This window comes from Neocloeon triangulifer, unplaced genomic scaffold (assembly GCF_031216515.1).
Source record: "Neocloeon triangulifer isolate White Clay Creek 2 clone unplaced genomic scaffold, ASM3121651v1 ptg000003l, whole genome shotgun sequence".
Classification (NCBI taxonomy): domain Eukaryota; kingdom Metazoa; phylum Arthropoda; class Insecta; order Ephemeroptera; family Baetidae; genus Neocloeon; species Neocloeon triangulifer.
In genome coordinates this window covers 10134560-10409459 of record NW_026775546.1, presented here as the reverse complement: position 1 = coordinate 10409459, position 274900 = coordinate 10134560, and the positions used below count along the sequence as shown (strand labels likewise).

The window sequence follows — 274900 nt, the reverse complement described above, 5'->3', positions numbered from 1 at the left end:
TCGGTACCCGCCCACCCTGACCTCTGCCTATGGACATTAGAAGCTGGATTGGTCGAGACGCCATTTTTCCGTTTCAAGACCCCAGGCTGCCCGGGGTCTTGAAACCGAAAAATGGCGTCTCGACCAATCCAGCTTCTAATGTCCATACCTCTGCCGGATATGTTTGTACCAGTCTAGGAAACGACCTACAATCGTTAAAAAGTTACCGTCATATACCGGAACTTCCCTAGTGCAAGAAGCAGTGAGTAGTGATAGTGAGTCTGCAGTTTTTCATTTTTTGCGAGTGGAGATGGAGAACGAATTGAACGAAACGCGGTGCTGCGATCAGCTGCCATATTATTCACTGCTTGTCTAAAAGGCGAATTTTCGACTTTGTCGGCGATATTTGTGCTAATTGGTGACATCCGCGGTCGCTCTGAGCCTGAGGAGGCCGGTGAATGGAGGTCACGGGGAGGAGGCAGACACTGGAGAGACTCATGGACCGCAGCCACCGGCCTTTTTGGTGGTTCTGACGAGACGGGGGCAAACTGAGCGAACACGGGGACGGCGGCAGCGGCTTTTTCCGTCTTTCAAGTTAAAACTTTATCTCGAAGTGAGTTGCATTTAATTTCTTTAATTTAATTGGATTATGATACAAATCGTTTTATTTGCATGCCACTTTACGGCATGCTTTGCATGGCCAAAACTGATTCGCTTGATAACCAGGATTGCCGTAGCGCCATTATTTTAAAATTAAGTCAGCCTTTATTGTGTGCATACATAATCCGATAAATACATAAATCATTTTCTGATTTTTTTGGCACCATCCAAATGTCGAAAAGATCGTCGATCGGCAATCGGCGTCTTAAGGCCCTGTTTCTATGGTAAAAGTAACCGATAACACCACTTTTTATACATCAAACACAAATTTTTTGGTCCTAGCGATCACATGACGTCACAAACCGGAAGTGCGCAGCCGCCGTTCGAGCAATCGCGTCCGAATCGTAAGATTTTGTTTTATTTTTAATTAATTTTACGCGACTGACAGTCAAAATTTTTTAGAATTTTTTTGAGATGGCCAATCGATTGGAAATTTAATTTTGACTAGGGTGAGTAAATTTCATCAAAAAATATTGAGCTGTTTTCAAGTTGCAGCTTCCTTTTTCATGAGCGCACTAATGCCGCCTTCGTCTTCAAAAGCGCTTAGAGGTGCCATCACATTTTATTTTCTTATTTTGAAACGGCGCATTATTTTTTGATGAAACATTCATTCTTAATTCAAAATTAAATTTCCAATCGATTGGCCATCTCAAAAAAATTCTAAAAAATTTTCTTCTATGTTAAAAAATTATATTTTGACTTTAAGCCTTCCGTTCATAAGTAAAAAAAATTTTGACATTATCAAGCCTGTGAAAGAAATTGTAGGAAATTTAATTGGCAACATTTTTCTTTTAGAATTTTTATGTTTAAAATTTTTTTTCTAATTTTAAAATTAAAAAAACAAAAGTCTCGCGGAAACGTTAATAACTCCGCTCCTAGTCAAAATTGATTTAAAACAAGCATATCAAAATATACATGGCTTAATTATCTATCAATGCTGAAACTTTGAATAATTTAATTTAACGCGTTCTAAAAAAATACTGCATTCGCGCAAAAGTCTATCGAAACGAGCGGCTCTCGTCCGAAGGTGGCCCCGACGAAGACCCACCAAATGAAACGCGGCCGCGGCAAGTGACGTCTCGGCCGCGTACGAGTCGGCGGCCGACCTAATCGCAAAATTAATGTGACCAGGCGATTATGCATTAAATTTTACGTTGAAAGAGTGCATTTCCAGACCTCAGAAAAGTAAATCAAGGCACTCGATCTATCGGCAAACCTTGTCATACAATATTTCCGATTTTAATAAACTGCAAATTCGAGAATAAAAAGACGGGAAACGTTTTTTATCAAATCGAATGTCTAATTAAAAGCAGAATAATTTTAGTGTTATTTAATAAGTCAGTAAAAACCATCTTAGAGAATAATTAATGTTTTGAATTTTGATTAACAAAACAGGTGATTGACGATGTGGCAAACCAGCAGCGCACAGAGCCACTCTCGCCACTCTCGCTCCGCTCGCGACGGTGGCGCCGCGTGCAGGTGGCAAAACGCTCATAGAAATTGGGCCTTAAGGGGCGGGTCGCGATGTCTGCGAGACACGCTCCCGTTTTTGCTGCGAGATCTTGGCGAGATCGGAAGCGAAAGTCGCGATCGGAAACTCTAGAGCGAAGTTTTTGCCAAAAATAAAGAATATCTTGCGGCCGTATGCATATAATTATTTGGCTGTATTATTTTAAAGCTCATTATTCACGAGGCCGATGCGCCCGATGCAATTAAAGAGTCTCAAACGGAACAAAATCACCACGAAATGTGACCAAGCGAGTGCCATCGTTCCGGGTTTTTTGCGCAATGATGAAGTCGCGAGGGCGAAATACTTATGAAAGAAAACTCTAATTAATTATTTAATACTGTTTTTTCTTTGCTTTTTCTGGTGCTGCTGCAGCAGCTCATGATGTACGCAAACGCGTTAAATTAAAGAATTTTATTATTTAAAATAATCACAAAAAGGCACTGAGATATAATTAATTTTGTTAATAAAAATTATGTTAACATAAAAAAAATTTCCATTTTTTTTTTAATTTCTAGTCAGATTCTAGTCAGATAAATAATTTAAATCCAACCACGAGCTTAGATGATAGGGGTGTGCTAAATGTTTTGTGGGTGTTAAAATTATTATTCTCATTTTAGCAAGCGTAGAGAGAAAATCTTGGATACAAAGTTGTTGGCAAAGACCTTATATATTCTTTCGTAATTCAATGTTTATATTTTTGTAGCTTGATTTATTTTCTCCGTGAAAAATGCCTTAAATTGAAAATTTTTTAATTGTTCATTATACCTTGGAATATTTTTGTGATAATCAATTAAGCTCTCATTTAATTTGAACTCTAGATTTAAAATTTCATTTGAATATGCTTAGTCGTATTCATAATTAATTATGAATCAAAGGATTTTCTGAAAGGCGCCGATTCTTTGATACGGTTGACTGAAACTTCACAATTCTTTAGCGTGTAATTAACAAACCGCGCTTGGAGCCAGCGCAAAAGACAATTTAGTGACTCTCTTAAACTATACAGCAGGGCCCGGGGCACCTAAAATTTGCCTCTTAAATAAAAGATGCCAATTTTTGTTTTAAATTTAAATTAGAAAAGTACGGGAATATATACAAAATACGGGTTATTAAACAAAAATGGCTTCTATTCAATTTTGTTCATATGGGTGGGTCTCTGTTTTAAAGTTTCTGTAAATTTTTTAAAGCATTTTAGAGGCCATTCTCTTTAATACTTATCAAAAAGGTAAAAATAAATATCTTATAGTATGTGGCAATATTAATAACTAATAACATCATTTAATTAAATTAGTGAGGATTCCAAATTTATTCCTTGTTTTTTGTTTTTGCAGGTGCAGCTGCGGTCTTCTGCCGGAAACACTGCCATGAGAGTGTATGCTTTCCTGCCAAAAGGGATAGAATTACAAGCCTTGCAACAAAACCAATGGCGGCCTTCTTTCTTGTCTGCTGAAATCTTTTGCTAACTTGAACATTTTAAATATGAAGCTGAAGGTTGTTTGAGTGTGCATGTTTTTGGTTCTTCTAACAATGGGAAATATGGAAAGTAACCCAGACCCTAATTCTAAAAAAACTGCCATTGAGGGCATTAGTTCCCAGATATTTGAAGATCAATCTGTTGACGATGAGAGTTTGCTTCAACCGACTCGAGATGAACTACTTGCTGAATTAGAAAAAAAAAATCAAATTATTGCCCAAAAAGAAAAAAGAAATTTGGAATTGGAAAAATCAATCAATCAGCAGAAAAAAAGAAGCTTGATTGTTTTCGGAGTGCCTTCATGTTTTGAACTGTCATCTGTCATTCTTCAATTGTTTTACCGATTAATGGGCATCAGGCAGGAGCAAGTGACAATCGAAGATTCATTTCGTATCGGCAGTAATAATATTAAGAAGCAGCGACCCATTGTGATTCAGCTAGGATCGCCATGGCAAAAACAAGTAGTCATGGAAAAGGTTGCCATGCTTAAAGGTACCGGCTACTTCATCACGCACTTCAAGACACCTGAAGAGCTTCAAAGGGAGAACCATCTGCGTATCGAGGCGTACAAAAAAGCTCAAGAACTAAAAATTCCGTCTCAGCTGCTTAGATATTCGTTGAAAATTTGTGGAAAAACTGTGACCTTAACTGAAATCTCACAGCAAGACTGGGAACACAAGTACCTTCCACGCAAAGGAAATAAGATGGCCCTTGTTCCTTCCATACAAACCTTCTGCTGATCTGCTCTACATTTTGGCCTGGTGTGTTGAACAATGAGGAGTGATTGTTTCATGAAAATTTGGTGCGTCTTGTATGGTGGTTGAATTGCAGTTGCACCAGTGGTCGCACAGTGCCAGAGGTCAGAGGTCGCACATTTTTGCCTTTAGTTTTGCAGGATCGACAGGATCGATAGTATGCAATCCAAAAAATATCAGAAAATTTCCAACAAGGCTACGCATTCCAAATTAAAATAGATTTAAAAAAAATTTTTTTTATCTCTTTGCACAATTTCTTCGGACAGTTGGGAACTTGGGAGCGAATTTGAGATGTTTAAAAAAAATTCAAAGCACAAAAATGGCAGCTAGGAATGTAGGAATACTGTGTTATTTTCAGACATTGATTCATGTTTTACTCTCGTAGTAGAGTGTTCAACGGGAACGGGAAAATAAAATTTCCCGCGGGACTTGCGGGATTCTTGCGGGAACGGTGCTAATCGTGCTGAGCGGGAACAGTGCCGGGAGGAACTGGGACTTGATTGACGGTGCCAGGATTCCCGCGGGAAAATTATGATTGCATCAGATTTTTTCCTTTAAATAGTTTAAATAGCGTTTTACCTTGGAGAGTGATAATTACGTATGTACTTTTTCAATTAAATCAATAAGCGCATGCACACAAATTTTTTCCCTTTGCTACTTTACTTACTATCCGCTCGTACGGGGAGGAGAAAATGAAAAAAATAAAAGAGGCGAAAAGATGCATTAACGAACACACCCATCTCGTGGCGATACGAACATGACAGTAAACGAAACTAGCGCAAGTCCTATACCCCCTATGAAGAAATATTGAAATTTTCTCTGATTTACTTAATTCATAAGCATATCTGGCTACATATTTAACGATCTGCAACCAAATGCAGGTAAAGTATAGAGCGGTATATAGAAAGAGTTGATTGACGTAAAATTTCAAGTTGTCCTGCACCGAAAATAGTTAAAAATTAATATCAAGATTTATAAAGTTTTTCTTTTACACACTATACACTCATAAAAATAGTGCAAAATAGATCGAATCGAAAGACCTGTTAAACATAATAATATATGTATACGGTTTTTTATAAATGACCTTTACTACTTAATTCGACAACTGTTTAAATTGAGTAATTGAAACAAACTGAAAATTAAAAATTAAGTAATAAATGACGAGCTATTTTTATTAAATTTGATGATGCAACCAGAGACTTCATTTTATTCTTTTGGATTATTTTGTATGTAACTTTTTGAATACTCTGCATATTTTATATAAAATTTAATTTAAACTCACGGGAATAAATTATATTTTTGATATAGTAACTAGTATTTTGATAAATTATAATTTGGTTGCTGCTATCACAATAACAAGCCTTGAAAATTTTTAGAATTTGATTAAAAAAATTATTTCTAGAAAATCAAATTATATGCTGACAATTTAATTATATATTTGTATGCATGTCATATTCTATTCGTCTAGAATATTTATACATTTTTACTTAATTAGGATTTGGGAACTCTGTCATTTCTTACAGTGAAATTAATTTTATTAATTTTAGGAATCATTTTTAATTAATTACTGGAGCTTATCAAAGAAGAGCGAAGAAGGATAAGCAAACGAAAAACCAAGCTCTAAGAGAAAAATAACCTGGCTTATTTTTTCTTCTTTCTATATTAAAGTGTTTTATCAAAAATATCAACGATATTAATATAAATGCGTCTTGGCGATAAAGAATATTATTCTGTTTGACAAAAATAACGCAATATTAAATTCATGAATGCTCAAGTGAACTTTCTCAATATTTTTTTCAGGTCTATCTTGTTTCTCTCATAAGTTTTACTCGGCTTAAGATCAATTATCATTGAATCTTGTCAAATTTTAGTAAAAAATCGAGGTAAAAACAATATCCACTAATAGCAGTCTTAGCACTGCTTTTCGTGTACTGTCATAAGTCGCAGGTGGGCGTTTTCGCAGAAAAAAAGAGTATAGTGAAAAGGCTCTATGAAGTATGAACTATGAACATTGCAACTAGAAACTTAAATTAGGCAGGCCAAAATAAACTTTTCTTCAAAAGATCACATTCACATCACACTTCGGCAATATTAAATTTGACTCAATGTAGCTGGGGGCACAAAAGACTCATTCTCACTCGGGACGGAACGGAAACGTTCATTCACGGACGTGTATTTAAAAAAAAAATTTGAGCGGGACAGGAAGGAACGGGAATCCAACTTCAGGAACGGGACTCCCGCGGGAAAAAATTCCCAATCAAAGAGCGGGAACGGGCGGGAAAGGGAAAGAAATTTCGGGAAAGGAATCCCGCGGTACCATAATTTGGTCCCGTTGAACACGTGAATGTAAAAACAAAAATCGGATTAAATAATTTTGGTGAAATGCTGTGGTATGAAATTAATAATTTTAAATTAGTTGCATTCTTCTGTACAAGTATTATAATTAGTTTTATGATGTAATATTATATTGTATATTTTTTTTACTTAAAATTGTGCAATATAATATTTTTGATATTTTTGTTGTATATCTGTCTATGTTATAAAATTGGTGAGAACAAATGTAATTATGTTTTTGCTTGATACAATTTCTTATTCTATATTGTGTCAACATATCAAACTTGGAACGTTCCATGAGATTTTCAATCATTGGATCTTGCTGTTTACTTTTGTAATCTGCTCGTCGACTTTTCTCGTTTTTGTGTTCTCTCTTTCTCTTAATTACTTTTGTAAATTAAAATACGTCAAGCAAAAAAATTCTTGAAAAATAATGAAATATAAATAAAAATACTGATTCTTTAGCAAACTTTTCTACAAGGAAACAATTTTATTTGAACCAACGTTATGAAATATTTCTCATGTTATGCAAGTAAATTATTATTATCATAATCACTTCTCTGTACATGAAATTTTTACTTTTATTGCAATTCTAATGATTTTTTCATATTCTTTTTAATTTGTTTACAAAAAAATAACTATTCCATATAATAAATATTCTTTGTAACGAATAGCTAACAAAAGTAATTTATTATTTAGCATTAATTTAAAAATCATAAACGCTTTTGCTTACACATTCGCGAGCATGCTAAAAAGCGCTAAAAAGATTCCCCTTCCCGCGTTTCAAAAGAGGGCGATACTGGTTGGCCGCTTTACGATGTTCTGATTGGCTGCAGCTGCGCTACGCTCCCGCTGATCACCGCCGATTATTACCGCCTTTTCCATGAAATACAGCGTCGGCAGTTTCGACTGAAGTGTTTCGGCGATTTTGGCCACAATGGCAAGTCGTTGACTGCGCAATCCACCGCAGAGGTCAACCGGAAAGTTTGGTGGTAAGATCGGTCCAAAAATTCTCACGAATCAGCCCTTCCGCTTGCCGCAAATTTCAAATCAAGATCTTCCTGTGTTGCGTCTCACCAACTAGCCAAATACACGGTTTTGAAAACGAATTTCGCCCTGTTTCGCCCCTTTTTCCAACAATCTGATATTTTGAATCATGGATCATTTGCCTAGAGATTCGCCGCTGCTCGTCTCGCCGAAGCGATTTGAATCTGCTGCCGACGAATTCGAGTTTAACGACGAAGAATTCTTGCTCGAGAGCGAATTTCTGAGCTTTGAGGACGTGGAGGCCGATACTCCATTGGAAGAGCGGCTGCTCGTCGACCAAGACCTGTATCGTGAAAGGAGAATGGATATGAAAACCTATTCAAAACGCAAATCAAGCCCTCATGTTGTGATTGAGCGGTGCAGCAAGGCAGAGAAATTGGTCATCGATGAACGACGGACGGCAAACGAGCAGAAGTCTCCTTTGAAGGAAATTACGCAGGTCACTCCAAGCAAATGGAAAGACCCTGCGGTCGAGCCTTCCGAGAAGCAGAAACTTTCTGTTGAGCCACCCACGCAGGATGAAAACAGTTCCGACAAATCACCAACCAAGCAGGATGGCCGGAAACGCCATTTCTTGAGCCGGAACAAAACTGCCAAGGAGTCAGAGAAAAATGAAGTAACAAGCACGCCCAAAAGGAGAGACTCTTGTGAGCCTGAGAATTCGAAGAAGCCAAAAGTAGGAGATTTGGAGAAGGAACTTTCGATCTGCCCATCTAGTAAAGCAAATTATCTAATGATCTCGGAGCTCCTCCAAACTGAAATTATTTCAGGTTGCTTAAGTGGTCGTAGCTCTCCTATTGCTGGACTGATTCCTACCCAAGTGACCGAAGAAGAGACCATGGAGGTAGAGGTGGAAGTAACGCCAAAGAAGCCGTCACCAAAAAAGTCAAAATCTCCCGCAATAAAAGAGAAGAAGAATTTTAGAAAATCTCCGATGATGGTAGTAGAGCAAATTGAAACAAGCAGACCTGAACTGCGAAGAAGCAAGAGATCTTCTTTAAAACCTAGTCCTGCCCAGCAGAAGGATTCGGACGTTCCATCCACCCCACAGTCGGGACAAACAGAATTGGCTGACGAGTTTTTGATGCCCAGTTCCTCTAAAAAGAATCTCCAACCAGTGCTAGAAGGGGAAACGCCAGCCAGAATGAGAAGCACCAGATACTCGCAGGCTTCCGAAGTCTCAAGTGTGAACTCAAGTTTACTCGACAGCACCCTTTTGGATTCAACTGTTGACTTAGGCACTTCCATTGATGATGACGATGATGATGACGTGTCGTGGGATGGTTATTTTGTGGAAATTCCTAACACGCCTGTTTGTAACGATGAATTGACGTCAACAGGCATTGCGGAGGAAACCAAGCAAGATGCAGAGAAGCAGGATGAAGAGAGTAGCGAGAGCAAATTCAAAGTTGCCCAAGCAGTTCTGGCCAAAATAGGGAGCTGGCCTTACTGGCCTGCTTTCATCATACCCATGGTGGGGCAGCATAAGTTAATAGGTTGGTTTTGTTATTTCCTGAAATTTTAATATTAATTTTAAAATCTTTTCCCTTTTCTATTTAGATGGCAAGAAAATCGAGAAGTACCATGTTGTGTTTTGCGGGGAGCGGCAAAGAGCTTGGGTGTTTCACAAAAAAATAGTCCCCTTTTCGTCTTTGGAGGAGTTCACAAATTTAATCAACATGAACAAGGTAAAGGACATAATTAAATTTCAATTATTGATAGATTTAAATGCATTCATTGTTCATGCTTGCTTATATTTTTGTACTTTGCAGAAAACAAATCCTTTCTTTGTTCCACCAAAATTTGAGGAAAAGTGGCAGGAGGCATTGGTGGAATTGATGGAGTTGAAAAATCAAGGACCTTCCATCATATTGGATACTCTAGGCATCAAGCCCAAAATCACGCCCAAAGAGAAAGAAATCTTAAAGGAGCACCTGAAGGCCCTGAAAATTGCTGAAAGAGAATTAAAACAAGTTGAACGTGAACAAACGAAGGAAGCACACAAGATAGAGCGTGCCAGATTGATTGAGGTGAGGCGGCTGCAGAGACAAAAGGTCAAGGAGGAATTGCAAAAGCTTCGAGAAGAGGCTCGTGGTGTTATTTCCAGAAAAGCCTGCTTCCAGGTAACAAATATAAGTTTGTTAAGTTGTTTAAAAGTAAAAAAAAAATTATTGATTTTGTTTTAAATAACATTATAAATTATAATTTCAGTGTCGAGACCATGAAAATAAAGAATCAGTTATGCACTGCACTAAGTGTGACAATTTCTACCACACATCTTGTCAGGGAGACAACATTCCGAAGGACAGGATGGAACCATTTGTCTGTAACTTCTGCAAGACAGATACCATGCCATGTCATGTATGCAACAAACACAGCGAGGGCCTTATCCAGTGCAAAGCCAAGAAGTGTCAGAAGGTGTATCACTTGGAGTGCTTGGGCTTGCACTGGCAGCAGGCCACAGTATCCAACGGCCAGCTGATCTCTTGTCCAGCCCATTCGTGTCATTCTTGTGTCCACCGTGACATGTTGCAGTTCAAGAAGGTGATTGAGCCTCGAGAAAAACTGGTCAGGTGCACCATGTGCCCTGGAACCTACCACAAAGGTAAATAACAGGTGAGAATTTGCATTTCAAATTTCAAAACTTTATTTTTAGATGATGAATGCATCCCTGCTGCTGCTACAAAGATTAATAGTCACCAAATTGTTTGTCCGCGGCACCTGGACCACCAAAACAAACCAAGGACTTACAAGTGTCAGGTGTGTGTTGAATGTAAGTAGTAAAACAATTTAATATTTTCATCTTGCATAAATCTCCTCTATTTGCTATTCATGGTTTTTTTTAATTACTCGACATCTAGTCCAATTTAAATATTTTTATACGAAGGACTTAAAATTTTATCTTGTATTTCTCGTCACTATTTTTTAGAGGATTCAATCAAATTAAATCGTGAAATTTTCCCAGCTTTTACCCAAGAGGAGGCAAAGTCTTCATCAGTTTGGAGCTGCAAAATGTGTCCTTGTCTGTACCACTTCAAATGTCTTGATAAAGACGACGAGCAAACGATGATAATGGAAGATTTCGTCTGCTTTTACTGTCGAGACGGCTACTTCCCTAAGGGAGGTGACATTGTGTGGGCCAAGTTAGGCAGCAGCCGTTGGTGGCCAGCAAAAGTAGTTGCACGCGGCCAAGAGCCTGAAAGACTTCTGACAGTGAAGCGCCCTATAGGCCAGTTCGTGGTCCAGTTCTATGGCACCAATGACTACTCATGGATACCCCACAAATCCACATTCATGTTCCAAAGTCGGGTGAGCAATTATAAAAAATTGTCTATCACCTTCATTACTTATCAGATGATTTTTTTCCAGGACGATGTTGCGATTTGCTCAAACTCGTCTGGTAAAGACCAGAAGTTTATTAAAGGCATAGAGGAGGCTATGAAGGATTTTGATGAAAGGGACCTTTACTGGGACCAAAAAATCTATCTGCATTTCAACAGTGGACTTGACAAAGTAAGCTACGAAACTAGAGTGAGCCCCTTTTTCATTTTCATATAACTTTTGCTTTTAGAAACCTCCTTCTTATCGCCGCATCAAGAAAAACATTTATGTGAAGCCATGCAAACCATTCAAAGAGGATGACATGATGTATGAGCCCTGCCATTGCAAACCAGACGGTTCTGATCCATGTGGTGAGAATTGTGACAACAGGTCAGTTGATCTTAAATTGAAAAAAATAATAATAACCATAAGTTATTTAATAAAATATTTTTGATTTCATCAAATATAAGTTATCACTTGTCATTTTTATCTTTCAGAGGTTTGCACATGGAGTGCTTGAAGGAGTGCCCGACTGGCGATTTGTGTCAAAATAAGCGCATTCAACTACACCAGGATGCACCAACAGAGCTGAAATTGATGGGTGCCAAGGGCTGGGGTCTCACTGCTCAAGAAGATCTCAAGAAAGGTTAATAGCAAATTAAATTTCAGTTCTTATCAGAATAGCTGTTATTTTCAAACAAACAGGAACATTTGTTGTCGAATACGTAGGTGAAGTGGTTAACAAAGAAGAATTCCAGAGACGGAAGAGAGGGTACATAGAAAACAAAGAGAAACACTTCTACTTCCTGGAGCTTGGCGGCAACCATTACATTGATGCAAAGTTTAAGGGAAATCTCAGCAGGTAATATTGATATGCTCTAAATTTTACGCCATTTAAAATTTTTCTTGTAGGTTTATCAATCACAGTTGTGAACCTAATTGTCAGTCCAGCCACTGGAATGTCTTGGGTGAAAGGCGCGTGGGCCTTTTCACATTGAGAGACGTCAGAGCAGGGGAAGAGCTGACTTTTAACTATGGTTGGAAGCTGGACGGCACCAACACTCAGCAGTGCTTGTGCAACACCGAGAGCTGCAAGAAGTCATTGGCAACAGTGTGTTGTTTTTTTTCTTTGGAAGAATTTATTTTCATGAATTTTTTACTAGGACAAGGCCAAGAAGACAATGGAAACTCAGCCAGCAGAGCAGAAGAAAAAATCTAGATCGTTGGCCAAAAAGGCGTCCAATACATCTGATAATGGTGGTAGATATTTTGTTTACTTCCAGAACAACTGACCTAATTTATTGAATTCCATATCTTCCAGAACTGACTGATTCATGTGATGCTTGCTCTGATTCCAAGGAACCAAAACAAAGCAAACACAGTTCCAATATGTGTCAGAAGTGCTACGAAAACGAAGAGTTTTAATGAGAATGGAAAAGAAGTCTTTAAAGATGACTAGTACTTTTTAAGTATTATTTGAACATTTCTTTGTCAAAAATAGTTAGTGTTCGTTTGGAAAACAAATATGTTTTATGAATTTTATTATACAAATCATACAAATTGAGACTTATTTAGATTTTAAAGCATTGTATGCATTTTAGATAATTAACTTTGAATGTCTCAGCTGAAATCATGAACGAAATTTTTAATAAATTATTTGAAATTTAAGAATAAATTGGCTGCTTTTATTTGAAAAGGAAATCAGGTGTTGAGAAGGTGTTAATTGCAGATAAGATAGTTTTATTGATTGGTTAATACATATATGAATCTTCAAACATAACATTTTAAAACCTTGTCTTCAGTCTTTAGGGTTTTTAAATTGAGCCCATACATTTCTTTTCTCAAATAAGACTAGCCCAGAGATGAAAGCAGCATGCGTTGACAAAGCTCTCGACCAAATTCTGCAGCAAAGGCGAGTGGTACCGAAGGCTGTGCAGCGTTTCGACTTGCCCCTTTCGACAAACAACCCACAATTCCTGTAAAATTTCAAAATAAGAATTTTTAGATTTCATAACAGCAACATGTATAATTACCCCTCGAGAGGTGTGAGCATCGATTGAGAGCATGACGAAGGCTTCTAAGTAGTTGGCTGATAGAACGACAGTGTGCTGGACACTCTGGTCCACAGAAGTGAAGCGGCGCACAACGTCAGATCCATATTTTGTAATTAGCACCTTCTCGAGGCTCTGGTACCATGACAGCGGTTGGCACAACAGAGGACCCAATCTGGGATCCAAACTGCTCAGAGATTCAACTGATGCAAGTCGAAGCAACTCGTGAAATTCACCAAAGGTTAGCTAAATGACAAAGTTTAAATTTAAAAATAATTTTGGGGATTTATAATAAAATTACGTCTTTTTTCTTGGATTTCTCTTCTGGGGGAGAGTTGTTGAGCAGCGCCTCCCAAAGCATGTGAGTCCTTGGTGCACAATGCCAAGGACCTGCTCTTTTGCCTCATTGGCCTGTTGCATCATCAGTTGCTGCATCAACTGCTCATGGGATGAATAATAGCCCATGTAATTTACATTTTCTTGCCTAAAAATAATAATAAGGAAAATTAACAAAAATGTGATATGAATCTGGTTTGACTTTCATATATGATATATGATAATGTAAAATATATTTATTTTTTAATAAAAGTCAGAAGAATTTTTGTCAGTAATGTCAGTATAAATTAATGCATATTTACAGCAAGATATGAAAGCAGCATGCATTGATTCTATTATTGAAATCATCAAAAATTACTAATGAAATAATCATTCTTCTCATGTACTTGATTTCTAAGTGAGGGAAGAGCAGTTGCATTTCGGCAGATTGCTGCTGCGAGCTTGCCATCAAAATCTTGCTCTCATCCAGCTCAGAACTTCCCTCAAAATCTGGCTCATCTTCTTCTTCCAATTCTTGTTCTTCAAAGCTAGGGTTGCTTGTTGAGCCGAGTAGAGAAAACTGAGGTGGCGTTGCCAAGGGCACTGTGCAGAACTTGCCTAACTTTCTCTCGACGATGTGCTTAGGAAAGTGCTCCCTGAAATTGTGGCTTTTACTATGGGCACTACTTTGATGAGTTCAAAAAATTATATTTTAATATGAATGATATTTATATGGAAGCAAATCTCTAATTTGGATCTACAATTATTTAGAGATTTAGAAATAAAAAAATTGAAATTGCAAACCTTCTACTCGTCAGGAGGATGTAGTACTTCAAATTGAGAGCGAATGGATTCTGAGGCTCATCATCCATTTGGGCATGGGATATTATAAGAGTGACGTCAAAATCGTCCGTCTGCTTGACATCGTGGTTATCCTTGTACATGACTGGGTGTGTACTTTTCAACTGGATCAAAACATACTCGTTGTCCTGTTTGAAAACCATAAGCTTCAATTCACAAAAAAAAAATGACTGCATACAGTTGTGAACTCATTTTCTGGACTCATGCAAAACACTTCCATCTTATACAAATCCTCGTGCGTCCATAGAAAGTTGAATAGCTGCAATGCTGGCATAGTAGTCTCTGTGACTCTCACAGCGTCTGAAAAAAAAATGGAAATTAAATTAACAAATAAAACTTCATCACCAAACAAAAAATACCTCCATAAACAAGATTCCGCGCATAGTTAGGCCCTTTAGAATAGTATTTGATGAAGTCGTCCAGGAAATTTCGGAGGTGGAAATTCTGCTTAAGCATCGAGTGCTGGTTGGTGATGTAGTTATGAATGCAGCGTAGATGATAGTCATATGTGAAAGAGTGCAGGTGCATCAGGATTTTTATTTTATCACTCTCGTCCAAGAAGCTGAAGGTGAACTGTGAAAGAAAATAGTGGAAGAATAAAATTGAATATTTTTCAATAATATCAAAGTAACCTGATTGTGAGAAATTAGGCCACTGGACTTTGCCTGGAGACGAGAGCACTCCAGAGCGTAGAGTTTGGCTTGGATGAACGGCTCGTTCAGAGAAATCTCAAATATTAAAATACCACCAAGCAGCGATTTTTGCAAGAAGTGTCTTGTGGTGTTATCCTCTCGGACCCGCTTGAAGGAGGAAGTGGACATTATGCTCGAACCACTCAGTTTACGCTGACGTTCGTCTTTGCTGATATTTTTCATACTGTAAATTTTTTTCATTATTTTTTAAGTCAATTATTTTTTATGTTATCTCACCTCTTTTTTGGCGAAGGAGCTTCAGTTTGGATAGGAACAAAGCCAAGGGTAGTCAGATAATGCTTGTATTCATCAATCAAGCTCTGGCACAACTTCGAATGCCATTTCTCTTCGGAAATCTGTTTGAATTTGGGAGACATCTGTGGAGAACTATTAGATTTTGTGCTTTTCCCAGCATCATTGCTTTTGAGCGAGTTTCCCGATTCATGTCTTGAAGGCTGTAATTTAAGAAATTTAATTTATTCGTCATTTAAAATAAGTACGATTTTTCTCACGGGAGCAAGTGCATAAGATTTGGCCATCTCTTGCTGACTTTTCAGAGGAACATTGGAGGCCAAAGTGTGGTCTCGAGTAGCAGCCGCTTGTAGTCGCCAACTGTAATCAATCAATTTAATTTAATTTTTTTGCCACTATCAATATTAATATTATCAAACCTTGGAAGGTACAAAAGTGGTGTCAGGCAAAAGTGGATGACTCTGGAATGTTGCTTGAGAAGCTGAAGCAAATCTTCCGATACTGGAATGTTTGGAGTAGTAACTCTCGTCTCCCACAATTGGTACAGCTTTTTTTGAGAGTCTGCAAGAGATGTATTTTTAAAATAAATTCATCTTATATAATTTAGAAGAGAGGACCTTTCTTTTCCATGCTGAACAGCTCCAGAAGATGCTGTCCGTTGGCAGTAACAGGATCTGAATTCTGTCGGAGTAAGCGGGATGGCTTGTTGTCTCTGAAGACGTCGTGAATCATGGCATTGGGCAGCAAGCTTGGCCGTCGGCCGCCACCCATACTGAAGTCTTTTTGGGTAACTGCTGGAGGTTTTATAAGTTGCTCCACATCCTTGAAAGTCAGTTTTGTCTGAAAAATAAAATTATTTATTGCCACCAAAATTATCAAATAAATAAATCATAATGGGAGGATTTTGTTTTAAAAATTGCTCTTACCGTATCAGCGGATCCCTTTTTGGCTTCTTGAGCTTGCCTGTTGAACATCATGTTGTGAAAAAGACCCATCTTTTGACACACAATTGTAGTGGTCAAACTCGATTTGGCAGCCAGCCAGTTGCCCAGATTGGTAATCTGTCGATGCATATTCTCAGCCCTATCTTTGGACCAGTTGTAGGTAAAAATCACAATCTGTAGATTTATATCATTATTTAATTTCAATCAAAGCAGTGAGAACAATCTAATTGTAAATGCTAAATTACCTCTTTGTTTGATAAGTTTGCAAGTAAGAGTCTTTGGCGAGGAACAAACTGGAGCCCTTCAGGACATGGAACAAAGAGGGGCGCAAATTTCTGAAGCACCTTTTGTGCCTTAGGACTTAAAATATCCGGGTCAGCAGATCCATTATCAGAAACGCAAGCCTTCCACTGTTGGAGGTTTCGACCAAAAAGTAAGCACGACGTTGAGGTGTCTGCTTTATCCCAGCGGCTGCCTGCAGAAAATGCAGACACTGGTTGGTAAGGGATGAAAATATCATGATTTTCATCTCGAGACAGTTGAAAAATGGCCACAGAACTGTCTGGTGCATTTGCCATGATTATTTTCTGGAACTCCTTCAAGGTCAATGCAATGTCTTGGCTGTAATTATTTTTGAAGTTTGACTTTAAGAAAACTTTGATCATATTTCGGATTAATTTTTACCGTGATTTGAAGTGAACTGTGTGCTTCTTCACCGACGGGACTCCAATTTCAACAGCAAAGCTTAGCCATTCAGTCATAACCCAGTGGAAGACTTGATGTAATCGACCCTTTTCACCAGACTCGAACTGATCGATGCTCTCCGGGGGGAATAAACTTTTTGCGGAGACTGGAGAGCCAGCTAGGAATGAAGTCTAGCCAAATATTTGGTCATGAGTATTTGATTTAAAAAGGCACATTTGACTTACAAGCATTATAGGCATATCACTTGAAGACGTCATAGCATCCAGTTGTGACAAAGACATATCTCCGTCTGCACCAGAATCGTAATTAATAATTTAGTACTCAGTGAATTAATTGAAAAAATACCATCTTGAGACAAAGATGGAGTGAGAAGTCGGTACTCCATCTGCAAATCCCAAAACGTATGCTGCAATGCCATCTGGAGATTCTTTGTAAGCAGATCAGAGTTGACCTTTCCCTGCTTCCAAATCCTAAATTCCACTCGAGCAGCTAAATCAATTTTTTTTATTACAACTTTGGATAAAATAGTAAGCGATTCTTACTTTTGTCTCCAGCATTACACATCTGTGTGCTAGTGATGTTGATGAAATCCATGTTAATGATCGAATCAACATGGGCTTGACAGTTGGGCTTTGTAAATTTATCAGGCTTGAGGAGACATCCGTTGCTATCAACAATAGCCACAGCTATGCAGGCAATGCCTTTGTTTCCGGATGTTCGATTTTGGTTGTACAGGAAAATATCATCTTCTGGCACTCTGTCCTTGGAGAAGAAGTCATGTGTGTAATCCTAAAATCATAGCAAAAAATGATTTGTCAGCAATATTCAGTTGATGAAGATCAATCTTTTTCTAACCTGAAAGTGATTTTCCGCCTTTGAGTCAGTGTATTTGGGAGTGTACAAAAACTCCAGTAAATTTTGCTTCAGGTAGTAAACTAGTGCTTGGTGATTCTCCATGGCAAAAGGTTGGATTGAGAACTAATTAAAAATAAAAAACTTAAATCAATAAGTTTATTTAATTAGTAGAAAATTTTACGTCTATCGACATGTCTGCCTGCTTGTAAGGCTTCTGTATGAAATGGACATCATCAGGGGTAAGTTTGCACATTGGATTTCTGAACAGCATTGCACAGAGAAGCTCAAGGACGGCATCGTTAAGCCGATTGTGCAGTACTTGCACCAAGTCCTCTTTGATGGCAGAGCCTATTTTATTTTTTAAATTAAAAAATCAAAATTAAAATTAAAGAATCAAAATAAATTACCAGCTTCTGCAATTCCATGAACTTTCAGGACCACAGCCTCCTCATTTTTTGAAGAAGGAGTGGGAGAAAAACCATCGAGAGGCATGTCTCTTTCGCCATACGACTTCACTCTAGGTCGAACTTCAATCTATCAACAATTTGGAATATTACGGCTGTAAGATTAAATATTTATTTTATACTCTAGAACTGTCATCTCGCTTCAGAGAGGATATAGATGGACTTCGAGCAAAGCTAGTTCCAGGTGGAGTCATCTCACCATCAGTCAGGAAAATTCCCTGATTTGAGCTCGAACTTGGTGTCATTTTACTTCCAACTAATGATAAAGCAGGCTCTTGTAATCTGGAAAGCATTTTTTTTTTTTCTTTTTTTATCTTTTGATGCTGAAATTCTACCTCAAATAGAACACATTCTGCAAATTGTCTTGATACACAAACATGTTTTTCCTATTGATGACAGGGAATCTGCTGAGGACAGACTCCAAGGCCTGTATTCCTCTTTTAGCAGGGCCCCCCGTTTTGAGCCTAGGGTGCAAAACAAACTGCGTCTCCCACACTACGTTGCAGGAAAAGGCGCCTGGCTTGAAAATAGATTGTGATTGCTCCTGATCATCTGGAGAAAATTGTTTTAAGCGCACATTCTCAAACACAAATGAAACCAAATCAACCTTTGAAAGAGCTACTCCTGCTCTTTGACGACTCCCAGTTATCTTTCGTCAAATCAGCTTCGAGGAGATCGTCACAATTTTTAGTGTCATGTAGATTTTGAAGAAGAGCAATTTGGTTGACTAGCTTGCAAGTCTCAAGGATACTCGCAATCACTTTATTGCGCACCTCTCGGAATTTTGAAATCTCTTTGCCTTGATTTCTGCAAAAGAAAATATGTATAAACCAATATAATAATCAAATTCAACAAGTACCTGCAATGGAAATAAGTAATGACGTGATCACTGGTAACTTCCATGACAAGCCAAAAGTTAGGTAGGGCCACCCCACTAAACTCCTCGTTGCCCCAACCAGAAAGATAATCATCTGATTGCGAATTATTATCTTCACTGGAGTCACCATCATAACCTAGCATTTAAAATAATTTTATAAAGCTACAAAATTTAAATTTTTTTATACCTTCTTCAGTGCCTTGGGCACTTTCTTCGATAAAACTTGACGTTTCACTGTTAGGGCCTGTTGTTGAAATTGCTCCAGAGAAATTCCTTGTCCTCTGGTTTCCAGGAGTCTTGTTGCTGCCAGGTCTGCTCATGCTCTTGACTCGCATGTCCCACAAAGCTTCGAGGTTCTCATGGTCGATCCCTTCGGATATCATGACATTGCTAAACAAAATTTTAAATGCAATTCAGTTAAACTGAAAAAATTCTGCGTACCTAAGGATCTCCTTGTTTACATCAAAGCTGGCTGTTGGTGCGGAAGAACTACAGGTGTCGAGCCAAAGAGAGCTAGGAGGTTTGTGTTTCCTCTCAGCCGTAGTGAGTAAATCAGCACTTGTTTTCCGCTCTTTCTTCAACTTTTCCACCATCTTGCTCAATTCCAGCGCTGCTGGCAGTTTTAAATCACTCAAGGGCCTGGAGAGGGGCTCATCTGTTGGGGTACTGTCAAGCCCTAAAGCTTGGATGTCTGATTCGCCTAAAAATGAATATGAAAAAATAAATTTAATGCCAAAAATTAATACACACTGTAATGGCTTTGCGGGATGTTGATTCCTTCATTTTGGTAGATGGACATTTCAGACGAGTCCTCTGCCAGGGAGCTCGGCGTTGCGATCGACTTAAAGTGAGGGCCATTGACAGGCGTTGACTGCATCTTGTGTTGTCGAGCTGTTCTATCTTGCACCAAGTGGTAATATTTGCCCTCCTTGCGTAAAAAGTAGCACCCAATCCTTAGCGTCACAAAGTTCTGTAAATTTTAATTTTCAGTTAAGGGACACTTTAAATAAATTATAACGATTTACTTCTATAAATTTATTCAGACTGTGATCCGCCCCGAAGACAAAGTGAAGGTCGATTTTTTCCATAGAGCAGTTTATTCTGTCGACTGAGCTCATTACATGTTGGGCTACCATTTGAAGGGTTGATTCAGAGGGAGGGAAAACGTCTAATAGGGAAGAAGCAAGTTCATCCTGCAAAAGCCACTTGATCTAACAATAAAAATTTATTAAAGAAATAAAATTATGTATCTCGATGGCTTGGAAACCTTATTCATAGTTGAAATCATCGCCTTTTGCAAATAATCGGGAAGGTGAGAGAGCTTCAAAGAAACTTCTTCACTTTTTAATCTGAAAACAAATATAAAAAATATATAAAAAAAAAATTAAAGAAAAAATGAATAATTTAGGTACGCACTCTGTCTCGAGACTGCTGCTACTGCTGACTGAAGTATTCAGGGTACTGTTTGCAGCATTTTGGATCTGCTCATAGACCTGGTCAGGAGGGGTCTGCTTTAAAGCCAACTGAGATGTGCATGGCTCCAAATTCGGTAAAATGGTGAGACACTGCACATCAAGGTGGACTCTTAACGACGAGACGCTTATCTCATTTTCGTCCGAAGTCATCAGAGACCCTATTTCAGCTAAAATATTTCCCAGCAATAAATACAAACACATAATAATACAATAAAAAGTAACTGACCTAAGCAAGTTGGAAGTGAGGATATTGGATGTCTTGTGACACCATGGCTGTGATGCACGGAGCAAACAAGTTGTAAAAACAAAGGGCACAACTCGGAGGACACTTCTTCCTCAGGAAGATCACTGACACTATCTGATGTGTGAGTATCATCTCCTCCAACCTCCCAACTGTGACTTCCTATTGAATTTTTGAATATTTAATAAAAAAACAGAAGCTTCAATGATAACAATGTATAAACCTCTTCGACTATTAAAGTCATGACTGTAATTTGAATTTACATCCTCTTGGTCAGCTAGCTGCTCATTTTCTGTGATGCTGTTCTCAACCTATGAATGATAAGATAATATTTTGTTTAAATTTAATCTCTATTTAATAATTCAAAATTTAATTTACCTGCTGATCCCTTTCCCATTTGGGAATGCTGAAGAAGAACCTGGGATTTGAAGGAACGGCTTTGAAGAAATCAGAGAGGATGGAACTGAACTGCTCTTTGACAACTATGTGCTTTGTCTTGAGCCTTCCGCACAAGTCGTTCTGGTGAAGATTGGCTAAACTGAACAGATCGTTGCCTGCAACTTTTGATGGTGGTTTGAATAGGTCCAGCCTTCGGGTAACCCAAAACTCCTTCAGGTGCCCACAAACAGCCTTCAAAAATTTTGTGAGGTCTATTTCAACGCTCGTTTCATCACAGTCACGAACTGCGCTCTGTACATCCTCAGCGTAAATGAAGCTGCCCAACTGCAGAGACTTGAACAACGAAGTCACATAGGAGCGATGAAATGATGCTTTCACTAGCTTGCATTGTTGCTTCAAGCTATTTATCTCTGAAATTGAAACAAATAATTTTTTAAATAAAGAAAGAATAAGTCAGCGGAGTCAAAATAAAAAGTGGATTAATTCAAGCTAAATCTACCTCTAGACAGATCCGAGTCTTCAGACTTTGGCTCAGGGCTAGCCAGGTGCATCCTACCAAGTTCAATTCCCTCAACGTCAAGAACCTCCTTGTTCGTCTTGTGTTCGTCAATACCATTTTCACCACCACTGCTGCAAGTGTGGTCCTCGTAGATGTCACCTGCCTTCTTCTCGCTCTCCTTATAGACCAACACCTCTATCAGGGTGGCCAAAGGGCAGTCGTAAGTGAACACAGGCAGTGTTATGGCTCCGAATTGAGGCTTATGGTTTGGTGGAATTACTGGCAACTTGGGATTGGATCCGAGCTCCTCAAGCTGTGGTGGACTTAAAGGCTGGAGTGAAAATTTCTTTTTGTGCCTCGAGTCCATTGAGCATGTTCGGGTTCTTTTTCTAAATTCCATCAAGCTTCGTTTGCGCTGCTCTGCATCAAGAGAGTAGGCCCGCTCTCGGAACGGGGCTATCGCAAGTGGAGGGGGACGTCCTTCCAACAGTGGCTCACACATCTCAGGCACACTGTGACTTTCTGGGATGGACAAGTTTTCCAAGCGCTCGAGCGAGTCTTTCAACTCGGCGCCTTCGTCAAAAACACTGTGCCTGTCTTGCTCATTCACGTTGGACAAATGTGAGAAGCATTTCACAGACTGAGGCGCCTGGCCATCCATCGTCATTTGAGAGAGCATCAGCAACTTGAGATCAGCAAAGCTGGCAGGTACGAAAGTCAAGAGGAGGTGCGAGTTGTTGACTCGTTTCAGGTAGCACTTCCATTTGGGATATTTGCACATTTTGAGGTTTGCCAGGAATTTGTCACAAAGGTGTACATCGTTGAAAACATCGTAACCTGCTGGAGACATTTTACCTTGTTCTGGAACATAATTTTATATTTCAAGTAAAACATTGGCAATGACGTCATTTTAAGTACTAATTTTACCTTCTGAAGAAATCTGCTGTGGAATCGGAGAAGGATATGCACTCTTACTCCTTTCCTTTTGCCTGAGAAAGTCGAGGAACATTTTAGAGTCCATATGGCTCAGGAACAGCTCACAGTCATGGCACTTCAACAAACTGTCGTATGCCATTTGCAATAGCATGTTGTTGGCCGTGTCCAAATAACTGAAGGCTTCATAATTCATTGGAAAGCTCCAAGCCAGATCTATTAATTAATAAAATATAGTTTACTAGGAAAAAATTATTCCTCAAAACATATACCTTGAATGAAAGACGAAAACAGCATTTCCGCCTGCTGACATTTGGGCAGGAGGTTGATAAGATTAAAAGTGAATGGCATCACATTTATTCTCTGTTCAGGTAGCATTTTTACGCTTGCGTTGTAACTTTTGCTATTGGAAATTTTAATTTAAAACTGATAGGTGCGATTTATTACTTCATGCTTACTTATGACCATTTTGTATAAATTTGTCTATCGGAGTTGATGGTGGCAGGTTAGTAGGGACCTTTTCATTGCCAATGACAGACAAGTGCTCGAATGTGAGTAAAGAGGAGATGCACTCTGCGTCAACTTTGCAAATCTGGAACAAAGCATAACATGAAATATAAAATGTGAGGTCATGCATGGGTATCATGAGTATCATCTTCTTTATGAACAATCGGAGCAGACTTCAATTTTTTTAATTATGTAATTAATTCAAAAATGTTGCATCCACCTTCCATTGATTTTTAAAACTTTATAATTGTTGGTGTTCGAATTTAAAATATCTTCCTTGATGTTTTTTAAGTCATTTAATAATAAATGACATTTATTGTTTCGTAGAAAAACATTAAGCGATAAACCCAAAGAGGAAAAGACGTTTTAAAACTCACGAATCACCCTCTATCGTGAAATTTTATATTACTGTCGTTTTCCTGTAGCTATATTAAAACTTAACAACTATCAAAATAATTCCAAATCATAATTCACTTTTATTAAAAAAATAATAATAATTAGAGCCGTGAACTTGATTATTTGAATTTTGTTTATTAGTGAAATAAATTTTCAAAAATATATTGTACAGGTTATAAAGAAATTCACGGGTGTTGATTCTCTTTTTCAAAGAATTATAAAATTTATGGTCTTTATATGAAAATACAGTAAATAAATTGATTATTCATCAAAATCTTTTATTTTGTCAACTGAATACTGACTTAGACTACAAAATGCAATGGCAAAACACACGCGATTGGAAACTTGTTATAAATCATTAAATCAATACTTGATGAAATCGACGAAACAAGAAATTTTTTAATTTTTTGTTTTGTTTAAATATATCTGAATAACAAATAATCTCAACATATTGCCGACTTAACTTTGCTTTGTGAACATTTTTCATTATATCAATGTAGGTTAAATTAAACTAATTAATAAAAAATACAAAATGATATTTTTAATCTTAAAATCTTTTTTTATCGTTTTATTATAATTTTGCCACCTGAATTTCAGGAAAAGAGAAAATCAAAAATTAATAAATAATATCAATGATATTAGGATTAGAAGGGTTGCAAAAAGTCAAGATTTTCCAAAAATTCTGTACAATCGGTGTATTTATTGAACCCAACAGAAATAAAGAACATTAAGATGTAATTTCCACCACAGTATCATGCACAACCAACTAATCTAATAAATATTTACACAATCTTTTTAACACCGAGTTAGAGATCATTAAAAACATGCAGCAAAAGCGGATTTTCTGAAACGATCGACGAGGCATGCGAGTCAAGATGGTATGAGCCAAGTTGGAGGAGATGAATCTCACTTGCTTGAGATCGAGTGGAGATGCCATTCCTCCACCTAGTCCAGCCATCGGCCATGCGTTTAGGGCGGTCGAATTGACGACAAATCGACCGAATTTTAGGGCAGATAAGATAAAAGAGAGGAGCGTTTCGAGTGCTCTGATAATGAAGTGAATCACATCATAATCCACCTTGCCATCCACACCGCAAGGTACATATTGGCGCCTCCCAATATCTACTGTTTTATCTGTGTGTGACCAAACACGCTCTTCTGAAGGATAACGCGCAGAAGAAAATTATGAGGGAGCGATTAGTCACAATGAACCGTTACGTTTTCGTATTGAAAATAATGAAAATCATAAATTCTTAAGGTTAATTCCAAATTTGTGGACTGACACGTGATTGTGATGTGAATTGCAAAATCATTACAAAACTAATTCACTATTACACTACATTATTAAAACTATACTTATAAAACATGCAGTAAGTTAATCAAAAGGGTGCATTAAAGTGATAACATAGTTATTTGAAATTTCACTTAAATTCAAATAACTTCGATGCAACTTAAATTCAACAAAATAAGATTATTTTACAGTTGTATAAATTTTGAGAACTGACAAAAACTTCACATTTGATATACCAACCAAAGTTGTAACAAAGCAAATTGGACCGACTTAAATGTAATTCCTGGTGGACTTAAGGAAGGTTTTTCGTGTCGCCGTGAGCTGGAAGAGTTAGATCTGGCAATCAGAGGGCCGATCGCACAATGCCTAGACCCCCACTTCCAACTAGAGGCGACACGGACGGAAGGACGGACGGCGTTAATCCTGACGGACGCTGGGGACGCAGGACGAGGCAGAGAATGACCGTCGGGCGCTATCGGCGGTCTCTTATATAGCCGACGTGCCCGGCCAAAGTACGTGGGCACTGATAAGGGCCCAGCCTTCCAACGCGGCTGCTCGCTTGCTGCCTCGCGTATAGAAATCACCGGAGAGGTGCGCGCGTGCAAGGAAAAGGGTTATTCCGACCGGCAGGCAGGTGACTCTCACCGTTCCTTCCTTCCGTCGCGTTTTTTATACAAATATATATACGCCCATAGATTCGCCCGTCCGTCCACCAGGGAAAATCAGGGACTGTTTATTTTATCATTGGAAAGGAAATGAACGTCCCACAATGAACTCTTAACACTTTCTTTATGCGCCGGAAAAAATTGCCATGTAATAATATGCAGAGTTGAAAATAAAAAGTATGGACTTTTATTATCCAATGGACGTTCAAAAACGATAATCTTGTAATCACTGCCATTAATTTGATTTTGATAGCGGCATTATATTTCGTGGCTACTTGATTTAATTTTCATGTGCTGCGTCAATTTCTTTGTTTTGCTCTTTCGGAAATTTGAAAGGATTTCACAGCCTCTTCATTTTGCTTAATTTGGCTGGTTCTTTATTTTCATGGTATTTTTTAATCTGAACTGCAAATGGAATAATTGGATCAATATATATTAGAAACATTTATTTCTTATTCCCGATAACTTTATGATTCCTTATTCCATCAAGTATTATGGTCTTTAGTGTTTAGTCTTCTAAAATTAAATCACTGTATAGGAATATATTTATATTTTTCAGATAATGAGTAACTTAGGAATGAAGCAATGGAAATATTTTGTGGCAAATTTAAGTTTTGAGAATAAATTCATGCTTATTGTTATGTAACTTGGAACTTCTATTTGAAATTAGAAACTTTATATGAAAATAAAAAATTACGGATTTCTCTCAAAAATATATCAATATATAAGCAGTTAGGGTTATTTTTTTTTAAATTAGTTTAATTAGTATAATTTTAGGGGGAAATGACTTTTCATTTCATATAAATGATTTTTTACTAGATGTTCCCAAATCATAAGACAGCCACTTTATTTCTAATGCTCTAAGCCTGAGCCTATATATATTTGTCTATTTCTCAATCCACTTTAGAACCTACATTGGCGGCACCTCTGTTTTACAACTTCCAATCAAAGCAAGCGGACAAATAATGTAAATGAGGCCAGCGCCTGATTTTTTTTCCAATCGCGTATTATTTGATTTTTCCGTTGCAACCGGAGCTTTTGACAGACGTTGGTTCTTATCGGCCAATGTACGCTTCTCGGATCTCTTAAAACTTGTGCACTATTTGCTGTGCCTTGCCTCTATTAAAGGTTTGAAAAAGAAAAGCACCTCCCAATGCGCACATATGCTCTTTTTACTATCGGCTGATTGGCTGTTTGTTCAGGTAGACAGGAGTAATTCTCCGTTTTATTACTTTTAACAGCAAATTTTACCATTAATTGATTTCAGCACACACGTAATCGATTTGGAGAAGCCCAAGAGCTTTTATCTCGCAATACGCCTCCTTGAAACGCGGGCTAATCTTCATCTTGTCGCGGTATCGCGGCCGCTGACGACTTTTGCAAATGCAAAATAGTAGTTCCTTGCAAATTTGAAAAAAAAATTGCTCTTGAAGAGTTCTGTGACGTTAAAGCCTTCATTAACTCACAAATAATTTAAGTCTAAAAAAAACTACTTTCAACAAAGAAAAGCCCAGTACTTTTTTATACTTCAAATCCATTTACAGTTAGTAAAAAGATTTATAACTTTTTTTAAATCAATTAAAAATTAATTATAGTTCTTTGTCACACATGAAAAGAAATATGTAGCACTGGACTTTTAATATTTTTTATTTGTAATCAGCTAATTACAAATAATCAATCAAATTATAACGGCCTTTAGCCTTCCACAAAAATACTTGTGACACCCACCACTGCATTCCCTATCTGACGCACTAATTAATTATCTCTAAAATGGAAGTTATCATTTGGATCGAATGGATTTGTCAAACAGAACACTTTCGGGTTTTGGCATATCTCCACCCTGAGCAAATACCGCCGTCGCCGATTTTTTTTTCAAGTGTTTAAAAAGGCTGAATAGAAAATAAACAAAACCGACAGCTTAAAAACGATCGACTAATTTTCTCCCCAATCAGCAAACGACATATAAATACTTTTTATCAAGAACGGGAATTGCAAAATATATTTATATTACACGAGTCGCTCAAATAATCGCGCCCATCAAAAAAATCGTGTGACGAAATGTTTCGCAGCAAGTGCGTGTGAGAGTGGACGAGTAGAAATGTTTAAGCATCATATACACACAAACGAATTTTGATAAGATAAATGTCAAAAAAGTAAGAGAGATACGTGTTTGCTCGTTTGTAAGGAGCACATTGAGGCGAAACAACTACTTAAAAATATATTTGATTAGGAGTTCAATATTAAGTACGCAATTTAAATTTAAAATAATTTGATTGATTTGTAAGAGAAAAATTTTAATGCATATTAGAAATTTATTATTATAATTTAAAGATCTAAATTTTTTTAAATACTTTTGAATCATTTAACTGTTTTTTTATTTTATTTTTTTTTTACTTATAATTAAAGTCGATCGGTATAAATCACAGTTGATTTAGGACTAGAATTAAAAGAAAACTATTATATTGATTGGCATCTTACATTGGTGTATTGGTTTTAAAATTTGTCCACGGAAAGCTGATTAGATTTGGGGGACCGCGTCCTTGTTTAATCAAGTGCGTTGGTAAATAAGTTCTACAAGAGTTATCTTTCAATACTTTAAATACTGAAGAGGGCCTAAATTCCACGCTTGTGACAAAACCCTGTCACATTATGCATGCATAAGAAAAAAAAACGAAAAACTTACCTCATCAGCAAGTTGGTCATAGGAAAGGCCATCCATGTAGGCCCTTTCTGCAGGGCTGTTTATTATGTGGCCATACTGCGGCTCAATCCAACACTCAGTTATGATCTGCAACTCCCCCTCAGGCTCTGTTGGATCAACTTCTTCGGTGCATTCTTCGTCGGAATTGCTGAAATTTTAAAAATATTTTTATAGGTTAATAGGTACTAAACAATTCCTATGTTGCAAAAAAAGTATACTGTATAATTGACCTATGTCATTTACGGCCAAAAGTGAAATTTACTTATACACTAGAAATTGGTTCACCAACAAGTTTTAGTTAACCTAAAAACAATTTACTGACAAGTTAAAAGGATAATAAAAAAATTTTACTGTGATTTAAGTCTCGTTGAATTAGTTTTAATGAAATCGTAGAAATTAAATCTTCTACAAACCTGTCTTTGTTGGTGACTTGATGTGGCGGAAACAAAACGTACTGTACGACACAAGGATGGGTGTCAAATCCTGCTTGCATTGTAACTTCCAGCAACATATTTATGATGCCAGCTGTCGAGTGGGCAAAAGTAAAACCTTCTTGCAATCTCGTTCTAAAATTTTAAAATATCAATAACATTAAATGCAACATATAATCAAATAAAAAGTATGCTTACTTTGTTATGGTAGACAGTGTGCGAGTTAGCGAGGAGACTGAGTTGGGTGGAGCACCCTTTTGGCCCGGCTGAGCAACCCAAATCCATCGACGATGGTGGAGGTACCTTGACAGAGTGGTCAGCATGCTACTGCCTCCTGAGGCAGGTACAACAGGCACCGCAATGCCAGGTTTGCCTATTGGTTGAGTGCCATCAGGGAAGACAACAGTTGCAAAATCAGAGGGCATTCGTTCGTATCTAAGAAAATTCTCCAATCAGTAATGAGACTTGTGGCTAATTTATCAATTATTACCTGATGAGTATTTTCTCAACTGGTTTGACAAGGAGGATGCAGCAGTTGAGGTCTGACCAAGTGATCACAGCTTTCTGCTCTTCCGGACTAGCTGAGTTGTTCTTGACAGTGGAGAATTTACGTATTATGGTTTCCTTCCCTAAAGGACGTTGTGGGAAAGTGAGGCTGCGCATTTTGGCCTTCAATTCACTCAGTATCTGAGTGAAAATTTTAATTCATTAAATAATTTTGCATAATTTCTTGAAAAAAGTATCCAAAAAATAATCCTAAATTACCTGGTGTCTCAAGCAGCCAGAAGCACCACCAAGGAAAGCCAGATTGATCACCACACAGGGTAACTTGGATGTTACTCTCATCAAAAGAAAACTACTTGGCACCTTCTCGTTTTCGCTAAATTTCAATAAAAGTAAGAAAACAGGATTTTTAGCGAGTTCAAAAACATACTTCTGTATCAATTTGACGTATGTGTGGTTTTCGATAAGGACAAAAGAGCTCCACGCTTTGAGGGTAGAAAAGAGCACAGCGGCTGCCTGTCTGCATTGCACTTGCTGGAAACGACCTGATTGGTTTGCTTGGTGCAGGTAGCGGGGCAGTGGGAAGTCATGTTGCAAGAGCAGACCAAGTCGATGGGCATGAAGCCACTTTTGCCACACGGCAGCGTCCAGCAGGCAGATAGGCTTCCAGTAATTTGCAAATTGCGGGTACGAAGATTCACTGTAAGCAAAATTAAGTTTTCTGATATATTGCAGGGAATCAAGAGATATGAAAATCATGTCATTGATTGATTTTTTTAAATCATACAAAATAAAGAAAATAAATTACCTAGAGAGCAAAGCTGGTGGAGTCGAGTTGTTCGGCAGGTAAAAGAGAGGCATTCCACTTTTTATGCTATCTGGCAGCATGTAGGACGAAGAATTGCTGCCGAAAGAGTGAAGATGCACCAGCAGCTGATCTGTGTGAGTCAAGTTTTTTAGAGTGTGCCAAAATCGACCAACCACGGCCTGTCTGAAGTGTGACTTGAATGGTTTTTTCAGGAGACATGTAATGTCATGTAAGAACTCATAGGGAGCTGAAAGATGTAGTTAATATTTATTAAAGACAAACAATGAGTTTCCTTCTAGTTTAAACCTTCTATAGTGACTACGTAATGAACAGAATTCGTTGGAGGTAATTGAGACGTAACCAAGTACTCAATGTAAATGTCATTTTTCCATGGCAGCACCAGACACACTTCTATACTAGACGAATCTTTTGGACTCAAGCTCTGGAAATAATATTTTCATTCAGCAATTTTTTTAACAAGAGGAAATTTTGTGACCTTTATAATGTATCCCTCCCTCAGACGACAAGATAAGACGTCAGTGAGTCGAGCGTTCAGTGTGTCTTCCACTTGCTTTTTACGAATAAGCATCCTGTCTTTGATTTCATTGCTCATAAGATAGCTAAATATTAAATACAATTGTATACTTAAAAATTGCTTTAAAAATTTACATACTTTTTGGCCCAGTCCAGAGGCCGTCTGACTTCAGTTTTTGGACTGAACTCTTTTACAGAGTGTTGAAAACTCCAGGTGAGAAACGCTTCATGAAAAACATTCATAGTTGATTCTTTTGAGATCTCCTAGAATTTAAAATTGGGTTTTGAAAACAGATATTGGTACAAAATTGATAAATTTTACCAGTTTGTGAGCGGCAGTTATGTAAGCCCCTTGAGTTGCTGAGGCCAACAACTGCATCAGCTCAGAGTATGGCACAAAACCCTTGCAGCAGTTTGGGTGAAACGAGCCTGCTACTTGAATGAACGAGCAGCAGACGGTGCTACTCCGGAGTTGAGATAGCACGGAGTCAAAAATATTCACATCCGGAATGTTAATTATGCCGTCAGTGACCACAATGATGTCTGGAAAAATAAAATTTAATTCATTCTGAGTATAGCAAAAAAAATTGCATTAAAAAACAATTTCAGGTGGGTGACAGGAAATTAGAAGGTGAAAGAAAAAAGAAAATTAATTATTTGTTTCCTTACTGGCAGAGCTACTGTCCGGCAGCAATTTGAGAGCAAGCATTCCAAAACGGAGCATGTTAATGAATCCAGTGTCGGGGCTGACCATGGGATTCTCCGACGTAATTGGCTGGAGTGTTTCTTCAAACAAACCTCCAACAAGCCTTTCAGATTCTGCCTGTTTTTAAATAGTATTATAGCATCAATCAACTAATGTCCAAATCTAAATTTACCCTTAAAGCGTCGAGCTGAGCTTGAGCAATGCCCGAAACTTCTGCGACTTTGCCTTCAAGTTCCTGCAGCTGTTGCTCAAGAATGGTCAGCAGCTGCGGAAGGTTTTGCTGGGTCACTTGCCACCCCTGGACTAGAACCTGTTGAGCAGGCGAAGTGAAAAATGGGGTGTGGGCAATGATTGTGGCGTAGACGTCTGGTTGGAAGACCTTTGTAGATCCAGGTATGATGAACTTTTAGAAATTAAATTATTGAAATGTTGTAATTTGAAATTTGACAAAAAAAAAACTACTTTTTGTGAGACTCCTTCCAGGCTGGCTTTGACAGACGAAACCAGACAGTCCAGCATCACTTCACCCATTTGGATATCCTTTAAATTTTTGCGTTAAATATTAGTGCTCTATTACGAGGAGAATAAATAGCCTAAATAATAAATAGCCTAAATACTCTAAATTTACAATTTTAGATAATAATTTTTGTAAACCATGATGCGAGCTTCAGTTGTGCAATATTTATTTTTAAAAATTTATTTTCTCACCACTGCAGAAAGAGAAGGACTGATGTCGAGGCAGTAGACCATTCGATATTTTTCAGCCAGAAAAATGACCCTCGTAGCCGGAGTAATAAAATATTTGAACAAATGGCTGTTGTCGACTGACCAGGCTTTTGGAGGATCAGATGGCACGATTGACAAGATGGTGAGTTCCTTTTTGATTGAGTCATCCTGGAATTGGAGAAATCTTAAATTTTCTTACAATAAATACATGGTTAGAAAGAATAGTATGTTTGTCGTGGCTAATGTTCAGTAATTTAAATAAATATATTTGAATTAAAACTTTCAAGTCAAACATAAATACACTGCAAACAAACTTGACGAAAAAGTGAATTTTTAATTAATTTTTGGTCTTAAAATTTTAAAAATCCAACATTATTTTTAATTTACGTTTTCTTTATTGCTGTCCAGACTGACAAACCGGTTGAGGTGCTCGATGAACCACTGCGCCCTGACATTCCTCGATATCCGATAGTCCTTTTTCATCAAAATGTAGACCTGGTCGGCGTTCAGGGGCTCGTGGTGAGCGCCCGTTTCGTCGTCAGGCGCCTCGTCTGCTGCCATTCTGTAGCCGCGGTACCGACGCCTGCGAAACATGACGAAATTGAAAAATGATTGTCTCGTTATACAGTATCTGGCCAAATGACATGACAAAGTGACACACGAATTAACTCACCCGCTTGTTATTTACCGAACGGCATCATTATCGCTTAGTGACCCTCACGGCTCAAAGGTTGCGAGACCTTCTGGCTTCTGGCTTGTTTTCACAGCTTCTGTTCGGTGGATGACATTCAGCTGTAGCGCGATTTGATTTCGATCGCATTAATACTCCTTCTGGCGACAGCTGCGAATGAACAATAGCGTTTTTACGCGACAACCCGTTGTCTTCTGTTCGCGAGATGCACACGATGATCGAGTGAGATTTTTAAAGTGTTTCGAAATAGAGAAAGAAACAACATCAACATTTGCATACGCAGATCGCTGCTGGTGGGGGCGAGAACTGCGAGAAGAGAACGTGAGGGGGGCGTGGCGCCAACTGCGTTTTGTCAACATTCGGGGTCAACATACAGGTTTGGTCAATCTGGATTTTTGCCTTGGCCCGTGCCCGTGTGGGGTCATTGATCTGAGAGTTTCGCGTGTTGTGACGGCGGATCAAGATGATCTTACATAATTGCCAATCAAAATTATTTGTCAGCTCAGCATGAAATTCATGTATTTGCCGGTAAATATGCTTTGAATCAATTCAGATTCCTTATTATTATCCTAAATAAATACTATGTACATAAAACATTAGGAATGATTTACTTTGTATTTTAATCTCAGGATTGAGGAATAAATTAAATATTTTTTATGTTAATTTATTATGGACACAAATTTCAAGCTTCCTTCACTTACAATTTTAAAATGACATGTTAATATTAATTCTGTCTTTTCCTTGCAGATAAACTCCGGCAGTCTCCATAGGTCTCAAAGCCTTCAGATTTGAATAAAAGCCAGCGTTTAATATGGCCGTGATCCACCGAGCCCTCTTCACCTGGTTTCTAGTTCTCCTCTTTCTAATCTTCGTGGCCCTTCGAGTGGACGCCAAAACCCAGTGGAACTGGTTTGTCTTGTTCATCCCCATCTGGATCTACGATTGCATCCTCCTGCTCTACATTCTGTACCAAATTGCCCAGCACTTGAAGGGTGGCCGTGTCCTGAATACCATCCCCATCCAGCGGAAGCTCTGGTACCTACTTGCCTGGGCCTTGAAGGTCTCGTTTCAAGTGCTCCTGTGCATCCGGCAGAATTACAGTCCGTCCTCAGAGAGAGGCAGTCTGTTTATAGTACTGGGACCTTTGATAGCCCTGCTGTCCCTCAGCAGTCTGGACGTGCTGTATGTGCTTGTCAGGGGACGAATTAGATATCACGATGCATCGGACATGTGAAATTAAATTTAAAAACACAAAACTGACTTGACGACTGATTTATAAAATTATAAGTGGATTGCAAACACATTCTTCTGAGATTTATTTAAATGTGAATTTGTCTAGCTCTCTTTCAGAATTAATTAACACTAGGAGATAGCACGATTAAAAAAATAGCTATTTAAATCTTACTTAATAAAGAAAATAAAAATTAAATTAGAGCGATCTTAAATTCTTTTATTCTAAAAAAATAAAGCTTCGAAACGTTTATAATTTTGGTTGGATTCAAATTGTAATTATTATAAAAATGCTATATAATATATATTTCAATAAACTTTTGAATTTATTCCTAAAATTTTATCAAAAATATATTAGTTCATCAAATTGTACTAAAATTTGTAATTAATTTCATGTATTTTAGTCTCTAAATTTTGTTCCCCCGTGTTAGTAACAAAGTTTTATAACACTTAAGGAATTATAATTTACTTTCATTTACTATTTTTTTAAATTTATTATTATATTTTCATAAAAACCATTGAATTTTAGTTTCTTTCTGTGATTTAATTCATCTGATCGTCTGATCTTGATATTTTTCAACATTTTGCTTAATTATTCATCTTCCAAGAAACTTTTTTTACCTTTCTTTTGTATTCTCAAAAGAACTGCTGCGCTTTATTTTTTCCACATTGTTAAAAATTATAAATTCTTTGGCAGGCCTATCGCTTACAGGTCAGACACGGGTGAGCGGTTACAAAAAGGTTCAAAAGGAAAGCGAAAGTAGGGCACCGTGGATGGACGGTGGCGCCTCTGCGTGACGTCACTTCGCACCAAGTCGCAGAAAAGGTGGTGGGGTTGGATCAACAAACTACAGCTGAGTTTCGAGCAGCTCGGAAAATCGAATCTCACCGCAGGTCGGACGCCCTTTGGCCGAATTGGGCCGACCTGAGAGCGTTGCCGAATCCCGCAGACAGTCGTCGGCATCGGTCTCCCGCGTCGGGGCTCCTGTCAGGGCTCCCGCACAGCCCGGGTGGCAACAGCGACCGAGTGCGTCGCAGTTGGCGGTCGCGACCTCGACTCTGGCTGGCGAGAGATGGTCTGAGGAAGTGGCCCTGCCGATGGACGAGCCCAACCTGTGGCACCATCTGCCCTTTCCCGCCGCCGGACTGGACGACGAGCAGGCGCCCTCCGCAGAGGAGCCCTCCTGCGAGTCTAAGAAGGACATGGAGGAAGAAGAGGCAGGGGCCCAACAGGGTCCCAGCAGTTGCTGGCTCGAGCACTTCACCTACAGGGACTACCAACTGCTGCCCTGCACCTACGTCGTCCGACCGTCGGACATGCTGGACGCCTACAGCTCGCTCGACTCGCACAGTGACTACCAAGGCTTCTTGGTAAAACTCGATCCATACCTCAATTTAATGCAAACTCATCTTTTAGTTCCATCCGTAATTAATAAAAGAAATTTTTATATGAAAAGAAATTTTTGAAAATACTAGCGTGGAAATATAAACGATCAAAGTTTCTTTCAAGTGCCATTTGAAAAATTTTTTAAATGGGAGGCAATTTAATGATTGCGGATTGCCCCATATTTTTATTTATTTTTGTCTAAAATAAATTATCCTCACAGTATAATTTTTTTTATTTTAATGATGCAAACATGTTTATTTTTCATCTGTTTGTATTTATATTGAAATTAATTATACACTGAATCTAGTATTAATTATTCCACAAGAACATAATGGAAAAAATTAAAAAAAAATTCATTAAATAATAATTTATTTAAAATATGTTTGCACTTTATTGTAGAATACTTTTAAGGCAAATAGAAAAATAATCAGGCATAAATGAAATGCAAAAATAAAGTGAGACACAATGATATTTGAGTCAATTACTTGCGGCTTTGATGATGCCATTGCGTGCCGCTCATGAAACGAATCCATTCAAGGGCATTCTGAAGGAAACCTTACTCATTTTGATAAGCCTGTAATATTATGAATGTGCCATTTTTTTTTATTATTGCATAATTTTTTTTGGTGACTTGTCGCAAGTATTGATGTATCAATTTGATTGCAGGAAACGATGCCGTTGAATTACCCTCCAAAAAAGCACCAAGGCCCGCGGCTTCGATTGACTGAAAACCCTGAGGAAGAGGAACTGGTCAAGATGGCCAAGAGAGTCGGTCTGATCCAGCATCTGCCTACAGGCTCCTATGACGGCTGCAGGAAAAATAGAGAGTGAGAGGTTTTTTTTATAAATTGAATAAAAAAAAAATTAGTCATTCAGTATAAAAAATTTTAATACAGATGATTTTACTTTAAATTTCAATTCTATTAATATTATTGAATTGAATGTGTCATTTTTCCTTTAAAATTTTCCTATTAAAAAAAAATAAATAAATAAAAAAATGGAAAAAGTTTGTATGGCAAAATCTATTCTGAATTTTTTTATTCATAAAATAGAGGTTTTAAATTAAAATATTTACTATTTACACATTATTTAGACTAATTCAATTGATTTTTAGTTTAAAAAAGTTCTCGTCAATTTTTGTTTATTCTCCTATTTTTTTTTCGTTTTCCTAAATTCTGTGTTTAATTTTTTGCAGATGCGTGATATGCATGATGGAGTTTAGTCTGGGCGAGGGAGTGCGTTACCTGCCGTGCATGCACACATACCATATCGAGTGCATCAACAGCTGGCTGATGCGTTCCTTTGTGTGTCCGTCGTGCCTCGAGCCAGTGGACGCCGCACTGCTCACTAGTTACGAGACCAACTAGCTTCAAAAAACGTCCGTTGACACTCTCATATCTGTGGTTATTTCTTAGTCGAACGCTCGCGATCTACATAATTTATTATTGTTCCCCCGCTAGCCTTATTGTTTGTCTCCACCCGCGTGCGTTGTTGGGGCAGTCAGCCTTCGTCGGGCAGTGCTTGGATCTCTGTTTTTTATTGTCAGCAGCTTGAGCAGCTGCAAGGATGGAAGTTCATTTTAAAAGAACGGATGAGGTGGCGTTTAGTAGAATGTATTTTCCTGATGATATGAAATAATTTTGTTGTTTCTTGTGGGCCCATACAATGCCTAACTTAGAGTCCCCCCCCCCCCCAATTAATTGTTTGGAATTTAAATTTTAGAAGTTTTTTTAGTGAAGGAAAAGCAAATAAGAGAAATGTTCAAGATTCACAATTTTTATTCTAATGAATATAATTGATTTTTTGTGTAATATCAATGAAAGGAAGGCACGCTGCCTGTTTCTAAACTGCAAAAAGTCATTTGGTTTTTTAAACTTTTTGTGCTTTATCTTAAAGTTTAGGCATTTAGACAAGTTTCGTAAAGTACTCTCTCTTTATTTAGGCAAAAAAATCAAAATCGAGTTCTTCTCGGCCCACTCTACTTCCCTAGGCTACATGATAAATGTGATGTGAGTGCATGAATGATTTTCTGACAAATGGGTTGTGCTTGCGAAAAATGAAAACTTTTCCTCCACGCTAATTACTGCGTTCTCTACATCCCGTGAAGAAGTTAGCTTTGCAGTTGAAAGCGCCTGCAAGGATTGTTGTGATACACTCGATGTTATCTAATTAATGGATAAGAAATATAATTGTGTAATTTTAATAACGTCTCTTTGATTACTCTGCTGTAATAATTCACGATGTCAAGGGGAATCAGTCTGTTTTGTAGAGCGAGTAATCACCAAGTTTCCTTTCTAGTTCTGTCACTTTTCGGACGGGCCTCTCGTTGTTGCTGCAAAGTGATTCTTATGGGTGCATGCGACGAGGAGGTGCTCAAAAATTGCCAAAATCTGATTTTCTATAATGACTCTAGTGACGGTGATAAAAATTTATAATTAATTAGAAGAAAAAAAATTAAATACATGAAAAGAGCATACATGTAATTGCCACAAATAAAAGTTATTTTCTGATTTAGCCGAGTTTGTATGCATTTTTTGTTATTTTGATGCGCAACCCATCTACCTGTCCCGCCCGATAAGCGTTGATAATTGGCCAGCTTCCGCTCTGTCATTTCACAAAGCGTGGATGGTATCCCCAACCATAGTTTCACTCAAATTATGAGGTAGATATTCACAAGCGTCGCCCTTTTTATTTCACTCATCTAATTTATTTTATCGTTACTTTAAAATACAATTTCAAAATTAATTTGACTCTAAATTGATAGAATTATTCAATAATCTGAAGATGCTGAAATTTGAAATTCCGATAAAATGATTATAATAAAGAGCAGAAAAAAATGTATCTATTTATTCCTCCAACTTTTTTTTAGAATGATAACATACAATTTTTGCATTTGTTATTTTACACAAATTAACAATTCGGGAATTTCCCTTTCATCCGCAATTTCACCCCACACCCCATCCTCGCATTTCAACTGGCAGATAAAATTTATGCAGCCCGTGTTTTGTGTTGATTGCTATCGCTATCTCGCCCTGGCTGATTTGCATTTTGTGCAAACACCCACCCACTGCGAGTAGTAGCGTGTGCTGGTGGTGTGGCCTATCTAGCTGTGGGCAGCGAGCGAACGTTGAACTGGACGACCCATCGTCATGGTGACCAGGCCCAAACAATGACCACCGCCGGCCGGACGGAGCGCAGGGTGGGTGGGGAACCGAATACCAGCCGGAGGGTCCACGAGATCAGTGCGAATCGGAGATTGAAGCGAGCGCACCAGTGCAGCGTGACATTCTTGCTTGTGCACATCGGACGTGTGGAGAGACGCAAGTCATGCAGGTGGCCTATTTGCTATCGTTCAGGCGCAAAAGTATCAGTGGCTCATCGGGCTCGAAACGGAAGGAATAGCGAGTTTTAGCGCGAGCTGTGGATTTCCAAGTTCAAGGTTTGGAAATAATTATATTTTATATTATATTATATTAAAAATGAAAAATAATTAAAAATAAATTTTCATTTTATTTTAAGAATAGTAAATTAAGTAAAGATAATTTAAAATTATAACAAATAAACTTATACTTCAATAAAATTATTACAAATTTTTAGCAATCGATTTTTATTAGAGACCAGTTTCATAATTCTATTTTAAAATTACTATTTGAATTTTTGTTCTCTATTTGAACACACTAATTGCCATTTGACTCGATTAATTTACTGTAAATTTCAGTATTTACATTGTGTACATTATAATTATATTACCAATCTCCAAATCGAATTATTTCATTGCAATCAAATCAAAATGAACTAAACAGACTCACTTACAATCACTTAAGTTTACTCCGTTTAATTTAATTTTAAATCACAACAAAAAGATATATTTCACTATGTGTTTTTGCATTTTGTCACAATTTTTAAACTCCGGAAATTTTATTTTTATTTTAAAAAATTTGAAGGCTATTTCCTGCATTATATATCCGGTGACATTGCTACTGCACTGCCATCACCAGGAAGTAGTGCTGTCAAGAGAAAAACGCGGCGGATTTCCATTTTAATGACGTTTGCGATGCCATCAGATCACTGCGAGCGTGAAGGAAAATCGATGCGACTCTGTGACCTTTTAACGAAATTCAGTTGATTGCGTCCGCACCTCAATTATTCAGCGCGGCACTTTCCCGAAAATAATGCACTAAATAATTCAGGCAAATAATCGTGGTCGCATGTCGATTTGGCCAAATCGCAATCGACCTTGCCCTTCCATCAAGCAGGGGGCATTTTAAAAAGCCCTCTGAATCGCGGCGCGTGCCACCGACGTATGTTCGTGCGTGTTAAATGCAAATGAGAGCGAAAATGTATATTAGTGGTGCACTGTATAGTACGTAATTTATGCAGCCGCGAACCAAAGTGACCGAGAGAATAGTTCCGTTCAAAAATATCTCTCCGCCCCGTTCTGCGATAAAATATTTACCAGCACCACAAGGGCTGGCGGAATGTTTTTACAGGGGTCTTTGAACTCCTGTCGTAAATAAACGACTTAATTATTTAGCACTACCAAGCTGCCAAAATCGAGGCTTTTTGAAAATTTATTTCTTTCTGTCTAGAAAAAAAACAAAGATTCAAAAGAATTATCCTTGATTTAATTTTTTTAATTAAAACTCCAGCAATTGAATTATAACATTGACCAATACAAAATTATTGAAATTAATTTACTTGATTTTTTTTCTTTTTTTAATATAACTTTTACTTAAATTTAATTCAATTAAAAGGTAATTGAAATGTAAAGGGAAAATCTATTTCCAAGGATTGATATTAATTTAAGGCAATACATTAGCGCGGTATTTTGCTTTTGAAATTGCAAAATAATTGCTGAATTATGCCGTCCCATTTTTTTGAATGCGCGTGTGTCAGAAAATTGTATTTTCCTTAATCTGCCCTCACAATTTCCGGGTTCTTAAAAACAAATCACTTTGTTAGCAGGAAAAAATAAATGGGCCATAAATCGGTTCTTGCCCCCTGTGCTTTATCGCGAACACAAAAATTTTCCCTCCGACTCTGTTTGCGAGAAAAAACATCTGCTAATTTGCATATGAAATTGGAGACGTTGGGAGACGTGAAATCACGCATGCATATTTTTCAACAAGAAATGGAAAATCTTTAAGATAAAATCATCGCTATTTTGATATTTTAATTACATTGTCAAAATTTTACATAATATTTAAATTATACAATAAACACTAAATTTTTAATAAATTAAAATGATTTAAAAAGAATAATTTTTTAAACTTTCATCCTGTATTAAGCAAGACTTGTATTACACTGAAAGTTAAAAGTCATCCATGCACATGATGAACGCGTCCATCAAAAATTTACATTCACGCTTGGATGCTCTTTTTCTGTGCGCGGCAATCATTCATCAAAGTCGCCGCCGCAAATCCGCCAAATTAGCCGTAACGAAATGCACCCATCCCTGCGCTTGTTAACACCTCTCATGGTTAAAATTAAAAAATAAAAATTACCGCAAAATTATGTAAAAATTTCTTGGAAGAAAAAATAACTTTTTTTTACTTTTGACCGATATGGAGATTTGATATTTTTTTAATTGACATTTTCTTGTATGTAATAGGTGGAAAATGCAAACAGCGTTTCTGATTCTGCTGCACCTTTGCGCTGCTGGGGTTTCCACGTCACCATTCACCCACTTTTCCTCTGAAGATGAAGAGTTCCAAAGCCTGCTTGTAAATTAATTATTTTCTTTTTCGAATATTTAATTTATATTATGAATAAAATAATTTCACCTTCAGATTCGCGACAAACGGCAAGATACGGCAGAGATTTGCGATTTTGGTTCAGACACAGACTTGGTGACATGTGACTGGAGTAACCGCAACGGTTCCTCATTACGATGGGAGGCAGGGGCAGGGTCCCTGTCGAACTGGCTCGGCGGACCTCCAAAAGACGGCAGTTCCAATGACGACGCACAAAGAGGTACTATATATTTTTGTCCAATTTTTTTAAGAAATAAATTAATTATTCAAGTTTCAATTTTAATAAAAAATATCATTGCTTTAGGTGGTTATATTTACTTTGAGACGTCGTACGTGCCAACACCTCGCACCACCAAAGTGGGCCAGCGGGCGTACATTGAGAGCTCCGTGATGGGAAGCACAGGCCCTGAGGGAAAGTGCGTGGGATTTGGGTGAGTGACGAGATCACTTTCCACGATAAACAAAAATATTTTGAAAATTTTCCACAGATTCTCGATGGGCGGATTGAGCGCTGCAGGGTTGAGAGTGATCCTGAAGCCAAAAAACAGTAACGAAGGAGACGACGACGACATGGAGAGAGTTATTTGGAGCAACAAAGATCCGACGGGTGGCCAGTGGAAGCAGGCCGACGTTCTCTATACATACAACAAAGAACACCAGGTTAGAACTTAAGGACAATAAACTTGTGCGTGCGAAAAGCACATTAAAATTAATGCTTAAAAAGTAGCAAAAATGACATTAAAAATATTAAGTTACTGTTTTATCTTCTACGATAAAATTTTATGTTATTATTATTTTTTATTTTTAAGGTCATATTTGAAGGAATTTCAAAAGACTTGAACGACCCACTGCGAAAGTACCGCGGCCACGTCGCCGTCGACAATGTGGCGTTAAAGCCTGGATCCGAATGTCGCGGCCACTGCACCTTTGAAGGAGGAATCTGTGCATGGACCAACGACGAAGACGATGACTTTGATTGGTCCCTTGTAATTATGTCAAATAAAAAAAATACTTGGCAGGTATATTAAGAAAAATCTGTACAGGGTCGAGGGAGCAGGAATCCGTCAACAGGGCCTGCGATGGACTGTACAAGTTTTTTCCATGGCGGTATGGAAGGTGGTTACGCGTTCATAGATTCATCGCACCCTCGACGACCAGGGGACATAGCAAGATTGTCCAGTCCTGAAATGGATGCCACAGGTTTGAATTTAAAATATTTAAAAAAATTTAATTTTTCAATTCATTATTTTGAAATTAAAATTATATAGTAACAATAATTATGCAACCGTCTGGACTTTTATGAAATGCGGGTCTGCATACATTTGAATATCTAGTTATTAAAATACAATTTAATTTATTAGAAATGAAATATCTACGTTTTTGACAGGCGTGGACACTCCTCTGTGTCTTCGGTTCTTTACTCACATGTACGGAAATGGTATCGGAACGTTGAGCATTCACTTGATGGACGTCCGCGAGGGCAATGAGCGAGACATTTGGACACTTTCTGGCGAGCAGGGCAACGCATGGTACCAGGCTGATGTACCCGTTTCGTCACCAAATCCTTTCAAGGCAAGAAATTATTCAGAATTTTATATTTCCAAGTTCATTAAATAACTTTAAATTTACAGATTGTTGTGGTCGGAAAAGTGGGGAAGAATATTTTGGGTGACATTGCGATTGACGACCTTTCCTTCCATCCCGGCAGTTGCCCCAGTAATAAAATCTTCTATTAACCTAATTTGTAATTAACATTAATTTTTTTTCTAAAGCTGCACCCCAAATCGCCGCCCCTATGCCGGGCGACTGCACTTTCGAGGTTGACGAGTGCGGCTGGGCGAATGTGCCGTCGCGCGAAAGGATGGACGAATTAGACTGGGAGCGTGTGTCCGCTTTGACGGGCACTGAAGGTCGACCGCTGATGCAAAATGTGGATCACACCTTGTCATCTGACAAAGGTTTGAATTTGTGTCAAAAGTGAAACTGAAAATAAATAAATGTTGAATTTAGGCTTCTTTATGACGCTGGCGAGAAGCACCAACGTCCAGCGACCAGCCAGCAGAGCGTGGTTTACGTCTAGGGAATTTCCTGGAAGTGCCAATGCTCACTGCATTTCATTTTGGTGAGTGAAAATAGCAAAAAATTAATTGAATTTCATATTAATTATAGTTTAAGAAGTACAATTTTAATAGAAATAATTAATACTATATCCATTAAAAAAAGTATTAAATCAATCAAAACGGTGACCAGATTTACAGACTAATTAATAAATTGAGCAATTAATTGTTTATCAGTTTAATAGGTTGCAGTATATAAAATTAACTTAATTTTATTTTTGTTCAAATAAACATATTTTATTTTAAGGTTTAAGAATTACTTGCTTTATTGCCGTTCCATGAAGATTTTCAAACAAACAAACAACTTGATTTTTTCAAGGTACGTTCTGAATGAGCCATTTATTGGCAATGCTGGCCCCAGTCTAGGCGCACTTTCCGTCTACACCAAAGTTATTGAGCCCGACGGTAATGTGATCAAGAAACCCGTCTGGAAACTTTACAACCACCAAGGTCCCGAGTGGCACTACGGACAAGCCTTAATTCAAGAAGAAAAATCTTTTACTGTGAGAAAATTATTAACTTTCATGCAATTGAAAAAATAAAATTCTTCAGATTTTCTTCGAGGGAATGTGGGGTTCGAGTCTGGCCAACGGAATAATTGGATTTGACGATATAACCCTCTTTGACGGCGCCTGCTCAAGTAAAACAAAAATTAATTTTAACACCACAATTCTTAATAATAAAATCGCAGCTACCCCACCTAGTGCAACGACGCATCACGGTGATTGCCGGTTCGAGCGAGACATTTGCGACTGGGTCAACTCGACGACAAGCAACACGTTCTGGAAACTGGCCACTGTCGCCAGAAGGCCGGCCAATTTGCCTGACAAAACGTTTGGAGCCCCAGGTATAAAGTTTTCTCATCGAAAAAGTGGAAATCTTTTAATGAAATTCCGCAGAGGGCTACATTTACTTTGACTTGTTCAACTCGGGGAGCAGCGTGGTGCGGCTGACGTCTCGCTTCATTGCTGCCACCGACGACAGGCAGTTGTGCTTCACTTTTTGGTACACAGCGTTCGGCTCTGGTGAAACGGCCGAGCTACATGTTGTTCGCGTCGACAACACTACCAGTGAAGAGGAAACTAGAAAGGTGATAATTTTTTAATTAAAAAAAATTTATACATTGATATTTAAAAAAAAAACTTTGTTAGAATTGTTTTTTATCAAAAATTGTTAACAAATAATATAAATAAATAGCATTTTTTTTTAACTTTTTAGTTGTGGTCATTGGAGGCGCGCAACATGGACACTTCAAGACCGACTTGGCGACCGGCGCAGGTGGCCGTCGACTCGGGCACCGATTTCCGACTCGTTTTGGAGGGTAGGGCTACCAATGGTGGTTTTGCAATTGACGACATCTCCTTCTCCACTGGTGCTTGCTCAAGTAAGAACTTTTTTAATTTTAAACCAAGGTTATATTATTTACGCATTTTTATTGCAGCTCGGCCAGAGAAGGCGACGCCTAAAGAGCCTGAGGAGGAAGACGGTTGAGGATAAATTAATTCTTAACAACACTCTTGTAAAGAAAGAAAACTTCGATGAAAAAAGATATAATGATTTATTGTATACAAATGCAGGAATTTTTGTCATGGAAGAGAAAATGTTATATAATATGCAATAAATAAATTAAGCTCTTATCTGATTATTATTTAAATACAAGTGCATTACTTAATTTCAGCGATTGTTTTTCACTTTTCGTTTAATACCATCCTGGACTGCTTGGGAAGGATTAAAGTATGTTGAGTCCTATTTAATTTGGAAACAATGTAGGTTGGGGTTTAGGGAAAGCTTGGAAAAGCTCAGTCACCAAATCGACGCGAAACCATGTTTTGAAGCCCAATCATGAACTATTCAGAACAGCAGACCAATCCAAAAGTTAATAGGTTGAAAATTAAACTTAAGCTTTATGGCAATGCATACTTAAAATTTCTTAAGTGGAAATTGATGAAAAATTTTCAATTATTATTTTCAATTATTGGAAAAGCAAACTAAATGCAGTGTGTAGTAAAATTGAAGTGAGTAAAAATACAAACTATTTGTAGCTGATATTAATTGAAATTCGAAAAATCAGTTTGATTATTTCTCCTCATTTTTTTTTTTCAAATAAAATAGCTGAAATTTAGCTAAAATTCCAATTAGAAAGACAATATTACAATAAAAATTATTGCTGGCAAAAAAATTTATTTATATTTGCATTGTATGATAAAATTGATAGATAAACAAAAGTTTCACACCGAACATTTTTATTCAACAATCAACATGACATTCAGCACAATTATTCACATACTTATAATTATGAACAATTACTTATATTTTCTTTGGTAATGTGAGTATTTTCAGTCAATGAGCACATAAATAAATTAAAAAAGAGTGTCGTTCTTGGCGGTCCTCTCAACAGTCGGGCATGAGTATCTGGTGCCCCTCCTGTTGGAAGCCACAGGCTCGGCCAGGGACATGGTTGTCTGTGAGTTCATTTGGTTTTGCTGGTTGGCGTCTGCCGAGAGCCAAGAAGCTGCAGTTAAATTTGGCCTATGCCTCTGGACGAATCTTTGATAGGACCTCTTCACCAAGTACTGGACCTAAAAAAGTAAAAAAAAAAATTAAAATTAAACTTCCTCCACTAAAATTTGAGCCTAAAAAGTTGTTAATACAAAAAAAAAAAAAAAAAATACTTCTTGGTATTAAATTCAAAATATTATTTTCTTACTTCTCCACTAAAGTAGCAGAAGCTGAGGGAAACAAAACACCCTTGTAGTCCGTCAAGCAAGTAGTCTGCCACGTTGTAAATCTGTATGAAGAGGCCGCTGCAGGACCCGCTGGGCGGTCGGTACATAGTTAAACACAGGTGGAGACCAAAGAGAGGCACCAGCACAAGAGTCGCTCTTACGGCTTTCCTGAAAATTTTTTAAAAAGCAAAATCAGGCTAATTATTTTGAAAGAATTATAGAAAATACTGCGAATATTTTTAAATAATTTCACGCATTTTGAAGCAAGCAACAAAACGCCAAAAGCAAAATACTCTACAAAGGAAAATGGAAATAAAAATAAAAGAAGTTATTTTTATGTTTATATTTCATTGTTGATTCCTACGCTTGAGCTAACAGAATTTTCCGAGCAACGAGCAGGAAAAAGGGATTTATAATTCAAATGAGGCAAACATGCTCTCCGACATCAAACATCAAAAGCGCGTTTTACTCCAAGCAACAATAATAGAAGTGCGGGCATCGTTTATGCAGCATGCGTGGCTTTCTTGCTAAGCGGGTTGCATTCTCAATAATCGCGGGGTACCTGTACTGGGAAGGCTCTTGGGCGTGGCGGGCGCGAAGTTTCAGCCACAGGACGCGGATGATGTCGATGAGGAAGAGGAAGTTGATGGCCAGCGAGAGGAGGCAGGGCGCGTAGAGGACCCAGTCGTAGTCCGGAAAGGACCAGCACTCGCTAACGTCCAGAGAGGGCACGTGGAAAATGATAGCGCCGAAATACGAGGCCACAACCACCACCGGCAAGCCTGAATTTTAAATTTCATGCAATGAACTAAATTCCAAAATGACAATTTGACACAAAATAAAATTTATGAATAACTTTTATAATCAAACGAGATTTTTCCAAAAAGTAAATTATTATGATGAATAACAAATTTCATTGTTATAAATCATAAAAGATCTGCCGATTTATCAGGTAGAAAAATTTGCAACTTCAAAATAAATAAAAAAGCTGGAGTTCTCTGAAGCAAAATTCCCGAGGCGAAATTGTTTTCATCGTTCATATTAATTTTGAGTTACGGTCTCGACAGAATTTCAAGTACATTATTGCTCACCCCATCCAATCAAGTAGAAAATCAGCAAGCTGGTCTCCTCAACAAAAGCGGCGGCGATCAGTCGGTGGAGGTAAAAGCCCTCGCAAAACATCCACATGTAATTGGAAACTCTGAAGTACTTAGTTACCATTATGAGCGTTTTGCAGAAGAGGCCGTCCTGAAAAAATATTATCTTTTATTAAAAGGAAAGAGAAATTTAGTGAAGAGTATATAATTTCAATTTAGAGCGACAAAGGTTGCGCTTAATATCAAAAAATTAGTAGCTTCTGCCCTTTTTGATAGAAAAATTTTAAAGCCGAACGAGGAGATTGTTCGTAAATTCACTTTTTGCAAACTTTAAATTTCCGTTGATTTGAGTGAGTGACCATGTAGTGAGCAGCTACGCACGGTAGCAAAATTTGAGAAAGTTTATTGCCCAAAACAATTTTCAACGTCAAGCAAATAATTAATGTGCGGCCCACGCTCGTTTCTCCACCTGAGCGCCTGTTGAAAATTAAATCTCGTCACGGCACTTCACTTTGAATTAAATTTTCACGCGTCTCTCGACGTGCAATTAAACTGCTGTTCACGTTTGAAGAACAGCGGCTGGCAAAATTCAGCAAATTCCGTTGGGGGGTCTTCAAAGGCGCAATTTACAGCCGCAACAAAACGGCGCTCCCCTTTGTGTTCACCACACGAGCGAGCGCTGGATTAAACGCGACCACCAGCGCTATCGTCTGAATTATTTATGAATCGCTAATGGACAGGTAAATTTATGCACACATCTATGAAAAATGAAGATATATTTTGACTCGGAAAGTATTCCAGATTTGGCCTTTTGCAAATTGACGAACAAAATATTTTTTTAAATGAGCGATTCACGATTCACATTGTTTATTTTTATAAAAAAAATCACAGAACAATAAATAAATATAAAAATTTAAAATTATTTAATGTTTTAATGTTTTAATTTCTATATTTTAATTTTAAAAACTAATATTAAACTTTGCTTTCTCCAAATATTGATCTCACTTAATTATTATTATTGCTTTTTATTTTTCGAAATTGTTACATCACATTGTTTACATTCAATCGTTGAGAACAATTTATTTGAAAAGAAAATGAATCTTCGGAAAAAATGGCACCACTTCTTAAATTTGCACCTAATTTTAGTTTATTACAATGTGCTATTTTGAGCTTCACTATTTACTTCTTGACATAAAATTAGTCGATAATCGGCGATCTGATATGTTCCATCAAGGTGTCAATTACTGATAAACTGACAGGGGCTCTCATTAGGCCGTTGCATTGTTACGCCGATCGAGTTTTAGGTCTTAATTGACAGCGTGGAAATGAAAACGGAGAAGCTGATTGGGAGCTAATTTTAGGTCAATGTGCATCCAGAAGTTCCGAAATTCAATTTACAAGAAAAGGCGCGCGTAGAGTTTTCAAGTTTTTGCTACCAAAATAAATGTAAATTTTATCCTCCTCGTTTGCTTTTAGGCGCTTTAGCGAGAAGAGAGTCATGAAAAAAAACGGCTTAGTTACTGAAACAACCCCGGAGCTTTTTACGGCCTAGACGAGACATTTTAAGGCAAACAAGTGGTGGTTCAGCGCGGAGGTGAACGTGCGGCGTATTATTCTGTGGAAGGATGAGGTTGGAGAGAAGAAAAAACGACGACGCTGTGGAAAACAAGAGCCACGGCGCTCGCGGCGTAAATGCGAGTCGTCAAGGAGAATTAAATCAGCAAAGAGCATCAGACGAAATTGTCCAATAAAGTGAAAGCGGAGCAAAAAGCGGAAGGAAAACTTTGAGGGAGGAAAAAGGCTGCTTTTCCTTTGCATTTTATTTATACTTCTTTTGAAGTCTCCTTAAAAAGAATTATTTCTTTTGGGAATGAAAAAACTGCCCTAGAAATATGATAAAACGTCAAAACGTTTTAAATATGAGAAAATTCTTGCACAAAATTGAATTGCTTGAAATGGGATCTTCAAAATAAGGTATTGATGCCACTTTTCGTTAGAATTATAACTTTAACTACGCATCTGTAGTTCAATACAGTTTGAAAATTTGGTGTTATAAAAGGTTTTAGGCTATATTATTAATTAATATTTATGGAGATGTTCATGAGGATAATGACAATATTTTGCGGTAAAAAAAGGCTCTGCTGACCTCTCGAAAAGTTGCAATGCAATTTAATAGTAAATTTTTCCCATAATTTCATTAAATTCAACTAGAAATTCTCGTTAAACAAGAAAATAACTTGAATTTTAATCAATAATTTGACGGCAGAAAAAAATTGTTACCAACAGAATGAATGCTTTGTTAATCAGGAAGCAAAAAAATCGGCAACAAATCAAAAAGAGGCTTGGGCAAAAACTCAGCTGGCAAATCCGCATGGGATGAAAATAAAGCGGAAAGGAACTGCTGAATTAATCTGCAGCAGTCCCTTGCTTTCTTGTTCCGCGTTTTCGTTGACCCTTTTTCGGTTAAACCCCCAGGGAAGGAGGACAGCTAGCCAGCAACTCAAACAACCCACCTTGCGCTCTACACACTCTGAAACCTGAAACACGCGCCGCGTGCAGAGAGAAAAGGGGTTGCCAAAGAACACGGCGATACAATATCCGTCGGAATTAACGCTCTTCCGCAAACAAAGTTGGGGATTGCTCCAGTGGTCGGGCGAAGGGAAATTGGAAAATGGTGAACAAATATAGGGGCTTGTCATGAAAAACGATAAGAGTATGTATAGTGAAAATTGATAATATTAAAATGACACGTTGAGATTTTTTAGAAAACGAAAAATACGTAGTTTCAATTATTAACTTTTGTTTTTTCTTCTTCTTGATATATAAAAAAAATGCTCTGCAGCCCCCCCAAACAAATTTAAAAAAAATTATCAATAGCTCCTTTTCCTTGAATATGCAAAATTAAAAAAAAAAGTTATAATATAAATATGTAGAGCTATGAACGTAATACACACATAAAAAGGGGATAGTATAATTTTGAGCAGATTTTCTATTTTAAGTTGCAAAAGAAATTTAATTTTTTTTTTTATTAAAATACTGAATTTTATAAGAGTGATCTGAAAAATTGAATAAATTCTTGGCCTGGGCCTGTTCTCTGGACAAACAAAAAGTTTATATTGATCTTCTATTTTGCCAAAAACTCCAGAGCCGTCTCACTCTGCCCCGTCACAGAGAGTCGGAATGTCTCGTTATGCAAGACGTCAACAATATCAGCCTGTCATGGACGGGAAAATGATAAGGCTGCGCCAAAAGCCCCTTCAGATTTGACATTTTGCTTTTACATAATGCACGTGTCCTATCTTGGATTCGCCGAACACCACTTTTAGTCGCACTGTATGTCATCGCATCAAATTTGATCCCCGAAAAATGGAAAAATAATACAAAAAACAGACATACCTTTGTAATAAGAGAGCCTTGCGTCGTCGCGGGGATGAGGAAGCTGCCTTTGAAGACGATCACCGCGATTGCGTTCAGCAGCAGCGACGTGAACAGGTGTCTATGCAAAGCGACCCTCGGCACTCTAAGCTGCCTGCAACGGATAAAAGAAGAGAAATTCAACCATACCTTTAAACGTGGATTGACAAAAAATTGACACCCAACAAGGAATTGAAGACAGTATGAAAAATAATGAGCATCAAATTCTAAGGATTTGCATAAATGTGTAAAAAAATCAAAAATTTATTTTTGTCATGTCATCAACGTTTATTTCAAATCTTGTCAACCAAGTAAATTTATTATTATTATTTAATCATTTATATTCTTATGACAAAAGCATTTTTGGATTTTTTTTAAATATAAAATAATCTTGATCTACACTTAAATATTTGCATTAGATAAAATTTTAATTATAAATTTAAAAATAAAAATTAATATAAAATTAGTTAGAATTTTTGTTACCTGTAGATGGAAAAAATCACTAGTGCTGGTACAAGGGCAACGACGCTCACCCCAAAGGCTGCCAAACTAATGTAGGCTCTGTTCTGGTGGCCTTGGACGGTGCTGCAGGTCGAGTAGTTGGTCCACTCTGCCCCAGTTTCTTGCGAGCGGAACCACGTCCCGTCTGATAAACACATCTTACTTGCTTGCACTGAAAATAGGAAATCAGTGATGAAACGAAATATTCAAAAGTTGGAAGGGAAGTTAGTTTTTGTGAATATATTTTTTGAATATAAAAATCAAATTCCAAATAAAAAATATCTCTGTTGCTTTATTTTCAGTACTTCTGAATAAATTACAAAAACGGTTGATAAAAAATCTAGGAATCAATAAATTATGTTGGTTTCGTGAAAAGTGCGCGTTGGGATTTAATATAAAGTAATTTTAATTTTTTTTTGTATTTTTTAAAATAGTTAAAAATATATAATTCACCAACTACAATTGCAGATTTACTATCTAAATTTTCTTCCTCAGTTTTAAAAATAATTAATTAAAGGTTTAAACAATAGTTTAGAATTGTATTAATCAATTGTATTAAATATTCTACTCACTACAAGAAGGTGGCTCGGAGGTGAGTGCGATGAAGGTAGGACAAGAATTATACTGCATGGTGGACGGTGTCGAGTCGCCCCAACACATCCAGCCATCCCATGTGCGCGGACACCACCCCGCAGCTGCAAAATTCAACCGCAAGGCCTTTTTGAACAATTTTATGTTATTAAGCAAGTGGAAAATTATGCGTGGATTTTGATTTGCCATCAAGGGAGACGTGCTTGGAGCAATTTCTCGGTGGCATCAAAGGATAATACGATGGAATTTATAATACAAATATCAAAGGCGGAACAACTCACGGGTGGTGGAGACGTTGGCCAGAATGGTGTCGCAGCAGATGCGCGCGTTGTTGCAGCACTCGAGCCACTTCTTCTTGGCCAACTCGCCGCTGAAAGTTTGCAGGAGAGGATTGGCGTCGTCACTGGCGTCGGCGAAGACCTGCGGAATGACGAGGAAAAAAGTGTGACTTTGTTTGTTTTTGAAGGAGAGAGGGTTATTGGTCCACTTCCTGGCTCAGAGTGCTCACCAGTCACAACAGCAAGGGAGAAGATGTTACTTAGGCTTGAGAGTAATTAGGGCCAAATTTCATTAGAGCGACGACAGAAATCAACCAACGGGTCTTTCGCCGTCAGATATATTTGCCATGTTCTCTCCTGATAATTAATTTTTCTTATTGTCATCTAAATAATTTTTGTGTGAATATTTGATTGAATTCCATTAACAAATGAAAAATTGCAACACCAAATAACCAGAGCTAAAAAGAATAAAAATAATGATATTTTGTTTAAGTAAAATGAATTCAATCAAATTTTTAGTGCTACTTAATTGGTTAATCTAAATGATTGTTCTTTTCTTTAAGAGCCTTTGTCTTTCACAAGTAATTTCCAGTCCAACGATTTCATCAGAAAATTCGGTTTATTCCGCTTCTTTTCCTTTTAAAAGCCCTACGAAAGAGCAAGAAAGCTCTTCAAATGCGGTTTGATCGCTATCTTTAAAAATAATGGCAGAGAGGAAATGAGATTTGGAGCTTCTTGAAGACATTACCAGCACCGGCGCGCTTTTCCAACTTTGCGAACGTCAATTACATTGCGGTGCTCTTCGGTGTGTTTAAATTAGATTTGTAATAAAGTCTACAGTCAATTACATTTTTATTATTATAATGATGATAAAAGCAAACTTGAAAGGGTTTCAAAAGCAGCTGCGTTTTTCTCGTGATTCAATTAATAATTCCTCTGCTTCGCGTAATGAAGAAACTCGCCCTCAAGCAAGAGCGGCTGCTTTTTATAAAGGGAACGATAAATCATGAAAAAGATAGGCAAATATGGTATTTCTGAGACAGAAAACTTTTTTTAGTTTAATTGATTTCGGCTGATGTTGATAAATAGTTCTACATTCAGCTTTTGTTGAAAAATAGTTCTTTTAATTTACTTATTTTAAATAATCATCAACTTTTTGCCATGTTGACATTTCATATAAATTCAAACGCAATTTGTACAACCCAAAAGGAAACCCTCGACTCACACTTTCATTGTGGCGCGGTGGCAACAGTTTGAGGACATTATTCTGGCCTGGGTGGAATTGCGGCCGGGCTGGTTCCCTGAAGGCGGCCGGCATCATGTATGTGTAGCACAGGGCGCAGGTGTGCAGTGCGAACAAGTGGGGCGGCAGAATCGCGTCCCTCGCCCTGCACACCCGCCGTACATTCTGCGTGGTCGCGCTGCCGTTATTTGATGACGACTCGCAGAAACTTTGCTGAACAATCAGAGCCGCGACCTGCGAACGGAAACAAGGTTTTAATTAAAACACCTCTTCACTCTGCCTTAATTAAAATGGATACAAACGGGGGATTGTGCGCAAGAATTACGTTGCAATTATTTAGACTGAACGAATCCGGGGTGTCTAGGCTAATTAAGTTAGCACCCTCTCTAACTCTCATACGGAAATCTCAGGATTAAATTACTGCAAAAAAATCTCTTTTGTGAGTTGAATTCCAAACCTCACGTTTCGTGCGTAATGAGATAGCGCACAAGGAATAAGCTTAATTGATAAGCTAGAATTGATTTAATTTTGTTTGTAAGTAAGAAAGTGTGATTTTTTAATATCTCTATAAACTTCTTTTTTTTTTACTGCATGCAAAATTAAATTTTTCATCCGAAACAAAATTTGGTTGGTTTTACCGATTCTCCTCCGAGTTCAAGGAAAGAAAATTACTTATTCTTTGATGTTTAAAATTTTGCAATATCTTTGAAAATTGATTTGAACTCTGTATTTTATCTTGCTCCAAGCGAAATTTAGAACATAAAGAGCCTTTCAAACTCAAACTTTTCTCATCAGAAGCCTGTAAAATATTTTTAGCATGAACCAGGCAACTCTTAACAAGATTAGATTTTCACTGGCAGAAACTTTCTCCTCAAATCACAAATTAATTGAATTCATTCTCTATAATGCTTGATCGAACAAACGGCGGCTGTTTATTGTTTTGTTCATTAAAGCTGCGATATTCTGAGACAGAAATTTGCAAAAACAATAATTTCTCAGGCGCTTGATAGTTTACCCAATTTACTCATGCGCCTGTAAAATTATAAAAAAGTAAGTTCGGATGGAAAAAAAATCATCACTTTATGCACAAAAGGCAAAGTTAGCAACTTCTGCAAATAATGGTCATGGTGAGGCGTTGAAATTGGAATAAATTATTCTACATCAGCAAGAGTATCAATTGCCTGATTAAGATTCAAGCCGCGCGGTGAACCATTAAGACGAATGAAGTGCTCTCCTTGTTATACGTGAGAGTCCGGATTGTTTGCCCTTTGATCTGTTTGTCTTGCTGAGTGAAATTTCCAGAGAGCGCAATTTCCAAGTCTGCACTGCGAAAACTTTTCTGCTGGATGTTGGAAAATAAAAACTCCTTGAAAAATTATAACCATGACTTCAGAATTCCCACGATGCGCTCAAAGCACATCGTTTCGCAAAAGATTTATAATAATAAAAGGAACGCGACTGGGTTTCAAAGGATATTATTTGAAAAGTTTTCCTTGGATGCGAAATACAGCGGCTCTTTGAAAACGGCGTTTGAGAACAAAGGCCAAATTATTTTTCAAAGTTGAAAGAAAAAAGCCTTAGGTAATTTATTTACTAATTGGAATTCATTGATTTGAGGTCAAATAAGTTTTACAGTATTAATTACTCAAAGCTCATGCAATTCGTTTAGGTGGAACTTTTTCACCAGGAGCGGAACAAACCAGTACCAACCATGGAAAACCAATTCAAAAATATCTGCTTCACATATATATTTCAAGAAAATTTAAGTTTAAGGAAATACTTTTTTTCTTGAAATATATTTTAAGGTTCTGGTTTATTATAAAAATTAAAAGTGTTTAATTTCAGAGTCGTTTGCATAACAAACTTTATAAAGCTAATGCCCAACATTAACCAAGCTAATACTGTGTTGAGTAATTAGCGTCGGGCCCGGACCCATAATCTGCAAAACTTGGCGGTGCATTAGCATACCTGTCATGGGCAAATGCGAGCAGCGCTGGACCACAAACGGCGGAAATGCAAAGTCATCAAGGGGATCGGTTTCGCCACACAATTAGAGGGTGGCGCCGACCGGAAAATTGGCCGCGATGTGCGCTCGCTCTTGCGGTCAAAGCACGGCAGAGTTGGATTGTTTTGTTCAATATAATGGAAATGAACCCCGCCGGGGACTTTCATTTCAATCGCCCGTGGGTTATTATTATTTTCTGCTCGGCAAATATGGCCACGATTTTAATCCCGACCGAGTTTCACGCCTGATAATTGTTTTCGCTCTGCCGCACTTTACTTTAACCCTTTGTTTTGTTGCGTCTTGAGATGTGGGTTCGACAGAGCAGGGTGCAAAATAACTTTTTGCAATTTGGAGTGAAAGCTGACAAAGCCTCTATTGTGCTCTGTTGCACACGCATTAAAGAATACGCGAGCAAAGTTTGATAAGTTTTAGCAGAGGAAAATGCATGAATATTTTCTTAATTGCTTTCTCTTGTCGTTCTGCTCTGTTAAACCTGAATCGTGTATTGTTCCTTGATTTAAATTCATCTGAAATGATTTTTAATGCCGAATAATGAATTGTGAAAATTTAAATTTATTTGAAAGAACTTTTAGAACTGTGAAAAATTTTATTTTCCAAAAAAAGACAATTTTTTAGACTCAAATTTTAAATGAAGTGATTAATTTTATAAAAAGGATAAGTCAATTTTTTAATTCCATTAATTGCGAGATAAAAGGGGTTTTCAAATAATTCTTTTGGTTCAAAATTTATTATGGCACTGATTTTTTATTTTTCATTTATTTCTAAAAACGTCTTCCCAAAAATTTGCGAGCAATAAATTTTTCCCATCAAACTTGTTGAGGAAATCAACAAACCGACGCACGTCATAACAAAATTCCAAAGTTCGCCCACACGTCGTGGCAGATTAATTTGATTCGCTACCGACCTCAGAAGCCGAAGGCTCGCGTGCAGCCATAACAGAAGTGAGAAATGATAAATTGAACTCACCAACCAGATGATAGCCATCAAGCCCATTCTGCAAAGTGCCACGCTCAGCAGCCGCAACCAGCGTTTTCTATTTCTCCTACTCTCTCGGCTCAACTTAAAATTGGCCTTGTCGTTTCAGCACGCGCGAATTCTCTTTTAAAATTACGACACGTCCAAACTCGATTCTCCAGTCCCTGGAGACAAAAGACACTGATTTAAAATTCCTACCTGGATGCCGCACACGCCGCTTTCTTTCTCGCTCCCTATTTAATTATCGCTGCGGAAATGGAAAAACAAAGAAAACTCTCGTGTGCAGGAGAAGAGACTTGATTTCGGTCTGTCGGGACTTTGAATTGCAAATTTACACAGAGAAAGAAGAACCAAATTTAGTCAGGTGTATTCAGACTTTCAATTTCGTTAGCAAACAAAATATTTCAATTCATATTCTATTTGATCTAAATATTGAATTTAACATTTATGTATTGTAAACCTATTAATTATTTTTTTAGTCTCAAAAAGCCCAAAATTAAATCGGAATTGAAACAAACTAAATTCAGCAGACTAAATCCTGATGCCAAACTTTCAACTAAAAATATAATGACAGCATCCGTATCCGCAGAGAAACTTTCTTTGGTGGAAAAACAGCTTGACTTGGCAGTGATATATTATTGACAATCCTTTGTGCTGAGAGTCTGGGTCCTGTGCTCGGGAAGAGCTTCGTATTTTGCTCTCGGTATTTTCGCGAACGTTCGGTGCAGACCAAAGTTATCATTAGAACAAAGGTAAACTTTTGGGAGCGAAACTACTGTTTGCAAACGCTTTGCAGGTCTGCGGACAAAAGGTGTGCGTTTGGAATAAACTATTGTGTTGGAGCGAAATTTAATTACTTCAACCTCATAAGGTATAATCGCTGGTGGTCGTTAGCACCTATTGCAAATGACAGCTTTTTACTCCGAGTAAAATTGAATTGATGAGAGACTCGACGTGTAAAGGAGATTAAAAACGGCATTGCATTTGTACGACCGGAGTTATAGCTCGCTTTGAATGCCGGGTGAAGGTGAATTTTAATGGTTGGTATTCGACAGAAAAAAATTCCATGGTTTAGAGAAATTATAAACTAGGAGCAACGTTTTCTACGCAATATAACGATCCGCGACTGGAAACATGGAATCTCTCTTGGTACATACACGATGTTTGTGCGATGAGGTCAAAGTGTGATGCGAATGCAAAGTAGTCGCAAGTCACATCTTCTTTCCCAAAAGACACCACGATAGATGCGGGCTTTCGGTGAACAAACTACTCAAAGCGTGTGTTTTGACACGGCCGGTTAATTAGCAAGGCAAATAAATAGAGGACGGTGTGCTTGGCGAGAGACGGCCAGGTTTTCACGCTCTTCGTAAATATTTGGACAGTCCCAGGACAGACAAGAGGCGCCGTCGACGCATGCAGGGTATTGTTAACAAAACGCTTTTGGTACGATCATTGGCAACAGAATATTCATTGACAATGGGATCGATAACAATCAACTTCACCAATGGTTGAATGGAATAAATAAGTATTTTTTATTATTTCCTTAAATTTATTGCTTTGCATAAAAAAAGCACTTCGAAAATAGATCTTTTATTGATTCTAAGTATATTATTTTTATTGAGACTACGTGCGAATTTATCAAGAACGGATAATTTAAATCAAAGTATATTTCATTTTATTTTAATTCCATCAATTTCCTAAGAATTAAAAAAAAATCACTAAAAATAACTTTTCCTACCGCTTTATGCATACAAGAGATTTTACTTGACATTTTCAACATATATTTGTATAAAAAAAATCAACTCCGTTAGGGAAAACAGATTTTTTCCATGATCTTCCAGCATACTGCTTTTTCAATTTTGAATAAGATCAGTAGATTTATGTAATTTAGTAATATTGAATTCTCAGTGCTTTAGGAAATTCAATTCCACATTTTTTTCTATGAAAAGAAAATTATTAATATTCCTGCTTATGTTTATACATTGTTACAATCACATTGTTTACATTCAATTATTGGAAAACAAATTGTTTGGAAGAAAAGGCATTATTTGTTTGACAAAAAGCACCACGACTAGCATTCATGGACATAACTAAAAATACCTAGATCGAAAAGACTCCATACGCCCTACTTATTGACATGTGAATATAAATAATCTGCGTGTTATGAATAATTGGCACAGAGTTCATTGTTTTCGTTTTTAGCTTAAATTTAGATTGATCGATTCACCTTAGTTATTGAGTTATGGTTATTTGTGGCCACGCCAGGACAATGAGACTTATTGGAATTTTTACTAGGCCCAATCTATTTTGATTCCATGCATTCATCAATCCTTCTGAATTTGAGAACTTTTTTTGAAACCTATTTTTATTAATAATTATTATTAGCCACAAAGCTTTATTGCGGATTGAATAATAAAATTATTCTCTGTCACAGGAAAACTTTTACGTTTTATAAAATTTATTCATTTAATTGTAAGATGGAAATCTAACACATTATGAATTTTGAACTAGGACGTTCTTTCAGTACGAACGCATTTTGTATTATTTCATTCCACTGCTCTGATCTCATTTTTATTTACGTTTCATGTAAACATTATTTTTTTTTAATATCAGGTCACAGAATTATTATTGAGATCAAAACACGTTGGCAATGAGTTGCAAATACGCAATTTATATACGCGTGCGTGTGCACCGGGTTGTTTGCGCCTGGGAGAGAGATGACGAGGCCGTAAATAATCAATCAGCCTCGGCAGAGATGATCTCGCGTGTGGTGATGCTCAAGAGCTGTCTGTCTGTGTGCGAATAAGCGCTTTGTCCGTCTGCCCGCGTGCAATGTTTGTCCTGAGGCTTCATCTTTCACGCGCCGGAAAAAAAACGACGCGGCGCCGAATTAGTGTTGTGTTTTCACGCTCGAGTTTAGTAAATATTGATTTTGATTCGGAGCAGAGGAAGAGTGAAAGCGCTCTTTTTAGGAGGAAATAGATTTACGTATATTTTTTGCAGGTCGGATAAAAGTGAATTTTATAAAGTTCTTGTTAAGAATCGATCAGTGGATTTACCAATTGACAACGCAGAAGCTAAATAACTTTAACAATAAACAAATCTCAAAATCAATCGAGGAAAAGCCAACTTTAAATTCAAATCCCCATGAATGTATGGCTTTTGTTGTCGTCATTTATCCCATATTAAAAATGAACCGAACATGGTAAAAATTATACTCCTCTTGAAGATGAAAACTCTAATTCAAAGACTGTTTTCAATAAAAACTCTATTTTTATTTTAATGAATTTTTCTCTGTAGCTTATTTTTATAGCTTCAAAATCGTAGTAAAATTAATTATATTTATTTTAATCAATATTTTGAGTTTTTTCTTCCTAAAAATATTATCTCAACATAACGTCATATTCCTTAATTACAAATTATACTCAGGCGTTATGTACATTTATTAGTCAATTACATAAGCACGCTCTAATGGTTAATCTCATTTGCAAATCTACACCCAACACATCAGCTAATTACACCGAGTTTACAGCCCGACCTGGCGGAACGCGGTCGTCTCGCGTTTCTAATTGAATTGAAATCAAACGCGACTCATCTCTCGCAACTGTATAATTTGCACGTCTGAAATTCCACTCGCAACGATTTTCCGATGGGAATTCATGCGAGTGCGTTGTTTGATTTGTGCCGACCAATTTTAATCAAATAAGCACGTCTCTTGCAATGCACCGCGGTATATTTTCTCAAGCGCGCCGCGCGTCTCCTAAATATGTAATCACCCCGCGACTGGCTCGTAAATTATCCGTCGCAGCGAAATTACGAATGCATCAAGCGGGCCCCTATGTACGTGAGAGGGTTTCTCGCGCGGGTGTGGCTGAGAAACGTCAACACGTCGGCCTTCCTTTTCCAAAGTGCGGTGTTAAGTGATCTTGGCCAGGAGCACCACCGAACTGGCCCTCGAAGGCACACGCGGCTCTTCCCCGAAATTGTGAAAAAAGAAGAAGGGCCTTCTCGACCACTCCGTCTTCTTTTCCGCGACTGACACGCGGCCAAACGTTTTGCTTGCGAGAAGATGTAGAAAAAGTAAGCAGGGGAAAGAGCGAGACACAGTCCTGCCGCTTCCTGTTTACTAAATATTATATCGACACATACATCAAAGTGAAATACAAACTGCACCGGTGAATTGAGAAATCAAACATGTATAGGATAGAATATCTGGAAATTTTTAATAATTATTTCGTGTATTTTGAAACTGAGAGGAATTTTTTTAAAAAATAATTAGAAATGACTTTAAATGCCAATGTTTTGTAATTAAAATTTCATCTTTCTATTTGAAAAAAAAATCCTAAAAATATTTCATTTTTATTGGCCCTTTTTAAATTTATTCTTGAATTTATGTCCTCATTTAAAAAAAAAATAAATTATTTCATTTGCCCTATTCATGTAAATTTGGGTAAATAGAATTGTTTCTATAATTCTCTAATTAAAATAAATTTCACCAACTAAAAACCAGATTATAAAATTTTAGTGCCCGCATTTATTACTAAAAGTACCCATTTCCGGCAAAAAATCACATAACACTGTAAAAATATAGAGTGCCATCCACTAAGCTCTTTTATTTGTTGTTTTTCCGCACACAATTTTTTGCCACGTCCATTTTACTGAAATTTTTTTTGCCATCATCTTGTTGTCTCAGTTTTCTGCTTATTTTCAGTGGCATAAAAAGTTTTCGCCCATAGTTGCAAAGTTCGTAAAAGGTATTAATTAATTATTTGAGCGCAACTTCTGACCTTTAGAAAATACAAGAATTGCTTCAATAAGCAAAGCCAGCCAAGTTCAACATCTCTATATCCCAGCATTGAATATTTTAGTGTGATTCACTATTCATGATTCGGCTGACTTTGAGTGAAAGACAGAGTTCAAGTTGTGCCGACGGCAACAATTAGAAAGTTTAGATAGTTGATTGAAATCATAAAAACGAGCAAAGTTACAGATTACTTTTCTGCAGAAATAAGTTTTGAGAACGCAAATTATTATTATCAGATTTTTTTTCGGAATGGGTTAAATTATTGGATTAATTAAAAACGTCAATGAATAATTTTTTTGAAAGAACGTTCAATAATAATAAATTGATTGTTGTTATTACTGTTTATCATAAATATTTAGCTTTCTATATTAACTATACGTATAATCTAGGGAAAAAAACACCAAAATGGAAATTAATAATATTATCAAATTCTGAGACATAAATCATGGTGCTTGACATAATTGTATTTTAAAATGACAGAGGAAAAAATGGTTGGAGAGGGGAGAAAAATGAATTTGCCATAACTCCTTTCTCCTCACCCCACTGCCCTGGAAAGAATTGTGAAATGACGTCATCCCGCCTAATGAAACAAATCACAATCACTGCCCAGTTGTGTTGTTGTTTGTGTCGTGAAAACATGTTGTGTTGCTTTCGCGCCTTTTTGACTTTGCCGTTTGTTGGCCGAAATTTCGCGAAATTTTTGCCTTGAACTGACTGATTACAACTTTAAGTGAAACTACAACATGTTGAATCTCATCAGAGACCTTCTTTCAACACCTCAGAGGTACAAAAGTACATTTTTTTTCTTTTGAAACATTCGTTCACAATGTGTAACGACTCGAAAAATAAAAATGGAATGATGTTTGACGTGTCTACATTTTGATTTGTTTCATGCCACCAGATTTAATTTTTCTGTTGTTTTTTCCAGGAATCTTTGACCGTTCCCGCCAGGTAAGAATTGGAATTGAAGGATTTCTTGATAAATGCATTATTTATGGACGAATTTTGCAAGCTCGTTCCAGTAAATTTCATTAAAACTTATCTGCGTTTCAACATTCGTGTGGAAATTATGCAGCTTTATTATGAATCTGAAACGTTTGATAAAAACTAGTTATAAAAGTTTCCTCTTTTGTGCTTGAACAGGAGAAATTTTAATTAAACTCGACGAGCAAAATGAAAGACAAACACAAGAAACTCCGGCAATCAGACTAACTGGGGGTTGAAATCCATTTACGCCGGAGATTACAACAAAGGTCGAGAATACTTTTGAGCCACAGAGACCGCTTGATTTTTCCATTGTGCTCGGGAATATTCAATTTTCCTGTCGCCATTTTAATCGAAGGTACCGAGCTTTTGTATTGGAAAATCTGTTCGATATTCATCGAATTTTTCCATCAGTAAAAAAAATGCAGATGTGAATTCCAGCCAGTTGTGAAATAACATTACTCATTAGCCAGGAGCTGTGGAAATTTAATTTTGAACGGAATAAATTTCGAACCAGATATATCGCCAGGCAAAAAAGTGTTTCAGCAAAATTTAGTCCAGGTGTGTTTGTTATTTCGGTCATGGTATTGATTTAGTCTGGCAGAAATTTGTTCTCAACGCAAGTGCGTTTGCTTTTTTTCATTTTTGTGCGTTGGTTCAAGTGATTTTTATTTGGGAGCATTATTTGCCGCGAAACAATTCAGCCTGAATTGAAAAGGGCACTTCACGGAAGAGGGAGGGTGAAGGGGACAGAGCAGAACAAAAGAGATCAAATCTGTGATTCACCAATATTTTGACGTTTTAGGCTAGAATTTTGATTTTGACAGAAACCGAAAAAATTAATATCAGTCGAACCAAAAGGTTTTTAAAACGACAAATATAAAAAATAGGTTATATTTATTATATACTCATTTAAAGAATAAATCATAGCAAATGGAGATTCTCTCAAAAAATTATCTGTTAAAGTTCAGATTTAAAGTTCTTTATGAAGTTATAAATTTGAAAGTAAGAGCATATACAAAGCCTTTTGAAAAAGCCCTTTTCAATGTAAATAAGTATTTACAATAATGTAGCATCAAAATATTCAATTCAGAACTTAATCTTTTGAAAAAGTGATTAAACAAGATTGAGAATATTTTCAGTAAGATTTTGCTTTATGGAAATTTTATAAAATGTGTTCATTGTTTACAGCATTTTCAATAAAAAAAAATAAAAATTCTAATTTAAGACATATAATAAAATTATCTTACAATTAATTTATTGACAAAAAACGAAAAAAGCTCTTTTCGTCTCTAGACAAAATTCAAGAAATGTGAACTATACAAATCAATTAGATCGATACGGTTCTACTATAAAGAAATTAAATTTTGCACATTTATAAACAATTATTGAAAAAATGAAAATTATAAATTATTTTTTAACATTATGTTTTCCAGTTAATTAACGCTATATTTCCATAATTTTTAGATAAACATTTTGTTACAATTTCAAAAATATATTTCTTAGCATTTCACCACTATAATTGATAATTTTTTTTAGCGCTAGAAGTCTTTTCTTGGAATTCAGGCTTGGTTAGTTTTAATTGGAAGCCAAATTGAAACAACGTGATTCTTTTGAAAGAAGTGGTTAGTGAGCAAGCGAGAATGCGATGCGCGAATATTGCGCTGGAGCACCCTTCAGCGTTTTTCTCAATCAGTCGTCAATCTGCTCCGAAAATAGCCTGTGAAATTCCACCAGATGTACCAAAGAGAAAGAAAGAAAGAATCCAGTGGCTTTGAGCAGCCCAAGGGCTTGTTGCCCTCGTAATGAGTCTGACAAAGGGATTTTTCGGCATTTACCTTTGACCTACACGGGCCTGCAATCGGATTTCTCCAATTACCCACTGATGTGGAAAGAAAAAGGCGTTTTTAGCCGCGAATCGATCGAGCGGAAAATTTTTCGGCGCAAATTGCAAATTACAAACGCTAAAGATTTTCCGGTCGCGAAATTTCGATCAAAGTGGCGGAAATAATTGCTTCGCCTTACATTCGCGGGCTAGGCATCTCGCCTGGCACCACGTACCTGCGGGTTGCATAGCCCGCCCAAGAACAGAAAACTCGCTTGAAAACTATTTTGAACTGGCAAGATAGCAGGAAAAGTTTTTTGAATGCGGGCCCTCGAGGAAGAACTCGACCTGACAAGAACTGCTTTGTGACTTTTTTTCGCATTTTTCTTTTGAGAAAAACGGTTTACAACGCTTCATTTGCATATATTTTAGATAGGGATAAGAAGTCTTGCTTTTTGCGACGAAACAAAATTAATTTCCTCTTCAGCTAAGTTTTTGCTACGCATTTATTTGACAGAAATGTATTATATTGGTCGCCTGTCTGATATGATAGATTATTCTCTGCTGTTAATAAATTTTCCCCCAATCGAATTTCAATTTTTCATGCGTGCCAATGAATGTAATATTATTGATATACACTTAAGATGATTGATTAGAGTAAAATAATTTAAACACTTTAACTTTTTTACAAAAGAGGATTAGTGGAGTTACAGACTAAATTTCTTTATTTTTCCTTTATTATCGATTTAAAAGACTTAAAAATTCATTTTACAGTAATGCTCATTGTTAATCTTATGAATGAACAATAAGATAAGATACATTACACTGTAGTATGAAGATGGCCCTCTGATTGGCACATAGATTAAGTGTCATTTTAAAATAGAGGCAAATATTGGTGATTCTTGGACCACAATTGACAATTTTAACCATCATCGTTGTAAATATTTGATTTTAATATACCAATAAAGGTTATAAAACTTTTCATTGGCAAACTGCAATCTTTCTACCCTTTTTTAAGTAAAAAATTTTGCTCATTGATTATTGTAGCTAACAATATTTACTCGCATTTTTTTTTTTTTATAAAACTTTTGTTGTTTTTGATTAATTGATAATTGTTTTATTACTTATATTTATGGCATCTAAATATTTACAAACTTCGTTAATTAATGACCACAAATTTCCATTTATAAGTAAACAAACAAAATGATGGAATAAGCAAAACCACCGTGTATCTAATTAACACGCGCCGCTTCCAATCAACTTGGATAATTTGTTCGCGCAACAGGCGGTTAATTATGTATGAAATTCGCCCGTTTCCTCCCCTGCTCCGACTTTGTTTAACTGGGGTGGTCGTTGCGAAATCATCTCAATTTGGGGCCAGTGTACGTTGAAGGCGGATTTTAACGTTTCACAGCAGAGAAATTTCGCGTGAGCCAACGATCGACTGCTGCCAATAAAAGTGGAAGTCCAGCAGTAACTTTGTTTGCGGACGTCACACATGCTTTATTGGGCGCGTCGAAATTGAGGCGTGAAACGAAATGAAATTTCGTCCCCGGGGGATGCGTGTTTGCAGCAAAATTAGAGTTCGTGGTTGAATTTCGACGCCCAATGATTACTTTTTATGCTCGCCTGCCTTTGATATCAGAGTTGACGGTTAATTACATCCGGCAGAAGAGTGACAGTTCAGTTTAAAAGTGTCAATATAAATTTTTGTTCAATATTTTCTAATTATTTTTTATTTAAAATAAGTATTTCTTGCAATCCAATTTTGGTTTATTTTTATTTTTAGCAAATGTTTGTAGGTGTAATGTATAATGAATTCTGAAATTGAACCTTTGGTGTTAATTTCATCACTTTTGCTCATCCATGAAATATTTACTCGCCTCGTTTCACGCTCAATCTGTTTTTCAAAATCACCAAAATGGCACGTTCGTGCTATTTATTAATACTTGCTGACAGGGAAAGTTTGTGCACAGAATAAATTAGTTGAGATTTTCACTTTCTGCATGAAAACATATGAGCGTCGCCGGTTCCATTTGAACAAACTTGATTTGCCCAAATTGTTAAATATGGCCTTTTTGTGAAAAAGAAAAACCAAGGTGTATTTAATATTCGGGTCGCGTTTTGCACGGATGCAAGGAATACAATTTTGGGCTGATTTCTCAGAGCAGTTTTTTGATAAAAAAAAATGCGATAAATTATAAACAAAGAAATTTATTTTCCGCTCAACGCAATTTCCAACTTAGTAGTAATTTGCTAGGACGCCAAGCCAATGCTACCGAATTCCGTTCCCGTCCCAAACATAAAATCCAATTTGTAGCACAAAAAATTCTTATTCCTTGTAGAGTTTCTTCGCTTTACAAATTGAATTGAATTTGGCCCTTTGATGAAAAGTAAAAACGCGGGCTTCGCTTGTCATTCGTCATTCCATATTCAAAATTGAGCGAAAATTCCTTTCCAGATGAACGCTATGTTGCTCTTGAAGTTTAAATTTTCTTCCAAAGAGAGACAAATAATGACACTCGATACTTATTCAGTTTTTTATCAGAGAAGGATGCGAAATGAAATGTGAGTACAAAAGGCTTTGACGTATTGCATAATTATTCTCCCTGGGATTTCGCCTCACTTAATAGTGTTTACAAAACTAGAGGAGAGAGTTTGCAAAGCAATTACGGCAAAATTTACACTGAAACTAAATTTAGACCGCGCTTTTGTGTGGAAAGCGCACATTCCAAAATGAAACAATTTCCTGATGTAATTAAGTTTCCACAATTCAATTAAATAAATGTTATTATTTTGAAAGCAAAATTATCTATCTTTTGGAGTACATGAAATTTAAAGTTGTTCGAGTCCAAAAATAAACTTAGATTAAGTTGTCAGCGGCGGTGTAATCGAAGGAACAATTTGGGTGGGAAAAACGTGTCGCTCACTCACCAAGATGCATTTGAGAGGCATTAGTGGGCAAAGCGGTCCTAGTCTACTCGGCGACCGGATAGAGAGTGTGTTTGCATACGGCCGATCCACCCTGCACCCTAATGGAGACAAAATCCGCCTTCGCTCGCTCGCTTCGCCGTCGGAGAGCGGCCCAGAGCATGCGCTCGCTGCTGCGGGTCGCAGCCCGAGCAGGCACAAAGCCGCTCGGATTTCCTCTTTTTGATTTCGGTTTTTGTATTTTTTATATGTATGGCACTCTCTGTCAGTTCAATTCGAGAAAGGGTCCGAGCATTTCATATGGGACGGAATCGTAAAAGCACGCGGCACCCCTATTCAATTCCTCTTGATTGTTCGACGTCAAGAGCGCGGTCACACAGTTGACCACGGGATGAATACGAGACTCTCAAAAGGAGAGATGAAGTGGCCGGAGGTGGAACGGAATTGATGGAAATTTGGAATTTGAATGCAAATTGATAAAGACAATATGCATATAAATTGCAAACTACATTATTTTAAATCAGTGTAAGGTACTTATTTTTATCTAGAGACAATAATAATTTAGGAGGAAAACTGTAAATTAATTTATTTTCGTTTTTTAAAATAACGATTTTTTTGACCTTTAGCTTTTATTATTTAAATTTTTCTATTATTAAAAGTTAAATTCTTATTGATGGACCCTAATTTTTAAACATAAAAAGTTATTCTGCAAGAATTAGTTGCAAATTTAGTTTTTCGGTGTACCAATCTCTGCCTATAACAAGCTACATCATCCAAATATTCAAAATTATAATGAAAAAAAAACACAGAAAACTAAAAGCTACCAGGGTTGAACTGGGTTGAAAGCAAAAATTGCGGTTTGAAAGTCAAGGTCCAGTCAAAAATCAGGAAAAATCACGAATTTGAAATTTGGATAAATGTGAGATAATCTAGAAAACAATGACAACATTCTTTACTTATAAAATTAAATTAAAAAAGAAAATCCATAAATATAATCAAATTTTATATATCGTTAACTTGCCAAGTGTATTGCATCAAGCGTTCTCTTCAAATGCATTTTCTGCAAGTGAAGTAAAGAAGATACGTGTCACATATTTGCAAATGGAAACTAAGTGAACAGCATTCTACGAAAGCAATAAATACAAATATGCTCCCAGCGTAGAAGTAGGGCGGAAAACAGATTTATTTTGACATCGCAATCCCCGTCGCTGCGAGAATGCATTATTGGAGCACGGATTGTTTGCCAATATTTTCGCCCAAGATCGTATTTATGTGTTGCGAACGTGTGCACGTTTTACTATTGTGAGCAGTCTTGTGATCACTCTCGCCGATCGGTATTTCAACCTCTTACCACACAAACAGAGATAGGTTGGCGAAACGTGGATTGGAAAGAGGAAGAAGAGAAAAAAGCTTCCTCAAACACAAAAGTTTCAATTGCTTTGCCAGACTGTGATATATCAGAAAATGCTTTTTTTCCTTTTTCTATCTCAGCTCTCTACATCACAATTTCCTGTTATATTTTTTGTGATATTCCTCTTTCTCTTAAAACTTGGGAAGCAGAAATTAATTAATTAGTAAATCAAAGCTAATGCAAAGTGGCAGTTCCATTAGGGAGGATTTTTTTATCCTTTCATCTGCCGTTCTTTGTCAAATGTGATTATTTTGGATTCTCCTCTGGAGACAGAAAAGTTTCAGCAAAAATGTTTGACAGGCGGCGCCCTTCTTTCCATTCTGAAAATCTACTTTCATTCTCGGAGCTTTCATTCAAACCCAACTTAAGCAACATTTACAGAAAATGAAATTATACAGCTTTTTTTAGTTTTTATCTTTTAATTCATAATTTATTGCTTTGACTATACATGAAACAGTAATAATGCTACAATATTTATAATCGGCATCAATACAAAATAATCAATGATACATACAAACACATGACTAACAAAAATCAAAATAATACAGGTCGCGGAAAACGCGCTTTTCCGCTAATGGTCGTTTATTTAAAAAGCAACAGCCTGAGAGAAGGCACGAGTAATTTTTCCCATTTAGAATTAAATTTTCGTTAACATTCGAAAAGCTGCTGGATTAGTACTGAAGCTGCAGAAATGAGGAATACAACCAAGAGAGTTTGACATAACTTGTCAAAAATTAAAATAAAAAGGTCATTTACTGAACATAAGAAGGTTGATTTCCCAGAGCGAGTCTGAATTTATACTTAAACTTTCACTCCGAGGGGAAAGAAAAACGGCAAATTACAAACACTTATTCCAAGGCAAAATTCAGATGTATTAGCGAGAGTCCAGCATATATTACAAAATATATTCTTCTATTATTTAAAGATTAAATAAGTCGCAATTTGGCATTTGAGCTGACATCAGTTTCTTGTTTCCACTCGTCTTTGTTTTATCTTGAAAAAGACTGAATCATTCGTGCGCTCGTCGTTCAACAGTTAATCAGCAGTTAATTAGTTAGTTAATTAATCACAGACGGAATACACATCACTGTGCATAGTGTGGTATGCAGTTCGCGGCGGTGCCACCAGGGGACGGTTGTGTTCAGCACAGCGCCCGCAAGAGCAGCAAACCGGTGGCCAGGAGGAAGCTGACGAAGCCGGGCACCACCACGGACACCCCACTCTTCACCTGGGTCTTTGGAGGCGCTGAAATTACATTTTAACACAATTAATTCTCTGTTATTTTGAACTCATAAAATTTTAGATTGGTCAATTTAATAGTAATTTGTTTATTAACGTTTAAAATGCTTATTTTGATAACTCAAATAATAAGTCAATTTTTCAGATATTTTCTTTTTAATTCCGTGCTATGGATTATTTTAATAACAATTAGCTTCATAAATTAATTTTTTTAATTGCTAGTTTTATTAAAAAAGAAGTCATTCTGGATTTTTTTTCTCTTCATTAAATTAATAATTTTTGGTATTGTAAAAAATTACCTGTAATTGGCTTCCAAGGCTTCGTTGGCGTCGGTTGGGGCAGTTTGCTGGAGAACCACGAGGTGGTCGGACTTGTAGGCCTCATAGAAGGCACCCTTGGCGAATAAGGGGTGGTTGTTCTTGGTTGGCACTGGACTGCTGCAAAAAATGCCAATGTCTCATTAAAAACGTGTTCCACAAATTTATTAGCGACTGTGCCAATATGAAATTACATAAAAAATCTTAAATTTAAAGAAAACTGGAGATTCAACGTCTGATTTTTTTAATTATTGAAATTCGATTTTGAATGAAACTAGAGTTTAAAAGAAAACGAATGAAAGAAAAGAAAATCAAACCTTCTCCACGTTTTGAGAGGCGCATTCCGTTGACTGTGATGTCCTTGAAACGGGTGCAGTGCGAACCGGCCTCCTTGATGTAGATTTCGTCCTTGGACACAATGAGACCGACGAAGCACTCGTAACTGTTGCCCAGATCCTTTCTCTGGGTGTAGGTGTAAGTGAAGCCGTTTTCCTCCCACTGGCCCAAACACCTGTACTCGCGCTCTGCAAACCATAAAAATTCCGGCGTCAGAAAAAATACAGAGATTTTATTAAACAACAAAACGAGGTGACAAAGATGTGAAAAAAAAAACAATAAACGATGCTGGGCGTTGCGTAATAATTTGTGAGAGTGTTAAATAATAATTTGTTGCGAAATATAAAAACTTGTTCCTAAGGCTAATTAACATACAAAAGCGGTGCTCACAATACAACAATGATGCATGCAAATAAAAAGGGTGGAAAGGTGAAAATTAAAATTTGCCAACGGTGCTCTGCTGCTGGAAAAAATTAGTGCTGGACACAAAATTAACACACACAAAAATCGTGCCTTGCTTGTCTCAATCAGACAAGTACCTTCTCTTTTAGTCGGAAGAGGGTTGATTCTCTGAGGTCTTTGGAAGGGAGGGGGTGGCATAGGGGTGGTTGGCGGAGGGGGTGGCAGACGAGGTGGAGGAGTTTGCCAGGAGGGTCTGCTCAAGTTTCCGTGGGTTCGGGGAAATGTCCACGGATCATAGACTTCATCGTCAAAGGTCGGGGGTGGGGACGGGGGTGGGGGGTTGAAGTTACGGGGTTGGAGGTGGTCAAAACGGCTAAAACCGTAGCCGCCGTACGACCGCGGTTGATAATTGTATCCGTAATTGGGAAGGGGATAGCCTGAGTTGTCGTAGTGCTCCGGCGGAAGGGGTGGCGGAGGGTTGTCGTAAGGGTTGTTCGGGGGTGGGTCGTCGAAAAGTTTCTCCTGAGCGGGATTTGCGATTTGCTCGGACGGCTCTGTGCTCGACGGAGCCGCCGAGGTGGAAGGGGTCAGTGTCGTCGAAGAGGGTGGAACGGGGGTGGAGGTCACGGGGCGAGGGTCGGAGATATGGAAGATTCGCCGCGGCTGCTGCCGCCTCCACCGAGACAGGATGCGCACTGGCTGTCGAGCTGCAAAATGTTAATGCGTCCCCATGACAGCCCATGTTAGTTTTATTTAAATTTTTTAGTTAGCAGATTAATTAGTTATTTACAAGTATGCATTGATAGGTTTTTTTACAGTTTATCAAACTCACCTTCGAAAACGTCTGTAGGCATCGAGCAGTCAAATACTGTAAAGAACATGATCTCAGGGTTGTTGCAATCTGAGTAGAGTTTGGCGCAGAGGCCGTCAATGTCCGGAATCATTCCCAGGTACTCGCCGGAAATTGGACAAGGAGATTCTTGCATAATGTCAATTCCTAGAAAAAAATATCCATCTTCAGAATTGAAGCAAAATACAAAATACATTTCAAATTTTCATATATTTGTAAAGATTTTCTATCAAAAATATTATTAAAAAATCATATTTATAATATTTAAATATTTCTTTTTTCTTTCAAATTTTTCGCTTTCTGCTTAAAATATATAGATATTTTTTAAATACTTAAATCACTTCATCTAAATTTTTTATAAAAGCTTCAGTAAATTACAAAAATTGCAATGTCCGACTTCAAATACAAAATAATTAATAAAATTAATTAAATCCAATACTCACTTCCTTGCGTTTGCCATGCGGATCCAGTTTGGTCAAAGGCATTGTCCATGCACAGGGTTTCTTTGAAGCTGTCGCTGGTGAGTTGGCCTGGAAAAACAAAGACTTATTATTTTTCCTCTGGGCGGAGCGTTCTGAGAGAGATAAGATCGAGAAAAGCTAATTTCAGATTGCTCGCGTAGGCTTCGATATTTATTCGAACGAGAGCGTGTGTTTTTGCACCGTCTCGTTCTCTTTTGCGCCGGGCGAAAAATACATTCACCAGGAATTTTAAAGCACGCTCTGCGGAAAGCTGCAGAAACAGGTATGTACAAGAGAGCAGAAATGGCTCGCGGACGCCTACGCGACATGCCGGGGCAGGTAAATTGGCCGACATCCAAATTAAGAGAAGAGCCAGGATGAAATGGAAAGGAATGAAGAACAAACTCACTCATTTTCAACTCCATCACGTTGTTGGCGCGCTTCTTCATCTGCATGCAACTGTAGCGGTCCTCTCCACTGGAAATTAGGAAAAAAGGGTTCAAATTGCTTCAAATTCAAAAAAAGGTATGAAAATTAAAAAAAAAAATTATTTTTTATTAAAAGATGAAAACTTGTTTAAAATTATTATGAAAATTTATTTAGTAAATAATTTCTAAACAGTAAATTTTAATCTCTTTATAGAATTCATGGATTTTCTTTCATCGCTTGTTTCTCTCTGGGAATACTGACCACTGGTTTCTGGTGTAGATGCCGAACTTCTCGCTGTCGTCGCCTAAATTGTTGCCGACGCACCTGACGGTGGAGACGTGGAATGACTTCTGGTCCCGATAGGTGAGCTGGTTGCCGTTCACGTGCAGATTCTCCCAGTGTCCTTGTGCCCATCTTGGGAAGCTGCAATAAAAGTAATGAGCTCAACCCGCAATAAATAACCCCCGCGTGCGTGTGCTCGTTTATTATTTGCGTCGGCATTTTTTAATTTGACCTCTGAAAGTGCCTAATTATTTTACAGATTTGTTTTTAAAAAAAAAAAATCTATAAAATAAATAGACATCTTCATCTCCTTTTTTTATTATATTTTTATGCTAATAGAGGTCAGAATTCAAATAAAGATGTCTCACATTCCACTATTCTCTGGTAAAATTAGTGGCCCATTATTTATACATCTAGTGTGTCGCATTAATGCTGTGGTCATTTGTTGTGGCAAAAAAGGAGCGGGTCATCAAAATGCCTTCAAATACACAGCAGGTTGGGATAATTTGACGTTATAAAATAATACTCACTGGCAGTTGCTCGTCTCGACGGGGTAGGGCCACTTGGTTTTGGGCACCGGGTTGAGCACCATCGTCTCAAAGCCTCTGGTCGCGCTAGTCAGGCCGGAGGTGCAGGTCGAGTCGCTGGAAAAGGCCATCCTGATCACGCCGCTGCGAGCGTCCTCCTCGTACAACTGCCAACATTATGCAAATTTCCAAATGAGAGTTCGTATGTACAAGTTTCGCTTTCTTTGAAGTGCGGCCGTTGATTTTATCAGAGTGGGTTCGCGGAAATAAATTTCGTAGGTTTGTGGCTCCTCTGCCACCTGGACAGGAATGAGAGAATAAAAATTGTGGATTTGTTTGCTTTTAATTAATGCAAATTCGCATTCCGAGCTGTCTAATGAGAGTTAATGAATTTTTTTGTACATTTGCCTCTGCAGGATTATTATTTTGAAATTAATTTAAAAACCACGTATTTTGCTTTCGATTTCAATTGATAGTTCCTATTTTTAGTGAGTTTTGTTTGTTAAATTATTTTCTTGAATTTTGGCAACTTTTTCTGCTGAAAATTAAGGCTCTTTAGGTACAAATTTATTTGATTGACTTTACAATATGCAAGCAACAGAAGTTGCTAGCAAGGAGTTGAAAAATAAAGCTTTGAAACCTAAAGTTCAATAAATTTGTCAATAACAGGAAACCGCATTAATTTGCAGCATTGGCGAGCAGCCAGCCGAGATGGGTACGGAGCAAAAAGTCTCTTTCTCTCTCAGCATGAGAAACAAGAGATGGAATAATAATAAAAAGAAGACCCCTATGTGAGCACACACGTACATAAAATAATGCCCATCACACACGTTGCCGGTCGGTGTTTTGCGAATTCCGAGCCGCCCCGGTGCAAGAATGCGAGTGACCACGCCTAAGCAACTGCCAGCCTCTTTTTTCCTCTGCGTAAATAAATTACCGTGTGGCTCTTCGCAGCGAGGCGGCGCGACCACTTGTTCGGAAAATTACAAGGGTCTGTGCGGAATAATTGCGGCGCGCATCGCTCGGCCAAACATGCTCCGAATAAGAATTTCGCACTTAGCCGCGCTTTTCTTGTTAACTCGCGTCGATTTGGCGCCGCTTACACGTGTATCCGGGCATATTATTATTAGGCCCCGCTGCCATTATTGTATTATTTTCCTCTGCCAGACAAGTGCAAATATTTGCGTCCGAATCGCCCCGCGGGATTCCACAGCGTAATTCCCTAACCGGATTTCGGGCAATTTGCAACTCATTTCGCTACAACTTAATCTGAATTTAATTCATAACTTTTACTAACGAAGCTTTCGAAATTTGCTTTGCTAATTTTATTTGATTTTTAAGCGGAAAAAACAATAAATTACCTCTACAAATATTCTTGTAAACACAAAAATAAGACAATCAAATTGATGAAAAGTTTAGCAGACTTTATTTTTCAACTTCTACAAATTTTGGGCTTAAATAATAAAATAAATTTTAAATCTGCAGATTAACCCATCCACAATGAAAAATGATGATCAAAAGTATAATAAAAATAATTTTATGGGAATTTTAATTACATTCCCAAGTCTCGAGCTGCCTCATTTTTAAATGATGATTCCTAATGAAGTCATTGCAAACCAGCGAGTCTCATAGGCTTTCAAAAGCAAATTTATATGCCTTTGGCGAGAGCTATGCGCTGACAATTTTATAATCTGCGAGAGGCACTACTCGGCCCATAAATTGCCACCGCGATAAGCGGCGGCGACACGAGCCGAGCTTTTTATTGTTTACGGACATTAATAATGCGAGCATCGAAATCTCCAGCTCGTAAATCGAGCGAGTGATAAAAATTCATTATGCGCGGTGGCGCGCCGGCGGACCGGTTTGATTTTTTCTCGGAACTTTTAATCGAACTCCGATAACAACCCACTCGCTCTGGATTTTGTCATTATTCAAATTTTTTCAATATACACGAATGAGAAAGACACTCTTGATTGCAATAATTAATAAAAAGCAGTTTCAAATAGGAATTTAACGGATGACGCCTTTTCGTCGTAATCTCCAATCTTTTTAAGTAAAAAGCCACTCGGCCAGTTTGAGAAGCGAAATAATGTGTCTTTTGCGAAATAAAATATATACTCACGGCACATCTGTATTGGGCTCTGCGTCCGCCATCTGATCTTGTGTCCAGCAGGGCCAGGTACTTCTGGCGACCAGGGCCAGTCCAGTGACCAAGGCATTGGAATTTAATGTCTGAAAATTTGTAGAAAATATTTTTAATATACAATAAATTGAGGAAAATGAGAATATAACAATAAAAAGCTTAAATATATCATTAAAAATACCAATATTTAATTTTTTTTTTAAACTCAAGATTTGATTTTTAAGCTTAATTATTTAATTAATAGAAAGGCTCCTCTATATAAATTCTAAATTGAGCGCCAAGAGAGGTATATATAATAATATTTAATGAGATTAAAAACTGGCTCCGATCGATGCATTAGCGGCCATGCGGCAAAAAAGTAATTAAAATTCGCAAAGGAGCCGCTCCATCACTCACGATAATTTCTTTCTTTTTCTCCCGAGACCAATTTCCATCCCTGCTCTCACTGATTGATCGATCTTTCTGCTTTCAAGCGTCCATTTTCACATTTATACGAGGGCGGCACTTGTTTGCTTTTTAATTACGATCGGAATTCCCAGATAAGCGCGCCTCTCTTCTGAATTAATTATCCCTCGGCACGTCACTCACTCTCGCTCGTTTTTTACTCACCGTGGTTCTCGAACGAGCACCGACGAAACTTGACGTTGAGTTCGGAGCCGCGCGGGCAGTTGTCCAGTTCGGAGAAGGGCTCAGGACACTCGGATCTGTCCTCCGTGCCTTCGTTCAGGTTGTATGTGAATGTGTAGCGGCCACTGATGGGACAGAAATCTTGTTTTGTGTCCTCGCCGGAAATTTGCTTAGTTTCTGCAAACAGAAAAAATACGCACGTATGAAATATTTGCAATTTATAATTTAAATTTTAAGAAAATGTTAAACAGACAAGAAGTTGACTTATTAGCTATAAATTATTTCGATTTAATAAAAATGAATTGAAATCTTCATGAATTTTAATTTTTATTAACCATCACTGGAGTTTTTTTCTAATTTGATAAATATTATTGCTTTGCTGAGCAAATTTAAAATTTTAGTTGATTTGATTTTGGATTAAGTTTCACTCACAACCAGAAATTTACAGATCTTTATAAAATTCGCGGAAATCTGGTCAATTTCAAAATTTTAAAATGCTTTTAGCCAACATTTAAATATTTTACAACTCCATCAGGGAAGCCCATTTGTTTGAACAAAACAAGTGTTGCACGCGGCACTCTTTTTGTCACAAAGGCAGCTCCAGAAAAAAGCCCGATTTGTCATCACCCTTTCATTGTTGCCGCCTGCATACTAATGAGCACAACATCAACAACAACAATGGACGAGGGAAACGGAGGTTATTTCGAAAAGAAGCGAGTATTAAAATGATAATAATAATGACCCGCCTTATAATGGAAGACGCACAATGTTGGTGAGATGCACTTCTTGCAGGCATGTAACATTTTCAAGCATTGTTTTGTGAGAGAAGAATGTCTCGCTCACGGTCATTAATATTCACGTGGGCACTCGTGTTCGCTGCGCCTCGCAAATAAAACAAATAAACAAATCACCGACCGCGACTGGGTTCTCCGAAGCCGATAAAAAAGAGGCGGGTTTTTTTCCGATCGAAAGAAAGAAAAAAAGGAGAGAGCCATTTCTAAAAATACGGGGTGACTCTGCCTCTTTTGAAAACTGCTGATATTTAGAAAAATTAATACACACACCTCTGTTTGGAAGAGGACAAAGGTGAGCGCATAATTTATGTCCCTTATAAAAAACACATTTTGTTGCGAGTTAATTTCGTGTCCGTGATGTCACTTCCAAATAAAAAATAAATAACTCTCACATTACTTCGAAGGCACTAATAAACTGGCTGATCCTCTTTCCAGCTTAATCTTCGTATTTGAAACGAAAGTAGTCATTTATTTTATATAAAAAAAATTGAGCTTGGAGAGCGCGTTAATAAATATATAACGATCTGAAAAGTGGCAGACGCGAAACTCAAGACGCCTCGGTGAAACCCAAACTCACTCCGGCTTTGTGTTTTCAACTGGCTTATTCGAGAGAGTATTGTCTCGGGAAATAAGAAAAGAAAACTGGGCCCAGGTGACACCAGAAAATATGAAATATCGGGACGAATGCGTCTCGGATTTCACTAAGGTGAGCGAGCACGTTCTCCCCGAGACGCTTTTCTCATTTGTCCTTAGCTGACGCGGCGAAAGTCAAATTTAATCACCGAGGCCGTAATTTGATAATGGGGTTTGTCTCATTAAAATTCAGCTGGGGTCTAATTCTGTAAGATAGAATCGTTCCATTTCCATTTCTATTTCATTTTCCATTTGCTTACCCATTCTATTTCGTCGCCTTTTTTGATAACGACTTCTATTTCGCAGCCTATCCATTTCCATTTCTATTTCGTCGTCAATGTTAATAGTTGAGCCATTTATTTATTTATATTTAATTTAATTATTCCCTATGCTTACAGTGCTCTTCGAATGGTTTTTAATATTCAGGTTGATAAAATTATATGAATTATTTAATTATCAATGAAAATGTATATTTATAATTCTTATATGTCTCTCGCACCCCCTTTTAATCGAATCTTTTTATGGCTCATAATTAGAGGGGATCAAGATAATTTTTCCTTTCACGAAGTTAATTAAATCAATTTCTTAAAAATTGGTTGAATTGAAATACAATTATAATATTTTTTTTTAGCAAATTAGCAACCATGTATTTTATATTATTTAATTCATCGCATGCGCTGTTTGGTACCAAAATTTGATTCCACACTTTGGTAACACAATTTGCTCCCACAATGTAGTACCACAATTTGCGCCCTCACTGTGGTACCTCCATTTGCTCCCACACTGTGGTACCACAATTTGCGCCCACACTGTGGTACCACAATTTGCTCCCACAATGTGGTACCACAATTTGCGCCCAAACTGTGGTACCACAATTCCCGCCCACACTGTGGTACCACAATTTGCGCCCACAATGTGGTACCACAATTTGCGCCCACCCTGTGGTACCACAATTTTCGCCCACACTGTGGTACCACAATTTCCGCCCACACTGTGGTACCACAATTCCCGCCCACCCTGTGGTACCACAATTTGCTCCCACACTGTGGTACCACAATTCCCGCCCACACTGTGGTACCACAATTCCCGCCCACCCTGTGGTACCACAATTTCCGCCCACACTGTGGTACCACAATTCCCGCCCACCCTGTGGTACCACAATTTGCTCCCACACTGTGGTACCACAATTCCCGCCCACACTGTGGTACCACAATTTCCGCCCACACTGTGGTACCACAATTTCCGCCCACCCTGTGGTACCACAATTTCCGCCTACCCTGTGGTACCACAATTCCCGCCCACACTGTGGTACCACAATTCCCGCCCACCCTGTGGTACCACAATTTCCGCCCACACTGTGGTACCACAATTTCCGCCCACACTGTGGTACCACAATTCCCGCCCACACTGTGGTACCACAATTTCCGCCCACACTGTGGTACCACAATTTCCGCCCACCCTGTGGTACCACAATTTGCTCCCACACTGTGGTACCACAATTCCCGCCCACCCTGTGGTACCACAATTTCCGCCCACCCTGTGGTACCACAATTTCCGCCCACACTGTGGTACCACAATTTCCGCCCACCCTGTGGTACCACAATTCCCGCCCACACTGTGGTACCACAATTCCCGCCCACACTGTGGTACCACAATTTCCGCCCACACTGTGGTACCACAATTTCCGCCCACCCTGTGGTACCACAATTTGCGCCCACCCTGTGGTACCACAATTTGCGCCCACCCTGTGGTACCACAATTCCCGCCCACCCTGTGGTACCACAATTCCCGCCCACACTGTGGTACCACAATTTCCGCCCACACTGTGGTACCACAATTTCCGCCCACACTGTGGTACCACAATTTCCGCCCACCCTGTGGTACCACAATTCCCGCCCACACTGTGGTACCACAATTTACGCCCACAATGTGGTACCACAATTTGCGCCCACCCTGTGGTACCACAATTTTCGCCCACACTGTGGTACCACAATTCCCGCCCACCCTGTGGTACCACAATTCCCGCCCACCCTGTGGTACCACAATTCCCGCCCACACTGTGGTACCACAATTCCCGCCCACACTGTGGTACCACAATTCCCGCCCACCCTGTGGTACCACAATTTCCGCCCACACTGTGGTACCACAATTTCCGCCCACACTGTGGTACCACAATTTCCGCCCACCCTGTGGTACCACAATTTGCTCCCACACTGTGGTACCACAATTCCCGCCCACACTGTGGTACCACAATTCCCGCCCACACTGTGGTACCACAATTCCCGCCCACACTGTGGTACCACAATTTCCGCCCACACTGTGGTACCACAATTTGCGCCCACACTGTGGTACCACAATTTCCGCCCACCCTGTGGTACCACAATTTGCTCCCACACTGTGGTACCACAATTTGCTCCCACACTGTGGTACCACAATTTGCTCCCACACTGTGGTACCACAATTTGCTCCCACACTGTAGTACCACAATTTGCTCCCACACTGTGGTACCACAATTCCCGCCCACACTGTGGTACTACAATTCCTGCCCACACTGTGGTACAACAATTTGCTCCCACACTGTGGTACCACAATTTGCGCCCACACTGTGGTACCACAATTTGCTCCCACACTGTGGTACCACAATTTGCTCCCACACTGTGGTACCACAATTCCCGCCCACACTGTGGTACCACAATTCCTGCCCACACTGTGGTACCACAATTTGCTCCCACACTGTGGTACCACAATTTGCTCCCACACTGAGGTACTTTTGACTCAACGCCTTATTGATATAATTTTTTATACATTTTATTGACTTGAGTATATTAAAAATCGTTTGAAAATTAATGTAAGCGCATAATATATGCAATAATTAAATTAAATATAAATAAATATATATAAATATAAATATGGCTCAATTATTAAAATTGACAACGAAATAGAAATGGAAATGGAATGGCCAGCGAAATAGAAGTCGTTATCGAAAAAGGCGACGAAATGGAATGGGTAAGCAAATGGAAAATGAAATAGAAATGGAAATGGGACGATTCTATCTTACAGAATTAGACCCCTGGTGAAATGAATGAAAAGGGTAATTTAATATATGCGTTTCATTTTTAATAAAAATAGAAAGATATTGAAAGAAAAAACTAATTTAGTAATTATTTTCATTCCACGCAATTTTTCGTGTGTATCAAATTTTCAGACACGCACGCATATAGGAACACCTGTTGCCGATCATCTAATGTCCATTCACCAAAAAGCACACACGCGTCTCCGTTTTTTTGGAGAACCGCACCTTTTGCGTGAAACACGATCGTGCAGTCGAAAAGCGGCGGAAACGCCGACGTCCTCTCTCTTCTTCAACCACTTTTCTGAATTAATCATAAACATTGGAAACTATAGCAGACACCAGCAGAAATAAATAAACGAGCGTGTATATATATATTTATCATCATAAAACACACACTGGTCGTCTCAGCAGTCGGATTCGCGTGCTGCCGGCTGCTTTTTTGTGTTTATACTTTACGGCGAGAGCCCGAGGCGATTCAGATATATCGTGATTTGGAGTCGGGCAATTATAAAAAAGCAGGAGCTCTAGAGGTGAAAGAGTCATCGCCACCTAGCTTTTTTTTCTTTCGCCGCAAAAACTGTGTAGAAAAAGAAGAAGCTCTGGGACCGGAAACGAGGTGCCGAAAGACGAAAACGCGAAAGGGGCGAAATTAATTGGCCGCGCTGCGAAAACAAACTGGCGGAAAGTGATGTTCGGTGTCCGTGAATAGCGAGAGAAGTTACACGAGTGACGCAAGAAGTGCGAAAAGTTCAAAAGGATGCGGAAAAACCAAGGCCACGTGCGTACAATAAAAATTAATACAAAAATCTTTGAAGCTGTTAGATGACTTTTTGGTGTTTTTCTATATGAGTTGATTGCAATTATCTAAATTTATAAACTCAAATGAAAAAAATGTTTATTTTTTTAATATTTTTGTTTGTTAATTAACAGAGTATGATCTAAAATTTTCAAAAGAGATAAAATTATTATTATTGTTGTTGTTGTTTATTCTACTCAAGTCATACATGAAAAAATTGAATTGTAAAACTGCACCATTTGTCAGTTACTTTCCAAAAGAATTAGTGACAAACAACGTATTTAAATCATTTAAAAAAGGCTTTCCAATATTTAAGATTTTCAAAGGTTTCATTTGAAAGTCAATGAACTAAGAGTTTTGGAATTTTAATTTATTCAAACCAAACAAAAAATTCTCATAAAAATATCATTAAATTTAGAACTGGGCGCATTTTACGGCCTCATACGTTAAGCAAATAATAATTTGAAATGCAAATTAGGGATTTGGTTTGGCAATTTGGAACCTTCTTTTAATTTTTTGTATGCTTCTTTTTTATATTCTCTCTTCATTTTTTTTACCAGTTCAGCGTCTTATTTTCATATACAACCACTCGGACGGTTTTTTTATACGACTTCTTTTTTACGACGCGCGGCGTTATGGATTTTGCGGTGAGGCCACATCCGGAAATCCAATCTCATTGCTCCTTGCTGGTTGACGTGAGCAGCTCTCGGCAGTATAATAATAATCACGTAACACACTCGAGCATTTCCACCTGACTGGACGGGATTAAGACAAAAAGCGGCGGAAATCGGGACCTCGCCGCGGGTCCTGGTGGGTGGGCGGCACAAAACCAAAAACGGATTTGTTCTTTTGTTTGGATTTTTTGATTGATATGTCAGCGTGCAGCCGAGATAAAAAAAAATTGACTCGTCAAATCTTACAAGCGAGCAATGATCTTGAGACTGAAATGAAAGAATAAAGAAGGGTCACGGACGAAAACGTACAACTGCTAATATTTCAAATAAAATAGAAGCTTTTCAATCTCTTGAGCTATATATAGTTGTGCAAGTTCATTGGAAAGGAAAATAATCGGCTGTTTATCATGCCTCTGCGTTCTTAATTGACGTCTTCATTGTTAAAAATCAGCTGCCGTGGGAGAGTCATTAAAATGTCAATTAAACAAAATTTAAATCAAATCAAATACAGATTTTTTCAATGATAAATATTTTATATTAACTAACTGGAGAATAAATATTGTAAAGAAAAATAATAAAAAGGTATTCAAAATTTTCAACCCTTTTCTGAAAAATTTCAATTAAGAACTTCCGAGCCATTTCAACTTCCCGAACAACCTGAGCGCCCCATTGTATTATATTCTCCGTCTCTTTAATTGCCACCGTGTGCGCCGCGCACCTGACCGGCAGCATTCCTCGTACCTGCGGGTTTGTATAAAATTGATGCTGACTGAACCTCCGGAGATATAAACAATTTGAAAACAAACAGCGGCAGCTCATCAGGCGCAATTTATACCCAAGGATGCGCCGGCGGTTTTTATATTTTATTTCGCTCTCTCCTAACTACATTATTTCGTCACCACTTTGCATACCAATTAAAGCACGCGTGTGCAGTCAGCATGTTCCAGTGTATCAGACGAGCAAATCGGTTTCCAATGAAATTTCAACGCGCTGCGAGTGCGTGGAATTTCAATTGGAGAGAGAATTATACAGCGAGAATAAAAGCCGAGAGAGACGCTGAGCAATGCATCTTGTATTACGCACTCTCAAATATAGTCATGAAGGTGCGGCCAAATTGTCACTTTAACAGCGAAAATGAGTCACTGCACAGGTTGTTTGACTATTCAATTTATTTAAGTCAATAAACGTTTTGTTATTATTTCAATAAAAAAGCGGAGAATAAAATTTGCATAATTTCAAAGTATTTGATAAAATTTCTATAATCAATTCTTTAATTACTTTTGTAAATATTTCCGAATTTTTTAATTGTTATTTTTAGACAACAGCTGTCAAACATTACCTAAAAATTGAAATAAAATTTTAAAAAATTCAATTTTTGTACAAATGATGATAATATTTCATTTTCTTACTATTTTTTTCTTTTAAAATTTTTATGAATTATATAGCTGTTCTAGACCTTCATTGTTAAAAAGGGACAAGCTAGTTTGCTAGTTACAAGAATTCCAACACGCGAGCATGACGCCGTGTCCGCGCCGTTTTAATGCATGTTACAATTACAACGTGGCGCATAATGAAGGCGCTGGGCGTATCGTTTTGCGCGAAATGATACGTGTGTGTACTTATACAGCAGACATATTTTCATTCTCTTTTCAACGCGAGAGATTCCCTTTGTTGTGCGCGACGCGGCGGCGGCACGCTTGCCCGAACACTAAACACAGCACAGAATCAAATGCATGCCAAGAAGAATGGATGGAAAAAGGAATCACGAGGCATGCACGTCTTGTCATGCAGGTGTATTATTTGTGGAGAGTCGCGGCGACGACTTTATTTTGCATTTGAATGCTTAATTAAAAATTAAATAAATGCGACCACAAACATTAAAAAAAAAATTTAAAATTAATCATAAGCTTGTATATTTCTTAATTGCAAAACTTACTGTAAAGGAGAATTTCCTGGAGGTCGTTTGAATTCTTGCTATTGCCCGGACAAGTGTGGATAGCAGCGTCCTCGGCTGTGTAACATTTGTCCAGTCCCTCCGTCCGAACTTGGAGCACGTTGATTGAGTGCAGACTCAGGTGGAAACATCTGAAGCAATTTCCTCCGCCAGAGCTAAAGAAAATTAAAAACTTAATTATCAATTTGAACATTCTGCAAAAACTTTTACTAATTAAATTTCCTAGAAATCGATTAGTGCAATTGAAAGAGACCCATTTGAGTCAAGTTGAGCAATTAAAGTTAACGACTCTAATTAAATTTCAATGCCAATCGTCAATCATTTGATTCCTTTCAGCCAGAGATAAAACCCATACACTACAATAGACATAAGTTGATGGCTGATGCGTTTACCAATTTTTTTTTGTCTCTCTTCTTTTCAACACGTTCTTTTTAATGAAGATCTTCAATTACGATCTTGGCGAGCGGAGAAAGAAAGGGGCCAATGGTGCACAGTGAAGGTTTTTTTGTGAGTCGGAGCGGTCATTAGTAATTTATTGTTTGATCCTATCACATTAATCGAAATAAAAAAGCCACAACAATAATAATGACAAGAGAGAGACGCCGCGCGCAGTCATTGTTGTTGTTAATCGTGAGAGAAAGAGATGTGTAATGATTTATTGTTTCTACAAAGGAGACTCGCACAAAGAAAAAAAATTGCTGTACTTTTACAAGCGGCCAACAATATGGTGCATTATTTATTTGCGATGGCCTAAATTTGCACTTTCTGAATTAAAAAAATTATAATTGCGAAAAATAAATCAAAGCTTTTCAGTAAAACCGCATAATAAGCCATTTCCTTTCAACCAATTCCAATATAATTTTTTTAGCAAACAACCGCCCATCTTAATCACCATCCGGCCCTTTTTGGTGGTTTTTATTTTACAACTTTGGCAATAAAGCCGCCGAAAGTTGCAGTCGATGATCGCCATAAGAATTTTCTCCACCTTTTTTCTTTTCGCTGCTCATCACGCGAAGGGAACATGGCAATAAAACAAAAACCACACGCACCATCTCTCGCTGTCTTCACAGTTTTTTTCCTCGAAAACAGGTGCAAAAGAGTGCGGAAGTCCTTATTTCTCCACACATGCAATAATTAATGGATAAAAAAATTATACTTACTCGTCCATGAGGATGACGTTGTTGCCGATGCGCTTGTGGCAGATGCCCCAGATGGGGATGGACTCGCCGGTGATGTTGACCCGCGAGTATTGGACCTGCCACTCGGCCGACACGCTCGATTGCATAACGAATTCGCCTTGAACCTCAGGCGCGAAGAAGCAGGAAGCGGCACCTGTCGGCAAAAAACAATCGGTTCAATACCTGCGCAGCAGCGAGAGATTGTTTTCTCACGCGTAGAAATTCAAGATCAACCGTGGATGATCTTGACTGACAATGAATGAAATCGATCAGAAAGTGAATTTATAAAACGAATTATATATTTAAATAACAAGAATTTCAATTTCAATATTTTATAACTAAAAATATAAAAATAATAAAATTTCACAGTTTTGCTTATCATTTTAAAAAAGGTCTTTGAACAAACCGTGAAATTAAAAGCCAGACACTCTAATTGGGTGGAAATTTCAAGACTGATGACAAAAACAATTGTGCTACGTTTATTGCACCTAATTGCACAAAATTAAGTAATTTAAATCCGTTGGGGAGAATTTTCACGACTTTTCGGCGCATTGTCTCTTTCAAGTCTCTCTTCTCGAAAAACGCAGGTGATGAAAGTGCAATAAAGCGATTTGTCTGCGCGAACCTTTTTAAAAAAATTGCTCTTTGCAACTCGTCATAAAAAGCGAACTTTTTTTATTTTTTATCCCTCGCTCGGCGCGGAAAACAATGTTTCGGCAGTGCCGCAGAGAGATGCGATTTTCGAGGAATCTCCGTGGCGCAGCTGCAAAGGTCGCGGGCGCACTTAAGACAAGCACATCTCCATGACGAGCTTGAGAAAATGCAACGTCACATGATGGAAAAATAATGATGCGCCCAGAGAAAAAGGGAATTATATTTTACTACTTCTTGCTTTTTGACACTTATTTCTCAAAAAATTGCGGCCGGAGTGGTGCTCCGCGTTAATTACAACTCTTGCTGGCCACACTCTGATTTTTATCGTCAAGTGGAAAATGTTGGGGCCGCCGAAACGTGTAATTTGACGAGAGGTGAATATTTGACGATGGCGAGGAAGAGAACGCTGCACTAATTGCTTTATTTGTGGCCGAGTCGCGCTTTTTTTCTGATGCTGAAATTGCTCTCCGTGGTAAAAGATTGCAATCTGGGAAATGAGATTTGAGTTTCGTGAGATGCATTTTTGTTCTTTTGCGCTTAAGTTGCTGGAGATGAAAAGAAAGACCCAAAAGACCAAATCATGCGCGAAGGAAATAAAATAATATGAAATTACACTTAATTCAATTTTTTTTCCAGCGAGATATAATCTTTTATTTGCGCGGCATCATCCTCTTGGGAATTTCAAATTATTTTGATTGAAAGAAACCTTTTTCATTGTTGATCGAAAAGAATAGAAATTAATAAATTAAATTTGAGGGAAATTTGGTTTGCAGTTCAGAATTTAAATCTTTTATTTCAATTTAAAGAAATCCTAATTCTTATATATTGCGTATTGTAAGCTCAACTCAATTTCCATTTAAAATTTTTGGCCACGATAAAATTCCTATTAGCTATTATAACAATTTTGACTTTTTTCATTGTTTATTCAACGTGTGAGCTCAAAAACGAAGTTCCATGAATTTCCTTAATCAAAACATTTCTGTGCAAAGCATTTTTGTAAAGGGCGTTTTTCTTATTTTATAATATTATCCCTTAGCACTTAGTTAGAAAACCACTTGGAAAAGTCGAGTGTTTTGCTCTCCCAAGGGAGTCCGTCACGCAGCTGCTGGCCATAGTTGTTTGACTTTGCAGTCCGAATCTCGATAAATTCGGTGTTATTTCTGTGTCGGCCGCAACAATATTTTCGTTTCTCCCTCGTCAAGTCAAAAAAGCACACATACCTGCGGGCCTTTCAGTTGATTTTTCTCCTTCTGAGCTCTCGTTGGGTGGCCCAAAATTGATTATACGCGAGCGAGCTCAAAAAAGTAAACAGGCGCCCGCCGCTGTAATAAACCCTTTCCAAAAAATTATACTCTCAGCAGAGAACGGATTGTTTGAACAAATAGACTTATCAGGTATTGTTTCTTTCCCAGCATCCCGGAGAAGATTTTCCCCTTGAAATATTACAACTTGTGAGTCATATTCCGGCATACAATGCATCAGGATCTAAAAAGCACCATCGCGCGTCTGACCTTTGGGCGACCTTTTATTTTCATCGCTGCTCCAAAGGAGGATGATTTTAAAGTTGAAGGCATATACGAAATTAGAGGATCCGCCCTTTGGAAGAAATTCTTCTCTCTCTGCACAACATGTATGGACTTTCAAACATAAAAATTCAAATGACGTGTCGGGCCGCTTTTATCATTTGGTTATATTTTTTTATCCTTCGATCCAAATGGGAATTAATTTCTCTCTTTCTTTTTATGTACGTAGTTACACCCACGTGCACGTCTCTGCGTTGCATTATTATTCCTTGTAACATTTTTTAGGCGGGGTGTCTTCTCTTCTTTTGAAAAAGATTTGGAAGTGTAATTAATTTTCCAGAAATGACCCATGAAAGGCTGAATAGATGCGAAGCCGCTGCCGGCATTCTGATGTAATTAAATGCAGATCAGTGTCCGGGATTAATTTCTTCGTTTGACTTTGGTGTAATTAGGCTTTTAAGCGCGGGGCTCCCTCAGGCATGGATATTATGTTCCCGGTTGAGACAATTTAATTTAATGTGGAGCAGGAATTTCAATTTTAACGTTTTTAGAGATAGGTTAATTACAATAATAATAATAAAATATAGAATGTGGATAATGGAGATGATTACAAATGAAAATTGTTTCAAATTATCATAAAAAAATTCTCCCAAAATAGAAGCTAGTAAAAATTATTTAAAATAAAAATCAAATAAAGGAAGCATTAACTTTAAAAACTCTTTTGTAGACTTTGTAAAAATACTAAACAATTAACAAACTTCAAGTCAAAATTTATACACTTGGTGAATTTAAAACTGAAAAGTTGTTCTGATGTTCATTACAGGCGCCTTTAAAGTCTCGATATAATTAGTTCTAGCTCTGTGATCGACGTGGAGTAATTTTTCTTTGATCTCGTAAGCGTCACCGCAATCTCATTAAACCTGCAATTAAGCCGCACATTTTGTGGCGACAGCGCACACGACAGCTTATTCGAATTCCTTTTTTTCGTTAAAAGGTGGACGCTCTGCTCGGATTTCACCGATGCGTGCGCACGCAGCATTCCGAATGAGAAGGATCTCCAATTACAGCCTCATTAACTCGTTGATTCTTCGAATGGACCGGAGAGAGAAGAGAAAAAAATGCTGCTGGTTTTAAAGTATAAAGTGTGGCAGCACTAATGATGCGCTGACCCGCGCGCCTGTTAAACTTGCACCTGAGCCCAAATTGGTCAAAACGAGGGAGATGCATTTTATTCATTTTTAATGAAATGTGAGCAGCCAGCGTGTTAAAAAACAAGCCAGTTGAAATGAAATATTTTTTTATATTTACTGCTGATGACTCAATTCAAAAAGGAGGAAAAGCAATTTGGGAGGGACAATTTGTGGGGTCCCGAACCACCTGAGAGACCGAAGAAAAAAAGGTGCAGTGCCGCGTAATGGCTCTCTCGGAGGGAAATTTCCTAATCCAACAGCACAAAGACACCTTTCATTGTTCTCACGGGGGTGTTTTCTGACCTGAAACGTGCGGCCTATCTATATAGTAGAAAGCAAAGGAACCGACATTTGATTTCATTTGTGAGAAAACATGGGTTTGAATCGGCGGAACAAGGAAAATTGGGAAATGAGAGAGAAGAGTAGGAAACATAATTGGGTTTCGGTCATGCAATGATAAAGCTATTGTAAAGAAATAAGTGACTATCAGGGGTAGAGTGGTTTTTGTAATGACTGAAATCCTTGGATTATTTTCGTCTCTCGCTAAATGAAAATTAAATAAAATTGAATTTTCTCTTAAATTAAATCAAGATTGTCATTTAATTCTTGTTACAATGAAAACTGAGTGAATAAAATATAAAGAATAATTATATAAACAAATTTTCTTGAATTAAAACAAAAAAAAAACCAGCTCTTTATTCATTTAAGAATTTAATTAATATTAAGTAAATGAATGAATGTTGGTTATTCCTCTTATTGTATGGTGACTACTGATCTTGAGATAAAATCTCTGAAAAATTATTATCGCAGCACGAAATGAATTTGTATAACTGGAGTGAAGCAAATTGAAAAGCGCCGCCCTCATCTTTATTGGTCGGATGTGCTGCCCGTCATAAATAACCCTTAAATAACACACGGCAACAATAACAAGATAAAAATCCCCATTCACATATTAAAAGAAGTGAGAAAATTCCCTCCGCCGCACAATGCACACACAAACGTAATCAGAAAAGATCGCGGCTCTATATCTCGGCGTAAAATGAATTTATGTGTGTCTCTCTCGTTCTTCGGAATGCTGCGGCTGCCGTTGCAGGAAAATCATTATTTGGAGGTCGAATAATAAGAGAGATGTGCGGGCCAGAATCTGCCGCCGAAACTTTTTTATAACTTTTTGTGTGTGTCGGCGGCTCCTTAAAATATATAACACGCCCGGAGTGGCAGTATTTTGTATGAAAGGAAATGCCTTTGGCTCTTTTTTAACCATCGCCGGGGCGCTTTGTACCGATTTCACCTACACAAACACGGCGCACATTTTGTGTATAGAGAGGTGCCAGCCCGAGAGAAACACATCTCATCCATCAAGATAATTTATCTTTTCTCTCCCTCTAATTCGGCGGCCAAAGAAGAAGCTTCTTTTCGCGGCGGCCATGCCTGTCTGTGTGTGGCGGACGCTTACGTGTGCGTGCCTCAATCTAAAAGAGAATAAAACCTGACTCAGTTGGGCTTTGTTCTAGTTTTGATTCGGCCGAGCAATGATTTGGGCGGACAGGTGACGTCTTTTCATACACGGCAGAGAATAAGAGACTCAAAAATGTTAATGGTCTGAAACGAATCGTAGTGTAAAGGAAAAGTAGAAAAAGGGTTGTCTGATTACTAATCATTTATTTTGGTTATGAATAAAGATAAAAAAGTTTTCTCACGTTCTGAAAAGGATAACATAAAAAATAAATTACTAATAAAAAAATTATTGCTGTTAAAAATTTGTATTTTCCTTTATTTCGTTTTGAAGTATTTAAAATTTAAAGTGTTTGATTAATTTTTAAATTTTGATTTTTTATAGTCTAGAATAATAATTATTAGAAAATAATGATCAAATTTAAAGAGCCTATATTTTTTCTTTTGAATTAAGTTTGGCCACTTTTTGTCCCTTTCCAAACGGCGGCGCTGACTCGTTTCAGTTCCAGTGGTCGATTCGCTCAATGCCAAATTGTTCTCTCTCTCCCTGCTGTATTTTGATTAGCATTTTCCGACTAACAACGCAACAAAGGTGAGATTAGCCGCCGCGGTTGACAGTAACGAGATTGCTCTATTCTGCAAAACGAACGAGAAGCCACAGAAATAGGCAAGGCTTCCAGATTTTCTGAAATGATAAACCGCGAGAGCGAATTGTTTTTTTCTTGACGTCTGTAAAGAGTTTTGACTTCTCTTTGAAATGCGGAGATCATATGGAGACCATTTTGTTTTATTCACAATAATATACAAATTGTATAACCATTTTTACAGCTGAAAAATTAAATCTCCAAGATCCCCTTTTCCTCTTTGATAACTTTTGATTTATTTATTTTTAATAATATCCTTAAATAAATTTCCTGCAAATACACTTCAATGAAAGATGGATTATGCCATGCAGGATTATGCTTGAAGTCTGTAGTGGAATAAATATTGTATTGTTTAAAGCACAATTTTTTTTTATATCGCTCTTGGGAGATATACTTACAGGCAAAATGAAATTTCGTTGCCAAGCCAAAGGTCACGCCATTTTTCAAGTGGTCGCCGCTTCATTATTGTAATAATGCAAATTCGCCAAAATGCACGCGCGCAGGCACTACTTACTCTCCCCTTATTGCAAGCCTTACATACTTTAAATTTATAATGCTTCATCTCATTTGAAAGTATGATTCTCGCTCGGTACTTTTAAATTATATTCGCCGGCGAGCCGCTATCTCTTGCATGCTTTTATTATTTCAAACATACGTATAATAATATTTATTTATACTCTGGTTGCGAATCATGAATTCATTTAATTCATTGCTCTCGTAGGGAGGGCTCGTCTCGTTCAAACTGGACCAACGGGCAGCACACAGCGGCGTGCCTCGGTAATTATTCTTTGTCTTTGTCCAACGAAAAATATATAAAAGGGAAAAATAAACAGACTGCTGGAAATTTATTATCTTCTTCTCACGTTGAACAAAATCCATGTCAGCAAATGAATAAAAGATTAGAATTATAAATAAGTGCCAAAGTCAAATATAATAACCCTTTAAATTTATTAACGTTGCTTAATTTAGAACCATGATTTTTTTCATTAGTCTGAAAAATCGAATCAAATAATCAGCCTATTAAGCATAGTTTGATTTTAATTTCCCTTCGTTTAACTTAAAAAATTTTATTTACTGACGGTTAATTTGGAGATGATTAATAATGTGTGGAAAAATCATTTACTGCATGATTTAAAAAAAAAATGATTGCATATTTCTGAATATTAAAGTTATCTAATGCCATCTAATCAAAAGTTTTCCAAGTTCTTGTTTAAAAAAGTAAATTCCTTTAATTATTTATTTTTCCAACTAAATTTTAGAACATTCTCAATAAAATATGTTGATTTCAAAAATATATATCTTGATAGGTCTGCTTGAATTGATATAGAGTTGATGCAGAAATAAATTTTTAACTATATTTTTATTAGCAGATTTTACTTAGATTTTCAATCTTTCTCGTGCATCAAAGAAAGTGTGCAGATTTATACAAAAAGTGTGTTCCTTGAAAAGTTATTTCTTAACAAAACTTCCCACTCCTCTAGTTACTTCCAACAAAAACCCACTTTGCAAAAAAATTTGCAAGCAATTTTTAAGTCTCGGCCGCAGATGCAACAATAGAAGTCGGACGAGCGGCGCCATGCAGGTCTCAGAGGAGCGATAATGTTTAATAAATCAGCAGCAGCAGCACCTCTTTCGAGAATAATATATAAGAAAAGTAGTTCCACTCCTGTGAGCACGTTGGCAAGAAGCGACCAATGTTTCGCTCGCCAGTTTGATGGAATGCCGTGGCCCTGCTTTTTTGTCTAATAACATTGCAGCCAGCAGAGATCGTCTAATGATCGCTCATCCGCAAACCGACGGCAAAAACAACGAACGAGAGCAACAAAACTAATTCTGCCTCACTCGCCCACCTGATATAGTTCGAGAATAAATCATATGCTCCAGCAACAATGCTCGACGAATCGCGCGCCGCTTTTATATTTATGTGTAATTTTCAGCGCGCTGCTGCTGGCGATCCGTTTTGTTTTGCGGAGAGAGAGAAAGAGAGACAGGAACACGCGGAATTTAATTTATTTGCGGCCATGTTATGCCAACACATGCCAGAAATGGACAACAACGGCGAAAAAGCAAACACAAAAACACAAAGACAAATAATATCCATGTCAGTAATTCATTTTTGTCAGCAGCAGAAACATGGGCGTGCGGATTTTGCTTTTTTTTCCAAATTGTGCGTTGAGAAAAAGAGAAAAAGAAGGAAGATTTCACGAAAGAAAAAATTACTATGCGGAAATTATCAAGATATGGAAAGGACAATCTATACAGAGGAAAGTAATTTGTGAATTTTTCAAACTTATTGTTTTATTTTTTTTTTTTAATAAAGTGAATCTATTAATTTGAGAGCAAAAATTTTCTGATTATTATTTTACTTCTTCTGTTTGAAAATAAAATTAACAGCAAGAAAACAAAAGTTTTTGTGGATGAAAATAATTCATCACCGTGAAATTATTCAGCAAAAATTTGAGCCTGTGTAAAAAAATTACATACATAATAATGTTTTTCATGCTGTATTTTATTTTTTGAATATAAAAAAAACAAAGTCGGCTAATCATGAATCAAAAGATTTTTAATTTACATTTATTTAAAAAAAAAAAAAAATCAAGCTTTTATGATAGAGTTTTAAGACTTTTAAAAATTAATTCTTTCTTAATTTAAAATCTAAATTAATCTCTAACAAGGCAGCTCAGCTGGCTTCTACTGGAAATAAGAGCAAACGAGCCATATTGTGTATAAAAAGTGTCTCACATGGCTTAAGCGACAATATTTTGCAATTTAGAATCACAAATCGCAATTCACGCTTGTCACCGTTGATCACAGTTTACCAATCGAGCGGCGCACAATATAATAAAATCAGCGGCGTGAAGCATTAAAAATCAGGCCTTGCAATGCGCACAAAAAGGGTCCCTAAGCTCTTCTTTCTCATATATACACACACCGGTGTGTGTTATTTTATTCGCATTGAATTCTTAACAAGCTGTGCTCTTTTAAGGTGCGGTTGATGGCGTGTCTGTCCCGCGCGCTGAAATTGGGCGGGTTCGCGATCGCCGGATTATTGAATTTGCGTCCGTTGTCGTTAAAATCTCGCCTCCCAGTCGAAAAAGAATGCAGCAAAATGAGGTGTCAAAAGACGTGCGAAAAGCAAACAATCTTGGCAAAATTCGCCTCTATAAGCTCCGAACTTAAGCAGGATTATAAAGCTTAAAGACCTAAACTAAACGCCGCGGCTTTTATATAAATTAATGGTCGGACGCAAGAATCTCATTAGTTATATATTCAGCTCCGATTTTTTTTGTCCGCTGACATGCAAATTAAGTGGCGGCTGCTGCTCTGGAAATAAATTTTGGAAGTCTCTCTAACTCGGATCGTCGTTGGACGGAGGAGGAGAGAATGAAAAAAGAGGATTCCGAAAGCAACAGGTATTGATTAATAGACGAGCGGCGAGCAGACCCAATAATAAACCAAACAACCCCGGCCATAAATAAAGGGCCTCTATAATTAGACGCGGCTTGAATATTAATTGCTGCATGTGATGGGACTCGGGCCATCGCCGAAAAATGAACAGAAAAATCGGTTAAAAATATACAAAATAAAAAACTAAATAAAGCTGTGGAGATTTGGATTTTTTTTTTAAATAAAACATAATTTTTAGTTTAACAATTAATGAGATACTTCATTATTGGAAAAAATAGATTATAAGTTTTGAAAATGTAGATTTTAAACGGGGTTTCTTAATTAAATCTAGTCTCAATGGCATAGGAATATAAAATTTATTTACTATTGAACTTTTTTTAAGTTTTATTTTGGTGTTTTAAAACCTTTTTGGCACACTAAACAAAAGCAGCTGATTTAAAAAAATTTCAAGAGGCGATTCGCACCGTTGGGCTCTTGTTACGGCGTTTCGTAATTTTTCATTCATTAAAATGCCATGTACGAATTTAATTCCCGGGTGTCTCTCGATTGAAATAAAAAACCAACATCACGTTTCGTGTGTGCTGATAAGAGGATCAACGCAGCAGCGGAAAGGATGCATGCGCTCGGCGTTTGATGCGTGAAGGTTAAATTTACACCCAAAAGCCCATAAGCGCATAAAGCTCAGCGACTATTAACACGCAAGGTTTTGTTGGTTTTTCACTTATTGCATCCAATTTTATGTTTAAACTATAAAAAAAAAAAAAAAAAAAAAAAAATACTTTTGGCATATTTATATAATACTATTTTTAATGGAAAAATTTAAAACAATAGTAATTCTTTTTGATAAAAATAAATTAATTTCCTCTTATTATATTGGGAAACTTTTTTTACTTCAATTGAAAGGATTCATTGATTTTTTTTATGCTTCCGGTCAGAGCTTTGATTTTTCAGAACGTTAAAAAAATTTCACAAAAGAAAACACTCTGGTTTTCTCGCTTATTGATTTATGGGTTGATGGTTGGCGCGGATAATTCCAAATTCCAGGCCCACCTCACGTACGCTCTGTTTTTTTACAAAGAAAATTACTTGCGTCACCTGACCCAATACTGCATCTTCCAGCAAACTATGGTCGAAAGTGGCAGGGGCGGGCGCAGAAGCTCTTTAATTTACACATATATAGGGTCGCGCACCTTTTCATTTCAGGGTATACCTGAAAAGCGAAAATTACTATGCAGCCTCACGCGTCCTCTCTTAAAAAACGCATGAAAAAATTCCTCAGGGCGGATCAAGGTGGCGCAAAAAATGAAATCGATTCGTCGGTCGGGCGTGTTTCCTCCCCGGCTTCTTTTGTGAAAAGAAAAATATAAATTTCCTCTGGTCAGTGTAACAACACGTGCTCTCGGATAAATATTTCTCGCGTTTGACAAGCGGCGGGTCTAACATTTAGCAGCCGGATAAGTAGGAATTCCTTTTGCCCGCGTAGCACCTGCCTCATTGATCCTTTTCGTTTGGCGGCATTTGGGAAGGAAGAGGGCGAGAATGAATGGAGCTGAATTCGTGAAAGGATGGCGCAGACGGTAGAAGTGCCAGTTAATAAAAAGCATTTCTGTATCTTTGTTGAGAGGGTCACGGAGAGGAGCAAAATAGAAACTTGAAATCCCAAAAGTTGAAAATTTAAAAAATCAATGAAGTATTTTATTCAATTAAAATTCAATAATTATTTTAAAAAAAAAATGTTAAAAAAATTGTAATTAATTTTTGTAATTTATTATGCGTCTTGCAAAAGATACAAGGAGTTAAAATCTAATTCAAATTTTAAATAAATTCCCTGCAATTCTCCGATAATTTTTACGTATCGTCTCAAATTGTGTTTATTGTGAGAATCATGTTTTTATTTATACAAATTTATCTCGCACCTTGATCTCCACTCTATTGTATGGCGCCTGTTTTCATGAACTCTGCGTTTGTCCGCAAGTTGTACCAAAACATTTTTATGTGCGCGTAAACAAGTTTCGGGCGCCGATTCCCAAGGTGCAACACGAGCCCCGTGCAACAACAAATGATATATTTCGCCTAGATGTGCGGAAAGACGGCGAAGAATGCGAGCGAGGAAGTAGCGAGGTTTGTGTACACAAAAATCCAGCCGCGGCTCTCACGCTGCTGCTCGACAAAAATGTTGCTGCATCACCTCTTTATATTCATTCAGCGCCGGCGAAAGAGAGAGAGGTGCTGAGGTTAGTGGGTGAAATATCAATGGATCATCAGAATTCCGCAGCCAGCGCTTCCTGTCTTTTGCTGCGTCGCTTGAAAGCTTAATTAATGATCTTCCCAAACCGCTATATTATTTTTTTTATAAAGTTTCAGAACAAAATTAAAATATAGAAAAGTTACTTAAACTTTGACAAATTCAAATATATCTAAAAAAAATTAACAAATACTTAATATTATCTTTCTAAAATTCATTTCAGTTTATTTTTGTTCAGTATTTTTCTTAAAAATATTTAAATAAAACCAAAAACGTTTTATTTTCTCTCCTGTAATTTGCTTCAGAGTCAAATGCATCTAAATTTTGAAATTAATCGCTCTATAAAATTTTTTTATGATTTTTATAGGTGCTTTGATAAAGTTGTCAAAATTCCATTCTCAATCTTTATAAATGGGTTATATAGAATGCAAAATGTAGCGATATTTGTATCTCCTTCGCTTTGGTCCCGTTCCGCCCGCGATCCATTTATTTTGCAGACTCCACCAAGAAAGAGCTTTTTTAATTCACGAATAAAATTCCACTCCGTATGGCCGCATGTCATTATTATACAAAATTTTTTTCTTCGCCGACTGGTCTCGTGCACGCACATCTGGCGTGTATTTGGAAATTACATCTCGACGGCGGCGGTCCCTTTTCCTTCTTTAATTCAGAGCAGCTGCGGAAGCCGTAGGAAGGTGCGTGCGATTGCAGGGTGCTACCTGACCGCCGGCCGACGAGCGAAGGGATGATTTGGGGTTGAGCTAGAAAAAAGGCTACGGCGCCGGCTGCTCGTTAGTTACTTTTGTATGTACACCCGTTTTTGTTGTGAGAGATATGGTGTGCAAGCGGTTATTTTGATGCAGAGGTTTCGGTTTACTTTTTGAATAATAAAATTTCAACCCCAATCGGAGGCAGATGGCCGGTCGCGCGTCTGTCACAGAAAAAACCAGACAAATAATTAAGAGCAAGGGCACGTGACGAGTGTTAGTATACAAAATTTAAACGTTTTGGCTTCAATTTAATATGAAATAGCTGCATTCGCAAAATTACAATTTTTTTAAATGTAAGATTCAATTAAAAGATGAAAACTAAAATAAAATTTAAATAAAAAAAATCTAAGATTTTATGGAAAAAATTTAAACTGATATTCTCGAGTTTTCAAATTTTTAAATATAACTTATTAAACTTGTTATTAAAATTATAAAATACGGTTATTCTTCATTTTTATATCCTGCTTTATATGAGAAAAGATCCACCATTAAAATCTCCCAATTTTGAACAGCACTGGGCGGCCCATTAACATTATTTTCACACGTTACTTAATGTTACAGTTAAAATATCAGGCGTGCAACTGTTGCTTTTTCCGCACCAGGTATTCTCTCTCTGCCGTTGCTTTTCAAAGTGTATAATGTCGTTAAGCGCAGAAACACGACTCGGCAATCAATTTTTCGCATCTGGTGCAGCCGAAGGAATTTCATTTTGCTACTCAAAAAGCAGCTGCAACTTCGGCGGCCGGGTTTTGAGAACAACAAACAAACCTCTTTAAACTCCCATTCGCATTGATTACGAAACTCGAATTCGCGCAGCCGGGCACATTATGATAATCGCGGCGAGGCTTTATAAATGTATGCAATCGAACCGGAAGTGGGAACGATGGATGCTGATTAAAGAGCGTAACGATCAGCAACGTAACTCACAGCTCGATTTGCATCGCATGATGTATACAACCCATTGTTTTATTCCGATGGCAATCGAATAAAATATGAGTTATTTATTGTGCCGCGCGGTACAGTACAGCAATCTGCTGTTCATTAATTAATATAAATCTCAAAATGCAGTATTGAATTTTATAATATGATATTATGAAGAATAAAAAAATAACAGCTTTTCAGCTGCCCCCTTTAATTAATTATATGGCAATAATTTTTATTATAATCTTATAGTAAGTCCAACTGCATTATAATATTTTCTTTTAACGTAAAATGTAAATTAGAATTTCTTGTGCTGGTTTTTGTATTTTTATAACACTCGCGTTTCCTCGAATCTGGCTCTCGGCGTTCTGCTATTTGATTATGCGCATTTGTGCTGCTTTTTGTTCTGATGCTCTTTCCACGTATAATCCAGCAGCAGTCAGACCCAATCTGCAGGGTATCAACGACCCAGCGAGATAAAGAAGAGAATTCATTCGAGTTTGAATGCCACACAAAGTCCTTCATTTAGCAGAGAAAGAAATTTACCAAGAATAATAAAAATAAAGTAAAACTAAAACATAACGGAACCAGATTACAGAACTGAGTTGATTCCTATAATAGTTAATTTGAATCTAAATTTTTGCAAAAATGTTTTATTTTAAAATGCTTCATTAAAATGTTACAAGGACATTATTTAATGATTTAATTTTATAAAAATTTTATTAAAAATCTAATCAATAATATACAACAAGATTCAATGTAATTTTTGCAAGTTTTATGTAGAAATTAAGCTAAATTATAAGTTATCCTTTTAATTTTTAGAAATTTCACAGTCTGTTATAAGACAGGAAGCGAAACGGAAGCCTTAACCAAGAAGATTGTAAGCTATAAATCCAATCGTCTCGCTTTACAAAAAGTCTCAAGAGTGCACAAGTAAATTTTAATTCGTCCAACCACAGGGCATGAAACGCCGGTCGGTCTCGCTTCGCCGGCTGCACTCAATATTTTTGGTCGCGCAAGCCAAAGGAACCAGACAATAAAAATTCATTTCGAGCATATCGAGAGCTCACACAGCAGCACTCTCAATGCTGAGTATTTGCTTTTCTTTTGATTACGATGTTTGTGTTTGTCAGCAGGGTCCGTTCTTTCTTTCTTCGAGTGCTAATACTCAGAATTAGCAGCCCAGCTGCCTTTTGTCATTCAAATAATCTCGACGCGCGCGTTTCTTATTCGGCATACAAAGGCGCGGGAATATAAAACTCCTTTAAGTAAGTCGTCGTTTGATTCTTTTTTCGTTTCATTTCGCCGTGTTCTTTTTTATTGTTTGTTCTGCGCGCCGGAAATAGAGCTGCTTGTCGAAATGTAAAAGCGAAAATAATTGGGTGTTGTGACTCTCGTCTTTGAAATCGAAGCGTACGCTCTGTATAATGTAATGAGTGCACGCTCTTGGTTTTCTTTTGTCAGGGAAAATATTTAGAAACGGGTTGTAAAGTGAGTTTTCAGATGGAGAGGAAATGCCTTGTCAAAAGCTCAAACTGGTCAGAAACTGCTCGATAAAATAAGTCAACTCATAAAAGGACTAAAAAAAAAACGATTTTTGCAAGAGGAAAAAAATTATGAAAAGAAAATTATCACAGAAAAGCTTGAAAAATTCCTTCTGATATCAAAATTATTGGCTTTTTTAAAACTCTCATTGCAATGAAAAAAAATTCAAATTAAAATAGCTGGAAAATAATAATTTCAGGACGAGGAAAATCCGCCGGTAAAATTATTTTTTCCATTTCCTTTTTCTGGAAATTTCAGAGAGTGCTCTCGCACAATAGAATGGCGCATATGGGCGAGGAAATTGCTCTGCTCGAGGCTCTCCGCGTGGATGTGCGTGCGTGGTGGGAGACAGGAAGTGTAACTGGGTGGCTGCAGGAAAATATCACAAAACTATGCGCGCAGAGCGAAGGTAAATCGCCGCAGAAGCTTTTTGCTCCGCTGCAGCATCTGTCATCATGCGTGCAGTCGGTCGGCCGAGTGGAGCGGAAAAAACCCTTAACCCACTAGTTGCACAGGGTTTACATTAAACGAGTAACCCTTCAAACCTTCAAAGTCTCTAATTCCAAAATTTAAAAAAAAAAAAGAAGTGAGTTCTATTTAATAATTTTTTAAATTATACAACAGTTAATAAAGTTTAAAGTTTTATTTTAAAGCATTATTTTATAAATTAAAAAATTATAATATTAATTTTAATTGATAATGTTCTCTGTCAGAGATTTAACATGTTTCCATTTATCTGATAATTTTGTGGAAGATTTCTATCATTCCTTAGTGCAAAAGAATTCTCTCTGTACCGTTTAATCCTTCCTTTTCACTGATGCTTTTTAGCTTTTCGTACTATTTGAGTTTAGGGCGTCCTCTCAGGCTCAGGATATTTACTCTCCTTTTTTCTCAGGTGCCAAAGGCTTCACCATAGCACCGTGTTATACAAATAATTTTGGCCAAAACGCAGCTTTGTGTGAACAAAACGCATCCGCATCAGGACACCTCTTTTCTAGTCTCTCGAAATCAAGTCTTTTGGCTGTCTTGAGAGTGAATGAGGTGTTGGCCCTTTAAAGCGCTATAAAGATAGGTATCGACAGCGAGACCAAAAAGGTGCCAACCCTCCTCGCCCTGTTTGGGAGATACAATGAAAACATCTCGCCTCGTAAAGAAACTATTTTGATGGCACTCATTTCTCCGACTGTCACATTTGAGTCTAGGAAATGCTCACGAAAGAGAAGATTAGATAAATATATAACGTAATAATAAAAAACCGAATTCCGTGCCACGGCGGCTCATATACAATTCGGGACCCTCGGAAATATCTGAAGCGGGAAATTGAATTGTTAAGTGATAGGACTTGACACTTTGAGTGGCAGTTATGCTTTTAAGGAGACGTTAAAAAATTGGTCAATTATTCAAAACCGGTTAATTTGGTGTTCATGCAGTCACAAAATTTTTTTAATATGGACTGATTAAAATTAAGAAAAACATTTTCAATCAACTTTTAACCAAAACCACAAGAGCAAGCGCAGTTTTCACGCGTGCGAAAATCACAGCGTGTTGGCAGCGGCGTGACAGGACAAAGGCGAGACAAATACGCGCGCGGCGGGTTGTTCAAGAAAATGCAAACTACTTTTTTGGCCGATGCGGTTTTTCTCTTTTCTAGTCTCTCTCTCGCCTTTTTCACGGCGCGGCGTTTTGTTTCTTTTGTATGCGCAGCGAGAGCGGGTGATTCAGCAGCTTGCCAAATTATAGCGCAAGAGAGAGAGGCAAACAAACAACGTTTTAAACAACTGCCGCCGCTGCGCGAAACCAGACACCGAAAAAGGGAATCCTGATTTTTGAAGAGTCATTTGAGCTCAAAAGTGTTTTTGTTATATTGCGGAAAAAAATTACAGATAAAAGCAAAACTTCCCCCTTTCTTATTTTGGGTGGAAATCGGAGCTTATTTTTTCAACTATTCAAAAGAGCGACGGCCGTGACTAATTTTTATTTGAATTTTATGAGCTCTTTCAAAACGGGACAGGAGGTTTTTTTTTGTTAAAAGAGGAATAAAACGGACATCAGCAAATTGAATCAAAATTTCTGAGAAAGAATTTAAACAAAAACTTACGCCATTACTTCAACTTTTCTCAAAATTTAAATTGTGTTGGAAAAGAGAAACGGTTTGACTAAAACTGATAAATAAATACCATTCTTCGATTTGTCCTCTTTTCTGAGATTTTTAAAGCGGCGACATGTTCATTTTTGTCCACCCGCGGCTCATTTGTCTCTGCAAAGGTGAGCACATTTGACAGCAGGCCGCTTTATCAGGGTCACGGATCGCACAGGAGGGTTGTTTAATCCTGGCTGAGGCTGCATCTGAGGGGTTGCTTTGGCCAAAAGAGGCTTGGAATGCTTTTGTTCGCTTCCAGCAGCAGCGTGGAAAATTCATTGAATGCTGCCCGGGCAGCACCTTGGGGCACTCATTTTTTTTCCTGAATGGAGGAGCAAAAGAGAGAGTCCCGCGATGGCAACAGTAGTCCGCGCCTCCCCCACACGCAACAGCAAATTGATATTTTATCGGAGCAGTTATTTGCAGCTTAATGCGCAATGGACCAAACCGGGCGGAAAATTTTATTTGAGATAATTCGCGTCCACCGTGCCCGGGAATAATAAAACGTGAGCTGTGCCGGCTGCATAGGGTGGATGATTTCTTTCTATTCCGCAAACCTCCCGAGGCGACACGCATTCCCAGCTGCTGACCGCGCTAGTGTGCAGTTATAATAAATGATATGGTGATTCATTCCCTCAAAAAGGTGTACGAGGAAAAGGAAATTCCTGGCAAAATGATATGAATGGAACAAGGTGTGGATTAAGACAAATTTTAAATGTGGAAAAATTTATTAAAAATCTGAAACTTGTTTTGAAAAGGAATTTATATTCCAAAATTTTTACTTTGAACTTTATTTAAACCTCAATCCTCTCTCTAAAAATAGACGTTTACTTAATTTTGAACGTTCAAATCAACCGCACCTCTACCGTTTTAAATTGAATCACCGCTTTCAAAAATTAACTTCGGACCTACATGACCATTGAATTGATTTCTTTTATGATCAAATTGAGTGAAATTGAGCAATAAAAATCATGACGTGCTCAGTACCCATTTATATAAAAATTTTGGTGTGCTGCTTTAGTGAATTTTATTGCCTGCGCCGAGTTGTGCTCTGGATATTGTATAAAAAGTGGAATGAATGGGGAGAGTGGCGATTCAAATGAATCTGCACACAAATGCAATTTTTTTCTTTTCCGCTGAAGAATGCTCAAAGTCAGCGCAGTGCATCGGCGGATTTTCATTTCCTCTCTCTTTTATGCATTTTAATTCGCTTTAGTCCTCTGGCTTCTTTCCAACGCCAACGGAATAAGTCATCGACCCGACGAGTTTTTGCACCTCTTCTCTCTTAAAAATAATAATTGATAATTCTGCAGGCCGCGCCGAATTGGTTGTTAGCGGAGAGGAAGCACGTTCGCAAGTCGCGCTTCACGTGCAAACCAAACACGCATAAACACGCGCATCTGAGCATGTGAGAGGTGTTCGCCGAGAGAAGCACGAAGAATAACACGCGATTGTTGATATTTTGGCTGCGTTACAGACTGATTTAGATTTTTCTATTTCAGACGCAGAGAAAATTTTTGAAAATGAAACAATCTAGGAATATCTAGAGCATAAGAAGAAAAAAGGCAATTCTAATTAAACTTTATAGAGCTATAAAAATATTAATTCAAACAAATTATTTGTTATTTGTGTGATTGTATTTCAATTACGCAAATTTATATAATTTACAAAATTTAAGATTGATCTACAATTGATTTGAGTTTATTCAAAGGCTCATGCAATGCAGAATTTACTATATAGACAATATTAATTTCATTTTAAACTAGAAAAATTATATTATTGATAAATGATTAAAAAAGGGTTTATATTCTAATAAAACATAAAATATTACTTCATGAAAAAATTAATATAATTCTATTTTAACTAAATTTTTAACAAAATCTGCATAAATATAACTTTTGTGCCATATTTAGTTGGGTTTAATCATTTAGAGACTAGCTCAAAATATTTGCTTTGTAAATATTTTGATCTAACAAATTAATAATGTAATATTTGGTATAATTTATATCCAATATGTACTTAAACGCGCCTTTCCATTTAAAATACCAAGTAAAACACGGAAATTGAAATATCGTTTTTTTAACCTGTTAATTTCCAACTAATTTGATTCATCATCTTATTCCATAGTAATTCTTTCTGATCAATTTCCTTACAAAGTTTATCGTTCCTCCTACAATAAGGTCGTGGATTGAGTCAGAGACGGAAATCTCTCTTATAAAAGTGTTTTCGTATTAAATTTTTTCTGTTTATACTCACATTGGTGCGCGGAGAAGAGGCCCAGCAGCAGCAGCAACAGGTGAACTTTGCCCGGCTGCATGGTCACTGTGTATATTTCTCGGTCTGTAAAAACACACGCGCGTCCTTCGCACTGGGTCACTTGTGTCCGATCGACGAGTACAACTTTGCAGTTCGCCGCCGGGGCGATGAATGAGAAGCCGAGATCTGCCGGCGCTGCTGCCGACAGCCCCCCTCCCTCCCTCCTCTCCTCCTACCTGCGCCACAACACATGAATGAGGCCCCTCTGCGCCCTAAGTAAGTGCTTCTTGCGTTTTTCCAGGTATATTCAACACAACTCAGGGTGATTTACGACCTGCGTTGCTCAGGGAGCGTCGCGGGGTTTAGCATTTCAATGAGATGGAAAATTGGGTTTTGTCACACCGAGTCCCGCAGGCAGAGAGGAAACGGTCCGTCCTTGGTCATGCTTTTCCATTTCACGTGATTTTCAAATGGACTGGCCGTTTTTTGACTTTGTTCCATTCACGGCCACTTCATTCGTCTCTGTTTTGTCCCATTGTTGCCGCCGGTCGGGACGTGATTTTTACAAGTTCGGACTTGCCAGGTTCATTCAAACATCTTCCTCTTTACGGTTTGGCAGGTGAATAGAAATTTTCTATAATGAATTGAAGCTGCGACTTCTATGCTGCTTCCTGATTATATATGAGTGGTTTCTTGGGTATGAATAAAATTTCAGGGTTTGACTCATGCGGCCCGAGGCTGTTAGCAAAGAATTTACCAACTTCCTTCCATGTATAAAGGCAAACTAAAAGAGAAAAAATAATATAAATAGCAATAAATAAATATCATATTTTTTTTTATTAACAGTTTCGTAAAATTTATTTACGTAATTTAGGGATTGTAATTTGTTTATTTATTTATTAAAGAACAATTACTATTTGCTAATAATCATGAATCAATTCTCACGTAATTAAGTTCCTAAGTAGTGCTTCAAGAGAATCAATTATGTGTAATTACATTCTTGTTTGTTTGTTTGTTTAAAAAATATATCATAGATATGGTAAGAAAACAATTTTAATAAACAATATAATTGCTAGGTATTACGTTCTATCAAGATTTCAACTATTTTATTGCTCCAAATTACGACCTCGGAAGACAAAGAAAGAAAACAAATAATTTAAAAATGTGGGGAGATCCACCGCTGAGATAAACCATAATACATCTTCCTCTTGTTAAAAAAGGGGTTGATTTTGTAGGTGTTCCCGGCGCTCATCGTTTTCTCTTCTTACACATTAGCTCTCGTGCACCAGCTCGTTGTTTCCTCATAAAAATCTTGATCGTCCCATCCTGTGTTCGGGATCGGCTTTCAAACTTCCGCACCCTACCAGGCGGCGCGGCGCAAAGTATAAGAGAAGAAGGTGCTCGCTGGGAATTGGACGACCAGATATCGCACCCCATAAACATCTCATACAGAGGAGGAAAACAGCGCCTTGGGGAAATGGGAGCGAATGAATGAATGGACCTGGCGCGCGTGAGAGCCCTTTAAACCGACCCAGAGCGTCGAAATCCCACGCACACATATGGCCTGGTATTTTGGTAAAGTGCATAGCCCTTGAAATTATTGTGAGATGAATACAACCACCGGTCGGTAAATTTTTTTCTCCTGATTTTTTGTAAGAAAGAATTCATAAAAAAAAACGTATCTTATAAATTAGGACGATTTTGTTATTTTTAATATTTTCAATATTTTTTTATTTGCAAATAAATCATTACAACGATGATGTAAAAAATTCATAAAGAATCTCCTAAAGGAGTTTCAAACATTCTTGTTACTAGCTTGCATGAATATAAAATTGTGTTCACATCATTTTCCCCCATATTATGCAAAAATGATTCAAACAAAAAATCAAATAGAAAAATAAATAATATCAATAACCTCGAACCTCGAGACATTTTTGCAAAAATAAGAAAATAAACCACTTTTTGTCATTAAAAGTTATCACCTTTTAATCGATTAATTTGAAATTTTGCTCAAAAGAAAAGTCTCAAACCGATTATTTGAACTTTTTAATTCGAGCAAATGTTTGGAAAGACGCTTAATCATTTTAATTTAACGGATGAAAATCAAGCTTAATTAATAGAATACCCTAGTTAGCAGTGCCACTTTTTTCCTCTCAACTAAATTTATGCTCAAATAAAATTTCCTCACATCTGTTGCATTGTTTTTTAAATTTTATCTATTTTTCCCATTCTAAAAAGGCTCGAACATCGGAAAGACAAATAATTTTTCATTCCATGTCAAAATAACTCCTTAAATGGGCGACTCCAGCATATTATATTGTTGCTAGCTCAGTTGCGTATAATAAATCGCCTCCGCTGTTGTTGGAAAACATGCACGCATTGTCAATACCTGTTGCCGCCGAGCAAAAGGATGAGCTGCGACGAGTGAGCGTGGGCGGGATTGAAAACCAGTTAATAAGAAAATAAGGAGTTGAGGTCACCGCAAGAAATTTTTTTAATTTTTTTTATCACATTCAATTGGGGTTGCTGCTGCTGCGGGTCGTGGGAACGCACTTTGCCGCGGAGACAAGTCTTCTGACCACGTGCAGGTTATACAACATTTGCAGAATCGATGTCGCGCATAATGGACCATTTTTATCGCGCCTTTTTATTAACGGCACGAAATCGTCGGCCGGCGCCATAAAATGAACACCGTGCAAGAGAAAGAAAGAAAAAATAAAATTGAAGAGAGCGAGTTGCGAGAGAGAAGAGAGGCACGCCCTGAGCTTGTGAATAATAAAATGTTGCCTGCTCGCCCACATGGCTTTTTGTCCGCTGAGATCTTTTCGCGCAGCATCCTCTCCGTTGGGCGCCGCATTCTCATGACCGGCGTGATTTTATTTGGATAGGCAATGAATCGAGATTTATTGAACGACTCCTTATTTGTTATTGCTCTGGGCTAATAAAAATTTATTAATAAAAAAAACTCGAACAACTATTATAATAGCATGCTTAAGTATATTATTTGGCATATAAGCGCAGGAAACTTTTGAAAACTACTTGCATGCTGATTTGTTTTTTTTTTTAACTCCAACTTAATATATTAAAATTCTCTCATGAAAGTGCCTTAAAGAAAACCAAAAACTCATATTTTTGGATTTTTTGTATTGTTAAAAAGAGAGTTTCATTGTTAAACAAATTCTTACTGCTGACATGATATTATATTGGCTGCAGTAATGAAATGCAAAAGAACTATTCAAAGATGCCGCCGATCCGATATAATATGCCACTTATGAAAGTAAAAATACAAAATATGTACCAAAAAAATCACATCAGACATCATCTTTTATATTAAAAAGAATTTCAACAGGTTTATACCATGCAGAGTAAATCAACATTACGCATCATTATACAATTATGATTTCATTATCAGCTTTTTATATATTAAAAAAAATAGTGACGCCAAGTGAAGAAATTATCTTCATGAAATATATAGAGATCTGCAACTTCAATTCGGATGGTGCAGATTCGATAACTTTGTTTGTTTTTATGTAATTAAAATTTAATGTTCATTGCTGTGTGTTTCACATCTTTCTTTTAAACTAAGAAAAAAAAATTATAAATCTTGAAGCACTTCATATTATAAAAACAAATTTGATGAGCACAATAAAACAAAAATTAATATTCAGTTTAATACAAGTTTTAAAATAATTCCGTCCTTGCTGTTGATGGTTATTTAAAAATTTTGCACGCGCCTCTTCGCGGTTCAATTAAACGGGGGCGCCGCCGCACGCATCATTAAAATTTAATTACCGAAAGCGCGTACAGTTACTTTTTAATGAATTGCGAATGCTGCAATTAATGGTGCGCGCGCGTGTGAAAAATCCGCCGAAAAAAATCCTCCTCGGTGCGCCAAGAGCATAGAGCACCTTCTCTTGAAAAAAATAACGCACACCGCGCTGTTTTCTTTTCTCATAATCCGGCGACTGTGAGAATCGAGGCGCATTCCTCGCTGCAAGACAGGAAAGGAAGCAAAGCGGAAACCGGGGCGAAGTGTGCTGAGTGTTTTCAAGAGCTCTTTTTTTCTTGCTCCCCGCAAGCGACCTTTCAGATGATTGTACATGTGTAATTATTTTTTCCTAATCTACCGAATAAACCAGCAGAACAAAGGAATTCGAGCAGAGCGTTGGAATGGGTGTATAACAAATTTTTCCTCGCGTGGGCGGCAGGGATTTGCGAATTGAATATTTGCATAATTCTCATAAATTTGGCGGCGGCTCATAAAAAGCAGGATAATGATCAACCAACGACTGTTTGTTTTCTCGCTGTGGGAAGTACTGGCACCGCAAGAATTTGCTAGTATATAATGTACAAGATTGTAAAATATGTTAGAAAATTAGAAGGAAAAAAAAACCTAAGCAAGAAATTCCTCGTTAATTTCACTTTCGAAATTCATTAACAGCACTTAAGAAGGCAAAATGATACAGCTCTATATAAAAATTAATTTGCATAATCACCAACTTGAATATAAAACTTTTTTAATTAATTAGTTAGTAGACCTGTTACTAATTAATTATTTCCCGTTTAGAGCTTTTTTTACTTACATAAATCTCGATTGCCTCATTCACTTTTGAATAAGTTGTTTTAAATTGCTGCGTATTTAATGTTGTTATTAAAAATAACGTCAACTCTAAAATAAGAAATTTAGTGAATATATTAAAAGAATTTAAAAAAATTCTATTTTGTGCGTAATTGAATTCAAATTTTCATCTAAAAATTCCGTATCAAACATTTAAATCTTTTCAAAAATTTTATATGTGAGCAATGATATAAAAATAAAAAAAATGGAGAAATAAAAAGCAATACAAATGTTGCTATAAATAATTGGTTTCTTTTAGTAAAATTATTCGAAATATCAGTTGAAAATACAATATAAAACAAATGTAATTATAAAAATCTTCAAAAACTGAGTGACAAATGCGAATGCTAATAAATCTTTATAACAGTAATCTGTGATGAACTCATATCTAAATGAGGAATTAATTAATTTTATTAATTACGTCATTGTCAGCATTCAGATTTTTACTTATAACAGTATCGTTGGATGAAGAATTTTGACGGCGCTTCAGGCTGTTGCTATTATTTTTGAATACTTCCCTCCACCTACAATCTAATCTTTCTAGAAGTTATCGAGACAAGATTTGCAACATCGAAAATCTGAAAAAGCCATATATACTCCTAATCGCCACCTGACAGTGCAGGTAAACGGCGGAAGCAAAGTTCGACTCTCCGCTCATTATTTTAGCGGGTGTGATTTTCAGTCACAGACACAAATCAGCAAATTTCCGGCGCGAAATCCGCTTCCAAAGTGCTCTCTTCCCGCTTATCACATGTCGTTTTTGTTCCAAATTGGCGCAATCTGCTGCCGTGATCTCTGGCCGAACAGCAGGCGATTGAAACTTGATCCTCTCGCAAAAGCGACACAAAATTAAAAACTGCACAACCGTTTAGCAGATATCAAATGTGAAGCCACCCAAAGCTATGCTCATGTTTTTGGATTTTTATAAAAAAAACTGATTTAAAATGAATTTTTGTTTTGAAAATTCTGCATTTATAGGATTCAAATTTAATATTCAATAATTTCTCTTCGAGCCTTTCAAACCTGATTTGAACGATTGCATGAAAAGGGAAAAAGCAATCTTTGTGACTAATTGCTCCAATTGCCGGCTTGCAATTTTCTCTCTTTCTGCAATTACCGGCCATCTGCCTGTATAAGCGGCGCACAGAGGCATGTTTATAATAGTTAGTTCAAACGAGCAGAGAATTTAATGTGCGTGCATGCATGTCGACAGCAGAAGCAGGAGCTGAATTAAAAAATATATAAAAATGCGTGGCCTGGTGCAGGCGATGCAGTCGATTGCTCTCGCAGGCAGAGACAGGTGCTTTATGCTCCCTGTTTGTTTCAAAGTTCGCTCACAGGCCGTAAAACAGAGGGGAAATTTTACACTTTGGTGAATTCCGACGTGCACCTTTCGTGCTGGTGGAAACAATTGCAATTCAAACATACCTTCTCACAAACAATAATGGTAACACATTTATTATTACTTGGGAAGAATTGCGAATGAGAGAAGAATTTCAATTTTAAAGTCGTGAAAGTTTTTAAATAAATCATAATTTAAATTAATTCAACAAATTTAATAATTTAAACACACTTATTATTAAATTTTACATAATATTCCCAAAGTTATTTCAGTCCAAGTTGGAATCCTTCTGGCAATTTTCCGCACCACTTTGCCAAAAACTTCAGCACGTCGTCCAAAGGCATTGCGTGGCTTGTTCGAGACGCCAGCAGGAAATTATTCCACTCCTGCTTGATGGCCACGTTGTTGCCCAGCTGGACACTGTCGTCCAGCACCGGCCACCCGGACAAAATGCACATCTCGACTGGCGGCTCTGCTTCATTTGCTTGCAGACACGCCGCGTAAACGCCCCTGAAGTCCAGCGGCAAGTTCTTTTTTCCAAAGAAAATAAATGTAATATTTTATTTTTTTCCCAATTTAATCAAGGTACCTGGTCAATTTTTTGGTCCATGGACACGGCGAGCAGCCACTCCCTGGCTTCCTCCAGCTCCTGGTGGGAAATGGTCATCTTCCGGGGAAGGGGCGCGTCCACTGGGAAATCGGTGCATTGAAGGTCGGTCGCGTCCAAAAGGGTCGGGGCGCCGCCGGATTCCACTTCCTCAATCGCTTCGCACACGTCCAGCAGTCGGTTTAGGAAAACAAACGCCTCGCTGTCCCAACCGAGGGCCTTCAAGTGCATAATTTAATTTATTAGTTCATTTCAATTTTTTTTAAGGAATCTAAAACTTTGTAGTAAAACTAATATTAACTATTTAAATTTAAAGATTTTGAACAGAATAACTTTGAAATTAAAAAAAATTAAATATATATTCACAAAAAATTTATTATATAAAATCAATATTACCAAAGATAAATGTAAAAAAATCAAACTGAAAGACTTTAAAAAAAAATTGTAATTGTACAAATTTTATATTTCAAAATTTACCTTGGCGTCCATTCCAGCCTCAAAGTAGGCCTTGTCTGAAGGAATGACGTCTGTAAAGCGCAACAGGGCGATGGAAAGCTTGGCCGCCAGCGACTCGAGACCATCAACTCCGCGACAGGCGGATCGAATCGCACAAAAGTGGGCAAGGGTTAACAGCGTCCTGATCTCAGGGTACTTCTGGGTGGAGTAAAAGTCCTCGCTCTGGTGAGATTGAATTCAAATAAACAGTTTGTGACAAGGCATGAAATTATTCACCATTTGGAGCAAAATGTTGCGTAGGGAGACCCATTTTTCGTAGCTCTGGGCGTCGGAAAGGTTGGGCAGACTGAGAATGGCCAGGGCGATCATGCGAACGGTGCTCAGGGTGCCAGAGTCGAGGGTTGGAATTGGCTGGTTACTCGCGTACACCTCCAGAGCTTCCAAAGGCTTGCCAGTCTGAATTATAATCAAATTAACTTGACTCTTTTGGTAATAATTAATTAATAAAAAATTCAAATATTCAAAAAATGCATTGTAAAGGAGATATAGAAATATCAGAGCTAAAAAAAAAATTAAAAAAATTTTGCGCAATTTAAATTTTTTACTCTCGCTTCATAAATGCGAATACCTTGAGGAGATGGGAAGCGTGCAGGACTAGATAAGTACTGAGGCCCCCGTTTTCCTGAGCCACCTGTTTGCATTTGGTCCATTGTTCTTGCTGGGCCAGCATCTCGATGGCCTCGGCCACGTCCATGTCGGCCAACTGGTCAGTCTGGCCCTGCGACTTCAACCAAGATTTGTACCCCTTTTCCACAAACTTTTCCAGACTAAAATATCAATTTAATCGGTTAGAGAATTTATGTTGAAAATAATATTTAGGATTAAATTTTATTAACCTTGGCTCGAGCTGCTGAGCAATTTTCCGCGCTTTGTTCCACTCGCCGGCGGCCATGAGGACTTCGACCGCCTCCTGAACCAAATCGGCACTCAATAGAATTTGGGCTGCCGCAGCATGCTGGCCTATTTCGACTAGCTGAGATCCTAATTTTTTTTTTCATTGAAGGTAAAAAGATTTTGTATATTACATTTTTCATCAAGATGAATTATATTCTAATAATACATTATATATTTTTACTTTATAAGTTCTTTTTAATTTCAATTAATTTATTTTAAAAATGAAAAAAAAAACTTAATTTGACTTTTATAACAACTTTTTTTAACAATTAAATTTTGTTCACATCAGTTTAAATTGTTGTTAGCCAATCACAAGTTTTAAATTATGGAAACTTGATTTTATTGTTGATTTGGGATTTTATTGATTTGAAAGTTGATTAGAAGTTTTGAATTTTTTGAATTACCATAATTTTTTGCGATCTTCCTTGCCTCGTCTTCCCCGGCGTACTTGATGACCAATTCGACGGCCCTGACCCACGCCTTTGCAATCGCAGTAGGGTCGTTGCAGTTTTTGGGCGACACTCGCAGCAACAGGTCGATGGCCCTTTGCTGCTGTCCGGCCTCTTCGAGTTTGCGAGCCTCGGCCAACACCGTGGCCCCTTCACCGCCGCCACCACGACCTCGGTGTCCCGTCTCTCTTTTGTACTGCGCTTCCAGGGTGCCCAGTTTCGCCGGAAGGTGCTCCCTGCACACTCGAAGGGCTTCCATCCAGTTTCCATTTTCCTGGAAAAAAGTGGAAATGTTGAAGAAAAAAATAAAAAATTTATTTACCAGAATTTAAAATCCTCTAGTACAAAAAATTATTTCTGCAATAATTTAGTGAACACCCAAGTGCATAAGCTACAAAAAATAAAAGTTTTATTCAACTCATAATATCGAGATATAGTCGGAGTTTTAAATATTGTTTTCTATTTCAAACTTAAATTCAAATTTAAATTAGCAGTTAATCCCAATCTTAAATATTACTCCTGAATTTACTGATAAATTAAGAATTTCTTAAAATTTTTCTTTCAAACCTTATATTGTTGGATGACAATTTCAGCCCTGTGCGCCCTGATCATCAAAGCCTCAAAAGTGGAAAGGTCGTTGTGCGCCAGGGCAACTTTAGCTTGCGCCTCCAGCACGTCGTTCACATCCTCGGGAGAAAACTCTTCTGCGATTTTCAGCGCCTTTTCAAAATTCTGACCGTGGACGTACCTATGCAGAAGGGAAATAAATTTGTATGTAAAATAATTAGCCTCTGATTTTCTCACATATGAACGGCCTCCTTTGGCTTGCCAGACTTGATGAAATGCTCCTCTGCGTCCTGGAATTTTCCGTCGTCTTCCAGGGCGAGAGCGTATTTGTAATGAATATCACTCATTTTCGCAGGCTGAGCTTGGCGACTCAAATCAAACGCAAATTCAAACTGCAAGATATCATCAATCATGAATTAATTACTAATCGACTTTTGATTTGAAGAGATAATTCTGAAGAAACCGAGGGATTGCAAAGTATTAAATTATTTAATATTATTTAGGAAATCAATAAATTGACATTTTAATAATATATGTGAAAAAACTGGAAAAAAATTCTTTTTAAATTTTCAGCAAAATATGAAGTAAAAAAATTAAAAAATATATATTATTTTTAAAATAAAAAATATTAAAGATTGAGAAAATTGTGGAATTTTATTAAATATAAAGTATTGATGCAGTATTAAAAAATAAGAACTTGATTATGGCATTATAAAATAATCTTAAAAATATGCAACTATCTGATACAAAATAATAAAATACCATTGATCGGTATTAGATCCACAATTTATAATTCCAGAGGGAAAAAAATATGAAATTGGGAAATTCTATATAATTTTAAAATAAAAAACGATTTGAGCGTTTATTATAAACTTTTGTAAATTGGTTTCTATTTCTGTATAAAAACTTTTAAGAAATTGTGATTTATGACTAATTTAATTTTCTCACCTGGTAATTGTCGCAGGCGTGTTCGATGGCGAAGTCGAGGAGGGCGAGTCTGTCGAGCAGTTTGACCGCCGCCTGCCCGCCGAGCTCCATGGCCCAGAGGAAGGCGATGTTGCGCCACGCGGAGGTGCCGCCCTGACTCTTGGCCACCCTGAGCGCCTCGTCCCACATGCCCTGCGCCCTGTACATGGCGACGGCCGCCTTCCAGTCGCCGGCCGTGCACAGGAGCTTCTCGGAGGCGCGCCAGGCCTTGCTCGCCTGCAACTCGGCCGCCGCCACCTGCTGCAACTGCTTGCACTCGTCCACCGAAAGGTGAGTACTCGCCACTCGGCACATCTTTTTTACATAAATATTCAAAATTACTTTTCTGTATAAATTGACAGTTAAAAATTGATGATGGTTTCATAAAAAAAATTAAAACTGGGAAAAAATTAGTTGAACATGGGAGGAATTTATGCAAACGTTAAATAATTTATTTTATAATAATTTTCAACCATTTTCACTTGTCTATATCTTATTTTTTCTTTATCATTATTCTTTTCATTAATTGATTTCAAACCTCGTCATAACGTTTGTGCTCGCGGTACATTTCCACCACCCTGCCTGCCTGGCCCATCACCAGCAAAAGTTTTTCCGCTTCTCGGAATTTGCCAGCACCGATCATTTTCTCAGCAGGAATGTTCAGCACTTTGGCCGCTTCCTCTTTGGACATGTGCTTGGTGGCCACTTTCCAAGCCTTTTCCCATTGAGCTAAATTATTTCAGATCGATTTTATATTTTAAGTTTAAATTACCAAAAAATTAAAAAACGGTAAATCATAAAATTTGCTATAAATAATTAAAAAAGCTTCATCTTGAAGACCTAAGAAATGCTAAAAATAATCATTTTTTCTTAAAGCCAACAATTAAATTAAAATAAAGTTCATGAGAAGCAACTATTTTATATGAATAATTTAAAGCTGTCTTGCCTGTATTTGAATACATTTCCACAGCCTCGGTCACCGCTCCCCCTTCCAAAAACATATTCTCCGCGTTTCGATAGTCCTTCTCTGCCGCAAAGTGCTTCCCCAAAATATTGAAGTACTTTTTAACCCCCTTTTTGTCCTCAATGACCTGTAAAATAATCACTTTTTTATTTTACATATAATTTGATTATTTTTATTACAACCTCGATAATTTGCTTGGCCTTTTTCCACTGGCCGGCTTTTATGGCAGCCTCGAGAGCCTTGGCCGTGTGTCCCGCCTCGATGAAGTGGCTGATGGCCGCGTCGAACTGTCGCTGGCCCATCAGGTACTCGGCCCACTCGCCCTCCAGTTTGACCACGTCGTTCGGACGCGTGTCCCGGCAGATTTGTACGGCCTTGGCAAAGGCGCCGCCTTTTTTGTAGCACTCAAGGGCCTTGTCCTGTCTTGAGACACGACTCCAAAGGTCGCCGGCCAAGTCCATCTGACCCGCCTTGCCGAGGGCATTCGCCACTTTTCCAACAAGCATCTCGTCCTGTAGAAGCGACGTTTCCTTCAAAAGGGTCCTGCAAATTAATTATTAATTAAAATTAAGTAAAAAAAAAAAAATTAGACCTTGAGGCTTTTTTGGGCATTTCCGCCTTGAGGTAAAGGTCGACGGCCTCTACATAGAGTCCCTCCTGTTCTTTCCGCTCCCCGGCTTTATCCTCCTGCATCGTCTCCAAGTACCACTTGTCCAGTTTTTGTCTCAGGGCGCCTTGCTCAGGGCTTCCATATCTCTCTGCCACGTCAAGCGCTAGAATTTGTTTATTTATATTTGTTAAGATTCTGATAAATTTTTTCATTCACCTTCTTCGTACATGCAGAATTGCTCGTACATCCTGATGGCCGAGCTAACGTCACCTGACTGAAGGTAAACCTCCTCGGCCGCCCTGAATTGCTTATCCAACATTAACAGCCTCGTTTGAACCTCTGGACAATTCAATCCATCGCCACCTAGATTAATTTTAGAACAAAAGATTCAGGGATTAATTTGTCACAAATCAAATTAGGTCAATCATTGCACTCATTTTTAATTATTATTATTCCTTTTTAATTTACTCAAATATTTATTACCAAATTTCCCAGCAAATTCCTCAGCAATTTTTATCGTCTTTTCCAGATATGCTGCCCTGGCCTTATTTCCCAGGTGTTCATAACACCTGTGTGCTATTTTCAATTGACCCCCAGACTGTGCCATAGCGGCCAATGACCTCCACATAGTCTCTTGAGCATCACTATTATTAATTGGATTTTTTTATTGAATGAAAAAACTATAAAAATTCTTGTACTCATTTGGTGAAAGTGATTCCAGATATTTCAGCGCCCTTTCAAAATTTCCGTCCTGAAGGGCCGTCCCGAACTCGACCATTCCTTCATCCAGGGCGTACGCGACCTTCTGACCTCTAGCCTCTTCGACAACCACCTTTCAATCAAATAATAAATTTTAAATATTTCCCTAGAAATTTTGATAAAACCTCGGTCTTGCCCTCGTCCCTGGTGACCTCGACGACGTCACCCTTGATGGGCACCTGCGTGGCGCCGTCAGTCGAGTCCAAATTGTACCAGACGCAGAGCACCGAGCCCGACTGGGCGACCACAACGTCACTGCCGCTGACCCACTGAACGAAAGAGCAGTTCGCCAAAAGGGCGATTTTGTGCCACGCTCGGGGGTGGTTCGCCAGGGGTAGAAGCCACAGACGCAGCTTCGAGTCGCGGAAAAGCAGTTTGTCGGCCGGTTCGCTCAGCTCGAGCCAGTTGATTCTCGCGTCGTGCGACATTTGACCCACGACTGAGCCACTTATCAAATCAACTGTAAAAATTAGTAGAAGAATATTGAAAAAATCAGGATTATAAATTTAGTTATAAATAATCAATATTTTAAATCAAAATGAAATTATTCGCAAAATAATGCAGTTTATCCGGTATAGAATTGAAAGATTATTTTTTTACTGTACTGAAAATAGGGGTTTCAATTAATATATAAAAAAAAATGTATTGAAAATGGGAAAATGAAGTTTTTAATTGATTTGAATTATTTTCCTGTTTCAAAATTCAATATATTAAGAAATTGAGAATTCGCTGATTTTTTTTCTTTTAAATGTTTTGATATGCTGTATAATACCAATGCTGACGGTTTTCAAGTCAAGCAAGTAGGCCAGTTTCTTATTTTCCTCGTCCCGCATTTGTCTCTCGTTAATTCGAACGCTGATGAGATGCGGATTCATGAATTCCGTGCGCACCGAGGCCAAAACACTGTTGTTTCCGTACTCGACCAGACTCAGTTCGCCGGCGTGAAAGACCAAACAGACGGTCGGATTGTCAAAGGAAAACTTTTCATTGCCCAAAGGAGACACCCAGGGCACTTCGCTCAGCAGATTCCGCGTCATGTCCCCGAGCAGAATGGAGTGCGAGGTGCGGGCGATCAGGAATTGGTCGTTCAAGCCAGCGATCCGCACCTCCGAGATTTCGTGACCGTACTTTGACCTCAGAATGACCCCTCGGGGCTGGTCACCGTGCAACGGTCGCACTAAAACTTGACTCGGTGCGACGTAGATCATCTCGAATTTGTTTCTCCATACTGTTCGCCTAATTAAAAATAAATAATTCAATTATTATGCAAATATTTTACACATGGGTGAGTTTTTGAATAGACACTAAAAATTTCATTTGATTGATTAAATTTGTTTTTATAATTTCTTAAAATAAATTATTATTTTATTTATTTTTGAACTTTCTTACTTCAAAACTGACTCGAAAACCTCAATGGAACCGCAAAGTCCAGTGCACGCCAATTTCGATCCGTCCCTTCTCCAGGCAAGGGCGCTGACCGAGTACAGGTTTTTTACGTCCTTCGTTTCGTAAACCCACTCGTTTTTCCGCAGGTCCCAGTACAAAATCCTCAACCTTGGCGAAATTAATTTTAATTTGAATAATTATAATGCATTTTTCAATACTTATCGTAGCTCCCAAAAGCGGCCGCCTGCCCGCTCGGAGCGTTGCACGCCACCGTGAATTCTCTCTCCTGCGGTTCTCGCGAAAAGTCAAAAGATTGTGCGACCTGACCCTCTTTTTCGTACACAACAATGCGTTTATCGCACCCTGCTGCTATCACGTGGCCCGTGTTTGGCCAGGCGAGGGCGTAAGGTGGAACAGAGTGCTGAGCAATTCGACCCTGAAACCCATAAACTTTAACTTTGAATTTAAAATTAACTAAAAATGATGGATACTTAGTTATATAATAAAACAAAAAATTTAATATTATTAATAATAAATAAACTCATATATTTTACAAAAAAAATGAGGTAATTTAATCAATAAATTGTTTGCCTGCTGCTCCATAAAAGCATCTTCGGTCATATAATATCTTGCTATGGTGCCGTCAATGTGCCCTGACAAGAATCCAGTTCCTCTTGTACTTTTGGAGTAAAAAATCAAATTAATAAATTTATTTATATATTTTATTAGGTTTTCTTTTTAAAGAAATTTATTAAATTTTCCCTCTGATTGAAATTTTATATACTTAGGGGTGAGGGCGACGACCATCGAGTTTCCAGCGTAAAGGGTGCGAGCTTTGTTGGCTTTGAGGACGCACTCCCTTACTTTGCCGTCGTACAAACCGCAGACAAGGAAGCCTTCCGACAGCCACACGATCGCAGTCACCGCGCTGCTCTGGCTGAATTTATTGCAAATCACCTTCTTCTCGCCCCTTATAGTTTTAATTTTACACATTTTTTTTTTAATTTCTTAAAATTTTATTTTGCTCACCAATCCTCGCCAATCCTGTATACATAGACCATGTGGTCGCTTTGGGCCACTGCGATCTTGGTGGAATCTGGCGAAAAGGCAAGACCTGTGACCGCATAGCTACTTTTACCAGACTGAAATCAAATTTTGTTTGAATAAACACAAAATGAAGTTTATTTTGAATTTACTTTTGGATCTGCAGGTTTTGTTGCAAATTTGTCTTTTTTGTCTCCGTTGTCGTCGAAAAGTAAAATTACTCTATCCGAGTTGCAGGCGGCCAGTTTAATGTTGTTTGGTGACCACGCCAAAGCTGTGATTTTCGATCCATGGTTCTATAAAACTCAATTCAATTATGAATTTTCAAATGATCTAAAAATAACTCCTTGTTACAAAATAACAATTAATATACATTTTTTTAAAATTTATAATTTATTGAAATTGTAACTACTTATTTCTCATTTAATTACTATAGTATAGTTGTTTTATTTCAAAATTAGCAATGGTATTTCAATATGTGCTATTTTTTACGAATAAGTTGCATCAAAATTCAAAATAGTCATGAAACTGAAGTTATACCTGAGCTGGTAGAAAGGATTTGAGGTACTTGATACGCATTTTGCTTCTCTCCAGTAGACAAATTGGACCAAACCACGTGTGGTCCGTGGAATGCGGCCCGTTTTCAAATTACCCCCGTGCGCAGTGGTGCGTGCCACCCCCAGGTAACCGCTTGTTTTGACCGTCGCACCCTAGCAACCCCGGTGTGGTGGATTTTTCAACTGGAGCGCCAAAGGAAAAGGGACGGTCCTAATTGCAATTAGCGGTGCAAATTATCAACACCTGCGGTAGCAAGCAATTTGCTATCATAAAGTGGAAAGAGAAAATAATCCACCTGACGCGGCGAGAATCATTAGGATGAAGTTTTTGGGGCGGAAAACAATGAAAGTGGTGATAATTGTGAGAAAAATAAAATAATCAAAGCGATAATATAAAAAGGAAAATCATTCCTGTAAATTAGAATGAAATTATGAGAGCTGTGAGGAGAAACATTTTCTTCTCTCTAAATTTACTGCAATATATAAAAAAAAAAAAATCATTTCAGCCTCCTTGTCAGGCCTATTTTTTTAAGTTTTTCAAAAGTTTTACCAAGATGGGTTATTATAAAAAATGAATCATGCTGGTTGTAACAAATTGTCAAATTAACAACGATTTAAGGTTCATTTTGATCAATTTTCAAGATGAAAAAGTTTATCATTAAATTTTATAAACTATTATACATTTTTCATTATAAATTTTATAGATGGAAAGTTATTTAATGATTTTTTACGACTTATTTTGCACCATCAATGGTTTGCGTCGTGACGACCTTGCAAGCACTTTTCCTCTCATTTTCGCTTCAGAGCAATTTTATTTTGGGCTCTGTCTTTTAGTGGTGATGCATTATTATTATATTATTATTTGATGTGTGTATATACGACGCATTTTTTCAGCGTGCGCGTATAATGAAATTACAACGCGGCCGATGCTCATCATCATCAGTAGCTCTTTTTTGCTCTTCCCAGAATTCTCAGATGTGGCGAATAATGTAAAAAAATGTTCCTCCGTGACATTCAAAAAGACAATCTTCTTTTTTGGTGTGTGTGCTCTGGAGCACGTTTTGGGCAAAAAGATAAAGAATAATTATACACGGTCCGAGCCTCGTTTTTGATAATGAGTGCGTGCGTGTGTGGGAATTTTTCTTTTTCAATTTGGTACGGCCGCCCTCGCACTTTAACAATCACCACACAGATTCCGCGGCCGCGTGTTTGAAGTAATTTTAGCGTGAAACAATCAGAATGCGTGTGGCTGATGATTTTCTGGTTTAGGCTTTGTCTTTTTTAACAAACATAACAAAAACCTCCCTGATTAAAGCATGAGAAAATTTTAAACCCACATAAGATGTAAACAATATAAATTGAAAAAAGAAGGCTCAAAAATTTTATATTAAGTAATTTTTTTTTAAATTATTGCATAACTTAATTTAGTCATTAGTAATTAAACAAATTATTTAAAAAGAGAAGATTAAAAAAATAATTAAATTGTAATTTTTTTTTATGAGAAATAAATAAAATTTTTAACTAAATTATAATATTTTTCATATTTTTATGTACTATAAAATTCCATGCGAGTAACAAATAATATTCTCTTTTTAAGACAAAAAGTCACTTGACAAATTTTTACTCATAATATTATATTCCTCATATTGTTGACAATGTTGGCAAAAAGGTCGCAGATAAAGTAATTTTTAACCAAAATAAAAATAGTGAAAGAAATAATCTTAATAACAATTAATTTTTATGTAGTTTCATGACATATTTTTTTTTAATAAAAAATTAATTATGTTTATAAGTTAAATTACTTTTTTTTTTGACACTGTTCATTTGTTGATTCTGTTTGTTAAAATTTCCTTTTCAGTTGTGTTATTCTTTTCATATTTTTTATTAAATTATACATTGACTAGCCGAATTGAAGCGAGCTCATTTATCAAGCCGCATTAGCGCGGGGATGAATGAGAAGCAGGCCCTCCCAGAAGGCCTCCGAGACACTTTTCTTCTCGCACGCATTCCTCTTCTCCTGCAACCGGTGGACCGCCGGACAAAAAACAGACACGGCCCTCGGCGTGTGTGTGTTTATAGTGAGAGAGGCGCAGCGATCAGAGCGCACCTGTTCGCTGCTTCTTCTCTTTTTGTGCACAACTAAATTGTTATTATCCCGTTCGGAGACGCGCGATCGGAATAATAATTGGTTAAACACATCCAGACGAGACACACACGCACCTTTTGATGTTGAAATCGGGAGATACACAATTTAACTCACACGAAAAGTCGTATATAAAATTGGAGTGGCACGCAACGAAGGTTCTCCGTCATTAAAGAAAACGTTGCTACCACAATTAAATAAATGTTTGATGATGAGTTCACTTTTAACTTTTTGGATTGAACAAAATCTCTAGAATTTATCCTTGTAATCAAATCAAAAAGGTTTTATTTTAAACCTCAAATTTAAAAAAAAAATGATACTTTAAATGCTTTAAATATATAATTCAATGAAGAAGTTTGCATTATTTGATTAAAAAATAAAATTATTAAGGAACTTTGCTTTCAATTAGAGTTAGAAGTCTTCAACACAGTCTAGAAAAAACACTGATTAGCTGCTGATTAGTTGTTTTCTTTTCTATAATATAGCAAATTTATTCAATTCATTCAATCCGTTTCGATATTGAATGGATTCATTATCAATCTGCATTTTTTGTTGACGTTATAATCTTTATACGTAATTGTAAGTTATTGAAAAAGTAACTCTTAATTTTAAAATCTTAAATATTTAGCAAATTTAAAAATTAAAACAATAAATTATTTTGATTTTCTTTTTCCGATTTCTTCACTATTATCAACATATTCCCATAAAAGGCCATAAAGGTTCTTTAAAATAAGAGCAATAAAAGGGGAAAATTAATCTCTATAAGATAAAAATTAATAACATTCTTGAATATAATTCAATTTTAAATTTCACAATTTCATAAAGCCATTCATCATTTTTCTTCTTTTTAATTAAAAAAAAATCACATTTAATTTGGCAAATACATTTTAAGAGTCAATATCATAATCCCGGACAGTGAACTTTCCCTTATTTTATTAACGCAGTGCGTCCCTGTGTGAATTCCAAATTAATTAAGCAATTTTTGTTAATGTGAGAAAAGCGAGCAAATGACAACCAAATATTATGCCTGCGCGCACAAATAATCAAAAGCGAATTAGAGTAGCTCGCTGGGAATCTCGCGAGAGCGCAACTCATCATCATTAAAAAGCAGCAAAATAAGAAGAGCGCAGAGAAAACTCGCTCAGAAAATAGACCTGTCGTGTATACATTTCAAATTGACTGTCTGCGCTTTGAAAATGAAAATTATGCAGTTTTTTTTTTTGCTCGTGTGGAAAAAATTCTGTCGATTTCCGCCAGACCGAGACCAATAAATATAAGGGCCGGCGGAATTCAGCATTAATTGACAGAAAACATTGAAAAAGCGCCGCTTGACATTTGTTCGTTTTTGCAGCGCGAATTTCCATTGAATCGAATTTGGTCGCGGCCAGAAATCAATCACGCAGTTTTAAGTACTACAAGAGAAAGATGGTCTGAAATATAACGCAGGTGCCGCGATCAGAAATGCAGGAATTCTTGTTCCTCTCGTTGGCCAGGGCCATTGTTCGTCATCCGACGGACGGACACGATGAGGAATTTTCCACCATCGTCAGACCACTTTTTGTGCACACAATCATTTGATACACTCATTTCGAGCGGCGGAATTTCCTCTCGCGGCTTTTTGTACTAACAAATTCAGCCCGAGGAGAAGAAGAAGAGGCTGCTGCGGGCACCAAAAGAGCAGGTAGCAGAGTTTTCTGTCCCACAACACACCGTCCGTTCCACTTGAAGGAACTTTAGTCCATTTTTTTCTACCTGATAATAATTATTTATTATTGGAATAAGGAAGGAAAAAAAACTAGTTTGAAGTTAAATAAAAATTTGTTCTCACAAGATAAATATTTAAATTTAATTTTCAAATCTTCTATAACCTCACGAAAAGAAGAAATCAAAATTTTCCACCATGATCTTTTTTATTCCAGTAGAATTTAAAGGAGAATCTAACTATTTTTAATAAGCAAATTCCAAAATTCTTATACCTTACGTCAAAACCAACAAATAGAATAATAAAAAATGGGTTTTCATTTAACAAAAAACACTATGATAAATTTAACAAATTTAAAACATCAAGGGAAATATAATCTCTATAAATTAAAATACCTGTGTATCAGCTTTTTTTAAAATTAAAACGCAGCATCTGAACTTGGACATGGATAATTTTTATTGTAATTATAGCCTAAAAATGTAAAAACAATTAACTTTTTCATTGTCTTGTGAGATTGCACATAACTGCCATTATATAAATTGACAACAACTACCTCGACATACTCATAAATGTTTTAAAATTACATTTGATTGGAGATTCTAGAAAAGTTGTAAAAATCTAATGTCATAATCATATACAGAGTACAGTCACAATGCGAATGGACGGACTTTCATAATATGCATATAATATTTTGTAAAAATTAATATCAATACATGGACAAAATGTGTGTGTAATTAAAAGCTACATTGATGGAATGTGCAATAATGAATGCTTCCTGAACAACTATAGCTACAACATCCAAAAATATTTAACAATTCATGAAATAAAAATTCGTCAAAAGTTGGAAATGCCTTTTGTGCCGCTTGATTTTTTTTACATAGAAAAATACTTCAGGTGTTAAGGGTTTTTTATTGTACGTTGGGAAGGCACTTGGCCAAAATCATTTAAAATTTGAACCTAATTTTTTTCCTTTTCTAAGCACTGAGTGCATTGAAAAACTACAACAATTTCAACGATTTTAAATATCACTTTGTCAGATCGCTAAGCAGACCTCGGATCTCTTTTTCGTGTTGGCTAATTTTTGAACAACCTTCTTAAATTCTAATCTTACATGGAAAGCAACTGCTGATATGGGGTTGAAAAACGGATGGATGTTCACGGGCGCAATAGCACCTGGTGAGCGAGAGAGATGAAGAAGAGCAAAGTGGAGACCTCCAGGACGGGGGCGTCATTGGATCGGCGCAGCTCTTTGTCGCCTTTGGGTTTTTTATTTCATTTTACAGGTTTTGCGTGAGTGGATTAAAATTAGTTTAATATACCCATTTGGAATTCAATTGCCGGCGAGGACATTCTGCCATCGCCTCCGTTCGAGTATGCAAGGACACGCAGCCGGTAGGCCTTTCCGGGCGTCAGGTCGTACAAGTAGGTTTCCAATTTGGAGCCGATTCGGACATACGTGTCGTTGGCGGTGCTGACATCATGGTCAATGTCCCAGATACGAATCTAATCAATTCAATCAAATTATAAATAAATACATGAAAGTAAACAAACAAAATTTGAAAGGAATTAAATGGCTTTGGAATATGTTGTAAACATTAATAAGTTGGTAGAAATCAGTACATTATTGATAACAGTTTAAAAACAAAAAATTTTATTTTTTGCAACGAAAAATCTGATATTAAGTTAAAAAAATATAAAATAAAATTATAATTGATACATTAATAATTTAATTAAATAATAAAGCAAATTTTAATAAAATAGCTCAAACTTATTTTTAAAGTTAAAACATAAATTAATATTTAAAAAAAAAAATGCCAAACCTTATAGCCAATGAGTGGTTCCTCGTCAGGTGCTGGAGCCACATAACGCCAAACAATCCTGACTGTTGACGGATCAACTGGATGAACATGGACGGCCGTTGGCGCCTTCTGTGGTGCTTTCCTGAATGTCCTCTCTGTTAACAAGAACATCCACATTATGTTGAACTTAAATTCTGTAACTGGATTTTTTTTACCAAGGAATCGTTCACTTTCGGGTCCTTCGCCGGCAGTGTTGTAAGCCATGCACTTGACGTAGTAATACTCGTTGGGCTGCAGACCCACAATCAAAGCATGGGGCTTGGTGGATCTGCTGAGGTAGTAAACAGCGTCCTCCTCTCTTCCATCCTTCTTCCAGTACTTCAACTGGAAAATTAGAAGAAGAAAATTTTATCAAAGACATTTTCTAATGAAAAATTTATGTAATAATTAAATGTAATCTATTTTTTTTCGAGGAAAAACTTAGATTTATAATTATTCTTTGTAAGTTTGAATTTTTCCCTTACCCTGTGTCCTATGAGTTTTCCTCTGATATTGTCCCTGCTCATGTCGATTGGCACCCAGCTGACGTTGAGTGCTGTCGAGTTGTATGAGCGTGCAGACACCTGCGAAGGCGCCACCTGAGGCATATCCTCAGCACTGTAGATGACAACCGGGTTGGAAATAGGGCCATAGCCCATGGAATTCGCGGCCTGCACTTTCACCTCAAATTCGGTGTAGTAAAACTCGCTCTGGATCTTGACGACCTGCTTGCGAATGTTGCCATGGCGCCGCAGTTCCTCCGACTGGAATTCCGTGTTGGAGCCCACTCGCTTCCAGAAAACCTTGTAGTAAATTCCTGGACCGTTCTGATCACCCTCGGAAAGAGGCTGGAAAATTATTTATATTTAATTTTATGGAGAAAAAAATGTGTAGAATTTATTACATCCCAGGTGATGGTCAGATCTCCGATCTTGCCTCCGCCGCCTCCAATGTTGCTCGGAGCAACGTAAGGTTTGTCAGGCTGGGTGTTGAAATAGGGAGAAGGTGGTGATGGGATTCCCAGGCCAATGCTGTTTCCAGCAGCAACTCTGAACTCATAAACTGACCATGGAGAAAGGATGTCCTTGACCTCGAATTCTCTACGGTCCTTGTGAAGGAAGAATTTGTTTGCTGTTATATCTGAAGTTTTAAAATAATTAAATTTAAATTAATATTACAAATGATTTCTTACTTTCAGCCAAAATGATCCAAGTGCTGTTCCATTTTGTGCGGCCCGAAATTTGGTGGTAGGTTATTTCCTTGCCGTGTTTGGCCCCGTCAGCCCACGAAATCAAAACCGAACGTGGTGACGCCCTTGCAACTGGTTTTGCGTCAACAGCGCCTAATATTTGATGGTAGAAAATTTTACTTTTAATTAAAGGTGTTTAAAACCTGGAGGGCCAGGGGGTCCATCGACAAGAACTTGTGTTTTGGCAGCAATCGATCCTACGGCGCTTTCGACAATGCACTCATAGTTTCCGGCGTCAGAAAAGGTTGCGTTTTCGATTTTCAAACGCCCTCCGTCCAAAATCTATAAAAATTTTGATAAAATTATAACAGAAAAAAATTAATAAAAATATTTTAATTTTATTAAATTTATTGTACCAAGGTTGAGTTTTCTCTAAACTGGTCCCTCAAATGGAGTCCATTCAGTTTCCATGTGTAAGCCAAGTCGAGGATTTCTTCAGAGTTTGCAGCACATTCGATGTAAATGTTCTGTCCGTAGCTGGAGAAGATTCGCTGCTGCGGTTCTCGAATGAAAGATGGTCCTCCTAAAATGATATTTATTAGAATAAACTAAAAAATTGATGAAAAATATTTACTCATCACAACCAAGCGTCCACGGCTCTCATCAGACCCATGGACATTTCTTGCAGTGCAAGTATAAACCCCAGCATCATCTCTTGAAACCCTAGTGATGATCAAATTTCCATTTTCTAGAATTCTTCTTGTGCCACCAGAGCCTAAAAATAATTGGATTTAAAATTTAGTTTCCAAATTGTTATTTCTTCTATCATACCTATGACGTTGTTTTCCTTCTTCCAGGTGAATTTCGGTCTCGGGGCAGCTTCAGGGTTGCACTTAATGGTAACATTTCCACCCTCATGAGCATAAGTTTCTGCTTCAAGAGGGCGTTTCAGGAAAGAGGGTTTCAGAGCTTTTAACAATAAATCAATTTTAGATGAATAAAATTCGGAGGTCATTGATAAACATACACAAAACTCGGAGTTGGGCAGAGGAGTAGCTAGTTTTGAGTTGATTCCTGGCTTGGCACTGGTACATTCCTTCGTCTCTTTCCTGGTCGAGTGCTTTGATGGTCAAAACGTTGTCCACAATGATGATTCTGTCTCGATCTTCGTGGGTGATGTTGTAAGGGTCGAGCAGCACCCCGTTCTTAAACCACGAGTAGGTCACGTCCGGAATTCCAAACGCCTCACATGTCCAAGTCAGATCAGAGTCCTTGTCCATGTGTTTGTCCACCAAAGGAATGGTGAAATTTGGCTCGGCTGAGGAAATTACCAAATAATATTTATTTTATCAAAATGAGGGAAAAACAAACCTCGAATGGTCAAAACAACTGAATTTTGCATGGACTGCTTGTCATTGAAAGTCCTGCAAACATATTCTCCCTGGTCCTCCACCTTCACTTTCGGAATGGTCAGAACTCGGTTGTAGCTCGAGAGAATTGCGGTCCTAGGCAAATTTGATCCCTTTCTTGTCCAGTTGTAAGAAGGGACAGGACTGAAAAGGAGTATTATTTATAGAACAAAATTAAGCTTGGTAAAATTTCATTACTATCCGAAAGAAACACATTCAAGTCGAACTTCTTGACCAGCAACTGGAGCTTCAGGGAAGGCCTTGGGGAAGTTGTTTCCGTATTTGAGCTGCTGCGAGTTGGCTGAATATTTTAATTTTTAAGATAATAATTCATATTCAAAAATAAGTTTATCAACTCACAATGGGGCAAAACATCCAGATTGAAGGTAGGACCACTGCGGCCAGTGCTGGAAACGCTGCTCTGAACGTGGCAGGAGTAATTTCCCTTGTCGATGTTTTCCAAGGCGGAAAAGTACAGATTTCCGTCGTAGGAGACAAACACTCTTCTGTCCTCCTCGACCAAGTTGGGGAAGAAGTCTCTCGCCCAGTTGAAAGTTACGCCTGGAATGAGCATTGAATCACATAATTCTATGGATCTAGGACAAAACAATTAATTTATAAAATTGAGAGTTGATTTTTCACCTCCCAAGCTATCAAATCCTCTTCCTAAAAGTTTAAAATTAAATTTTGAACAATTAAATTAATGTCGAAATTTTGAGTCAACTTTTCTTTTACACATAAAATGGAAATTGTTGCTATAATTACTTGGAAAATGTTGAGGTGGATCACAGTAGATGGCTTTGCCCCAATTTTGCTGGCCCTTCTCAGGTGACCTTTTCAAATTGAACTCTCCAATGAATGCAAAAGTGAGCTGGACACTTTCGGACACGATTACTCCGTACTTGTTGCTAGCCCGACAGTGGTAAAGGCCATTGTCCTGTATCTGAAATTAAAAATTTTGAGTTAAATTCTAAAAATCAGTTTCGAAATTACTTGTTTTGGGTTGTAAATGATCAAGGAACCACCACTGATGGTGTATCTCGAGTCCTTTAGAGGGTCAATCTTCTTGGCTACCAACTGGTCACTCTCGTAATCCTCCTTAAACCACTCGTAGGTTGGGTTCGGATAGCCTTTTGCAACACACCTGAAGAAATATAATTCAATAAATTCATCTTTTAAGCAAAATATTTCTACTTACGTCATAGTGACATATTGCTGGGAGCGCCTTCCCGACTCGTCAAAAACGGCGTTGCTTGGCTGTTTGACAAAATAAGGCCCTCGAGGAACCTTCTCAGGGTCCATGACTTCCAAACCGTATTCATGAGTGCGGTCGTCGAAGACCAGGTGGTGCAACTTGCTCACTGGCGCCTCGCAAATGAACAGGAAGTAGTCCTCGCCTTTGACCTTCTTAAATCCCCATCGTTTGGACTTTTCGTCAAACCTGCGGAATTGTCCATGAAAATATTTATAAATATTTCTATTAAATTTTTACCCATAGGCTACAAAGTCTTTTCCAACGGTATTTTCGTAGTCAGGCAAAAAGGCGGCTTCGATGTTGGTCAGTTGCGAGTTGTCACCGTCGTTGACCCAATAGCCTGGGCTTTGCTGCCTGCCACTTGTGTACCAAGTCCGGTGCTGAGGGTCTTGCCACTGCAACTGCTGCATGATGAAGGTGTGCTCGTCCAAAGAGTCCACACTTAGCAAATCAGCGTCATATACCTGAACAAAAGTTTAAATTTAATTTGATAAATTAAATTTTATAATTAATATTTTAGGCTAAATTTATTATATTTAAAAATTTTATTAATTGAAAAAACATTTAAACTAATTATAAATTATTATTTGGATGTATATATTTATTATAATAAAATAATAAGATAAATTGAAAATTAATGTCTTATGAAATTAAATATATTCATTTAAAACAATCATACTCTGTCACCACCATTCTGCAGCTGGGCCTAAATTTTTTAATTATAAATTTTTATTCACACTATAGCTAATTATGTAGAGTACAAAATCAGCAATGAAGTTAAAATTTGTAAAAAAAAATCTTACCTGACAATTCTGTCTTGCCGCGTTTCTCGGCCTATTCGGCGACTTAATGAACCTGTAGCAGGAGGACCTGAATTGCGTCCAGTGTTGCGGACATCGCAACTCCAATTCGCGCTCCCTGTCCATCTGGGTCCTCTGCGAAGACACCAGGGCCACTGAGAAGGCCACCAGCCACAAACTAGCTCTCATCTCGAAGCTTTTCTGCAAAGTTTGCAAAATTTTAAAACCAAAAACGCTTTCAGGTGATTCATTTTCAGGGAGTGGCTCTTGTGTGGGAATATTTTAACTTTTAGATTTTAAACTCTTGTGATTGATACGCTTCGATTAATTTTAATTTAAGGTCAATAAGATATTAATCGGACTCACACTCACCAGTTTCGATCAAACCTTTATCGAAATCATGCAGAATATTTTGAATAAAATTTGCCGAAATGCAGGTCGTTTTTGCCACAGGTGTAGCGACCAACGGCAGGTTGCAAACAAACACCAAAGGATAAACAAAAGTAAGACGGAGAAACTGGTTCTATCGACCGGTTGTTTACCGGAACGTTGCTTCGGTGATTTTGGTGGGGTCGTAAATTTAGACATTTAAAAGGCCAAGTTAACGTACGTAAGTTTTTGACTGAATTTTTTCCCTATCCATGTAATTTTTAATTGTTTTGAAGTGATCCATGTTTAGAAAAAAGTTTTAATTAATTTTGCTAAATTCTTTTCGAACCGGTTTATTTCAGCAAAAATGGCTTAATCACCACTTTAGCGCCATCTACTTTTAAAAATTTGAATGAGCCATTCTTAAAAACGTGTGGGTTCAATCCTTGCTGCAGGTGTGAACTTTTTCAAGAATCTTAAAAGCTAATTAAATTGAAGATTTTGCATTTTTTTAATAAATTTTGATATTCATGTGATAATATTTTATTAAAAATAAAAAAAGATTATACTGAACTAGATAGCCCCTTAAACATATGCAACCTGGTGATCACAGCAAAAGATTTAATTTTTAAAAGTATAATTCTCTTTAATTTTAATTATTTTAACTGAATTATCTTCCATACCGGTGACCATACTGAGCAAAAATGGCTTCATCAATCAACACTTTAATGCCATACGTACTTTTTAAAATTTGAACCGACCATTCTTCATAATCGTCGGTTTGATTCTCTCAATGTAGGTAAACTTTTTCAAGAACCTTAGCTTTATAATAAAATTAAGATGAATTTTTAGTTTGTGTATTTTATTTTACAAATATTTTTTTATTTTAATTAAATATGATTGATTCAAATAAAATTATCAAAGGATATTAAAATAAAGAGCCCCTTCAATGTATGCAACTTGCTGGTCACAGCGTAAGATTCAAGTTACATTTACTCTCTTGTTTCATTTTCTGTGCCTTTGAGAATTAAACAGCACAATTTAGTATTTTATTTTCAATTTTAATCAATTTTAAAAATTGCACGTTATTAAACATTTGTGTCCGGGTTATGAGTCATCTTCGGCAAGTATGAATTCATCGAAAAGATTCCTAGCAGCAAGAAAACTGAAATTGCAAAATGATTTTGCTAAAATTGAAAGGAAATTTTTTTTCCTTATACTTACTGAAGCACAGAACTTCCCTTACAAGAGCTATCCATTGGAAATGAACAGCAAACGCCACTGAAACGAAGCAGAAATAGGGGATGTTTGCGAACTTGGAAAAATACAACCATCTTGTCACATTGTTGGGATCATTCTGACGAGGAAAAAAATAATTTTTATTAATAATGAATAATTAAAATATTGCATGTGAGGATTTTTACCATTTTTGCTCCCATGTATAAAAAGTATTGGAATATGACTCCTACAAGGCAAAAGACCTCCAAAATCAGTCCAAAAATCATAACGCTAAGCACTGCGTAAAAAGGAAATAGAAATTTTTTACATGAACTAAAATTTTAAAATTAAATACTCACGGTGAGTATTTAGGATCATTTGGTAGCCATAATTATAAATAGAGTACACATAGTAGACCTGAAAAGTGAAATAAAGTATGTAAATTTTTCATATTTTTTAAAATTAATCTTCTTTTTAATTATTTCACCATTTTTTGTTTTTCTAATTTTAGTTTTCTTATTAAATCATAGAATTAACTAAAACTCGCCATTAATGAAGCCGAAAAGAAGACGGCGCCTCTGTAACAGTCCAATCCAAGCATTGTTCTTTTTTTAGGTACTTTCAACTCTGGTCCAGCTTCGGTGCTCTAAATTGTCATAGACAGTGGCCGACTCCGCTAGAGAGGGAATTTTAATATGCAGGGATTTTTACAAAAATAGCTCACCAAATGCACACAATTTTTTCGGAACAATTGCTGTGAAGTGGTGCGAAACTCTCAGAGTTTGTTTCGAAAAAGTCGAACAAGCTGAGCGAATCGACGAAGAGCGACGCGGCGCCTCTTGATTGTTAAAAACATAGGGTGACGGTGCCAAAAATAAATAGGAATTGAGTTGAGAGACGAGTAGCTCTCAGGCATATATAATTGTTATGGTGCATGCGCACACACCTTGCTCTCGCAGTCAACAACTCGTCTGTTTGTGTGAAATTCTGAAGTTTTGCTTGCAAAAAAACGGTGACTTTTAGTTCAAAAAGTCTACAAAACTTTGATAATGATTATTTTTTTTATGTAAAATTAAAATTTTAAATATTTCTAATTTTAATTCAAGTTAAAATAAATGGTGCACTTTAATTAAAAAACAATTTCATTATTTAAAAAAAGATATTCACTTGAACTTTCATAAATGAAACTTACTAATTATTTAATATTTTGATACAATTGCAAAATCTAAATTTTGTTCATTTAAACGACAAAATGAAATAAAGGCTTCAAAAGTGTACAAAATATTTAAAAAATTATTCAGAAAATTAAAATCATTTAATATTTTTTCATGTTTGTAAAATTCTTTTAGTCTCGCATATTTACAATTAAAATGACGCAATTCGTTTGAGAATGAACTTTCAAAAATTAATTTTCACGCTCAGGATTATCAGAGGAATATTTATTTAAATTAAAAATCAGTTTGTTGCAATACAAAATAAAATTTTATTCACTAATCATCCGCAGCTAAAAGTCATATCGTAATGCACAAGAAGTGCGTCAAATTTCCGCAAGTACCAGACAAATTCAAAACAGAATGATCAAAAATTTAAAAAATTGAATAAATCAGACAGGTTCGTGACGTACTTCTTTGTATATTTATAATTAATAAATGATTTTTATAGTATACATCAATTCAGAAGACAGTAGTTCACTCTTTTTTATGCTTGTTATTGTGTGTCATCATCATTTGCGTGTTAAATGTGGGTTAACATGTGTATAATGCCATAAGGAGATAGAGATCTACATATTATATGTGGAATGAGTCGAAACACTTTAGGGAGTAACAACAGGCTGGCGTAATAGGGAAGCACCAGCTGAAATTTCATGAATTTTTAATTGCCAAAAGAAATTAATTTTTTTTTTCAAAACGCGTTTTCTTTTAAAATTTTTCCGGATGTTATGTTAATTTTCTTAATGAATTATTTATTGGTACGTTTGGGTTGGAAGTCGTAGTCTGCGTAGTCGGCCGGTTTCTTGCGCACCGTCCAGAAGTCGCCGAAGCCGTTGGTGAAGGTGTCGCCGTAGAAGCCAGCAGAGTCCATCTCGGGCCGACGTTTGTTCATGGCCATGGCCTTTTTGCGCATTGTCCAGAAATCGCCAAAGCCGCTGGAAAAGGTGTCGCCGTGGAAACCTGATGAGTCCATCTCGGGTCGCCGTTTGCTCCAACCACCCACCTGCGGGAAATTATTGTTTAAAATTATTATAAATCAATTTCGTTCAGTCTACATTGCAAATGGAAGGTGGTATCAATTTAAAAATTGTAAAATTGTTACAGATAAAAAAAAAGTGATTTCGCAAATTAAAATAATTTTTATAAGAAACAAGGGAATTTTTTCACTCCTTGTGTGCTAACATTATAAACTAAAAATTTATTAAAAGAAGAAAAAAATATCAGTTGATATTTCTGCAACAAATTTTGGTAAAAATAAAATTTCCAATTTTAATTTCAATATTAAAAAAACTTCAAAATATTTTAATCAACTATCTAATTAAATCTTTCATTTTTTTTCAATTCTAAACTTTAAAACGCATTTAAAAAGTTTGAATTGTATGAAGTCCAAATGATAAAATTCAAAATTAATTAGTTTTATTTATTTTATTTATCTGATCTATTTATTTATTCTAAATGTAGATAAAAATAGCAGAAAATTTCTTTTGAGATATAAATTCATAATTGATATCAATCATCTTAGTGGGTTGCATAATTGCGTAGGTGGACGCTCACCTTCTGATGCTGTTTTGGGTCGATGGAGCGCTTATTCCTCGAGTGCAGCTCCTCCGACGGGATGCTGCGTTTCCGCATGGGGCTGAAGGAGCCGTAGTCGTGGTCAAAGATGTCCTCGTGGAAGCCGCGGGCACTGATGCCGAAGGGGTTTCGTTTGCCCATTTGCCTGCTGTTGCTGTTCACTAAGCGCAGGAGGCCATCTGCGAATCATTTAGCAATTAGAGTATTATCAGTAAAATTCAATAAGAACCTAAAAAACAGCAATAAGTCCTCCATAGTATGAAAAACAACACAAAAATTATTTTATTTCAAAATCATTTAATCGCTCACAATTTATTTGATATTTTTCATTATATTTTTAATTTTTTTTAAATTTAATGTAAATTATTATTTTTTCAATCATTAACGTTCAAGTTTTTTACAAGTTTTATGTTAAAATGCAGTATTGAAGTTCTTAATTGATTCTAGTATTCAAATTTATTTATATTTTCACTGACGTGAAAACTGTTTAATCGTAAGGTATAAAATTTAATTTTCATCCATGTCTATTAAATTTGTTTTTACTCACTCTCATAAGGAACTAATTTTCAATGTAAATAACTTTAAGCCCAATACAAAAGGAATAATAAAGTATTGATTTTAAATTTTTTTTGCATTTGTATAGTGAGAACTTGAGCTTTGGTGTTATGTGGACGGGCAGTGGAAAAAGTTTCAAAAGTTGGATCTCTCTTTTTTCCAGTCGACGACTGACGCAATAAGTCTCGAAAGTGAATAAGCAGGACGGCTGCAGAAGGCAAAATGCAATTTGAGTGGCAAAAATAAGTGGGACGTGCGCCACAGATCATCTTTATGTTGGCATCAAATCGAATTGGGTCGGAGGAAAGAAAAAGGCCTGCTGTTCGCTTAACGCGATAAACCCCGCAATTAGGTTTGCCCGCCGACTCCACATCGCATAACTCGCCAAAGAAGCCTAATGTTGTTTTGCAACCCACCACACGCCACCGATAAATAAAAGTTGAAGTAGTGTAATGAGTGCGTGCGTGTACTGCTGCTTTTCCCCAATTCAGCGACGCGGAAAATTTCCACCTTAATAATTATTGCGAATCAAACGCTAAAGTTAGAATAAATTGGTACAAGTCTGAAAATTTGCAGTTTAAACCCGCTTGAGACTCGATTCCAATTTAACTTCTAGTAACGAGTTTAGCTTTATTCACTCATTTGTTAATGTTCTTTTGATGTAATTCTGTGTTGATGTTTCATGTTTGTGTTAGTAAGTGTAAAGTAGTTTAGTTTGTTTTACGGTTTAATTTTTAAAAAGGAACTACGTGGCTTTTCTGAAATTTGGAATAATACATAGAATTATCAGAATTCACCTTCATTGTTTTTAACTAAATTTCAAGGCTCAAAAAAATATTTTTTTAAATCAAAATTAAGGTAAAGTTTCAAAGTTGTGGAGACAACAATGATGTGATAAAAAATTATTTGTTTTATCTGAAATTAGATTAGTTTGCCATGAAAAATTATATTATGAACATACTTTTTGGCCACTATTGTTGTTTTTATTTGTCTGATTATTGCAAAGTAATTTAAATGCTAAAAAATAATAAATTGTTACATTGAATTGTTCAATGAAACAAGAATTTTGTTCAAATCTTTTCAAAAATTCCCCAACCGCCGCAGTGAGCCTAGATTCTAAAATATTCTCGTGACACTGTTAATTGTTGCTTTGATTTGCATTGTTGCAATTTATATGAGGTTTACTGTAAATTTCAGCAAAAGATAAACAGAATTAACATTTTAGCTTAAATGACCACTTTATGGTATTACACAAAATATTTATGTACGTATTTATTTTTATTTATAGCCACTTTGATATTTTTACATTGCATGTTACTTACTAGGTAATTAGCCAGATTGACAGGACTAGCAGCCATATTTCATTTAAGATCAAGGGCATGGCCCTGCACAGCCCACCTTTCAGCCCTAGCTCATTTGACTGTAATTTTCAAAAACAAAATTTGCATGATAATCAATCGGGGCAAAATAAACGCAAACGTAGGCAAGAGTTAGTAAATATATTATTATTTCAGTCTTGAATTTTGTTTTTTTTTTAACATGCAATATCACAGTTCTATACTAAAGTTTTTTTATTGCAGACGTATATATTAATGTAGTGAACGTAAAAAATGGTTCAGTTCCTCAATTAACAATTTGACTGCGATTTAAATTTATTTTTACAGCCCCTTTTTTGCTTCAGGTTAATTTGGACTTTTTTTTCTTTCAAACTGATTATATGAAAAGTAGTTATCATGAATGGAGATTAAATAAATCAGTAAGTAAATAAATAAATAGTTATTGGCCAAATCTATGTTAATTTAAAAAAATATATATTTTTAAAAATAGTCAAACTGATTCAAACAAGCTAAAATATGAATTTTTTTCTCTGTGCACAACCGGCAATTAATATGTAAAGCGATTTGCTGGAATCATATTTAACCGTCAAACAAAATATTTCTAAATTCGCCCTGAAGCGTCACGCATCACAACAATTGGAGCAAATTGTGATTGTTGCTCAAACAACAATCAAGTAATGTTTCATTGTCGTGATGCGCGAACCTTGTCACTGTTTATAAGCCGATTTTTTGAGCACATTGTTAGCTGGACACTGGTACGCCCAGAGGGTATAGTCTCGGTCGGTAGGACTCGGGGCGCAGTTTACTAATCCTGCGGGCCCTACCTAGCCGATTTCGAAACCTGACTGGGCCGGTGTTTTTCAAATCTTTTTGTAGCTCAAATTACATTCAAAATCACGTTTACTTAAAAAAAAACTTGCTTATTGCATTAAAATATTTAAATTCAATAAAATAAAATAAAAAATCTGGCACGCTTTTTAGGACTAGATCGTCAAGGGAACGCTATTTTTTTTATTATTATTTATTACTAATCAAGTTATACAGAATAAACATTGCGGACATGAAACCCGGCCCCGTCGCCTCTGCACTTATGCAAATCCGTTTGAACTTGCCGTGACATGAAAAAATTCCGAAAATTATTAAAAAAAAAAAAAAAATACTTTTAATGGGTTATATTATAGGTTTTGCTGCATAATTTTATCTGTCCCAAAATAACCAATTTAACTTTTTTCTGTGATGAAGTGACAAAAATTCAATGCAGTTTTTAAAATTCTAATTTACATAATATTCCTCTAGAATTATTAAATTTTAAATGTAATCAAGGATAAATCTCAGTTTTTAAACTTTCCAAACTTATTTTACTTGCAAATTGAAGAAATTCTGATCGGAATCGATTTTCGTTTAGAAAAAGGAGGCGAAGGGCCGTTTGACACTACTACTGTGCGGTCGGTTAAGAATTTTATTAGCGCGTCACGTCGGAGCAGAACGGAGTGCACGCGAAAATGTGGCCACTGCTTTTATTGGCGGCCGCGCCACTTTGCAAGACGCGCATCTCTCGACGCTTGCATAATTATCGTTCGGGTCGCTGCTGTCGGCTCGGAATTTTCAATGGCGTGTGTAAAAATGGGCTCGCGCACTCACTGAGCGGGATGTAAATTTCTGGTTGACCGCCGCCGCCGCCGCTGACGATGGCCTCCTCCTCGGCCGACATGGACTCGCAGACGGCCAGGGACACCAACGCCGGCCACACCACCAACCACACGCACCACTTCTGCAATTATATAATACAGAGATAATTATAAAATTAGGTAATGGAAAGAATTAAATATTTTTGTTTTACACAAATATTAAAATCTGCGAAAATGGCAAAATTAGTGTAGAAATAATTAGAACGGTCAGGAATTAATTTTAAATGCATCATTATATATAACATTAAATACTACCTAATTTTCTTTTTTAGTTTTAATGAATAATTTGAAACGCATAAACCTATTTACAAACTACATTTAATTCAAGAGTTGAAGCTATTCAATTCTGTTAATAATATTCACAGCTGAGGTGGGACACAATGAGTTTCAAGATTATTATTTTCTCTGTACAAACCTACAGAAATCACACAATAGAGCTTATAAAACTCTGCAATGAATAGCCAGTTTCAATTCAACAAATAATATTTATTGAATTCTTCTTTTAAAAAACACTTTGCAGAGTAATATTAATTTGATAATAATATTCTTTAATAGCATATTTTTAATTTACAGTATTCAATATTTTTACAAAACACCAGACACCTTATCTTATTGTTATGAAAGTATTATATCAGTTTCTCATGTATTTATTTTATTTTTTTATCAGTTTGTAGTTTCCATATAAATTTGCCAATGTAATCAAATTTTTGGGAATTTATCTTTTTCACATTTTATTATTTTTTATAATTATATTTTAATTTAAAAATCATAATTTTCAATAGTATTCCTTGCTCATTAATTTGACCCATTACGTAAAATTATGTCTCTGTTGGTATGAAATTTAACTAACCATATTCCTGTCCATGATATCCGATCAATAAACTTCAGTCAGTATAAAATGGACTTGCTCGTTAGCCACTCCCGCAATTATATACACAAGCAAGCACACCTCGGCACATAAACATAATTACCCAACAGAGTTTTGCTTTTACCTTCCTCTGCACATATCTTCTGCAAATATTTAATGGAGGGAGAGGACACTAATTACGACTGCATGTCCCGCCGACAAACATAAAGTTTGATCCGACCAAATATTTAATTAACAAAATCTGTATATTAATATCCCGCGGCGGGAGAGTTTATTTTTAATCTTCAAGATTAAATCTTGTGGTGACACTTTTGCAAATTTTTCCCTCGTCAAACTGTGACGGTTCGTCACGAAAGAGTGACACTTTTATTAAACGTCACTCGGAATAATTTTTCGCAGAACCTTTTCCAAAGTCAACCACCGTCCTGACAGTCCCTCGGCAGCGACTCTGTTGGCTCGTCCGTCCGAGTTTGAGCAAAGACACGTGAGACCGCAAAACAAATATCCGTGCTGATTGCCTCGCAGGCCGGACAAACGGTGGCGGAAACTCCCAATGCTGATGTTAAAACAACACAACGACATTCTTGCCTCGCTCTTCGGAAAAGAGTGAAAAAGAAGGAAAATGTCGATTTAGCTGCGCCTAACGAGGCGTGGAACATTTTGCTTCCAGCCTCTGATATCCACCCAAAGCTGAAAAAAGATGGAAAGCTCTTATGGTTTTTATATATTATGGCAAAGTGAGGAAGTTATGCAACTTGCCCGACAGCAGTGCTTGCCAATTGCATACTTCTTCTTCTCTTTACCTCGATTTGCCATATTCTTTATCGCACAAAAGGGTCAAAGATTGCACTGCGAGATTTATTTTTTTGTCGGCGGAAGTTTGAGGAAATTGCTCTCGCCAGATGCAAATGGAAAATCAACAGGAGGAAAGAGGCGCGCGTCGATCTCGTTTGGAATAACAATAATAATGACGATAAAGTTCCGTGCTTGGCAAAAACTTGCAATCGCACGTGCACAGTGCGGCTCTTTTGTTTGTTCTGTGCGGCTAGGTTGCATGCGTGAGTGCTCCTCACTGTCCGTGATTTTAGTGAGAATTTTTGCATGGCACGAGGTTAAAATTTGCAGTGAATTCTCTTTTTCCTCTTTTGTTAAAAATACACGTGTAGCCCAGATGCCTCTTTATATCCTTGGAATTTAAAAAAAAAAAATTAAAAAAAAAAATCAGTATTTTGAATTTTCAATGTTATTAAATAATGATATAATTTCAATATAAGAAATCACACCAAATTTTAATCACACAATTCTTTAATTTGATTTATTTTCAAGAACTCTCTTTTTGGCAATCATTAATCACTAATTAAAAGCAACCTATGGACAGAATAAATTAGCAAAGACAGTAAGGAAAATTTGCACGCTTTCTACTGAAAGTGTGGAAATTCCCACACGCAATAAAACACTTTCCGCGGCCAAAGGGCGTTGGTTGGTTGGTTTTGGCGAGAAAATGCAAAACAGCTCGTCGTTCAATCTCATGCACTGCGCGATGACATAAAAAATAAACGGGTGCTGTTGCTGAATTAGAGCCAAGCGCAAATGAAAACAAGAACTGCGAGAAAAAAAACAACGACCGGCGCCACGACTATAGCAGCAGATTGAAATCAGTTCTGTGTGTAGTCCATGCACAGTCGAGAGGAGTCTCCTTGAGGCGCATAAAAATTTCAGGGCGCCGGCTCGGCTGAATGAAAAGAAGTGCTGACGCCCGCCTTCGTTCGGATCAGCTGCTAACTTTAGTCGTTGCGAAAATGCTTGATAAATTCTTAAAGACGCGGCCAAAATGAAACTCCTGCTTTTTAAAGTACGCGAGGCACTTTTGACACATCTTTTTTGAAAGATGAAATAGTTGAAAGTTTGTGACGCTGATGAATTTTTGAATATTTTTTTCATCTGCAAAAATCAGAAACAACATTACTATTTTTCTGTTTTTTTTTTCTTCATTGATTTGATTTTTTTATTTTCTTCCCTTTTAAATAAACCTTTAATTGGATTTTATTAAAACAAAATTATCACCGCATGACCGCAAGTGTTGAAACGGTTCCACAACAACCATACAAGAACCTCAATCAAAAAAGTTAACAGTTATAAATATTAATAAGCAATTATTGTTATATTATAGTTTTATTTTTAACTTTTCCTTTTTTTAACAAATATATTGACCATTACGTACATATATATAATTAATTTTTTACTATAATTTATTTTATATTTCCATCCAGCTCTAAAAAATATTGTTGAGCGAGAAAGATCTAATTCCAGTTTAGTAATTTTATTGTAAAAGTATATAATTTAGACGCATACAAAATAATGGAATATGCAGGTAAATCAAAATTTAATGACATACTCCATGACGCGTTTTGTTTTCAAAATCAAATGAATGTTGGTTTAAAAATTGTATTGCAAAACTATTTCTTTCGACCATCATTTTTGTCAGAAGGAAATTTGCAAATTCCACCAATATTCCAATATTTCTGCTCCAATATTGCTTTCCAGAATGGAAATAAATCAACAAATATTTCCCTCTACATCTCTGCTTTGTTGATTTTTTTTTCAACAATTTTATTCCAACCTCTTATCAGGAGCGTTCGATTCAGACAGAATTGGGACACTTGCTGTCCAAACTCAAGATAAATCTAACTCGCGTTTCGGCTGTCGAGGTGCGAGAGGGTTAAATGTCAGGGAGTCTGGATGCCCCGGGGCCCCGCGAAGTCGACGAGAGCTTCTTTTCTTTCATACGCGAGCAAACCCGCGGGGATGAGCTGCTGCTTTTCAAGTGGCGCCAAACAAGGTGTTCGTGTCTTACTTATTATTTACGCGCTGCCAACAACAATCTCCTTTGCCCGTGGAGAGACATGAGCACGCGCCCCTGCTGCCGGCTCAATTGCAAAACACTTGTTCGCGCGCTCGGCCGCGGTCGACTCGATTCTTTTTTCGCTTTTTTATTTTTCAACTACGCGTTACAAAAAAAACTCATCGTGGGAAACGCGCGCTAATATTGGGACAAAATTATATAATCACTCTGGTGCTTTTTGGAAAATGTGATTTCGCGCAAAACATAGTAAATTAATTTATTATTAATGATAAGCCGTAAGCCTAATGCGGAACATTTGGACAAAAATGATTGGAAAATAATTATTGAAATTTAATGCACCTTTGGTTTGGATGTTGAAAGTAAAAAACTTTTGGCTTTCCTGTAAATTATGACAGTTGTAAAATGGGAGATTTTTATTTATTTTACATTCAAATAAGCTTGTAAATTGGAGTTTTATCAAATTTATTTTCCACGACAACAAAGTCACATTTTCAAATTATTTTCTTTTTTTTTAAATAATTAGTAGAAAATATGTTATTTTTCACAAATTATTCTTGTGTAGAATTTGAAAGAAGACAGCCTCCGAAAATATGGATGCCATTTATTAAACCCTCTGTTTCAACCCTTATGAGCTTGAATTTTTTTTATCATTATCTCAATTTCAGTAATGAATAATGTTTAATTTTAGTGTTCTTTTTAATTCAAGAACTAAAATTATTACTAGAGAGGACAATTAAAAATAAAAATCTTAGATTTAGTTCTGAAATCACAACTATTTCAAATATTTAATGAGTTACTTGACTATCTCAATAACTAAAAACAATTTTTAAAAATTATGATTATTGTCAAACAGCAAGAAAATAGCATGTTTATCTTTTTAAAGTTTTGTCAATTTCAAAGCAACCTGAGAAAATGTTTCTTTTATTATTTCACTTCTAAAATATTTTTCTGATAACGGAACGACAGGCGGTCAACAAATTATTGAAAATCTATTTTAATTTTTTTTTTAATTTAGGCTCTAATTATTTTATTGTATTTTAAAACAGCTTTTAATCCTATTTGATAAAAATTATTTATGTTGGTTACCAAAAATGTCACTGAACCCCCAAGCCGGCTGGGTTAAATTAGCATGCCTCGATAGAAATCTCGCGCTGTGCAACAAGAGTTGCTCCCTTGCGTAATTATCAAATTACATGACAACCTGCACAGGTGCTGGGCACTACGCTCTTTTTCGCTAATTTTAATTAAGTTAATGAGGCCGAGCGCGGTCGCTGTCGTTCCCGAGGGATTTCTCATGTTGACTTGCAATTTTCACTTGCTAATTGTAACCAAGGAAACGCCACTCAGCTGTCGTTCCCATATTTTTCATTCCGCCTCATCTCGAGCGAGCTGCAAATGTCACCACCTCTCAGATCGCGAATCACATGCTCATTATTCAACTTAACGAGCTCAGTGATGATTTTAATTGTTTGTCTCGCGCCGATGCACGTGACTATCCCTGCACTTTAATTAGCTTGAAAAAAACCCAACAAAATAAATACATCATGGAGGTGGAACGGGGTTTACTAATTAGAGCAATAATGGGAAATATAAATATTTTTATTTTTACCAACGGCGATAAAAATGGGATACAATTATTTTTGATTGAAAAAAAATTGTAGATAATGATTTTTTTGCTTGTTCAAAATATCTCTTAATAATGGGAAATATTAAAATAATGTGCAAGCTTAAAACTTAAGAGGAATTTTGAAATTATTTGTAAGATTTCCTAGACTTTTTGAATATTAAAAATAAATAAACTGAAATTTATATTATTATTTATTTTTGTTTTTAAGGGAGGGAACGGTCTTGATCCTTTTTATTCAAGAAGTGCTCGTGAAATAGAAATAAGGTCACAGAGACTGTGACCGAAATTGCTTGAGCCCTTTGTTTATCATAAAAACTGTTTCAATGAGGACGAAGCCCATTTTTCTTCTCTTTAACGAATTTCCCTTTGAGTGGCAACTTCTTTCACTGCTTATTTTTCTTAAAATTTTTGTCTCATTCAAAGTTATATTACAATGAATTAAAATTTAAAAAGTTCAGGTTCCTATTTTTCTCTTAAAAATTCACACTCAATTTTTTATTTATATCAAAATTTTTTTCATACATTATTTCAGCATCATCTTCTGACCCTTACGCTTAACGCATGCCACTCTCATTGCTGCTCACTTATCTCAATTGGCTCAGGTCGCTTTTTGTTGACATAGGCTGCTTTCTAATGACAGCACTTTGGCTCACATTAAGCAAACAAACAAATAAACACTCCATCCCAACCGCAAACAAAACTCGAAAACGTAAAGTTTTTATTTTATAATTTAGGGAAAATGCGCAGCCAAAATTAAATCCAGAAGATCTTTATTTTTTCCACTCCAAGCGTTTTTTATGTGAAGTTTATTCAACCGCGCATTATTGTCGCAGCGAGCATGAAATTTTGACCAGCACGGTTTTGTAGCGTGTTTTTTGTGTTTTGCGTCCGTGCGCACATAAATACGTGTGTATATGAAAAGGAAAGAGCAAAGGACGCGCATTAAAAATACATTTTTGCATAATTAAGCAGGCCGAGTTAATTCTCCGGTGAAAAAAAAACGGACGAAAGATCGGTTTTAATTGCACTAAAGGAAAAGGGGGGCTTTGCATCGGAAAATATTTTAATTTCCGACAGGAATAAATCACCTCGAAAGGGCACCAATTAGGACTCCCCGGAGCTTTTTGCCGCCAAAACAATCGTGATTCCCATCAGGGAGTTTCTCTCAATAGGGCATTTCGGAAAGCGGGAGATGTTTTTGCTGGTGCCGGCGAGCTCTCGGGCCGGCCATAAAATTTGCCCGCAACAGCAGCGAATTCATCTGCGTGTTTTGCGCAATGCAAGGCGGCGTCTCATAAAATTCAATTGCTGCAGGCTAATTTCTCGGCCGGATTTGCGGCAAGTCCAGGATTTTCCTTTTATTTTACCGCATGTTTAAGTTCACCTGGTGATTTCTCTCGAGTGTATTTCTTTAATAAAAGAAATTTTATTGCAGAGGTGCTTTTTTGTAAATAATTGTTTATCCCTCAATTTTATAATTTTGTTTCTTTGTAAAATAAATTGCTTATATTAAAAGTTTCATATTAGTTTAAGATTTTTCTTTCCATTTGGCAAATAAAATTCTCAGTTTGGATAATTTTTAGAGAATTTTTAACCCTCTCAATAATTAAATTATACTGTAATGTAATAATTTGAAAATTCAAACATTAATTTACAAGAAAATGAACGTATCAGATCATTTTAAAATGTAAACCCTAAAATACCCTAAACTTGCATTACACACTTTGAAACTCACAGCACGCTAATCTACAAAATGTACGTACAAACACGCATACTAATTATATTGAGTGAACGTTTTGACTTTCTTCTCACTTTTTTCATCAATATTTGTACTGCACACTGAATAATAAAATGGTTAGTTACAATTATAATTACTATAAGATATTTTGATCTTTGATAAACGGGGACTATTGAATTTATTACTTTTTGGTATATTCCGTATATTCCGATCAAAGAACATCTAGTTTTTATTATATCAATAATATTTTTTATTTTTAGATCTTTGTTAGTTAAAATTATCATTATTTTTGATTGATTTGTGATAAAATTCAAACTGCATTCCTTTAACAAAAAGGTTTTAATGTTTTTTTTTACAGAAATATTCAGAGCGGATAATTTTATAAACTTAAATTAGGACAATTAGGAATACTACAAAAACTCATCATACGAGCTACTTAAATTGTTCGATTAAAAAAATAATGGGAGTGTAGTCTTAAATAGAATATATTTTAATTAGGAATATCTACTAAAGTCAACCGATTCCTCTCTAATTTGAGCATTAATTTCAACTAATGGTCATTTCTGTACATTCAGATGTACGACCTGTATGAATAATTTTGGTGGTAAAAGTATCCTCTGGAGAACTCTTACAGTGGCCGCACTTGAGATTGAGAGTGGCCATTTATTCGCTCGTCTCACCTCTCATCCATGCTTAAAGGGGCCTCGTTTTAATTAATTGCGGAAGGCCGAGGAAGTCCGTGTGGCTCCTCTTAAAATGGCGTTGCGAAACAAGCTTTTGCACTCTCGGTGTAACACACATTTTGCAATAATTATCAGACACTGAGTGAAACTAATTGAGACATAATATTTCAATTAATCCAAGGCACTTCGGAGCATCTATAATTATAATTTAAAATAAGTCACTAAATATTTAGTTAGTTAGATTTGTTTCTTGTTTCTTTTTGAACTGTTATTTATTTTTAATATTTAAATTGTTCCCAATTAACATTTTGTGTACAGAGAAAATAATAATCCGTTAAAATATTGGTAAATCTTCAATTAATCTTCTTAAATATTATTAATAAGGAAAACAAGGATTTCAAGACAATGGCAGAAATAATGACAGGCTTAAGAAAATCCGCTTACCATTATCTTGCTGGGTGTCAGGTGCAATCGAATGCGACGGGCGAGAGCTTCGTGGGCCAAGCGGCTGCTCTGCGGAGGGTGCGTGGCGTTAGTGGAGCAACTCTCGCCGGCGAAGCCTTTTTAAACGGGGTGAGGCGCCCCCGCAACCCCTTCCACCTCTCGCGGGACAGCCTGTCGTTCGCGAGTTTAATTCTTGCAGACGCACCAACTGCGGTCCGCCGAATAATAGTCGTAGGTCTTTATTCAAATGCACACCACACGCGCTGCCGTAAATCATTAATTTTCCCATTGTGTCGTTTTCATGCATATGTTAATTATGCAAGATTGTAATTGTTGAAAGCGTTATTGTTCTCCGAAAATCATTGTTTAGGGAAATATGGAAAAATACTGCCAAATTCTAGGTAGCTGCAGGTTTTTGAATGCCTCATTCGTGTCTGTTTTAAATTTTTTTCAATTAAATTTTTTGTGTTAGATGATTATTGTCGATTTTTTTTAGCTTCATTAGTCATTTTATTAATAATTCCAGAATTTTTTTAATTTACCATTTACCTTTGGATCAAAATATTTTAAACGGAAACCTAATTCAATTCAATTAGTTTATTTTCTTTCAACAAGTCAGTCGCAGTCAACTTATTTGGTTGTATAAACCGTATAAACCATAAACCTATAATTGTATGAAGTTTTACATTAAATTTTAATAGAGATAAAATATTTTTAATAAATTAAGATGTTTCTTTGCTAGATATATTTTCAACCAAAAATTACCAAATGAAGTGTTTCTTTTTATTTTCTTCGCACACAAAAAACTAAATATAATTTTAAAATTGTTGTTTTTTAAATTAAATGCATTTTTAAACGGTTTTTCAGGTATTGTCTTTTTTTAAAAAAAATATCATAAATTTTTCAGATGCACTTTCGTATAATTTGATTCTTTAAAACCTTGATAGCCGCTTTGGAATAATCAATTCAATTTCTCTTCTTCAAAGTTGGCGTGCCAGCAAAAAAGGCACGAGCGTCAGAATTGCAAAATAGTGGTGAAAAAAGTCAGCAGGTGTGTTATTCATTAATGTACAAACACATATTTTTTTGGTTTTCACGGCATTTCACGCCGCCGGCCGCGGTCCAGCCGTTAGTCCAAGTTTCTGCAGCAACGGCAAACAAACGCACACCATCCAGTCGTCAATTTTTAATGCACCGTCGGTCTAATTAATAATTGAACCCAAAGACTACAAACAAACACGCACGCATCTGAGACACCAAGCGGTACTTCTCTTTGTAAGAAATACAACGATAAAATAGAATGCTTCTGAAATTGCATTAAAAGTGGCATTTAATAAAAAAAGAAACGCTAGTTTACTTTGCTATAAAATTTCAAAAATCAAAATATTTAGAATAAATTGTATTAAAAAATAAATCTAAAGAATTCATTTTAAAGCAGCCTTATTTTTAGATCCGCAGGCACAGTTTTGGGCAGTGCCTGCTGTTTCAGGACGTATGCAATCACACCTCACACTTGTGCCAAGCGAGTTGCCTAATTCCTCAAACCACAAGGTCGATCTTCGAAATCCATACAAGCCTTTTTTCCAGTAGCTGTTGGCACTTGAAGGACCGTGTTTAAAAAGTTTGATCGAAATTTTTTTGGAGTTTTTTTTAGCAGTTTTTCTCTCTAGCTTGTAAAACACTCTAATCAGATAAAATTCCATGCTGGTTACAATAATTCGGGAAATAATTTCATTTTAAATTTTTACTTCAATCATAATTAAATATAAAATTAATACTTCAAACATGTTCTTGCCTAACTTTCATCACAAAAATAATTAAGCACAATTTGGTAGTCTCATCTTATATTCAAGATTGAAAATTGTGTTTTCATGGATTGGATAATAATTAGTACAAAAATATTATATATGTATTGATAAATGAAACATTTTGCATAATATTCCAGAGAAAACGTAAAAAAATTAGTTTATGATATTACCTTCCAGCATGTTTTTCAACATTTATATACGTTAAAGAAATGAAAAAAATTATTACATTTTAACTTTTTTAAATTGAATTTTTTCTGTATAAGGGATTTTATTCATTTTTACTGTAAAATTTAAAAATGGATTTGATTGTTACTATAATCATTGTTGTTTACTTGTCCACATTGTCAAAAATACATTGTTTACACATGCAATTGCTGATAACTTTATTTAAATTATTTAAAACTTATTATTTGATTCAACATTCAATGATATTTCAAAATCTATGGTTGTGGGACACTGTTTGTTTACCGAATATTGTGGCTTAAACGTTTTTTATTGTAAACACGGGCTTTGATTGAAATTAAAAACGATGCATCGGGTTGCGGTCGTCGGGTTGGCTGACACGTTATATGCAAATTAATCGTCTGGTCTCATTAATGAACATAATCGCGTCTGCCTTTATTAGTCAAATCTGCACGCAATAGCTGCCAACAAAGGGCGGTTAAAAATATATTTTTAAACTTTAATCAAAGCACACAGTTGATTTTAAGAATAAAAACAGCCGTGCTCAATCAATAAAACGATTGGCGCGCTAAAAGAACAATCGGCCCCGCAGCTGGAAAGCGACGTCGGATTGTTGGTTGCACAGGAGAGCGGGTGGATTCATAGAGATATTGCTTTTTTTCTACTCGTTTTGTTTCCACCCGACGCACCAGCCACTTTGATTACAGGCGGCTCAGTGGGAAACGCACGCAGAAGGGGAGAAGAAAAGAAATTAAACGCGGTGCATCTCGGGGCTCGCTCGAGTTTTTGCGGCGGCCGCACCTCAACTGGCTCAGACCTGCGAACCAGCAATTTGGGTCTCAAAAAAACAGACAACTGACTTGAGTAAGCAAACAAGCGTATGTGTGTTCTGCCGCGGAAAAGTGATAAATAAGAAAAATGCGTTTTTCACGGCCCACTGGGAGGGAAGCGTGAAAAATTAGAAACAAAAGGTCATCCTTCCCTTCCAATCTTTCTGCAATTTTTTCCACTCGCTCTCTTTCTCGATCTCACCCGAAAAGCAAAAAAATAAAACTCGCAAAGGGACTCGGTTTTTTATAATAATAAATTGTATCTTTATTATTTTTTTGGCTTTATTTTTATCTTGTGTACAGTTCTTGTATGTTGGATCTTACCGTCGTTTTTAAATTAAGAAAGTAGTCTCGCCTGCCCCGAGTTCTTGGATGTTGGACGATACAAGATGGTGTTACGTTTGTTGTTCATGTTGTTGTTGAGATGTTATGTTTTGTATATTATAATTGTTTTGCGGCTGGAAGTTGTTTGTTGGATGTTGAGTGATGGAAGTTTACTCGGCCGCCTCCTCGCCCTCCTCAGCAGAAGAGGTCAGGATGGCGATCAGCTTGCCGGTGTCAATGAAACCGGCATCGTCAATCTCGAAGTTGTCGAAGGCATCGTCAACCTCCTGGGCGGAGAACTTGTCGCCCCAGGTCATCAGAGCGAATCTGAACCTGAAAATATAGGAAATTTTTCATTAGCAAAATAAATTATAATTTTTTTCATCCAGTTAATATATGAATAAATTTTTACTTTAATATTTAAAAAGCTAAATTTATTCAAGCCTCAAATCATTTTTTTTTTCACAAATATTTATTGAAAAAAATTCAACTTTTTTAATTTTAAATTCTAGGTTTTTCTTTTTCTGGAGTGATTTTTAATATATTCAAATTTTATTTACTTCTCGCTGTCGATCTTGCCGTTGTCGTCGAATGTCTTGAAGGCGTTGATGACGACGTCGTCCTCATCGGAGCCACCGGACATGCGGTTGGCGAAGAGGGTCAGCAGCTGGGTGAAGTTGATGGGGCCGGAGGCCTCATTGACCATGGCGTCGAGTTCCTTCTCAGCCACGAGACGACCCAGAGAGTCGAAGGTGGCGCGCAGATCGTTCTTGCTCAGGATGCCGTCCTTGTCGACGTCCATCATCTGGAAGCCCTCCTTGAACTCGGCCACCTGCTTCTGGCTGAACATGGAGAAGACATTGGAGCCGGAGCGCTTGGCGGCCTTTTTCGAGCCACGGCTGGTCTGGCGAGCGGGCTCGGCGGCGGGAGCGGGCGCTGGTGCTGGTGCTGGTTCTGGTTCGGGGGCGGGTGCCGCCTCCTCCTTGGTGGACTTCTTCTTCTTCTTCTTTTCCTTGTCCGCCTGCGAAAGGAAAATCAATCAAAGTTAGTTCATCTGACGAACAAAACATAAAATTTGAGAAAAATCAAAATTAATTGAAGGGCTGATTTTGTTTGTGATTTAAAATAGTTCATCTTAAATTGTGTAATAATTGTATAAATTTGTTATGCTTCTTTCTTTATATATTTATTTCTGATTTAAAACTTTTAAATGCGATTTTAAAACGGTGACTAACGTCCATTTTAAAACTTTTCCTTTTTGTTTCCGTTGGCATTCACGCCAAATCGAGTACGGAATTCTTTAGTGAAAAAAAGATCCTCTCTTCTGAAATCCCCACTTTTTCCTTTGCTGCCGAAGAGAATTATTTATAGATTAAGCGACCGCACCGGTTAGAAAATCCAGAAAACCCGCTCTAATCTTATCCGTCATCTGTATAATAAATCAACTCAACTGGCCTTGCACGAATTTAATATTCCAATTATTGGGAAAAGGAAATGGAAATAATCGATTAATTACATAAAAATATTATGTAATCAAAAGAAGAGATTGTATTTATTCACTTTGTCATCTAAAACGAAAATTAATTTAATTGAAAAGGAAAGTCTACGATATTTGAAATCAATCACTTTTCAGATTGGCATGTGTGCGTAGAGGGGAACGTCATCGGACACACGAGCCGCCTTGCCATGTAAGGGGGGCCTAAAAAAAGATGCGCGCCTCGAAATAGCAGAGTCGCGGCTCTCGCGGCTATTTCCGTCCGCTGGCCCTTTCTTTCCTCCAAATCGCGCGGCCACACAACTATTGCGACACAGCAATTCCGATTTTTCCCTCAATTTTCCAGGCCATTGCTTCGGAAATGTTGCGGGAAAACTGCAGTTTCCACTGCTAGGCCACCTGTAGCGCTGGCGGGTCGAGCGGGTTGCCTGACCGGCGAAAGCTGCAGGCGTCGGAAGAGGGAAAGTTTCGAGCGGCGGCATAATTGAAAGAAGCGTTGGTTTTTATTGCAGTTGGAAAAGAAATAGAAGAGGTTCCAACGTGAGGTCGGTTATTAAAAAATAAAGAGAAAGAAATAGAATTCGGAAAAAAATAATCAGTTTTGAGTTACGTAGCTGCATTCAGTTTTAAATCAGAAATTCAGTTTACTTTTTCTTCCCAGTTTGTTTCCTTTTCTTTGAATATCTTTTGATTGAGTTTCGGATATTAAAAAGATTTTTAAAATTTAAAAGTAGTTTAAAAGAAAATATTTAGAATTCAGTTGTTTTATCAGAAGAACTAGAATTGTTTTGAGTCCTATGTTGATTTGAATTGGTTTCCTTCAACTCACCATTGCTGATGTTTTGGGGGCCGAGTGCGAGAATCAAGTGGTGGGTCCGCCGAGCGCTGTCCCACTGCGGCCTCCTTTTGACGCCCGCCCCTAGCTTAGCTCGCGGCCGCCCCCTCCGGCGCCCCCTGCGGCCCCTTTGCCGGCCCCGACGCACGCCTTATTTAGATCCTTCGATTCTCGCCGTCCTGTCGCGCGCTCACCAAACAAAATCAATCCCTCCCCCCGTGTTACACACCTTTCGCGCGATTATTCACCACTCGCGGCATTTAATTCTTTAATCTAAGGCGTTAATCCCTTACAATCGACGCGCACACTCGCGCCTCTGATTCCATCGAGAAAAATGTTTCTTCTCGGACGGCGGCCAAAAAATTCATAATCAGCCTCCTTATGCAAATAAGTTACGCCCATCTTGTTCCAGACTGTTCGTGCGAATAGTTTTGAGCAAATTAAGCACAAATTATTAACTCTGCAAAAAATATTATAATTATACTACTTAGTATATATAAATATTTTTGGCAAATTTCTGGCAAAAACAAATTCTATAATAGCAATTTTTTCAGTATCAATTGATTGCAATTTTAAGACGGTTCCAATTAAATATTAATGATGATACCTAAAATAACATGTATGAAAACATTGCAAAAAAGTTGAAAGGTGTATAAATTGTTTTCTTAAAGAAAACAATATTTTTGATCTATTTTATTGCAATTTTCCAAAATAAAAAAAAAATCTTTAAAGACAGAATAATTTGAACCTAAATTGATTTTTTTTTAGAGTGAGTAAAATTCTTAATAATTCCTCAGAAGAAAAATTATGAATGTAACTCTTGAGATTTTAATATTATTATTATTGTTGATGTTTATTTGTTCACTTTAATATTAAATATTTACATTCAATTTTTCAATAACAATTTACTTTTATTCCTAAATTTGGCAATCTGATCTCTCTAACAACCGATCTATTTTTAAATCAGATTGTCTATTTCAACGAGTCTGAAATTTAAGGAAATTTTTTAGCCGATCCTATTTTTAACTTGGCAGAATCCCCTTTCAATGAGTATTGTTCAAACACCACATATTTTAAACCACCGGACGTAAATGTACATTGTTCCGCCTTGCTGGGTGAGATCATTGTTCCTAAATTTGCAGTTGACCTTCGCTTCTTGCCAGAGTTTGCAACTAGAGGTCGGCAAAGTGCTTTTGCCATCGATTTCCACATAGACGATGCCCAACGAAAATCTTTTTTAACGTAGTTGAATTAAATTTCTTTTAAAAAGTTCTATGACTTGAGACGGAAAAGTGTGAAGTTTAATTAATTTTTTTTTAATATGATCTTTATCGCAAATTAAAATAAAAATTGTAGAAAAGCACCTATGACATTACCAAACATACAAAAAATGGGTGATATTTTGAATTTGTTACAGACCAACAAAGCATGCGAACTAAAAAATTTTTTATTTTTTTTAATATTTTCTCAGAATGTTCTAATGAAAATTATTTTGGTCAATTTTTTTCCATTTCTACGAAAGATATCCTCATCCTAGAAGAAAGTTTCCATCAAAAGTAATAATTTATTCAATGTCAATTATTTTAAGCTGTAATTGGTGACGCACGATTCTGGCTTGTGCGCGAAGAGTTGGCTTATTTCGAACGGCCTCTTTTTGGCAACTTGGAAGGTAAACAAATTTTTGCGTAACGCACTGCCAAAATCAGTAAGATTGGTACGTGCCTTCAATTAAAATAATGAAATATTCTTCGTGCGTCAAGCCGGGGGCTGTCTTGAGGCAAACGCATCTCACAAAAGGCTTTTTATTTTGGCGTAATTGCCTCTGCGCGCGTCTTCCGCTCATTAAACACGAATCCAACGGATGAATTCTGCGGGCGCCAAACTTTGACAGATAAGGAGTCGCTCAAGTTTAGCTGCGCCAGTTTATATTTTTGTTGTTTTACCAGAGAACGGTATGCAATGTGAAAAGGTGCTAAATTTGGGATGCGCCGCGCGAGTTTTTTGGAATGTAGGCCAGTCGGTTTTGTCTCTTGTATTGTGAGCCGTGTGCGTCCCGAGAATAGCCGCGAGTCGGGGCTGAAAATAAAATATAAAAGCTGCTGGCTCGCGCCTCCCCCGTCCCGAAGCAGCCGCCGACCCCGCGAGTGCATTTTGCACCTCCAGACCTTGAGACCTAACACACGCCGATTTCTCCAGAGCAATCCTATTTTTGTTTTCATACACATTTGTAGAAGTTTAAATTTCCTAATAAATAACATCATTTTTACAAACAACGAAAAGCATGCTGACGCTTATAATTTGTTCTGCAAGCATTATTTATATCCAAATTTTAACATAATTAATTATTTTTGTAATTAAAATAATAAAAAAAGAGAAAAATAAGAAATAAGAGAGGAAAGCACTAAACTTAAGTTTCAAATCGTTTTTAATATTTTATCCCTAGGCAGTCTCTGCCCAAATTTACCATCCATATATTCAATATTACAAATTTGGTCATTTAAACAACAGCTTAAGAATAACAAAGCAAAATCAAAAGTATTTTAAAATTACAGCAATTGAAGTTGTTAGTTATAAGCTATTTTTTAACTTGACAGCGCACTTTTGTCCCTTTTTACTCTTGGCTCATCATTATTATTTTTTACTTTCGGTGCTTGTACTGTTTTCCTAACGACTTACATTCAGGTTTGATCCAGGTTAGGTGGACCATCATCAAAATAATTGAATATAAATATGTTTTATTTCTTATAAAATAAAAGTTATAGTTGTCATTACATTTTTTTTTTCAATTATCTTCAACCTTTCGGAAAATAAGACGATTTCATAACGTCTCTGCCTTCTTATTTTGACCGAGTGACTTAGCCGGTTCCGCTGGTCTGACCGCAACAAAGTATATAATTGGTCGAGTAATGTAATTGGCGATCACTTTTAAGTGCAGTATAAAATCGCCAGTTGAGAAATTGCATCGTCCTGCACCTAGCGGAGGCCGGCGATACTCCGTGAACGGTTTTTTGCTTAGCATGACCCAAGACATCAATTGCTTAGCAATTTCTTTATTAAGCAAATTTCATGCGTAGAACCAGCAGTCTAGGCAAGATCACAAGATGGCTAGGACAGAAGTTTGGTGGGCCGTGGGCTGTGTACTGGCGATGGCCCTGGCGGCGGTCGACGGCCTCCAGGGGGGCGGCAAATGCAGCCCCCAATGCGTAAACGGCTACTGCCACCCTGAGACAAGCAAGTGCGTTTGCACTACAAAAGGAATAATTGGAGACCAATGCGACAAGTGTGACACTATTAACCATTACTCCGGAGACCCAACAAATGGGTCTTGTTTTTGTAATAAAAAAATTAATTCTGTTTATTTTTCATATTTTCATTAATTTTTATTTTAGATGATTTGACTATTGACTACCAGTTCACCTTCAACCTTTCAAGAAAAGAAGACAGACACTATTCCCAAATCAACTTTAAAATTATTCCACCCAAGCCTGATGTGGATACCAATTTTCAAATCACTTGCTCCGTTCCCTCAAAAATGAAAATCACCGTTAGAACAGGTACCCGCGTGACATGTATTTTAAAATAATTACAAAGTTAACCAAATTATAGCAAATGGACCAGAGAAAGATGTTCTGGTAGCTCAGAACTGCTCGAATTTCAGACATCGCTTTTCCAAATCGGAATACCAATTTGGTCTTGAAGACAACGCCACCCAGACTACATTCTATGTCTATCTTTATGGTTTCCAACCGCTTATGTGGATTCAGATTGGTTTCGCCCAATATACCCCAGAGTCAAGATTTTCATCAGCTAATTTTTTAAACTATATTCTTGGAAAATTAAATGACAACTTTTAATCAATTTAAGGTTTTTGTTTTCTACACTGCTATATAGTGCCATACCGGTGCCATATTTTGTGAACTTTTCTTTCAAAATAAAGAATAATATAAAAATTTCAAACAATGTAGGGTTTTTATCCAGAAATGAACAATTCCCTGACATTCTTATCCAAAAAGACATAATTCTTTTGAATTATTTCTTTTTGAATAATTTAAATTTTGATTTATATGAAAAGATTATTGTTAAAATTAGCTTGGAAACAAAATCAATGTTTCCTCTTCTGTTTTATTTTTAAAGAATGTGAGTGTGATCAATTTATTATATTAAATTATCACGGGCCCCTCTGGCCTCTGGCCCCGCGATACTCTCCTCGGGTTGCGGGTCAGAGTACGGGTTACGGGTGGCGAGCCGCCATGGCATATACTTATGCATTGTTTGATAAACTTCGATCCTTTGATCTGCTCCAATATAAGCGTGCACATTGCATGTGCGTATACCCTCATTGCATTGCGTTCCCATTTCCAAGAGTTAATAAAAAGAAAATATTGCTTGCTATTTTGCTCGTTCGATTTTTAATTTAGAAAATTCTTACTTAAAAAAATAGGATAGCTTGTCTCTTCAATCTCACAAATGGAGTAATAAATTTGATAAATTTATGAAATTTATTAATTTTTTTATAATTTTATACTGCAGCCGCGTGGTCAAGTTCAAATATTCGGCGCCACGGTGACCCCGAAAGGTTTAGGGCCACGCCCCTGTCAGCGAGAGTAGGGTAGGCCGCGGAGGCAAGATGGCCCCAGAAATGTTATTATTTATGTTCAAATCGAAATATCGACGGAAAGAAGTGTGGTGGGCCGTGGGCTGCCTGCTGGTGATGGCCCTGGCGGCGGTCGACGGCCTCCAGGGGGGCGGCAAGTGCGGCCCCCAGTGCGTGAACGGCTACTGCGCCAACAACACCTGTCACTGTTTTGACGGCTGGCAGGGGGCCAATTGCCAGTTTTGCGGCGGAAAAGTCAGGTTCGTCGACCCTCAGAACGCCAACGGAGGTCGTTGACCTTTGACCAGACTCCGTTTGCACCCCATTGCGGGCCTCAGGGGTCCCTTTCCATCGCCAAAATTCATTTCCCACGGCCTGTTTTCACCTTCCTTTTTTGGAGCCTTCAGCAGACCTTGGAACAAATTTCTGAAGAACTTTTTGAATTGCAGGTTGTCCGAGCCGTCTGGCTACATCTTGGACGGCCAGGGTAACTACTCGGTGGACGTCAAGTGCAGCTGGCTGGTTTCCAGTAGCAGTCCGAACGCCTCCATCCGACTGCACCTCGAAGAATTCGCCACCGAGTGTGGTTGGGACCACCTTTATGTCTACGATGGAGACTCCGTCCGCTCGCCCTTGCTTGCCGTCTTCAGGTATGGAAATTTAGATATTTATTAATTAAATAAATTGATTGAGATACTAAGTTGGTATATTTTACAATTTTAGTGGTCTCATGTACAAGGATGACTACCGTGTCCGTCGAGTGCCAGAAGTGGTGGCAAAATCAGGGTCGGCCCTGCTTCATTTTTATAGTGACGTTGCTTACAACATGACTGGATTCAACATTTCATACAGGTTTGCATTGAAATTTTGATACATCAATTAGCTCATATTTGAACGAAGATCAAGAAATAAATTAAAAATCAAGTTTGAAAATTTTATTTGTTTTCGTCAGTTTTATTTGTTTAACAGATGGAAATTGCAATAAATTATAAGATAATTGATTATCCATCAGTAAAATTAATAAGTAACAAAATTTTTATTAAAAAAGTGGTGAAATTTATTACTATATTTTATCATGAACAATAAATTAATACTTTTTCAAACCAACCTTTTCAGGCTTAACTCTTGTCCATCTCAGTTTGTGGAAAATGAGTGCAGCGGACACGGCGTCTGCATTGATGGCCTGTGTACTTGTGACGCCCTGTACACGGGTGATGCATGTGAGGTTCCTGTCTGTCCTGACAATTGTTCTGGACGGGGTCAGTGCAACCGAGAGAAGCATCGTTGTGAGTGTTGGGGTGACGCTAGAGGAGATGACTGCTCGCAATCGGCCGACCGGGGGTTTTGGGAGCTGCTGCAGCCCAAGGCGTTTGTGCCTGAGGGCTCAGCTTCACATGGGGTGGTCGTCTGGAGGGACTCGTTGTACGTGGTTGGCGGCGAGTCGTACGAAAAAGCCAAGCTGATGTATGTCTACGACTTTACTGGTGAGTCAGACATTTTTATAAGTTTTAATTTAGTTTAATCATTTAATGATAGAACTATGTTCAGTTCCAAAAATTTGTCAAAAGTAATATTAATTAAATATTTAAATTTTCAGGACAAATATGGGAAACAGTTCACATTAACAGCAAAAATGTCCCTCAGTCCAGATATGGGCATTCCACTGTTATTTTTGGAGTAAGTTCCAATTTTTGTTTACCAAATACCCATAAATATAACTTTTGTTTTTTTTTCCAAAGGACAAAATTTACATGTACGGAGGTGTGGATGTTGGTGGTACTGTGTCTGCAGAGCTTTGGGCCTTTGACATCAGTGCCAACGCTTGGGAGAACATAACAGTCAGGGCCGAGTCCTGTGCCCACCTCAAACTTTACCCCAAACTGCCTTGTGGTAATTATCTCCCTCCAATATAAAATTTTGAAATTTAAATGAAAATTTAAGGTCCGCTGAGGTCGACCGGACACACAGCAACGGTTGTGTCCAGCAAGGCCAAGAAGAGCGAGAAGATGATAGTTATTTTTGGTCACTCGCCCGTCTACGGCTACCTGAACACAGTCCAGGAGTACAATTTTGGTACGAGGACGTGGCAGGTTGTGGCCACCAAGGGTTTCCCTGTCAAGGGTGGCTATGGCCACTCAGCCGTGTACGACGGGGTAACTCAGCGAATTTATGTCTACGGAGGATATGTATCTGAAAGCGCCTCAACGGCACTTTTGACCAACAAGCTCTACTCTTATGACCCATTTTCAAAGATCTGGTAATTAATTGCAAGGTTTTTAATTGAATTTGTAAAATTGAATGCTGTATTTTTGATGCTATTTTATATGTTATCACTCATTTTTAGAAAATTAGTGAATTAAATCAATTGAATTTTTACAACCTTTTTCAGGAACTTGCTTATGTCTGCCCCGTCTGCTAGATTTCTTCACTCTGCTGTGATTTCCCGAGGACTGATGCTCGTCTTCGGCGGAAACACACATAATGACACAGCCTTCAGCCACGGCGCCAAGTGCTACTCGCACGACTTCCTTGCTTATGACCTTGCCTGTGACACTTGGTCCATGTTACCAACACCATCCCTCTCACGAACAGACCTCAGTCGATTCGGACATTCCGCAGTACTATTCGACGGTGCTCTCTACATCTATGGTGGCTTCGATGGCCAATTCAGGTATTTATCTTCTATTCTATTGCTAGTGGCTGATAAAATGCCAGAAATGATGTTAAATAATATAATTTTCATTACTGAAACATCCGTTTTTTTTCTTTCTAATTTCTGTTATAAACTGTAGAGGAATTCTTATTTCCTAATTTATTTTGAAATTCAGGTTTCTTTCAAGTTTTACCATATGTATCACAACAATGAGTTGATTTTATAATTATTTTTATCTTATTGCCAGATCTGACCTTTTGAAATTCACGCCTGGAAAGTGCAGCGTGTTGAAGGATGAGGGTGCCTGCAGTCAAGGTCGACCTGGTGTGAAATGTGTTTGGAGCGAGGAGGACGCATCCTGCGAAGTTGCAGGACAGGGAGTAGGACTGGGCAAGGCGCAGTGCTCAACTGTTTTTGAGCACGGCCGAGCTGAGGTTTGCGCCATGCTGGACAATTGCGGTGCTTGCGTCCACACGTCTCACTCTTGCAATTGGTGCGGAGGCTTGCAGGGCAGCTGCAACTACCAACGCTGTAAGGAGCCGTCGCAGAAGGTAAAATACTTTTGAATTGTTCAATTAAATTTCAGAGTTCTTGCATTTAAATCAATTTTGATAGACAACAGTTTGATTTAAATTTTTTACTATTTATTCATTTTTATAACCAATTGATGTTGTATGATATATTTTTCTCAGGCCATAACCAGCATGGAGCAATGCGAGTCGCAAGACAATGGCGCTTGTCTTCAGTTGCACAATTGCCAGGCTTGCGGTACAAACCCTCGGTGCAGATGGGAGTTTGAAGCCCGTTGCAAAGCTATAGGTACTAAAATATCACACTTTGTTGGCTCCAGCTAAATTTTTTCATGTTTAGCCAATGTTACGAGTGAGGTAGGTGCGGTGGAGATGCCAGGCTGTCCAAACAGCTGCGCCCAGTTCTCATCGTGCACCAACTGCACACAGGAGGAGTGCATCTGGTGTCAGAATGAAGCAAGGTGTGTCAACAAGAATGCCTACACAGCATCGTTCCCTTATGGACAATGCAGAGAGTGGACCACGCACATCACCAAATGCAGACCATCAAATGGTATAAATTTCAATATAATTTATTTAGACAGATTTGATATAATATAGTTGATTAGTTTAATAGTAAAAGGGAAAGCTTAATTCAAGATTTGCAATAAATTCTTAAGGAAAGTCACAAAAATTAAGCTTGGAACTTAATAAAAATAAACTAATGAAAACAATTCCTTGCAGGTGAAGCCGAATGTTCATTTTACGCAAGTTGTGAGGACTGCAGGGTGGATCCTGCCTGCGGATGGTGTGATGATGGCTCTGGAACTGGTCTTGGGCGGTGCCTCCGTGGCGGAAACCACAGACCAGACGACCCTTCGATGTGTCCTTCCGATTCCTGGTTTTTCACCAGATGCCCTAGTTAGTTTTTCACTTAACGAAATACATTCGAAAAATAATTTCACATAAAAATCTCAGCTTGTCAATGCAATGGCCATAGTACTTGCGGAAATGGGTCAAGTCAGTGCAGTCAACCCTGCAACAACCTGACGCAAGGGTTGCACTGTGAACGCTGCGTTCCAGGTTACTTTGGAAATCCAGTCAATGGAGGAAAATGCAGTCGTAAGTTCTTTTTGATATCAACTTTTTTGTGATTTACTGAATATGCCACCATATTATAGCTTGTCACTGCAACAATCAGGGTACGCAGTGCCACCCTGAGACAGGCAAGTGCTTCTGCACTACAAAAGGAATCACTGGGGACCACTGCGACAAGTGTGACACAACTAACCATTACTCCGGAGACCCAGCAAATGGTTCTTGTTTTTGTAAGGAAAAAAAATTAATCCGTCTATTTCTCATATTTTGATTAATTTTTATTTTAGATGATTTGACTATTGACTACCAGTTCACCTTTAACCTTTCAAAAAAGGAAGACAGACACTATTCCCAAATCAACTTTAAAAATATTCCCCCCAAGCCTGACGTGGATGCTGACTTTCAAATCACTTGCTCCGTTCCCTCCAAAATGAACATCACCATTAGAACAGGTACCTAAATGACTTGTTTGTTATATTTAAAAATATTCATTTATCAAAATTATAGCAAATGGACCTGAAAAATATCTCCTGGTGGCTCACAACTGCTCTACATTTAGACATCGCTTTTCTAAGTCGGAGTACCAATTCGGTCTTGAAGACAACGCCACCCAGACTACTTTCTATGTCTATGTTTATGATTTCCACCCGCCTTTGTGGATTCAGATTTCTTTCTCCCAATACCCAAAACTGAATCTGCAGCAGTTCTTCATCACCTTCTCAACGTAAGAAAATCATAACTAGCAAAAGCTTTGAAAAATTGTACCCACTCTCTTTTAGTTGTTTTGTTCTTTTGCTACTTGTGGCAGCCGTGATGTGGAAAATCAAAGTCAAATACGACCTTTTCCGTCGGAGACAGAGGATGTTTGTCGAAATGGAGCAAATGGCCAGTCGACCGTTTGCTCAGGTCTTGGTTGAGCTGGAGAACAAACCGCCCGATGACCAGCCACCACCTTCTCTCCGCAGAAGAAAAAAGGTTCGCCATTTTAAAACTTATTAAATCTGAAATAAAATATTTAAATCTAGGATGCTCCGAGTCCAATTGCACTTGAGCCGTGCTGTGGGAACAAAGCAGCAGTTCTTTCTCTTCTTGTCCGTCTTCCCTCCGGCAGTCAGCAATACACACCGCCAGGACAAACAAGTCTGTTTTTCTCAAATTTTCAATTTCCTTTCAATAATAAGACTGAAATTCCTTTAGGTTTGGCCATTGCTTCGGCACTGGTGACATTAGGCAACCCTCGCAAGGTCAGCGCGGAGCCCCCAAACAAAGGAGACGCCAAAAATAAGACTCGTAAGTTTTAATTTTTTTACCAGGATTTGAGTAAAAATATTTTTTGTGTTTTTCTGCATTTTCTACGTCTTATTAATTCCATGTTGCAGAAGTGCCAAGCGGAATTATTATCTGATGTGAGCAGTAAAGTGAGTGCCCGGTGCTAATCTGAGAAGGTCGAACGCTGACTGAGCGTGTGAGGGAGCAGAATTTTTCTCCTGCGATGGCTGCCAACTGATCTTTGCCTTCTGCGACCTGCACTCGGGGTTAAATTGACTTAACGGTGATTTGGACTTTTCCGGCTCTTTTTGGGCGAATGTGATATTATCGCGTATTTTACCCTTCTGCCTCGGTTCAGTTTTGGCGCTTAAAGTTGCCAAGAGTATTTGTACTTTTATTTCAACGAATTTGAGACATTAAATAATCAAAGTTGACAGCAATTTGTATATATTACGGAATACTATCAGCCAGAAATGCCAGAATCTCTTACGAGCTTTTCCATTGAAGAATATTTTTTCACGTCGTAACAAGCTGCATCTCTTGCATTTATTTTATTTCTTTGTTATATGGTGCAATTTTTATGCGAAACGAGTTGCATCAAATTTTTTGTTATCGCAAGTATTTGGTGCCACTGCATGTCCAATATTAATTATTACGATCGGTATAGAAAAAGGTTAGTGGGCCAATACTTGTATCTTTTAAGTTAAGACCATAAGTTAAGTAACTGCAATTAATAATCTCACAACATTTCGTCCAACATCAACATTGAATTAACTGAAATGGATTAAATTGAAACAAGGCCTCATTCACATTCCAATGGAAAATTTAAGTATTTATAAATAGATTGTCTCGTGCGTTGTTTTACTTCGCGGAGCTTCAATGTCCTGGACTAATTTTATTTGCCCATCCAGGAATGACGCACAATACCATGACTATGGATGGTAATCGCTAGGTTTAATGATCATTGTTGATTGTGCAATTAATAAAATAATTGTCGATTATGTGGTAAAAGAAAGACGAAAAAATGTATTACTGATTTGATCTAGTGAATATTATTGTAACCGAATTATAAAGAAAAAAAGTGAGAATGGTTTATCTCTGTGGTGTAAGTCGCATTCTTATGCAAATAAATGTAACATTATTAAAAAACAACAGAAAAATTGTATTTTGATTCATTATAATTTTAGAATATAAAATATATTAAAAAATATGCCTAAAACGGCAATTTCAGGAAGTTCTGTTTCAAAATAATAATGAGTTCGGTAACAAAAAACCTAAACTGCTAAACAAAAACAAAATTTATGATTTTGCTTCCCTAAAAAGGGAAATTTTTACCAACAGAAGTATGATAAGTGAATAGAAAGAAAAAAGTTTAATTAAACAAAAATTAATTTCCTCTCATTACAATTTTATTATTGATCTGTATCAAGGATCTTATATTGAATATTAGATCCATGATCTGTTATATGAAATATCCAAAGTTTTAAAATTTAATTGAACCTGCGAAATACATGTTGAATATTACCAAAAAGAGTAGGAAATTTCAGTCTCTGTTTGGCCTACTATTAAAATAACACTTGTAGGCGATAGATTTTAAAATCCAATGACTTAATTATTAAATTTTTAATTCATCTTGGGTGTAAAATTTAACATGTTATAAAAAAGCTGATTATTCTAAAAGGAGGAAAAACGGAGTTGTTTTTTATATCAAATAGCGACCACAAAAGGCGATTATTTCATGCCGTCAAAGATATTACGGCGGTTCTGGTCTTCCTGGGTGCAAAAGTTGTACATATAGAGGAAAGAGCCGTTGTCCGTGGCGACAACCAAAATGGGCTGTTGCTGCAGCTCCTGCAGAAAGAAGCAAAACAGACCCAGCGCGTCTTTCAACAAAGAACCAGGTACAAAAAGTAGCATAATTAAGGTTGGCAGAAATAGTAAGGACATTTTTCCATTTTTGTCTTTCTCCGCAAAGATGCAGTGCAACAAGGAAGTAGCAACAATTACCAGACCCAGACGAGACCCAGTCTCGCTGCTCCATCGCAAAGTTTGGAATCATCTTTTTTTAGCTTTATCACTCAAGTGTTTTGAATTCTGGTTCAGATACGTTGCCGACTGCATTGGCTCAAGTTGAAGACATTGCAGGCCGCAAAGTGGTGATCGGCGTTTTCGACTACCGAGCCAAGGAGGATGGCGACCTCTCTTTCAGAAAGGGTGACAGGATGGTCGTCATTAGCGACGCAAAGTGAGAATAAAATTGATTTATAAAATCACCAATTTGAAACGTCTAAAACTTAATTTGCCAAAATTTTAGCTATTTCGACGAAGTTGCATGAAATATAATAGACCAAAAAACAGCCCTGAAACTAAATTTTCATTGGCTTTTTGTTTTCATAAAATAATTTATTTTTTTAATATATTCCACGTGGAAATAGTTTCAAATTTTTATCAAAGCATGTAATTATAAATATAATAATTGTGGTTAAATTGATAAGAAAAGAAATAGTTTTGTAGATATAAAGGAGAAAGATTTAGATCTTGTGAAACCAATGAAGGAGCATAGAAGTCATAAAATCCATCAAGGAAAACCCGATTTCAAATTAAAAATTGTATATTATTGAGAGATTGTGTGCTTTTCGCTAATATTTTTGTGTAGTGCGTTTGTTTTGTTTCTGCGTTTTAGAAGCATGATTATATTTCTTATCTCTTGATTATCAAAATATAAGCTTTTCCAATTAATACTTAAAAATTAAGTCAAAAGCCCATATTTCTAAAAATACAAAAAATCAAAATGTTGGAATTGGAATCATTTTAATAAAAACATGAAATTTTCTCTCCGCTTCAGAATTCCACACTAAATTTTTTTAAATTTAATTTTTTTTAAATTTAAATTTCAAATGTATATTAGTGTAGTGATTGACATTTTTTAAAGTACATTACTCAAAATTTTATATATAATATTTAAAAACGTTCTCCATATCCATAATGATTTATGAAAGTTTGATTATGATAATTATATAAAAAAGGCAATAATTAAAATTAATTTCACAGTCCAGACTGGTGGACAGTTCGTCACTTGGTGACCGGTCAAGACGGACTCATCCCGTCTAATTACGTTGCCGAGGAGCGCTCCATCGAGAGTGAAGAGTAAAATAAATAAATTATACTCGCTAGGAAAAAAAAATTAACAAAATTATGTGCTCAGTTGGTTTTTTGCAAACACTCCTCGAAGGGAGGCGGAAAAACTGCTCCTGGCGAATGGAAATCCCCGTGGAACGTTCCTTATCAGAAACTCGGAGCACAGCCCGACCGGCTACAGCCTGAGCGTGCGGGACGTCGAGGAAACTAAGGGTGACCATGTCAAGCACTACAAGATCAAGGCGAGCCCTGACAAAGCGCTGTACCACATCGCCGTCAACTACCCATTTCCAAATCTGCAGTCGCTCGTCCAAGCCTACAGCAGTAAGAAAACTGAACGAAAAATTGATTTTGTTAAGAAATAATTCTTTTATGAAATTTTAAATTTTTGTGCAAACTATTTTTTCTGATTTTTTTTTAACTTTTTTTTATAGAAAACTCGCACGGCCTTTGTTGCACGCTGACCCAACCATGTCCGAAGCCGCGCCCGGAAATGTGGGATTTATCGCCTTCCCACAGAGACCAATGGGAAATCGATCGGAACGAAATCAGTCTGACCAAGAAACTCGGGTCAGGAAACTTCGGCGAAGTTTGGCTTGGTAATTTTAAATTAACCACTATCGACACATTTGAGTTATGAAAATGTAAAAAAAGTTTAATTTGTCAGGAATCTTTGTTGGAAGGAATTCATTATTTATTTTTAAGTTCAAAAAGAAGAAATTGAAATTTTTTACTTTTGGAAAAGCGAATTTTACTGTTTTGCACTAATTATTCAAAGTCTTCTTGTTTTCTTTGAACATGCTTTGAACTGAACGTTAATTACTTAAAATTTTACTTATTAATTAATTAAAGTGGATCACACAAATCATATGTCAAGATTTTCTGGAAATTTTTTATTAATTGTAACAAGATATTTTAATTTATCCCCAAAATCGGAATGAATTTTTTAATATTTGTGATAATTTCTCCTAAAAATAGTTTTCAAGGCTCGAATTAACAAAATGATCTTTTCCGAAGGCACTTGCAAGAACCAACAGGTGGCCATCAAGACCCTGAAGCCAGGGTCAATGTCTCCTCAGGCCTTTTTGGAGGAGGCTGCCATAATGAAGAAGTTCCGCCACAAGAACCTGGTCGCTCTGTATGCAGTTTGCTCAAAGGACGAGCCCATGTACATCATCCAGGAGTTCATGAAAAAGGGTTCGCTGCTCGACTACATGCGCAACGGCGAGGGCAAGTGTCTGCTCACCAATGACCTTATTCACATTTCAGCACAGGTATTGTCAAAAATAGCAGCTCTTGATATCAAAGTCGAATATTTTCACCGCAGATTGCCAGTGGCATGGAGTACTTGGAAAAGCTCAACCTGATCCACAGGGACATTGCGGCCAGGAATATTTTAGTCACTGACAATAATTTGGTCAAAATTTGCGATTTTGGCCTTGCGAGGTTGATCGAGGATGATGAGTATTGCCCAAAAGCAGGTTTGCAGAATCTTAATTCATTAAATTTGAATTTTTTTCTCCACAATCCTATTCTCAAAAGAATTGATTTAATTCAAGGAAGCTAATTGAAGTAAAATCAAAATAAGAAATAAAATTTAGTAAACAATAAGATTAAAAAAAAGAAGATAAATTAATATTGGATCACTTTAAATAAAAAAATTTAAAAAAAAATTATAATAATAATTTAAATAAAGCTCAAATCCGTTTACACTAGAGTCAAAATTATTGTGAAATATAATTTTTTAAGTTAAAAAATATAAAGATATTATTTCCTATTTTAAATATGATTTATTTTATACATTTAAAGTGGGAAACATCTCTTACAAGAAACTTTTTGTATGTAGATTCATATTTTAATTGATATTCACAAAAAAATTAATATTAATTTTTGTTATCTAGGTGGTCGCTTTCCTATCAAATGGACGGCACCAGAGGCGATCATGTACAACCGGTTCACGATCAAGTCGGACGTTTGGTCGTACGGCATTTTGCTGATGGAAATCTTCACGTACGGCCAGGTGCCGTACCCTGGGATGAACACCAGAGACGTGATCGACGCGTTGGAAAGAGGTTATCGCATGTCCAAGCCGACCAACGTGCCCGTCCCGGACGACGTGTACAACGTGATGACGCTGTGCTGGGACGCGACGCCCGAAAAGAGGCCCACCTTCGACTACCTCAAGCACTTCTTCGAGGACTTCAGCGTCTCCACCGAACTCGCGTATCGCGAACCAGAAAACGTCTAGATCAAAATCTCGATCTTGCCAAACTACTTCATACAATCGAATGGAAGTCAACTAGTCCGTTTAATTTGTAAAACAAGCTTATATAATTTGTAAATACATAATACTCTTGACATAATTTTCGAGCCTGTTGCTGAAAATTCAAGAAATTTTAATTCGTTTGACTTTTTTTGGGAGAAAGAGTGTGTGTTTAAAATGGAATATGCTTTAATCTGACCCTGCATTGTAAAGTAACTTATTTTCTTATCTTTTATGAAAAAAGTATTAATGTAATTTTAACCACGCAATGCTTCTATTATTAAAATAATGAGCTTTATCAAATGAATAAAAACATATTGTTTGTTCTCATGTAAAAATACCAAATTTTAAAGCTGTATCCGTTTAGTATAATTTATAAAGAGACGTTGAGACGTCAATAATTTTTATCAATAGTATCCAACTGTTTATTCTTGTTTAGATAATTTAAAATAAGTGGGAAAAAAATTTGAATAATTTTACAAATTTTAATCAAAAGTTTGATCTTTTTCCATATAATCCGTAAAAATTTGATGGAATAAATAGAAAAATTATAAAAAAACCATGGATAAATATATAACTAATTTGCCTTGGAGAAAAATAAAAAAAATTATTGACTATCCACAATTTTTCCATAAGGAGGTATAAATTAAAATTATGATTTTTTTTCATCTTTTTTTTTGTTCAGCATTTTTTTTTTTAATTTCAGGCTACTGATATCCACTTTGTCTTGATATATTTTTTAATTTTTCACGAATATTAAATGCGACAAAATTATCTCTGCCTTAAGTCAATTTATTGAGATTTACATGCAGATAGTGCTACTTTTTAAGTCTTTGTTTGTCTTGTTTCTGCAGCGTCTAATTTGTCGAGAAAGTTAGCTGTGGCAAATTTTCTAGCTTACAATTCATACATTTTATTAATTATGAAAGAGTGTATTGAATTGAAAAATATGAAATTTGAGGCTAGACTACTTTGAATCCTAGGTAGACATCTGGGGTAGGGATTGGTTTAGGTTTACCTTCACCTCGGTCTCCTCGGTGTAACTGTTTCTCACGGTGACGGAGATGTTGAAAAGCAGGGAAATGTTTGAAACAATTCTCACGTTGATCTTGTAAGGAACGTCGTAGTCCTCCATGAGGCTGAAGTATTCAAGGCTGTGCCTCACAGGCTCAAATTTGACCATTTCCAAAGCAACCCTGAAATCAAAATTGCAAAATAATTATATACTTCAAAAATTACATTAATGGAGTCATCACATCTTGTTTAAGCCAAAAACTGCCAAAAACCTTGTTTTAGGTCGATTTAATTTCATATGAAAAGTAATACATAAAACTTGCGAAAAATTAAAATTTTGTTTTAAAGAAATTGTAAAAAAATTAATTTTCAAAAGATCTAAAAGGAAAACTAAAATAATATTTTGATTGAATTGTTCTCACTGTTAAGATAATTTTTACCTTGGCGCCGAGGCTTTCATGATGTTTCCAATGAGCTCAGCCTTTTTTTCTAGATAAAGGTTGTATTCGGTCACATTTGTGCTGAGTTTGTTCATTTGGCTCATTTTCATGACAGGTCCAGAAACGAAAACCACTCGGCGGCTCAGGTCTTTTGTCAGGAGTTTAGACTCGAAAGTTGCCAATATGGACGCGTCACTGTTGCTGAAGGAAGAGAGGTTCATGTGGACGAAGTTGAAATGGACGCCTGCAGATTTAGTCAACCAGGGAGAACAAGTGCAGGCACTGCAGTGATTGTAGAAGTGCTTTTTGAGGGTGCATGGAAAAATGCCAAAGACTCCGTGGTAGCGACAATGCACATGCTCGAACACAGTGTCCAAAATCTGGAAAAAAAAAATCAAAATAAATCCTTGTTTTTAGTGATGATTGAGAAATTATTAATTCACTTTGAATCCTGGTAAGAAAGTCAAAATTGTGCAGCAATATTGGTTAATTTAAATCGTGTTTTATGCAAGAAAAGCCTAAGAATTTTGGGAAATTTTCTTTCAGACCTTTTGCATCATTGTAATTATTTGAAATTTCAATTTTTGGTTCTAGAAGTTTTGTAAGAATTAAATCAGGAGAATCTTCATTGGTATAGTCATATGATTACAAAAAATATAAGCCATATTTGGAAATTATTGGAAATAAGTTTAAAAATTACAACCAACACTGTTGTAAAGCGACAATTTGACTTAGTCAATAAAGAAGAAAATACTTAAATCTAGAATTTTTCAAATTAATTATGAAATCGTGGCTCTCATAAATACAAACTCTAAACATTTAAACTCCACAAATATCACTAGTCATCAATTTATTTTAAAAAGATAAAATTAATGCTTGACTTACTCCTAGAAAAAGAAGAAAAATGATTTCTTAAGTGATTTGATTTTAATTTTTGTCATAAGTTCCAAATTTTGGTACAGATTCCATACATTGACAATAAAATCACGTCTTAATCTTAATTAAAAACAATGGTAGCAAATTTTAGGCAACTATGTATTTATATATAATTTATAATTATGTATTGGGAAAAAATGTAAAAAATACATTTTCTGGTCTTTCTGATTGTGAGGTCATGGCGGCCTTTGAATAAAATTTATTAATTAAAAAGCAGACTCATTGATCAGTTTTATTAATTTTTCTTAGATCTGCACCAAAAATTATGGGGAGACTAATAATTATACGATTGTAGCACCTGAGCTTTGCCGACGCCAGGTCCTCCGAGGAGAAAAATCGCCTTGACTCGGGGTGCGTTTTTCTGATTGATCTCATCAGCATCCTTCGTGGTCCATTGCAGAGCGTTGACCAGCTGCGTGGACATGGCTTCCTGGCCGGGCAAAGTATCGTCCAGGTCCTCCTTGATGCCGTCCAAGTCCCACTCGATGGTGCCGGGCAGGGCGAGTTCGCCGTCGTTGTAGATCTTGATGGCAACGACGAACAGCAGCACGACGCTGGCGGACATAAGCAGACAACGCCAAATCTGCATCTTTTCAAATTGAGAATTTTTTTGCTTTTGCTACGACGAAAAAAGTCTGCTGGGAGTTTTGAAAATTGGCAACTTCGTTTGGTTTAGGCCTGGGGTCACGAGTCACGACACGACCGATTCCTAGTGAGGAGTGAGGAGAATGAAAAAGAAGCGCGCCCAGTGTTGGTGGAAAGAGCGCGTGAACAAGTTTCAACATGTATGAGAGCTTTACAGTTCATGGAGAATAAATAATATGATTCCGTGTTATTGAACCCTTGTGCCGCGGCCGTGTGCAATTTCAAAAAATATTTCTCTATGAAAACGTTAGAAATTTTTCAGCGTACAAGATTATACTGGAATCGGGGATCAGAGTTTTAAACGCGTGTATTTTTTAACAGGCATTTTTCAATTCAAGTAAAAACAAACATAGAAAAATGAAGCAAAATCACTATTATTTCTTTACTATTACATCAATAATGACGTCAGAATATTTTGTTTGGCTATGGAGGAATCAGAACTCAAAGTTCAAATTTAATAATTATACTTTTACAAGGAAGAAAATTCGGGATTTTTTCATAGTTAATTCCCATTTGACTTGCCATTCTGACATTGAAAAACATTTTTAATGAAAATTCTATAACAAGTGTTTCTCTAACTCGCTTTTTGTGTGAACAATATAATTTGTGGTATTGACCAAGCAATTTTTAATTATTTAATAAAAGCAAAAATATGTATATTATAGAATGACTCTCTTTCTATATAAAAAAGCATAACACAAATTGAATAATCAAGTAACAATTTTGAGGATGTTTTTTCCATTTTTTTCTAACAAATTGTAGTTTTTATTACTTAATTTGGTTTTATTTTCTAGAAATATTTTGTATTTTTCTACAGTTGAATGCTGACCGCAATAGGCAGATCAACAACTCTTTAAATTAAAATAAGTCTTTAATTTTAACATCGTCCTGAACTTTTGTTATCTTATTTTTTTTCCTCGACTTTAAATTCACTTATTGTTAGAATCAACCCTCGATGGTGAAATTTTACCACAATGTTGTGATTGTGCTCGCCATCTATTTTCTTCCTCTTGGACTGAAAGGTGATAATTTGTCTTTTGAAAAATTATTTTATAAACTGTTTTTACATCTTTCTTTTTTGTCGTCTTTGCATTTAAAAAATAAAAATAACATTTATTTTTTTTAAAAATTCAGCTTTATTTTGTAAAATAACTTATGCCCGGCTGTTTCACTTTTTTTCTGAAAAACATTTCATGCTTGTGTGAGAATTTATTTCCTGGTGTTCAATAATTGAAGTCGGTTTCTTATAATGTTAAAATATTTGAAATTCATGATCTGCTCTAGCTCTATTAAAAAAATAATACGGTGACACACGGATTTTATCCTCACTTTTCTAACTAAGTAGGAAACCGCAATGAGTGTGGCATCCGCTTTAGACAGAGCCCGGCCTATATATATTATTTATTATTCAACCTTGCGTTCTCATTCCATTTCAAGTTCGCATCGGTCTCAGGTCAAAAGAAAAGCAAAATGTTCAAATTTTTCTCATCCAGTGCTAAACTTTTTGCTCTAACCATACTTCTCGCTTGTCCGTCGGTATTTGGTAAGGAAAATTCGTGCAAACTTTGCAGTTTGAGAAAATATCACATTGAGCAAGTTAATTCTAAATTAAGTCATTGTAGCGTACGGCAACCGCCCAACAGATTTCCAAGGTGGAGGTGGTGGAGTGAAAAACAGTTCCCCTCTGAAACACAAAACTTACACCGCAGTCAATTATTGGCAAAAATTATCCCCTCATCAACTGAATGAAGGTAAGCTTTTAATTAAGTTTATAAATAAAAAAAGCAATAAAAAAATTCTTAGCCCGAACTCCATCCAGCTCTAATTTGTGTTTCGAGCCGTCCTACAACTCTGGCCTTTTCACCGACTGCAAACCATTCCAAAGCCAAAATTTCCCATCCAAAGAGTCCGTTTGCTATTGCTCGCAATGCAACAAAATTTCTGTCAAATTCGTCTGCTACGAGGCAAACTGGTACGTCCATCCGGACATTTACGACTTTCCCTGCGGTAAATTTTCATTATTATTATTATTTTTGGTATATTATATTTTTATTTTTATAGACAACTGTAACGCTCAATGCCCTACGCAGAGCAATCCCAAATTCAAGTGCGAAGAGACGAAAAGTGGCGAAATCGGCGAAACTCGAAGCTGCGTTTGTTTGGACGACTGCAGACCCTACGACCTGGAATGTTCCTCAGGTGGGCAGTGGATTCAGTTAACAAACCTAGACGACCACGGCAAAAATATTAGCTGCTGTAAGTTGAGAGAAAGTTTAAAATCATATAAAAAAAGGAAACGCTTTGTTGCTTATTTTCAGATTCTCAGAGAAAAACTGTCACTGAAGGCGACCGGGAAATGGAATACCACGACGGCTTGATAAGTGTGCGGTGCAAGCCTGGATTTTACGTCAAGGGCCCGAGTGTGGTCTCATGTCAAAATGGACAAATCAACTCGACCTTGCCTGAATGTGTCAGAAACAGTGAGTAAATTATGGACACATAGAAATTTTTATAGGAATATTCAATATTTTACACAATATTTCAATTTACTTATTTTAAAAATGTTTATTTTTCAATCAATCAAACATGAAAAGAAGAAGATTGAGAATTATATTTTTCCATTATATTTGATTGTATGCGGTCTCCACTTTTTTATTAAAATAATTATTTTCAACAAAATTTTCTTGAGAATCCTAATGAAGGATTATCAAAAAGTGATTAAAAGAATGTAAACAATGATTTTAAAATTCATTATTGCAGATAATAACGTATTTGGAAGCGGCGTAGACCAATCAATTATATTTGATAACAACAACAACAACCCTTTTCGACCTGGCTTTGATCCAAACAACCCTGACTGGAACAACAACAATAACAACCCTAACTGGAATAACAACAATAATAACTGGAATAATAACAATAACAACCCTGGCTTTAACCCTAACCGAAATCCATCGCCAGGCAACAACCCAAACTTGGGTACAGGCGACATTTTGGAGCCGGATTCAAGATTTACCACTCCCCGGAATCAGCCCTTTGGATCCACCCTGCTGCACCTTCCCAATAACAACAATAAAAACGTCAAACCGACCTCTGCCTCGGTGACCAGCACCAAACCCGTCAACCGCGGCTTCGACTACATGTACATCTTGTACGCCCTCCTGGTCATCCTGGCACTCCTCGGGCTGTTGCTACTTGTTGTGTGTTTGAAAAGGTGCCATCGACCGGAAGTTGAAAAACTCGAATCCGGAGTTGCGGCCGAGGACGGAGCCACCAAAGCTGGCGCCAAGGGCGTTTACGCGGCGAAGAAGTAGAAAATTTTCATCAAATTTTAAAATAGAGAATATGTAGCCATTTATTAAAGTCATGCAAGAAGCGTTATTTATTTATTTATTTTAATATATTTCAATTGTTAAATTGATCAATTTATTATTTGCTTTAAATATATTATATTTGTGTAAAGTAAAACAATACAAAAAATATATTTTTGTGGTTCTTTTTTAATCAAATTCGTGTAGTGCAGTTTGTATTTTTAATAAAAATTAATGAACCTTAATTGAAGTATAAAATTATGTATATCGTTTTCTTCTATTAAAGTTGAGATTAAAAATGATCAAAGAAGAGTGCATTTTAGCTCATAAATGAACTATTTAGCGATATTAAATTTTTTTTTGTAAATTTCATTTATATTTCATATCAATTTTATTTTATTTTCATCACACATCTCTAGCTATATCAATATTAATATCAACAATTTCTAAAATTTAATGCGAATTAATGTAATTGAACGTAATTACAAGTTAAATAGTTTATCCCAGCATCATGTTCAGTATTCTTATGATTTAACATTGTTGACAGTTAACAGTTGATGCATAGCTCTGTAAAAAAACAATTTTATACAACGTCATATTTGAGAACTAAAATAAATAATAGTCTGTACGTCATTGCAAAAATTGAGTGATTTCTAAATTTTATTTTTTAAAAGTTTATCTAAATGACTAATTTTTTTAACCGCACTGACGAAAGGCAACCGCGCTAATGTACATCCGCAAACCTGATATTTTCCTTGTTTCAAAAGCTTTCTCATTTCATTTAAGCGCATCATCAAAGTGAAAATCATGCTCAAAAATTTCTCCTCGCATGCTCAGCATTTAACGTTCGCCATTCTTTTTGCGTGTCAGTTGATTTGTGGTAAGGAAAATATATTCAATTTAAAATTAAAATAGAAGAATTTTTAAGTTAAAAGCGAAGGGAAGCAAAGTAAGTTTAAGTTGAAATTTATTACAAATAATTTTAGTCGACGGCAACCGCCATGCATATTATCATATGGATAGAGGAGAGGAGACAAATAGCTCAAAAACTGAACAGGCAATGAAGAAGTTCCGTATAATATCACCAACTTTACAGAATCCAGGTGAGAATACTTTATTTTAAGCATTTCCATTTCTGAAAAATTCTTTTATATTATTAAAAAAATAATAAAAAATAATAATAATAATAATAGAAAATTAATTGCAAATTCTCAAGATTAAAAAAATGGTTAAAATTTGCAAAGAGTCTTTTATTAATAAATTAATATTTATCTCTACATTTTGCTAAAAATGAAATTTTTTTGTTTTTAATTTTGTTTTAAATTAAATTATGACGTTTTAATTTAATGTGAATTATTGCCTTTAATCAAATAAAAAATTAAATTAATAATGCTTAATTTACAGTTACAAATAATACAAACAAGAGATTTGGACGCGTTGGTAAACACCTATTTGGACAAGATGATGCGGTCCCTAGTGTGCTTCTGGACAACACCGATTCAAATGCCAACAGCTTGAACTCAAAAAAGTTCAAGCCCAGTCCTTATAATGATGATGACTATCCACGAGTTGATCCACCAGATTCAACCAACCCGCCGTCCAAAAGCAACACGTCGGACATTATTCTTACCACCACAACCACCTCAGTCAAACCTTACAACACGGAAGAAGACCGAACATTCAATTTCATGTATATCTTGTACGCTCTCCTAATCATTATGTCCATCATTGCACTTATTTGGGGATATCTGGTGTGGAAAAATCACCATCAGCCTAATGTGAGAAGAAGGGAAACGCTCGAATCAGGGACTCAAGTAACTCAAGTGGCTGGGGCCGGGGCCAATAAAGGCTATAAAACCGCAAAAAAATAAAGGAAAAAAAGAACCGTTGAAGAATTGTGAGGAATTTTTTGTATAAAATAAGCTCAGTGGCTAGTATAGAATAATTAATTAACATCGGCAACCATTACTTTGAATTGAGCACAAATTTGTCTAAACTTTTCTAGAATTTGCAAAATTCAAAAGACTTTTAAAGCTTTTTTTAAACAATTTTGAATTATTATTAAAGAATGAAATTAATTCCAAAAAAATTAAACTTGTAAATTTTTAATTTTACTATCCTTGAAATGAAGAGGAAAATGGAAATTTGCAGTGAGTATAAGCAGGCAAACAAAAGGATGATCATCCCTGTTGCGGGTTGAGCTGAGCAAACAATTTTGGTTGGCCAAGAGGGTTTGATTTCCAGACCATTAGTTGTTGCGTCTCGGCGAGGGTGAGAGAGAGAAAGTGCCATTCTTCGAGTGCAATGGCCCGTACGTGCCTGACAAACCAAGGGCGGTTTTTCGGCACTCGCATGCATGAACTAGACATTGACCCACTTATCTGCTCTTCAATCATGATGCCAAATTAAAGGAGATGGGAATGGCTAGAAGTATTAATTATAAGACTATTTAAATTAAAGAAAATTCGAAACTCGAAAATGAATCTCAAACGTACGTATTTTCATATCAAATTAAAAAACATAGAAAAAAATTTAGTTGGATAAAAGTTGAATGAATTTGTGATAAGTGCGCGGACTTTTAAAATCTCGAACGGCGCACCGGCAGTATTTTTATTTGGCACTCTGCAGCTGCCCGAGTTTTCATTCTCATGAATGTTTACCGTCGACTTAGAAAGGTTTACTTTGCTGAATGGCGCGCGCGATTGTGTGTGGGAGGATGCTGCCTGGATGGTGGACGCAAGGGGTGAGATGGAAAAGGGGCTGCTACTCGATTGATGGCCTAATTGAAAGTCCAAGTAGCTCCGCCATTCGCTCTAACTCGCGTTCTCACATCAGCCCGATGAAAAATCCCAACTCGCCACATCTACCACCGCGCGTTCAGTCTCAACTTTGTCAAATGCTATAAATTCAAACAAAAATTTTCAAAATTGTTAAACAAAAATTGCGTAAAATTTTCTTGCCTTAAATGCAATTTTTGTTGGTGTTTATTTAATTTTTTCGCTTTTAAATTTGTTGTTGAAGAAAATAAAATGAATATAGTAACAATTTTTAATAGAAAAATCTTAAGAAACAATAAAATCCAACTTTTTTTTATATTTTCTAATATTTACGAAATAATTATCTATCACCTCTGATTGGTAGACATCAATGTGATGGGCTACTCTAAATGCTTTAATTCCTAATCAGGCCGAGAGGAACGGGGGCGTCATATTATAACAACTCATCACTCCACTGAGATACTGTAAATTGTCTGGGGAAAACGGAGCTGCTTTCCCGTAATGGATTGCTCGTACGTTTCTGCGGATTGATTGTTGCCGCTCCCTTTTATCAACGACAATTGATGCAGCAAAATTCCCAATGGAAAGAGTAAAAAGTAAACCGTACACTCTGGTTTCTTTGCAACATCAAATAGAAACTGATATTGACTATTTTTAAAGAAGAAGTTGCATTTTGTACTTTTCACATTTTAACAACTTTTTTTATTTGCTTCTTTACAATAAAAATTTTAAATTTCTCGTGCAAATTTCACTTAGAATTGTGTCTGAAATTTTTTAAATTTCAGTATTTATAATACATTTTGTTTATTTTGAGTGATTATTGAAACAAATACATTTCAAAATTTATTTTGCAATACAAAATTATTCAATTTAAAATCATCATTGACTTAAATTCTATCTGCACCTGCCCATTTTGATAGAGGAAGGAGAACAAAATATGTAAAATTATGACCGTAGCAAACGTCAATTATGAAAAAGTGAATAATTATGAAGCTTCAATAAATTTCCAGCTTTTGTCGAAAATTCTATTTTCTCGTGAAAGAATTTGAAATAAAATAGGGAGGTCGTTGTCAGCCGTTAAAAATGTATGAGGCTTGTGACGTCAGCAGCGCTGTTTGAGTTTAACGAGATTTCTGCCGTTTGTTTTATATTGGCTGGAAACGAGGTGCCGAGCGTGGCAGATTGGCCGGCAGCCGCTGCTGCAATCGAGTTTGCCCTTCTTCTTCGAGCAGCAACAGGCGAGATCCGCACCCTCTCACACACCGACTGGCATAATACTCCGTCGGAGATTTCATTCAATTATGCCGGCGCAGTGAATGGAGCTGCTAATTTGAAAGAGATGCGGCGCCGCCGAGCAGCAAATAAGCAAAATCAGAAAGCAAAGCAACCGTATCTGAGGAAAATTTCATTTGAATGGAAAGATCGAGAGGAAATTGTAATCTATGAACAATAAATTGAAGCACAGATTAAATTTTATTGAAAAAAAAAATTATTTGCAAGAACTTCCAATTATTTGCATCATTTATTTTAATTTATTGTTTTATAAACTTTAAAAAAATATATAGTATAAATTGATCATTTTCACACACTAATTTCCATGTTCAAATAAACCACGTGCGTTATTTTTCCTGTATGAACCGTAAATTTTTCTATAACGTTGTCAGAAAAAGTGAATTTACATTGAATATTTTGTTTTCAAATCTATTTCTCTGAAATAAATTTAGCTTAAAAAACTTTTTAGGTCATTCAAGTAATCGAATTCTCTTCAAAATTGTGAGATTCATTTTATTCTATGATGCATTTCTTTATTTGCACAAACAAATTTATTCATTTGTCAATCTGATTAGATAAAAAATTATATAATAAACTTTTCCTCGCTCTCTTCTGTATGTACTTCTGGTCGGTTCCTTTTTGAAGTAAACACGTTCGAGTAATCAAATCTGTGAGAATTTATCTTTGATTTTGCGCCGATCTCAGTAATTGAAGGCGGAGAGCTTTCCCCATTTTCTTCCATTCTCTCTGCGTATGTGCGCCGCTTCGCCCAGCCCAGACGAACCCTATAAAAGGGGTGAACTGTCTCCTCCGCGGCCGCACTCTCCAACGCGTACCAGCGCCACAATGTCTGCCTCCGGAAAGAGCCTCATTGGTCTCTGGCTGTACAGAAAGGGCGAACAATGGACACTCAAAGAGGTAAAAATTTGATTTCTAGCCACAAAAGTAATTAAAAACTTGAAAATTAGAATTTTTCTTAATTGATATCCCAGTATTTTTTTTTTTATATATTTATGAAATTTATTCAATCTTAAAATCTTTTCATAGTGCCTGATATTTTAAAATTATGCAGCTAACGTGACATGCCTGTAATGCAAGTTGCATACCTCAAATGTAGCAATTTTTTACGTTTTCCTACTATTATTTTATTATGTAACAATATGACGCTTTGGTGAATTATATTCCTAATCTGCTAGCCTTTTAAATGTTATAAAAAAAATTATTTTCATGTTTAAGGGGATTTGAAGATTTAATGTTCAATTAATTTTTGAACAATCGCCTAATATATTATAGTTTTTAAAGAATCAAAAAATTTATTTTAAATTTTTACTTTTCCTGTAAATGCTTTTCTTAGATTGAGAATTGCAGTTTGACTTGATTCATTTTTATTTGCTAAAAAAGAATTGTAATTTGAAGTAAAAATCAGAAATAAATTTTAATAGAAGGTACTGGAGTTTTTTTTAAGGAAAATTATTTTGAAGAGTTTTTTTTTTCTTTTTACAAATTAGGGTGGTGGCAGCCCTCGCTTGAAGGCGCACCCGACGCCCCTGGTGCTGGAGCGGCCTCCGGACGGCGTGCACCGCAACTCTGTGGTATTTTCGCTCAACAACCAGGTGGGCGGCCTCGCCAGGGCGCTTCATGTGTTCGAGGACCTCGGCGTCAACGTGGTGCATATTGAGTCGCGGCCGAAGGAATCGTCCTCGGACGGACAGCAATATGAGATTCTGGTGGACGTCGAGTGCGACGACCGCCGCATGGAGCAACTGGTCACCATGCTTCGCCGCGAGGTCGCTTCCATCAACCTGACGCGTCCCACCAACCCTGAGTTCGACTTACCTCCACAGACACCACTCTCAATGTCCGCCAGTTTTGGTGAGTACTAAAATTTATAGAAATATTCTCATTTGTCAATGAAATATAATAAATATTTGGATTTTTTTTTTAATTTTTCAGTTTTCTAGAAAACTAAATAATTAAAAACGAAAATTATGAGTAAACACTGGTTTTGAAAAACTTTCATTTAAAGGGAAAAGGGCTAGCAAAAATAATTTTCAAATTTATAAGAATAAAATAGAAGTTCTTCTCTAAATATGTTCAAATTAATCACAATTATGTAACTGTTTTAATTTAATTATTTATGTAACTTTTGGCGACAAACTATTATTCAACACATCTTCCTAATTCAATTTAAATTCTAAGATTTTGGAGACATGCCATGGTTCCCTCGGAAAATATCCGACTTGGACAGAGCCCAGAGAGTGCTGATGTACGGCACTGAATTGGACGCTGACCATCCCGTAAGAACCCTCTTTTAAATCATCCATCCCCCTTTTTCCTAGCGTTTGTTTTAGGGATTTAAAGACCCGGTGTACCGCAAAAGGAGACAGGAGTTCGCCAACATCGCCAATTCCTACAAATAGTAAATCCAAACTTATTGATTTCGTTCATTTTTCAAAGATATGTTTTTAGTGGAGAACCGATTCCTCGGATCCAATACACTCCCGAGGAGGTTAAAACCTGGTAAATTTACTTGAAAAGCAGAAGGAAAATATTAATTTGAAAATTTTTTCAGGGGGGTCATTTTCCGCGAGCTGACTTTGCTGTACACAAAACACGCGTGCGACGAGTACATGGAAAACTGGCCGCAGCTGGTTAAATTTTGCGGATACCGAGAGGACAACATCCCTCAACTGCAGGACATCAATGTCTTCTTAAAACGTAAATATTTCCAGATGGAAATTCCATGGAAAGAGAAAGATTTAAATTTTCAGGAAAAACTGGATTCCAAATTCGACCTGTGGCTGGCTACTTGTCTCCAAGAGACTTTCTCTCTGGATTGGCTTTCCGAGTTTTCCACTGCACCCAGTACATCCGACACTCATCGGATCCGTTCTACACGCCAGAACCGTGAGCAAAATTAAAATTTAAAATAAGTTAAATAAGTAAATACGAAAGGTGAAATTCGGAAGTTTCAGAGTCCAAAGTTTTAATGCAAACCTCTGCCAAAACTCAATAATTTATTTCTTTACAGATGATTATGTTTAAATTTTATAATTTTCCAGTATATTTTAAATTTTATTGATTAATATATCTGCCGATTTCTGCAATTTTTTTTATAATATACTTAATACTTTTGAAAAGTTTAAATAGTGTACTTTGGCAAAGATTGCCTAGAGAAATAATCAAGATAATTATTGCTCTGAAATTAAATATATAAATGTATCACCAGTGATTGCTGCCATGAGCTTTTGGGCCACATGCCCTTGCTAGCGAACGCAAGTTTTGCCCAATTTTCCCAAGAGCTCGGGCTTGCCACCCTGGGAGCGTCTGACGAAGATGTGTCCAGACTGGCCACGGTATTGTATAAACTTAATTTAGAGAGAGGAATTTAAAATAGGAAACTTTCAGCTCTATTTCTTCACGGTTGAGTTTGGACTTTGCCGCCAAAACGGAGATTTCAAGGCACGATTTTAATTTACAATTTGAGGATTTTTTTAATTATCATAATATAGGTTTACGGTGCTGGTCTATTGTCATCGGTGGCTGAGCTGAAACACGCACTCACCACGCCGGAGAAAATTTTACCCTTCGAACCAGAGGTCACGGTCAATGAAGAATGCATCATTACCTCTTACCAAAATCATTACTTCTACACCGACACCATTGAAGAGGCAAAGGAAAAAATGAGGCAAGAATTGGCGTTAAAATAATTACGTTAATTTTTCTTTAGAAAGTTTTATGATAAATTTAATTAATTAAAATTTATTAATTTCAAAATGGTAGTTTTATTATAGATTTTTTTTTATTAACTAAAATAATTTTATAATCTGAATTTTTCTGAATTTTTTTCTTCATTTCCAGAGAGTTTGCTTGCAACATCCAGCGACCATTCATGGTGCGTTACAACCCTTACACGCAGAGCGTCGAGGTTTTGAGCAACGCTGAGAAAATCGCCTCGCTCGTTTCCGAACTGCGGGGCGAGGTTTGCATCGTGAGCAACGCCCTGCGCAAGATCCACGTGCAGGACGAGGAGGACGACCCTGGCAGCATGGAGCAGCTGGCCACCCTTTTGCTGCCACGCTCCATCAGCCCCGCACCCTTTCACAGCCCTCTACACACTCCAAACACCACCCCGCCCGAACACAGCCCCGAAAGGAAGAATTGAGAATAAAAACCTTGAAAACTTAGCAAATTTTAATTTAAATTGTTAATAGCTATTAAAAGATTTTATATTATATTATTTATATTCGTTAGTTTAATTATAAAACTACGACAATAATGACAGGAAAAAATCGTACGAAAAATTGATCCTGTGTAGATTTTTACAGCTGCTTAATTTTTTTATTTATGATTATGCATAATCTGCTGGAAACGATTTGGCAAGTTGTTTTCATTGCTTCCAAAAGTTGTGTATGACAAAAGACATTAAAGTGTGTGCGTAGCAAATTGCATCTTTAATGTTGTTTTATTTTCACCTTCAAACTACAAACAGTTCCTAAAGCAATAATTTGATGTGTGCATAATTCTTTTGTAGGATTTTTAAAATGCTTACAATTAATATCTTAATTTAAAATATTCCTTATTTAACATTTTGAAATTACTCTTTGCCGCTTCTTGATTCCTCATTTGAATTTTATGTATGTATCATACAAATTCAAAAGATTTTTGGAATCGGTACAGAAAAAAATATTTTTTCACTTACCTTTCGAGACGATAAACCAGGGCTGCTGAAACTCTCCATCTCAAATTCTTCAGATTATCAACGCAGTGCATGGAAAACAAAAAATTTAGGTTGCTCAGGATTACAACAACACTAATAAACCAATGGATCATCCCAGTCATCTAAAATCGGAGCACAGGTAGATTCTAAGACGAAACACTTGTGAAATGAAACGTTCAAATGTCCTAATACAATACATTAGAGCTTTTTGCAAGAGCAGGGGCCAGGTGAGGTTGCTCTTTTCCTCAAACACAAAAAACAATAACAACTGAACTGCAGAATGCAGAACTGACAACTGAACCTGCTTCCAGGACTTGAGTCACTGGAGATGCAACGTAGAATACAAAGACCATCCCCCCCTCTAAGCAACGTTGCAATTTATGCGCAGCTTTTTTAGTGTAAGTAAATAAGTAATAAAGAGAAGATCCAACTAACAATAAGCGCTCATACAGCACAATACATATAATTATAAATATTAATTGACAATTTCACACCATTATTATATGATAATTATATTATTTTTATTATGTACAAAATAATTAGCAACAAAGCAACAACAACAAAAATATCTATTGAGAATTTGATTTTGCTCAAAAAATGGGAATAAACACCAGTTTCACTTTCACTACACTAAAGTATTTCATTTAATTTGTCTAAGAATCCGTAATCCTTCAATATTTCTCTGTATCTCCCTCTCAAATTTTTCTCTGATGTAAGAATTATTTAGAGAGATTTTTAAAAAAAACCACTATTAAAAGTTTTTTCATTTTAATTTTTTTTTTAATAAACTTTTTCCATTATTCAATAAACCTAGCAAAGTCTGTAAAATTTTAAAATAGAAAGTTATGCTTCTAAGATTAAGCTGTATGAAGACAAGTCTTTTTATATTGGATCTGTAAACTCTAAAAGTACTCTAGATTAAAAAGAAAATGCAATGGCATATATGGAAATAAAGTTAATACATGGTAAATAAAAATGTTTAATTATTATCAATATTTTTAATTTATGTAATTTGTAGCGCTTTCTTGATTTTTTTTCAATAAATATTCCCGGAAATTCCAAAGACATGCGCGTAATTTCAGTGCTGCTGCTGCCGGTTAATTTATCTCTCGTCGCACTCGGGGCGGCTCTCGCTCGCTCAACGCTCCCGTTGCTCTCATTGTCAGAGCGACGCGCGAGTTGGCCAGCGGGCTCGGAGTGGTGCATGGCCCACGCTGCAAGCCATGCCAGAGGACCAGCATTTGATCGCGGACAAGAGCGAAGAGGGCGGCTCCAAGTCCACGGCCAAACGTCTCCTCTCCTTTTTTGCAGCCGTCCGGTGTAACCAAGTCTTGAGATCGGTGCTCGGGCACCTTTGTCTCTTTAGCACGTTGGTCATCTACACTGGTCTCGGCGGTTTGGTGAGCATAATTTTTTTTAATTCGCATTTACACTTAACCATAAAAATTATTAATGGCATCTTTTTCGTAATTTATTTGAAAATTATTTCATTTCACAAAATTTAAATTTAAAAAAAGTCAATTATTTTGCCGTATAATTTGTTAAATTTCTATGGTGATTTCATGAAAAGCTTTACCTACAAAATTTTCACCTCTCTTTTGAAGAAGATTTAATTTTTGTGTATCTCTCAAATTTACAGTTCAATTAGTTTAACCAATTCAATTTAACTAAAAATAGCATTGAAAGATATAATGAAATAATTTTTTCCCGATAGACAAATATGATGATTTTTTTTTATCACTTTTATACATTTTTACAAAACATGAAACGCTGCACGTTGTTTTTTTAGTTTTTTTTTCGTGTCAAGTAGTTATTTTTGTTGTCACGTAGGTATAATTTAAATGCCACATCCAGTTATTTCCATTTAAACGAATGAGATTTTCTATGGGAGCAAAAATTTTGCACCCGTTTTAAAGACAGTGCTGATTTTCTGCTCCATTTAACCAGAGCCTTTTGAAATGGAAATTCTTTTTAAATGCCATTGTCGCTGGATTCGTCGTCGCTTTCAAACTGCCTCTCCAACACGCTTCACTTGATTTTAACTTCAGTAATTGCAATGTTCTTTTTCAATGTGGAAAAAATTTAATTTCCTTGACTCACGAATGAAATATAATTTATGCACCTGCAAAGGGGGTGTTGTTTGCGAGTGTGAATTAGGCATGCGAATTGCTCCCAACTTAACTCGCGGCAAGGCTGTGGTTCTGTAACTTGTATATCTGCCCACTTTATCGGCACTTGTGCCTTAGAAACGTAAGGGGCACACGCAGCTAGCGCAAACTTTTAAAATAGCACACCACCGCGTTTTCTGATTTCATCTCTGAATTTCAAGCTCTTAAACAATAAATAATAATCGTGACTTGGACTGTATGAAATAATTTATTTCCGCAGGAATAAACTTGAAAAGTAAAAAATGGAAAGGGGGTTTAATTATTCAGCTTTGGAATTTGTTCCGTTAAAATTATAAATTTTTCAAACTAATTTAATAAGATTTTTTTCTTTCAAAATTCAGTTGTCTTACAAAATAGTTTTTTATGTTTCTATAATGAGTGATAATTTTTTCACAAATTCAATAATTGCATATTTACATAGGGATAAAATACTACATGTGCGTGTTTCCCTTTTCGTGTCCAAATAGATGCATTATTATTATTTCCTACATTGGCATGATAATAGTGCTATAAAACTGGGATTTATTATTATTATACACAAGCCTGCCTGCTTTTCCGACAGACACGCCGTTACAATTTTATACTGTTCTCTGAAATGTAGCCGGGAAAGTGTAAATTTAAATCAGCAGCCGCCTGCTTAAAAAAGTGCTGCATGCAGAAATTTATGTTTACGCGCATGGAAACAAGAGTCGAGCGCATCTCTGCACTGGGGAAACGTTAACGCGTCGTTTTGTTTAATTAATTTTATTTACACTTTGATTAATGGGCGCTAATCCCAGTGGGACGAGAACGTGATGTACTCACGCTCGACAAATATTTCTTTTGTAAATACTAAAGAAGGAAATTAGAAAAGCATAAAAAAATATCAACTTTAAAAAATGTTTTTTATTTAACAATTTATTATTTTCCTTTTGCTCATGGAAATTGATTTCAAGTTGCAAAAAAATATTCATTTATTTAACTAGTTTAGGTCTAACTATTGATTTTATTTAAATTGTAAAAATCTCCATTTAAACATTTTGCAGGTTTTTCGAGCCCTCGAGAGGCCAGGCGAGGTGACGCGAGTTGCCGAGGCGCAGAACTTCCTCTGGGACCAGCGACTCAGCTTCATCGCATTAATCTCCAATTTCAGCGGCTCTTCCTCCTCGTTGAATTTTTCCTCCTTCCTCAGTTCGCAGCTCGCCGACTATGAAGAGTCGATTTACATTGCGGCCCAGCAGGGCGTTTTCCAAGTTCCCCGCGAGCAGCCCGACGTCGAGTCGGCGGCCGAGACAGCGGGCTGGGGTTACCTGCACTCGGTGTTCTTTGCCTCCACCGTATTAACCACCATAGGTAAATTAATCATGTTTGACAATGGATTAATTTGAATTGATTAGTTGTGCGCATCCGTGGGAAATTGATTATTGATTAGGCTGACGGTCTAGTTAATAACAAACGCGCTTCTTCTATTAGTTAAAATAAACAAAGTGGCTTGCATAATCCTTTGATTAATTGCTAACCTTTCTATGAATATTGATAATACATTATTAATTAACTGAGGTGAAAAATCGAATAATAGTGATATGCTAGTTCTGAAAATTTCCAGCTCATATTTAAAAAAAAAATACTGCTGAGATAAGAATTCCTTAATTTGCCAATTTTTGCCAATTCTCTATTAAACAGCTAGCATAAGAATAAATTTTTTGTAGTTTTGAATATAAATATATATATATATATATATATATATATATATATATATATATATATATATATATATATATATATATATATATATATATATATATATATATATATATATATATATATTCAAAACTACAAAATCTATTTTTGAAATAATTATTATAGTTTATTCTACCCAAGTCAATATAAAAAAAGTTGAAATGGAAAGAAATATCGATAGATACGATTATTGAAAGGATTAACTCATACACTCTCTTTAGAATAGCAAATTCACTGCAGGTTTATGGTTTAATAAATAAATCACGATTTAAATTCAAATATAATTCAACTAATTCATAAGATCAATTCATAATAATACTACTTTTTAATCCAAGATGATCAACATGCCGAAAATTCGGCCAGGGATTTCCCTCGATTTGACCAATGTGAATTTCTCCATTAATACCTTCGCATATTGAAAAATTAACTTTTTGTAATTTAAGTAGCACAGAAGCAATCTCATCTTACTGAAATGCGTAAGATAATGAAAAAGGAAAATGATTCTCTCTTACAAAAAAATTCAATGCAGGTCTAAATTAAGTATTATTTTTCTTAAATTAGAATACAGCTTTAAAAAAATCCCTCATTCTGATTTCTAAACTAAAATTTTTAATTATTCCAATTGCTTCTCAGAGCGATTTAAATGGTGAAACGAGGTCTTTTAACTTGATACTTTGTCCTCTTAATTTGACCGACCGACCGCACGCAAATTCCTCTCGAAGGAGAGATCAAGAGGGTTTTGTGTCGAGTTTTCAAGCCTTTTGTTTATTATCTTTCTCTCGCCGCGGCCGCCGCTCTACTTCCAGAACAAATCCTTTCGCGCACATTATATAGAGAGGGCTATTTTCGCCCTGCTCTCTTGCAATGATTAGACCGCACGCAGCACACTATGTGTGTGACCGGCGCGTGTTTTACGGCCTTTTTATGCTGCAGACTACACTATCCACACTCTTTTGTTAACAAACTAAAGAACCAGTTGCGCTGCACGCTGTCCGCAGGTTACGGGAATGTGGCACCTGTCACTTTTTGGGGGCGCGCCTTTTGCGTGGTGTTCGCCCTCGTCGGCATTCCGCTCACGCTGACTGTGATCGCCGACCTGGGCAAGATCATCGCCTCGTCGCTCGGCCAACTTGGAGAATTACTCAAGAAAAGGGTTAGCTGCATTCGCCATCTCTTAGCAGGTTTGAACAATTTTTAAAATTAATGTTAGTCAGTTTTTATAATTTCGTTGCAAATTTTAACACATTTTTTTGAAAATCTTTTTAATCCAATATTGTATCCAGTTGAGCTTTCTAGAAAGGGACTGTAAAATAAATTTGAGATTTTAATAAATTTTACTAATCAAAATTGAAAAAAAAAATCTATTTTCAAAGGTAAACTCTAATGGACGCTGCAATCCAGAATTGTCAAAAATTATAAACCAGTTTATTCAATTATGTTTGGAGCTCAAATAAATAAATAAATATTTTTTCGCAATAATTAAATTTAAAATTTGCATGCTTTTTACGGTACACTCTATCAAACTGCCATCTCACCAGAGTGAGAATTTTTATCTTAATTACACTTAATGAAAACGCGCGTGCTTGTAATTAGTCGTGTTTGTACAGGGGCGCACTGCATTATTTTTGGCGTGGCTCTTTCGCCGGTCGATATACAAAGTACACGGCCCTATACTTCTCAGACACACAGCGTAATGCAACGCACGCGTATGCTTTAATTATGTTTCCAAACACGGACGTATGTGTCCTCCGGCCGTTGAAATTGAAGAACCGACAGCTTGTTTATTGACGCGTGAAAGCAGCCAGTTTGCTTGCACTCGTGCGAACGCCTGATTTTGCCGCGCTAGGCAACCTGCGCCACATGCCACTCGGAAAACAACTTTTTCTTTTTGCTTACAGTGGGAAATTTGATGTTGAGAAAGGAAAATAATGTGCATTTTTTCGCCACTGACAGTAGAGTTGCAAAACTTCATTGCTTTGGTTTATTTTCTATTCAGTCAATATCTTAATATTTGCGTATAGCTTTCTTATCAAAGAATATTTTTATATTCAATTATTATATCATGCAGTTTTTTATTTATTTTTTTTTACAATTTTGGTTTGTTTATATTAGTTTCTTAATTCTTACTGTTTTATTCTTTGAAAAACACATACAAAATAATAATAAGTGGTATGGAATTTTTAATGAAATCTTTTTTACGTATCCTTTTAAGAGCAACATTAGCGAAAATAGCTCTTCCCCATTTATCTACAACTCTTGTTTCTCTTCGGAGAATTGCCTAGACAGCAACTGTCTAAACACTGTCAAGAATTAAACTAATTTTATCTGTGTTTTAACTTTCTTCTTTGAACTTTTCCTTGAAGTTAAAAAACAAATAGTTGCTTTTAGCTGATATTTAACGATGCATTCAAAATACCAAAAATAAAACAAAATATTAATTGTTTCAGACGACAATTCAAAAGGAAATGCAGGGCTTGGGGTGTGCATCAAATCAATGTCCTTTTTGTGCGCCATTTTCCTCCTCCTGATGTACATTGCAGCTGGAGCTGCTCTTTTTACTGTCTGGGAAGACTGGACGTTCTTCGAAGGCTTCTATTTCTGCTTCATCACAATGACTACAATTGGATTTGGAGATTTAGTTCCACGTATAATATAAATTTTGAATTAAAAATATTAAAATCATTTTAAAAATTTTTAAGGCGAACCAGACTACATGTTGATCTGCACCGTTTACATTTTGGTCGGCCTGGCCATGACGTCGACAATAATTGAATTGGTGCGCAGACAGTACGCCCAGTCGTGGAAGCGCATGAAGGAACTGACGGCGCACCTGCAGAACCTCTCAGGGCCCATCACGGACGCCCTGAAAAAAATCGATTTAAGCCGAGCTTCCTCCACCATTGATCTTAGCGTCCTGACCGAGCTCAGAGAACTGAAAAAGACCCTGGCCCTGACTCAGCTGGAGACCAAACTCCGGTTTCCGACGAGAAACAAAAAGGGCAACGAGTGGCAAAAAGAGGTCGAAGCGGCAATGCAGGAAATCGTGCAGCTCTCGGCGCCCCCCAGAAAAGTGCACACCATTGTTATCTACGAGTCTTCAGTTTGATTTTGTATTGATGGTTGTCCTTAATAAAATTTTTATTTCAATTCAACCCAAAATCTTATGATTACTCATTAATTTGAAACAAATTATTTAAATGCACAAAAGAGAAGCTTTGTTTTCTAATATTAATTATAAATTTAGCAAATAGCCATAAGGTGTATTATAAAAATAATGTGATTTTGAAATAATAATAGGTACACAGTTAAAAACTCACAGAAACAAATTAAATTTTGGTTAAAAATTTTGTTTTATGGTTTTCTTGAATATTTCATGATGAAAATGACCTAAATTCTACGGTTTTCCATATCATAGAAATTCCAAGACAATAATTTATTAAACTGCGTAAAACAGCGTTTACTTCAAAAAAGCTTCATATAATATTTATTTTATATGATCTCAATTTGAGAATAGAAGGCGCGTGTAATTATTAATGCAATTTCCCATAAATTTAAAAAAAAATACAAAAGCGCTATTCAGTTGCAAAATGTTCACTTGATCTCTGCTTTTACCATGTCAGTTTTTAAGAAAGTACAACACTAGTTTGGGCTCAACAAGCCATGGAAAAGTAGATGTAAAAAATTTCAATCTAAAATGCATTGATATTCTATTTTCCACAAAACCCCCACAAAAAGTTTAATGTGAAATCAAAGGAAACCTGACCAGCTTACTAAATAAAAAAGCCCCAAAAAGTACATGATATTCCATTTCATTCGATGCCATTTGTTGAATCGCGATTAATAGGTTTAGTTGTTATTACATTAATTTAATTTATGGGAACGCGTGTTTTGAATCTTTTAGCAGGAGATTATTTTAAAATATTAAAGGCGCTACCGATATAGACGCACATGCAGGCCGAACAAAAAGATTTTAAGCCGTTCTACAAACTACCCTAGAACGTTTCTCAAAAAGCAAGGGTATCTACGTTCAGGGACCATATGGGCTGGATGTGAGGATGGCTGTGGTGGCGACGGCAGTGGTGAAGAGGAAGATCCACAGCAGCACTCGGTCGCACACGAGCGCCACTTGTTTCCACTCGCGCGCTGCGCCTTCACACCGCTCGCGGTCCATCAAGCGCGACTCGTTGCGCTCCAGGGCTCTGTTGATTTTTTGCAAGGTGCCCAGGAACTGACCCTCCAAGCTTTCTGCTCGATCTAAATCAGGAAAGGAATTTCATGTTTAAAGAAGTGAAAAAATTATCATTTAGTGAAAAGAAAATTATTTCAATTACTTATTGCTCTTCTCGTCACTCGCTGAAATTTACTGCAAAATTTTATTTTTGGATATTTAAAAATGAAATATTATATTTTAGTTAATTAAATTTATTCAGGGTGTTTAAAAGGGGGGACTGCACCACCCGGAAGTTAGCTACATGAGAATGTTATTGAATTGCAATGAAGAATTCAACATTTAAAAATAAATGTGGTTTATGAACATTTACTTAATTTAAGATATAAAGAGCTCTCTAATTGACACTTTTAAGTATACATGTTTAAAGCTGTCCTTCAGGCTCTGAAATAATGTGTCGCACCTGCATAATTATGTTTGGCTCTCAGTATTGATTTGAGCAGGAAATTTTGATAAGTCACCTTGGCTAATGGAAATGGAGTCCCTGCGCTTTCTGCAGGGCGCAAAGAACGGCGAGAGATTGCTATCGCTGGACTCGTGGTCATTATTCTGCGCACGGTTGTCCGATTTGCTGAATGAGGTATCGATTTGACGGTTTGCTGCTCTTGCCTCCTCCTGAAACTGAACCGTATAATTTTTTTCAATGATAAATAAAGAAACCGGAGAACAGATCACATTTGTTGACACTCCTTTGAAAAAAATTCTCACCTCCCGTCTTGGTCCCGGAACGGATTGATGAGGGGAATTAGGTGCTTCCAGAACGTTACAGTCCATAAAGACGATTCGCGCCAGCGGACCAAGCACCAGACGCTTTACCCACATGGGAACGCGAATGCCGTGAACTCCTCGGTGGTACACATTCAGGGAAATAACACTTAGACCGCAGGCGAACGACACAAGGCAGATGCTCACGCCATAATAAACACCTGCATTGAAAAAGGTAAAGTAATCGCATTTTTTATTTTTATTTAAAGCATTATTTTCTGATTTGACTTCATAACATGTGAATAACGACAAGTGCGGAGTTTCTTCTTAGACATAAAAATATGTTTATAACTCAGTGCAATTTCTGGAATACCCTGATTTATTAAAAAAATCATAAAATGATTTTTGCTAATTATTACGTTAATACACGTAAATATTATTAGGTAAGAGTTAACCTTAATTTTAGTACATAAAATAAATTTCTCAGATTCAACCTGGCATAGAAGACAAATGTGGACAGTAAAATAAGCGCCTAATAAATTTTAAAAATTTGAAGCAAAAATTTAATTTAAAAATAATTTATCATATCTGAATGACATATTTTGTGCAAAAAAATATGTTAGCTTACTTATGAGCGGAGTTTTCTCAGTAGGTGGTAGGCTCTCGCGGATGGTCATGAGAAAGACGGTTGTGGAAAGCAGCGCAGAGATACCGAGCGTCACCTTCTCTCCACTTTCAGCAGGCACATAAAACACAAGCAACGCTGCAAATCGGAGATTTTATTTTTAATTTTAAAATTAGTTCTTTGTTAATTTTTAGTATAAACTCACCAATTGCGTTGATGAGCATGCAAGGTAGAATAAGGTTGAAGACGTAGAAGAGTGGCCGTCGGCGGATGCGAATAGTGTAAGTGATGTCAGGATATGGCTCTGGGCAGCACGTGTAAATTTTCTCATGTCGCTCAGCCTCATAACTGATCAGGTCGAACTCGCCGTTTGGCTGGTAGTTGCTAACGTCACCGTGTTCTCTTATCAATTCCAAGTCAATCTAAATGCATCGTTTTAATTTAAATGTAAATCTTAAATTTTAAGAACATTTTAAGCAATAAAAAACAATAAAAGTAATATTATTTAAAATCAGATTTTTGTTATTAAATTACCTTTTTTCATAAAAAAAACTTAGATAGATTGTTAAAAAAAGTAAACGAATTTTGTGCTTTCTTATTCTATATCACATTGAAAATTTAAAAAAATCAATGCTCTTGTGGGAAATTTGCATGCGTTGATGCGTTACCAAATTTTTAATTCGTTTTTAGTTTTTACTTTTCTATTAAGCTTCTATTGTTTGATAAGATTTTGTTTTTAATTAACTCACCTGATTACCATCATAGCTCCAGGAAGCCCATTTCATTTGGCAGCTTTGGACATCAAAGGGGAAGTACTCAACGTTGATGTCGCAAGTGCTATGAAAGATTCCGTGGCTAAGTAAAAGCATCTTTCCGTCGCTATACACGATCACGTTGGTGCTGATCACCGCGCGGCTGTACTGAGAGTCCGCGCTTTTAAGAAATAAAGAAAGAAAAAAATTTGGTCAATATTTCCATTAGAAATTATTATAAAAATATACTTGTCGTAAAGGATGATGTCCGGAGTCCAGACCTGTTTGTGTGGGATTCGGACAACTTTGATTCCGGCGAATTCGGAGGCGTTCCATTTGAGATGGTGGTCCATCCAGGTATACGACATCCAGCAATTTGTCGTAAGGATTTGGTTTTTCTCATCCTGTGTGTAAATTGGAGTTTATTATAGACCAGCAATAATTTGATTTTTGATCCTTTTTATCTTTGAGCACTACGCAGTTAGGCAACCCGCACGTTTGGAGAGACGAGCAGGTTGCCTTACGCTGGACAAGCAGGCGCTAAATTATAATAATTATAATAATATTAATAAATTAAAATAATATAAAGTTGAGAACGCTTCAAAAACTCTCTATTGGGACATTGTTCCTGTTTGAAAAAAGTTTAAAATGGAGAAATTTATATCGATAAAATATTTAAAACATGTTCATTAAAAAAATAATTTGAATGTGATATAAAATTTAATTCGGATTAAGAATCTGTTTGGTAAGTTTAACGTACAACGTCAATGATGTTGTGAAGGGCGATGCTTATACTGACTTTGAGCGGCAAAGAGCTGTTCTCGACAGGTCGTACGGAGGCATCGTAGTCAGTCATCAAGTGCCGCGTCAGTCGATACTCACTTTCATCGGCGCTTCCATGTACCACCCCTAATGCATATAAAAAATATAAGGTTCTCAGAACTAAGCAGCCAGTTTCATTTTTCTCACCTTGAAGCAGTAAAGCGATTACGCGTATCATTAAAAGCCGCCAGCCCAGTGAGAACTCCATTCCTGCCCCCAATATTTACTCATCAACATCAAAATGCTCGCAAGAAAAAAAATATTTTATTGAAATATTTGATTGCAATCTATAAATGTTTAAATTTTCAATTCTTCCTTTTATCATATTCACGAACTCCACGATTAACCCCACAAATACTAGAACCAAATGGACAAAATGAATATTCATTTTGTCTATTTAATATTTATTAAATTTTTTATAATCATCAATTTTAAAAGTCACCATCAGAAATTGAAATCCTCATTTTTTTCTATAATTTCAACAATGCAAACGGTGGATATAGTAAAAAACTTCCTTATATTTTTCTCCTTCTTACAGTTTTTATAAAACAAAAGTAATATAAAAATTTTATAATTATATTTTGAAAAAAAGTTCATTTTCATAATTTCTTGAAAAGCTTCTTGTATTGTTGTCACACCCAAAATAATAAAACTGTGTAAATTTTTATTTGATGCAGTGCATGGTATAAGGTATCGTGCTATATGCTATTTATGCTAATGCATAACTTATATTACACTCGTAGCAACCATATGAGAGCCGCGCCCATTGTAATAAAACAAGGTGACACAATTAACAGCAAATAGGCTCTATAATATCATTTAAAAAAACACGGTCATGGAAAACTTGCACCTCACAATCAGTGGAATTAATAATTGTGGCGAATTATTTATAATATATGTTATATATTTGAGAAATGATAGCACAAATTATTATTATTATTATTATTTATTTTGAGAGAAGATACAAGGAGACATTAATTAAGTACGTTAAGTTTGCATTTTCTAATTATTTAGAATGAAAAGTAGAAAATTTTACGTGCAAGAAAATTTATTTTACATTTTTTATGAACTTTTTTTGTAATGCCGTTAGTGTATACAACACAACATACCTGTTCGCCTGATTATATGCTTGCTGAGGATCATTCATACACCGCGTTTCTTTTGCATGACGCGGTAAAAGCTACACCCTGTGGACAACTCTGCTTCTCTTCTGGTCTCAGGCGCTCTCAAACGCGCGCGGTTCGACCTCAATCAACTCACAAACGAAAGAGCTTGACGCGCATATGCAACCCACTCAACACGCAAAATTGCTGTTTTTGCTCGTTAGTCACATGCACGTGCATGATATATTAACATAAAGAATAATTTTTATTAAAAGACTTCTTTTGTATGTAAAAATGAACAAGCTCTGTAAAATGTAAACTTTATAAGTCGGGGTCTGTTTGATAAATCAATCAAAGTTAATTTCAAAATTACTTTTAAATTACAATAAAAGGTGGGGAACAGTTCTGATTTTTTTTTTCAATTGAGGAGTAAGACAGAAATAATCTATTCAATATAATATTAAATCATTAAATGAAAATTATTTACAATTACTAAATAAATTTCAATTATTGCGAATTATTGTTTATGTAATTGTATGTAATAAATTATAAAATTAATTGTAATGATTGCCATATTAATATTGAATATATGTATGATTAAAAAACTTCAATTTATTAATTTTCCGTGAAGAAGATGCAGCAACGATATTACAATATCCAGTGTGTACTTCTTTGTGCTTTCTTTGCATTTTTATTTTCATATCAATTTGGGACTTTAAAAAAATCTAAAAGATTTTTTATAAAAAATAAAGATTTTGGATTGAGGATTTAAAAAGATTGTAAAATCTAATACATATAATATACAACTCAATGCACCTATTTCATGAAACATAAAAATATTAATTGAATGTATTTTATGTGTTCATGCGCTGCTCTGGAGCAGTATCATATGACATGATATTGAGGCATGACCTCCGATTTGTTTTATTCCCGCTCATTCCCGCTACTGCTCAAAGTACTCAAAAAGTCCACCAGGGTGATATCGAGCGTGCAACTAGAACAAAACACCAGCCACCGCCGGCACCGCTCACCTGTTCGTCCTGTTCATCGCTTCAGACGCTTCCCTGCAGCACGACATTAACCAATTAGACCTGTCCTAAATTAGATCTGGCTGAATGGTCACCACCAAAGCCAAAAAATACAAACAACAACAACGACGCTTCACATCTACTTCACAGAAGGAGTCGAGGCTTCACAGGCTCTCTTTGTTTTTGGGCTTTTTCGGGGCCACAGGTTGGCTCCTCTACATTTTTTGAGCTGGGACAGTCAAATAAATTAAAAAGGTTTGGGAATTTCTTAAGCTTTCTACTTCATTGAACTCTCAACATTTATGTACTAGACGAACATTGACATGTATTACTTAATTTTTCTAGACAATCTTTATTTCTTATTGTACTTGCTCACGCAGAAACCACCTATTATCCGCTATTATCGTGTTTGGAAATTGTTCATTCGCATGCAATTTTACTGATAACTTATCTTATATTAATGATTAATATCTGTGACGAGTGAAGCACTGTTATGAAGTCGTCCTTTTATTTTTCAAGTTTTTCATTTTCGAAGCATATTATCTCTAATTGTAAGATTTAAAAAATAATTTTATTTAATTCAACAGCGCGTGCATAATTAGTTAAAGAATCCAGATAGCCTCCTCCTCCAGCCTGAGGATGGGTAGTCAATCGTCTCAAGACAGTCAAGACTCCACTCAACCGGACGCAATGTGCTTTTCTCCAGGTAAATTATTGTTTAAATATGGGACATCGACATCATTTGCATCTATTTATAATAATCTATTGCGTGCTAATTTTACTACAAAAATACAACATTTTATAAACCGAATGTATATTATATTTTGGGTTTTATGAACAGGTGTAGAATCATCCTCTTGTTTACGGCATAGCTTAGATGATTTTGGACACTTTGATGATGATGATGATGGACCTATTTTGGAGGCAAAAAAGTAATGGAACATCCATATTTATTAATTTGATCACTAATTCATATTTTTATAGCACCTGGGTTCTAGTCCTTCACTATCAATTCAGTGATGATGATGATTGGAGACGCGACGGTAACCAGAAAGATGTTGAAAATTTAGCTATGTGTTTTGGGAGGTACAAGAACTGCTGTTTTAAAGCAGTTGGCTCCATGAAAAAAGAAAGTGTTTTACAAACACTCTCGAACAATGAAGAATTTATCAAGCTCTTCAGCGACTCCGGTAGAAGCTTAAATTTGCAATCTTTAATTCTGCTAAAAATTGGTTTAAATCTTTTTAGAGCAACCTGCAGTGTTTCTTTTGTTCATAATGACTCATGGCGATTCAGATGGACAATTGTGCACTGACACAGTTGATCCTTGCTTAGACCAATATGAATGTTTTACCACTTCTGAAATTATCAAACGTCTGGGAGAGCTAAGCATACTTAGCAATGTTCTGAAATCGGTCTTCTTTGTGGTAACTTTTGAATTTTTGTGCATAGAATTTTACTTCATAATTGTCTTCAAGGCTTGTAGAGGCAATGTACGAGATCGACCTCATGTTCCTCGGACCATTGAGACTTTGGGGAATAAAAGTCTACGAAAAAATAAGAAGACGTGCCGTATTAAACAATTCCCAGCACAGGATAATTTTGTTATAGTTTACGCCTCAGTTGAATGTGAGTTTATTGGAATTTTAATACAGAATTATTATAATAAAAATGCTTGAACATAAATGTTACAGCTACTGCTTCGTACAGAGAAACTCTCTCTGGAACATGGCTCATTCAAAGTGTATGTGAGAGATTACAGAACTTAAAAACAGACGAGGCATTGGAAGTTTTTCTCAGTAAAGTTCTACTTGGCGTACACAATAAGTCTACCGCGGAAGGATATTGCATAGATTATTCGCAGACCCCCGAGATAATTTTTACTCCTTGTAAAAGATTCTTCGTTAAAAAGTTTGTTTTCAAGTTGAAGCAAAAAAAATTTCTAACCAATTCATCTTGCATTTATAGAACTGTGAATGATGTGGACAAGGCTACAAAGACTTGGTTAATAAATCCTGAACACAGTGGATTTTTCGATTGGAAATCTCAAAAAGGCTCACAGCTCAGACGTCGCTTAGCTGGAATTTTTTATGATGTAAAATCAAAGAAATGTGAAGATCTCGCATCAGTGCTCCAGAAAAAGCTTGAATTCGAAACATACAGCATGGAAAACTCAAAAGAACAGCTTCAATCTTTTAAAAATTTAGGTAAAGAAATATCCTAAAATCATTAAACATTTATCAATTTTTTTTCATCAGCTCAAGGTCCTCAAAGCGAGTTTGGCTGCCTTCTTGTTTGCTTCTTAGGAAGCATGTACATAAACTCTAGTGATGATATCTGCATCAAATTTAGAGAAGCTGACCGCACAATTGGAGAGGTTGTGCACTATTTCATTGGGCCGCGCAATGAAAAATGGATAGGGAGACCAAAATTCTTTTTCTTTGTACAGCAATCCACAACAACTGATTATGTTCGTAAGAAGGTAGATGGTCATTTGCATTGTAAATCTATGTTCATTTTCTCAAAATAAAACTTTGTTTTAGATTCACCTGAAGGAATTTGAAATTAGAGCTACAAATCACAGTGGATGGTTTGTTCAAGTTTTGCCCCACACAGGTATATATATCTTTTATAAAATTAATGGATCTTCTAAATACACAGTTTAAAACTTTTTAAATTTTAGCCTTCATCAATGGTCTCATTAATCTGTTCAAAAATACCGGCTTACGAGATGGAGAAGCAAGTGTCCAGGAACTTGCTTTAAACCTGATGATTCCTCGCCGTAATGTGAGTCCTGCGTTTACTCCAAAAATTGCCACAACCCTTCAATACCTAGTGAATTTTCCTAAAGTTCCACTAACGTTTTTGCCACCCAAATTGGAACTCGCGCAACGTGTACCTGGAAAAGACACTAGTCCTAATAAGGAGACAATTGAGTTTGAAAAACTGTGTGATGTCTTAGTGGAAGAATTTGAGCAGGGAAAAGATAGAAACCAATGTGTTTATCTTATCAGTGCTGAGGCTGGAGCAGGAAAATCTACTATTCTAGCCGAAATTTCTCATTATTTATCAAGAAAAATAGGAAACAAAATTATTAAAACTGCTTTCCACGATGAAATCAAAATCTTTGAAAAATCGAGAAATGTAGAAAAAATTTTTCGATCCTTTACTGAAAAGAATAAGGAATGGTTAGTTAAAGCAACCATAAAAGCTCTTGAAGAAAAGGACGTGCTGTTCATTTTGGATGGTTTTGATGAAATCTGTCCGGTTTTTCAAAAGCACGCACTTTGCTTGATTGAAAGCATTGCTGATCAAAAGCTACCACTGGTGATTGCGACTAGACCTGAGGAAGAAGAAAACATTGAGGGCGCTCTTTCGGAAAAATATCAAATTAAGAAGATCTTTATTTGCCCATTAGATAGAAGGCAGCAGAAAAAATTGCTTAAGTTAAAAGGAAAATTATCGAATTCAGATATTCCAAAATTTCTACAAAAACTTTCGGCAGCCGGGGCCAAAGAAATGCTCCAAAATCCACTTCAACTTGACCTCATCTCACAGCTGTATCACTCCAATCAAAGTGAAAAACTCAACCTCTACGAGCTCTATGACAAAGTGATTGAAAATTACTTGAATAAAACATGCTTAAAAAAGAATCTAGATGACGATACATACAAGACAAATCTCAGACTTTGGACTGAAAGTCTGCAGAGATTTGCTGTTCAGCAATTTTGCCAGGACTCTGCGAAGATAATTAGTAATGATGAAATGAGCAGAATTGGCAAATCAGGTGTTGTAACTGTTATCAATGATGAAGATAACAATCCGATCGAAGGAAAATTTGAGCACCAAACATTTGCAGAATTCTTGCTGGCACAGAAATTTGTTAATGAACTCATTGCAGGAAAAGATCCCACAGTTACTCTCTTGACTAATCAATATTTCCCCAAAAGTGTGGAGTTCATTGACTCATTTCTTAAATTAAGAAACAAGCAGGGAGAGACTCCTGGAAGCGAAGAAGATCAAGAAGCAGATGAGCCTGTTTTTTCAAAGGAAGAAGTGGAGTTGTTTGCCATAAAACTGAAAGAATATTGTCTAAATAGTGACGATTTCTTTAATGTCTTGAGCAACGTCATCAAAGGCAAACACACCAACATATTTCATCTGCTGAAACCAAATATTACATTTGCTGCTGAAGAGAACAGTGATTCAAAAGTTTTCATTGAGGATGGAAGTCCCCTTATATTACAAGTTTGCGGCACTAACAGTGACAAAGGTGACCAAGTAGGTGTAAAGTTAATAAAAATGGGAGCTCTTCGTGGGGCCCCTGAAGACTTTTCTTTTGATACTTTAGTTCTAGAAATTGCAAAAAGTGGGTGCCTTCACGAGAGACTATTCAACACCGTTTTAGACGAGTATCCTGAAAAATTAGGACTCAAAGAGGTGCACTTGCGAATTGCTGCTGAACATGGAAACGTGCGACTACTGAGGGAAATCTTGAATAAAGAGCACATAAATGCCAATAAGCCTGATAGTCGCGGAGAAACGGCCCTGCACAAGGCTAGCAAGGGAGGTCATGTGCCTTGTATAAATGAGCTGCTAAAGCGAAAAGCTAAAATCAATGCAATTGATTCATTTGGCCAAACAGCTTTGCATCTGGCTGCTAGAAACGGTCATGAAGGAGCAGCAAAATCCCTCCTACAGAAAGGTGCTAATTGTGCCCTGCAGAATAAAGATGGTAATGATGCTTTTGACTGCGCTGTGCGTTTTGGAAATGTTGACACTCTTAAAGTTTTCTTGAAAACGCAGGCTCGGTTAACAAAGAACAAGATCATCACAAGAAGAGATTATTTATTTGGTCTAGCTTTGGAAAACCCAGAATTTGGTGATGTTTTTAGCTTTCTAATTGAAAACAGCGGAAGCCAGAAATTCATCAACAATTTTGGTCAAGTGGTGTTAGTGAAGGTTTTTAAAATGGATAGATCTGATAAATTTGAAATCGCTTCCAAGATTTTGAAGGCAGCAAAAAGATGCGACTTCAACAGCCCGGACTCTGATGGAAATACGCTGCTGCACAAATATGTCAAATGTGGAGATATTAATGTGGTACAGTTTCTTCTGCAGCACGGAGCGCAAATTGAGAAGAAAACAAAAGATGGCTCAACGCCTTTTCTTCTTGCAACCAATTTTTCTGGAGTTCGTATGTGCAAGTATCTAGTAAAATGTGATGCAAACAAATACTCAGTAGATGAAAAATTGAACAACTGTATACATCGTGCATGTTTTGCCAATTCACTAAAAAATCTTGAATATTTATTTAGTTTGGAAAAAATTGAATCACTTTTAGCAAATAAAAATGAAGAAGGAAAAACAATTCTGCACGTAGCTGCAGAAAAATGTTCTGTGAATGTTTTGACGTTCCTAGCAGAAAAACTTGAGACTCAAGCATTCATGGAGCAAGACAAATTTAAACGCTGGATGCCCATACAGTTTGCCATTAAGTTCAACAGCTTGAATGTAATCGAATATTTGCTGGATGTACCAAAAGCCTACGGTTCCTTAACTCACAACAAACTCTTTGCGTTTGCCAAAAAAATTCGCTGTAATACCAACACACTAGATCTGTTCTTGAATGAGAGGCAAGCACAAAAGCGAAAATCTGCACACCCTGATGAAGGAGGGCAAAGTTCAGCTCCCCCAAAGAAAAAACCCAAACTTCAAAATGATATTCGGAGATATTTTCCTCCAATCAAGAAAACTTAAATAATGGTAAATACCAGCAAATACAATGTTCTTAGGAATTATTGAAATTATCATTATTGTAATAATAAACATACTCTTAGTGATAACTTTCTGACCATTTTGTGAAAACAATTTGCAATATTTTTGATATTTAAAAAAATAAAAATTTTAACTTTTATACTGCATATTTACAATTGTACATTATTCACTAGAAGCTATGTAGTTTGTAAATTGTAAAGAAACAAATTGAATTGTATTTTTGATAATAATATTTTTTGTGTTTTTTATCGTCATAAATTTTTTACTCTCAAATAATTATATCTCTGATTTTTTTTCCAACCAGTAACAAATATTTCGTAGCAGTATTTTGTGGTTCAGCGTTCACTTTAAAATTGGTTTATTTAACCAGAATTTAACATTATTATCATTATTAAAATATTAATGCTTTAAATCCAATTAAACGATTGCGCTTACTACTGGCCGGATTAATGTTAATTTATAATATGGAATTACAATGCCAACTACAACTACTTGAACTACTGCAATAATGTAAGAACTAAGAAGATTAACAATACCCTCTCAAACACCAGTCTCTGTCCCTGGTGCTTTTAGAGGAACAATAAACGCCTTTCTGCAAATCTGTGAAGGAGTAGAGAACACGCACACAAGGATTTTCGTTCCTATAAACTCCTTGAACAAACAGCCTGTGTTTTGTTTCCCTTTTTCCCGCGGTTCGTGTTAATTCATGATACGCGCTCTTTTGGTTGAAAAAATACATGTTGACCACCTTTATAAATGAAAATTGGCAGTGCCTTTTCTATTCAAACCGTAAAATAGTACAATGTTATAATGATTAAAATTTTATCACAAATAAATTTGAAAAAATAAAATAAACAAAAATTTTTCAATAAATTTTTCTGTTTATAATATCCACGTTTTTATTTTATAAAGTTGGTGTATCACATTTTGAGACTCGAGGAATTCCTGAAATAAACAAGTGAGTGTGTGTTGTGGTTGTTGTGCTTTATCATCTGCTGTTGCAATTCCAAGTCGGTCTCTAAGGGCGAAAGGACGCCGAATTTCGAAAGCATTTATTCTGACTGGTGGACGCGGGTTCGGAGCCCGGCGTGAGCATCACACAGAGAGAAATCGAACCTGACAATAATATTATTACGATGAATATTACGGTGGCGAGTCTCTCGGACCAAGTGTTCCCGCTGAACGTCAGCGAGGACCTCGAACTTGAGAACCTGAAGGCCTTTTGCGAAGTCGAGTCCGGCGTCCCTGCACACGAAATTCAGCTTTCGTTCAACGGAATGCCACTGACGGACAATAAGAAGACGCTGAAGGAATACGGCATCAAGGAGGGCGACATGCTCATCTTGCAGCAGATTTCCGAACGCACTCCATCCCAAAGACCCTCAACAGGTTACATAATTTATTATTTATCAATTTTTTTTTATTAACTTTCTTTAAAGGTCGTGCCCCAGCTAGTGGTGGAGCTGCGCCAGCTGGAGGACTTTCCATGCCCATGTTTGACTTCAGCAACATCCAAATCCCGAGCAACGTCGCCTCAACATCAAGACAGCCCTCAGGGGCTGCAGGTCAGATGGGTCTCTCTTCCGACGACCCCGCCGTGATCAGGGAAATGCTGCTTGCTGACCCGAGTGCCTTGTCCATGCTCAAGCAGAACAACCCCAGACTCGCAGATGCGCTCACCTCGGGAAGTCTCGGTAAATTTTGAAAATTGTAAAAAAAAAATAAAATAAAATCATTATTATTTTCCAGAGAAATTTGCCCAAGTTCTGAAGGAGCAGCAAGAAGCCAAGGCTGAGCGAGAACGACTGCGCCTCAGGATGCTGAATGCAGACCCGTTCGATGCTGAAGCTCAAAGACTGATTGCTGACGAAATCAGGCAGAAGAACATCGAGGCCAACATGGAGGCAGCCATGGAGTACAATCCGGAGACTTTCGGCACAGTGGTCATGCTTTACATCAACTGCTTTGTCAATGGCCACCCTGTCAAAGCATTCATCGACTCAGGTGAATAAAAAAATTCCATCATTGATGAAACTTGAATTTGACCAAATTCATCTAATGAAACAAATAATTTTTTTGTTTTAAAATATTAAATTGTTTCTTGTTTTCTCATAATTTCAAAAAAGCCAAAAAACGCTTTATTTAAAAAAAGAAATACATTTGAATTTCTTATTAGATTAAGAAATTATTTATTACAATTTAATTTGTAATAATTCCTAGGCGCTCAAACTACAATCATGTCTGCGGAGTGTGCTGAAAGATGCAACATCATGCGCTTGGTAGATCATCGCTGGGCAGGCTATGCAAAGGGTGTTGGTATTCAACGAATTATTGGTCGGGTCCACATGGTTCAGATTCAGATCGAGAAGGACTTTTTGACTTCCTCATTCTCCATCCTTGAGCAGCAGAAGATGGACATGCTCCTGGGCTTGGACATGTTGAAACGGCACCAGGTTAATACTTTTCTATGAAAGAAAAACATAAAGTAAAAAAATATCAAACCCATGTTCAAAGAAACTTAAATATTAGGTTTTTTTATAGAAACAGGATTTAATTCAGTTAATATCTCTAAATAATTTATTTAAAAAATCTAAAGTTTTTTTTATAGCAATATCAAAATGAAATATTGGATTATTGACCATTTACTTTTCTAGTGCACAATCGACCTAAAGAGAAACATTTTGCACATCGGCACCACTGGCACGGAGACCCCGTTCTTGGCCGAAGGTGACCTGCCCGAATGCGCCCGTCTGAGCGGCTCTGACACCATGGACGAACAAAAGGTCCTGGAGGAAAGTCTGAGGCAAGCCGAGCACCAGCAGATGGCCGAGGCTATGGAGCGAAGCCAACAGAGCTCCTCCGCTGCTGGGCCGAGTGGCCGCCTTTCAGATCCGGCCACCACAATCATGCCTGGAGATGCGTTCACTGAAGCTACAGTCAAAGAAATTATGGCCCTGGGCTTCAACCGGGAGCAAGTCATATCCGAGCTGCGCCGGTTCAAGGGAGACAAGACCCAGGCCACAGCCGCCCTGTTTGCCAAGAGTCTGAAGTTTTGATCAGTGATATTGAGTCATTTCTCAAACTGGTTTCTGCGTACGGGCTTACTAACTCTTTGATCCTTATTGGTGTGTGGAGAACAGCTGTTTTTCAATATAACAGACGAGGAACTTCAAATAAATCGCCCTGCTATGGCCATTGCTAAGGTTAACAAATAAAACATAATTGACTGTTTTTATTTTGTATGTTTTGGGATTGCAATTAAAATTATTTAAGTCTACTTTTCTAGCTTTTGAATTCACTGAGAAAAACAACCTGGTCACATTTTAAATCGTTTTAATGGTCATGTAATCACAGATTAGGTTATAACGACGTTTTGTTTTATTTTTTACCTTTTTAATTATCATTTGCTTTTTATTTTTACAATTTTCTCTCCACCTCACAAAGCGACTCTTGCCACTTCTTTGAAGCTGCGTGTGTCCATTCATACGGGTGAATGATTTCTTCAAACTCTCATACACCGCGCATTTGCACAAAGATCCAATTTGAGCTTGTTCGCAGAGTTTTATTTACTTTTTTTTTTATCCATTTTGCCTCTTACAAACTCCTCGTTTGACTACTACAAGAGGTGAAAATTCATCAGAGCCGAGAAAGAAGTGAGTGCTGGCACACGGATGGAGCGACACTGAATTTTGTTAGTTTGGTACTGCTTTTTGCTTCTCTAGCTGACAATTAATATTGTTGATTTACAACTGTGAGGCAACTTTTTAAATCTCCCAAGACTGTTGTGTGCTTGCGATAGAAAGGCGCTTTCGAAATGGGACAGGAGTCGTCACGCGTGTGTGCAGATGACGTACAGTTTGGCAGAAACACAAACAAAAAATTAGCACCACCAATCAAACTGCATACCAGTATAACTTGTAAAAATACAATTAGGAACATGTGTGAGATTTAAGCGCGGGGCGATTTAATGGTTAATTAGTTGCATTAAAATCAGGTAACGTTATAAGTGGATGCTTCGTACGGGAAAAGTAAAATATCTTATTTGAAAAAAAAACGACCAAATAGGTAACAAATAAATTATCAAATTGCAAAAAGAACAATTTCAAGTTGGCCCAAAAGAATTATCTGGATATTCTGGATCAAAAATACAACAGCTAACAAGTTCAAATTTAAGATATCAGTTCATAAGAAACTAATATAGTTGACAGAAAAATAACGAAGCATTGTCATTCTGACACAACCTGACCAGGGGATTTGGAAATAGGGGGCGCGCGCTTCAAAAACTGCTCTACAAGCACATCAGACAGCAGGCGTTGTAGTTTTCATTTTTACAAAGCATCATGTTTATAACCTTAGTTTGTTTTTGTTTTAAGTTCATTTGCATCTTGAAACCACTCGAGGTTTGGCGGTTCTTGCATTTTAAAACCAGTATGAAGTGTTCCTTGTTAACACTCTTAAGCGGTCCATTTTCGTCAATCCAGCAGTGGAAAGTTCCATCCCAAAGGTTTCTTGCACTCGTCCTTGTTACGTACTCTTCCCTCACTATGTTCTGTTTGTCTTTGTTACAATAATGATTCAAAGGCACAATTTACTTGCACATAATTTTTTAAAAACAAATCCACCTTATTCAAACTGTAGCCTCGCTGAATTAAATACAAATCTTGATCTTTCAAAATGATATCTGGACTTTTTTCAGTTTTCAAACAGCGCAGGCTCAGGAAAATTGCCACAACTGGTAATTTGCCATAAAATTAAATCTCTTTGCCTTCTTTGCACTCGGAACATTTCTCCGGCATGGACGTGCCAACTTAAAAAATAATGACTGAAATTAACAACATCGTTATTTGTTAATACAAAAATGCCACATAGAAAATGTATAAAAATTATTATTTCACTGCTCTCAACTTGTGTGGTTGGTTGCTTTGACAAAATGAATGGCAAAATAGTAAAGTGAACAAAAGGGAACTCTGATAATCAACTAATTTCTTCTCTTTAGGACTAAAACGATTCATCAGGAGTATTCGAGATGATAACTTAACTGGTAATGGAAGGGACAACTAAAATTATTGACAACTCGGAGAAGCGGCATTCTCTTGCTCGTTTCTTCTCCGACGCTTCCTCTTCATCAGTAGGTTGATTTCTCTTGTTTTAATAGTATATGCTTCTAATATCACGTTAAATCATATAGTGTCGTCGGATCACTTTTTCACTTGAAGAACCAAATCAAGAGATAAGGACAGTTTCGGTCTCAGCACAGTTTGCAGCAGTTAGTTAGTCTCAGTCACCAGGGTGCTCTGGACACGAGCGATTAATGTTGAACCACTGATCAATACATCTGCAAATTGAATAAAATTACCATTTGCATCAGAAAACAATAGCTATTAAATAAAATAAAAAAGACTAAATTAGTTTTTATTAAATCAAATTTTTAAGATCATTACTTTCGATTACTTAAAAATTACTATCAATTGTTATGTTATAGTTTAAAAGTATATTCAATAAATTGAAAATTTTAATATAAATAAATATAAAAGATCTTTTATAGTATCAAAAAATAAAATGTTTTGAAATTTTATAACTACTTACTGCTTGTGATATATGCAGAGGCAGGGCAGCCTGGCGATCGTGTCCCCTTGCTCGAGCTCCTCAAAGCAAATCACACACTCTCCCTTTGTTTCGGACAAGACGTCCTCTGCAATACGCGAGTGGATTTTAGAGAGCAGTCGCTGAGTTGATAGACAAAATAATTAAACGTCATCATTTACCATTGTAAGAGAGACGCGGTTTCGTGAGGCACATAACAAGGTGACACTCGATGTCATCTGGTAGAACGAATTTCGAGCACACTGGACACTTGATTCCTAAAAGCACACGAGACATTTTCTATTACAATCAAACCAAAGAATCAAAATTTTGAAAAAAATTATAAGTGATTACTTTAAAATAACCCAACAAACGTCCAAACTTTTTAATTATTTATAAAATTTACATAAAAAATAAAAGGTATATTTTGTAGTTTTTTCTTATAAAAATTAAAAAAAAAAATAAATAGATATTAAAAGCTCATTATTTTATTTAATTAAAAAAATATTTTTTATTTGATTGATTATCCAATTTTACTGCAATATAAAAGACAACCACTTTATTAAAAAAGTCCAGTTTTTCTTAAAAAACATTTTTGGCTGGTTAGGGAGCTCATTTGCCCACAACCTTTGCGTCACGACCAAGGCTACACTCAATCCGCCGCCGTTCTTATCACCGCGATCAAAAGTTTATTAGCGAGGCGGAAGTTGGGAATCAGCTGGCGCGACTGACACTCATTGCCAAAACGGATTTTCAAGGTGCTGCTATATTCGAAACACAAACAAGCGACCGTCCTTGGTCGCAACGGCAAAGGCGCAAAATCAGAGCGGAATCGGTTTTTAGTTTTTAGCAAAATTCCCTCTAGCACGGAAATCTCGGTGAAAAAAAAAATTAGAAAAAACAAACGTTGGTGGTTTTCACGTTGTGGTACAAATAAAGTGCGTCGCACTTTTCGCTGCACGAGGCGCAGATCGAAAATTTGAAATCGCGCCAAGATAGAGCGAGAGACGGATGAAATAAACGCGTTATTTCTCTGCTCGTTCCGTAGCGCTTGATAGTAATAATGGTTGAGATGTGAACGCTTTACGAGTCGCGCGACAAAGTTCAAGGTCTTCGGGAAACCACCAAAAAGCGTCGTTGGATTTGCTCGCGCCAGAGTGCGGCGACAATTAATTAGTGCAAAAAGCAGAGCGACCAAACCGCTTTTGCAATGGTAAATTTTAAGTCGTTTAGCCAAGGCCGGCGACGGTGCAAATCACTTTATTATTTAAAAAGTTTAAATTTTAATTTAAAACAAAGATCCATAATAAATTAAACTTATTATCAAGTGAATTTGGCTCTTCTCTGAATGAATGTTGGTCTTTTATTTCGCAAAGGAAAAATAATAAATGACTTAAAACTTAAAATTTTATGTAGGAAAATGGGACTTATAAAATGAAACTAAAATTAAACAACCTCTCCTTAATTACAAAATTCTTCCACAAAAGGTTTTTTTAATCAATTTCAAAATTATCTTTTTACTGAAATTTTTAGTTCAAAGAACAGAAAAAGCTCATTATTAGTCTTAAAGATTTTGAAAAAATTTAAATTTAATAGAAAGTACTAATCTTTAAAAAATTAGTGTGAATACAATTATTTATTTAATAAATAAACCAATATCTTTGTATTAATAAAATAATTGGTAATTTTTCCTTCTTGATTTCGAAGCAGCTGTGTAAATAATTCGTTGCGTGACCCTCTGTGCACGGTGCCATTTGAAACTGGGCGACTCATTTACTTATTAATGGCAGAGTTTAAACGGTCTCACCCAAAACTTGCGAATTATTCAGAGCAGGCCGACAGCTGCTTTCCCCCGCGTTCAATTATTCAGGGTTGTAGATGGGCCCTGGTGGACAACGGATTGCATACGTTCAGGAGATGCTTCTTTATGGCAGAGCTAGTTTTACGACTTTGAAATAGCTGCAGTTGTAAAAATTCGTTAGCTCCAATAAAAAAAATCCAGCTAAAAAAATACAAAGTACAAAAGTTGTATCTTATCTTGAAAACTTTCTGACAAGCACAAAAGTTCTGGAACAATTATGAACGCATAATTGTTCTAAAAACGTTTATATTATTATTTTTATTATTTTTTTTTTTATAAAATTTTGACGAATTTAAAATAAAAAGAAATTTTTATATTTTTTAAAACAAAAACGAGTTAAATTTCTAAAATATTATAACATATTTACAAAATGTTAGAGAATACAAACGTTTACTAATATTTTTTAACAGAAATTATTCCAAAGAAAAGAGGCTAATGAAAAAAAATCGATCATTCTCACTTTTAACAAATCTTCTGTTTCTGTACACCAGTCGACCGCTTTGTAATCGCTCCATTTTATTAAGTGACAAAATAGCCACTCTAGCAAAGCCGCAGATCTTCGTTTCCATTCGATAAAATTAGATAAGCGCAAGAGGCATGCAATAATTACGGCGAACGAAATGGGGCCGTTTTTGTGTGCGAGTGACGTCAATTCCTCGTTGCTTTTCGCCTTTCAAGGTTGATTCTTCTTCTGGTGCCGCTTTCTTTACATTTTGTCGGCATTTTATGCAAGAAAATGCGGAAACTGGCCGAGTGCAACGCGATTTTATGACGCGCGATGACGAGTTATTGGCCCCTTGAGGAGCTGCAATAAGTGACCGTCCAACCCAAATATTTTGCACGCGGCAACGGCGCGATGATTTACGGCGCCGAAATTGCGTTCTGCCCGCACAGTTTGCCCCTGAGAAGGCGACAAAAATTATATATATCACCCCTGGTAAAAAAAAAATACGGGCGGTGGTGGCAGCCAAATTTATGTTTGGAAAGAGAAACGGGATCCACAAAGGACTGGGAGGAGTTTAATTCCACCACCAGCGAAAGCGGAAATTTTGAGGGGACAAATAATGTGATTAAGAAATTTAAGCCAAAATTATGTGCAAATAATTTTCTTTGAAAGCTTTGAAGAATGTGTGCTTAATTCTGCAAAATATTGGCATAAAACCAAAGGAAATGGTTATTCCAATTTTACTTCGTTGTCATTTTTATTTTGCATAAACAAGCCACAGATAAGGTTTAAATCATTTGTATAATAGATGGTATAACTAGAGTTTATAATTTATTTGCATCAAATTTTATACGTGTATTGTTGTCTGGCGGGCATGAGGTCATTGCTGTTTAAAGCAACAACACGGAAAAGGCTGGAATTACTCGTAGACGATAAAACATTCGTTAACTCACGTCAACTGATGAAAAAGTTGGAAAATTCATTCTCCAGTTACTTCAACAAAATACGTATTAATTTCTTTCAAATATGCAATCATTATCGTTTTGTTTTGTTTAAAATTATTTGTACTTATTTAAGTTTCTATAAATTTAAGAACCTAATGATAAAAAATTAGTATAAACCGGTATAAACTAAAATTTTTAAATATAATTAAGAATTTTCGAACACGAAAAATTGTAATTTTTCCATAAATTTCTACGGGATTTGCTCTCAACGCATTAATTGCAGTTTTATAGCTACATAGCTTATTTTATAATTTAAATTTACCTTTGAAAAATACAATTTAACAATAAAATTTAAACAAATCTATGCTTATCAATATAAGCACGGAATTCTAGTAGACTTTTTCAAGTAAAGTAAAGATCAACTTTTATAGCTGAAATTGAAAGTCACTCTTCACAACCTCTGAGCCTGCAAAAGTTCAAGAGCTGCTGATAAAACCGATTGCTGCGAAATTTCTTCCCAACAAAAGTGCGAGGGAGGGAGCGTTCCACTTTTCCATCACTATATCTTATCAGATGATAACCTCTAATTGATTGTAAAAATTACTAGTTTCCAAACAAAAAAGCAATTCAATTAAGTGACGACGCTGATAAGAACGGGCGTGTTAATTCCCACGAAAGATTTTTTTCCCAAAAAAATTACGTAATTACGAAGAAAAATAGAGACACGGTTGGTCTCCGTTGATCTTGAAAGGCGTCGCACGTGACGGGAGATTAATCCGTCGTTACATGGAGATCACGAGATCACCTCACTTGCTAAAGGAGGAACATAAGATTTCCTTATTTATTTGAAATAAAAATTAACGAATACTCTGGCACGTAGATAGAGTCACTTGTTGGATGAAGGTCTGTCTGAAATCAATAAATATTGGCGTCTCTTTCTCATTATGCGAGTGGCCACTTATTCGCGCTGCCAAACGCTGACGTCGCAAAATCATTTTATTTCGAACGCGGTGCACACGCAATTTATTATCGCAACATCGCCGCCGCACCGCAAGATTTTAAGCAGCACTTCCGATAACATTGATCGAAATTTGCCCTATCAGTTGTGTGTATCATTGTCAAACTTATTGTTCTCCTGGAACTAATCCAAGTCCACGAAATTACATTAAACTGTGCAACAGGACGAGGGAATTTTTAAACTGAATTATTTAGTTTCACTAAAAAATAACAACTTGACAAAATTCGAAGCGCTGATTTTTTTTTTAATAAATGCAAGTTAAATAATTATTTAATCCAGGATTTTTAATTATATATTTATATATTTAAAGAGGATGGTACCACCTTAGGGCAGCAATATCCTCCACAGAAACTGATAGTTTAGGCCATAAGGATCATTTTGATAACCAGAAAATTGGGGGTCACCCCATAAATTTTTGAGAAAAACGCGTTTGAATTTAACATGGTTCGCTTATGGACAATTTTTATGAAAATCATTCAATCCCATTTAAAGTAAACGAAACTAACTTTGGCAAAGGTGTGTGACCCACCAGCATGTTCCTTGATAACCCTGCTACAGATTTGGCACCAGAAAATTGGGGGTCACCCCATAAATTTTTGAGAAAAGTTTAATTGAATGTTAAAAAACGTGGTTTTTTGCATTTTTCTCGTTTTGGAGAAAATCAATCCAATTTTAGAGCGCTTAGAATTTATTGATTTCTATAATCAAATAACATGATAGTTCATACTTTGGTTCCTACAATTCTCCAGTAATGAAATTTTTTCATATTTTTCAAAATCCAATATGGCCGCCGGAGAAACATAAGGGTTTATTAAAACTGCTGCCAAATTAATTTGGCTGAAGATTTTTAATTTCCTTGAAAGGAAGTTGGAGTTAATGAACCAAGGTATCTTTTCTCAATGGTCAGCAAGTTTCTAGGTCAAAGGTCATTGACCCTGGCCAAAGGTCAAAATATAAAGTTTTATGCCCCTTGAAAATAGGCAACCGGACAAAAAATCCAAGATAGCCATTAGATGCGCCGTGTCATTTTGCATCCGAATACAAATTTTCAAAATGTTTGAACAAGCCGTTTAGAAAATATTATTGAGTTATAAACAGGGTCCGAACGACTGAAAATATTCCGTTCGGATGAGTTAAAAATTAGAAAATGATACTTTTTTCGTCATATTTGAAACAAATTGAGTATGTTTTATTGTATTCCATTAAAATTTGAAGGATTTGAAAAACATTTTGCAGAAGGTTTCATCTACTTTAAATTTGCTCTCTATGCATTTTTATAACATTGAAAGTGGAAATTTCAAATTATTGCAAGCAGCAATGATTAGATTTGATGAAGTAATTCATTTTATGATTTACTAATTTTAAAAGAATATTGCAACTCAAAGCAAAATTTTCTAAACTGGAGAAATTTGCTTTAATTCAGTCTATGAAAATTTGAGGAAAGAACAAATAAAGCCGAAAAAATTTGATTTAACAATTTCTAAAAAATTAAAAGTCAAATCTGCCTTCCAAAATATAATTTCAAGTCGATTAATTTTTGTTTGGAATTTGTGAAAAATTACGATGAAAAAAAACAGCTGCAGTGTTAAGATTAAATTAATACAAAATTCGCGGAAATCTGCTTAAAAATTATTGGCGACCGTTTTTAAACTTTGGAAAACAGTCTCTCGGGGGAGCTGACCTCTCGCTGTGTCAGAGAGCCGCAGAATAAGAGACGCACATTTGCAACCGGAGTGCGACAACGATTGTTGGGAAATTCGCTTCTCCGGTGGCTTTTCAAAAGCAAACATCCACGCAGATGGAAAAAGCAGCCGCGGTGGCTTTGCTCTCTCTTGCTCGCTCGCTGGATGCATGTGAAGTAACAACAATAAACCTCACACTCCATAACTGGGTCATTTGAGCGCACAAATAAATAAATGGAAAATCAAAAATAAACCACGCGAGCGCTCCAAGCTGTTCTTGGAATGAAAAAGCACCTTCCCTCCACCCGTTTGAAGGGATGAATGGCAAAGTGGGTCGGCCAATGACGTGTGCGATAATTACGGAATTGCAAGGATTCCGGTATTGTAAGCAGAACTGGGAAGATCTACAAGCTGGAAAGCCAGGTAGAGTTAATTATTGTGCCTTGGCATAATTCAGCGCAAGACAATTAATTATCTGAGTTGAATGTTACTCAGAGAAACGTTTTTTTATCAATTTTAAACTTTGAATAAATTTTACAAGAAAGAAAAAATCAATTTGTTGAAACAAATATTAACATAAGCACCAATAAAATAAAAAATCATAGGAAACTTTGGACTGAATTTTAAATACAATTTAGTATAGAAGGCGTTATGAAAACAAAGTTTATAGGGGAGACTGTCAAAAGCTAAAAAATCAGTCCGCAAACAAATTTGATTTTTATTGCTCAAAGATTGTTTTAAAATACGTGTTAGATTTTCTTGCAGTTTTTTATATATTATGATTTATGAACCATATCGGCTTAAAAAAAGTTGGTTAATTTTTTTTCCATGAACCTTCTTTAGTAATGAACTTGAAAAATTTCTTGGTTATTTATTAAAAAAATAAAAATATTAACGAGCGCAATATTCATCTGTAGTAATTTGGATGGTTAAAATTCTTTATACTAACTTTTAATCACATTTACTGCTACAAAATTAAATTGCCGTCTAAGATATTTTTTACACGTTGCAAACTGATCCGCGCTCCTTTCTCAAATTTACTGAAATTTACTTTTTGGGAACATCAAAATTCATCGGAATAAATTAAGTAGATAATATCATTTTTAGATTTACGTACCAAATTAAACGTAAAGCATGGAAAATGCGACGGAAATGTGACGCATCTGCATCACAACAAGTGCACCCGTCGGGGCTTCAGACTTTCAGACTGACTCGCACGCGACAACTAGCCGACCTTTACTCTTGTATCGCATCCTAGCCCAAACACACATCTTTCTCAAAATTAACATTTAACTATTTTAGTCAGAGGCATCAATATATTTATAAACGGAATTGCCCAAACGCTACAGTGGCGATAAAGTTGAAAAACATCAGGCCGGTATGAGACTTTTCTGCTTCACCGGATTCTTATGCTCCGTTAGGCCCTGCTGGCTTGTGAAAAGTGAGAGTGCCAAGGCGAGGCTTGCTTGTAAAAATAAACAATACACTGGATCAGCATGGGCCTTTGAGAAATTAATTTTCACCATTAATACTGAAATACTGATGCAGTTTAAAATTATAGCTTCATATTTTACAATTTACTTGTGGTTTAATTATAAAACAATTGATTTTAACTTTTTACTATTTAAATTCTCAACTGATAAAAAAAAATTATTAAGTCGGTGCGTATATGTCACTGAAAATCAATTAAATGATTTTTTAAAGTTTTTACTGCTATTTATGTAAAATAATAATTATTTATTTTAGTTCTGTTATGTCCGTGTTTTTCCAATTTGTCTGAAAAAGTGAGAAAATTGTATAGGCGGCTGAATGTTTTTCTTACCATTAAGGCTCCAGATGTGCGAGGGCAGCGAGTGGGCGGCGTAGACCCGTGGGGTTGAGATGCCGAGGCCGGCGGCCGCGACGGCGGCCACCTGCTGCTCGGGCTGCTCCTCAGAACTTGAGTCGGTCTCGGCGGGACTCTCGGAGATGGTGAGGCCGCGGCCTCCGGCCCCCGTGGCCGCCTCCTGCGGCACGCTGGACAGCGAGCGCGCCCTCAGCCGGTCGCTGGACACTGCGCCTGCAAGGTCTGCACGAGTGAGCAAGGTCATGACACTCGTCTGGTTGTGGTGTGAGCACTCACCTGGCAGTGCCCTGAGCAGACTGAAGCCCGAGGCGCTCGCGTTCACCACATCGGCGCTCGAGGAGGCCGAGAAGGTGCGGGCCCGGGGGCTGCTGGCGCCCCCGGCGGCGGTGCTCGGCTTTGCCCCCATCCGCCTAAACCATTGTCCGACGCACTAGGCGCGGTCGCGAGGCCCCAAACTTGACATCATCGCACCTACAAGCGCACCATTACTATTTTTCTTTTTCCGATCTCTGTCTCCACTCCAATCCAACTTCTAACAAATGCCCCGCCCGCCACCTGGTGGTGGTGCCCCCGGACCTTGGCCCGGTCATTCGAATTTTGCCCGCAAAATTATATTTATCTTGAGGATTCTTTCACTTTTGGCATTTACATCGCGGTATTTTGAAATTAATTGGGTGCATTTTCAAACAGTCTAGGGTCTAGGGCAAATTATTTAAATTACCAGCAATACCAGCTAATTTTTTCATTTTGTCGTAGCACCATTTGTAGATGGCGCAGCAATCGTTTTACGTTCTTTTGCCATGTTTACTACGCAAAAGGCAGGCCAACTTTTGCCGGGGTGTAAGGACGGGATTTGAATTGGCGCTGGATCGATACTAAAATTTAAACATGGACAATTCAACTCCCAGATCCTATAATATAATTGAATATTTTGAATAATTTTTTTCCCATAAATTCAGTTTTTGTTAAGCTACTGTAATAGGATCATAATTAATGTTATTGAGCTCAAAAATTTAATTTTCAAAACAATTTGGTACATCGATCAACAATCGATGAGAGACCATCCCACTTTTCTTTAAACCAACATGGCCGTCCTTCAGTCGATTTGGTAAACAATCGGAGCCGAAGCTACATTGCTCTTATCTCCATTTAGGCATTGCAATGTAAGTGATCTTTTTTTGTAATGACTCCGATAATACCACTTTGTCACAAAAACTAAATCTTTGGCTAATGTTGGGGTTTATCAATGACAAAATTGTTTTTTCCTGCAGGCCGTAGATAATGTAGGCCGACTTTGCCTGGCATTGAGAAGCTGAATAAACACAAAAGTTCACCATGAATGGAAACGCACCTAATGATGAGGCCAAATCTCGACGGTACATCCCCAGACCGGTCGGAACCGGCAACGGTTTCCGGCGGCCAAACCAGCAGCAAAACCCGCAGAAAAGGCAACAGCAGCAACCGCAGCAGCAGGTAGAGAGTAGCAGTCCTCCGGCAGGTCAACAGCACGGAGGACGCAAGGAGGCCGGAGCCCAGCACCAGCCAAAGTGTCAAGACACACAGCCGCTGCCACCTATCAACCTTGAAATGGTCAAGCAGCTTTGGCTTGAAGCCAATTTCATCATAGTTCTCAGAAAGGTTGCTCACTTAATTATTTTATGCATAGCTGAAAAAAATTATAACGTTGTCAAATTTTTCAGAGAGCTGTCCAGCATCCAAACGCACAATTTTACTGTAAACTTTGCAACTATTATTGCATGTCTTTCAACCACTGTGAACAACATTCGCAGGAGCAAAAGCACGGGAAAAATATCAAGGTATAGGAACCTGAGATTATCTTTATCTTACAATTTTGTTCTGATTTTCACATAATGGTTTTTCACAATCATTGTTATTCCTTAGGCTGAAGCAAAGTTGACGACAATCAAAAACCTGCCAACCCCTACTGAAACTCACTTCGAAGCTTTGACCAGTCTTTTGACTGAAACCTACAATAAGGAGGGATTGACCGATGCCGATAAGATCGCAAGATGTGAATTTGCAACGGAAGTGGACAAATTGATTTCCGAAAATCTGCCAGGTGAGAAGTTATATTAGCAACGATCATTGAACTAAACTTTTAAACTTATCCCTGCCTCCTAGGTTGCAATGTTCAAGTTTATGGATCGTCCCTGACTGGGATAGCTCTGAAGCAGGCTGATTTAAATTTAGATTTCATTGTGGCCAAAGATTTGACAGCACCTGAAATGCTGCAGGAAGCATATCAAGTCTTGAGCGCCTCAATGCTTGCTATGTAATCAAAATGAGTTCTGTTTTATTGTGCATATTCACTGTGAATTATTCTCCCTGTAGTGATGTGAAGTCAGACTTCAATAGTGACATCCCTTCTATTTTCTTCACCAATGAGAACAAGTCATTGAATTGTGTACTGAGTTTAAATCACCACGATGCTTCCAACACTTGCAAACTCGTGGAAATGTACACTAATCTAGACCCCCGGGTGAAACCCCTCGGCAGTTGTTTTAGACTGTGGACCAAGGTAGAAATATTGATTAATTGAATTACTTCTAAATCATATTTCTCAATCAGCTCTGCAAGATCGATGACATCCAAATGGCCATGTTGCCTTCTTATTCATACTCGCTGCTACTCATTTACTTCCTGCAGCAACTTGAGCCTCCTGTTCTTCCTGTCATCAAAGATATCAAGGAAGGTTCGTAAACCTTTATATGGAATCAAAAACCCAGGATAAAAATTTCATTTGTAGAGCTCCCTGAGTGGAAGTCGGAGAACACAATGTCATTGGGAGAACTGTGGTACAAACTGTTGCAGTTCTATGCTGTGGATTTCCCCGAATCAAAGAACATTGTCTGCATTAGGCTGAAGGAACCTTTGACCAAAAATGACAAGCATTGGACTTCAAGGAAAATTGCCATCGAAGGTGATGATTTATAATTTATAATAAGTATAATTCCCACTTGACATTCCGTTTAATTGCAGATCCGTACCTCCTTAAACGAAATGTGTCCCGCTACCTGGTCACAACAACCTATGACTACATAATGTCATGCCTCCTGGATGCTTACCAGTACTTTGCAGTGCCCCAAACCGACATTGGACCGCTTTTGGGCACCATTAGACTACCCATGGAAAAATTTCTGCACTTGCCAGAGGTGAAGCTGAATGTTGTTAGGGCTGAACAGAGTGCCATGGATATGATGGACAAGGACCTGAAGAGATTTATCAAGTCTACTGAAAATAAAAAGGTCTACTCTGTTGAGGAACTTGAGCGTGGCGTAAACAAAATGGGTGTCAAGGAAGAATTCCCCTACGGTTTCTATGCCTCCAAGGTTGTTACTCCCAGGGTCGCCGAGGCTATGTGCCAGAGGCTGAGGAAGGAGTCATACAAATTTGACTTTAATGCAAAGAGATATGCTCAGGTCTGTGACTCTGTCTTAGAAAAAGAATTAATTTTGACAGTGACAATTGTAGGAAGTCCCTGTGGTTTGTAATATTTGCCTCATGGATGGCCACACACGCAACGACTGCCCTGACACGTACCTTCCACCTCTGTTAAAACTGCCTCCAATGACCTCGAGATTCCTCAGAGAACTGGACACTATTTGCAAGCAAGAAATGCGTAGGTGTTTTATAATTTGAAACATATATAATTACTTATTTTTAAACCTCTGCAGAAAACTGGCTGCCGTCTGAGGAGGAAGTGACGGAGAGACAGATATTTGTTCACAGTCTGCAGCAGCACTTGAAAATGAAGTTTCCACATGTGAAACTTGAGCTGTTTGGCTCGTCTTGTAATGGTTTTGGCTTCCGCAAATCTGATCTGGACATCTGTCTCACATTTAGCAACAATCCTACTGGAGAGGTATTTCATTCTAGATTTTATTTTTCATTACAAAACAAACTTTTATAGGGAATCAATGATGTGGCTCTGTTTGAGGAGCTTGGAAACGAGCTGAAGACTTACGAGCACATCCAAAATTTACTTACCATCACTACAGCCAAAGTTCCCATCATCAAATTCACTTACCCGAGGATCAGGGTCGAGTGTGATATTAGTTTGTACAACACGTTGGCACAACGCAACACCAGGATGTTGCATCTCTATTCACAAATAGATCGAAGGGTTAAAGTATTTTTTCAGTTTGTGGCCTTACTTTTTCCTCATTTTTCCATATTGTAACAGATTTTGGGGTATACTCTGAAACGCTTTGCCAAGCTGTGTGATATTTGTGATGCCTCCAGAGGCAGCCTGTCTTCGTACGCCTACATTCTCATGGCTATTTACTTCCTGCAGCAATGCGACCCACCTGTCATTCCAGTTCTTCAGGAGGTATTAAAAGATTTAAAATATTTTCAATATCTATGCTAATTTTTCCTGTAAGTTGTACACAACTGAAGAGCAGCCTCAGGTCCTGGTTGAGGGATGGAACACATGGTTCTTTGACGACCTAGATCGTTTGGTAAGCCAACATTAATGTTACTTTTTTATTATTTAATAAAGAAAATTCTGAATTAAATCCATAATGATATGTAAAATATCATTAGAGATATATTATATTGAATTGTTTTATTCTGTAGGACACTGTTTGGTCTGGATATGGAAAAAACACAACTTCAGTTGGAGAACTGTGGTACCAGCTTCTCAGATTCTACACAGAAGAATTCGACTTCAACGAACATGTCATTTCCATTAGACAAGAAGAAAAATTGGTGCGTTTCAAGAAACTTTGGAACTCTAAATGCATTGCAATTGAAGACCCGTTTGATCTGAATCACAACCTTGGATCCGGGCTCTCCAGAAAAAGTATAATGTCTTTAACGGTCATCAACGTAAATCTTAAAAGAGTTTTTCAGTGAATAATTTCATCATCAAAGCCTTCAGGAAAGGCAGAATGCACTTTGGCACACCGATCAGTATGGACGATGTCTCACCTCACTACAGAGAGCTAAGAGTAAGATATATATCTACACTACCAATCATATTAATTATTGATTTTTTTATTTGTTTATTAGGAGTACTTGTTTGACGCACGATACTTGACAGAGGGTCAGGTGCCGAACGATCGAGGATGCCGGATTTGCAAGAAAATTGGACATATTGCTCGTAACTGCCCTAAGCAACAGCTGCAGCAGCAACAGCAGCAGCCAAAACACAAAAACCTAAAGCCCAACAACCAGAACAAACCACAGCAACAGCCAAGACGTGAGAACGAGCCAAGACCTCTGACGGAAACCCAAAGGCAGCCCCCCATTGCTGCTCCAAAACAGGCGCAGCCTCGTCCACCTCCCCTTCAGCAGCCTAAGCCCCAACAGCCTTTTGGCAGCCAAGGGCCTCTACCAGCAGCATTCCAACAAGGTAAAGATGCTCCTGTGAAGACTAAAAGAGTCAGGAAACCCCGGCAGAAGAAAAAAGCTTATGTCGAGGGACTCCCTAGACCTGACAATGGAGAGGAGAAGGCCCCAAAAATTAAGGGCTTCCCCACTCTTATCTTCAAAAGGCGCTTATCTGGCGCTGAGCTTACTTAGCTGAATTTAATGCTAATCGCTAGCAGTTTTTATTAGAGGGTATTAATTATATTGATTATAACGGTTTTAAGCTAAGCATGACTAATTCTTGCTAAATACCACTACAATCTATCCTTAAAGCATGATGTTTTTGTATGTAGATCACAATTTTATTATTCTTAATTGTGAAACTGGCAACGAATTTTTATTTTTTCGTAGTGTAATGCGCTATTTTGAAAATATATGATTTTTTCCAAGTAACTCTGCCCTTTCTTTACCCTGAAAGACCTCACTCATATTGATCATTTAATTTCCACATTCATTGTAGTGAATGGAGGGATGGGCACCCCCTCACCACCTTTGCCTGTAAGTCCAACAAAAGGGCTCCCTGGGGTTGCGGCCAACTCGTCGCCAGCCTTTGACAATTTCATGCGGCTGATGCAGCAGAGAGGAGCACCCTCCATGATGCAGGTGCCTCCTGGCTTTTCTCCGCAACGGCCGTCTCAGCCTCCAGCTCCCTCCGGTCCAAGTGGTCACGGCCACATGTTTTTCCATCCTCGACCACCACAAGCAAATCCACAACATGTGTTCCCAAACGGGATGCCTCCCAGCCAGTTTCCTCAATATTTCACTGGGGCGCCGGTTGCCCACCAAATGGTGAGATATCAAGATGAATTGAAATAAAAAATTACATCCGTGTTGACTTTTAACAGAATTGGCCACAAGCAGGCTTGCAAGGCGGCCAACAGCAGATGTATCAGCATCAGCAACCATTGCCAAGAGGAATGGCTCCGCCTTTGGGCCATCCACAGGCCATGCCCCCTCAGCAGCAATAAACCTGCAGTTTGGCAAGGCAGCATCGGACAACTCTTGCAATTGTAGACCCCTATTTTAATTTTATCTCCACCTTTTTGAATTAATGTGGCCGTCTGATATTCTAATGACAAAAAGCTAACTTGGTGGAAATTTTTGTTGATTTTTTTTTACTGAAATGACTGGACTTTCAAATGACAAGTTTTAAAGTAATTTAAACATAAGAATTCATAGAAGACCAATGCAAGTGACACACATTTTTGTGCCTTTCTAGTTGTCGCATTGCATTTGAAAGTCCTGAAAATGTTAGCTTGATTACCTGCTAAAAGTTGTAGATTTTATGTTTTACAAGAAAGGCTTGAAAAAGCAGTTTTGGGCTACAAAATTTAGTGCTGTAAAACAGAGCGCTGATCCTGTTAACTTAGCAGCTCTCTTTTAATGTTTTAGAATTTCATTTTTTTCCCTTATTGGGCTGTCTTGTTGGTTCCCTGAATTTGTTCCTGTTTTTGTTATTATTTTAAAATCTGTCCAACATGAGGTTTGAAAGTACCTGCTGATCAGCAAGCAAATAGTAGGAATTTGGCTGCACATTTTCCTGTGCCTCTAGCTAGAAAAAACTTGCCTTTTGTGCTAAAGGCAATAGGGATTTTATTGTGCTTGAGAGTAACAATTTGAGGGCGTAAAAAAAATGTACCACAAGGAAGGAATAATGTATAAAATTAAACATCTGATCTCTTTCAATGAATATATTTTTTAAGAAAACTGTAATGATGGGATGACAGTCAAAAATTTCAAAAACAATTATGGCATTTAAGTAATAAACCAATTAAGTTTTAAAACTGTGCTTTTTTCAGACATTTGAATTTATTCACATTGTGTAATTTAGAATTTAGATTATAAAGAAAATCTCAAAAACAAACGTCCCGGATGCCGGGAGAAAAATTCTCCATATTCTATTTGGTAAGGCCACCACTGACCACTGGAACATAAGCTAGTATTAAGATTGGTGCAGCTCTGTCTGTATTAGATAGATTGTGCTTATAATCATAAAATGCAATGAGGTCAAATCGCACAGCGCCTCTCCTCAAAAATCCTTATAATCAATTAATGGTGCCAATTTATCAAAAGATAAAAGGTAATTTTTATTTCACATAATCGGTTATTACTTGATAATTGATTAAAATTATAAAATTTCAATAATATAATAGTAATTATTTTCAATAAATTGATGTTTCTAAAATAATGCTGATTAATTTACATTAAGACAATAACAATTTTTGTGTAGTTATTGCCATTATATTATATAAGTTAAAAATTACTGAAATTAGTTTCTTGCAGACGTCCCAAGGTACGTGCCACACTCCGGGCAGTAGTGATAAGCATCCTTGCAACTTTCAGTGCAATATGGAATAGGGGCGCAGCACCATAAACTAAAAATTGAACAAATAAGCAAAAATAAAATGATTAAATATTTATCATATGTCTTGTGCGGTGCGCACAGCACAAAATACAATGCATTATTTTTTATGTTTTAGCTTACCCAAAAAGGCACAGAAGAAGGGCAATTATATGCGTCTTAGTTCCACTTTTGTGGTCAACCCTCGTTTTTATATCAGCCTTACATGATGGGCAAGAATATCTGCTCGACTTTGGTGGTAAGGGCAAATCTTTGTAGTTAAAAATAATTAATAATTAAGAAATTAAAAATTATTTCAAATTATTTGTATGTCATTTAATCTTAATTACAAATAATGTGTGAAATTAATAAATTATACTGACGGATTACGGTCGTCACCACAGTTGCTGGTTGTCCTCCTGCAACGGGATTGGAGCCCACAACAACGGTCGGTCCCTGAGAGGGTGCTGGAGGAGCAGGGTACAGGGGCTGTTGAACAAACCCAATGGGTGCTCCTGCCGGAGGATAGGGAGGCCCTCCACCGTGCATTTTTTCTTGATGGCTGTAACTTGGCGGTGGGTCCATCATTATGGGCACAGAAAGCAAGTTGAGCAAGTGAAGAGGAAAAGCAAAATGAGTTTAAGCTTTCCTTTGTCGTCCAACGGTACTTTTATTATTGCTTTCAGAGAAAAACACACTAAAGTTGATACACAGATAAATGGGAGATAAGAGCTCGCGCCGAGCTCTATAACATACAGGATTACATATTTGTTCAATGACAGTTTATTTATGATGTTTAATCTCCACACGTCACAAGTGTGAAAAGAAAAGTCATTTAAGCTTTCTGCGTCATTTTTGTCTATATAATATATTATGATGAGTCAAACAAGAGCAAGAAATCTGTAGAAACTTGAAAAATGTGCTTCATTTTGCCATTTTTATTATATCACAATTTTTCATAGTGAAATTTTCGAATTTTTTGTGTTTTAGGACAATCAAACATTTTTTTTCTAACAAGATGAGGAAAATTGGAAATTTAAATGTTAATTTGGAATTTTTATTTATATTTATTCCTATTTTTTATTATTCTTTCTTGGTTGCTGCGCGTAGTCATGCATTTCACAGTAAAATAATTCGCGCCGTTCACTGGCAAACCTCTACTTCATTTTTGGCCACCAGCCCTTCGGTGGCAGCATAAGCGAAGGCAAACAACTGCAGCAGCTGGCGCACGATACAAAATTCAAGACATTCCTCTCGCTCTCTTCTTTTAGAATTAATCACCCCGTTTCGGCCGAATTTCGTCCGCACCGGCGCACCCATGGCGTTGATTTTCTGACCAGAAGCTGTCCTTAAACTCGGACGCAATGTGTATAGGTCCGCTGAAGAGAATTTGCCACTGGGGGCCTGTGACAGCCCTAGGTGAGTCGGTGGCCCACTTGCCGCATTAATTAACATTCCACTGCAGTTTTATGTGATTTCTGTTTTGTTTTTTTAATTATTATAAATTAATTCATATGTGTTCAATTTTTTCCAGCCATTATCAAGAGCATTGTATACATGACTGTGTACTGCAATCGAATGTGGTGGCCTCCGGATTCTTCTGCTGGGGGAGCCCTCAATTTCCTACTTTTTATTTTACTCAGCGGACTCACAATCTTCAACTTCCTCAGTGCCGTTTATGTGGGACCAGGTTTCTTGCCCAACGGATGGTGTCCGGTAAAGAAAAACTTTTCAATTCACAACTAAATTTTAATTGATTTTAATGACATCATCAAATATTCAATCAAAAACAATTTAAACTTTGATCTAGCATATTTACAATTTGTTTCAATTTTTATTACAAGTGCTTTAATGAAAATTTAATAACTCTAAATTTTCTTAATATTTTAATTAAATTTGGTGTATTATTAAGAACATAATTATTTATTTGGGCAATCTTGCTGCATATTATAGGAAAACGAGTCCGACGCCAAGTACCTGCAGGAGTGCAAAGTGTGTGGAGGCTTTAAAGCTCCGCGCTCTCACCATTGCCGCAAGTGCAACCGCTGCGTCACAAAAATGGACCACCACTGTCCGTGGATCAATAACTGCGTGGGTCATCGTAACCACGGCCACTTCACCGCATTCCTCTTCTTTGCCGTTCTTGGCTGCCTTCAATCGTCGTTGGTGCTCACATGCACCCTATATCATGCACTGCACAGAGTGAGTTCATTATTTAATTAAAATACAGTTTATTATTATTATTTTTTTTAATAAAATTCAAAAATTGAAAATAAATTTTTATTTATCAATCAACTTGATTTGATGTTTTTAATTGGAATATTTGTCAATTTAATTTTTCTATATAAATAAAATTTTATGACTTTCCAGGTGAAATATGCATATTACGGAGGCGGCCCAATCATCACTTTTACATTGTACGGTCTAGTGGGCTGTGTTTTCTGTCTTGGCCTTGCCATTGGTGTCGTCCTAGCTGTCGGCATGCTTTTATATTTCCAAGTAAGTTCCTAAGCACTTTTTTTTTTTAATTTAAAACGAAATTTTTTTAATTCAGATGAGAGCAATTATTCGAAACCAGACTGCAATCGAAGACTGGATTTTGGAGAAAGCCAAGTACCGGCGGCTCCATAGTGAAGGAAACCGGACGCCTTTTGTATATCCTTATAATTTAGGTTGTTGGAAAAATCTGAGACAGGTGAATAACTTAAATGCAAAAAATAATGAGAAAAAAACTATATTTTACTCTATTTAGGTAATAACTTTGACCTGCGAGCCTGTAGGCGATGGAGTTGAGTGGCCAGTTGTCGAAGGCTGTGACCAGTACACTTTTACTGTAAGCTTGATTTTGTTTCCTCATATTTCTGTTTCCATAAACAATTCTTCAAATTTTATCCAACTAAAAAATTGTAATAATAATCAAAGTTCCTTCAATTTACAATTAGTAGAAAAACACATAATTTTAATCGGCGTTTAAAGCGACTGAATTCAACTGAAATACTTCAGGAAATATCTTCTGAACATGGATTTCATTTTATTTTTAGGTTGAGCAGCTTTTACAAAAGCAGGAGAAGCGGCAACGTGCCCGAAAGTACGAAGTCTTAAAAAATTATTCTGGTGCGTGGCTGCCCATCTCACACGGGTTGTACACCCTTTTCTGCCCTCCATACAGCGACGAGCCGAGACTGAGATTGAGGCAGGGCAACGTTGTGCTTGTTACAAGGTGGAAAAAGCACTGGCTCTTTGGCGAGCTCGAACTGGCCTCGGAACACGGCCTCAAAGAGAAATGGCGACTGAGAGGCTGGTTTCCTCGAAACATCGCCGTTGATCTGATTGACGCCACCGACGAGGAGGATGAAGAGGAGGATATTGTGGAGACGAAGAAGAAGAAATGACGATGCTTTTTATGGAAAGAAGCACTTTTCTGTTCTAGTCTTGAGTGTTTGTCTGAATTTTCCCGAGAAGCTGTACATCTAACAAAAGTGAGGCGCTTTGTGTGACAATTTGTAAGCTATTTTGCTATTTTTGTTAAGTTATAACTGCTTATTTTGTTACTTTTCTTGTTTTTTATAAATAATAAATCAACACTGGCAGTTCAATGCACTGCTTTTGAATGACGAAATAAATGTTTTTTTTTTTTTTTTAAAGAAATTTACATTTTTGGATAAAATAATTCTCTACCAAAAATATATGGTGAATACTCAAGACAGTTAAAAATTACTGTTTAAAAATTAAAGGAACCTAAATTTATATTAAATTTTAAGTCATTTATACTTTTCTGACCAAAATTACTCTCCTTACTGAAAAATATTGAGAGAAACATTTTAAAATGATTTATTTTTGAGCTTGTAAAGGAGACAGCAATGAACGCAAAAGTGAAAGAAACGCTTGTGCAGACAGTGCTGCCGCCGCGGGGGCGGCCGGAGGCGCGCGGTGGAGGAGCAGGAGGGCGGTCAGAGGGCGCTTTGGGTAGGCACCCCACCACCGAGAACTCGCTCCTGGCAGTCCTCGCAGAAGCGATCCGCGCGCGCGGCAGTTCGTCGGCGCCTCTCGTCCGTCCGCAGCAACTCGTCCGTCCGACCGACCGAGCTGACAGAACAAGCGAGACACTCTCGGCAGCATGCGTCTGCTCGCTGTGGCCGCCCTCGTCGTGCTCGCGGCGGCGGCGGCGGCCGCCTCCTCCGCCTCGGCGCTCACCTTCCAGCAGGTGCTCGCCCTCACCAACACCGGACACCGCATCTCCGACGACATCGACGTCGACCCCTGCAAGAACAGTGAGTGCTGTGTTTTTCTTTTGATAATATGCGCGCACGTTCCGCTCTCGAGACCCACGTGATATTTTGTTTTGAGAAGTGACATTAAACTTTGAACTGTCCTCAAAACAACATCGCATACTACCAATTGCTGAATATTTAAAAAAAAAACTTTATAATTTAATAGTAAAATATTTGTTAGAAAGGGAAAAATTATTGTTTCAAAATTTTAAAATTTGTTTACATAACTTATATTTTAATTATACTTTATTGAATTTTTATTTTCCCCTAGCCCTTATATTTCTGAGAGAATTATTCCAAAATTCAAGTATGTATTATACACCATAAAACATATTTTTATATTTTATATTGCTCTCAGTTTTCAGGCTTTGTCAGGGGCATTCCCAGATGTATTAAGGAATAATCAATTTTTTTTAGTACAGTAAAAATACCTCCTATTAAAGAAACACCAGAAATTTACACCCAACCATATTTAAAGTGATACAATTATGAACTACGCAATTACACGAATTAAGTTTTTTAGCCTTATTATCGACGAAGCCCGCTTATTTCTTCTAACTTTTATATTTTTCAACTTTTTATTAGCCTCACTGCTGATTTTCTCTCAACTCTCGCGTTTGAAAGCCCGCATTGGAAATTTATGTAACTGTACAAACAGGACTGGGCAAGTGAAATTCCAGGAAAATTGCCTGTCCTGCCCTGAGGAGGATGAGGCAGCTGAGACTTATTCTCAGCATTGTCAGCACTTCTCGTTAATTGCAGGAAGTGCCTTCCATAAACTTTTCTCAATATACCCTTTATGTTTCCAACAGAAACTGCTGATTTGATATTGGAAATTTTCTAGAAAAGCTTTCTGGCGGCTATAAATTTTATTTTCCGCGATCGTGACGTTCGATAATGGGATTCAAAAAGGACTAATCAAAAAATTGCCAGCAGCTAAAACGCATTCCAAGTCTCCGGCTTAACTGCCTCATTATCATGGTTAACCATTGATTAACATTCTATTTTTAATTTTTAATTCTGATTCTACCAAGGTATCTCACATTTATGTTTGTAAACTTCATATTCCAAAAAAAAATTATAAAACAATTTATATAATGAAATTGACAATTATTCCATATTTAAAAAAAAATATACTTGATGGAAAATATTTCAACACTTATAAAATATGGAAAATTTCCTTTCCAAAAGGTCAAAAATGTACTCAATAAATTTTGTATTCTGATTTTTAATTAATTTGTAAGTAGCGTTAAAATTATTCAACCACAGAATTAAAAAAATACTAAAACGCTGAATTTTTTAAAGCAAAAGTTATTGCAGCATAAAACTTTTGCCTAACCCTAATTAAGGAAGCGTTAATTACATTTATTATATTGCTAATTACGCCACATCATTGCTCCGCAAATTTCTCTCTCGTGCTGCAACGGCGCTTGCTCGCAAATAAATCAACGAAATTTTAATTATGCAGAGAACAAACTGCGGCTCTCTTGATGCACACGGAAAGTGCAATTACACTGCAGTTAAATTCCAACAAGTGACATTTGCTTGCAATTCCCACGGCGGCAAAATAAAACGGCGTTTTCATTTAAAAGACACCCCAGCTTAATTAAAAGCACTACCTGTCCTCTCGCAGTGTAAAACAAAGTTGGAGAGCAAAAACAGATAGAGATTTATTTCAAAAAATTTTATTTCACCGGCGCTTGTCCCGGAGTTGAATTTAATTCTTGTCGACGGTTTTTGTTCATAATCTTTTCTTGTAGGGATTCTTGCTCGCTGAGAGTGCAGCAGACAATTAGCAGCACACACAGTTTTGTTGTTCGTCTCGTGCCGAGGAGTTCTTTCTATTTTTTTCTAACTGACTCCTCTTTTGACACAAGAGAGATGAGTTTCGTTGACGTAGAAGTTTCTTCATTACAAAGTTACATGGCTGTTCTCACATGACTTCTCACGGATGAAGAAGCGTTTTAGTTATTTTAATTATAATTTTTATTTTATTATATTAATTATTTAAATTTTTAATATTGTGTTGCTCTATAAGATAAGTGAAAATTGTCAAAACTTATATTAACAAATAAATTGTATAAAATATAAAAATTTAATTAAATATATTTAATTGAATTTTTTGGGTGCTAATTTTTTATCGAAGAAACGATATAAACTTTTTTTATATTTTTAATTCAATCAATAAAATTAAATTTAAAATAATTATCCGTTTTCTTTTTTAGTGAATTCTGAAAGCATTTAATGTTCTAAATTTAGTAAATTTTGATTATTAACTTGTTTGGAATTAGATATAATCATTAATATAATTTTATTATTTATTTCAAATATGCAATAAAATTGCGATCGTTTCAGCTAAAATAATATTTTACAACTTTGCTAAAACTTTGAGTTGACCATGAAAATCTATAATACGAAAAGGCATCCAGCGGGTTTATCATAATGCATCTTGCACATGCATGCTCTAGGCGATTGACCGCGCACTGAATCAATGATGCAACCGCTAATTATTGGAGCATGCCAAGGGTGGCTATGCAATTAATTTGCTGCACTGGATTTCCTGCAATTTAATGGTCCATCAGCCAACAATTAATAACTAGTTCCGAACGAAGCTAAGCCATCTGCATCCTCAATATAAATATGGCATTTTGTTAGAATTAATAATTGTATTGAATAAAGACAAAACTATACTTTTTTGCGAAAAGAATTTTAATATTTTGTACTAATTGTACTTAAAATTTTAATACAATTTTTGTGAAAAATATCTTTGAACTATCGACAATTAAGCATTAATTTAAATTAATTTAAAAAAGGGTTTCCTGCTAAAGTGGCAAACTGAATTATTTATCATTATTAGATTCATTACAAACAGATACGGCTTTAGATAATTGCTTGAATTTTAATTGATCAATAAGTATTAAAATATATAGAAAACAAATGGAATTCAACGAAAAAAATTATAGTGGGCAAATCCTCATAATGCTATCTTTGTTTCAGTCTTTTTGAGAATCGGAAGTTTAAGTTGCTTTCCTTGAAAAACAATTCATATGTCAAAAACATTGATCAAGAATAGTTTTTATATTTCAGAAATTTACGAGATAAGAATATTTTATACACGGTTTCTGTCAAGTAAAAATAAGATGGGAATATTGTTGATTTTAATCTCTGGTAAATGGGAAATAACAATGTACAAACTGGTGTTGTCATCTTTCGACGTTTTGCTAAGTAAACAGGATCCAAGTCTAGTCGTTTCAAGAGCAAAAAAATCACCCTTCGAGGATCTAATGTCGTCTAATGTTCGTTCAAGAATTTTAGTTTTTTTTTGCAGTTTAAAAAGTGCTTTCAAAAGGCGATAACGTATGGATGGAACAAACAAAAAAACTGCATTAATGTGACAGCACCATTCTCTGCAGAGGTGCAAGAGAGCGAGGGGCATTTTCTCGTTCGGCTGCATTATCGATCAAAAGGGGCAGGTGAGAGCGCGAGATGGGCCTATGTGCAGTGGAGCTGCACTTTAGGCCACTGCGGGCGCAAAGGCCGCTTTTACCTGCCCGCCGGGCGAAATCATATTTTGTTGACATGTGATCGTGTTTGCGTGCAGACGACGAGAAGAAAACTGCGGTGGCGGCAAGGGAGCGGCGGGCAAAAAAGACCCCTTTGCAGAAAACCTACCTCAATCAGAAATGGATGGCCGCTCTTTCTTCTCGTTGCCTTTTCACAGGCTGAGCTCCTCTTTTGCAAACAGGAAAATGTTTGCGTGACTCGCGCTTTCTGCGGTTTTGCAAATTTTTTACCTTGAAGATTTTTTAAAATTTCCTAATTTTCACTTTGTTTAATTTTTATTCTAATTTTCAAGTATTTCATTTTGTGCGATTGTTATATTGCAATGGCAAATATTATAGAATTTAATGATACAAAAAATTATTTTTTTTTTTATCTACCTCTGATGGAATTATTTTTAAACTTTTTTTTTAAACAACAAAATATTTCAGTTAATTCAGTTAACTGGGCTTGCTAATAATTAAGTAAAATAGCTCTATAAAATTTTGAGAAATCTATTATTTAGTTTAAAGAAATTCGATGTTGCAATTCAAGTGTTAAATTGTAGCATTGAAAGTGCCGAAAATTTGACCTGGTTCTGTCTCTCAAATTATTATTTGAAGATGGATCACAACACTAATTTAATTACTTTCCAATGAGAGCAACGCGATAAGTACCTAATTGTTAGGTCAACCAGCACCCATTGTATTCGGGTTTTTTTTTATCTTGGCGAACTGATGCGGCGGACAGTGTTCCATCCGGGCCGCGTTTCGCATCTGAACTCATGGGTTCTTTTTATATTTTTATCTCAACATTTAACTCCACACATATGAGCGAAACCGCACGGCAGCCGAGCTGAATGTATAAATTTTTGCTCTCTGCAAGCATTTGAGAGCACACATGTGTGGAGTTTGTTATCTGGAAAGTTCATCGCCATTGCACTTTTGATTACTGGAAGGTCAAAAGCAATGTGCGAGACTTTATGTGAATCTCTCTCGAATCTCGACCGCAAAACTCTGCGCGGGTTGTTCGAAAAGTGGAGTGGACCAAAAAGGTGCTGATAAATAATGGAGAATTTGAAACATTTAAAGATTCAAATTGAAGGTTAAAAAAAAATACATGCAGCTTTGAAATTAATTTTTTAATTAAAAAAAAAAATCTTAGAACTGAAAAAAATTATAATTTTGCATTAAAGGCAAGAAATTGAAATGAATTGGCCTCATCTTATTTTTGCTCACTTGAAATGAATTAATGCTTGAAGATATCTTAATTTAATGGATGTTTCTTTTCTCGTCTCTTTTCCTCAACGCTGCTAGTGGAGAAAAAACCAAATCATTTTATGACGCTCAATTTCCTCCTCTGCTGTTCAGTTCAATTAAAAATGCAATCCGGCCACTTCTCGGAAGCGGCCGCCTCTTTTTTGTTATAATTGCCTTTCATGACTGCTGCATCTATATAATAAATACATCGGCGCACAAAATAATATACAAAACAAATTGTTGCCAAGCGGCTGCGACCAATTAGAGAAAGAGCAGATGAGCTGCTGGGGTTCACGCGCAGTGAAATGAAAACTTGTTATATTATTGCTTCGTGAGCTTTTGTAATTATTATTTTCTGAAATTGCGTGATGTGCACTGAATTTACCATTTACGACGCCCATTAGAAAAAATACGATTGCGCCGAATGCGAAGTTTGGCGGAAAAAGATCATAAATCTATCAATTGCAAAATTTTTTTAAAATTGAATCGACCTCATCAAATTTCCTTAAGGAAAGAAAAACGCTTTTGGTTATTATTGTAATTAATTTTTTTTAAATCATAATTTCCAAATTTTTTCCTTCGTTTGATGTTGATTATGTGCAGATCTCTTGTGTAGAGTGTTTTATATTTTTGTAACAAGAGTAATGTGTGCACACCTTCAGGGGATTGACCTTCACTTTTGTTGCTTGACAACAGAATGAGTCCAGTGGCTCCTGCAATCGCAAAAATAAATCGCTCCTGAAGCAACTTTTTCTGCTTTAAAGATCCCGATCCTGTTATTACGCAACAAGAAACAAATTGGCGAGATTCCTCTTTTGTGTTGTGTGCGATGAAAAGCTTTTTGCATTCATTATCCTGCCTGATCCTTCCAGTTTGAATATACTTAAAAATTTAACGATTTATGCTGCTATCACCCAGCATGGCTGTTAAATTCCAGTATAAAAAGGCTACAGATGTTATATTGTTATATAGACTGACGAAAATGTTGATATTTTTGTCCTTTCCTTGGTTCTTTCTTAGAGTTTTCGTTCAAAATAGAGATTATTACTTACAAAAACGAAGGGAATATAGAACTATAAAATTAAAATTCAACTAGAAACTAGAAAATAAGCGCAAAGCTTAGTTTTAAGTAATTTTATAATTACTTCCATTTTAAATTATGGTGTCTATATATAAAAAATTTGTTTTTTTCAAAAGGTGCATGTTTTTTTTTTCATTTTGAACGAAAAAGTCCTAGGTATAAAGTCGTTTATAAGCAAAGAAACCTCTCTAAATAAACTTTCATTAAAACAATTTAGAAAAATTAAAATTTTCGTAATTTTTTTCTCATAGATTTATGATTCATTTGATTCTCAAGGAGGATAGGGCACTAAATTTAAAAAATAAATACCAAAAAAAAAAACACGCCAAAATAAACTCATATATTTTAAATAAGAACAATACATCAAAAGATCCATCAACATCAGAGAGAATGAATATTGGAGGATAATAATAAAAAAAAAAAACATTTTCGCCAATATATTTATTATATTAAGGAAAAAGAATTTTTATTTAATTAATTAATTATTGATTTTGATTCCGATGAATTCAGCTTAAAACCTCATTTTTTTATCATTTTACCCAAACGCAAATTATCGTCTTGAAAATATCATATTTTGTAAGGTGAATGACTCTGCAGTCTGGTCAATTATTTTTCAAGGCTATTTTTTGAAACAAAATTAGCCATGCGTTACACGCAGGATATGCAAATTCTCATTACCAAAAGCCTTTCTTGGAAACAAGTTGGAGTCTTATTTTTCGAAATTATCCAGATTATTTTTTTCCATTTAAGGCAAAGTAGATAATAATTTCAATTCAAGCTTCCTCCTGCGGGACTGGGAAACTACTTATTAGCTCTGTGCTGAGAGAAATATGCGTCATCTCGGGTGGAAATGTGCAATACACACAAAACATGAAGGGGTCTTTTTATCTCGACTTGAAATCATCTCACCGGGCGCGGAGCGCAATTTCAAAAGCCCCTCTTTTTCAGCAGCGTGCGACGACGATTGAGCGAGAAAGGGAATTGGCCGGTTGAATGAGACGAGATAATCTCCTTTGCTGCCTTTCAGCCGATTTATTTCACCCATATATATTGAATCTAATTTGGTAAATGACCTGGATATGATCGATGGCGACCAGTTTCTTTTTTAAAACGCCTCAGAAGGACAACATTCGCAATGAAAAAATTTTTCATAAATTCAAAAAGAAGAAGAATTAAAAGAAAAACCTTTACTAGATGAAATATTTTTAAAAATTAAAAAAATAAAGATTTTATAAATTAATTCAAGAGATAAATTAAAATGTGAATTTCAATTAACTTTTTATTATTTAGAATGGAAACTTGAGAAAGTCAAGTGACCCTGTGCGTCTCTCTTCATTAAAATTTTTTGTTGCACGTGATTGTTGGCGGGTTGCGAAAAACGAGAGCACAACACAAACAAAGGCGAGGATGACTTTTAATTTGGTGCGCCAGCACACCGGCATATTTTTATAGCCTCTGCAGGATAATAACCGCACATACACATCAATTATCGTGCAAATTATTCGGCCATTACCGCACTGCTAAATGGCTAATAATAAAAAGAGGCTGTACGGCGGCGCCGAAGGGCGATTTAATTAAAAATAAAAATGGCACCAGATTTTCCAACCCCAATTGCCGCCGCAGAGCAGACAAAAAAAATTGGAAACCGCACATTCTGCGGTTTAGCCGATTTTAATAAACTGTTGTTAAAAAAAAATAGTTAACATTATTTTGTATAAAATTGTCTCATTCATTTATTCTAAAAAAAAAATAATATGTACACAATAAATAATTAAAAATAGCTTTGTGCAAGATGTTATAATACATAGACTTAAACGAGATAATTTTGAGAAAACGGCATCATGATGGAAATTGAAAAATTTACCTTCCCTCTAAAGGTAGCGTTTTTTTTTTATCATTCTTTTATTCATGAATTATATTCTAACCAAAATAATACCGTAAAAACGTCCACATTTTTCTGCAAAATACCTAATAGATGAAACTAAATTTAAGATTTTGCAAAAAAATCATTGCACGCTCTCTGTGAAATCTTAAAATATTCATAGTTTTGGAAATGAAGAGTCGGGCTTTTCCTCGTTGTAAAAATGGTTTTTATTCAAAAACAAATAGAAAATGCAAAAAATTAGCAAATTTGCTAATTTTTCTTGCTCATGAAATAAGGTCGCAGACCGTGACCGAAACTGGTAGAGCCATTTGTTTTTTAATAAAAACAATTTTTACAACGAGGAAAAGCCCGAATTTTCATTACCATGATCAACTTCTTTAAACAATATTTATATAGTTTTATTACAAATTGCCTTGAATGTTTGTTTTCGATCTGATGCAATAAGCTCAATTTAGCAACCTCTTCTTAAAGGCCGTTTGAACCCATAAACTTTCCTCAATTATTTTTTTACTCAAAGTAGCAACCTCTTCTTAAAGGCCGTTTGAACTCATAAACTTTCCTCAATTATTTTTTTACCCAAAGTACCAAAGCTCAATCGCTGACTAGACAGCATGATTTTTGCAATTCAACTCTTTATACGAAGCGGCCGAGATCACAAAGTTCGAACGTACTTATTTAAAACGTGCGCAGTCAATAAAAATTTAAATCAATTCGGCCTCAAGTGAGACATTTCATGTTACTCGCGCACGTTGTTTGCTTTGCCCCAATTGACCCGAGAGCTCTTGCTGGATAAACAAGTGCGTGCAAAGGTCACCAAAATTTATCATTCCACCTCTCGGAGTGCATGCGAGTGAGAGAAAAAAAAACACCGGTGGCGGATAAAATTTCACGGCACATCAGGCAGGCGCCCCCACAATGCTCACTGGCCGCGGCTTTGCTGCTGCTGTGTCGAACGAGAAGACTTACAAATTATAAAGAGCAAAAAGCTACAGCACCACTCGTTTTAACCCCTTTGCCCATCATCGCTTCGCTCTCTCTCTCTCTCCCGCTCGCTCGCTCTTTCAGCATCATTTTGCCCGACAAAAACGAGAAGCGCGCCTCGATATTAAATTACACCGCGACGCATCCCTTTGTCATTTCAAAAACACACGCACGCAAAAACAACAAAACGCTCTCCAACTTTTGCCTCCGAACAGGAACGGACTGCCTGCCAACTCGGTCGTCTGGAAAACGCCAGAAATTGGACACTGCTTATTTTTATTTTATGACTGGAACACCTTGAGTAAATATTTTGATGCAGCAGAGATTTTGAACCTTGGCACTGTCTGGATACTAAAATACAAGCCGTTTGAACTGATTGCTGCATAGTCTAGAGTTTACTGCAAAAATTGAAATGCAAATAACGAAAATTATTCTTCAAATGCGATTTTTTTATTTCCCAACAAATTCCTTAAATTGTACATGAAATGTATTATTTTGGGAATACAATTTAAAATTAATTTCTAGAAAAAATTAAAACTTACTTTTACTAAATGAGTAACATGCAAATTTTATTTCCTGTTGATTTTATCGGACCCTGTGAAATGGAGTAATTGGCAGCAATAAATAATAATCATTTTGTGCTGGAATGCTCCATTAATTCATTTTTTTTTTTAAAGAAAAAGTAATTATGTTTTATTATATTTATTTTTTTATTTTGGTATGGTATCATTATTTAAAGTAAAAATAATTATTTCACATTCAATTGACTTTTCATAAAAAATGAATTTGAAAATCAGCTAAAAATATGCCTACTTGCTGCGCTATTCTTGCAGTCCGTGCCTCACGCACATTTAAATGAGCAAATAAAAAGCGGCGGAGTGATGTGGTGGCAATAATGAAATACATCCCCCGCCTCTTCACCAACACATACACACAAATTAAACAAAAACTCTGATGTGCGTGCATGTTGTCGGTGGCGGCGCGAAAATTGGCGACAAAACGTGCTCATGATGACGACGATTTCCTCTCGTTCGCTTTTTCCATGAACAGAAAATTCGTCACCCGAGTTTCATACCCGAGGGTGAAGGTAATGTACACTGAAAAAAGCATCCCTTGTCACTCTCTTTCTCTCTCGGCCATTAAAAACAGAAAAAAACAGCCCAGTCAGCATCTCTCGCCTCCGCTTAATTATTCCTTTTGTTCGACCCAATAATTAACTTCATTAAAAGTGGCGACGGAGAGCGAAGAAGAAGTGCTCCTTCCTATTTGACATCCCCTTCGTCTGCTCCCTGTCCCGATTTGTGCACAACTCAAAAGCGCCACAATCGCTTTAGCGCCATCACCCCCCAACGCTTTTAATTTTCTGAAAAGGGAAAAGTAGCTTTGTTCTGAATAAATTTATGGCCCTCTACACCCCCTACTCGGAGTCGGCGATACGTTTTTAGTACTGACAATGACTCTGATTTTTCACCTGCAAAACGCATATATATACCAATTTTGGTTTTCATTTGAATGGAAATAAGATTTCACCTTGTTATAAAAGCATCTGACAATGAAAACCAAAATATATTAATTAGAAGCAAAGAACCACGTATTTAGTAAAATAGTGCTGGGTATGGTTTACAGTTTTCAGTTATTAATAATTAAGTCAGATAAATTTATATTTATGCAAATATTATTTAAAAGGCGTTGTCAGAGTGAGTCCTCTTGATCCCAACAGTTTCAGCAAAATTCTTGCCAGCTGCGATGCCGTTCTAGCAAAAATTTCATTTTCTTTAAAAAAAAAATTGTTTTCCAATCATTTGAATACAAGCAATTGTTGGAAAAATGCAAATACACAGCAACAATAATAATATATTTGTCATCTTCGGGACTTTTTCCTTACAATAATGACTTTAAATAGTTAAAATTTTTGATAGTATATTTTTTTTCTGTATTATAATTAACATTTTGAGACTTCTTTAAATTCCAGATTATTTTTAACTACTAAATTTATGGACTATTTTCAGACTTGTTACTATGAAATTCAAAATATTTTAATGTTGAATAGATATGAAAGTGATTATTTTCTTTCCTTAGAAAAACTTTATCTGAGACTTTTTTTAAACTTAAATTTGAACCTAAAATTTTGCATATTGTTGAAAAATGGATTTAAATTTTTTCACTATAGCTGAGATATCTAAAATGAATAGACACCTAGTCAGATGTTTTAGTTAATCTCAGTTTATTTTTATGTGTTTCAGGGCGTCAGGACGAAGATATCGCGCTTCCGAACATCCAGCAGGACGAGCAGTTGGCCCGCCAGAGGGAGGAGGACCAACTGCGCGCCACCCCTGACGACCCCTTGTCTCCACATCATCACCATAACTCATCCGCCGCAGCGCGTTCGAAACGCCGCCGCAAGCACAAAAATAAGTCAAGACAAAGGCACAAGTGAGTGTCGGCCATAACCCTTTATTTCCTCCGACACTTTTTGTTCACTCGTAAAAGCCCGAAAAAGATGATCTGCCACTTTTTTGCACGCGTCTTTTCCTCCCTTACTTTTGCACTCCACTCACCAAATACATATTCCGAATTTCACCTTTTTTTAGTTTGGCCTCCGGCCAAAAATTTTTATACGCACACCAGATACTTTCGCTTGCCAAATGTTGTATTTTGTGTGTAAAAAATCAAGCGAGTGTTCGCGTGATGGATCCGGTTGTCCCCAACAAGACAATGCCTTCCACGTTAAGCCCGTCGCTCGCTTTTTTCCATCCCGACTTCTCATTTTCGGTTAAAAAAAAATATAAGTTGTCGTCAACCCGGTTATTTTACAGCGGTCCTTCCACAACACGGCGCTTATGCTCCTCTCTCTGTTGCGAAGTTGAGCACCGCACTCTCCTAATGCACTTAATCAATTCCACTCGACAACACTGCATTTAAGTGCACTCGCCGTGCATAATTAAAACTAATGTACCTGATTTGAATAATTCTTCTTGATTTATTCCTTGTTCTTAACGATCTGCCAGTTTGAGAACAAAATTTATTAAGAAATTCAAATCAGCACTTCTTATTTATTTCAATACATCAATATTGCCATTTTATGGGAGATGATGTTATTTTGCTGTGCAAAATTGCAGATCTTTTCAATATCGGGGTGGAATACTCGTAAAATCAGATCAAAATTACTTTTTTTTAAAAGAGTGAAAAACATTAAAACTTATTAAATCTGTCTAAAAATAAAATGCTTAGTTTTAATTATAGAAATGTTTCACAAGTCACGGACGAGAAGTAACAGAAAATAGAATTATAGCTAGAGTGAAAAACTCATTTCAAGCTAATTTTTAACAAATAATCATCTTTCTAAATTTGTTTGAAGTTTGTTAATGATGAACCAAAAAAGGGGTCAAATATAAGCAAAAGTGACAAAAGTTCTGTCATTCATTGTTACAATTTTTTTTGCAAAGGATTGTAATGAATCATTATTTTATTCTCCTTCAAGAAATTAATGTGTCTCCTCTCCAGCTGAGCTATGCGCAAAGACTGCAAAAGACTATACATTTAGTTAAGCTCTTTGTACATGCAAATGAATTTAGGAATTGCATGTACTATGCAAACATCAAGAGCACGTTATGCAAAAGTGCTTATTGTTAGCCAGTACAAGCAAATTCGGTCCAACTAGTACCGCATTAATGCACTCTGCAACTAAATTAATCATCATCAGCAAAGCAAGTTAACAAGCACCGTGCATAATTCGCCTCCCACTCTCGACAAAGACACAAACTCGGCATTAATGCTATGTGTGTGCAGCGTAATGTTTGACAATCGTTGGCTTTTATGCTTCAATTAACATCCAGCAAAGGTACACACACACAAAATTCGCCTATAGAGGATGCATTACTTCATTAGATCAAAACTTCCATCAATATGAACTTTTAATTTAATTGTGTTTAATTTACTCACTAGCTTTTGCAAGAAATTTTTCTTCAGAAATTTTTTATACAAAATTTAATTTCAACAAAATAATCAATTCCAGATTAAATAATTGAAGTGTTGCTGAGAGGAATTATAAAATAAATTTTTTAATGCTATATCTGCAAAAAAAAATGTATGCATTTTTTTTTTAAATTTGGCGAACGCGATCCAATTATTTTTTTATCCCTCTCGATTGTGAGTGTGTGTAAATTAAGTATCAGCATCCAAAGCGGAAAAAGGCACCCTGAAATTTAAGTCAATTAATTAAATTGAACGCTCGCTCGTTTTCATCTGAAGCTGCAAGCCGCTGATAAGGGTGATTCAATCGCGCGAGATCCGATTATCCCGCTCGGCTAATCCCCGAATAAATATCATTGCAATTAAAGCGAGTGCCTGCGGATTAGCTGCGATTCAACTGGCGTAACCCACTTTTCTGGTCGAATGTGCAATTAAATTTTTTTTTTTCGTAGAGAGAAGCGAGAAAGAGAGGGAAATGAAACTCAAAATTTTACCCCAGGCAATTTCAGAGATGACACACACGGCGCTTTTATGTGCCTGCGTCTGTTTAATTTCGGGCCCGAAAAGTGCGTCTCTTTTTTACTGCAAAAAATTCTTCGCACATCACATGCTGCTCTGGTCCCGCGGCAAATTTTCTTGCCTTTATTGTGATCGTCTCGTGCATACCACTTTTACCTGCACAGCTTATTTTTAATTTCGCGTGAGTGCTGTTTTTACCCGGGATGTTTTGAACTTCTCAAATGTGTCCGAATCTATCCTCGAGGGTTGATAATCTTGCAGCAAATTCGGGTCGAGGCTCGAGAGGAATAAATTTTTAGCTTCGGGCATGGACAAGGCGCAATTTTGGGCTTCCCCGGCGACCAATTCAACGGAGTGATAACGCTGACTTTTATATTTTATCCTCTTAAGGGACATTACTCGCAACTCTCTCAAATCAAATCAGCGTTTTTAAAAGAGTTCTCTGGGGAACAAGATAATTGGTAAATCTAGAGCTTTTATACGTTACAGTGAAAGCCTTTCCTGAATAACTTCCAAATTTTTTTATTCAGCTCTGGAACTTTTATTATAAATAATAAGAATGTGCACATTTAAATAACAATTTCGCACAATCTTTCTTGACATTTAAAAAATAAATTTCAAATTGTGAAATAAACAAATGAAATTTATTCAATTTTATAGTTATAATGTTTCTCCTAATTTTAATATACAGGAAAGTTCCTTCAGTTTTTATTCTATTTTTCTAAAATCAATATTTTTTTTATTTTTTTATTTTCAATGAATAAATCTTTCCCTCAATTCATGTTAAATATTGAAGTTATTAATTAAAATTTTAAATCTTCAGAAAAACATTGCTTTTATTAGTTCCACTTTTTTATTGGTTGCTCTTACAATTACACTTTAACTTTTATCATTATTTTGAACTTCTTTAAAAAAAAAACACTAATCAACTTTAACATTGTTGCTCAAGGTTGATCTGGCCAAAATTTCTGGCAATTTTTTTCCCAGAAAAAGTTACTGAAAATCAGGGTTTTTAAACTATTATCTTGTTGGTTTCAGGGGTCGTCACCGTAAAGGCAAACTGGGTCGTTCCCAGCGAGCGGCGACGGCCCGCAAGGAACGCGTTTGGGAGCACGGCGTGATCCCGTACGACATCGACACCAACTTCAGCGGCAGCCACAAGGCCCTCTTCAAACTGGCCATGCGCCACTGGGAAAACAGGACGTGCGTCAAGTTTGTGGAACGCAACCCTGACGAGCACCCCAACTACATCCTATTCTCCGAAAGACCCTGCGGGTGATTTTATAACATTATCTTTCAGTAGAGTTGCTAAAAGATTCCAAAATTTTTATTACAGTTGCTGTTCGTTTGTCGGGCGCCGAGGAAACGGCGTTCAGGCGATTTCCATCGGCAAAAATTGCGACAAGTTTGGCATCGTGGTTCACGAATTGGGCCATGTTGTTGGATTTTGGCACGAACACACCAGACCTGACAGAGACCACCATGTGGCCATCGTGAGGGAAAATATTCTCACAGGTAAGAGCAATATACAATATTCTTCTTCTGCTTTTAAACCTAAAAAATCATGAATGATGCGTGATAAAATTTAATAAATTTTAAAACGTACTGAATTTGTTATAAATGGTGAATTTTAAATTTAAAATTCTTGAAAAAAATCTGTGGTTTTCCTTGTCAAACTTATTTTAAGTTTTAAATACCAATAATCATTTTATTATCAATTCTTAATGGCGAAATTTAAACATTATTAAAACTACGGAGCAAACAATAATTTAAATAAGAAAATTTTATTGCAATTTTACGCCAAAACTGGAATCTTCCTGCTATTTTTATTTTTCTATATATATTTATGTACTTATTTGAAATATATCCAAAGATTAAAAGAAGTTTATCAGCATTAATAATTTTTATATTTTGAAAATAAATATAGAGAATTTTTTAAATGGAAGAGTGTGAATATCAAAGTGAGTTGCAACGATTGTAAATGTAGACTGTTTGTTTGTGTACAGGATTTTTTTTATTGTTGCTACTCTACCGAAACGCGTTGCTCATACTCATAAACAACCCGAATTAAACTAAGCATGGCGGTAATGCCGCATTGGAGTGCGCGGTCATGCACGGAAAATGATCGGCCGGATTTAGCACTTGTTGGTGCTCGAGAGCATCGTGCAAACCGATTTGTCCGGGCCAATAATCCTCTGCACATATAAAGCCTGGTGAGCGATTGAGTGCACGAATGCAGCGCGGCAGTGCTAATGTGGTTGATTGCGAATCAATCACGTCCGTCACGCATTCAGAGTGCTTGGTCTCTATATTAGCCTGCCGCCTACTCCATTGCAAAACACCAGTGCAATCCGTGACGTGACACATGACAACAGGCGCTATTAGCTCAAAATTAAAATCGATCCATGGATCAGCTCCGTTGATATATAATATTTTTTTTTTATAATATATGAATATAAAAATTAAAAATTTGATCAATTTCAAGTTTATTATTTCTTTAGGGCTCTTCAAAATTTTGATCTTAACTGAAAAGGAAGTTCTATTTTTTTTCTTTAATATTCGATTTTAAATACAAGCTTAAACTTTTATTTTGCGACTTTTTAAAAGAGCTCTTAATTTTTTTTAATTTCTCTTGCAAATATTTCTTTTATGGCTGAGCTTCCAAGTCTATAACGATCTAACGATGCGTGCAACTGTAAATAAATAAATTGCAATTTGCCTCTGTTGGTCAAGGACGGGGCGCTCGTTGTTGGATCTCCCCAGAGGCTGATGTAAAGCACTGGGCCAAATAATCAAACTTACGGCTCGTTGTCGAAATAAAGGGTCGCGTGCAGTTGGCCCAATACATAATGACCAACAGGGTCGACACATGTATATTAATTTGTCCAAGCAACTCGCCGCACAATGATTTTGATTTATTGCCCTGCAGTGTGTGTTGATTTAATTTTACGACCGTGTGCACTCGCTCCCGGGCACACTCCCACATTAACGTCCAAACCTCTGGAAATTGTGCCCTTTTAACGCAAACAGAATTTTTGATTCAATTAAATGGGATGCGTGCGCTATGATTCTATTACACTCTTTCACAGAAGTTGTTTTAAATCAGTTTTATGTTGTGCGCTTGTTGGTCTGAAAATTAATTTACATGAGAATATTGCCTGGTTTTAATTAATTGCTACATTGATAGAGATACAAACTCAATATTCTTTATTTATGCACAGTTTTATTTTTTATATTAATGAAAATTATTGATACATAATTATTTTAATTATGATCATCCAAATATTAAAAAAAATTATCACTAAAAGTGAAAATTATAAAGTTTTTAATTTTTTTTTTAGGTCAGGAATACAACTTTAACAAATTGACGTCTGAGGAAGTTCACTCCTTGGGATTACCTTATGACTATGACTCCATTATGCACTATGCGAGAAACACTTTTTCCAAGGTAAATTTTCCCATTGAATTTCAATTATTCTTCAGTTGAGTTTTAATTTTGATTCAAAGGGTTCTTACTTGGATACTATTTTACCTCTGGAGCAAATGCCGACCAAGAAGAGACCGGAAATTGGCCAGCGCATCCGACTCAGTGAGGGCGACGTTTCTCAGACAAATTTGCTCTACAAATGTCCAAGTAAGTTTTCCTCATCACTCATCATTTGAAAAAGAAAAAAACATACTTTAAATTTAATTTATTAAATTATCCTATTAAGCACTGATTTCTCTACGACTTCCCTTTTTATAACACAAATGATTGATTTTTTAATTGAATTCTTTTAACATAATAAATGATAATAAATGCATGCATTTTATATTTTTATCGCATTTTTTTAAAATTTATATTCGGTGTTTTTAATAAGAATTTCTGCTGTTTTTAAATGCTCTATATTTTAATTTTAAAGAGTGTGGCAGAACGTTCCAAGATAGCTCTGGCGCATTTCAATCTCCTCAGTTTGGCAGCCCCAGTCCGGCGGATACGCCGGAAAAGTGTGAGTGGCGAATCACCGCCACCCACGGCGAACGAATCGTGCTCAACATCACCGACATGGACATGCCTTACACGGATGACTGCAGACATGACTACATCGAAATACGCGACGGATACTGGATCAAATCACCGGTTATAGGTCAGGATAAATTTTTGGAAGCTCAAACATTAAAAATTTATTAGCTACCAATTTTTATAAACATATAGAGGATTGCTTTAAATTTGAATACTTTCCTGTTTTTTTTTTGTTTTTTTTTTAATTTAAAAAAAAAGTTAATTATTGAAATGGGAGTCATCAATTTGTACAATTTTCATTTCCCAGGAAGGTTCTGCGGAAACAAGCCTTTAGAATCTGCCATTACATCTTCAGGAAGCAGGATGTTGATCGTCTACATGACATCAGGTCGTCTCGGTGGCCAAGGATTCCAGGCGCATTATGAAGGTTCATTTCTGTTCACTTTTTTTACCAAATCTAAAACTGATGAATTAAAATAAAATTTTATTTTATAATAAAGATTTTTTAAGAAAAAATAAAAAAAAATAAATAAGAAAAGAAATTCTTTGAATGTCTGCAGCTGTGTGTGGTGGCGACCTGGACATGGAAAAGGGCCACCTAGAGTCACCAAACTTCCCTGAAGACTACCCAGCCCTGAAGGAGTGCGTGTGGCGCATCTCGGTGCCCGAGAACTTCCAGGTGGCGCTCAAGTTCCAGTCGTTTGAGGCAAGTGGAGTGAAAAAATACGACTCTTATTTTTAGATGTGGGAAGCGACGGACGGACGGACGCGTCTTAAATTAGCCCCGGCGTATTGGGGGATGCGGCGATCGCCTGAGAGTGAGAGAGGAAGAGGGTGAAACATCCCTCCGCTGCAATTTCCTCTGTAGCATTTTCATCTGTTGCCTTCTTCTCTCTCTCTCCTCCGCCAGAATGCACAAAAATGTATATAATTGGCGTCGTCCCTAGCATAAATTCTTACTTAGGCAAGAAAAAAGAAATGAGTTTCTGTTCATCTTAACTAGGAAAATGTTTTTTTTTTCTTTGAGAAGTACTCACTTAGGAAGGGGCTGTAAAAAGTGCTTGTACGTCTCGATTTTATGCATTTGGACGTTTTTATTGAATAAAGTCTCGCGGTTTAGTGGTGGCTTTGTCTGGTGATAAGGCAGAAGCTGGTGCACCAACACCCTTGACAAGCTTGAGGAGAGGTTTACCTCTTGAGGCTGCATGGCCTCTCGACGAGAGCTCGGTTTTTTGCATGTGTCACTCGAGTTGTTTTCTGTCTGCCAGACAACGCTACCAGTAATTACGGCATTTACGTATATAAACTTGCTGCTGAGGATTAAGAAAAGAAAACGGGTGTCCCCGTGCGACTGAGTATTGGAATAACATAAGAAAAATTGCAAACGTCAAATTGGCATTGATTTTTTTTAAATTTTTACTCCAAATAATATACTATAATTATGACCAAAAATTATGAAAATTCGCAAAATTAAATTTTACTCCAAATGTTGGTTTTTAGATCGAGAAGCATGATAACTGCGTGTATGATTATCTAGAGGTGCGGGATGGTTCCTTTGAAAACTCAACCCTGATAGGCAAATATTGCGGACACAAACTACCCACTGAAATCTTGTCCACCGGAAATAAACTGTGGATCAAATTTGTCTCGGATGGCTCTGTGCAGAAAGCTGGTTTCTCAGCCACATTTATGAAAGGTAAGATTTGCAATCAATTCTTGCAACATATTATATTTTTTAATAAATACCATTTTGTTTTTTTTAATGGGGAAATTTTTCATAAATATTTTTTAATAATTAAAAAAAAAGATATTAAATTTATAGATTTAAACTGAAAGAAATTGAAACCTACACTGAAATTATTATTTTGTGTCTAATTGCTGCGCAATTACTTTTGAAGAGTTTGACGAGTGCACAACAAGCACGGAGCAAGACTGCGAGCAGATTTGCATCAACACTCTAGGTGGCTATTACTGCTCCTGTAAAATAGGCTACGAGCTGCACTCCGACGGCAAACGCTGCATTGGTGAGGGTCCTTGTTTTTTCTTGAAAGGCGCGCGCTCTAACAGTGGCAATTTGTAGACGCTTGCGGAGGACTGTTTGCTGTGCCCAATGGAACAATCACGAGTCCCAGTTTCCCGGCACTCTACCCCAGCAACAAGCATTGTTCTTGGGAAATCCACGCGCCTCCGCAGTACAAGATCACCTTGAACTTTACACACTTCGACTTGGAAGGGAACAATGTGAGGTTTTTTCAGAGTTATTTTTTGCAATTTCTTCTAACCAAAATTTCTCTCAGCACGATTGTGAGTATGACAACGTTGAGGTGCAAAGTATCCACTCCAACAACGTCGCTCGGACGCACGGTGTCTACTGCGGAAACGTCCGTCCTGAAATGGTCACTTCCGAGACAAACAAAATGCGAATTGAGTTTTCCACCGACAACTCTGTGCAGAAAACTGGATTTGCTGCCGTATTTTTTACAGGTTTGGCCTTTTTATGGTTTGAATTAAAAGATATCTTTTATTTTAAAAAGCAATTATTTCATTTCAATAATTTAATAATAAGTAACAGAGTAAAACTGCTGCGGTTTTACAATTTTATCATGAAAATTTTATAAATATATTTTTAGAATTTTTGTTGTTATCAGCAGTTCTAAAAATATGCAGCGTTACAATCCGATCTTTGGACATTCTTTTTTTATAATATTCAATTTTTATATATAAATATCTGTCACTGACTTCAAAAAAATAAACATTTTGCAGACATGGATGAGTGCTCGGTGAATAATGGAGGATGTCAACATGAGTGCAAGAACCTCATCGGGTCGTACGAGTGCAGCTGCTACAACGGCTTCATGCTGCACGATGACCAGCACATGTGCAAAGAAGGCGGATGCAAGCATGAGATAGACAGCCCGCACGGCAACATCCACAGTCCAAACTACCCCGAGTACTACCCTAGCAAGAAGGAGTGCGTCTGGAAGTTCTCCACCACGCCGGGTCACAGAATAAAATTGGTTGGTTATAAAAATATTTAAATTTTAAACTTCATATAGCAAAAATAAAATTCAAACCAAATTTATTTCATGTATTTTTTCCTTCAACAAATAATTGGGTGAAAACCACTATTTAACAATTATTTCTTGCATCCATGCAGGCATTTAAAGAATTCGAGATCGAGCCGCACCAGGAATGCACCTATGACAACGTCGCTTTCTACGATGGACCAGGCGAGGATTCGCAAACTCTCGGTCGCTTCTGCGGCTCCAAAATTCCGCACCCCATTGTGGCAAGCAGCAATGAATTGTACATGGTCTTCAAGTCTGACGCTTCGGTGCAGAGAAAGGGATTTTTGGCCGAGCACATGACAGGTAAAAATAATTCAACATGTGTGTTTTTGTGTTATTGGTGAGGTTTCTCTCCAGAAAATTTATTAGAAACACAATTGGATTAAAATATTTTAATAATAATAGAATTTCATCACAATTTCTTTAAAAGGAATAAAATGTTGAAATTTTAGTTTGCGGAGGTACTTTGCGCGCAACAACAGACGTTCAGCACATTTACTCACACACAAAGTTTGGGGACCAAACCTATGACAACGCCATTGACTGTGAGTGGACAATAAAGGCGCCTTCGGGCTACGTAGTGCAGCTGCAGTTCATCACTTTTGAGCTCGAGGACGAAAACGACTGTTCGTATGACTCGGTGCAGGTGTTTGCTGATGAAGATTCCGGCCACTTTTTTGACAAATACTGTGGGCCACACGTAAGTTTAAATCAAATCTTTATTTTAATTAATTTATTTTTAAAATAAAATTCATTTCCATTTATTTTGTTTTATCAGAAACCAGAGGACATTTACTCAACCAGAGAAGAGATGGTCCTGCGTTTTAGGACGGACGACTCGGTTGTGAGCAAGGGCTTCTCTGCCTCCTACCAAGCCGTGCGCAACAGCATTGGCGACTGAAGCAAATTCTTTGAGTGAAGATTTGAAAAACAGACTTTTTGATGCAAAATGATCGCGCAAGTCAGATTTATTCTCTCATTATATACGATCATTGTCAATATATTTACTGTGTTTAGAGGTATATTGTGGTTAAGTCAAAAAAGTAAATATGATTGGATGGAATGAATGAAACAAAGACAAGAGACTATTCTGTATTTAAAAGATACTGAGATTGTCCAGGACACTTATATACTGAACTATGTCGTTGCAAAAATTAAGTTGAAAGAGCCGCCAGAATTACTTAACCTGCCGGAGGGGCTGCCAAGGAAATTGTAAAAGCGCCAAAAATAGAAATTTTTTATATTTTGAGAAGAATAATCATGTGGTAATTGTGTAGGTGTTGCTTATTAATTGCTGTCACAAAAAATGATATCTTTTAGGTGTGTTGTTTGTATATCAGCTTTCAGAAGAGGCGATAAAAGTTACACACCGCCCTTTCAGCCGCAATTCCCTAATGGTACTTGTGTTTGCAATATTTTAATAATTTAATTAATGTATTTAGAAAGCCAAAAATAGTGAGATATATCACGTTGCATTTTTTCTTAATAGAATGTGTTCAATAGCATTGAAAATTAACGCCAAGGGAATTGCTGCAATATTTTTTCTTATCAAATGACAACAGTGCCATTTTTTTATGATAATAGTATATTGATAAAAAAATTCTGTATACCTCTTAATTATTTTACTTCTCTCCCAAAGCAAAGAGGAGAGAATTCAAGTATATTACATGTTGTATGCAAAAGTTTTAAAATATCGACAAAAAGTTTTGGCCAATTTTTTTTTTTTTAATCTGTGTATGAATGGACCTTATTCGAGTCGGAGAGGCAAAACAAAAATATATTAGTGTAAATATTTATTGCTGTTCATAATTCAGAATTTTGTAATGCTCTAGAGCGAGGTCAGTTCCCATCTCGCATACTGCCAAAATCTGTTAAATTCACGTAAAGAATGCAGTTTGAAACTAAGGTGTGTTGAATCATTCAAAATACTGATAATAAGATGGAATAATCCAAAATCTCATGTTGTACATATATTGAAGAATAAAATTCAAAATGATCTTCTTGTTTAAATTTTCAGGTCTGATTATTAATTTTCAGTTCCCCAAACCAACAAGATAGGGTTCTTCTGGTTTCAAAGAAAATGCTTCATTCTCTTGTCACTGTTTCTTTCTTTTTAATGAAATACTACACAACGTTCTGCCATCCACAACATACACCTAGTAATCAAAATGCACATTCACTGATACAGATACACATAAGAGTCATGCATTACATCAATATCCTAACGTACAATTAAAAAATGAGTCTTGTAATTCATCAAGTTTTTCAACTTCGGCTAACAAAATAGCGATATTGGGGCTCAAAAGTATATTATTTATGGCTCTAACATTTATGACACATGGACTTTTCCTAAATCTTTCAAGATCTTAAGTTTGCCATTATAAATCTAGAAAGGTACCAAAAGCACGCTGCTCATTTTTTTTATTCCTTTCAGTAGGTTTAGCATAATAGAATCAAAGTATGGTAAGTAGTATAAAAGTTTTTGCCGAACGCTCTAAACATTGTGAATTTTTACGAAGAACAATAGGGTTTGCCATGGCTAAATTGTTTAGATAAATGTTGAACATTGAATACATACAGTCGGTTAATAATTTCCATTTCATTATTGCACTCAAACTTAAAAAAAACTTACTTCATCTTATGTAAGTTTGATGTTTATAAAAATTCAAATCTTGATTTTGAAATAGCACCAATTTGGGAATAATTTTGTTTCTAAATAGGCTTCTTTCAGCCTACTACATGTAGGACATTTATTTAATTTAAAAAAAATTGCCTTCAAGCTGCGAAGAATAAATTAAGCCATTCTGGGGATGGAAAAAGTACAGAGTAAAAAATCAGGCACAGAATCTTTCTCGTCAGGCACAACCTTGACAGCATTTATAATTTTTTTTTTCAAAAACTTTATAAGGCTAAAGAGGAACAGTGCAACTGAAAACAAGCATTATTCTTCTCAATAAGTATAATACTCGCAACAAATTGTAGTCTACTTTTGACAAGGCATTCCGATGTGGAGTTTAAGGCCAATCTATGCAGAGGCAAAAAGCTGCCCTTGTTCTGAATTGTGCTCGTTGAAATAAAGAGTTAAAAATTTGTGCTCGAATTAGTTCCGGTTCACACCCTGATTTTAGGGGCAAAGAAACAAAGGAGGAAGAATAAAAATAATGGCCGTCTTGCTTTACAGCAAGATCAAGTCTTTCTGACTGATTCCTAAGAGTTAATAATTGAATATTTCTTGTAATATATTATTTTGGTTATATTGCACACGTATTTACATTAGGTATGCTGCATTGATTTAAATTATAAGGTAATCACATTACATCACAAATGGCCCTCAATAAGAAAAACCACCGTCCTCATTCTCTTTTTGGTTTCACTCGATGACGGTTGCTGCAAAGGATGGAAAAGGGAGAGACGTGAGGTAGACTTTTAACATTTAAAATAATACTTCCGTTGGATTGTGGCAAAAATTTTGAGATCCAAAAAGCTCAACGCCTTCCCTTTTGCAAAACTTAAGAACCAACAAAATCGTTTTTGGTCAACAAAGGGGAAAATGAAAAAAAAAAAAATCATTTGAAAAAAGTCACTTCAGTCACACCATTCTGGGAATGCACGCCCTAATCTCCTCTCGAGAGGCATAGTCATCTGCCGCCCCATTGTACTGTCTTGGAGAGTTGTACGGCCTGAAGGTGGACATTGAGGGCACCACTTCGTTCCGAGAAACGTACTCAGGCTCCTCGTCTTCCTCAATGGCCTGCTCATCAACGTCGGAGCCACTTGAGTAGCCCTTGGCCAACTCCTCATTGCTCCGCCGCGCCGAGTCACCGTGTCCACTGTCTTTGCTGCTCTCCGAATCGACATCATGGAAAGGCATGATTACAGGTGCAGACGACACCACCGGTCCCAATGACAGTGATGCTTGGGCTGGAGTGGGGGTGGCGCTTGGGCGCGTCCGAGTGTGGTATATGACACCCACCCAGCAGAAAGAGGTCACCACGATGCAGCACACCACAGAGATGACCACATACACGTAAATGGACTGACTGCTTGCAATAGTAACCGACCCTGCAAAAAGTGAGTTTTTTATATAGTTTACAAAGAATTTCATCTAAATAAAAAAATTCTTCAATTATTGTTCAGTCTCTTTGAAAAAAATCAATTTTTTTTTTATAAAACTTACTTGGAATGATGGTCAGGCGGGAAGAGCCTCGTTCAGTGCCAGCAGAATTGGCGATTTCGCACTGATAGTTGCCGGAATCAGTCTTTGCAGAATTGACGATGATTAGCAGTTGATTTTCAGCAGTAAAGAAATGCCGAGATGTGGCTAACAACGGCTGGCTGTCCTTAGTCCAACTTAGTTTTGGCTTAGGGTGGCCACCAGCCATGCATTCCAAGACAGTGGTTTCCCCCTCGGTGACATCCTTGTGCTCCATAGGTTTGATGAAAACAGGTGGTTCTGAAATAAATGCATTTGAGTATTCTGACGACGACATAGTTTAAAATTAAACCTACCAACTACTGTAAGAACAGCATCGGTTGTGACTTTGCCTGCTTTGTTTACAGCAGAACAGCTGTAACTTCCCGAATCGCTTAATTTGACATCCACAATGAAGAAAGTTACGTCAGCAGGCAAAACGTGCATTCTTCTTTCAGCAGCGGCTGGAAAAGAGCTGCCACCATCTTTGTTCCAAGAAATTTCTGGCTTTGGTTCGCCTTCTGCATGACACTCAAGTCTAGCTGTGCTTCCTGCCTTTAGCGTTAAGTTCTGTGGTCTCTTTAGAAAAACAGGCAAAGCTGTAATAGAGAAAATTGTATCAGGGCAATTGATGCAGAATTTTGATTAGAACTCTAAAAATATTTTGTGAGGCTGAATTTTAAATAACGACTATTTTCAGAATAAAAGATAAATGAGCAACTTACTGAAGACGTTCACTTTGGCCTTGGATGAAAAAGTAGTTCCATAGTCGTTCGAAACAATACACTGATAAACCGCAGCGTCAGAAGAGTTGATTTTGTTCAAATTCAGTAGAGACTGTTGCTGCCAGTTCTCATCCAAGCTCTCCAAATCACCGTCAACTTGGCCCTTGTGTGCAGAAATTACAATATTGTCTTTCTTCCACTGAAACCTCATCAACTCCTGGACAGGAGCGGACGCTCGACATGTCAGGGTAATGTTGTCCCCAGTTTTAGCTTCTAAGTAGCGTGGCTCTTCGATGATGGCAGGCTTGGGAAAACCATCGCATGGCAAACTGAGTGGTCGGAGTTGACGGATTAGGTCGCCTCGAAGCTCCCGCGGATGTTTACAGCGCAGATCCAGTTTCAAGCTCTTGCTGACCAGGAACTCAGGCAGCCAGTCAAGGTTACAGTAGCACAAAAGGTCTTGGGAGTTCATTTCTAAGTACTTTAGACGATGCATTTCATCCAAGGCCTTTTCTTGAATCGTTTTGATTGGATTGTCGTTAAGGTCCAGATGTGTCAAGTGGCTCAGACCTTCAAATGATTTAGGGTTGAATGCTGTGATGTTGTTTGATGAGAGGTCCAGCATCAACAAGCCAGTCAGGGGCTTGAATGAACCGATCGGGTCTTCAATAACGTGGGCTAGAAGATTTTCCTTCAAAATCCTGGAAAGCAAAATACTTAGTTTTCAGTACATTGTGACTTTGAATGAACATACAAAATTTCCAAGCTTGGCAAATTGCTGAAAGCAGTATCAGTTATATCCGACATGTGATTGCCACTCAAATCAAGTCTCTTCAGTTTCGACAGATGTTTAAAGGCATGAGGGCCTAGTGAGGTCAGCAAGTTGTTGGAAAGATCCCTTTAAAGGAAAATGTAGAGAAAATACTTAATTGAATTTATAAAAACTCACAAGTCATGCAGGTCGTAGCAAAACTCAAAAGCATCAGTTTCAATTAAGGAAATTTCGTTGTTTGACAAATTCAGATGTTGGAGAGAGGGTAATCCATAAAGCCAAGCTTTCCGTAAGGTGGGAATACCGTTGTAGTCAAGTTGCCTGAATAGAAAAGTTTAATTAACATACACAAGGTAACACAAATTTCATCAAGGTGACTTACAATTTCTTGAGATTTTTCAACTCGTAAAAAGCGCCATCAAGCATTTCCTCTAATTTATTTCTTCTTAAATTCATATGCTGGAGTTTAGAAAGTCCTTTGAAAGTGATGCCTTCAATTTCATTGATTCTGTTGTTGCTTAAGTCACTAAATGTACAAAATTTAGTAGAATTCCTAAGGATAATATGGTTTTTAACTCACAGTGATTCCAAATTGGCCATAGTGGCAAAAAAGCCCTTCTCGATTCGAGAAATTTGGTTTCTCGATATTGAAAGTCTGACCAAACTGGAGCACCCGTCCATGTAGCCTCCTTGCAGATTTTTTATTTGATTTTTGTTGAGGTTTCTAGATTAAAAAATAAAAATAGTGAAGTTATGATTCAAGCATCATAAGGAATGCTTATGCTTACAATCGTTGCAATGAAAAGTTGGCAGGAAAAGAGTCTGAGCCGAGTCTGATGTCATTATGGCTGAAGTCGGCTTCGGTTAGAGACGGCATGGGAGTGAAGTCTTCCTTGGAGAGACTTCTCAGTCTGTTGTGTCTCCTGCAAAACCAGACCCATTATAATTATTGCATTTCATTAACCTGACGCCAGGACGGGTATTATTTATAGCTTTGAAATGAAATACAAATAAAATAATAATGACAGATGTCTAGACCACTCAAAAGCATCAAATTGGGCTTGAATAAATAATGCTATGACTAGAATTATTTGAGAAGTTTTTGAAAAAAGCAAATAATATATAATTATTTGATTGAATTAATGATATCGAGTTTGAAGAGCACTCCTTTGTTTGCTTCTTATCTATCTCAGTATACAACTTAATGAGCTGATAATACTGTATAGCTCTTAACTTGAATTGCTTTTTTATGAAGGATGACAGAATCGCTCTTTTATATCATAGAGACATAATCTTAAGATGGCCTAAAATTGGTGTTTAATTATTTTCACTTACATATCCAGAATTTTCAGTTGGGGGAGGTAGGGAAAAATTGGCATAATGTCAAAGCCATTTCCACTCAGTCGCCTGAAACAAACGTCATTGAAATCATTTTTCATATGAAATAATAACATCATTTTTCATAATTTATCACGAATTACAATAAATAATACAAAATGAATAATATATAATCGTGCATTTTAAACAAAAAAAATGACATAATTTTGCCAATTTTGAATTCTCATTATTAAAATTTTAGTGTTTTTGAATAATTAATAAAATGTCTCTGATTGATGTGAATAACGAGGCCTTAATAAATCATGCATACAAAAGCATGATGTTAAGGCAAGAGGTTGTGGCGCCTCTGTAAGAGCCACCCTCAAGTTGCCCCTTAATCAAGAGGAATTTTGCAAATTTTTACTTACAAATCTTTGACACTTTCAGGAATGTTGTCCGGGATCATACTATCTCCGAGTTGTCCGCACTGTACATAGTCGAGGACACAGACGCACACGCCCGGACACTCGTTAGCAGAGGCGGGCGGAATGTGGGCGTCAAACGTCGTGTTCAGGGCAGTCTCCAGCTCGGCCGGCGCCGCTGCAGGCGAGGAATCGCCACTCGGCGCCGCCGTCGTTGCAACCACCAGCACACACACGGTGACTAACAAAAGCCACCGCAGCACAAGTGTCCGAGTAGTGAAGAAAACACAAGAATACGGCGCCATCTTAGGAGTCCTTTTGATCAGATGCCCCGCCGAGCTGTCTGTGACATTTTTCCACCTTCCCAGCTCAAAACCACCCGGGATTCAACGAATCACCGACGGACCGTCCGTCTAGCTGCACAAACTGTACGAAACCAGAGCCATTTTGGGCCTAACGACCGCCAGAAGACCGAAAATCGGCCAAAACGCGATGAATTCGCAGGGATGCTGTGATTCAAGGTGTTGTTCTTCCTAAAACATCTCAAGATTTGCTACACCAGCGCCTCTGGCGGCGAAGCGCCGTTCTAGAAGCGGCCATCATGGCTAAACGCAGATCCGCTCTCTGATTGGTCGGCTCTCTGGAAAGTCATCTCTCATTGGTCAGACTTGAATGTTTTGGTAGCTGGCCGTGACGTCACCACACAATACTTTTGATACATCATAGAGATTCGTGTTGGACGCAGGTGTTCGGCCGCTGAAAAGGAGGAAGAAGCCTCAAAAGAGAGAACAAAGGGGGCTGCCGAGAGCAACACCTGTTTTCCCAGGGTGGATTCAATTCGATAGTGCACCCACCTCGAGTTTCAAGGACGCCTCAATCGTATTCAACACGGTTTGTTTTTATTGTTGCTGCGGCTTTACCTTTCAAGGGAATCGTTCACGCGTCCCCGGCTTTTCTTTATTGGGAATTTATTATTTTCAGCCGTGAAATATGAATTTATTCTTGTCCGCTCACCCCCTAGCAGCACTAAACCGTGAGAAGTTTTCTTTTTCAATAGATCTTTTCTTAAAAATGATAAATTTTTTGACACCTTTTAAAAGATTCCTTACATATTTAATTTAACTGGAAATCAATTTTTTTCCAAGGGCGTGTCCACAAGGCTTTAAATTATGTTCGATGTTACCAAGTTTTAACTTTCTTCTCAAATTGGAAAAGCCGAAAATCCAGAATAGCAATCATTTTAATTGTATTTTGCTGCAGATTTTTCGTCTTGTTAACCAGATCGTGGATTTTGTTTCAAACCAAAATACTAAGTTAATAGCTCATTTTCATTTTTAAAAAAAGCATGACTCACATATTTCATATATTTATTTTATGTCTGACTGAAAATAGATGAAGTTCACAGAAAATTAAATTTACTAACTAATAATTTCAAAATCGAGGTTTTTAATTTTCTTTGTGTAATTTTAGAAATGGAGCACTAAAACCGAAAGAAGTTGAAATGGAAAGTAATATTTGCCGGCTCTTCTTTACTTTTCTCAGCCTTTGCTGCCTCTTGCATTTAGGCACTGCTACAGAAAGTAACATTTTTATTTATTTTTTAAAATATGAATGGAAATTAATTGAAATTTACCTCTAGACCTACCGCATGAGATTGGCTGCTATACCTTCAGAAATGAACTCAAAGCCAAATTTTACGAAATACCTGCCGTGTCGGCTTCATCGACGGTTGAAAATTGCTTGAAAAACTGCCTGAACCTGTACTATGGGTAAATATTGTAAAAAATTTAAAATTTTAATAAATATTTATTTCTTTACAGATATGCAAGCTTGAAAAATGGAGACACCTGCTTTTGCAGCTCAAATTACGAAGACACTGGACCAGGCAACTGCTCCTCTCACTGCACAAGAAACTCGTCACAGATTTGTGGAGGGTCAAATTCCATCTCTGTTTATGCCACTGGTCAATTAGGTAAAAATATGACAATTTATTTTATTGTTATTCTTTTTTTTCAATTTCAAATAATTCGCATGCTTTGCTGCTTTGAAATTTTTTGAAATTGTACATGCCACCTGTTTTTTTTTTTTTTTTTTAATATTAACGGTGTTTTTTTTTTGGCCAAACTATTAATAATATACTTTTATATGTTAAAGTTCCTGGACCTCCAGAGCTGCGAGTAGTCAAAGTTACCGAAAAAAGCATCCTAGTAAATTGGAAGCGTCCTAAAGCATCAAATGGACCAATAACTGGATACACCATCTTTTTAAACTACCTTCAAGGTTTCTCCATACAAATGCCTCCTATGGAGTGGGAGTACGCAGGAAACACCTCTAGAGCCCAATTAGCTCCTCTTCACCCAGGAACTGAGTACAATTTGTCCATCAGCGCAATCTCTGGGCATGGAGTTGGTGTTCCTGCTGTCAACCAAGTGTGGACAGAAATTGGAGGTATTTTTTTTTTTTTTTTTTTTATTATTATTGCTTTCGATTGCTTTTGAAAAGATTGTCTATATTTAAAAAATAAAACTTTTGTAAATTAGTTGTGAAAATAAAATTGATTTTTGTTCTCAGAGCCAGATGAACCAGACGTACCCAAGGTGTTATCGCAGGATGAAAATTCCATAACAATCGAAATCACTCCAGCCAAAAATCGCAATGGGCCTGTTTCTGCATACCAAGTGATCGTATTAGACGAAACTGTCCCTACAACCTTCAATGAATCAACACTCTTTGCTTATGCCTTAGCCCAAAAAGAGAACATTCCTTACTATATAACTGCAGAACTAAATCCAAATGTGAGAATTCTAAAAGGTTATTAAAGAATTATTATATTTTTGCATTGCATGACTCTTTCAGAGTTTGGACACAAAATTTGTTGTCGGGGATGGCAAATTCTACGGAGGTTACTACAATGCTCCTCTTGCGCCTGAGGGCCACTTTCACATAAGTTTAGCCGTGATCAGTTTAAAAGACGGAGTCCGCAAATCCAGTTTTGCACACGCAACTCACGAGCAACACGGAGTCATTGTCCTTGATGTTGGGCCAGGTATATAAGAACTTTAAAAGCTTAAAGTTTTTAAAAAAATCATTTGAATTAAGGATTAATTTAAGTCATCTTTATATTCACAGTTAAAATGGATACGACTCCATCTATGATGGTCATGGTTCTCTCCTTTGCTATAGCGTTTTTCAGTGTGTTGCTCATCCTCTCAGTTATATTCTACTTTGTTATGAGGCACAGAGTTCACCAACGACGTCTCCGTTTGCCAGACAACCAAGAGCTATCAATACAAGGACCCATTTTGGAAGTGGTAAGAAAATAGTTGGAAAATTTAGTTTTTCCTCCAAACTTTGTTTCTAGGAGGGTAATGGATACATCCATAATGGCTACATTCCTGAAGATGAGGACGAACGCACAAATCACTTGGAAGTTTTAAAAGCTAAAATCTGGAGCATTCCTGTAAACCATTTGGAAGTAAGAAACGACCTGCTTGGTTCTGGAAAATATGGCTCAGTTCTCAAAGGAACTGTTAATCATAAAGGTTTTCCTGTCCCAGTTGCAATTCATTCAATTGCTGGTAAAAATCTATAGAGAAATTTTTTATTAATTGATTTATTTAACTCTATACCTTAAGATGTCTTGATGTCAAAGGACGACCGAAAATCAATGTTAAAAGATCTGGACATGCTGGTACGCCCAGGAACTCATGACAATTTGATTTCTCTCATCGGAACTTGCGAACATCCTGAAATACTCTATGTGGCCATTGAACACCACCCAGCGACTTTAAAAGATGTTCTTCTGGAGTCCCGGATTCTCGAACATTCTTCTCCTGAACAGCAAGCTTCCCTAACTCGATTCTGCTCTTTGTCAGAGCACAGCATTTTGAACACTTTGTTGGGTATTGCAGACGGGATGAAATTTTTGGAAGGAAAAAATGTGATAATCATTATTTAATTTTTTTTAAATACTGATGATGGATTTTTTTGTTAGATATTCCACAAGAAACTGTGCGCCAGCCAAGTCATCATGGCAGATGGAGTCAATCCAAAAATCAGTGGCCTAGGATTATCTGAATATTGCAAAACCCAACAGGTAATAATGAATTATACACTTTTAAAGCTGGAGTGTTAATTTCTTTTTTCAGAGCCCACTCGATTTGACGAGATGGACAGCCCAGGAGATTTTCCGCAGTGGGCACTTTACCTCAAAGAGTGATGTCTGGTCCTTTGCCTGTCTAGCATGGGAGGCCCTAGCTCTTGGAGGGACGCCATACCCTGAAATTGCAAACAGGGAGTTGCCTGCCAGGATAATGAGGGGTCTCATTTTGCCGCAACTTCAGCATGTGGGAGACGAACTTTACCAGTTGCTCCTGCAGTGCTGGCAAGTTGATCTTGACGAGAGGCCCTCGTTTGAGCAACTCGTCGAAGCTTTCCACTGCCTTTTGGATTACCCAATGGTAAGCAAATTTTTGTTTTCCTTAATCTAACTTAATTCCAATAAACTGTGCAGCACCATCTGAGTTTCTCCCTACGGAGTAGTTTTCAATACGAGCCATTTTTATCTGACATCGAAACCTCCAAATGACAAAATGAGCAGGATAGGATTCTCATAAAATTTTAGGAAAATCTTCCAGTTGACCTCAAGGAAATGCTATGCAATTTTACGCATTTTTAAAGCCTTTGTATAAGACAAGTATGTAATGTCAACTCAACATTCCAGTCTAGATCTGTATGCATGTATTGAGACACCTCTTATAAAAATTAGAATTAGCGATAGAATTAAAAATAGCAAAAGCAACTAGACAAAAGAATTATGACTGATTTAAGAAGCTGCTGAAACAAATCAAATTGCTTTTTGCTCTTGATTTGTGTTTACATCAATTGCAATGAATTATAGCACTATAATCAATTTATATTGGATTTATTTTTGAGAATCTTGTTTTAGTTAAGATCAAAGATACCACATTATTTTTAAAAGTTTTGACCCGTCCAAATATGCGTGATCTTTTTTTATTTAATTTACAAATATGATTTGAATTTATACAATGATGTTATGTGCAATGCAGATTCCTGGTGTCGTGCCACTTAAAGTTTTGCTCAAATCTTGGAAGCAAAATTTTAAATCTTGAAACTTTGTTTAGAAAAAAATGCGCAGGTATTTTTGTATTTAAATAGCATGTGCAGATATTAATAAATAATTAAGTCACCATCTTTGTATCCCAGATTTTTGTTTTATTTTCAGGTAATACAGACACTTCAGTACTTTTGCCATATTCTTTCAAATCACATGGGGAAATGCTTGTCAAAACTTAAATTAGCCTCAGAAATAAAAGCAAAATTATTTCGTAGTTAATCATTTACAGCACTCTATTTATAAAAATCAAACTTTGAAAGATCTGGCCTGGATATTGTTACTTTTAAAGAGAAAAAAATATGTGCGATTAATATTTAACAGTTGCAGTCACAAGCACAACGCTTTGTTCTCTTCAGGAAGTCGGGTTGGCTAGGAACAGACCTCGGCTGGACATCTGCAAAAACGAATAATTAAAAAATAGTCAGAAATTCATACAAAGGTTGGAAATATTACAGTGAGGTCTCATCGACTCTTGAGGAATGGGCTCGTCTGGGAGAATGGCCATACGCATCTCTCTCATCTGGGGCTGTCCACGGGGATGGTGAGGTTGGGGATGGTCCATCATTGGGTGGGCAACGATCATTTCAATGTGTTCCATAGGGTGAGAGTCACCCAGATCGTTGTTTTGCTGGTTGTTGATGTGCTGGGCAAAAGGCATTGGAAGGTGAATGGGACCACCGGGCAGAGGAATCATCAGCGGCACAGAAGCAGCCTGTGGGGGAGGAGGAGGGGGAGGCATGTGCCTAGAAACAATATGATTACATTATTAAAAAACCTTCCAAAATAATTAAATGTTATAAGTTTTAAACTTTTTTTTAATTTAATAATTTACCTTTCCTGGGCACGACCACTTTCACACGAGATGACCATTTTTTCGCCGGTGAGATGCTCCAGCCTGGGTGGGGTAGTCAGGTTGAGCCCGAAGGGGAGGCTCACTTCCCTCGGTGCGTGGTCCACAAGCTCCTCGGAGCGGCGTTTCTCAACTACGCAGTTCATGTGTGCTCTCTGGTTGTTGTCCATCAACGCCTGCAGAATTGTGCAAGGAAAATTAATATTTTTGCTTCAAAATAATATATAAAAATAAATCAACTGAAAAATAGTATATGAGTTTTTAATAACAAATAATAGTAAATCTACAAAAAATAATTTCTAAAATTTATATTATGCAACTTGATCTGCGTAGGCGTTGAGCAAGTTGCCTAATTCAAAAATTCAAGGGGTGCAGCCATCATATTTTAATTATTTCTCTTACCCCAGCCAACTCGTCAAAGTCCAACTGCAGAGGAAGTCTGTTGGGTCTATTGGCGGGGAGTTGCTGCGAGTTATTTTGCTCTTCAGAGGCGCGTTCTGTGGTTGTTGACGACTCTTTGGACTCCTCGGCGGCGTTGTCCTGCACAAGAGCTTGGTACGAAGGGTTGTCTGCCATCATTTGCTGCTGGAAATTAAATTTCAACAAGACTTTTAGCATTCTTTTTTCCTCATTGAATATTTATTGATTTACAATCTCTTAAGATACGTAATTATTAAAGTTTATTGATTTCTTTTTAATGAGACAGAGAAAAGTTTGCTCCACTTTCGCGCGCCTTTATTGGCGATAATTAGCATTTATTCCCAAATATGTAATTGCGACACACATTTCAGTTATCTCGACTCGATCGGAAAACAACTCGCCAACCCGGTGAGTGGTCGCAATTTAACAAAGTGCCGAGCGAGTACGTTGTGTGCATGTTGCCGAGCAAGATGCGCTCTCCAAGTGGGTCATTCGTGATGGGCGCTCTAGTGAAAGGCTGTGTGCACCTCTCATCATGCTGCTCACGACCAAGCTAACTAACTTTGAGGCACGAGAAGAGAACAGTCTTAACAAAAAACAAACACCCGCAACACAAATTGTTTCAATCAATCAGCAAACTTTCTTTCCCAGCTTTTAATTTTGAGCCGACAAATTTATTATTTAATTGGGGGCTATAAAATGACAAAAAAAAATATTAATGATTAGAAACGTTAATACCTGGGCCTGTTGGAGTTGCTGCTCCATCATCAGAAGTTCGCAGGTGGCGCGGCTCTGGATCCAGGCCGAGGCGAGGATGCAGCCTCCGATGATCGCCGAGGCCACAATCACTGTGACTGCAATAATCTTTGTGATTTGCACTGCGGCTGCACGAGGTTGTTTGTACGCCTGTAAAAATAAATAAGAACAAATTATACTTTTAGAACAAGGTAAATAGATCAAATGATTTTTAAATCGCAAAGATTGTGTTGAGAAAAAATTATTTGTTACTTAAGGAATATTTTAATTTCATTTCTTACTTTATTTTAATTTGACGGTTAACTTGATATTAAAAATTTGTTAAAGATATTTTAATTTAATTTTGACATAGAAATTTATTTAAATTGAAATTGTCTTAAGCTTAATTTCTTACAACTTTGAAAGAAAAACTTTTCTTTATTTGTAAATTAATAAGAGTGAATGAACTGCAGCAGGGTTCTTTCTAGAATTAAAAATTTGTCGGCTGTTGCTATTATGCGTGTGTGATTTTGTTGCGAGTTTAATTGAGCGAAGTGCTGCTGGCTGACGCGCTTTTTTATCATCTGGGTCACCGCGGTAGTGAATTTAAATGAATTGAAGCTGCATTAATCAGCGACCGCAAAGGGGACCCAAAAAAATACATTCACTCGCAACAAAAGTAACCAAGCTCAATCTGCTGCAAATTTATTTAATACAATGGCGGTGCGCTTTTGTGACTTTATTAATTCAATCTTGATGCTCAAATGACTACGAGAGCACGCTTGGAAAACTTTTACTCATTTTCTCACGGCCTAGCTAGTATACGAAACAGCTGTGAATAAACAAGAAGTATTCTAGCAAAAATTTAGTGAAAACAATTTTTTTTTTGCTTTGTCTCGAAATCGCACTCTCGGGTTTGTTTGCTTTGTTCGAATGAGAGAGGTTAATTTCTCCACAAAGGTGTCATATTCGCACAAAGCAAAAGTTTATCCAAGGCTTGGGTAATATTTTCACACTTGCTGGACGTTTCTAAATTAACAGACGACCACTAAAACACGTACTTTGAAGAAGGACAAGCCTTGTGTATTTAAAAGCATGACATGTGACAATTGGATGAGGAAACTGAAGCTTCCTTCTCAACTTCAAGAGTTAATTAAGATAGATAATTAAGACTCAACTCAAGGTTTTCCGGATGGGTTTTTGTATTAAATTAAATATACATCATATAAAATATAATGCTGTACCCTAGGCTTTCCTAAATTTTAAAGTGCTTAAAAATAATTGTATTCTATTTCAATTAACCTTCACTCGGATGAAGTTTGATAAAAACTTCTGAATTTTTTTTTAATGAATATTTATAAATAAAATAAATATTACCAAAATTGTAATTTTCAAGCCGATAGTTTGTTGAGACACAAAATTTCACACTGTAGTTGTATTCAAATATTTTGCGTCACTACCTGCATTTGACGAAATAACTGTGGGAAATCTCAACGGGCGTGCCACGCACCCGTAACTTTTGTCATGTCACACATGCATTAAATAATAATTTCGTGGCCAAAGGTCGACAAAAAAAAAAAAAAAAAAAAATCACACGCGTCTCATTGTTTTGTGAAATAATCGTAAATAATTCAGAGGAATTACGAAAATTTAATTTTGCATTTTCTCTCCGCTCGAATGAACAAAAGTGTAGCAAAAAGGTGTTGCCAACGAGAGCAGTGACTGCGATAAAATTGCGTGGAAGAGCAGTTATTTTGTCACAGGTCACAGCTTTCTCTTGCGTCTTGAAAGATGGGCCCGCCTTTAGTTTGTTATAATTACCTTGTTCGACATAGACATAATGTACTTAAGAGTTTGTCGACTTAAAATTTTCATTGCTTGAAAAAATAACTACAATCACAGAAATTGCGATAGAAATTTAAAAATATTTACATTCCAGATAAATCCGGATTTTTATTAAATATAGGAACTATTTCATTTTTCACTGTTTTTAATTTGAACTGAGAATGAAAATTTTATCTTCCACGTCTGGGACGGGAAAATCCTAATCTCAATCTTATTTCAAATTATGCTCAATGCTCAAGAATCAGAGATATTATCATTTTTTTAAATAAGGTTAGGAAACAAATTATGACAATAAAATTGAAACAAAAATTATAATTGTTTCCTTCAGCAAATTCAATTTTCTAATTTTGTTCTAGAATGGTGAATATTTTTTTGCCCCGAGAATAAATAAATCTCTCTTTGTGGGAAACTGACTCAATAGCTCGGAGCTTTTTGCTGCTTCCGTTTGTTTGTTACATGTCGTGGCTTGCGAGAAATCTAATACAATAATTCGGTTGCATTATTATCGCGTAAATATTTCGACGCGGTGATTGTGGGTACAATGAACTGTGCTTGCCTTTTTCTGCTGCGGGCTTCGCAACCAGAGATGATCGCATGTGTTTGAGTGAAAGTGAAAATTTCGATTTAACAGTCAAATGAATACAGGGAAACACAATATAACCATGAGTAGTGCACGAATCCACACAAAAAAGGCAACACAAAACGTCAGGCTATAATATAACAGACGTATTCATATGTAGCGTGTAAAATTTAACAGCCTTTTGTTACAACTTCATAATAAAAAATGTTGTCTTTAACCTCTTTTTCCAGGTTTTGAAATACTTTCATATTGCTTTATTGATTTGAAAAAATATAAACTAAAAACATTTTAATTGGAAGGTAAATAAAAAAAAATATCTCATTACATAAAAAAGTAAAATTTTTCACAAATAAGTGATATTAGCAACTAACAATAAATAAGATAAGTAAATAATTATTTAAGTTATAATGTTAACAATAATTTAACTTTCCTATCAAATTATTAATTGTATTAAATAAACTATATATCCTGAAACGCTACAGGAATTCTGGTATTCATTTTGCAGTTAGACGAATTGCAAAAAGTGCATTTTGCGGGTCAGCGGCACCGAGAACAGTCTCCATACTCTATTATCATCATTCCCATTGTTGCAAATGGACGTCAGTCTTTATTGTAGAGTGGACACGGCTGGCGAGGCACGCATTTTTAATTCCAATTGCCACACAGTTGGTTAACATCGGCAGGATGGTATCAATTTGAGAGAAAAAATGCTGGTTTTTATATTATGCGTCCTCGGAAATATTCATGGCGCAATAATACAATCAGCCCTAATTTATGTTCAAAAACCGCAGCATCTATAATTTTCAGCATCCAAACTTCTGGAAGGCTTCTATATTATAATTGGTTGCTTTCTCGTTAAATTGTAATCGCGGTTTAGGCGATGATTACGCGGTTTGTCCAAAAACTGTCTGGCTTTCAAAAACGTCAGCAGGGAAAAGTTGTCATTGCGACATGATGACATGAATCATCCCATTCGAGAGTGATGAGGGCCTCTTTTACTGGAAGTGGAAAACCACTTTAATGTATAATTAGAAATAATGAATGTTCAACCATTTAAAAATTGTACAGTGGCAAAAGCAGAATGACATTTTTCTGAAGTGGTGCATTTAAAAGCTTCCAAATAGAGCATTAATTAAAGTGAAAGCCAATTCGTTTTAAATTTAAACGATATGTACATATAAGTTTTAATTTATATTGCATGACTTTTTCATTCTGAATAAAGATTGATTAGAAATAGAGATGTTAAAGCAAGTTATTTTTACCAGAATTAAATTGAAAAAAAAATCTAATTTATTTTGAAAAAGAAAATAATTCTGAATTTTTTTACTTAATTGAAAAGTTTTACAAATGCGTTGAGGTTGCCTACATTTTTTTTTGCAAAACCCATCTCATATCTTTTTTATAGAGTGGGCAAAGGATGCTTTAGCAGTGCTGTACTAAAAGCATTGAAATCACTCTGCTAAAAGGTCGGCTGCGGTTTCAATGTCAGAGGTGGCGTGCAAATTTTTTTTTTTGTATGCACGTCTACTCTCTGGTTGCTAAGGCGAAAAGTAAACTCTCGGTGAAAAACATAAACAACTTACAGTCTTGTCCCACATTTGGCGAGCATTTGCAGTCTCTCATATATTTGATATTCGCATTCGCAACTTCGTAATTTAATTAGCCGGGTCATTCAGATCAATAGTATTGATCCACTGCACCACATTTTGCGTATAATAATTAAATTATATCATTTAAAGTCAACGAGGTTAACAGTTCCAATTTCAATGCATGATATTCTAAAGAGTTTCTTTTTGCAATTACACGTGCAGCGTGAAAAGTTACTTGACACTCAGAGTCTATACAAATATAGTATTCAGTGACTGTGCAAAACAGAAGTGGCTTTGGGTTTCAGCGGCTCTCTCTGGAAGTGAGGGCAGAAAAATACAAGGCCATGCCCTACCTGCTCAGCTCAGAAAGTAAAGAATAATTTCAGTTTTACTTCTGATTATACAATCTGAGGTTTAACTTAATTTACTTTAAAGAAGGGCTGTGCAAAAGAATATTTAGTCAAATTGCACAATTAAATCTTTCTCCAAAACTCGACTATTTTGATTCATAATTTTTTTTTCTTTGTAAAATGGATAAAATTTAAGACTATAATTGAAGAATTCATATTTCAAAACTGTGCATTTGGCTTTAATGCAGAAGCAATTTTTTTTTACTTCAAATAAGCAAAAATCGTTTTAGAAACCAGTAAAGGTTTATTCTTCAGGATAATATTAATTCAATTATAATGATTTATAATTATCACTATCAGAAAAAGGTATTTTCCCAATGTTTGTAAGCTAACATAATTTTAATTGGAATAATTTTGGATGTAGACTCGGTCAGTTTGTTTTTATTTAGTAGAAAAGCATTAAAAAAGTAAAGCCATTTCATTATGTGTCTGTGTTTATGCAGTTACCATTGAGTCGGCAACAAATTCCCATTATGGGTTACTGGAGCGCACAAAGCTGCGCCGAGAAAGAAAGAGACCTTTCTTTCGCCTCATTTTCGGTGTGCCGTTTAGGTGCATGTCACCGTGCGGCGTGACGGTGGATGATTCTGAGCGGTCTTTCTTTTTCCAGAGCGGCGCTCCGTTTGTTTTATTTGGTTCGAGTGAGAGCCTTTCACTGATGACTGTTTTTCGCGGCAGTTAGAAATTGACATGTTTGCTCTTGGGTGAAATTGTTTTGATTTCATTTGCTTCCGTTTTTGATTAGCACCGAGGCAATAATTAAAAACGGATGGAAAAAAATCAGTTTCATTGAACTTAGTGCGTCGAAGCGCGTTTCCGACATGCAATTTCCGGATGCAATTGTACTTTTTACTTATCAACGTATTTCTTTGCTTATTTGAATAGTAAAAAACCTAACAGAAAATTTCCATGAACTTTCACTTTAGGACTTGGTTTCGAAATAAATGAAAAATGTGACAAAAAGAGAGATGCAAATAATATCAACACAGAAAAGAATAATTCATGAAAAACTGAAATTACTTTTAGATTAGGGATGGAGCTATAGAAAATTGCTTTATAATTCACTATGGCAATTTGAATAACCACTGAAACAAAATAACAGTTTCAATTTATTTTTATTGAATTTAAAAAATTTACTTCATGGTATTTATTGTGTTGTACAATTATTGATAAAATTACTAGATTAAACAGTTTTAAATTTAATACTGAAGCACATTTTTCAGTAATTATTTTTAACTATGAGTATTCACAAATATTGCGAAATCAAATCATCCTAATTTTAGCCAAATTTTGTTAGGGAACATAAAAAAAGAATCATTTTTAATTCAAATTTAGTTCCATTATTTGAGGTGTACGTTTATTCAGGAGACAAATTTGAATTACTTGAATTTAAATTTTTAAAACAAAGAAAAATGAACTCACGGGAGGCGCTTCTGTGGTGTAGGAGACATTGTCGGGGAACTCCTTGATGTTGACGGTGGCCATAGAGTCCGCCTTCTCCATGGTGCGACTTTGAAATGTGAAGTTGTATGATCTGCACTCTACGGCAGACTGGAGTGGCAGTCGGAAACCCTGGGCTTTTTCACCGTCGGAGAGAAAGGCGGCGAGTGCATTCAATTTTGCTCGTCGTGCCGGGGATTTTGACGCCCGCAATTCGCGCAGTAGTCGCGGCGCACTCGGAGGAGGAAACTCATTTTCACGTCGACGACAACAGAGAGCTGCTCCGTATTATTTTTACTTAGTAGGCGTCATCAACTCTCGGCACGGCACACTTTTTAAACGGGTGCAGAATGATCGCGACTGGTCCAAATGACGCACGATTGATCAGATCGATGCACTCCAGTTGACAAATTTGGCGTGAAAAATCAATCGAACTTGATTAAACACTATGAAATGGTCATTCGGGTCATTGAACTGTATCAAAAGACTCAAAAGATAAATTTCACTTGAAAATTTGTGAAAAAATTACTCATGCTATATTTTGTTATCATTACCATTAAAAATATTCAATACCATTCAATAAATATGATTAGACACAATATATTATTTAAATAAAATACCTGCTCAATTTTTAATTATTAATTGCACATAATATTATTTTAAATCTTTATATTTTATTTAAAAAATTTAATTACAAAATAATAATGACAGTAAAATAATTTAAACCAATAAATTATTAAATTTAACAATTTTTTTATTCAAATAATGATTTTTGACAACAATATTTTCAGATTTTGCATTTTTATAGCTTTTAGCCCAAATAGGCAAATAACCTTCGAGAAGAAAATGAGCTTTGAGCACGACTGTGTGGTTTATCTTCATGATGAGAAACTTTTGAGTACACAAAAATACTTAAATTACTAAATACATACGTTTGCTTCGGGCACCGAATGTGAGCATCACTTAGAAGCAAACAAGTGAACATTCACAACCAGTTGATCTGGCTCTGACCCGCTTTCTTCCTCATTGCTCTAAAACTAAATTTTTGTCGATCAGAACAGACTACGTGGAAAGAATGATTGTAAATTAAAAGATGATTTGGAATTTTAAATGAGAGAAAAGAACTCATAAGTGTAAATTCAAAATTGAATTTTAAAGAGTTGGGAATTTCGCAATAAAATTCCATAGAACTCTAGATTTAGAGCGTGATAAAAGAGCATAAAATTATTATTAATTATGCACTTGAAAGTTTGATAAAAGTAAAATTAAATTGTTATGCACACTCATAACCAATTTCTCTGCTTTGTCCTCATTCACGTCCACTAAATTTACATTTGTCTGACAGGCATAAAAACTGTTATTTATAATAATTAAAGATGCTTTATTTTCTTTTAAATATAATTTTTTTTTAATCGAGCGAAGACAAAAGCAAACTCAAGTTGATCAACTTGAAGTAAGTCGCGTGTGGGAGTTGAATGGGAGGTCACGACCCTTCTTTCTGCAGCTCCGAGATTTCAGCTCATTTTCCCCTCTGATTATTTTTTTTCTATAGAACACCGAGCGTGACCTTTCACTCGTTTTGGCTGCTCATGGATCATTTTGCTTTGAGATGATCCTCGACTCGCTCGCTCTCTTCATTGCAAACACAGACGGCGCGCGGTGATTACTGCGGAGAGAAAGCGCGTGAACTTTGCCAACTGTGTGCACCAAAGAGCAATGGACTCTACAATGAGCGCAAAGATGCAAATTCACTCTATGTGGGAGAGTTACTGCTTTTCTCAGAATTAAAAATGAGTGCAATTAAACCCAATTTTCTTGCAAACGCTTAATTTGAAAGTGAGTACTTTTTAATTACTGCCGTTGCAGTGGAAACTGAAATTTATGATTCTATAGTAGTTTAGAGGATTAACAAAAATTAAATAAATCAGTATGTTCAAATATTGTGAGAAAAAAACTATGAAAGCTGCTCGTCAATTAACAATCCTCGTTTTGGTGCTAAAGGATCATTTACCTTTTCAGGTTTCAATATTTTTCAACAAAAACTTACAATTATTTGCATGTTTTCTTCTTAAAGTTGTTTCTGTGGTAGATTTCAAACACCACTTAAATAGAGAATTAGTTTCAAAGTTTATGCTATTGTTTTTGTGTTTGATTTTCCATATTTTTGCAGAAACCAGTATTGAAAAATAACTGATTCACTAAAAATCATTTTGAGACTGGCTGTTCTGGACTGAAATTTTACACTCATTGTGTTTCGTACAAGAAATCAATTTATTTTATCGAAAGTAGAAGTTCCGCACAATACATTTTAAATCCAAGACTTTTGGTTCTTTAAAACATTCCCAATGGAGGACCATTTCCAACAAGGTGGCTCCAGGATGGTGGGAGTCTCCATTTTGATTCTGGAGGAACCTTAAGAATGATGATTCAGTAAATAACTGGAAAGTAAAATTAAAATAAAATAAAATTACCACTTTGGCCCAAGAATTCATGAAACTGGCAAGTTGATTAGCATCCGTGTCATTAAAGCCTTCGTCACAGAATTTCATCAGAACGGAAGTTTGAATTCCTCTCGAAGAGCTGAAAAGTAATCAAATTTATTAATTCCTCCCAAAAAAATTAAATTTTAGAAAACACCAACCAATATTTAAAGAGCAACTTGGCAAAACCAGAACCAATCATGACATAGTCCTCACTTGCACCTCCGATCAAATCGAACTGCTTTTTTTCCAAAGCAGGTCCCCACTTGGAACTGAAGACAAAAGTGTCAGCCAATTTGAAAACATCTCTTAATTATAAAAACTAACATTGCAGGATCAACCTGAGTACTAGTGGTCAGGTATCTGAAAGGTTGGCCTGTAAGCTGAGGTCCAAATCTTTCGTGAGCTGCCAGAGATGCTGCTATCAGGACTTCACTGAACTTTCTCTCCTTGGTCCAGTCGGCCAACTTTTCCAGAAAGTCTTTCCCGTGCTCCTTTATTTATAATAATTGTATAATGTAAATCTTGAGACAAAATTAATTAGGACACATACCTTAGCCAGAGGTGATCTGAGCTGAAGAAAAACCAACTTGTTCTCTTTGGAGACGTACACTTAAATTGAACACCGCATATTATTATTATTATTTGTATGTTTTTTTAAGCGACACTTTATCAATTTTACAATTAGATAGAACATTGATAAGTTTACAATATTAATTATCATAACCTTAAATTATATATTAATCCTAAAAATAATTCATTTTCTCAGATTTCCCCCATTTGTTTACTTAAATCCAGTTAATCCTGATGGTTTAACGGGACTTAAACTCATAAGTTTACAAATCAGTATCAAAACAATTCATTTTGAACACTCACGTTCGCAGGCGGTGGCGATTTCGTTGGTGGAATAGTCGTATGGGTCTCCTCCGACGATCGGCACAAGGGCTGGGTGCCACGCCACGGCCCATTTCTGTGGCCGCACGGTGGCGATCAGGATGTCGACGGCCAACTGGCCCACGTTGCCAATCGAGACAGACGGCTGAAAAGACAAATCCAATTAGTTTCATCTCCGAAGGGCTAAAATTGACAAGTCATGGCAAAATTAAAAAAAAATTGACATTTCAAAATTATGTAATTAAGCGCTGATTTTCCTTTCCAAACCACTCACGATAATCATCTTGTATCCCGTCACGTCCTCGTCGAATATAAAATGGAAAATTGAGCTCATTTTCAGCAGAAAATTTGAAAAAACCCCGAGCGAGACCGGTGTTTTGTCTCAGCAAATTTTGTTTATTTTGTTTGTTCCTGTTGTTGTTTCAATTTTTTGCCGCTTGGAGCGCTGCAGTAACAAGTGTGGAAAAGAGCCGAGCTCGGCAGGTTGCATACACAGTAGGCGCTTGAGCATATTCTTGCAACCAGACATTCAACATTCGACATATAAACTTTATGTAAAATTGCATAGTGATTTAAGCTCCAAGCATGATTAATTAATTAAACGTAGTAATATGAACAGCAATAATATTTTTTAATCACTTTTTCTGAGTTATAATATTATATATATGTCACCTAAAAATTGGCTGAAAGGATTTTTAAGACGATCAATTATATTTTTTCTACATTAAAAAAAAAAAATAGTTTCGGATTACATTAAATCTCTTTAATTTTGATTTATCTCAAGAATTCGATCATTGAAAATGAGTTTTTTGAGTGATTCTTGCTCAAAACTGTAAAGAAATGTGAACAAAATATGAGATGAAAGCACCCATGATTTTTTTTCTTCAATTTTTTTTTATGAAAATTTTCAGACGAGTGTTTAATCACTTTTTACTACTAAAAATGAACAAAGAAATATTTAAACGTCATTATTTCATGACCATAGTTAAATAATTTTTAAATTATTATATCACATAATTCCGAATCAGAAATTTTTTGGCATAATTTAAGAATATAACTGCGTGTTGCAATTAAAAATTTTGTCTAGAAATAATTTATATTCTTTAGGGGATTTTTATATTCAACTAAAAAATTCAGCGTTATATTATTACTTGAAGTTTCTCTTGGCTCATTTATATGTGAATAATTTATTCTTCTGTACATAGCTCGAATATATAGGTAACGAAATGAATTAAATCATTAATCAAGCACTTTGTTGCTCTTGAAAAAACTGAACATGGAATGCAGTGGTACTTCATAAAAAGCTCGATGACCAGCATTTATGCATGTTATGGCAATAATTTTTATAATGGAGGCAATAAAGTGCAGATTAAAAATAAGTGGTTATATTTTTAAGCAATTTTTATCAACCGGGATTCGCCACGTCGCTGATGGAGACACTAAAAGAAATGCGTGTGGCCCCAGTGTGAACCCGGCTATACACAGCTCTCTAGACGTTATGTAAATGAAAAGGATGCAACAATGTTGGAATATCCTAAAGAATGGACAAAGTGTCTTGCTACGGTTGAATAAAATTCACTTTATTCCGTTTTTAACGTGGCAATAACTCGCTGACAACTCTATAATGCCGAATTTTACGAGCAATTTTATATTCGATTTTCAACACGGGACAACATCATTTGACTAATTTTATTCACATGTGCATTATAAATTATGTGATACGTGGACACACTTCTTGCTCTGTTGTTTCTGCCTATCAGGTTTGCTCCGGCTCTAACACGGAATAGGAAATTTTATTACCGCAATGCGGATGTGAAAAATGTTCAAAGAAATACACATAAAATAAATTCATCATACAGGTAAATCAGAAATTCACGATAAAAAATTTAAAAAACCAATCAAAATTTTTTGTAATTTTTAGCTTTTAATAAAAAAAAAATTCTTTCACAATTCCATGCTCCATATTTGATTTGTTTTCTGTAATTATCTTTTTCTTCTCTCAAAATTTGAATTTAGAAAATATATTTGATCGAGAATAGAAGAAGTCGATTGAATAATTATAAGTTTTCAACAATTTCAAAATTAATTTTTACTGGTAGGTTATATAAGCAACCTGCCCTGCTAGAAAAACAATTTTCTCTCTGTTCTTCCATTTTTTGCCAGATTGACGTCTTCGTCGGTGGTACCTGCTTTGATGCAGTTCGCAAATTAGCGGATGCACACACAATGTTGCGATGCGTTAAGTGGAGAATAATAAACGGTGCAAAAAACGAATTGTAATAAATAATGAAATGAAAGGCGGCGTGTTGGCCAGAGATGATACAACCAAAATCGGCAGTGACATAAAGATGAGATGATCGCATATATATTTTTCAGCATCGTTTCACTCGTTTTTTCTTGGAAGGTAAACAGGATGCATCTTTCTCCTGGCGCCGACAAGAAAAATGACTTGTGGTGCTGACCGATGAAAGGTGAATCGAATAACCCACACCAAACCCGCACACAACACAAATGGACACGTGCGCTGAACAAACATAATTATACAACAGTTCTTTTTTGTATCATGGCAGTTGATAAAATAGTGATTACACGATTTTATAAGCATAAATATTATGATAAATTAGGTCAAACTCCAACTTGAAATTTATAAAAATCATTAAAAAATTACTCATTGAAGCATTATTTCGTCCCAATGAATATTAAAGCTTTTTTGACAATAATCAATTGTTATATTAATTTAATAACAATATGATAATAATAAATAAATACTTAAAAAAATAAAATTGTTTCAAAAAATTAATTAATTTAGAAACATGTACCTTAAATAATGTAAAGAAGAATAACTGATTTAAAAAAAAAAAATAGTTAAAATAAAGTGCAGAGAAGAAGATTTTGCAAATTTGATAGTTATTAAAACAAAAAGAGGGAAATAGTCGGTCAATTTGGAGCCAATTAAATTAACCATTCTATGGAGTATGGACAACTGATGTCGGTAAACTAATAATTTAATGCCTCGTGCCACTGTGAATCTGTGAATCATGAAAATTTAAAGAGATGATACGATTTTGCTCTCTCATCACACGTGGCCTTTCCGAAGCAGGTGCACGCTTTTTGGTGGGATTTCCCGGCGGCTTTGAAAGAGCTTCATCTCTCGCTCATTAATTACAATCAGACCACTCTCCAAGAATATTTTCCCCCTAAACTATCATGTTAACCATGTTCGTCATTCAACTAAAAATATATTATGCATTATATATTTATTATACATGTGTAATTTTTAGATGAGCAGAATGGCGATTAAATATTGTGCCAAAACAAATTTTTACAAGCTTCTCAGAATTCGAAATGACCAGATTTGTTTTTATAATATTGCGTGCCTGAATCATTCATCTCGATTCTTGACATCTTATAGCGTGTGATGCTTAAAAGGAAATAAATTTTGCTAAATTTGTCATTGGTGCGTGCAGCTAATAATGAGCAATTGAGGCTGCAAGTATTTAAGATTGTGGTTATTCAGAGAAATAAGAGTTCGTTTAATCAGGAAAGGAAACTGCTGGTACAGCCTACCGTAATGCTATATAATTATGTATTCAAGTGGCCAAGAGACGATTTCATTATACTAAAAAATGCATAAACCACAGCGGGGCAGGGAGAAAAATAAATAAGAAATTTTCTGCCGAAAGCTACAATTGCAAATTGGCACCTTTTGAACACGAGACGCTTTCATAACTTGTTTTTGTAACACGACGTTTTATTTCCTTGAAATGAACAAACACAAACATCATAATTATGCATGCATTACTTAAATCCTTGCAATAAATTTGATCAAACTCTTTTTATTTTCGAATCACAATATTTTTTGATAACAAATGAAACAATTGCCGCTTTTTTAAGCCCTTAAACAAATTTATTATCTGTCAATCACTACACTTTTACATCATTTTTACAATATGATATTTTTTTTTTATACATACTTAAAATCAATTTTGAACAAAAATCCATTTTAATCATTTCAGTGTGTTACTGAAATTTATATATGTAGAACACACGCATACATATTCATAAATGGAAGACTTTGATTTTCAGCAGCATTTAGACCAAGAAAAAAACTTGATTTTGATCGCTACAGATGAGATTAAATGTCCGCACCGTGAAATGCTCGTCGCCACTCTAAAGAGTTGCCAAAATTGTGAACGTCTTTATTACCGCGAGCTTAACGTCATTATATATTTTTCTTTCAAGCGCACAAACGACTTCAGCCAAAACGAGACCAATATATCTTTTAAATGCCCACCTTCGGGCACCTGTAAATTATAACATCAGCAACTTTTCACACGATGAGAGTTGGGAACAACCTGTGCTATAACGTATGAAAAAACTGAGAGTACGCGGCGCTCAGGGGGAGGTTTTTTCCTAAAAAAGAACGGTCGGTGGCCTTGACTCGCTCTCTCATCTTCCAACTTATGAGAGAGAGATTTTCCGGCGATTTGCCCCTGGATCTCGGCAGTAACAGGGCGGTGAGAGCATCTCGAAGCAACCAACCAGCAGAACAAACCGCGCCGATAAAGATCAAAGCTTTTATTCATGGATGGATCAAGTGGCCGCCGCCGCCGCCGCTCCATTCACAAAATTAGAGAGGTTGGCTGGCGGCCCCGTGACCACCTCAAAGCACACAGCACCGGCTCAAAACCACCTTAATATTATATACCTTTGTCCCGCAATCGCAGCACAACAGAGACTCCTTTATTGCCCCCAACTTGGGCTTTTTCTCAGAAGAGAGTGTGTGCGAATCAGAGATCGCTCCTAGATTTTCCATCTAATTTTTTCTTCCATCATCTTTGGATGATTTGTTTTATATGTAAACTTTTATTTCCGTGGCGTGATGAAGATTTGCCGCCGGTAAAAATAAGAAGAGGTGATGCTAGGGATAGATTTTGTCGATTCTGTAACCACACGTTTTTGTCATTATAGGACGCACCGCAAAGGTCAGGAAAGACTGCGAATTTTGAGGTCTGTTTATTGCCTTTTCGGGATTATCTAATATTGTTTGTTTCGGTTTTTCACTACATGCCCCTGAGGTGAAGTCAATGCACCCAAGCGCCGTCAAAACAATGGGATTCTCACTTAACACGTGACCGATTAATTTTAAGGGTATAAACAGGATGAACAGTTTTCTGTGTTTGCTTTGTATTTTTTGAATAATTTAA

At 36.7% G+C, this 274900-nt stretch overlaps 32 protein-coding genes across 46 annotated transcripts; 17 read left to right on the top strand and 15 right to left on the bottom strand.

Annotated features, from left to right (window-relative positions):
* The first annotated feature begins 7412 nt into the window (after positions 1-7412).
* LOC132192945 (histone-lysine N-methyltransferase, H3 lysine-36 specific) lies at positions 7413-12752 on the top strand. 5 transcript variants are annotated; one of them, XM_059613191.1, is made up of 14 exons: positions 7413-8472; positions 8527-9252; positions 9317-9444; positions 9529-9879; positions 9968-10361; positions 10413-10529; positions 10722-11065; positions 11126-11269; positions 11328-11467; positions 11575-11723; positions 11783-11939; positions 11990-12188; positions 12241-12337; positions 12399-12752. In XM_059613191.1, the coding sequence occupies exons 1-14, from the start codon at positions 7866-7868 to the stop codon at positions 12500-12502; spliced, it is 3657 nt and encodes a 1218-aa protein (XP_059469174.1). In that variant the 5' UTR covers positions 7413-7865; the 3' UTR covers positions 12503-12752. The 5 variants fall into 5 exon arrangements, with proteins under 5 accessions (XP_059469174.1, XP_059469175.1, XP_059469172.1 ...); XM_059613192.1 differs by having other exon boundaries at positions 7413-9039; positions 9097-9252; XM_059613193.1 differs by having other exon boundaries at positions 7416-7701; positions 7883-9252.
* Positions 12753-13232: 480 nt separating this feature from the next.
* Positions 13233-32912, bottom strand: LOC132192943 (KICSTOR complex protein SZT2-like). Its single transcript, XM_059613188.1, has 54 exons — positions 32583-32912; positions 32297-32492; positions 31892-32077; positions 31646-31723; positions 31356-31586; positions 31147-31300; positions 30800-31020; positions 30617-30741; positions 30440-30563; positions 30250-30385; positions 29944-30190; positions 29566-29835; positions 29397-29511; positions 29122-29318; positions 28830-29066; positions 28614-28766; positions 28183-28348; positions 23099-23232; positions 22913-23043; positions 22635-22856; positions 21708-22568; positions 21188-21618; positions 21033-21120; positions 20795-20971; positions 20510-20735; positions 20361-20442; positions 20119-20304; positions 19844-20063; positions 19535-19793; positions 19281-19483; positions 19076-19229; positions 18824-19023; positions 18552-18768; positions 18339-18498; positions 18160-18286; positions 17934-18100; positions 17753-17875; positions 17440-17686; positions 17243-17386; positions 17122-17186; positions 16877-17067; positions 16438-16813; positions 16175-16366; positions 15866-16088; positions 15668-15809; positions 15509-15608; positions 15234-15451; positions 14937-15180; positions 14664-14877; positions 14483-14604; positions 14248-14432; positions 13851-14099; positions 13430-13612; positions 13233-13374 (listed from the first exon to the last, which is right to left on the bottom strand). The coding sequence occupies exons 2-54, from the start codon at positions 32468-32470 to the stop codon at positions 13371-13373; spliced, it is 10281 nt and encodes a 3426-aa protein (XP_059469171.1). The 5' UTR covers positions 32471-32492; positions 32583-32912; the 3' UTR covers positions 13233-13370.
* LOC132192946 (transmembrane protein 60) lies at positions 32673-34062 on the top strand. The gene is made up of 2 exons (XM_059613194.1): positions 32673-33128; positions 33348-34062. The coding sequence occupies exon 2, from the start codon at positions 33412-33414 to the stop codon at positions 33832-33834; it is 423 nt and encodes a 140-aa protein (XP_059469177.1). The 5' UTR covers positions 32673-33128; positions 33348-33411; the 3' UTR covers positions 33835-34062.
* A 581-nt stretch (positions 34063-34643) lies between these two features.
* On the top strand, positions 34644-37737 carry LOC132205776 (RING finger protein 11-like). Its single transcript, XM_059635045.1, has 3 exons — positions 34644-35201; positions 35884-36044; positions 36413-37737. The coding sequence occupies exons 1-3, from the start codon at positions 34929-34931 to the stop codon at positions 36582-36584; spliced, it is 606 nt and encodes a 201-aa protein (XP_059491028.1). The 5' UTR covers positions 34644-34928; the 3' UTR covers positions 36585-37737.
* Positions 37738-38455: 718 nt separating this feature from the next.
* Positions 38456-44713, top strand: LOC132192592 (MAM and LDL-receptor class A domain-containing protein 1-like). The gene is made up of 17 exons (XM_059612626.1): positions 38456-38656; positions 40829-40940; positions 41007-41190; positions 41275-41401; positions 41459-41630; positions 41780-41956; positions 42014-42170; positions 42358-42542; positions 42602-42686; positions 42743-42928; positions 42981-43092; positions 43407-43590; positions 43640-43727; positions 43779-43934; positions 43987-44177; positions 44306-44471; positions 44529-44713. The coding sequence occupies exons 2-17, from the start codon at positions 40836-40838 to the stop codon at positions 44576-44578; spliced, it is 2325 nt and encodes a 774-aa protein (XP_059468609.1). The 5' UTR covers positions 38456-38656; positions 40829-40835; the 3' UTR covers positions 44579-44713.
* A 614-nt stretch (positions 44714-45327) lies between these two features.
* Positions 45328-66571, bottom strand: LOC132192761 (calcitonin gene-related peptide type 1 receptor-like). Of its 3 annotated transcripts, XM_059612859.1 has the most exons (11): positions 66486-66571; positions 55930-56102; positions 52920-53171; positions 51698-51836; positions 51398-51520; positions 50808-50997; positions 50307-50439; positions 46905-47061; positions 46376-46595; positions 45795-45981; positions 45328-45666 (listed from the first exon to the last, which is right to left on the bottom strand). In XM_059612859.1, the coding sequence occupies exons 2-11, from the start codon at positions 55954-55956 to the stop codon at positions 45448-45450; spliced, it is 1647 nt and encodes a 548-aa protein (XP_059468842.1). In that variant the 5' UTR covers positions 55957-56102; positions 66486-66571; the 3' UTR covers positions 45328-45447. The 3 variants fall into 3 exon arrangements, with proteins under 3 accessions (XP_059468842.1, XP_059468843.1, XP_059468844.1); XM_059612860.1 differs by lacking the exon at positions 55930-56102 and having other exon boundaries at positions 66486-66568; XM_059612861.1 differs by lacking the exons at positions 55930-56102; positions 66486-66571 and having other exon boundaries at positions 51398-51542; positions 52920-53106.
* A 1728-nt stretch (positions 66572-68299) lies between these two features.
* On the bottom strand, positions 68300-103516 carry LOC132205827 (uncharacterized). Its single transcript, XM_059635142.1, has 13 exons — positions 103360-103516; positions 84591-84762; positions 83413-83585; positions 75489-75683; positions 74859-74968; positions 72740-72903; positions 72189-72350; positions 71908-71975; positions 71481-71567; positions 71020-71184; positions 69767-69973; positions 69432-69569; positions 68300-69138 (listed from the first exon to the last, which is right to left on the bottom strand). The coding sequence occupies exons 1-13, from the start codon at positions 103418-103420 to the stop codon at positions 69035-69037; spliced, it is 1806 nt and encodes a 601-aa protein (XP_059491125.1). The 5' UTR covers positions 103421-103516; the 3' UTR covers positions 68300-69034.
* Positions 103517-109582: 6066 nt separating this feature from the next.
* Positions 109583-118721, bottom strand: LOC132205770 (intraflagellar transport protein 172 homolog). The gene is made up of 26 exons (XM_059635038.1): positions 118622-118721; positions 118234-118377; positions 118067-118179; positions 117822-118007; positions 117629-117716; positions 117256-117473; positions 117041-117205; positions 116424-116887; positions 115777-116111; positions 115591-115724; positions 115376-115536; positions 115109-115255; positions 114875-115055; positions 114465-114825; positions 114265-114409; positions 113857-114047; positions 113301-113633; positions 112590-112744; positions 112353-112533; positions 111741-112059; positions 111279-111423; positions 111011-111209; positions 110659-110838; positions 110404-110604; positions 109909-110145; positions 109583-109849 (listed from the first exon to the last, which is right to left on the bottom strand). Exons 1-26 carry the CDS (start codon positions 118658-118660, stop codon positions 109583-109585), a joined length of 5289 nt encoding a protein of 1762 aa, XP_059491021.1. The 5' UTR covers positions 118661-118721.
* Positions 118722-122916: 4195 nt separating this feature from the next.
* Positions 122917-129496, bottom strand: LOC132192789 (contactin). Of its 2 annotated transcripts, none has more exons than XM_059612916.1 (21): positions 129347-129496; positions 128978-129175; positions 128412-128638; positions 128118-128360; positions 127913-128063; positions 127685-127862; positions 127280-127480; positions 127118-127220; positions 126882-127063; positions 126538-126828; positions 126342-126479; positions 126145-126285; positions 125927-126093; positions 125714-125852; positions 125514-125663; positions 125226-125461; positions 124807-125169; positions 124498-124666; positions 124304-124437; positions 123803-123986; positions 122917-123739 (listed from the first exon to the last, which is right to left on the bottom strand). In XM_059612916.1, exons 2-21 carry the CDS (start codon positions 129161-129163, stop codon positions 123639-123641), a joined length of 3684 nt encoding a protein of 1227 aa, XP_059468899.1. In that variant the 5' UTR covers positions 129164-129175; positions 129347-129496; the 3' UTR covers positions 122917-123638. The 2 variants fall into 2 exon arrangements, with proteins under 2 accessions (XP_059468899.1, XP_059468900.1); XM_059612917.1 differs by having other exon boundaries at positions 129341-129464.
* An 887-nt stretch (positions 129497-130383) lies between these two features.
* LOC132192724 (uncharacterized) lies at positions 130384-131450 on the bottom strand. Its single transcript, XM_059612813.1, has 6 exons — positions 131286-131450; positions 131109-131237; positions 130921-130978; positions 130768-130859; positions 130568-130700; positions 130384-130508 (listed from the first exon to the last, which is right to left on the bottom strand). The coding sequence occupies exons 2-6, from the start codon at positions 131160-131162 to the stop codon at positions 130432-130434; spliced, it is 414 nt and encodes a 137-aa protein (XP_059468796.1). The 5' UTR covers positions 131163-131237; positions 131286-131450; the 3' UTR covers positions 130384-130431.
* Positions 131451-132026: 576 nt separating this feature from the next.
* Positions 132027-181547, bottom strand: LOC132192516 (uncharacterized). The gene is made up of 4 exons (XM_059612511.1): positions 181247-181547; positions 136881-137010; positions 133327-133526; positions 132027-132775 (listed from the first exon to the last, which is right to left on the bottom strand). Exons 1-4 carry the CDS (start codon positions 181283-181285, stop codon positions 132521-132523), a joined length of 624 nt encoding a protein of 207 aa, XP_059468494.1. The 5' UTR covers positions 181286-181547; the 3' UTR covers positions 132027-132520.
* On the bottom strand, positions 147547-150779 carry LOC132205910 (myosin regulatory light chain 2). Of its 2 annotated transcripts, XR_009442727.1 has the most exons (4): positions 150620-150779; positions 148856-149316; positions 148296-148628; positions 147547-147958 (listed from the first exon to the last, which is right to left on the bottom strand). XR_009442727.1 is itself a non-coding variant. In XM_059635288.1 (3 exons), the coding sequence occupies exons 1-3, from the start codon at positions 150620-150622 to the stop codon at positions 148466-148468; spliced, it is 627 nt and encodes a 208-aa protein (XP_059491271.1). In that variant the 5' UTR covers positions 150623-150779; the 3' UTR covers positions 148208-148465. The 2 variants fall into 2 exon arrangements, 1 of the variants encoding a protein (XP_059491271.1); XM_059635288.1 differs by lacking the exon at positions 147547-147958 and having other exon boundaries at positions 148208-148628.
* On the top strand, positions 153601-154585 carry LOC132192555 (attractin-like). Its single transcript, XM_059612564.1, has 3 exons — positions 153601-153958; positions 154015-154179; positions 154232-154585. The coding sequence occupies exons 1-3, from the start codon at positions 153727-153729 to the stop codon at positions 154477-154479; spliced, it is 645 nt and encodes a 214-aa protein (XP_059468547.1). The 5' UTR covers positions 153601-153726; the 3' UTR covers positions 154480-154585.
* Positions 155220-161900, top strand: LOC132192685 (attractin-like protein 1). The gene is made up of 20 exons (XM_059612766.1): positions 155220-155479; positions 155669-155869; positions 155943-156071; positions 156336-156703; positions 156817-156896; positions 156959-157109; positions 157161-157476; positions 157609-157890; positions 158120-158423; positions 158565-158691; positions 158743-158955; positions 159126-159302; positions 159360-159503; positions 159563-159709; positions 159767-159931; positions 159987-160203; positions 160259-160454; positions 160505-160619; positions 160677-160769; positions 160859-161900. Exons 1-20 carry the CDS (start codon positions 155253-155255, stop codon positions 160882-160884), a joined length of 3678 nt encoding a protein of 1225 aa, XP_059468749.1. The 5' UTR covers positions 155220-155252; the 3' UTR covers positions 160885-161900.
* On the top strand, positions 162527-166500 carry LOC132205880 (tyrosine-protein kinase Src64B-like). 2 transcript variants are annotated; one of them, XM_059635229.1, is made up of 9 exons: positions 162527-162649; positions 162724-162795; positions 162852-162993; positions 163800-163895; positions 163954-164210; positions 164321-164485; positions 164904-165160; positions 165214-165367; positions 165788-166499. In XM_059635229.1, exons 1-9 carry the CDS (start codon positions 162580-162582, stop codon positions 166132-166134), a joined length of 1560 nt encoding a protein of 519 aa, XP_059491212.1. In that variant the 5' UTR covers positions 162527-162579; the 3' UTR covers positions 166135-166499. The 2 variants fall into 2 exon arrangements, with proteins under 2 accessions (XP_059491212.1, XP_059491213.1); XM_059635230.1 differs by lacking the exon at positions 162724-162795 and having other exon boundaries at positions 162532-162649; positions 165788-166500.
* LOC132192755 (uncharacterized) lies at positions 166887-169761 on the bottom strand. The gene is made up of 3 exons (XM_059612854.1): positions 168838-169761; positions 167604-167983; positions 166887-167345 (listed from the first exon to the last, which is right to left on the bottom strand). The coding sequence occupies exons 1-3, from the start codon at positions 169126-169128 to the stop codon at positions 167129-167131; spliced, it is 888 nt and encodes a 295-aa protein (XP_059468837.1). The 5' UTR covers positions 169129-169761; the 3' UTR covers positions 166887-167128.
* On the top strand, positions 170572-172768 carry LOC132192989 (uncharacterized). Of its 2 annotated transcripts, none has more exons than XM_059613251.1 (6): positions 170572-170727; positions 170807-170935; positions 170988-171191; positions 171246-171440; positions 171503-171664; positions 171945-172765. In XM_059613251.1, exons 1-6 carry the CDS (start codon positions 170655-170657, stop codon positions 172496-172498), a joined length of 1317 nt encoding a protein of 438 aa, XP_059469234.1. In that variant the 5' UTR covers positions 170572-170654; the 3' UTR covers positions 172499-172765. The 2 variants fall into 2 exon arrangements, with proteins under 2 accessions (XP_059469234.1, XP_059469232.1); XM_059613249.1 differs by having other exon boundaries at positions 170609-170727; positions 170798-170935; positions 171945-172768.
* On the top strand, positions 173130-174579 carry LOC132192990 (uncharacterized). Its single transcript, XM_059613252.1, has 3 exons — positions 173130-173375; positions 173482-173598; positions 173900-174579. Exons 1-3 carry the CDS (start codon positions 173303-173305, stop codon positions 174364-174366), a joined length of 657 nt encoding a protein of 218 aa, XP_059469235.1. The 5' UTR covers positions 173130-173302; the 3' UTR covers positions 174367-174579.
* LOC132192454 (tryptophan 5-hydroxylase 1) lies at positions 177375-180983 on the top strand. The gene is made up of 11 exons (XM_059612425.1): positions 177375-177462; positions 178053-178416; positions 178744-178841; positions 178896-178963; positions 179014-179064; positions 179117-179262; positions 179316-179451; positions 179774-179900; positions 179953-180006; positions 180057-180232; positions 180406-180983. The coding sequence occupies exons 1-11, from the start codon at positions 177391-177393 to the stop codon at positions 180707-180709; spliced, it is 1596 nt and encodes a 531-aa protein (XP_059468408.1). The 5' UTR covers positions 177375-177390; the 3' UTR covers positions 180710-180983.
* An 891-nt stretch (positions 181548-182438) lies between the features above and the next one.
* Positions 182439-188298, top strand: LOC132192655 (TWiK family of potassium channels protein 7-like). Its single transcript, XM_059612712.1, has 5 exons — positions 182439-182664; positions 184458-184764; positions 186150-186332; positions 187599-187796; positions 187851-188298. Exons 1-5 carry the CDS (start codon positions 182488-182490, stop codon positions 188255-188257), a joined length of 1272 nt encoding a protein of 423 aa, XP_059468695.1. The 5' UTR covers positions 182439-182487; the 3' UTR covers positions 188258-188298.
* A 375-nt stretch (positions 188299-188673) lies between these two features.
* On the bottom strand, positions 188674-193522 carry LOC132192613 (neuronal acetylcholine receptor subunit alpha-10-like). Its single transcript, XM_059612650.1, has 10 exons — positions 193393-193522; positions 192431-192493; positions 192222-192370; positions 191711-191865; positions 191459-191642; positions 190915-191131; positions 190713-190847; positions 190088-190305; positions 189841-190000; positions 188674-189405 (listed from the first exon to the last, which is right to left on the bottom strand). Exons 1-10 carry the CDS (start codon positions 193424-193426, stop codon positions 189179-189181), a joined length of 1542 nt encoding a protein of 513 aa, XP_059468633.1. The 5' UTR covers positions 193427-193522; the 3' UTR covers positions 188674-189178.
* Positions 193523-194416: 894 nt separating this feature from the next.
* On the top strand, positions 194417-200471 carry LOC132205621 (uncharacterized). Its single transcript, XM_059634795.1, has 11 exons — positions 194417-194669; positions 195002-195120; positions 195256-195346; positions 195399-195604; positions 195663-195841; positions 195893-196043; positions 196109-196325; positions 196383-196621; positions 196673-196896; positions 196958-197030; positions 197098-200471. The coding sequence occupies exons 2-11, from the start codon at positions 195054-195056 to the stop codon at positions 200172-200174; spliced, it is 4524 nt and encodes a 1507-aa protein (XP_059490778.1). The 5' UTR covers positions 194417-194669; positions 195002-195053; the 3' UTR covers positions 200175-200471.
* Positions 200472-201163: 692 nt separating this feature from the next.
* LOC132193152 (protein DDI1 homolog 2) lies at positions 201164-203469 on the top strand. Of its 2 annotated transcripts, none has more exons than XM_059613590.1 (5): positions 201164-201581; positions 201644-201886; positions 201942-202196; positions 202413-202645; positions 202847-203469. In XM_059613590.1, the coding sequence occupies exons 1-5, from the start codon at positions 201329-201331 to the stop codon at positions 203246-203248; spliced, it is 1386 nt and encodes a 461-aa protein (XP_059469573.1). In that variant the 5' UTR covers positions 201164-201328; the 3' UTR covers positions 203249-203469. The 2 variants fall into 2 exon arrangements, with proteins under 2 accessions (XP_059469573.1, XP_059469572.1); XM_059613589.1 differs by having other exon boundaries at positions 201165-201581; positions 201632-201886.
* Positions 203470-203727: 258 nt separating this feature from the next.
* On the bottom strand, positions 203728-214116 carry LOC132193153 (E3 ubiquitin-protein ligase ZNRF2). Of its 2 annotated transcripts, none has more exons than XM_059613592.1 (5): positions 213848-214116; positions 213548-213784; positions 205958-206053; positions 205779-205884; positions 203728-205527 (listed from the first exon to the last, which is right to left on the bottom strand). In XM_059613592.1, the coding sequence occupies exons 1-5, from the start codon at positions 213975-213977 to the stop codon at positions 205470-205472; spliced, it is 627 nt and encodes a 208-aa protein (XP_059469575.1). In that variant the 5' UTR covers positions 213978-214116; the 3' UTR covers positions 203728-205469. The 2 variants fall into 2 exon arrangements, with proteins under 2 accessions (XP_059469575.1, XP_059469574.1); XM_059613591.1 differs by having other exon boundaries at positions 213548-213793; positions 213848-214115.
* A 282-nt stretch (positions 214117-214398) lies between these two features.
* LOC132193151 (terminal uridylyltransferase 4-like) lies at positions 214399-220754 on the top strand. The gene is made up of 19 exons (XM_059613588.1): positions 214399-214734; positions 214843-215209; positions 215272-215388; positions 215474-215651; positions 215714-215864; positions 215924-216110; positions 216161-216284; positions 216339-216512; positions 216572-217011; positions 217064-217211; positions 217267-217454; positions 217503-217721; positions 217776-217922; positions 217975-218052; positions 218171-218396; positions 218447-218544; positions 218606-218948; positions 219426-219754; positions 219811-220754. Exons 2-19 carry the CDS (start codon positions 214907-214909, stop codon positions 219931-219933), a joined length of 3573 nt encoding a protein of 1190 aa, XP_059469571.1. The 5' UTR covers positions 214399-214734; positions 214843-214906; the 3' UTR covers positions 219934-220754.
* Positions 220642-222014, bottom strand: LOC132193154 (lipopolysaccharide-induced tumor necrosis factor-alpha factor-like). Its single transcript, XM_059613593.1, has 3 exons — positions 221690-222014; positions 221451-221577; positions 220642-221340 (listed from the first exon to the last, which is right to left on the bottom strand). Exons 1-3 carry the CDS (start codon positions 221892-221894, stop codon positions 221235-221237), a joined length of 438 nt encoding a protein of 145 aa, XP_059469576.1. The 5' UTR covers positions 221895-222014; the 3' UTR covers positions 220642-221234.
* Positions 222015-222517: 503 nt separating this feature from the next.
* On the top strand, positions 222518-224929 carry LOC132192401 (palmitoyltransferase ZDHHC6). The gene is made up of 7 exons (XM_059612352.1): positions 222518-222725; positions 222841-223022; positions 223260-223508; positions 223677-223805; positions 223861-224001; positions 224059-224139; positions 224348-224929. Exons 1-7 carry the CDS (start codon positions 222671-222673, stop codon positions 224696-224698), a joined length of 1188 nt encoding a protein of 395 aa, XP_059468335.1. The 5' UTR covers positions 222518-222670; the 3' UTR covers positions 224699-224929.
* A 380-nt stretch (positions 224930-225309) lies between these two features.
* On the top strand, positions 225310-247895 carry LOC132193094 (protein tolkin-like). The gene is made up of 17 exons (XM_059613476.1): positions 225310-225577; positions 236567-236756; positions 239853-240089; positions 240151-240329; positions 242156-242262; positions 242322-242448; positions 242717-242941; positions 243125-243244; positions 243378-243523; positions 244318-244513; positions 244716-244841; positions 244898-245058; positions 245115-245301; positions 245581-245834; positions 245975-246188; positions 246338-246585; positions 246664-247895. Exons 1-17 carry the CDS (start codon positions 225424-225426, stop codon positions 246784-246786), a joined length of 2994 nt encoding a protein of 997 aa, XP_059469459.1. The 5' UTR covers positions 225310-225423; the 3' UTR covers positions 246787-247895.
* LOC132193095 (leucine-rich repeats and immunoglobulin-like domains protein 3) lies at positions 247619-253866 on the bottom strand. The gene is made up of 11 exons (XM_059613477.1): positions 253320-253866; positions 252910-252981; positions 252363-252497; positions 252155-252298; positions 251957-252100; positions 251752-251895; positions 251557-251700; positions 250803-251503; positions 250395-250676; positions 250063-250338; positions 247619-249947 (listed from the first exon to the last, which is right to left on the bottom strand). Exons 1-11 carry the CDS (start codon positions 253616-253618, stop codon positions 249475-249477), a joined length of 2814 nt encoding a protein of 937 aa, XP_059469460.1. The 5' UTR covers positions 253619-253866; the 3' UTR covers positions 247619-249474.
* Positions 253867-254009: 143 nt separating this feature from the next.
* Positions 254010-258532, top strand: LOC132193096 (putative inactive tyrosine-protein kinase Wsck). 2 transcript variants are annotated; one of them, XM_059613479.1, is made up of 14 exons: positions 254010-254204; positions 254295-254346; positions 254784-254893; positions 254953-255082; positions 255134-255285; positions 255468-255761; positions 255885-256108; positions 256170-256359; positions 256443-256624; positions 256675-256891; positions 256949-257253; positions 257308-257409; positions 257462-257773; positions 257827-258532. In XM_059613479.1, exons 3-14 carry the CDS (start codon positions 254815-254817, stop codon positions 257899-257901), a joined length of 2262 nt encoding a protein of 753 aa, XP_059469462.1. In that variant the 5' UTR covers positions 254010-254204; positions 254295-254346; positions 254784-254814; the 3' UTR covers positions 257902-258532. The 2 variants fall into 2 exon arrangements, with proteins under 2 accessions (XP_059469462.1, XP_059469461.1); XM_059613478.1 differs by lacking the exon at positions 254295-254346 and having other exon boundaries at positions 254011-254204.
* Positions 258528-266486, bottom strand: LOC132193097 (fibronectin-binding protein PlpA). 2 transcript variants are annotated; one of them, XM_059613481.1, is made up of 6 exons: positions 266302-266486; positions 260459-260626; positions 259703-259882; positions 259283-259476; positions 258904-259193; positions 258528-258844 (listed from the first exon to the last, which is right to left on the bottom strand). In XM_059613481.1, the coding sequence occupies exons 1-6, from the start codon at positions 266380-266382 to the stop codon at positions 258765-258767; spliced, it is 993 nt and encodes a 330-aa protein (XP_059469464.1). In that variant the 5' UTR covers positions 266383-266486; the 3' UTR covers positions 258528-258764. The 2 variants fall into 2 exon arrangements, with proteins under 2 accessions (XP_059469464.1, XP_059469463.1); XM_059613480.1 differs by having other exon boundaries at positions 259703-259885; positions 266302-266485.
* A 2080-nt stretch (positions 266487-268566) lies between these two features.
* LOC132192526 (proteasome assembly chaperone 2) lies at positions 268567-270126 on the bottom strand. The gene is made up of 7 exons (XM_059612521.1): positions 269968-270126; positions 269676-269838; positions 269353-269411; positions 269127-269293; positions 268961-269071; positions 268791-268899; positions 268567-268731 (listed from the first exon to the last, which is right to left on the bottom strand). The coding sequence occupies exons 1-7, from the start codon at positions 270025-270027 to the stop codon at positions 268651-268653; spliced, it is 750 nt and encodes a 249-aa protein (XP_059468504.1). The 5' UTR covers positions 270028-270126; the 3' UTR covers positions 268567-268650.
* Between the last annotated feature and the right edge of the window lie 4774 nt (positions 270127-274900).

Excerpts from the sequence above, each read along its gene's own strand:
- LOC132192945 (XM_059613189.1), top strand. The coding sequence starts at position 7,866 with ATGGATCATTTGCCTAGAGATTCGCCGCTGCTCGTCTCGCCGAAGCGA. Across the intron at positions 9,253-9,316 it reads GGGGCAGCATAAGTTAATAG|ATGGCAAGAAAATCGAGAAG; the intron begins GTTGGTTTTGTT and ends TTTTCTATTTAG. Across the intron at positions 9,880-9,967 it reads CCAGAAAAGCCTGCTTCCAG|TGTCGAGACCATGAAAATAA; the intron begins GTAACAAATATA and ends TTATAATTTCAG.
- LOC132192943 (XM_059613188.1), bottom strand. The coding sequence starts at position 32,470 with ATGGCAGCAGACGAGGCGCCTGACGACGAAACGGGCGCTCACCACGAG. Across the intron at positions 32,078-32,296 it reads TGGACAGCAATAAAGAAAAC|GATGACTCAATCAAAAAGGA; the intron begins GTAAATTAAAAA and ends CTCCAATTCCAG. Across the intron at positions 18,287-18,338 it reads AGCGAGATGACAGTTCTAGA|ATTGAAGTTCGACCTAGAGT; the intron begins GTATAAAATAAA and ends AATTGTTGATAG.
- LOC132192946 (XM_059613194.1), top strand. The coding sequence starts at position 33,412 with ATGGCCGTGATCCACCGAGCCCTCTTCACCTGGTTTCTAGTTCTCCTC.
- LOC132205776 (XM_059635045.1), top strand. The coding sequence starts at position 34,929 with ATGGACGAGCCCAACCTGTGGCACCATCTGCCCTTTCCCGCCGCCGGA. Across the intron at positions 35,202-35,883 it reads GTGACTACCAAGGCTTCTTG|GAAACGATGCCGTTGAATTA; the intron begins GTAAAACTCGAT and ends ATTTGATTGCAG. Across the intron at positions 36,045-36,412 it reads GGCTGCAGGAAAAATAGAGA|ATGCGTGATATGCATGATGG; the intron begins GTGAGAGGTTTT and ends AATTTTTTGCAG.
- LOC132192592 (XM_059612626.1), top strand. The coding sequence starts at position 40,836 with ATGCAAACAGCGTTTCTGATTCTGCTGCACCTTTGCGCTGCTGGGGTT. Across the intron at positions 41,402-41,458 it reads GGAAAGTGCGTGGGATTTGG|ATTCTCGATGGGCGGATTGA; the intron begins GTGAGTGACGAG and ends AATTTTCCACAG. Across the intron at positions 43,093-43,406 it reads GCTCACTGCATTTCATTTTG|GTACGTTCTGAATGAGCCAT; the intron begins GTGAGTGAAAAT and ends GATTTTTTCAAG.
- LOC132192761 (XM_059612859.1), bottom strand. The coding sequence starts at position 55,956 with ATGGGCTTGATGGCTATCATCTGGTTG. Across the intron at positions 47,062-50,306 it reads AAGGCTCTCTTATTACAAAG|GACGGCCTCTTCTGCAAAAC; the intron begins GTATGTCTGTTT and ends ATATTTTTTCAG. Across the intron at positions 46,596-46,904 it reads TTTCTACTTGATTGGATGGG|GCTTGCCGGTGGTGGTTGTG; the intron begins GTGAGCAATAAT and ends TTTAAAATTCAG.
- LOC132205827 (XM_059635142.1), bottom strand. The coding sequence starts at position 103,420 with ATGCAGCCGGGCAAAGTTCACCTGTTGCTGCTGCTGCTGGGCCTCTTC. Across the intron at positions 83,586-84,590 it reads AACGTCATCCTCATGGACGA|CTCTGGCGGAGGAAATTGCT; the intron begins GTAAGTATAATT and ends AATTTTCTTTAG. Across the intron at positions 69,139-69,431 it reads GCCTTGGAAGCCAATTACAG|CGCCTCCAAAGACCCAGGTG; the intron begins GTAATTTTTTAC and ends ATGTAATTTCAG.
- LOC132205770 (XM_059635038.1), bottom strand. The coding sequence starts at position 118,660 with ATGCGTATCAAGTACCTCAAATCCTTTCTACCAGCTCAG. Across the intron at positions 115,725-115,776 it reads GGGACGAGGGCAAGACCGAG|GTGGTTGTCGAAGAGGCTAG; the intron begins GTTTTATCAAAA and ends TTTGATTGAAAG. Across the intron at positions 114,048-114,264 it reads GGAAATGTATTCAAATACAG|CTCAATGGGAAAAGGCTTGG; the intron begins GCAAGACAGCTT and ends GAAATAATTTAG.
- LOC132192789 (XM_059612916.1), bottom strand. The coding sequence starts at position 129,163 with ATGAGAGCTAGTTTGTGGCTGGTGGCCTTCTCAGTGGCCCTGGTGTCT. Across the intron at positions 127,863-127,912 it reads TCATTTACAACCCAAAACAA|ATACAGGACAATGGCCTTTA; the intron begins GTAATTTCGAAA and ends TTTTAATTTCAG. Across the intron at positions 125,664-125,713 it reads TGGACCCCCTGGCCCTCCAG|GCGCTGTTGACGCAAAACCA; the intron begins GTTTTAAACACC and ends ATCAAATATTAG.
- LOC132192724 (XM_059612813.1), bottom strand. The coding sequence starts at position 131,162 with ATGCTTGGATTGGACTGTTACAGAGGCGCCGTCTTCTTTTCGGCTTCA. Across the intron at positions 130,979-131,108 it reads TCTTTTCGGCTTCATTAATG|GTCTACTATGTGTACTCTAT; the intron begins GCGAGTTTTAGT and ends TTCACTTTTCAG. Across the intron at positions 130,701-130,767 it reads TATACATGGGAGCAAAAATG|AATGATCCCAACAATGTGAC; the intron begins GTAAAAATCCTC and ends TTTCCTCGTCAG.
- LOC132205910 (XM_059635288.1), bottom strand. Across the intron at positions 148,629-148,855 it reads GGCAAGATCGACAGCGAGAA|GTTCAGATTCGCTCTGATGA; the intron begins GTAAATAAAATT and ends CTATATTTTCAG.
- LOC132192555 (XM_059612564.1), top strand. The coding sequence starts at position 153,727 with ATGGCTAGGACAGAAGTTTGGTGGGCCGTGGGCTGTGTACTGGCGATG. Across the intron at positions 153,959-154,014 it reads AACAAATGGGTCTTGTTTTT|ATGATTTGACTATTGACTAC; the intron begins GTAATAAAAAAA and ends TTTTTATTTTAG. Across the intron at positions 154,180-154,231 it reads GAAAATCACCGTTAGAACAG|CAAATGGACCAGAGAAAGAT; the intron begins GTACCCGCGTGA and ends ACCAAATTATAG.
- LOC132192685 (XM_059612766.1), top strand. The coding sequence starts at position 155,253 with ATGGCCCCAGAAATGTTATTATTTATGTTCAAATCGAAATATCGACGG. Across the intron at positions 156,072-156,335 it reads GGATTCAACATTTCATACAG|GCTTAACTCTTGTCCATCTC; the intron begins GTTTGCATTGAA and ends CAACCTTTTCAG. Across the intron at positions 158,424-158,564 it reads GTAAGGAGCCGTCGCAGAAG|GCCATAACCAGCATGGAGCA; the intron begins GTAAAATACTTT and ends TATTTTTCTCAG.
- LOC132205880 (XM_059635229.1), top strand. The coding sequence starts at position 162,580 with ATGGGCTGTTGCTGCAGCTCCTGCAGAAAGAAGCAAAACAGACCCAGC. Across the intron at positions 162,796-162,851 it reads TCTCGCTGCTCCATCGCAAA|ATACGTTGCCGACTGCATTG; the intron begins GTTTGGAATCAT and ends ATTCTGGTTCAG. Across the intron at positions 165,368-165,787 it reads TGAGTATTGCCCAAAAGCAG|GTGGTCGCTTTCCTATCAAA; the intron begins GTTTGCAGAATC and ends TTTGTTATCTAG.
- LOC132192755 (XM_059612854.1), bottom strand. The coding sequence starts at position 169,128 with ATGCAGATTTGGCGTTGTCTGCTTATGTCCGCCAGCGTCGTGCTGCTG. Across the intron at positions 167,984-168,837 it reads CTGGCGTCGGCAAAGCTCAG|ATTTTGGACACTGTGTTCGA; the intron begins GTGCTACAATCG and ends TTTTTTTTCCAG. Across the intron at positions 167,346-167,603 it reads ATGAAAGCCTCGGCGCCAAG|GGTTGCTTTGGAAATGGTCA; the intron begins GTAAAAATTATC and ends TTTTGATTTCAG.
- LOC132192989 (XM_059613249.1), top strand. The coding sequence starts at position 170,655 with ATGTTCAAATTTTTCTCATCCAGTGCTAAACTTTTTGCTCTAACCATA. Across the intron at positions 170,728-170,797 it reads CGCTTGTCCGTCGGTATTTG|TCATTGTAGCGTACGGCAAC; the intron begins GTAAGGAAAATT and ends TTCTAAATTAAG. Across the intron at positions 171,192-171,245 it reads CATTTACGACTTTCCCTGCG|ACAACTGTAACGCTCAATGC; the intron begins GTAAATTTTCAT and ends TTATTTTTATAG.
- LOC132192990 (XM_059613252.1), top strand. The coding sequence starts at position 173,303 with ATGCTCAAAAATTTCTCCTCGCATGCTCAGCATTTAACGTTCGCCATT. Across the intron at positions 173,376-173,481 it reads TGCGTGTCAGTTGATTTGTG|TCGACGGCAACCGCCATGCA; the intron begins GTAAGGAAAATA and ends AAATAATTTTAG. Across the intron at positions 173,599-173,899 it reads ACCAACTTTACAGAATCCAG|TTACAAATAATACAAACAAG; the intron begins GTGAGAATACTT and ends CTTAATTTACAG.
- LOC132192454 (XM_059612425.1), top strand. The coding sequence starts at position 177,391 with ATGTCTGCCTCCGGAAAGAGCCTCATTGGTCTCTGGCTGTACAGAAAG. Across the intron at positions 178,417-178,743 it reads CTCAATGTCCGCCAGTTTTG|ATTTTGGAGACATGCCATGG; the intron begins GTGAGTACTAAA and ends TTAAATTCTAAG. Across the intron at positions 180,233-180,405 it reads GAGGCAAAGGAAAAAATGAG|AGAGTTTGCTTGCAACATCC; the intron begins GCAAGAATTGGC and ends CTTCATTTCCAG.
- LOC132192516 (XM_059612511.1), bottom strand. The coding sequence starts at position 181,285 with ATGGAGAGTTTCAGCAGCCCTGGTTTATCGTCTCGAAAG. Across the intron at positions 137,011-181,246 it reads CTGGTTTATCGTCTCGAAAG|AAGTGGTGCGTGTGGTTGGT; the intron begins GTAAGTGAAAAA and ends ATATAATTGCAG. Across the intron at positions 132,776-133,326 it reads ACCCAAAACAGCATCAGAAG|GTGGGTGGTTGGAGCAAACG; the intron begins GTGAGCGTCCAC and ends AATTTCCCGCAG.
- LOC132192655 (XM_059612712.1), top strand. The coding sequence starts at position 182,488 with ATGCCAGAGGACCAGCATTTGATCGCGGACAAGAGCGAAGAGGGCGGC. Across the intron at positions 182,665-184,457 it reads ACACTGGTCTCGGCGGTTTG|GTTTTTCGAGCCCTCGAGAG; the intron begins GTGAGCATAATT and ends AACATTTTGCAG. Across the intron at positions 184,765-186,149 it reads CACCGTATTAACCACCATAG|GTTACGGGAATGTGGCACCT; the intron begins GTAAATTAATCA and ends CGCTGTCCGCAG.
- LOC132192613 (XM_059612650.1), bottom strand. The coding sequence starts at position 193,426 with ATGATCCTCAGCAAGCATATAATCAGGCGAACAG. Across the intron at positions 192,371-192,430 it reads AATCGCTTTACTGCTTCAAG|GGGTGGTACATGGAAGCGCC; the intron begins GTGAGAAAAATG and ends TATATGCATTAG. Across the intron at positions 189,406-189,840 it reads CTCCATTTCCATTAGCCAAG|ATCGAGCAGAAAGCTTGGAG; the intron begins GTGACTTATCAA and ends TTCCTGATTTAG.
- LOC132205621 (XM_059634795.1), top strand. The coding sequence starts at position 195,054 with ATGGGTAGTCAATCGTCTCAAGACAGTCAAGACTCCACTCAACCGGAC. Across the intron at positions 195,347-195,398 it reads CCTATTTTGGAGGCAAAAAA|CACCTGGGTTCTAGTCCTTC; the intron begins GTAATGGAACAT and ends ATATTTTTATAG. Across the intron at positions 196,044-196,108 it reads AGTTTACGCCTCAGTTGAAT|CTACTGCTTCGTACAGAGAA; the intron begins GTGAGTTTATTG and ends TAAATGTTACAG.
- LOC132193152 (XM_059613589.1), top strand. The coding sequence starts at position 201,329 with ATGAATATTACGGTGGCGAGTCTCTCGGACCAAGTGTTCCCGCTGAAC. Across the intron at positions 201,887-201,941 it reads GCTCACCTCGGGAAGTCTCG|AGAAATTTGCCCAAGTTCTG; the intron begins GTAAATTTTGAA and ends ATTATTTTCCAG. Across the intron at positions 202,646-202,846 it reads ACATGTTGAAACGGCACCAG|TGCACAATCGACCTAAAGAG; the intron begins GTTAATACTTTT and ends TTACTTTTCTAG.
- LOC132193153 (XM_059613591.1), bottom strand. The coding sequence starts at position 213,977 with ATGGGGGCAAAGCCGAGCACCGCCGCCGGGGGCGCCAGCAGCCCCCGG. Across the intron at positions 206,054-213,547 it reads GCACATCTGGAGCCTTAATG|GAATCAAGTGTCCAGTGTGC; the intron begins GTAAGAAAAACA and ends GTGTGCTTTTAG. Across the intron at positions 205,528-205,778 it reads CTCTGCATATATCACAAGCA|ATGTATTGATCAGTGGTTCA; the intron begins GTAAGTAGTTAT and ends TTCAATTTGCAG.
- LOC132193151 (XM_059613588.1), top strand. The coding sequence starts at position 214,907 with ATGAATGGAAACGCACCTAATGATGAGGCCAAATCTCGACGGTACATC. Across the intron at positions 215,865-215,923 it reads AGCGCCTCAATGCTTGCTAT|TGATGTGAAGTCAGACTTCA; the intron begins GTAATCAAAATG and ends TTCTCCCTGTAG. Across the intron at positions 218,053-218,170 it reads TTGACGACCTAGATCGTTTG|GACACTGTTTGGTCTGGATA; the intron begins GTAAGCCAACAT and ends TTTATTCTGTAG.
- LOC132193154 (XM_059613593.1), bottom strand. The coding sequence starts at position 221,894 with ATGATGGACCCACCGCCAAGTTACAGCCATCAAGAAAAAATGCACGGT. Across the intron at positions 221,578-221,689 it reads TGTGGTGACGACCGTAATCC|ATTTGCCCTTACCACCAAAG; the intron begins GTCAGTATAATT and ends TTAACTACAAAG. Across the intron at positions 221,341-221,450 it reads CTTCTTCTGTGCCTTTTTGG|TTTATGGTGCTGCGCCCCTA; the intron begins GTAAGCTAAAAC and ends TTCAATTTTTAG.
- LOC132192401 (XM_059612352.1), top strand. The coding sequence starts at position 222,671 with ATGTGTATAGGTCCGCTGAAGAGAATTTGCCACTGGGGGCCTGTGACA. Across the intron at positions 222,726-222,840 it reads GGGGCCTGTGACAGCCCTAG|CCATTATCAAGAGCATTGTA; the intron begins GTGAGTCGGTGG and ends AATTTTTTCCAG. Across the intron at positions 224,140-224,347 it reads GTGACCAGTACACTTTTACT|GTTGAGCAGCTTTTACAAAA; the intron begins GTAAGCTTGATT and ends TTTTATTTTTAG.
- LOC132193094 (XM_059613476.1), top strand. The coding sequence starts at position 225,424 with ATGCGTCTGCTCGCTGTGGCCGCCCTCGTCGTGCTCGCGGCGGCGGCG. Across the intron at positions 242,449-242,716 it reads TTTGCTCTACAAATGTCCAA|AGTGTGGCAGAACGTTCCAA; the intron begins GTAAGTTTTCCT and ends TTAATTTTAAAG. Across the intron at positions 245,835-245,974 it reads CGGGTCACAGAATAAAATTG|GCATTTAAAGAATTCGAGAT; the intron begins GTTGGTTATAAA and ends GCATCCATGCAG.
- LOC132193095 (XM_059613477.1), bottom strand. The coding sequence starts at position 253,618 with ATGGCGCCGTATTCTTGTGTTTTCTTCACTACTCGGACACTTGTGCTG. Across the intron at positions 250,677-250,802 it reads GGCCAAAGTGAACGTCTTCA|CTTTGCCTGTTTTTCTAAAG; the intron begins GTAAGTTGCTCA and ends TCTCTATTACAG. Across the intron at positions 250,339-250,394 it reads TGCTGTTCTTACAGTAGTTG|AACCACCTGTTTTCATCAAA; the intron begins GTAGGTTTAATT and ends CATTTATTTCAG.
- LOC132193096 (XM_059613479.1), top strand. The coding sequence starts at position 254,815 with ATGGAAAGTAATATTTGCCGGCTCTTCTTTACTTTTCTCAGCCTTTGC. Across the intron at positions 254,894-254,952 it reads TTTAGGCACTGCTACAGAAA|ACCTACCGCATGAGATTGGC; the intron begins GTAACATTTTTA and ends ATTTACCTCTAG. Across the intron at positions 257,254-257,307 it reads AATTTTTGGAAGGAAAAAAT|ATATTCCACAAGAAACTGTG; the intron begins GTGATAATCATT and ends TTTTTTTGTTAG.
- LOC132193097 (XM_059613480.1), bottom strand. The coding sequence starts at position 266,382 with ATGGAGAAGGCGGACTCTATGGCCACCGTCAACATCAAGGAGTTCCCC. Across the intron at positions 260,627-266,301 it reads ACACCACAGAAGCGCCTCCC|GCGTACAAACAACCTCGTGC; the intron begins GTGAGTTCATTT and ends TTATTTTTACAG. Across the intron at positions 259,194-259,282 it reads AGTGGTCGTGCCCAGGAAAG|GCACATGCCTCCCCCTCCTC; the intron begins GTAAATTATTAA and ends TATTGTTTCTAG.
- LOC132192526 (XM_059612521.1), bottom strand. The coding sequence starts at position 270,027 with ATGAGCTCAATTTTCCATTTTATATTCGACGAGGACGTGACGGGATAC. Across the intron at positions 268,900-268,960 it reads AAGTTGCTCTTTAAATATTG|CTCTTCGAGAGGAATTCAAA; the intron begins GTTGGTGTTTTC and ends ATTACTTTTCAG. Across the intron at positions 268,732-268,790 it reads TGAATTCTTGGGCCAAAGTG|GTTCCTCCAGAATCAAAATG; the intron begins GTAATTTTATTT and ends ATCATTCTTAAG.